Raw genomic sequence first — 288,358 nt, 5'->3', positions numbered from 1 at the left:
GAAGTCAGTTTACAAGGGACATCAGTAACACAATCCCTAGAGGTAGCCTCAAGGAACACCAAAAAAGGAAAATATGGGTAGAGAATGGACCTTGGGTAGGCAAATGGAGAACAACTAGCAGAGATACCAAAGAAGGTTCTTTTGAGAGAATAAAGAAAATAGACTATAGAGAAGAGAACAAAAAGTCAAAGATGATAGAAATCTTAAAAACAACTGTCAATTCTGTTTCCCTTCACTCTCATATTTTTTCTTCTTATAAAAGGCATATTCATTATTTTTCCCCTGGAGCCTTATTATTGCCCTCATCTTCTAATGTTGTCTTTAAGTGTGATTATTTTAACTATTACAGAAAATTTCAAGCATATATAAAATAGAAAGGCTATAATAAATCCCCAATTATACCACCCCATTTCAACAATTAAAAACTCATGGCCAATCTCTTCACCTCTATGATCCTATCCAGATTATTTTAAAGCAAATTCCAGATATCATACATACATATTTCAGTACGCATTGCTAAAGAGAAGACCCTTTAAAACATAAGTACAAGATCATTATCAAACCTAAAAAAATTAACCATTGTTAGCACCGGAACATCATCAAATACACAGGCAGGTTTCACAGGTCCCTAACTTCCATGTAGAATTTTGTTTTTATACTTTGTTTTTTGAATCGGAATTCCAATAAGGTCCATATATTGCAATTGGTTGACATGTTTCTTTTAATCTTTAGGTTCCCCCTCTACTTTTTCTTTTCTTTACTTTTCTTTTTTTATTGCTTACAGCTCAACTTCTTGCTAAAGAAACAAGGTTGTTTCTTTCCCACAGGGCTAGATTTTCTGATTGTATCCCTAGGGTGTCATTTAACACATTCCTCCAACCTTTACACTGGTACTTTCAATTTAACGTCTTGATCAGATTCAGGTTCAATTTTTTTTTTTTTGGCAAGACTATTTCACAGGTGGTGCTATACTTTTCCCTCAGGAGGCACGTGATACCTAGCTCTGTGTGTGTGTGTGTGTGTGTGTGTGTGTTCATGTGCGCGCACACACACATGTGTTAACAATTGATGATGACAATTTCCTAGGTTGATTAATTTACTAGGAATTGAAAAATGGTGATACTCTAATCTTTATCATTCTTCTTTATTAGCTGGAATATAGCTATAAAGAGAAATTTCTCATCACCGACTATTTGGTTACCTTACGGTGTAACTAATATAGGAAAGACAAAATAAGTGCTTGATTCCTTCCTCTTTAATTACCAGTTTTCAACATAATGAATTAGTTCTCTAGCATCCTCTAAAGACGACCAATGGTATTTCTTTCTTTTGTATCATTATGAACTCATGGATTTTAAGCATATTTGAAGTATTTCAATCCCTTGCAGTTAGTATCCTTATTAATGTTCAAATTTCTCCATCTTTGGCCAGTGGAAGTCTGTTAAAGTCCATTCCAAGTTCATTTAATACAACTCTAGTAGTCTTTGACAGCTTTCTTGTTGTCTGGTATTATCAGATATTATTATAAGATATTCCGGCCTTATCTTTTACTTTTCCTGCCCCAAACCTGGAATTAACCATTTCTTCAAGGTGTCCTGGTGCTCTTTCCTAGTCAGTAGAAAGAACCTGGAAACAATGACCAACTAGATAGCAATGAGCACCTGTAGTGCCTGGATTGTGGTCTGAAAATAGCACTGTTTTCAGTAGACCATTGTTTCTAGGTCTTTTAAATAGTGCTAGGAAATTATGGTGAATTGAAAAATGAGCATTAATTTCTCTCTTTCCTGTATGAAACATGTCTCCTCTCAATGTGAATTTGACACTCCTTCCATCAAGAGGTGGAATCTCTCCGGCCCTTGAATCTGCTCTTGGTCATGGGATTTGACTTGGCTAGTGGACAGCAGCAAAGGTGACAAAGTAGAGAGTTGAAAAGCACATGTGCAATGGGGCTTGCTCACCATGTTGCTGGGAACAAGCCTGGGTTAGCCTCCTAGTTGTCCCAGCTGAGGCCCCAGACGTGAGAATTATGCCATCCTACACAATCCATCCCCAGATAAGCCAGCCCAAACCAAAAGAACCACCCCGCTGACTCTCAGAATCATGAGAAATAAAAATTTTTGTTGTTTTAAGCCATTAGTTAAGCTTTGGGGTGGGATGTTAAGCAGCAAAAGCTGACTGATACATTAAAAATATGTATTTTAAAGATAATTATCATGTGTTCACATTAATACTTTGACATCCAAATCTACCGGGTTCTTATTTAAGACTTTTATTGAGCTTTCACTGAAACTTCTTTCTCCTACTCTAAAAATTCTTATTTTAAACAAAATAAACATGATAACTCATTGGTTTTATCTCAAGCTATATATGTAAAGGTCTCAGAATGATAGTACTAATACCACCTCTGTCACAGGTTGTGTTCTCTGGGAGCAGACACTGAGAGGGAGTTTGGGGTACAACATAAGAAAGAAAGGGGGAGCAAGAAGAATCGGGCAGAAGACAGATCAATATGATATAATGTGATCGGGTCCCTCAACACTTTGGCCACCCCAGCAGGGAATTCTAGAATGAAAACTGCCCATCATAGATGTCACATGTTGGATTAAACTGGCCAGACTTTATATTCCTGTCCTACTTTGTCACCAGATGTGGGTGCAACAAGAAGGGCATAACTTTACTTATAGTGGCTCTGCATTTGAGCTCAGCCATGCAGGAGCTGACAGTCTGAGTCTGTCCACTCCCAGCAACAAGAAGTCCTTCCCTGCAGAAGGATCTGAGCAGTACTTCTCCACGTCTACTGCAATCTCCGACAATATGATTACTGAGGACAGGTTCATTTTTATAGTTCTTTGTGTCCTTAGGGTATATTCTTCTAGGTACAAGAATCAAATTACTGAACAGATTGTCCCCAACTTGACGGTTTGACTTATAATTCTTCAACTTTACAGTGTTATAAAAGTAATACACATTCAGTAGAAACCATACTTCAAAATTTGAATTTTGATCTTTTCCTGGGTTAGCAATACTCTCTTGAGATGTTGGGCAGGGGCAACAATTTGCAGCTCACAATCAGCCACGCAATCACAAGGGTAAACAACAGATACTGTACTCTACAGTGTACTGTACTTGATGAATTACATGAGATATTCGACATTTAACTATAGAATAGGCTTTGTGTTAGATGATTTTTCCCACCTGTAGGCTAATGTAAGTGTTTTGAGCGTGTTTAAGGTAGGCTAGGCTAAGCTATGATGTTCAGTGTAATAGTTTAGGTGTATTAAATACATTTTCAACTTGACGGATTTGTCGGTAACTAACTCCATCAAGCATCTGTATTTTAAAGACATTCAGAATGATGCCTCTTTCTGTGGTTATGCCATCAACTGGATCTCTTTTTGAGTTCATTTGTTTGTATTTTAATTTTACATTTAATTTTATATTATCATTATTTAAAACATTTACATGGTTCTAAAATCAAATATATAAACAAAATGTATTTGAAAAAAAATCAAGCTTCTTTCTCTGTCTCTACCTTTCTCTCCTTGCCTATAGGTAACCCATTTTTTAAATTTAATGGGTTGTCCTTCCATTATATTGTTAATTTTAAATAACTTTACTAAGAAATTTTAGATAAAAATAAATCATTTTGCTTGGTATTAATAATAAGAATAATTTTGTTAAGCCTAGAACAGTTTACAGAAGTCTTCTTTGATCCATGACTGCATTGTAAAATGGTCTTCCAGAGGGAAATGCACCATTGATTCTCTTTATGGACTGATTCTCAAGTGAGATGTGATTTGTAAAAGATTTACTTCTCCACTCCTGAAAATGAGGAAGAGTTAGGCAATTTGTACTTTTGTGTCTCCAAGTTATCACATAGAGATATGCAGGCCAACATATTGGAGTGAGCCTTCTGAAAAATGAAGTGCCAGAAATAGGTTAACTAATGCTTCTTTCCAATTGTTATTTGACTCAGGTCTCTCGATTCTTTCTTGGTTCCACTCCAATAGCTAAATTAAATTAATAAGAATTTGTAATTCACTTCCACAAGTAGTACACACAATTTGGAAAATGGTTGCTAGGCATTGTTGGGGACAGGAGTAAAGGCAAGGGCCAATGTTTGACTCTAGAAGCTAGGAATCAAGTGGATTTTTTAAAAGCCATTTCAACAATCCAACCATTTTTGTTCATTGAAAACAGCCCCACTTTTCATAGAATTTATATTTTCTAGAAAGCTTCATTAATTGTAAGTCTTTAAACCAGGCTTAGGAAATAAATGCAAATGCTGCCACTTCTTTGTCTTCAGACTGATTGGGGGAAAACTGTCTTCTGACTTTAGGATCATACTCCTAGTTCTAGAAAGAGCTTCTTCAATGCAGGTTAAGCACAATAGGTAATGCACAGCCAGCCCCTCCAACACAGAATGTTCCTACCATGAACAGGGCCTAGAGGAAAACAAGCTAAACATACTGTCAGAAAGACTGATGTAAGATTTCCACATAGCAACTGCTGTTTTCTCTCTGAGGGTTTTAACTAGAACCTCCAGAGAACCTCCTCTAAAACAAAGCTGGTTAAAAAAGTTTCATCTATTAAAAAAAAATGAACTCACTAAATAATTTTTTATTCATATTTTATTTCTAAAATCTCATAATTAGGAAAGAAACTTAAGAAAAAGCAAAATGATTTTACTTTATTTCCCCCAATGTTGTTAACTCTTTAGAAAGTTAAGGTTGCAAAGATCTGTCATTGTGAAACTTAGGGTCTGTGAAAGAAGGTATAGGTAAAGGAGGTCATTGCAAATACACAATTAAAATTATAAAGTATTATAAAATTACATGATTTTGTAAGCATTTATCTTCAACCCGCTAGAAACATAAAAGAAATATAAATGATTTCACTAATACTATTACCATACTACAAAATATCTTTTGAGTTTAGAGAATACTTACCTTGCACTGGACCCCTTGTCCAGTGGCCTGTGCCAAACTGTGGCCTGTGGGCTAATTCCAGCCTGCTGTCTGGATTTAGGATCTTAAAAAAATAACATCCTCTTTACTATTTTAGTTTCTTCTTAGTCAGCTAATTCATTTTTCTTTTTTGGCAATTTAAAGAGCTTAATTTTCTGGCCAGCTAACTTTGATATGTGGAAGTATCTGTGCATGGGGTCTGAAGTGAGCTTCAGATCCTCCCTGTGAATGGCTTTTACATTTTGAAATGATGAGGGGGAAAAAAATGAAAGGAAGAATAATATTTCATGGCACATGAAAATTATATATGAGATCCAATGTCAGTGTCCATAAAGTTTAACTGGAACTTTACTGTGTCCATTCATTTACCTATTGTCTATTGCTTTCACACTACAAGAGCAGAGTTGAATTGTTGCAGCTGAGACCACATAGCTTATAAAACCTAAGATATTTATGATCCGGTCCTTTACAGAAAAAGTTTGCTAACCCCTGTGAAGGCAGAACAGGAGTGAAATTTACACTGATGGTTCACAACAGACAAGATCCTTTGCCTCATGGAACTCACCACCAAGATACCATCTCATTTAAGTCTCATAACAAGGAGAGAGGTACAATATTATTTATTATCTCAACGAGTCATCTGAGGCATATTGTTATCATGCCCACAGGCAACTGATGTACAGAGAGCTTAAGGATCTTGTCGACATCCTGTGTACCTACGTCTGTTCCTATTATTTCTCTTATGCGTAACTAATGCTATATATTACCTCCTAATATTTTTGAAGGCAGAGACTACAGTCTTGTCCATCTCAGTTCTTAATCCAAAATCTGAGACATATTGACCACTCACTAAATGTTCATTGGAAGGATGGATGGACCATGCTGAAGCTAGAATGAACTTTAGTTATTAGTTGGGTAATATTTCAGATAAAGTAACCATCATCTCAGACCTTGTCTGGACCATGACATATTCTAAATCAGGGGAGTCTGAATTAATAAGGAAACTGTTCAAGGATTTGTGACCGTATACTCAGCAACTTTTCCATCATATTTCCACTTGGCATTTATTGTTTATTATGAACTCAGCAATATACAGTCAAATACAGCCTGTGTGACTCCTCTCGCAGCCACGAGAAGGCCAACACTGCACCTGTGCTCACTGACAATCGGAACTCCAGATGCCTGGGCTAGCAGACTTCAACAAAGACCAAAAGAGCCAGAAAGTTTCTGGGAAAATGGAGAAATTTTCAAAAAATGAGAGAAATGTGAGATTAGTGAAAGGAGAGATAAGGCAGATCCTTAAAGGACTTGCAGCCAGGACAAGAGAGCCAGACGTGGTGGTGCGAGCCTGTAGTCCCAGCTACTCAGGAGGCTGAGGCAGGAGTATCGCTTGAGCCCAGGAGTTTGAGGTTGCAGTGAGTTATGATGATGTCGTGGCACTCTAGCCAGGGCAACAGAGTAAGACTCTGTCTCCAAAAAAAAAAAAAGTCCACACATTCCCTGAATCACAGATATTTACTATAAATGCAGTGATGTGACTGTCTCTTCTCATTTTCCCCAAGCACAGTGAGTGACTCATAGAAAGCACTTAGTAATTGCTTCTTGAATTGAAAATGTTGATTTTAAAGTAGACTACCTATAGAATGAGAATGGTATCCCAAAAGTGAAGTGCATTTGAAATCAAGCAGCTAATCCAAAAGCATTTGAAAAGACAAACTGAAAACAGTGATTGTTGGCTGGGAACTTTTCTAAGCAACAGAAGGAAATGTTCTCACAGTCTGGGGGATAAGGATGATTCATCTGAACCAAGTCCAGAGTTCCTTAGGTGATTAAGTATTTAACCTTTAACATAACTGAAAGACTTTATTTTCAGTAAATCTAAAACTATGTTGTAAAAACTATAAAGCTAATAATAATCATGTACAAACTATTAAAAATAATGTCAAAGTTAGCTTATACCTTAAGGAAAGCTGTCAAGCTTCAGTTTTCTTTTGATAATGGTATTTTTAAAAATTAGGTACTATAGAATTATTTCATACCTGGAAGTTAAGTTCTAATACAAAAGACCAACATTGAATTTAGTCAAAATTACTCTAGAAAATCCCTTAAGACACCAATAAAATATGTGTATATATTTGTAATCTGTTTTCTTTTTTGTCAAGTACATGTAGTTGAATTCATATAATTTAAATTCATGCAGTATGCTAGTCTTCCACTATAGACCACTGGGAAAATTAGAATGTTAAAAGTTTATTTTGGCCGAGTGTGGTGGCTCACAACTGTAAATCCTAGCACTCTAGGAGGCCATGGCGGGAAGATCACTTGAGCTCAGGAGTTTGAATCCAGCCTGAGCAAGAGCGAGACCCCATCTCTACAAAAAATAGAAAAATTAGCTGCATGTGGTGGCATGTGCCTATAGTCCCAGCTACTTGGGAGGCTGAAGGAGGAGGACTGTGTTACCCAGGAATTTGAGGTCGTGGTGAGCTAGGATGACACCACTGCACTCTAGCCTGGGTGACAGAGGGAGACCTTGTCTCAAAAAAATAAATGTATTTTATTAATATCTATTTATACTTTGTTCTGTTTTAGTAACAGCAGATTGCTGTTACTCATTTGGCAAGTAAATCTAACATACAAACAAAGAAGAAAAGCTCTTACTGTTTAGAAAAAAATTCATCCATTCCCCCAAATTAAGATCTCTTGCACTCGGGCAAGAATTAGGTAGACCTCAAAGGATCTTATCAATAATATTTACACAAATACATTTGCTAACATAGTAGGGGGGAAGAAATGAACTGTAAGAATGATTATTAAAAATCCGGAAATTGTTTTGTTGACCATGAAAGCCTTCCATAATTATCACCTTCCTTATAAAAAGACGAAATATGCATTTAGTGATTTGGTAGCCTCACCAAAGTTAAGAATAACAGTATATTCTGCCTTAAAGATTTCAATCTGTCATTACTGAACAGCTGCACCTATCAGACACAATCTAGGAGCTAGAGAGCTATCCAATTTTGAGTGGTCAGTAAAGTTGGTTTTAATCCACTTTATAGTATACATGGGAGTACAACTGGCATAGTATAGTCAAAGCAGGTTCTCCAGACCTTGTAGAACTTGAGACCTTTGAAATGGGGAATGGTCATTCTTTGGCTGCAACAATGTTAGTTATACCTTTTTTGTATGACTGTCTGAGTCTTTCTTTATTAATAAAATTTCCCTGATTACATTCAAGACTGCTGGTTTTGTCTTGGTTTTCTTTTTCCCATAGATCTTAAAATAGCTGTTGATTTTAGTAATACTTGAGGTCTCCAAACACTAAAAACATCTGTGCATTATTTTTAAAAATTTATTTCTGTCTTTTCATCCCCATAACTAAAAGTAGAAATTATTTAATGTTTGTTCTAGAGTAAATGATTTATTACAATTAACTTTTCCATTTCTCAGACAATTATGAGTCACTTTGAAACATACATATATACTTTTCAGTATTGAATGTTTTCAAATTTAATAATTTCTAATCCAATTATTGGAACCTATCACTAATTATTGTACTAATGTTATTTGTGCATGTATCTTATTTCTTCAGTGTTAGAATATAAGCAAACTAAGAGGTAGGGTTGTATATTGTGCCTTACAATAAATGAATGAATATTCTTTTCTTTCTTATAGAAAATACATTCTAGAATAATCTTGAACAATATTTGGAAACTACCTTTATAAAAATTGAGAGCATCCAGAGTAAAAATACAAAATTTATAATCCTTTTGAAACAAATATTTTGCATTACTTGGAAGTTTGAATATCATTTCATAGGAGAGATTTAAGTCAATGTCTTAATTTATTCAAGGCTTTTTATATCCAGTAGATGTCCATATTTATCACACTTATATATTCAGAAGAAAAATTCAGAAATGTCAATTTTAACATTATCTCCAGAGCAACGGTTTATCAAATATAGTGTTATAGTACGCTAAACTGCTATAGCAAAGAAATCCCAAGATAAGCAATGGCTCAACCGCAATAGAATGAGACTTTTCACTCATGTAATAGCTGTGGTCAGTGGGATGCTGTTGTTTGTTCTCCAGGACGTGACTCAGGAACCCAGGCTCTTCCAACTCGTGGCTCTAATTTAAGGTCTCATTGCCTGCAACCAGATAGCAGAAGCGGAAAAAGGGTATGCAGGGTATACACTTATCTCTGTAAAGTCACTTCCATTCGCAAGCCATCAGCTACATTCGGCCACTTAGTCACATCTAACCTTAAGGAAGGCTGGGAATGATAGTCTAAGTGTGCCATTAAGGAAAGGGAAATGCATTATCTATGAATAACTAATAGCTTCTGCCACATCTGGTATGACAACCACTCATAATTACAGCTACTTGGTAGGCTAATCTCTAGGTTTGATTACTGTTCAGATTAGAATTTAGGTGTGACTTTTTCTTAATAAGATTTTAGTATGGAAGTGTGAGCTTGCTTCCACTGCTGGTGAATTGGGAAGCAAAACCAGAGCAGGCGGGGTTGCCGCTCTTCAGTAACAGGGGTTGCTGCCACCTGCAGGATGAACGCCCAAGTGCAAATCTGGTTCCCGGGAGGCTCAGAACATCTGTGAATGCATTCTCTCTCACGTTTTCAAATTTGAACCCCAGGTGAAATGGCGTAGAGTTAAAACCTTTTCCTTCTTAAACTCTACCCAAGCAACCTGAAGCTGGTTCAGGATTAATCTGTTTCTTTCCCTCAGAAAATAAAAATCTCATAGAAACACAAAAAATGTGCCAAGTCAAGCTGGTAAAGAGGCCTTGCTGTGAGGCTTTGAAATCTTTGCATTAAGAGCCAGCTTTCCCACAATCTGATTGGTCAAGTTCATTTTCTTTTCTTTTTTTTTTTTTACATGCATAATAAAATAGTGAGAAATAACATCTATTGTAAGTCATTCATTTAAGAATTCCCTGAGTTAGAAACCAATGTCTGGACAGGGCTTCACCTCTATATGCAGATGGTACGTGCTGGTTTGGTATTCATCTGTTTGTTTAAGCATCTGCTGTATCTATAGTTAAACATCTTTAGTATCACCCCTGCTAGGATTCCCACTAAGGATCATTCTCTAAGACGTAGGAATAGGGACTTATGACTTCAGAGGAAGGCTTTCTTAAAATCAGATTTTGATAGGATATTTCTGCTTTGTAAATAAAGGATTTTCCCCACCGGAGTGAGGAGTCTGTTCCTCAGAGTTGGTGTGGCCATACCACTGATGGTAAAAGAAATATGTTTCCCTTGGGAACTACTTTTGGACAAGACAGGATGGTACACCTCCATAGAGAATTAACAAAGTTGTGAAGTCTCAGGTTCAAGGGAGCTCTTATTTTGATTTGTTTCTAGACACTATCAAATGCTTATACAAATCTAAAATAAGCAGTCTCAAAGATTTCCAGAAATAAAAGGAAAATAACAAGTAAAGCCAAAACTTTTAATGCTTTACATGAGCTCTTTAAGAAAACCTTTTCAGGATGGTGGAAATAAAATTGTGGACTTCATGAAGGACCCAAGCAATAAATTTTACTTTATAACTTGCACAAATATTTTAAAATAGATCAAAGAGATCAATTTTTAGAAAACTAAATCTTAGAATGGTTTTCTGCTTGGAAAAGATCCTTTTTCTACTCCAAGTGAAAATCAATTACTCAACTGAGTTATGAGACCTTTGCTTAGAGAGAAATATTACCTTTACCAAATTAAAATGTACCTTTTGTTTATTAAAGTATTCCTCAGTATACCTACTACTCAGTTATAAGATTAAGACCAAGGAAACACAAATTAGCATACCTGACATTAGGCCAACAATTAGTAGTTATAAAAAGTCTTTAAGAGCTTTTGTGTACTAAGATCTTTTACTAAGATTTAGAGGGTTTTAATACTAGACCGTAAAATTAATTTGAAGAATTCTATTTTAAGCATTAGTCAAGTTTACTTAATTCTTCTAATACTGATAAATCCTTAAACAAAGATTATTGTATAAATTGGGGTTAAAAGATGGCTAAATGTCTTCTTTCTGATTTTTACCACAGTGCAAAAATTAAATGCAAACATGACATTGTAGTTTAAGCAGTTTGAATTTGTTTTGGCAAAAAGGCCAATAACTGTAACTTCCTAAATTTGTTACCCAGTCATGTGCAGCTTAACGACAGGATACTTTCTGAGAAATGCATCATTAGGTGATTTTTATCATTGTCTGATCATCATAGAGTGTAATCACACAAACCTAGATGGTATAGGTATAGCCTCCTACACACTTAAGGTTTATAGTATAGCCTATTGCTCCTAGGCTACAAACCTGTACAGCATGTTACTGCACTGAATACGGTAGGCAATTGTAACACAGTGCTAAGTATTTGTGTATCTAAACATATCTAAACACAGAAAAGGTCCAGTAAAAACACAGTATTATAATCTTATGGGACCACCATTGTATATGTGGTCCATTGTTGATGAAACATCATTATGCAACATTTTTATTCCTTGCATGACTGTATTTACTCCTTACATCATTAAGGTGTGTAAAAGGAAACATGGATTCATTTAAACTGAATTTTAAAAACTATTATTGTTATAAAATTGGCTTTTGTAAATTTCAAGCACTACTGGAGAGTATGTGGACCATAGAGATTCTCCAGTTATAACCATCCTGATGATGTTTTAGGGTGTTTCATTTTTCTGATGAATTCTTTCATTTATTATTTTTAAATTGACAAATAAAAATTATATGTATTTATAGTATACAACGTAATGTTTTGATAATATATATATTGTGGAATGGCTAAATCAAGCTGATGAACATATGTATCACCTCATTATCATTTTTTTGTAGCAAGAACACAAAATCTACTCTTAGCAATTTTTAAACATAAAATATGCTGTTATTAACTGTGATCATGTTGCACAATGGATCTCTTGAACTTATTCCTTCTGTCTAACTGAAATTTTGTATGTTTTGACCAACATCTCCCCAGTCAATCCCCTTACCACCACCCCAGTTCTTGGTAACTAACATTTTACTCTCTGCTTCTATGAGTTCATCTTTTTTAGATTCCACATTGTGAGATCATGTGGTATTTGTCTTTCTGTGCCTGGCTTATTTCACTTAACACAATGTCTTCCAGGTTCATCCATGCCTCAAATGACAAGATTTCCATCTTGTTAAAAGCTTAATAGTATTCCATTGTATACATATACCACATTTTCTTTATCCATTCATCCACTGATGGACATTTAGGTTGATATTGTGACTAATGCTACAGTGAACATGGGAATATAGATATCTCTTCAACATAGTGATATTATTTCCTTTGGAAATATACCCAGTGGTAGGATTATTGGATCATATGGTAGTTATAGTTTTAATTTTTTTGAGACACTTCTATATTGTTTTCCATAATGGCTATACTGATGAATTCTTAATATTGACAGTGATTAAACAATTTAATATCAACTTAGATTATATGTTCTAACTGACTTTGAGAGCTTGGTAGAACAGTAAATGGAGATAATTAGTGAGGAATCATAGGTCACCAGGAAATTTTCTAAAGGAGTCAAAATTTTGAGGGACAGAGTAGATAAATATATTGTGTGGGTTTTGATGAACTTTTTATTTTTAGATAATTGTAGATTCACATGCAGTTGTAAAAAAAAAAAAAAGTGAGATCCACAGTACCCTTTACCCAATAGCTCCCAATGGAAACATCTTGCAATATTATAGTACAATATCACAACCGGGATATTGACATTAACACACTCAAGATACAGAGCAGGCTGGGTGTGGTGGCTCATACCTATAATCCCAGTGCTTTGGGAGGCTGAAGTGGGATGATCGCTTGAGGCCAGGTGTTCAAGATGAGCCTGGGCAACATAGTGAGATCCTGTCTCTACAAAAAATAAAAATAAAAAATTAGCTGGGCATGGTGGCATGCCTGTAGTTCCAGCTACCCAGGAGACTGAGATAGAAGGATCACTTGAGCCCAGGAATTCGAGGTTACAGTAGAGCTATGATCATGCTGCTGCACTCCAGCCTGGGTAACAGAGCAAGACACCATCTCTTAAAAAAACAAAATAAAACAAAACAACTGAACTGTTCAATCACTATGTCACCATGTTGCATTTTCATAATCACACTCAGCTCCCTCCCACCCTCACCGCATCTTTAACTCTGGGCAATTGCAAGTCAGTTCTCCTTTTATGTAATGTTGTCATTTCAAGAATGTTATACAAATGGAATCATACATTATACAACCTTTTGGTAGTGGCTTTTTCATTCGGCATAATTCTCTGGAGGTTCATCTAGGTTGTACCATGTATCAATAGTTCATTCTTTTTTATTGCTGACCAGTAGTGCATGGTATGAATGGATCAGAGTTTGTTTAACCATTCACATATTAAAAGACATCTGGATTGTTTCCAGTTTTTGGTTACTGTGAATAAAGCTGCCTCAAATATTCATGTACATGTTTTTGTGTGAACATAAGTTTTCATTTCTGTGAAATAAATGCCCAGGAGTGCAATTGTTAGATTATAGGCTACTTGCATGTTGCATTTTAGAAACTTCCAGTTTCCCAGAGTTTCCTGTACCATTTTATGTTGCCACTAGCAATATATGAGTCATCTGGTTTTTCCACACCCTCGCCAGTATTAGGTTTTGTTACTATTTTTTATTTTAGCCATTCTGATCGGTATGTAATGATATCTTGTTACAGTTTTAATGTTCATTTCCATAATGGCTAATCATATCGAGCATCTTTTCAAGTTCTTATTTTCCATCTGTACATCTTCTTTGGTGAAATGTCTGTTTACATCTTTTTCCCATATTTTATTTGGATTGCATGCTTTCTTATTGTTGAGTTGTGAGGGTGGTTTTATATATTCTAGATATTATTCCTTTGTCAGACATGTGGTTTGCAAAAGTTTTCTCCCAGTGTGTAGCTTGTTTTATCTTCCTTTCATCAAGGTCTTTTACAGAGCAAAAGTTTTAAACTTTGATGAAGTACGATTTATCAATTTTTCCTTTTTTGGATCACACTTTTAGTGTCAGTTCTGAAAACTCCTTGCCTAGCCCTATATCCCAAAGATTTTCTGCTATACTTATTTCTAAAATAAAATTATGATTTTATATTTTGTATTAATATTTAATTCTGTAATTCATTTACATTTATTTTTGTATAAGGTATGATACTGAGGTCAGGGTTCATTTTTTTTTTTTTTTGCTCATGAATTTTTGCCCAATTACACCAGCACTGTTTGTCAAAAAGCAAAAAGACTATCATTTGTTTGTTGAATTGCTTTTATGCTCTTGTCAAAAATCAGTTGAGTATATTTGTGTGGGTTTATTTATGGGTTCTTTGTTCTGTTGCACTGATCTCTGTGTCTACCTCTTCTCAATAACACACAGTCTTTTTTTTCTAGAAGAAAGCAATGACAAGGAAACACAGTCTTAATTATTGTATCTATATAATAAGTCTTGAAAACAGATAGACTTATTCCTCCCATTTTATTATTCTCGTTCAAGATTGTTTTATCTATTTTAGTTTCTTTACCTTTTCATATAAATTCTGGAATAATCTTGTCTATATCTACAAAAAATTTTTGCTGGAATTTTGATAGAAATTGTGTTAAACCTATATATCAACTTGGGTAAAACCGACACTATGTTTTTGTCACTACGACATTATGTTGCCTTTTCCAGTCCGTGAACACAATATGTCTTTCAATTATTTAGATCTTCTTTGATTCCTTTCTTTAGCATTGTGTAATTTTCAGCATACAAATACTGTACAGTTTTGTTACATTTATGCCTAAAAATTTCTCTCTTTTTGAGCAATTATAAATGGTATTGTATTTTTAATCTGAGGGTCTATATGTTTACTGCTAGCATATAGAAATATAATTTAATTTTATATGTTTATCTTGTATCTTGCAAGCTTGATGAATTTACTTTATTAGTTATTAGAGTATTTTTGGTAATTTCTTTGGAATTTTCTATGTAGACAACAAATCATCTGCAAATAAGGAAAGTTTTTTTGGGTTTTTGTCCAAACTGTATGTTTTTGTTTTTGTTTTTGAGATGGGGTCTTTCTCTGTTGCCCAGGCTAAAGTGCAGGGGCATGATCATAGCTCACTGCAGCCTCAAGCTCCCCTCAAACAATCCTCCCACGTCAGCCTCCCAAAGTGCTAGGATTACAGGCATGAGCCACTGTGTCCAGCCCTAAACCATATGCTTTTTATTTTCTTCTATTGACTAATTGTACTGGCTAGAAATTTTAGCACTATTTTGAATAAGAGTGATGAGAGCAGATATTTTTTGTCTTGTTCCTAATCCTAGGGGGAAGGCATTCCTTTTGATTTCTGCTGCATCTGGAGTAATATCCTTTGCCTCATTCCTAATATTATTTATCAATTTTATTGATATTTTCAAAGAACCAGCTTTTTGTTTCTTTTGTTTTCTCTTGTTTTTCTGTTTCAATTTTATTGATTTCTAGTCTCTATTATTTCCTTCCTTTGGCTTTGTTTGGGTTTATTTTACTCTTCTTCTAGATTATTGAAGTGGGAGCTTAGATTATTGGTGTGCAACTCCCTCATTTTAAATGTGTCCATTTAGTGCTATACATTTCCCTCTCAGCATCGTGTTAGCTATGCCCCACAACTTTTGATATGTCTTGCCTTTCCATTCCATTCAGTGCATCTTAAAATTTCTCTTGAGACTTCTTTGACTGATGAATTATTTAGAAATGTGTTGTTTAGTCTCCAAGTGTTTGGAGATTTTTTTGCTATCTTTCTGAGGTTTTTTTTTTTTTCTTTTTTTTTTTTTCTTGTTTTTATTTCATTCTAGCCAGAGAACATACTCATTGTGATAGCAATTTTATAAAAATTTGTTAATGTTTGTTTTATGGCCCCGGATATAGTCTATCTTGATATATGGCCCATGGGCACTTAAAAAGAATATGTATTCTGCTGCTGTTTTTTGATGGAGTATTCTATAAATGTTATTTAGATCCTGCAGGTTGATACAGATTTCTTTAGGTTTATCCTGTTTGTGGTTCACTCAGATTCTTGAATCTGTAGGTGCCTTGCCGCATTTTGGAAGGTTTTGGCCATTATTTCTTCAAATACTTTTTCAGTCCCACATTCTTTCTACACTCTTTCCAGATTCCCATGACACAAATGTTTAATCTTTTGTTGCGGTCCCTACAAGGCCCTGAGACTTTGTTCACTTTGTTTTCAGTCTATTTTCTCTCAGTTGTTCAGATTGGGTAATGTCTATTTTTCTGTCTTCCAGTTCACTCTTTTTTCTCTCCATGCTGCTGTTCAGCTCATCTAATGAGCTTTTTATTGTATTTTGCAGTCCTCAAACTTTCACTTAGTTCTCTATATCTTTTATGTCTTTGTTGAGACTTTGTAATTCTTTGCTGAAGCTTTCAAACTTTTCATTTGTTTCAAAGGTGTTCATAATTGTTCATTGAACCTTTTTGTTTGTTTGTTTTTGAGACAAAGTCTTGCTCTGTCGCACTGGGTAGAGTGCAGAGGCATCATCCTAGCTCACAGTAACCTCAAACTTCTGTACTCAAGTGATCCTCCTGCCTCAGCCTCCAGAGTAGCTGGCACTACAGACACATGCCATGACACCTGGCTTATTTTTCTATTTTTATCAAATAATAGAGATAGGGGTCTCATTCTTGCTCAGGCTGGTCTCAAACTCCTGACTTCAAGCGATCCTCCCTCCTCGGCCTCCCAGAGTGCTAAGATTACAGGTGTGAGCCACCGCACCAGGCCTTATTGAAGTATTTTTATATGACTGCTTTAAAATCTTTGTCAGATAATTCTAATATCTCTGCCATATCAATGTTGGCATCTATTGTCATTTTTCATTCAGTTTGAGATCTTTCTGATTCTTGGCATATGAGTGATTTTTGTGTAAAAACTGAATATTTCCCTATTATGTAATGAAGCTCTGGGTCTAATTTAGCCTTTCTATTTTAGTGGGCTCTCTCAGACACTGCTCCAGCAGGGGACAGGGGAGTGGCTGCCTCATCCCTGCCTGTTGGAGGTGGATGTGCACATTCTCAGTTGCTCCCATGCACACTTGAGGAGGGGCTACCTCATGACCACTGGGCATGCTGGGATTTCCCTCTTCTCACATGATCTCCACTGGTAGTCCCCCTTGTTAGGAAGAGGAAGGGTCCCTCATTACTGCCAGGTGAGGATAGAAGTCCAGACTTCTTATGTGGTCTCTTCAGGGATGAGGGTGGAGTTTGGTTATTGGAATGAAAGTTTCAACTCCCTATTCGGTCTTCTCAGATACCACCCCAGCAGGGATTTTAGGGTCCCTCATTACAGCTTCCCAAGTTTGGATGTATAGACTTTCCACTCAGATTTTGCTGGCATGGCTCTCTGTGGTGTTTGGCTGGAGTACAGTGGTTATCATCTGAAAGTTTTCTGTTTTGCTAAGTTACTCCTTTCCTAATCTTTTGGCTAGAAAAAGCAGACTTTCATTGGGGCTATTTTTGTCTGTGCCCATTGGTGTTTCCAGTTTCCTGACTTCTTTGGCTCCAAGACTGGGGTATAGGAGGCAAAAAGAAAACCCAAGGAACTCACCTCACCACTCTGTTTTTCCTTGGGTCCGGAGTTTTCTAGCTGGTCTGCCTTGTTCTCTCCACATTTCAGAGTCTTCTTGTGTTTCTTTTATATATAATATCCAGGGTATTTAGTTGTACTTAGCAGGAGGAATTGGGAAAAGTATGTCTCCTTCATTCTCTCAAAAGCAGAAGTTCTTAGTGTGTGTGTTTTAACTATATATTCTTGGCCAGATATAAATTTCTTTCTTCTTCATAACACTTAAATTATGGTGGTACAATCAATGCATTTTAATCCTTTTGTTATAATCTTCTTGGTAAGATTTATTTTGGTTTCTAAAAACTGGAGTTTTTAAATGACAATTACATTGTCATTTAAACATTACTTGATATGACTATGTGGATGTCATGTATATGTACATATCAAGATGTATAAAATTGATGAATAAAAGAAACTCAACTACAATAGAGAATCTAGGACTGGATGCAGAAGATTGTATCTCTGAGTTTGCAATCTGTCTCAATGTGAGGTAGCAGAAACTTTCTTTGTCTTCTGTGTAATCTTCTCACATAACACAGCTTACTGTTAGATCCACGTGTATGTTCTCACTTTTCGAAAGTCTATTAATATTTGTACTAATTCTAATTATATCCTCGGGTCCTTCATGCCCATAAACAATTGTAAAAAGCAAAAAAAAAAAAACAAAAAACAAAAAACAAACAAACAAAAAAAAAAAAACACAAAAACCCTGCAAAAAAAGCCCTCTAAAGAGTCCTCACTTTTGGATAAGATAAAATTCCTAAGGGAGCATTTTACCTTCACTGTGGCTGTTATAAAATGTTGCTACTCTGTTGTTAATAATCCAGCCATGGCTAGGACTATTTCTTGTTCTTAGATATCTTTACTGTCCTTCTCCAAAGTCAGAAAACTGACAGTATATCCTTTGGAGTCCCCAGAAGACTACTTGGTAACACCAAGGTGTACTCCTCACCTTGCTCATGTAACCCACAAGGGGATGCTAGAAATAATTAGGTGTGATTGGCATGCTTTCATCCCTATTTTTTTTTTTTTTTTTGTAATTGCTCAACAGTTTTGTCAAAGCTGCCCTGCTTGTCTGTGAAGTGAAAACAAATGGCTAGGTAGCCTGATTCACTGATAACCAATTTTTGTCAGAAACTGATTAAAATTCCTTTTCATTAGGAAATAAGTCCTTTCTTGGGAACTTTTATACAAAACAGGGATTGAGAAACCTTGTTAACCCTCTCTTCTGACAAAGATTGGTACAAAGTTCATCATTGGAATAACAAGAGTGTTTCAGCAATCTAGTGCCCAGATATTTGCTCAATACCACAGCACTTTACCTGAACTTAAGTCACAATCGTCAGATGAAGAGGGATCTCTGTCAAAGAAAGAGTAAAGTTGACCTCCTCTAAAAATGATGGGCCAAAATTGGTAACCATGACTATTTACATGACTTGGTGACCTGTGAATACAATAACAATGCATTTTGGATTGTCATATCAATGTGCAAAAATTACAAATATCTCTAATTTTTGTATCTTCTCTCACATACCATTTATCACTGTGTGAGGAATCCCTATGGCATCTTGCCTTTCATCTGGGATAACAGGAGTGATGGCTGGGCATAGGAAGGCAAACACATAGCTGAGTATTGATTTGGGTCTGGTGGAGTTCTAACTTTGCAAAATTGGTACTTCTGCATTTCATCCTATTGAGAAAAAACCATGTTCCTGGATTGTTTTTGTATATCAGCAGTGGCACCAGGCCTAGGCTGTGCTAAAAATATGACTCTTGAAAAGTAGATTTCCCTTTTGTTCCTGGGATGAAACTTGCAGCTTTAGGAAGAAAAATATTACAACTCATAAGGGCACTTACTCTATTTGTGGACCTATGTTTGCCCATATCTGCCATGTATTTGGTCCATTTCTTGCATTATAGATAGAGTGTGCTTAGTTCAATTTTGCATATTACTATTCCAGTTTATATCTTATACCTCAGTGTAAATAATTATTAATGGTACCCCTTTGTACTGTCAGAAGTATCCCAGTTTGGATTAGAAATTATATGTTCACCTTATACATACAGGTTATAGTACTTCCAACATGAGTCATCTCTTAACTCTCCATATTGAAAAAGTTCACAGTTTCCATGACATAAATGAAACACTACGATTTGGATAAATAGAATAGTAAATTTCCACCAGATGGTACAAGCTGGCAATGCCTTGGCTACATCTCTAAAGTTTGCTCACTGCTGACATGGTGGCCAGTAGGGTCATGGTCCTTTGAGAGTTCTTGGCTCTAGATTTCACCTTAGTCAACAAAGGAGGAGTGTGTGTTCTTATTGACAAGGAATGTGATACTGATATTCTTTTCACTTAGAACTTGTTTAGGATTTGTATATTTACATGTAAATAGAAACTGCCACATGTCGACAGTATGAGAGATGGGACCCAGTTACATGGACTGGTGGACTTTTAGGAAAATTGTACAAGGCATATTAGCAATATTGTGAACTATGGTAAGCATATAGATAGTGGTAATACTGATAAAATGTTGTATATGTTGTAGTCTTAAAGGAATGCATCTAAGATGACAATTTGAGTGAAAAGAAAAAAAAAAGGAATGCACCAAAATCTTTTTGTGTAAGTATTAAAAGTGCATATTTTGTATTTAAGAGAAAATAAATTTGAAGCTCAAGTAATTATACAGATTTAAATCTGGTAACAGCAAAATGGGAGACTAGAGAAGAAAAATGCTGTAACCTCCTAATTTCACTGTTAGTAGGTAATATCCTAGTCTGTCTTTTCTCCATATCTGCAAGTAAATTCAATCTCCACAGGCTGCTTTTTTCTTACTCAGACACCACCTTCAAGCAAAGAGTCCTTGTAATTAACTAAGAGTCCATCTGAAAAGAAAAAACAATGAAGGTGATGTATCATCTCCTCTGCAGCAATAGAGAGGATTTTGCTTTGCATCATAAATCAAATTCAAAGATTCTTATTTGATAAGATGTTAAGCTGAAAACTTTCCCAAGAATACCCATCTTATTTTCCTTGTGAGATAGATACTTGTGTGAATTTGCATTAATGTTATCTATGCACTTTGTCGCCTATTAATGTAAAGTTTTCCAGAAAACATTATTTGACCTGAATGCTTATGCAACACACAATAGAAATTATTGTTATGTCCTTTGAAAATAACCTCCAAAATAATCTGTACTTTTGATTACTTTTCTTACTTGATAAATTGTAGCACTAGGCATACTGTTGAGTTGAAGCTGCAATGTGGCAGCTTCTTTTAGGAATGTCTCTCTATTCCTAAAGCATAAAACTACTTATTAGATTTTTTTATCAATACAGAAAAGGCTCATTGCCAGCTTGACTCTGCTGGCACATAATTTGACAATCTGTTTTTCATTTAATTTAGATTTTAGCAAAATCCAGAAGACAAGAATCCTGGCAGGTGGGGTTATTTCCAACAAGGACATTTGTCAACTGAAAGGATGAGCAGTTCTTTTGACAGCCTTATTGTAAGTTGGAGTCCAGGACCCACTAAAGGAAAGGTTCTATCAAACCACCCCACTTTTGCCTAAATGGTGGTACCCCAGGAGTAAGGGTGAACCAAAGAAAAACAGTCCTTTCTCATGCAGAAGCCCAGCTTCCAGTTACCTGGGTGCCCCTAAAATTCTATCTCTGAAATTGGACTAAGGTAACCCATGATGACAGTGCTCATAGGCACCTGATAAAAACACACGAAAATCTTTTCTGGGGAAAGATACATCCTAGGACTCAAATCACATGAACAGTCTTTCAAATAAAATGTCCATCACACACTCATAGGTAGCCAGGCATGTGAGGACATGAGACAACATGAAGCCCAGTAGGAATCATAAGCGACAAAGCTTGATTTACAGGCGTTCCAGATGCTGGAACTAACAGATCTAGATATTAAGGTAACTATGATTACTATATCCAAGTAAGCAAAATTTAAGATAGAAAATTCAGCAGAAAACTGAAAACTGTGAGGAAATGATATAAAAGATTTTAAAAAGAGGCACCCAGAAACTTTAGAAGTGAAAAAGGTATGGTAACTGAAAATAAGAATTCAATGGAAGGGTTTAACATCAGATTTAATACAGCTGAAACGAGAATTACTATGAGATAGGACAGAAGAAAATATCTAGAATGAAGCATGGAGAACAAATAGATAAAAATTACAAAACAGAGGATAATAAACCGAGATGATATGGTGGAAAAAACTAACATGTATTTCACTGGAGTTTCAGAAAGAAGGGAAAGAAGGAGTGGGTCAGAAGAAGTATATGAATGGATTATAGCTGAAAATTTTCTGAACTGATTAAAAACATTGTCAAAGCCCAGCTCCCCTAGAAATCAGAGCATAAGGCAAAAGCTTATGCATATTATCATTTTACTGGGGAGGAAAGTGCAGGAGCGAGGTAAAGGTGGTGTGAGATGGAGAAGGAAGTAGTACAAGTATAAAGAATGTGTTGTACCAATGTGGCGACACACTTGTGGCAAGTTTATCTTAACTTACGAGGCATCATCAGAGAAGGTATATGAGCAACTGCTACTTCAACAATCTGGTTCCAAGGAGGAAGGGAGAGAAAATTACCCCACCAATTCCCCTCTTCCACTGAGCAGAGACCACTACATGAGGTGACACGTCTCACACTTCAAGGTTGTGTACATGTGAGTAGGGAGCATGTACCGTGGTATCTCATGCCTCAGCCACACTGGGAAAGCCTCGGGGAAGGAGACGAAAGTACATAGCAGGTGCATGAGATAAGACACAGGCAGATTGTGCTCAAGTGTGACAAGGAATGGGAGCAGCCACCATAGAGGACAGAGCAGGAGTTAACATGAATGTGTAGCAACAAGGCTAGAGCATAGGTCTGGGGTTATGCAAGAGATAAATGTGCAAACATCAGTCCAACCAATTCAAGAAGTCCTGCAAGCCTCAAACAGGACAGGAAAAGGAAAACCCACCTAGGCACATTGGAGTAAAACTGCTGAAAACAAAAGAAAAAGAGAAACTCTCTTGAGCCGGAGGGAAAAAAGCAGATCATCATAAAAGGAATAACAACTGAAATGATAGTTTACTTCTCAATAGAAGCAATGGAAGCCAGAAGACAGTGAAATGGCACCTTCAATTTACTGAAAGAAAATCACTGCCTTAGTTACTTGGCAAAAATCTACAAATAGTAAAAATACTCTTTAGGAATGAATAAAGTAGGAATAAAGACTTTTTTAAGAAAAAATAGGGTAAGAATTCATTGCCAGCAAGCCCATACTAAAAGTAGTAAAAGGTATTGTTTGGGCAAAAAGAAAATGAGTCCATGAAGAAGGTCAGAGATACAGAAAGGAATGAGGAACAATGAAAATAATAATTATGCTAATGTCTTAGTCTATTCATGTTGCTATAACAGAATACCTGAGACTGGGTAATTTATAAAGATCAGCAATTTATTTCCTCACAGTTCTGGAGGCTGAGAAGTCCAAGGTACCAGCATCTGGTCTGGCGAGGTCCTTCTTGCTATGTCCTCACGTGGCAGAAGGCAGAAGGAACTGGGTGCAGTAATGCACCCCTGTAGTCCCAGCTACTCAGGAGGCTGAGCAGCAGGATTGCTTGAGTCCTAGAGTTTGAGGCCAGCCTGGGAAACATAGTGAGACCTCATCTCTTAAAAAAAAAAAAAAGAAAAGAAAGAATGCAGAAGGACAAGAGAGAGTGAACCTACTCCAACAAGGAGTAGGGTTAATTCATTTACCTAAAGTCCTCCCCAAAGGCCAACACTGTTGAATTGGAGATTAAGGTTTCAACATGAATTCTGGGGGAGACATTCAGACCATAGCAGCTAGTAAATCTAAATGAATAGTTAACTATATAAAACAAAAATAAGGTCTTGTGCAGTTGAAAATGTCTACAAAATTAAATATTAATACAAGACAAGACCACAATGTATATAGTTTAGGAAGGGAGTATATGGAGTTACAGGGCTCTAAAAATCTCCTGTTGTACTAGAAAAGGGTAAAAGCACGAGTTAATATGAGACTTTGACAAGCCAAAAATTGCATGCTGTAATCTCTAAGGCAACCACCAAAAGAAGAGTAAAAGGTATATAACTTCCTAGCAAATAGAGATTAAAAGTATAATAGAATTAGAAAAAAAAAATCAACCTAAAGGAGACAAAAATGGAGAAGGGAAAAAAAGCATAGAATAGGCAGAACAAGTACAAATCAGATAATAAGTTGGTGGATTTAAAACCAAATCTATCAACAATCACAATAAATGTAAAGCAATTAAATGCTCTGATTAAAACAAAGAATGACAGGCTAGTTTAAAAAAATAACACCCTCCCCAAAAAAGTTTATTTTATTTATTTTCTTGAGACAGAGTCTCACTCTGTAGTCCTGGCTGGTGTACAGTGGCATCACTGTAGCTCACAGCAACCTCAAACTCCTGGGCTCAGGTGATCCTCCTGCCTCAGCCTCTGGAGTCGCTGGGACTACAGGCACGTCACTATGCTGGCTAATCTTTCTATTTTTAGTAGAGATGGATCTTGCTCTTGAACTCCTGAGCTCAAGGAATTCTCCTGCTTCAGCCTTCCAGAGCGCTAGGATTACAGGTGTGAGCCACCACGCCTATTCCCTCTCCCCCAAAGGTTTAGATTTCATCTTTTCCAAGTTATCTATAACCTGAAACTATAGCCACTCAGCTTCAGTTTGAATTTATAAACCTTAGGAATCTCACTATGTCCTAATCCAGATCATTCTTTTCTAATTCAGATCCTGCCTCCAAATGTCAAAGAATCCCATCATTATTGAGCCAAAAAAGAAATTCATCCCAGTTCTACTTTATGGAGACATAGATAATGTGTCTATCTCTAATTCCATACAACAGTCCATCAAATATATGAATATGGAGACCTTTTTTTCACTTACATATTGCAAGTTCTTTTTAATAATTTTTACATGATCTTCACCATATTTTTGTATTATTTTTGAAATAAGTCTCCTTTACAGTTGGTCCATTGATCCAGCTTGTTGAATTATTTTTGGATTCTGCTTCAGTTATCCATCATATTGGCACTTTCTTCAGCTTCATATCATTGGAAAATGATACAAAAAGCGTCCTTTCTGTATTTTCATCTTATTCACTGATAAAAAAATTGAATAAAACATATCTGATGACTATGCTTCAAAGCAGGCATTGGAGAACTTTTTCTAATTCAACCTTGATCCATTAATCAGCATTTGGATGGTATGTAGATTTAAACATTAATAAATCTGCCTTCGTAGCGAGCTCACATTTCTCCAACTTGTCCACAAAGTCAGCATGAGAGACTCCGTTAGATGTCTTGCTACTATTCAGATACCCTAGGTCTACTTATCAAACTAGACCTAAAAACCTTCAGTAGTGATGGCAAATTTCATTTCCATTTGTTTTTGGAGAAAGAGAAGCAACTATAGATAATATGCAAATCTGCAGACTTACGTTAGACAAAGTATGATAATGTGACCCCTTTACAGGCACTGAAACTGCTAGAAATTACTTTTCAAAAAAGATGCCACATTGAAATGCACTGGATCTTTGAACCCCTGGAGAAACTCAACTGGCCCCAAAGCATGAATAATGGGCAAAACTAGAAATACCCTTTAGAGAACCCAGGGGCCATAGTCAAGGTAGACTACACTCCGAAAAGTTACAAAGAGGTTCATCCAAGGTTCAAAGGGCATTGGTACCTGAGAATTAGATGCAGATGCTCCGGAGGCATTTGATTTATGGTAAACCAAAACTCTGAGGTCCTTCTTAGTGAATTGGAATCATGGCAATAGACCCTTTTTCTTGGGGACCTGCATGAGTTGGGATGCTTTCTGATGTAGGTAACAAAAATGCTGGCTCAAATTGGCTTAAACAATAAAGTTCATTATTTCACCAAATCAAACCCTAAGAGGCAGAGCACGCTTCAAGTTTGGTGGATTCAGTAGCACAGCTCTGTCGTCAAAACCCAGGAATTTTTTTTTTTTTTTATTATTCCACTTTGAGAGAGAAACAGAATTACTAAAATTGATTTAGAATATTTTCTGGGATTGAATGGATGTTGGTGAGTCAATCAGTATCCATTACAGGGATTTTGAATCTCGAATGTAGACTAGAACTAGTTCTAAGCCAAAGTTTCTTTCTTGACTTTTAAGGTAAAGCCAACAAAAGGGCAACAATATTGAAGTCAGGGATGTAAACTGGCTGACCTAAGAATACAACCAAAAGGATGGAACGAACTTCACTCCCAGCCATATAACTCTATACCCTCCTACAGATCCTCTCCAACATAGTGGTAACATAGTCCTTGAATTCTAAACAGAGGCCTGGGGTGCAGGAGGGGTGGGGGAACACATCTTTGCCTTTCTTTTCTTTTGGAAATTTGTGGCAGAAAGTCTACCAGAGGGAAAGGACACCCAGGTACATTTCTACCTGGAAATCAACCGAGACAAATTTTCACAAATGGCAAAACATAAACTGCATGATTCGACATTTCATTGGTTGTCCAATAACAGGTTTAGTGAAGAGAAGCTGGAACTAATGAAAAAACTAAGGGATGGGGCATGGTTTTCACTAGTTTATGCTACCCCTACCTTTGACCAGGAATACGTAAGAGCTAGCTATATAATATGAGCAATAGTATTTTTCCTTATTTATTTCTTAGTTATTGAGGTGTTTTTAAAAACAAAAAATATTTTTGACAACCCAGTCTATCATATATACTAAAATTTACAATGTATACTAAAAAGAGAAACAATTAATGAAAATGCAACATTGATTTTACCATGGAATTTCAATATTCTTAGACATGTACATTTGCTTAGTCATGTGGATTCTCTTTCAAATATAAGAGGGTTAAAAAGAAGAAGATTTTGGGCTGGGCGCAGTGGCTCATGCCTGTAATCCTAGCACTCTAGGAAGACGAGGCAGGAGGATCCCTTGAGGTCAGGAATTTGAGAACAGCCTGAGCAAGAGCAAGACCCCATCTCTACTAAAAATAGAAAAAATTAGCCAGGTGTGGTGGTGCAGGCCTATAATTAGCCAGGTGTGGTGGCCCTACTCGGGAGGCTGAGGCAGGAGGATCACCTTAGCCCAGAAGTTTGAGGTTGCAGTGAACTATGATCATGCCTCTACACTCTAGCCAGGGCAACAGAGCAAGACTGTGTCAGGAAAAAAAAAAAAAAAAGAGAGAGAGAGAGAGAGAGAGAGAATTCCATTTCTAGAGTAAGATGAGTGTGTAACTTTCGTTGACTTTAAGAATAAAAATTGCCTCTAGTTAAAGCAATTCTCATTCAAGCCACATGTTTTTGGTCTAGTCTCCTACCTTTGGATAGCATATAAAGTTCCAAGAAATAGAATGCTAGGTCTCCATGCAAATGTTGATACTTACTCCAAATTTACCTATCATCAATACAAGGAAGCTATCTCAGGAGCAGACAACATATATTCGAATAATGGAATCTTGGGGTTAGAAAAGATCAAGTGTCTGATGTCTGCATTGACTTCTATAAATAATTGTAAGTTAATATTTTGCAAATTAATATTTTACTGTAAATATTTCAATGAAACCTTGAGACTAGCTCAGCCTCCTCTGTGATAATTTAGCTGACTATCCCTTTGAGACTTCATAATTTATTAATTTGTTCAACAAATTTGATGTGTAGCAGATGCACTGCTCTAGGCATTGGGGATATAGTAATGACCAAGATGGGCATAGTTCTGGCCCTTGTGCAGATTACATTCTTAAGGGGAGGTAGAAATTAACCAAACAAATGAACGAGATAATTTCCAATAGTGGTAAGGCAATGGCACAGGATGATATGATAGACAGGGATGTAGGAGTACAATATGAACTGGTCAGAGCAGTCTTTGAGAAGGTAATATTTGAGCAGAGACTGAAATGATGCATGGAAGGTATCATTTGTGCTATGTGCACAAAAATCTTTATTTGCTCCAATAGAAATGTATGCCAAATAACTACAGCACTGGCACAATGACTTATTCCTTATAGCTTGTTGGCACACAAAAATTGCTTGAGAAACTGTCACATTTATAATAAAATATTTATGATTGCAGATGTTAATTTGTCATGCAAAATATGGACAAGTTTAGCACCTCCTTGAGGATGCAATAGTCTGATGTCTGTATTAGGGTTCGCAGAGGATTTAAGGAAGAAGTAGGAATTGTTAACTTCTATTTCCTGTTTGAGTAGTCAATTTTAATTACTGTGGCCTCATCAAATGCTCTTTGTGCAAATGTGAGTGTCTTTGACTGCTTTCTTATTTGATTTTAAGTTGGGATACAAGTTACTTAACAACAAGAAAGTGGACAGTAGTTGGTTTTTCCCAGGTCTCAGACACATTTCCATTTGTTAAACATTTCCATCTGCTCCTGCTGTAACTGTGAAATTGTCATGTAGTCAAAACAGAAGTACATGTGCTATTGTTCAAAATATTTTCTAAGCACGTGTTATTTACCAAATATATTTTCTGAATACTCATTATTTAACTCCTTCAGGCACAAGATTGTGAAGGGAAGCAAAATTTGTTTAAGAAAAAGAAAGAAGATGACACATGATCTGGTATATCTAGGACAGTTAATAAATGATGGGAAAAATGTAATGAGGATGATTAAGACACAAGAGCAGCTTCAAAAGAGAATGAGTTAACCATCAAAAGTTTTTAAAAGGCCTCTTGAGAAATCTGATAATGTCTCTACGTATTTTTGCAAAAATACTTGTGCTGTGAAAGTCACTTATGAAGGTTGGCATCCCCCTACTATCCTCCAAGCATCAATACTTGATTTATTCTTTATTCATTCTGTGATTTGATGCTTCATTGAAATTATAGCCTCAATCTTATTCAATATAAAGTAAAATTTTTATGTTTTTAGTTTTATGAATGTTTCAAGATATTAATAAATTACCAATTAAACCTTTTTTTCATTATTTCTATGAAAGTTTTGTTCCCATTCCGATGTGTCTCATTTGCAAACCTACAGAATAATATAACTCAACCAACCCAGATTCAGGCCTACTGCTCTGTATAACATGCTGGCATTCATTAACCCAGCCAGAAAGAAATTTCAGATGTCACGATAGCGTATTAGACGGATATTACGATTAAACCTTTTCTAACCCCTTGAAATAACTGTCTGGATGAATGGCTACTTTTCTATGCCCTAAAGCTTCAAATTCTAGGCTTGCCCCTTCAGTGACCCCATACTCCAAAAGAGCATGGAATGGAAGACCATTCAAACTGCTGGTTGCTCCAAAGGAACAACCTGTTGATCCCTAGATCTGTATCACATTCTTTTGGCAGTGTATATTGCACTCTGGTTTTTCTTTTTTTGTACACACTCATAGCTGGAGCTATTCTGTTTTATTATTTCTATGTTCACACACTCATAGCTGGAGCTATTCTGTTTTATTATTTCTATGTTCATTTAGTTTACTGACTTTCAATGCTGTTGCTTTTACATTGTCGGGTTTTTATTGTTTTATCTTATTTTTATTAGTAGTACATAATCAGTTTATTTTATTCTCCCTTTTACATATCTTTGATTTTAAAATTAAAATTATGCCTTTCTTTTATCATCTTACTTTTTTACATCTGTTCTGTAATTTTTTTCTTTTGTTATATATCTCTTTTTCTTGCCATTTTGGCTTTTTAGCATGCTGTGGGGACCCACTCATTATCCCAGAGTTGGTAGGAAGATTATTTTAAGCTGAGATATTTGAAATTCAATGGATACGGAAAGAAGCCTTTTCAGAGCTTCCCTTATCTAAGCAAAAGCAACTCCTGGGAAGTAAGACTGCCATAAATTCCCTCTTTGGGGATAGTTTACTGGCCATGAAGATGAAAGGCCACTTGCCCTTCTATAAACAAACATTATCACAAACTGTCTTATCTCCAAGAACTTAACTCCATTTGTCTTTCCTAAAGAAACCTATTTGTTTTTCCCATAGAAGTCTTTTTTCCCTCCTCCTTTTCCTTACTAAGTTTGGTATATAAGCTTATAACTTTAACCATTTAGTGAGGTCGTTAATTTTAATTAGCTCCCTTATGCTTACACATATGAATAAACCTGTTTTTTTTTTTTGTTTGTTTGTTTGTTTCTCTCTTTCCTGTTAATCTGTCTTTTGTCAGTTTAATTCACAGGCTCCCAGACACTTAGCCTAAGAGGGTGGAGGAAAAATTTTTCCTCCCCAACAAAGTTGTTCAGGTAGTTTTGTAGACTATTTTTGTGTGTGTCTTATTTCTTATCCAACTTCTACACAGTCAGCAGGAAGCCCAGACACAGGGGAGTAGTATGAGGCCCCTCTTTGCCCTAAGCAAGGGAGGACAAGACGTCTCTTGAGTTAGGCCTGCAGTGGCCATTTCCACCTCCACAGAACATTTTAAAAAATAGAGCTCTGATGTAGTTTCAGTGGTTCCGAACTGTTACTTTAATTAAATCTTTCTTGTTTTTTAAATATGGCCAAGGTTCTTCTCCTCTTTGAAATCTTCAAATTTAAATTCATTTTGTGGTTTAATTCTGAAGTTATTTGTGGGAGGGGATGGAATGTTATATTCATTTTCTTGGTAGCTTTTTATTTTTATATAATTTCCAAAGTTAGAAAAATTCCAGCAATATTACTGAAAACACCTTTTAACAATCTTTTAACAATCTTTTAACCAGATTCACCGATTGCTTCTATTTTAATCCACTTGTTCGTTCACAATCTCTCTCTCACATACACACACACACACACACACACACTTACTTTATTTTTCCTCTGAATCATTTGAGAAAAATGCAGACATCATGCTTCTTTATTCCTAAATATTTCAGTGTCTATTTCTTATGAACCAGGATATTCTTTTATGTAATCACAATCCAGTAATCAAAATCAGGAAAATTAACATTGATGCAATAATATTATTTAATCCAAAGTCCATATTTGACTTTTGATAATTGTTCTCACGAGATCCTTTATAGCTGTTTCTCCCCATCCAGGATCCAGTTTAGGATCACACGTTATATTTAGTTGTCATATCTCCTTTAATCTGGAACAGTTCCTCAGTCTTTTCTGGTGTTTCATGATTTTGACATTTGAATAGTACAGACCAGTTTTTTTGGTGGAATGTATCTTATTTGGGTTATGTCTGATGTTTTCTTGTGATTGAATTGAAGCTATGTGTTTTTGGCAGGAGTACCATGGAAATGATATTATATTCTTGGCACATCATATCAGGAAGCACATAATGTTGGTTTTTGCCATTATTGGTGAGGTTAATTTTGATTAATTGGTTAAGATCATCCTGTAGTTTTAATACAGAGGGCAAAGATCTTTGACTTTGGAGAAAGAGCTTCAAAAACTTTACTGCTTACTGTAAATTATTCTAAACTTGGCTGGGCACAGTGGCTTACACCTGTAATTTCAGCACTTTGGGAGGCCAAGTTGAGAGGATTGCTTTGAGACCAGCCTGGGCAACATAGTAAGACCCTCTTTCTACAAAAAAATATATACAAATAAAAATTGGCCAGGTGTGATGATGTGCACCTGTAGTCCTAGCTACTCAGGAGGCTGAGGCAGGAGGATTGCTTGAGCCCAGGAGTTGGAGGTTGCAATAAACTATCATCATATCACTGCACTCCAGCCTGGGTGGCAGAGTGAGACCCTGTCTCAAATAAATAAACTTTCTTTAACTGACATAAGTCACATCAAGATTAAAAAAGTGAAACAAAAATGAGTTGCATGGCTACCACCATGAATTTCTCTCTATATATTCCAGACATACAAAGGCATTTTTAAAATTCTTTTTAAATGCTTTCAAGACATCAGATAAACATTTACCTTCCAAGTCATTAAACAGAGGAATCTTGCATTTCTACAGGCCAAAATTCCATTTTCTGCCATGCCTCAATCTCTGGAAGAACTTACTGCACTGGCCATTTGTAACATTTCAGACATACCCATGCACAAACTTTTATGCAGATGTTGCACTTAGACTTCAGAATTACCACAAATTCTTGCCCTTTTGCCCACTTCATACCTCCTCACTCACTTGTAACCCTCTGACTCCATTTCATTTGGCATGTTCCTTGGCTCTCTCTTTTGTGCCATGAGATTAGTACTGCCAGGACCCAGGCCAAAGTGTCTCTTCATTTTAAGCTTGTTTCTTGAGTGGAGGGTGGGAGACAGGAGCTAGGGATTGAAACAACAATTATTTCTTCATTCAACAAATAAATTGCCCAAGGACACTTGGGTAAAGGGTGTCAGACTCAAAGCCACTGCCCTTGACACTGCCTACGCTGAGGCCATCCCTATTCCACACTTGGATCCCACCTCTTGGGTAAGGAACTGAGCTGTGGGCATGACCACAAGAATTTGGTCCAGCCTTGAGATACAGGCAAGAACAGAGTGCTTCATGGTTTTTACCCTACTCCCACCAGCTTCAAGAAGACCCCAGCTGGGTGGGACATTGTGCCATTTTGTACTAGCAGTGGAGTTGATTCTCTCCAGCTTCTAAACATACCTAACCTGAAAATCTGCTGCTTGAGGTTTTTCCCCTCAGGCACAACTTGAAAGGTAGCAGAACAGTTGGGCTGAGGACAGTGGGAGGGTGATAATTTGGTAGTTTCTTTTTCTCTCCTTTGCCAGTGTCTTCCAGCTGAGGTATCCTTTTGGAGGCCCCAGGAAGTGGCTGAGGAGGAAATAGACCTTTGCCTATACAACCACCAAATAGCATCAAATCTCTGAATAAGATTCTTCAAGCGAGGCATAGTAGTATGTCCAAACTGAAATTCTGGGACCTCATGGTGGCCCTTTCCTAATACAATTTTCACTGAACTGGTTACCTCCCATTAAGTCAGTTTGTGAGAGGGTTCCTCTCCATGCACAACCTTCCCAGCTTTCCCCTCTAGGAGCAGTGGCAAGAAGAGCTGGGCTCCAAGTGGACTCTTTACTCCAGGAGGGTTTGTACCATGGAGGGAGCTGCTTTTGTAGATTTCTCCTATATATAACACATAGATCTCTCATTAACCAAATAGGGCCTAACTGGGACCCCAAACTCCAAGAGGAATAAAACATTACACTTTCTTCACATATTTAAAAAAATACCCTTTACCCAATTCAACAGGTCTTTGATTCCTTCTGGATTTACTAAACGGAAAAAAAAAATGACAGTGATAGGCTTGGCCAGTCATGCAAATGTCACTTCTGAGATCTTGTGATTCTGTAACAACAATATGCTGCTTCTGGTCTTGATTCATCTTTCCAGTGAATAAAAATGGTTTGTCTTAGTATTTATACTCCTTCTGCTGATCAATGTCTGATCACTGAGTCTTTTAAACTCTATTTTGTAGGAGGAGACCTGGCATGTGTACAAATAACTGCATGAAAAGTCAGAATGCCTGGTTTAAATTTTCTACTCTCAGTTTGGGGCCTGTTACTTAATCTCTGTAAAATAGAGATAATTACATGTAATTTATAAACTTGTGAATCTTAAATAAATATATGTAAAGTATTTGGCCCTCAACAAACTTCAGTTTATTGAACCATTTTCACTCCTGAACTCATGCATACTTGTTTTGATGATGCCATTGCCAAAACTGTACCCACAAAAATTCTAAATTATGGTAATTATTTCCCTAGGAGTCATCTTTAAGTGATGGCTACATAAATCCATGAAGAAATTACCCAGCCAATCCCATTTATAACCTTCATATTGACTCCACATGCCCCTCAATCAACCACCCCATTTAATTTTCCACTTTATAGGAAAATCCCTCAAAGGGCTATCTCTACTCATTACTTCCTATTCTTCCTTGACATCTTTTGTCAGTTTGGGGACATTCTTGACCATGTTCTCGTTAAATGTTACTTCCTCCTCTTTGCTCTCTCCGCCATCTGGACCATAAGAAAGGGCTTCTGCTCTGACAATCTTTCTCTAAAGTGGGTTTTCCCAAGCTCTAGACTGAGATGGAGAAGGTGGTTGTTGCCAGACTCGTAGAGCTTATGAAAACAGATCGCTGGCTCCACTCCCAGAGTTTATGATTTAGTGTATCTGAGATGGGGCCCCCAAATTTGCATTTCTAAAAAGTTCCCAGGTGAGACCAATGACACTGGAACATATTCTGAGGACCACGGGAATAAAGAGTTCAGGACCCTGTTGCTCTCACAGTAAGCTAAATTCTCCAACTTTGCAGATGTAAAATGGCAGAGTCCGCAGATGAAACATCAAAGTAACACCCGTGTTATTGATAAAGCTAAGTTGGAGGATGATTCAGAATGCAAGCAGGAAAGAGAAGGGCTATTTGTTAAATCCCTCAGAAGCTCAACTGCTAACATTTCTTACTTACCATGTGCCATTTGATGTCCTAAGTGCTTTACATATTCTATCCACTTAGTCCTCACCAAAGCCCTAACATCATCTCACTTTTCAATAAAGAAATTAAGACATGAGAACATTAAGTAATTTGCCAGTTCACTCAGTTCTGGAGGCAGGATTCAAACCAAGGCAGTATGATTTCAGGGCTGTGCTTTTAACCTGTAAGTTATGCTACCTTGTGTCTGGAAATGTGAAGGTCATCTGAGTTTGGATCTATGGTCAATACAGCCACCTACCTTCCCATGCAATGATTCAGGCCCTGTGTTTACCCTTATCAATGTTGTGTAAGCTGCTCTCCCAAGGCCAACTCAGTCAGCCACAGAAGTAGCTACAAATAATTTTAATGCCACAGTCTAAACTCCTCTAAGGATATTATACTGTTGAGCAAACCAGTTGAGAACAAATATCAGAAAAGCAATTTATATTTTTAGATTTCTCTTATTGACAAGATGTTAACGTTCTCATTTCACAAATATTTATTGAATACTACTATTTGCCATGTAGTTGGGGAATTTTCGTGCACCTAATAAGCAGCACACTTCTCCCCCACCAGAGTTCTGAATCAGTTGAAAAATAGGCAGCATATAGGTTTGCTGGGACTGCTGTAAGTATGAGACACATACAAAAGCAGGGAAATGGGATAGTTAAGAGAAACAGACTCACAAATGGACAAGATATTGGAACTTGTAGACAGGGACTTTACAATAACAATAGTATATATACTGAAAGGCTGGACAGTTGGGCAGGAAAAGTGGATAACATGCAGGTAGGGAGTTTCATTCCAAATGAAAACTACAGAAAAGATGCAAATGGAAATGCTAAGACTGAAAAATACAATATTAGAAATTAAGATTTTATCAGTTAGGCTTAATAGAAGACTCGACAAAGTAGAAGAAATGATCAGTGAACTTAAATACAAAGTGAAATGTAAAGAGAAAAATGAGTGAAAAAAAACTGAACAAAGCCCCTGAGACCTGTGAGTTAAAATCAAATCATCTAATACACATGCAGCTGGAATTAAAGAAGGAGAGGAGAAGAAGAAAGGGGAAGAAGAAATACTTGAAGAGATAATGGCCAAGAATTTTCCAAAATTGATGGGGTTGGGGGAAGCAACTCACAGACTTAGAGTCTTAAACAGGGGGTAATGACAAGAATTTTGGCTGACTTCTCATCAGAAGGAATGGAGGTGAGAAGACAATGAACATCTTTAAAATGTCAAAAGAAAAAAGAAAAACAAACCTGAACCTAGAATTCTGAACCCAGTGAAAATATTCTTCAAACTTAAGATAAAATTGGGAGGCTGAGGCAGGAGGATCATTTGAGCCCAAGAGTTTGAGGCTGCAGTGAACTATGATGAAACCACTGCACTGCAGCCTGGGCAACAGAGTGAGACCCAGTCTCAAAAAATAAAATAAAATGAAAGATAAAATAGATATCTTTACAAACAGAAACTGAAAGAATTTGTCCCCAGACAGGGACTATAAGATATGCTAGGGGAAGTTCTTTAGGTTTGAAGGGCAATGATGGCAAATGGAAGCTCAAATTAGCAAGAAGGAATGAGGAGTATCAGAAAAAGTAAATAAGTATATAAATATTTTTAAAACCTTTTAATTAAATATTTAAGTATATCACATATCTTTTTAATTTCTAGAAAAGATTATCGATTTTTCAACAAAAATTATAATGTATCAATATATTATAGGGTTTTAAACTATACAATGTATTGTGGGGCTTATAATACATAACAATAGAGGATAAAGGCCAGAGGAGATAAACTGAATTATACAATTGTAAGGTTTTTACATTGTTTATGAAGTAGTCTAATATTATTTGAAGGCAAATATACGTTAAAGATTCATATTATAATCTTTAGAGCAACAATTATAGAAGTAACTCAAAGATACATGTATTATATACATATATCATGATAGTGGAGAAGTGGAGGTGATAAAATGGAATCCTAAAAACAAAAACAAAAACAAAAAACCTTGATTAACCCAAAAGAAGACAGGAAAAAAAGAAACAGAAGAACAAAGAACACATGGGAGAAACAGAAATGAATAGCAATGGTAGATTTAAACCCAGTCACGTTAATAATTACATTAAATGTGAAAGCTAAACACTCTAATTAAAAGATAAAGATGAGCAGACTGGATTTTCAAAAATGTACCAAAATTGTTATCAGGGTATATATTCATAAACACATGAATTCCATTCTTAGGTATTTATTCAAGAGAAAGGAAAATGTATATCCACAAACTACTGTACAATAATGTTTACAGCAGGCTCATTCATAATAGCCCACAACTGGAAACAACCCAAATGTCCACCAACAGGAGAAAGGATAAATAAATTGTGATATAGTCATAAAATGGAAAACTAGTCAGCAATAAGAAAGAATTGCACCACTGGTACATGCAGCAACACGGACAAATCTCAAAAACATTATGGTAAACAAAAGAAGCCAAACACAAAAGAATATTAATACATACTATGTGATTCGCTTTATATGAAGTTCTGGCAGAAGCAAATGTAATCTATTATAATAGGAATCTGAACCTACTACTGCTGGTGGTAGGTAGGAATTGGCTGGGAGGGGCACACAGGAACTCTCTGGGGTAGTGGGAATAGTTTGTATGTTGATACGGGTGTGGGTTGTGGGTTGTAAGGGTAATTGTGGTATCTGTTTGCCAAAATTCATCAAATTGTGAGCTTAGCACATTTGGGAATAACACCAATTGGGTGTCGGACAGATGTGGGGGGCGGGAGGAGGGGATGGGTGTATACCTACATAATGAGTGCGATGTGCACTGTCTGGGGAATGGACACGCTTGAAGCTCTGACTCGGGGGGGATGGTGGGGCAAGGGCAATATACATGACCTAAACTTTTGTACCCCTATAATAAGCTGAAATAAAAAAAAAATTGTGAGCTTAAGATTTGTGCATTTAACTCAATGTAAATTACTCCTCATGTAAGGCAATTAAAGGGAAAAATATAAATTATAATTATTCAATGTCAAATTTTAAAATAAAAATATTTAAATAAAGCAAAACCTCTTATCTTTAGTTATTTAACTTAAAAAATCTGTGCCTGGGGCTTTTATGTCAGAGGTAGGAAACTGGTATTGGTGTATTGGTTATTGGTACATTCTGATTTTTACTTCAGAAATTTAGTAATTTACATTTTCTAAAAAAACTACTTATGTAGGGAGGAAAATATTTGCTCCTTTTAAATCACAAGGCAGCTGCTTTTCTCTTTCTTTGTGTTCCTCAGAGCAAATCAGCTGTCCCTGATTTGATTATGCTTTCAGAACCAAGTAGGGAACTGTGGAGGTTGTCACACTGGATTCGTGTTGATTGTCAACAGGCTCAAGAGTTGTCCCACCACCACAGTCTCTGGTGGGTTCTGGACTGGTTAATTATATATAATTAAGTTTACCATCATATCAGTTTGCCTCAGATAGTCCTAATTTTCACCTATTGTCCTATGATAATTATTAATGGAACACCTTTCATTCTCAAACATGTCCTGGTTTGGATGATAAATTGTGGTCCTAAGTATAAGAGAAATCTTAAGTGACTTCTTGGTCTTACATAATAATAGGCAGAAAAAATAGATACTGTGGTTTACGGCTGAAAAGGCCCACTTCTTAGAGAGAATGGACATTATGTCACTAAATTCAGTACTGGAACTCCCAGGAGAAATGGATATTAAGAAGTTTTGAAATTACTTGGTGAGAAAGAAATGCACCTCAAATAAGACCAAGGAATTGGAACTACCCTTATTGCAGATTTTTAACTTTGCAAGAAAGCAAAAGAAAGGTCTACAACGTTTTTGTGAGAGAAGAATCTATTGGTAGATTATACCCTTGAGTTTTTCAAAGTTTCCATTATTGCAAACAATGTTGCAGTCAACATCTCAGTATACTTGATGGGAAAGGACAGGAAACATTCTCCTAGAGCCTCCAGCACCAGTGCAGCCCTGCGGACACACTGATTTTTAGCCCAATAAAACTTGACTTCTGGCCTCCAAACTATAAGAGAATATATTTCTATTGTTTTCAGCCACTAACTTTGTATTAATTTGTTTCAGCAGTAATGGGAAACCAATAAAGGGCAAATATAAAGATTCCAATAAAAGTTGGGGAGGGGAACGGAGGAGGTAGACAGAAAGTATTTGTGATCACTTCGTGACAACATCAGAAGAGGAAACTCTTGAGCTGAGACATTAGAAAATCTGTCCTGGCTTATCCCCTCCTCTCACAATTACAGGGAACCTCATTTCACTTAAAAATGAGCACCAGATCCATTAACAGATGGATAAACAAAATGTGGTGTATCTATACAAGGGAATATTATTAAAGGAACGAAGCACTGATACATGCTACAACATGGATGAACCGCAAAAACATTATGCTAAGAGAAATAAGCCAGATGCAAAAAAAATCACATCCTTTATGATTCCATTTATATGAAATGTCCATAGAAATAGAAAGCAGATTGGTGAGTGCCAGGAGCTAGTGGGAAGAGGTACTGGGGGGAGCGGGGATGGGGAATAACCGCTTAATGGAGACAGAGTTTCTTTTGGGGGTAATGAAAATGTTTTGGAACCAGATAGATGTGGTGGTTGAACAACATTGTGATCCCTTTAAAATGGTTACTTTCTCACTGGAGTTAAGTGATATCTCATTGTGGTTTTGATTTGCATTTCCCTGATGATTAGAGATGTTGAACATTTTTTCATATGTTTGTTAGCCATTTTTATATCTTCTTTTGAAAAATTTCTATTCATGTCCTTTGCCCACTTTTTGATAGGGTTGTTCGATTTTTTCTTACTGATTTTCCTGAGTTCTAAATAGATTCTTGTTATCAGTCCTTTATCTGATGTGTAGTATGTGAAATTTTTTTCCCATTCTGTAGGTTGTCTGTTTACTCTCATGACTGTTTCTTTGGCTGTGCAGAAGCTTTTTAATTTAATCAGGTCCCATTTATTTATTTTTGTTGTTGCTGTGATTGCCTTAGGGGTCTTCCTCATAAATTCTTTGCCTAGGCCAATGTCTGTAAGAGTCTTTCCTACATTTTCTTCTAGAATTCTAATAGTTTCACACCTAAGGTTTAAGTCTGTTATCCACCGTGTTTGGTGTTTGTGAGAGGTGAATGCTGTGGGTCCTGTTTCAGTCTTCTACATGTGGCTATCCAGTTTTCCCAGCACCATTTATTGAATAAGGATTCTTTTCCCCAGAGTATGTTTTTGTCTGCTTTGTCAAAGATTAGATGGCTACATGAGGATGGTTTTATATTTGGATTTTCTGTTCTGTTCCACTGGTCTGTGTCCCTGCACTTGTGCCAATACCAAGCAGTTTTAATAATCACAGCCTTGTAGTATAGTTTGAAGTCTGGCAAATTAATACCCCCCCATTTTGTTTTTGTTGCTTAAAATTGCTTTTGCTAAACGAGGTCTTCTCTGGTTCCATACAAAGCGTAAAATTATTTTTTCTATATCTGTGAAAAATGATGTGGGTAATTCAATAGGGATTACATTGAATCTGTAGATCACTTTGGGCAGTATAGACATTTTAACAATGTTGATTCTTCCGATCCACGAGTATGGTATGGTTTTCCACCTATTTACATGTTGGCGTGGATGCAGAGAGACAGGAACACTCATACACTGCTGGTGGGACTGTAAACTAGTGCAACCCCTGTGGAAAGCAATATGGAGATACCTCAAACAGATTCAAGTAGACCTACCATTCGATCCAGCAATCCCATTATTGGGCATCTACCCAGAAGAACAAAAGTCATTCTATAAAAAAGACACCTGCACCCGAATGTTTATAGCAGCACAATTCACAATTGCAAAGATGTGGAAACAACCCAAATGCCCATCAATTCATGAATGGATTAGCAAAATGTGGTATATGTATACCATGGAATATTACTCAGCTATAAGAAATAGCGGTGATATGGCATCTCTTTGGTTCTCCTGGAGAGAGCTGGAACCCATTCTATTAAGTGAAGTATCCCAAGAATGGAAAAATAAGCACCACATGTACTCACCAGCAAATTGGTTTCCCTGATCATCACCAAAGTGCACATTTGGGAATAACACCAATTGGGTATCAGACAGAGGTGGGGGCTGGGGGGAAGGGATGGGTGTATACCTACTTGATGAGTGCGATGTGTACTGTCTGGGGAATGGACATGCTTGAAGTTCTGACTGGGGGGATGCGGTGGGGGGAGGGGATGGGTGCATACCTACGTGATGAGTGCGATGTGCACTGTCTAGGGAATGGACATTCTTGAAGCTCAGACTCGGGGGCATGGGGGGACATGGGCAATATGTATAACCTGAACTTTTGTACCCACATAATAAGCTGAAATTAAAAAAAAAAAAACCTAAAAAAAACTAAAAAATAAAACTAAAAAAAAAAATGGTTACTTTCTTATTATGTGAATTTTACCTAACTCAAAACAAAAAGAATAAAGGCCATGCAACACACTTGGAAAATATTTCAATGATCTCTCCTGAGAAACCTAGGAGATAAGACAGAAAGAAGAGACATATTGACATAAAGCCCACAGCAAGTTCACAGCAAGTTTTAAGTGTACGTTATTTGTAGAACTAAAACAAAATGATGCCTATAAGGGAAATGGCAAAATATATAGCAGCAATGTGCTCTGAAAATATAGACAGCACAACTACAAAAAAGTGAGCACAGAATGCAGAACTTATATGAAAAGTGGAACCAAGTCACTGACTACCTTATTGGTATTACAGATTTTTTTAAGTCATATTGTAGAAGTTTGCTGTTTGGAGAAATACACAGTACCCCGCCAGTGTCTAGTTAGATCTGACATGGACTCTAGAAGTCAGGTGCCCTCTAAGTTTCTTTAGATATTGTTGTATGATCTTAAGAATTTCAGTTTAAACCACACTTAAATGATGTGTGGATACTGCAGATTGCCTGATTCAACAGACCTATCACTTTACTCTCTGAGTGCCTTCCATACAGAGGCTGGAAGCTAACTTTCTTTTACTTATTTATTCCCTACACTTGCTGGGCAACCCGAACAATGCGGCAATGAACATCCCTTTGGGACCTGTGTGCATGTTCCTCCAGTGTATTCAGTATGAGGTTGTTTGATCATACGGGACATAGTACACATATCGAAATAGTACTCTCAGGTCACTCTGCAGAATGGGTGTCACAGAATGATTCCCCCGGAAAAGTATGAGGGCTCCATTTTCCTACATTCTCACCAATATTTTGTGTTACCTGATACTCTAAGTTTTTCCAGTTTGATGAGCATAAAGTAGTATAACCAGTATCTTGAACCAAGGAAATTTGATTCAAAGAATCAGAAAAGCTTTCTTTCTTTCTACCTTCCTTCCATCCTTCCTTCTTCTCTTTCTTTCTATCTCTCTCTCATTCTTTCTTGACTTCCACTCCCTTTAAATTTATTCAGTGGGAAAGTACTTTTCTGCTCCTACTTGAAAATTTAGGCATTGCCATGACATTTCTCTTACTTTCAGGAAATAAAAATATCTTGGTCACATTGAGTAAAAACAGAATCTCAGCTCTGTAACTAAAAGTATGTTATTATAAAATTTTTGAAATTGAATTAAGTTTAAATCTCTCCCTTTCCCTCGGTGGGACCTTCTACAAGCAAGAATCAGGGAGGGGCCATGATCTTTCTGTTCTCTGTGCTTACCTTCCCCTCCATCGATCTTGCTCAGTGTGGCTTCCTCTAAGAAGGGAGAGGGAAAGGAGGTAAAAAGGAGCAGGCATGTTCTGACTGGTATTGTAAAATGGTGTTTCCTGAGTCCAGTAAATGTTTAAGGCTGTTAATGTCATGCGTATGTGTTGAGGGGGTGAGGGGTTGAGGGGTTATTCGGAGGATTCCACCGGGAACATTTGATGATACTTTCCATGATAGGTGCCCTAGAGTTTCCTCTGACTTGCTGCTGCCCCTCTGCTCCCAGTCTTCCAGCTGACCCTACTCCATAGAGAATTTTTCCATTAGGATCCCATGGCTCTCCCAAGTGGTCTTTCTTGGGTAAGATTTAAAAATCTCCAGATTAGCTCTTTCTCCTTAGTAGTCATTTTGCAAAGGTGGCATGGATACATGCACTCCATCAATGCCACAGGATACAGATGTAAAATAACACTTATTAAGAGACATATATAAGTGCCACAGGACACAAATATAAAATAACACTTATTGGGAGAAATATAACACTTATATAAGAAATATAAATATTATATAAATATTTCTTACATAATAAATATATAAGCAGAGCACAGATGACACCTGATGCTCTCATGACTCCTCCAGGAATGGTCCACCGAACACAGGTGGACTAAATGCAGCATGGCCACGTTCCAGGAGCGAGGAGCTGCACTCCCGTATACTCTATATTCATAGGAAAATAGGGACAGGGATCAACTTTGTGCCTACATAATGATGGAAAATCTCTGGCTGGGCCTTATTAGATAGAGGAAGTCTTCTGAGATCAGTTGTCAGGTATTAGCCTCTTTTTCCATTGAGTGAACTAAGACCTGGTGAGCCAGCTCCTTACTAAGTCACTGAAAGGGCAGAGGGAATGGGGCTTCAGGGCCATGTAAATTTGTCTGTCCTGAATAGTCTGCTCAGGCATCCTTTACCCTAACAAACTGGAAATTCAGGCCCATCTCAAAGCAACTTCTCCTGGCCTCTGAACATTGGAGTAGTTAGTGAATCTACCTCTACCTTTAAAATATTTAAGCTGTCAAATACCAGGCCACTGTGTCTCCCTGGCTATGTAGGATGAATATAAATTCTCTAAGTAGTCCTGCTGACACCCTGTCTTAGTTAAGGTGAAGGGGAAGGTATCTCCTCTCTCTCCATTCTGGGGATGGGAGTCACAGAACAAATCTCTCCAAAGAAACCTTCCAAACAAATTCTCTCTTGGCACTTTTATAGTCTCAATATGAAAGTTATTTTTGACCACCTACTTATAAATTTTTGAATACTGGATTCTTTGAAATAAAATCTATTGTTTTTTATTTGGTTGTTTGGGTTTTTGCTTCATAAAAACTGAGCATGTAAGAGTCATGAAGACTTTCACAGTTGGTTCTCAACCTTGGCTGAGTATTAGAATCACTGGAGAAGCCTATGTCTTGGCTGCACCCTTCAGGGTCTTTGGAAGTGGGATCCAAGCATTTGTATGTTGTAAAAGCTCTCTAGGTGATTTCAGTGTGCAGTCAAGGTTGCACACCACTGCTTTTGCAGAAACAAAGGTTTTGAAAGGGGAAAAAGAATTACTTTTAGTGATTAAACATAATTTCTACCAGTTTCTACTCTTAATCATGAATTTATTCAGTTTGTCTCATGCATGCCTTTTAAAAACAGGCAATCCAACTCCATTTCATGTTGTAGTTGGTACACAAGGGTAGGCTGCAGCTAGTAGTGTTTCTAGGTGTTGCCCAGAATATATACTTTGCTTTCTTTCTTTGTGTTTCTGCTTCCTTTTGTCTGCTAGGTTTTGTGGCTGAATTTTCAAGATGTACTTTCCACCTCTTGGTTTGGGGAGTTTTTATACCCCTCTCTGGCACAGTGCATTTGGTCCCCTCATCCATTCCCTATTGTGGGTATCAGTGAGTGTACCCACAGCCTCAGGGAGGTGACTCTTGGCCTTTTTCTTGGTTGACTTCTTAGAATCCCACCACTGGCTATGATCTCTCACTTCTCCTTTCCCATACAACCATCTCTAAGGGCCCAGACTTATGCATCTACTATGTGCCAGGCATTGTTAAAAATTCTTTATATTTCCATCTTTTCATATATGATCTTATTTAATATTTCTAATCATCCCCAAAAGTGATTCCTATGATTATCTTCCCCATGTTTTAATCAGAAACTGAGTTTCTTTCCAACCCATCACAACCTCAACATGAGGAAGAATACTATCAGCCATGGTTTTTGGTTATAAGTGATAGAAACTGACCCTTGCTGATTTAAGCAAAAAGCATATTCATTAAAAATATATTTGGTTTGCAGACAACAAAAGAAAACTATAGGCCAATATCTCTGATAAACATAGATGCAAAAATCCTAACAAAAATACTAGCAAACCAAATTCAACAATGAATATTAAAAAGATTATTCATCATGATCAAGTGGGATTCATCCCACACATGCAAGGATGGGTCAACATACACAAATCAATCAATGTGATACATCATATCAACAGAATGAAGGACAAAAATCAAATGATTATTTCAATTGATGCTGAAAAAGCATCTGATAAAATTCAACATCGCTTCATAAAATATCTCAAAAAACTCGGTATAGAAGGAACATACCTCAACACAATAAAAGCCATATATGATACATCCATAGCTAGTATCATATTGAACAGAGAAAAACTGAAAGCCTTTCCTTTAAGATTTGGAATAAGCTAAAGATGTCCACTTCCACTACTGTTATTCAACATATACTAGAAATCCTAGCTACAGTGATCAGAAGAGAAATAAAGCGCATCCAAATTGGAAAGGGAGATGTCAAATTATGCTTGTTTGCAGATGATATGATCTTAGAGAAACCTAAAGACTCCACAAAAAAGCGTGAGCACTGATAATGACTATATATATATATATGGCTTGGATGCAAATGTCTTGGTCTAAAATATTCTATTGATTTTATAGCTTATCTTTATCCTATTTATCTGAGTTTTCTCTCTTTAATAAATTTAAAGTAGACAAAAGACAGAAATTCTCTACATATATTTTTACTCCTATAAGACTATGAACCTGTTAAAAACAGATTGTGTTCCTTCTTTTCTAAGTAGCTAATAGTAGTGTCTTGAACAAATTGAGTGCTTATTAAATGCGTAACTGGATTCTGCCCTCTTAGCACAGTGCTCAGAGTGGTCTGAAGCAAGGTATTGCCTGGGAACTTGTGAGAAATGCAAAGTCATGGGTCTCACCCTGACCTGCAGAATCGGGATCTGGGGAGAAGGGCCAAGACTCTCTATGTTAACAAGCCCCCTGGGGGATTCTGTTTGAAAGCTCTGCTTTCCTGGCTCCCAGTCCAGTAGACTTGTGGAAAAACTCACTTAAAAACAAATATTCACAATTTAATCCACTTAAAACCCTAGTAATAATGTCTCCTTACAACAATACAAGAGGTGATAGTTCACCCCACAACTGTGATGTCTTTCCCATATTGTCCTGTCCTGTGCTGCTTTATCAATAATTTTTAGTAAATTTACAGATTTGTGAAGCTGTAACCAACCTAAGAAGATCCCCTGTGACCACTTACTCCCCATTCCCACCCCCAACTACCCCTAAATTCTTTTTTCCATACCATGCAGTTCACCCATTGAAGGTGTACAATTCAAGGGCTTATTATGCAGAGTTGTACAATCACCACCACAATCAATTTTAGAACATTTTCATTACCTTAAAAAGAAATCTTATACCCTTTAGCCATCATTCCCAATCCTCCATCGCCCCTAGCCCTAGGAAACCACTAATCTACTTTTTGTCTCTATAGATTTGCCTGTTCTGGATATTTTATATCAATGGAATCATATAATTATGTGGTCTTTTGTGACAGGCTTCTCTTCTGAACACAATGTTTTCAAGGTTCATTCATGTTATGGCATATAACAATACTTAATTTCTTTTTATTGCCAAATAATATTCTATTGTATGAATACACCACATTTTATTTATCCATTCATCAGTTGATAGACATTTGGGTTGTTTCCATTTTTTGGCTATTATGAATAATGCTGTTATGAAGTGTTAAATTAAGTTTAGACTAGAGCCAGGCATAGTGGCATATACCTGTAGTCCCAGCTACTTGGGAGGCTGAGGCAGGAGGATTGCTTGAGGCCAGGAGTTCAAGTCCAGCCTGGGCAACATAGTGAGACCCTATCTCTATGAAAAAATAATAAAAATTTTAAAAAGAATAAGAAAGTTTGGCCTAAAGGTTTCTGTGAACATAGTAAACTATAAACTATAAACAGATTATAACCTGCTCTTGTACCAATCAGCATTTCAGTCAATCACAGGCAGCCAACTGTTCAAACCTTGTTCAAATAAGGCAAATACCGAGCCGTAACCAATATAGCTGTTTCTGTACCTCAATTCTGTTTTCTGTATGTCACTTTCCTTTTTCTGTCCATAGATGTTATCCAATGATGTGGCATCCCCGGAATTGCTCTCAACATGTTCTGGTTCTGGGGGCTGCCCAATCTGCAAATCATTCTTTGCTCAATTAAACTCTGTTAAATTTACTTTGTCTAAACTTTGTCTTTGAAAAGAACATTTGTGGACACACTGTGTGACTGTAAGGTTTCATTTCTCTTAGGTATATACCTAGGAGTGGAATAGGAGCTGGGTCATAGGGTAACGTATATGTAGCCTGTGGAGGAACAGCTAGACTATTTTCAAAGCCGCTGTACCACTTTACATTCTTCTCAGCAATGTATGAGGGTTCCAATTTCTCCACATCCTCACCAACAGTTGTTATTATGGATCTCTTTTATGGTGTGAAGTGGTATTCATTGTGGTTTTTATTTGTGTTTTCCTGATGGCTGATAAAATCAAGTATCTTTTCATGTGCTTATTGGCCATTTGTAGATCTCATTTGGAGAATGGCCAGTTTTTTGCCCATTTTTATATTGGGCTACTTGTCTAATATTGAGTTGGGATTGTTCATTATATACACTACCTACAAATCCTCTATTAGATATATCACTTACAAAAATTCTCTTTAATTCTTTGGTTTGTCTTTTGACTTTCTTAAAAGTTTGTACCACTGTTGTGGTACTCTACTTCATTCTAGCTCATGTTGTAGTTAGTTGTTAACATGTAACACTCTCCTTTGAAATCAGAAGCTAATTGAGGGCCATGCCTTTATTTTTGTATACCCTCAGAAACCTAGATTGTTTTCTGCACATAGATAGCACATTTGAGAGTTGAGGCCTACATGCTGGGTCCTATTGCCTGAAGTATTTCAAATGTCACTAAAGCCAGATATTTTGCTTTCCAAACAGAGGCAACCCAGCTGCATTGTGACTGGATAAAATAAATGGGCAAACACAACTGACCTCATCAATTAACAATAGTTCCCTTTAACAAGAGAAAAATAGCATTGCTATGTGAGTCAACATTTTATAAATAAGTTGTATTCCAAAAATTCATTTCTATAGAAGTTATTTATAAGGCTGAACATATTTTCACCTAGTACCAACGTGATAACAATGGTTCAGTTCATGATTCTGGGATGCAAAGCCAATTGTATTTCTGAAGAAGCTTACTGCTAAGAGTATACTAAGTACATCATAGGCCAAAAGAGCCCTTCATGATCTGGACTGGCCTGAGAATGGAAGCATCAGCCATCATGTGATATCCCTAGGAAAGTGGGTTATAGCATTGGGCAGCTACATAAACATGTGTCTCCTCTCTGTGTAAGTCTGTTGTAGACCTGGTGACCTCTGATCAGCAAGACTGAAGTTAAGGAGGATTTAGGGGTAGAAGGAGCATTTCTCACAAATCCCAGTAGATACCAGTTATTCCTAGGGATGGGATAGGTGAATTTAAGTTTGAGGTCCTACCCAAATACCAATCTCAAGAAACAGTGAACACTTGAATATTATGCACTATCAAAATGATGGTAATGAATATTACGCAGTTCCATGGGGACATGTTTATAAGTGAGAAAATGTAGGATCTGTTATGTTAAACAGTATTCCCCCAACATACACACCCAACAAAGGAAAGCAAAATAAAACCACAACAAAATCCTGGCAGAAAAAAAAAAAAAAACCAGAATCAAGGAAACTAAAATGCTAACAATAATTGTGCTCGAGTGGAATTACTTTATCCTACTTTTCTTTCTTCTGAATTACCTCCAATTTGCTTAGATTTATTTTTATAATAAAACCCAGACTATTTGGGAGGCTAAGACAGGAGGATTGCTTGAGTCCAGGACTTCAAGATCAGCCTGGGCAACATGGTGAGACCCCGTCTCTACAAAAAATAAAAAAATTCACTGAGTGTGGTGGCACCTGCCTGTAATACTAGCTACTCAGGAAAATCACTTGAGGCAGGAGGATCACTTGAGTTAGGAGGTCGAGGCTGCAGTGAGCCATGATGGTGCCATTGTACTCCAGCCTGGGTGACAGAGTGAGATCCTGTCTCTACAAAACTCCCCCCAAACCAGAATAATTTATCTTCGTAAGTTTAATTTCTATGAGAGCAGGGATATTGTTTGTCTCACATACAGAGATATCACCACTGCATAGAAGAGTACTTGGTATTAAAAAAGGTGCTTAATATTTGTTGAGTTAGATAAGTAATCAATAAAAATCATCAGAACTGAAAAATAAGTAGAGTTTAGAATGCAATGATGGACTTGATAGGAAAACAAGTAATTTTTCTTTATATTTTTCTCATACAGGGTAGATAGAGAAAGACCAGCAACATGTGAAGATTCAAGGGATCATTTTTCGAGGTCTATGTTGTGGAGAAAATTACCGCAGTCAGCCATTAGCAGAATGAAGAGGATGTGCAGAACTGAAAGTTCTATACAAAAATCCTACTTAAATTTCCCGAAAGGATGAGCTGCAAATGCCTTGTAGATGACTTTCAAGTTGTCACTGCTTTCACTGTAATTTATGTGTGTGGAAGGGTGTGTCTTGTAACTTAGATTCTTGTAGAATCTAGAAGTTAAGCTGCTTCTTGGGATTCTTTAGTATAACTTCAGATATTCCAACACTCATGTGCTGCTATTATAATCTCTTTTAACTCTAAATTTCATATATTGGTATATCTGCAGCAATCCTACTTCTTGAACGGCTCTGAGGAAAAAAGGCTGGAGCAGCACTGGAAACATTACTGGTCATAGTTTGTAGCAGATGATCTCTTTTTTCCCTACACACTTGCCAGAATATTTTATCTGGATTATTTTCAAATTATTTTGAAGAAGATTGTAAGAAAGATGGTTAGAGTAGGTCTAATGGATTCTTTTTTAGCTACTCCTTCCAGTTTTTAATGAGTCCTATTCTTAGTCTTAACTTCACATTATACATTCCCACTTAATAATACCCATGACTGTAAATCTTGTTTGTGTTCAAGTATATTTTAAGAATAACTGGTACAGAAAGATGAAAATATACCATTATATAAATAACAAAATTCTCTTAATAATTTTTTACTTTTTTTTTTAACTTTGTTAGAGTTCTCCAAAGACTTCAGATGTACAAGGATTGTGCAGGTTCAAGTGGAATTTCATATTTCTTTTCTAAAAGATAAACATGATTGCTTATAGGTTTTAAAAAGGCATGTCTAAAGGATAAAGAGAGAAATTTATAAGATTATGTCTCATGCAAATATCTATACTTTTGGTTCAATTTATTTTAGAGTAAAAGTGGTTACACATTTTATTTCAGAGCTGACAATCACAAGAGACTTAATATAAATTTTCAAGCATCTGAAAGGATGCTTTTTAGGCAAACTGAAATGATTTTTTTCTTCCTTTTTGCTGAGTACTTGTAATGTACAGATGCTGAAGCATGAGTGCCTTAATAGTTTTACAAACTCAAGTCACTGGAATGGAGTTTTGAAGAGATGGCAGTATTAAATAAAGGTCCTTTTCCTCAAATATGTTTAAAAATGGGATCAGTAGCTAAGAATCTGGGTGTGACAAAAGTAAAGTACTAGAACTTCACTTTTAGTTCTGACATAGCCTGCAATGTGGTCAAGTGGTACCGAATAACTGAGATATCAGAACATCGAGAAAATCATTATATTATGTAATTTTACATAAGTTCACAAAACTCTCTGATTCTTGCAACTCTGTAAGTGATGTAAAGTCTGTTTTAAGAATGAGGACATTGGAATTTAGCATATTCAGGACACTTGCTCAAGATCCCTTAGCCAGGCTTCCTGTTAAATATGGAGGACTGGACAAAGGTATTAACCTCTGCAAAAGACACAAGGACAAAAAGAATAGGTGAAGAAAAACCAAACAATATCTTTGAAGATGTGAGGCAGATGGGGGAGAACATTGACTTAGCTATCCAAGGTTGGATCATGAGCCAATGGTGGGAAAGCCAAGAAACCACCTACTTTGTACCACAGAACTGCTCAGAAGACTCAGCAACTAATGGAACCAGCTACCTCCAGATGCAGAGTTCAGAGTGAGGTTAAAAAGCACTGGGATCTGATATCTCCCCAATTACAAATGGCTTGTGACTGTCCCTCCTCAATCCCTATAGAATATTGGAAAGGATAAAGGAGAGAATCTCTGGCAAGGAGGGACTATTGTGGGATAGGGAAGGGATATGAGAACAGATGGGAAAGTGGGTAACTGATGGAAAAGGGGATGAGGTGAAAATGTAATAATAAATGTTGAGATTCTCCCTCCCCACTTTCCAACCTTCTTCCTTCATTCCAAATGGCTAGCAGCTGGCAGATTTTTAGAGTAGATCTAAGTTGCACAACTCTGGAGGAGGCTTTCATACATAGTTTTGTGAATGATGTTCCCCAAAGTCATTCAGTGCCCGGTTTGCACAGCCATACACGAAGGTTCCAGATCAGAAGCACCTTCTCTGAGAAACTGAACCAGTCCAAGACTCAAGATCCAAAGGTAATGATGTCAGATTCATCAATGAACTTCTAATCAAGAATCACCAGATTGAAGAAGTCTCCAATATGAAAGAAATTAAATAATTAGGGGAAAAAATTAGAGGAAAAAAATATACAGGAAGATGAGAAAATTATCATTATATCAGAGAGATAAGATAATGCCTATGTGGAAGATAAAAAGTGTTCTATACAGTGAGAAACAAGACAATCCAATAGAAAATTTAGAAGACAAAGCTGAAAAACTCTCAGTAAATAAAGCAAAAACTAAAATTTAAAATAGAGACAATTTATTTTTCTTTCTTTCTTTCTTTTTTTTTTTTTATAAGACAGAGTCTTGCTTTGTCACCCTGGGTAGAGTGCAGTGGTGTCATCATAGCTCACTGCAATCTCAAACTCCTGAGCTCAAGCAATCCTCCTGTCTCAGCCCCCAGACCCTGGGGCTAAGTTTTCTATTTTTAGTAGAGACAGGGTCTCATTGCTCTTGCTCAGGCTGGTCTCCAACTCCTGAGCTCAAGCAATCGTCCTGCCTTGGCCTCCCAGCGTGCTCGGATTATAGATGTGAGCCACCGCACCCGGCCCAATTTTCTTAAAAATTAAAGTATCAGTTAGAGAAATCTGACATCTGAATAGTAAGATTCCTAGACATTGACGACAGAGGAAAAAAGATGGGATGACATAATCAAATACAATTTAAGGAAATTCCCTAGAATTGAACGATGTGTATTTTCACATTCAAAGGGTTCACTTAGGCAGGGCGCGATGGCTCATGCCTGTAATCCTAGCACTCTGGGGAGGCCGAGGCGGGTGGATCGTTTGAGCTCAGGAGTTCGAGATCAGCCTCAGCAACAGCGAGACCCCATCTCTACTAAAAATAGAAAGAAATTATCTGGCCAACTAAAATATATATATATATAGAAAAAATTAGCCTGGCATGGTGGCGCATGCCTGTAGTCTCAGCTACCGGGGAGGCTGAGGCAAGAGGATTGCTTAAGCCCAGGAGTTTGAGGTTGCTGTGAGCTAGGCTGATGCCACGGCACTCACTCTAGCCCGGGAAAAGAGAGTGAGACTCTGTCTCAAAAAACAAACAAAAACAAAGCTGCTACGAACTTGAATGTACAGGCATCTGTGTGAATATATGTTTTCATTCCTAGGTATATACCTAGGAGTGGACTAAACTGAATCATATAAGTATTTGATTATAAGAAAAGATAGTTGCTCAGGCACAGTGGCACATGCCTATAGTCCCAGCTACTGGGAAGGCTGAGGCAAGAGGATCCCTTAAGCCCGGGAATTTGCATGTAGCCTTGGCAACACAGCAAGACCCGGTCTTAAAAAAAAATTAAAACTAAATTTAAAAAAGATGGTTTTCTAAAGTCGTTGTACCATTATGCATTCTCACCATCTACATGTGAGAGGTCCAGTTACTGTGTCCTTGCCAACATTTGGTATTATTTTTTTAAATTTTGGCCATTCTAAAGGGTATGTAGTGATAAAGATGTGCTTCTTACCCGTGCCCGTCTATTTACGTAACCCCACTTTAAAAACTTATTCCATAATAAATTTTAAGAAAATCTAAAACATGTTAAGAATCTGAAAGAAAATGGCTGGCTTGATTCTGCAGATACCGTTTCTATTTTTCCCTCATGAAACCCCCAGGCGCTAAGAAACAAAAATCCATTGTCAGGAAGCACTGCCTGTACAGAGCTCTCCGAGCCGGGCTGTTCATTCACCTTCACAACCAGAAAGGTCTACGTGAACCTCCGTTGCTTCCTTCCGCCTTCGCGTCACCTTTCTAAGAATTTCCCAGACCCGGCGGGCTCTGAGGCCCGAGGCTCCGCCTCTTGCTGGGACCCGCCCCCCACTCGAGACTGGGACCGACGGGGAGGTGGGAAGTTAGTTTCCGGTCTCGCGATTGGCTGTAATCCCGCGAGAAGAGAAGGCGGCCTCCATCGGCCGGAGGTGGCGGCGAGGGAGGGGGTGTGGCCCGAGAGCGCGAAGTCCCCAGGAGTAAAGGAGAGGGGGCGGGGTCGCGCGCCCTGGGCGTACGCATGCGCGCACGCGGCTGGTCGGGCTGGGCTGAGAGGGGAGGGGGCGGCGGCGGCTGAGGCGTCGTCGTTATTTCCGTGGTTCGGACGGTGCGTGGCGGCGCGGGTGACCACGGGAGAAGTAGGTAGGGACCGCCCCTGCGGAGCCATTGAGACCCTCTCGCTCGCGTGTCCGAGAGTCGCAGCCCCCCGCGCGTGTGGCGGACCCTGGGGACGCCAGGTCACCCTGCGGCCCCGGCCCTCCTGCAGTGCCTCAGGTAGGAGCCTCGGGCTCCCCCGTGCCCACTGTTCGCCAAGGCCCGGGCCTTGCCCGCTGTTACCGGGGCGACGACCCAGCGCCGGGCGTGCCCGCCCTCCCTCGCGGAGAGAGCCCTGTCCTTGCTTCCGCGCCTTGTGGGGCCGGGGCTGGGCCGGGCTGACCCAGGCAGGGCAGAGGTAGAGCGGCTTCTCGCCTCAGGTGCGCCTCCGCCCTGGGTCCGGCTGGTGGACCCTGCGGTGCGCGCCCGCTCCCCGTCCTCCTCCCCTCCCCACCCTCTGCAAGGCTGTGCCTGGGTCCTGCCCCGGACCGGGAGAGGTTGGCCAAGCGAGCTCTGGCCAGGTGAAAGGCCACCTTGACTAGATTAGTTGCCACGTGGGTCCTGGGCCGCCAGAGAGGACTTGAATAGTGCCTTGGTCATTCGTGGCTGGTATTGAAAGTTGAAAGCTCTGGAGTTGGTTCTTCTTGGGCCAGTGGTGGGATGGTTTGTGATTTTTCTTAAATAGGGGGAAGGCAAACTCTTTATGAGCCTTGATAGGTGGTGCGCTATTAGTAAATAAGCAGCAGAAGTGTTAATTAACGTCAGATTTAATTGCATTAAGGTAATTTTTTGCAATACGGTCCTCAGACACAGAAGAATTCTGCTTAAAGAGTTTAGTAAGACTTTCATCCAATACTTAGACAAACACATATTTTTGCAAATACTCTTGCCCTGAAAGCTACATCGTTTGTCTTACATCAATGTTAATTTTACAGGCATAATGGTTATGAAAGCTTCTGTAGATGATGATGATTCAGGATGGGAGCTCAGTATGCCAGAAAAAATGGAAAAAAGCAATACAAGCTGGGTGGACATTACCCAAGATTTTGAAGAAGCTTGTCGAGGTGAGTTTGAATTTTTGGATTAGAAATTCAGAATCTCAGAAGGGTAAAATAAAATCATGATGGCGATTTCTAAACTTACCTCAATAAGTGAAAAGAAATCAACAGGTAAGTGTGGTTTATCAAGTTTGTTAACCACAATTACCTGTACCCTCTAATTTTAACTTTTGTTTAAAGCCAGTATTATTTTGATTTTTTTTCATATAGCATTAAATACACAAGTTGAGGCTTTCTTTTTTTTTTTTTTTTTTTTGGGGGGGGGTTGGAGATGGAGTCTCGCTCTGTCACCCAGGCTAGAGTGCGGTGGTCATGCAATCACAGCTCACTGCAACTTCGAACTCCTGGGCTCAAGCTATTCTCCCATAGGCATTTTTTCTAATTAAACTTTTCTAACTTTAACAGGTTAGAGGGCACATAGCAGTAATTTCTGACTGTGGAAACACTAAATATGTTGACCTAAAGACAGTAGTATTTTTGTATATTTGAGGTTTGAAAATGCTCAGATCACATCATTCCTTTTTAAGATACTCCAGGGGCTCTATGTTGCAGGTAAAATCCAAACTCCTTCTCCATGGCCTATAGAATCTGGTCTCTCCCTACCCCTCAGACTTCATTTTTATACTGCTGTCCTATAAGGCTGGTTATGTTCCAGTCACAAGATCATTTTGGTGTCCTCATTCTACGCTCCAAGGTGGTTCCTGGATTTTGTTTCCTTTGTGTTAAATTGCTTTGCCCTAGGCCTTCACACAGCTGGCTCCTTCTTGACCACTTAAATGTTATTTCCTCACTGAGGACCTCAAAACAACTACTCTAAGTGGATTCACCCACTCATTCTCTTCTCTCTAACTCCGCCTCAGTTGACACCCTGTTGTATTTTCTTCGTAGTGTTTATCTTTGTCAGAAACCATTGTTTTCAGTTATTTCTTGTGTATTGTCAGCCTTATACCCACTGAAACATAAGCTCTGTGTGGGCAGAGATCATGTCTGTAACCCTAGCACACAGAACAGTGCCTGGCACATATTATTAAGTTCAATGAATGAGAATAATTGATTGGAGAAATGAACATAATTGTTGTTTGAAGGGAAAGAGCTTTAGGGAAATACTGAAGATAAGAGAAAGGAACAAATATTAGCATCAAAGCTTGAACTTTAAAGAGAGGATGGGATCAAGAACATGGTAGAGAAATTATTGGTTTTTGGTTTTTTTTTCTTTTGTTTTTTGTTTTCTTTTTTATTTATTTTTAAGTAGAGAAATTAACTTGGGGAAAAGCATAGGGACACACTGAAACAAGAGGAACTGAGGTTAGGATGGTGAAGATACAGGTGTATTTTTAAGTGGCTAGGAAGAAATGGTGGAGGAATTCACACCTGATGGCTTTCATTTTCTCAAAAAGCTTAGGTCTTTTGGTGATAGTGAGGTGGGTTATGTTTGAATAGTGCTCTGAAGGAGAAGAGTAAAGACATAGAGCAGCTGCAGGTGGAAAGGAAGCCCGCCGAGTATAAGCAAAATAATAAATTGTGTGCCTGCCCTTTGTTTTGAAATACATGTCTAGTTAAAGTATGCCTTAGTGAGATAGTGGAAAGAACATTAGACTGGGGGTTGGGTGACTGCCGGTATGTGTCCATCTATGGGAGAGAGAACGAAGTGTAAGTTATAGTGTAATTTTTGTGCTCAGAGATCTTGGACTATTAAGTAGATCATATCTGTCCTCTTGTGCTGATTTTGAGTGATCTATATTGGAGGGCTATTTTTTTTTTTTTTTTTTTTTTGAGACAGAGTCTCACTCTGTTGCCCAGGCTAGAGTGAGTGCCGTGGCGTCAGCCTAGCTCACAGCAACCTCAAACTCCTGAGCTCAAGCAATCCTCCTGTCTCAGCCTCCCGAGCAGCTGGGACTACAGGCATGCACCACCATGCCCAGCTAATTTTTTCTATATATATTTTTTAGCTGTCCATATAATTTCTTTCTATTTTTAGTAGAGATGGGGTCTCGCTGTTGCTGAGGCTGATCTCGAACTCCTGAGCTCAAACGATCCGCCCACCTCGGCCTCCCAGAGTGCTAGGATTACAGGCGTGAGCCACCGCGCCCGGCCTGGAGGGCTATTTTTATGAAGCTAAGTGGGGAAGGTTTTATGAAGGATATATGGTTTGAGTTGAGCCTTAAAGGAGAGATTGCATTTCTATAAGTGAAGGTGATGGAATTATTCTAGACTGAAATGAACCATATAAGCTAGAGTTCAGTGAGAGTTTTATGTTTGGGGAACAGTGAATAATTCTGCTTGAACAATTTTCAATGCTGGGAATTATAAAGGGTTTTCAGTGCCACTGGTTTTGTTGGTTTGTTTTTTTTGTTGTGTTTTTAGTTTGAGCTTGTTTTGTGGGCGGTGGGAGGTCTTTAATGGTTTTGAGCATAACATGGAAATTGTATTTATCCTTGATATTCAGTATATCAAGAGTAGCTTGGAGGGAGTAGCTTCATAGTAAACTTTTGGAGTTAGACATAGGCTGGAGTCTCAACTCTGTCACTTACCACTTTAGTTTCCTTGGATAGTTTAATCTGAGTCTTAGTTTTCTCCTCTGTAAAATATTTTGAGCTTCACTTTTTAACATTTTGGGGATTAAATGAGGTAATGGATATAAAGTACTTGGTCTATAGTAGGTACTCGAAGCTGTTGTTACTCAAGGGATTTGTTTAATTCAGTGTTGAAAGTATATGAAGAAGGTTAATATGCCAGCATAATTTGTGATGGATTAGGATGAAGAGAGCCTGTAACCTTAGAGACATAAAGTTTTGCACTTAGCCCAGGTTGGGGTGTTATGGCCTTGGACTAGGATAGTGATAGAATGAAATAGAAGGGTTATATGAGGACAGAGAAAGTTCATGTGGCTCAACTGGTGAGTGAGCCACAATGCTGGAGTGGTGAAAGGAAGATGAGAGAGGATGTGTTTCTTAAACGTTTCCCTGATTGACAGCAGAAGAGAATGAGCACATACACTCCTCAACCTCCCCTTCCTAAATCTTGTGGGTGTAGTTCAAAGCAGCTCATTCATAAGCACAAGATATCCTTATAATTGCTTGTTTTATCTTAGAAATTCATGGAAAAATTTGCATTTTACACTATATTTTCATTTATGTTAAAGGTCTTTCCCTCCTAAATTGGCACTAGGCAGCTGTACAATTTTTTTTATCCTGTCTTAGTACCCTGGGACATGATGTTCACCCAGGTTGTGCATACCACAGTTTAAAGACCATCTTCAGAATTTAGCATCAGCTAAATATGACGTTAGAGGTCCTCTTGATTTTAGTCCCGCTGCTTGTTTTTATATATATATGTATATATATGTATATATCTCCTCTCCTTTTTTTGAGTTGTAAGGAGAATTGAACCCAAGAAAGGAGTTTAGAATACTGGCAGGCAGAGATGCTTTAGTTTGGCATCATTGTTATATCATCATAAATTAGGCTTGTTTCTTTGTGGAAGGAACCTTGAGTAGGAGATACAGTTTAATCCTGCTTCAGTTGTTGAGAAGGGGTGGCATATCATTTTATTGCCAACATCATCCCATCCTATTAACTCTTTCGTAACTAGCTCTTACTCTGTGTCAAGTGGCACGAATGTGAGGTATACTTCTTGGAACTAAAAAGTTGATATAGAATTAAATCTTCTATATATATATAGATTTAGGACTGAAGACTATTGGTAACTCTTGAGCTTGTGGTATTAATAATTTGTTTTCCCTTCTCAAAATAATCAGATTCATAGACTAATTATAGTTTAGACTGCTGTTCTAGTGACTTTCTAAAAACTACATTTAAAACAGATATGATTACATCCTTTAACTGTCACAATAGTCTCTCCTCTTTGGTGACAGTGTGATGACATTTGTCTAGGCTCTGATTTTTTTTTTTGCTGTCATAAAATAATATGCATACTGATGACAAAGTTGTTTTTCATGCACATCTTTATTTATTCTTTTAGTGCTCTTCAAAGTCCTAGATCAAATACAAACGTCTAACTTTCATCATTTCTTTTATTTCCTGTTAGGCAGGTGGCACACATTCTCTTCACCTTTCCTGTAACTGTTCTTGAGGCTCTTGTTTGTTTTCTTTTCCAAATTATTTTGAATATATGGTGCCATACTGTTAATTTTGCCTGATAGGCAATATGTAATTTTTTTAAGTAATACCTCTAGGCTTTCCTTTTCTAGGAAACTCTGCCTAATTTAAACGATCTCATTTTGCTACCTGTACAAAGCGAAGTCTCTGAAGAGAGAGGTAATTTTTAAATTTTTTATTTTTGAGATTGGGTCTCGTTCTGTTGCTGGGGATAGAGTGCAGTGGTATCATCATAGCTCACAGCAACCTCAAACTCCTGGGCTCAAGTGATCCTCCTGCCTCAGCTTCCTGAGTATCTGGGACTACAGGCGTGTGCCACCATGAGCAGCTAATTTTTTAATTTTTTGTAGAGACAAGGTCTTACTATCTTGTTCAGGCTGGTCTCAAACTCCTGACCTCAAGCAATCCTCCTGCCTTGGCCTTCCAAAGTGCTAGGACTGCAGGTGTGAGCCTTTATGCCCTGCCTATATCTATCTATCTATATAAAAAACATATTTTTAAAAGGCCTTTCTGCTTTTTCTCATTTTGGATCCTGTTTTGGGGGATGCTTTTTAGCAGTCGACTGAAACCCCTTTTTAAAAAAGTTATGTACTTGGTCCCTCCTTTCTTAAGAATTGTTCTCCCATTTATTTGTACTCTTCTCTATTCTTTCTTCCTCTTTGCCATTTTTGGTACTGGATGAAAGACCCTATAGGGAACCTCTGATGACCTAGAGCCAGTAAGAAACTCAGAAAAAGGATCCTCTCACCCACTCTTTGGAGTCTTTTGCTTTCCTTGTAGAATTTCAAGAGTTATGGGCGGGCCCCTTTCACATCTAAAACTCTGCTCTATTTTGCATTGTGTTACCTCATGATCTCTTTGGCTTTTGGAGGTATGAGAAATTACTCTGTACTGAGAAAAGAAAAGTCTCTGATCTTCATATTTTATTTGGTTTTCCATATTTAGATGCTTTCTGAATTACAAACCCACAACTTAGAAATTTCAGTTAAACGTAAGTGATCATATAACATACACTGCTCCTCCTCCTGCCTACTAGATTCCTTTCTCCCACACTGTGGATAACCAACATCATCTCCTAGGATGATGACACCAACGAGTATCTAGAGCCCAGAAGTAATCCAAGGTCTGCTGTCCTGACTTTGTTCTTTTTATGCTCTAGTCTAGAAGGATATGAGCCTGTCCTCTCATTCAATTTTCTTCTTCCTTTGATGGCTTAGTTCATTCTTCCTTAGTCTTTATTACCCATTTCACTCTTTAAGGCCCCCATTATCCATCCAGTTTCTTCAGGTCTTGCCTAGTTCTTCAGGAAAATTCCTTTTATTGCTTTCTCTTCCCTCTTCTAAAATCTGGGCTGCTGACCAGGCGCAGTGGCTCACGTCTGTAATCCTTGCACTCTGGGAGCCTGAGGTGGGAGGATCACTTGAGCTCAGGAGTTTGAGACCAGCCTGAGGAAGAGTGAGACCTCGTCTCTACAAAAAATAGAAAAATTAGCCAGTGTTGTGGTGCGCTCCTGTAGTCCCAGCTACTCGGGAGGCTGAGGCAGGAGGTTGGCTTGAGCCCAGGAATTTGAGGTTGCTGTGAGCTAGGCTGACCCCATGGCACTCTAGCCCAGGCAACAGAGTGAAACTCTGTCAAAAAAAAAAAAAAGGAAAGTAAATCTGGGCTGCTTAAGCTTCTTGTTGCTCTTCCTTTATGTTCTACCTTCTCTTACCCCAGAACATTTGTAGGTGCTCAGCATATATATTTGTTTTAAGAATGAATTATTAAGAGTCTAATCTCCTGCCTTGAGGTAGAAGATGTGGCTTGACTGCCCATGACTTAGTAGTTAAGTAGAGGAAGAGATCTGGAGTTTTCACATGTTTGCTTAGTGCATCCTCTTTCCACTGTTGTACCCTGGCCTTCAAATTACCTGATGTCCCTTGGGAACTTTTTGTTTTACAGTCTCCAAAGAAAGTCTTCAGGGTTACACAGGGTGCAGGAGGGGCATACATTTAGACAGGGCTCCGGGTAATCTGACTGCTCAGTCCTCTGTATTTTAGCCCCCCATTACACTCATTTTCAGAAGCAAGTGCTGAATCAGGCTAGGCTGGTTTTTGGTTTTCTTTACCGCTAGTTGTAGGCTTCAATTTTTATGTATCTACTAAGAAACTACTTGTCTTTTTCCAACTTTGCCCTATTTTATTGCTGTTATTTGTTTTTCTGCTCGTGTTTTCCCTCCTTTTTGGAGTTTATGCCTTTCTTTAAAAAAAAAAAAAAATCCCTCTTGTTTTAATGGAATTTCAGAAGAGTAAAGATAGTTGCATGTGTTTAGTTGATCACCTTTATCGAGGAGTAAACTTTAATTGTTCTGTTTAAATAGCACTATTACAGTGGATAGGATTTCAGTTATATTATAGATTAAACAGGGCCTTTATAGGGACCATAGTTGGGAACTTAACAGTCATTTATAATGTTATGTGTGGAAATCTTTTCAAAGATCTATAATACCAGTTTACAAATGATCTTCTCATTTATAAGATGGTAAAATGTATTTGCAGTGTCACCTATTTGCATGTTTTTCTCTGTCCTATTAGATTACATTTCTTAAGGAAAATGATTGTATTCTTTAAATGCTTGACACTGCTGTATACCCAAACTCTATGTTCAAAAGTTATGATTCATTGTTTATTTCCAAGGGAAAAGAAAGGATGTCCCCAGTAAGATTTCGTGAAATTCTGTAACCCACAAAATGAAGTTAAATTTTTACTTACACAGATCTATACATGCCTTATATGAGATCTCTTCATGCCTCATGTGAGAGTAAAGATGAAATTAAAAAGATAGTTTATTGTCAAGATTGCCAAAAAATTTTGAATCATTACAACTATGATTTGAGCCAAGTTTTCCTCATACCTAATTTTTCTCTTTGAGTGGTTTAAACCATGTACTATTGAGCCTACTTAAAGCTTGAACTTAAAAATAGAAGTAACTTTTTTTTAAGTCATTGTGTTACTCTTAGTTCAGTGGTTTGGTGTGCTCTGGGGTTACTGGGATCCCCAAGACCATTTCACAGGGGTTGCAGAGTTGAAGCTCTTTTTATGGTAATACTAATAAGGTACTGGCCCTTTTTGACTCTCACTCTCTTATTAGCATATAGTAGAGTTTTCCAGAGGCTACATGATATACAATGATGTCATTGCTCTGATGGCTAACAATAATATAAAACATTATCCTTCTCACTAAATTTTTTGAGGACTGTTTCCCAGTTGGGTAAGGCCCGGTTTATGTACTTCTATAGTGCTATACAAGATCATGCAGTGAGGGTGCTTGTACTCTGCTTTGTGAGTAAATCTTAAGAGTTTACTGTCCATAGTTTTGTGAGAGAGAGGTCTGATTACTAGAGTTCTAAGAAATTTTGAGTCATCTAGTCCAACCCGTCATTTTACAGATGAGGAAACCAAGGCCAAATATGACTGACTTGCTTCTAGATGTGTGGAGAGTTTAATTTGATGAAGCTATTTGGTACCCATAGCTACCTTAAATATGTAATAGATTATTATAGCAATTCTCAAACCTTTTGGTCTCTGGACCCCATTATACTCTTTAGAATTACTTTGTATGTGTGTATTTTGTATACATATAGGTGTTTAGTATATTAGAATTTAAAACTGAGAAGTTTAAAAACTATTTATTTAAAAACAATGGTAGTAAACCATTGCATGTTGGCATAAATAACATTTTGCATTGAAAAGTGAATGTATTTTCCAAAACAAAAAAATAATTTAGAAGAGTAGTTTTACATTTTTGCAAATCTCTTTAATTCTAGCATAACAGAGGGCAACTGAATTCTCAAATCTGCTCCTGTAATTCAGTCTGTTGCCACATGCTGTTTTGGTTGAAGTATATGAAGTAAATCTGGCTTCACCAAATACATAGTTGAAAAATGGAGGAGTATTTTCAGATAATTGTGGATATTCTTCTTTGATACTGCCCCCAAAACTTGACAGGTGGTAGTTTCTTAAAGGTTAGTTACAGTGTGGAACCTGAAACCTATCAGTGTGGACTTTTCATGCTCTGTTGCATTAAAACTCATTGCTCTGTCTTGAACTTTGAATGGATCTTTACTCCATGCCTGATTTTGTAACATGCATTGTTGCCATTTGGAAAATACTGGTTCAGTGAGTTATGCAGATCTTCCAAATGTAAACACGTTTCATTATACAATATTAAAAAGCACATTTGTTAATATTGCCACCAATACAGAAATGTCTTCTTAGTATTGGGAAACTGTCAGACTTATAGTAGCAGATACATGTTTTCCAAAATTTTAAGTTTTTGCTTGAAAGTTCAGATTTTATCATTGGTAACAAACACCGTCAGTTGTTTTTCTTGAAGTGACAAACTCATTTATTTTTGGGGGAAAAAGCCATTTCTCAAGTCTGAATAACTATAGTTTGTCCGTTTTTTCAAGTAAAAATAGTGTTCCATGATAATTGTGCAAGTGCATTTCCTTGAGATAGCCATCTTATTTTGGTGTGCAACAGAAGTGTTTATGTGTGCTTACCATTTTGTCAAATAGAATATTAAAAAGACATGTTCTCAAAGGTTGAAATTTAATAAGATTAATCAGGTCTGGTACTAGGGTGAAGTTGAGTGCAGCACTTGTGGTACAGAATTGAAGAAGGCAGGAACTGAAAGTGAATGCCTGCTTACATTTTGTTTTGTAGGTGCCTCACTTGCCACATGCTGTTTCTGGCCTGGAGATTAATAATTTTTACTGCTTCATCAAGGACATTTTTCTTTGTTTTTCCAATTTTTTTATTGTGTTAAAATACACCTAACATAAAATTTCCCATCTTAACCATTTTAAGTGTATAGTTCAGTGATGTTTAATCTATTTATAATGTGCAACCATCACCACCATCCATTTCCATAACTCTTTTCATCTTTGTGTGGTTTTTTTTTTTTTTTGAGACAGAGTCTTACTCTGTTGCCCTGGCTAGAGTGAGTGCCATGGCGTCAGCCTAGCTCACAGCAACCTCAAACTCCTGGGCTCAAGTGATCCTCCTGCCTCAGCCTCCCGAGTAGCTGGGACTACAGGCATGTGCCACCATGCCCGGCTAATTTTTTCTATATATATTTTTAGCTGTCCATATAATTTCTTTCTATTTTTAGTAGAGACAGGGTCTTGCTCTTGCTCAGGCTGGTCTCGAACTCCTGAGCTCAAACAATCCACCCGTCTCGGCCTCCCAGAGAGCTAGGATTACAGGCGTGAGCCACCTCGCCCGGCCTCATCTTTGAAACTGAAACTCTCTAAGTCCCTTAAAAGTAACTCCTATTTCCCTCTCCCCATTCCTTGGCAGCCACTATTCTGCAGTCTGTCTCTATGATTCTTGATTACCTTAAGTACCTTATTAAGTGCAATCATACAGTATTTGTCTTTTGCGACTGCTCTTTTCACTTAGCATAAATGTCTTCAGGGTTCATCCATGTTACAATGTATGTCAGAATTTCCTCCCTTTTTAAGACTGAATAGTATTCCATTTATGTGTATACCACGTTTTGCTTATCGTTTCCATGGATGGTCACTTCCATTGCTTCCATGTTTTAGCTGTTGTGGATAAGGCTGCCCAACATGGGTGTACACATATCTCTTTGAAACCCTGCTTTCAGTTCTTCTGGGTAGATGCTCAAAATTTGAATTGTCTGGATCATATGGTAATTCTATTTGTAATTTTTTGAGGAACTGCCATACTGTGTTCCACGGGGGCTGTACAGTCCCACCAACAGTGTACAGGGGTTCCAATTTCTCCACATCCGCATAACATTTATTTATTTTTTGCAGTAGCCATCCTAATGGGTGTAAGGTAGTACCAGTATGGTTTTAATTTACATTTCCTTAATGAGTAGTGATCTCAGGGACATTCTTAAGTGAGGTTGAAAAAAAGTTTGTCTTTTTAAACTGCAAGTGCTTGAAAGTGAAGAGTACACTTACTAGTTTAGCTCAGGACCACTGTCTTAATTTGTGCTAAATTTATAGTAATTTTACCCACTGTTACTTGTATTTTTCCCCTTCCCCTCCATTGTTTCTGCATCGTTGGTGCAAATTTCAACACAGTGAAAACGACAAGGAACATTTTAGTATTATTACAAAAGTAATTTTAACAACATCGCAAACTCCTGTATTCCCAGACCACTCTTTGAGAATCACTGGGTTATTAGTGTATGTTCTGTTAATGCCTTATTGTCATATTTTGATATATGATTCTCATTATCTATTTTGGTACCTGGAACTGTTAAAAATTAGTATTATTTAACTTACGATCAGCCTAGGGTTGGATAAAGTTCTGAAAATCGCTTCTTTACACTTTCCAGAGGATTTGACCATCAATATTTAGTCTGCTCAACATGTTATAGTAGTGGTTCCCAGCTGACCTGCACATTAAAATCATCCGGAGTACTTTAAAACCACCACATATGTCCCACTCCTAGATTTCATTATTTTGGGGTGCTGCTTGGACATCGGGATTTAGAAAGCTCCCGATATGATTCTAATTTGCAGCCAAGGTTGAGGACTGTTGCTTACAGGGAATGAGCACTGTTTTGGTTAGCTGTTTACTTAAGTGATTTAAATAAAATGGAATTTTAAAAAATGGTTTTGACACTGTTGCTGGTATCATGATCTAATCAACTTGCGAACTAGCCATGGGTTCTATAGAAAAGTTTACTTGGGGAAATATACTAGTGATTTTTTTTAAAAATGAGGTTGGTAATTCTGACTGAAATATTGTCTGTGATAGGTCACCTGTTAATTCTCAAAAGTTTCTTTTTTTTCCTAAACTACTTGATTTATTCTTAGTATTACTGTATAGAAAGCATTATATTAGTAATCAAATAGAAATAGAAATAACCATTTCTTAGAAAATGAATTTTAAAGTAATGCAAAAACATTTTTTCAGGTGCTGATGTCTTTTTTTCTTAAGAATTAAAAGTTAAGCATAAATGCAGTATTATTCAAAGGATTTTTCTCTTTGTTTCTTTTAGAATTAAAGTTGGGAGAACTGCTTCATGATAAGCTGTAAGTACTTATGTATTCCTTGAAATAGCGTAGTGTAATGTTTCAATCTGGTTTTTCCTCATGTGGAGTAGTATTCCTTGAATGAAGTCTGAGTAAAATTTACACTTCAAACCTGTAAAAGTAAAACCAATTATAAATATATTTTTTAGCTCTGGTGAGCTATTTTGGGGCAGCTGACCCTACTTGTGATAAGAAATGGCTATAGCTAGGGAAACTGTGGCTTATGATCCTTTCTTTGAAGGTGTATGTATACTGAATGTGGAATTTCTTGAAGAAAAGGTATCAGTTGTAGGTCATATGAGGTAGTTAGTTGATGACCAGAGATCAGGTGACTGAGTGCTTGGGTAAAAGTAAATGAAAATCTCTGTGCCTTACTCTGTTTAGTTTTGCTATAACAGAATACCTGAGACTGTGTAGTTTAGGAAGAAAAGAGGATTATTTGGCTCACGATTCTGGTGGCTGGAAGTTTCAAGATAGAGTGGCTGTCTCTGGTGAGAGCCTCAGGCTGCTTTAACTCACACTGAAAAGTGGAAAGGGAGCAGGGGGAGTAGCACGTGCAAAGAGATCACATGGAGAGGGAGAAGGCAAGAGAGAGAAACTCAGGAAGTCAGACTCTTCTCAGCAGCCTGCTCTGGGGAACTACAGTAGACCCTTGAACACCACAAGGGTTAGGGCCCTAACAGCCTCTCCTTTTGCGCAGTTAGAAATCCACATGTAACTTCTTATGTCTCAAAAAGTTAACTACTGGTAGCCTAATGTTGACCAGAAGACTTACTCATATGAACAGCCGATTAACCCAAATTTTGTATGTTACATGTATTATATACTGTATCCTTATGATAAATAAGCTAGAGAAAAAAATGTTAAGAAAATCATAAGAGGTAATATATTTACTGTTCATTAAGTGGAAATGGAACATTATAAAGGTCCTCATTTTCACATTGAATAGGCTCAGGAGGAGGAAGAAGAGTGGGTTGGTCTTGCTGTCTCATGGGTGGCAGAGGTGCAAGAAAATGCACATATGAATGGACCCATGTAGTTGAAACACGTTTTTCAAGGGTCAGCTGTATGTAATGCATTCCTGGGAGAGCAACGGCTGAAGCACTAATCTATTCATGAGGGCATTAATCTATTCATGAGGGCATTAATCTATTCATGAGGGATCTGCTCCCATGACCCAAACACCTCCCACTAGGCTCTACCTCCCAACACTAGACCCCACCTCCCAGGAATGCCACATTGGGGATCAAGTTTCAACATGAATTTTGGTGGAGACAGACTATATCCAAACCATAGCACCCTGGAAAAGCAAAATAAAGGGAAATGCCTGATTATATTCCCATAGGTAGCCCCAGTTTCTATACTACTACGACCAGGCTCAATTTTCAAGGTTAAGAATATGAAATTTTGAATTAGTGAGTGGACAAGATTGGATATTTTGGTTAGGGGGAAGGAGAAGGTAGAACCTGAAATTCAGTTCTTCTCAAATTTTAGTGTGCACCAGAATCATCTGGAGGGTTTTTTAAAACTTGGATTGTTGGGCCCCACCCTTATAGTTCTTTATTTAGTAGATCTAGTATGGAACCACAGAATTTGAATTTCTAACAAATTCCCAGGTGGGATTGATGCTGCTGATCCACTTTGAGAATCACTGTGGATCATCATTTTGATGATGCAGGCAGTTGTAGGAAGGACATAATGAAACCAAACCATAGACTAATGCAGGAAAGAACGTGGCTTCTGGCTGTGGAACAAGGCTTTAGAGAGGACAACTAGAGGGACCTAGCCCCTTCATTTCCCCAAGGTTTTAGGCTCTGAGCCCAGAGAACATGATTGCCAGCATCCTGTCTGACCATCAAGTTGTATCCTTCCAATCCATACTTCCTTTAGCCTGTTATTTTTTTCTCTCTAGCATATGCAGTCTTCTAACGTACTATATAATTTACTTACCTTTATTGTTTGTTTCCTCCCACTGGGATGTAAGCTCCGTGAGACGGGCAAATTTGTTTTGCTCACTGGTGTATCTCAAGTGCCTAGAACATAGTATGTGCTCAGTATTTGTTGAATGGATGAAATAGCTAACTTAATGCTATTATAGTTTCTGTAGCAGTTTTACTAATTAGGCAAATACCTAATGGTCTAGAATATTAGTTGTGCCATAAAAACTTTTTTTAGTGGTTTTTGTAAGTAATAAATGGGTACTTCGTTTTTAAAAAATTCAGACATCGGAGAAGAGGCAAAAACTTCCCCTAACACCATCTCCTGCATGATCCCTGTTTGCCCAGACATAATCACTGTTATGAGTTATCAGATTGTTGCATGTACTTCTAGATCTTTTAAAAATTATAATCACATACATGAATAAACATCATAAAAATGATTAATCATAAATAGGAATATACAGTATTCTGTAAATTCCATTCCTATTTATTGTAACTTGAAGATTTATTGTGTTAGTATATAATAGCTCTACCTTGTTCACTTTAACTGTTGTATTTTTTAAAAATATGTCATAATTTATTCTGTTGTGTCCCTATTGATGGACATTTAGATTGCAACATTTCTTGATTACATGGGAAAATTGGAGACATTGATAATTTATACAAGCCTCCTATACATGTGCAAACAATTTTACAGGATAGAAACCTAGACATCGAATGACTGGCTCAAAGAGTTTGAGTGTTTTAATTTTAATGGGTTCAGCCAAATTTTCTTTGAAAAAGTCTGTCAATTTATACTCCTACCAACAGTGTATGAGAGTAGATTAGATTTTTTTAAAAAAAATTCGCTATCTCATGGGCAAAAAAAGCCTTATCTTGTTTTACATTACCTGAGTATATCTTGATTTGAGCAGCTTTTCACTTTTTTGTTAATGGTTTGTATTTTCTCTTCTGTGAATTGTCCATTCATGTCCTTTGTCTGTTTTTCTTTGGAATTTTTGCCATATTTATTTGTATGAGTTAGTTATATATTCTGGATATTAACTGACTGTAGTTTACTATTGTATATAAATTTAAAATATTTCCACAGTTACCAGCTTTTTCCTTTATAGCTTTGTAAATTATACAAGAGTAGTTTGGTGTTTGTTTACTTGTTTTAGCTTTAGAGCTTAAATCTGCCTGGAGTTTATTTTTTCATATTGTGTAAATCAAAAATTTAATTGTTTCCAGGTGGTTAGTTGTTTATCTCGACAGTATTTATTGACTAATACACTGTTTTTCCACTGATTTGAAATTCTACTATTATCATACATAGTATGATAGTTCCGACGGAGTTCCGACGGAAATCTGGATGTGAACTGTTTATAGTCTTTTCCATTGATCTATTTAGAATGCTTTTAATTATTATAGCTTTATGGTATCATTTAATATTTGGTGAATCCCTGTTGTTTTTACTGACAAAATTCTGTTCCATTCTTTAGTATTATCTCTTTTGTCTTGGCAGTCTCTTTGAGGAATACTATTTGGGTTTTGATTAGGTGAGAGTTGTCTTTAATAATATCGTCCTATAATCACATCAGAATATCTTAAATTGAAGCATTAGGAAATTAGAGGGATTGCAGGGAAAGAGAGTCTGTCTTGTTAAAGCTCTTTTTGATGTCTCATTGCTGCTTTTTATGTGAGAGAAATGATTTAGTGTAATGAGGTAGGTGTCTTTATTTTCTTGGTAGCTTCATGCCTAGACAAACTTTCTTTTAGGCTTTCCTTTTCCTCTCCCATTTCTTGAGGCATGTCTCAGTTAATGATATATTTAGCATTACAACTCTCTGCTTTTATGATGAATTATCCACAAGTACCAGGCTATCAGGATTTCAAGATCATTTTTCGTTTTGTGATTGCCAAAACTTTGGGTTTTGTAGAATGTAATGTGGCACATTATTGTACTTTTAAGTAAGATACAAAGAAAATGAAAAAATGTAAAACTTACATTTGATAATTATTCCAAATGTGATTTTCTGAATGTTAGAGAAAATTATTTAAGGAAGGCAAAATGAAATCTATTATAAATCAGTTAATCTCTTTTTTCCAAAAGTTTCTAATGTGCAACCTTTTTGAAGGAAGCATGAAAAACATCTTTTACTTCTTCATTATAGTGCATGTAAAATAACTCGAGTAGCAAATACATGAAAGAATTTTTATGTTTAAGGATGATTAATTGAAATAGCGTTAGCAAGTTGGGAAGACTAAATACATAGAATACTGTAGTTATTGAAAGTACTATCATCATTTTTGTGCCATTGTGGAAAGTAGACTTACTGGTTCAGAAACAATTTTGGGGGTTAATTATTTTATTTGCAGATTTGGTCTTTTTGAAGCAATGTCTGCTATTGAAATGATGGATCCCAAGATGGATGCTGGCATGATTGGAAACCAAGTTAATCGAAAAGTTCTCAATTTTGAACAAGCTATCAAGGTAGTCACATTGTACTTTTTGTGTTTTATTTTTTGTTATTTTATATGTTAAAATGCCGTGCTTAATAATAAAGTCAAACAGTAGATTAAATTGTATTTCCTTAAAAGCATCTCAAGTATACAGACAAGAATTGGTTATAACCTTTAGTTACATATCTCTATCTGTTGAAATCCAGAAATTGTGTGAGGTCTTCATTAAAAACTTGCTTTAAGTTTGTGTATTTTTTAAATTAATTTTTGAAAGCATTTGATTGTATATTCAAATACCAGGATAATTGGTGTAGGGATTAAATTTTGTGTACTAATACAAGGGCTGTCTGGAAGAATTGTATTACATGGCTGGATATATTAAGTAAAAGGCCTGTAATAGTGAATTTAAAATGTACTCGATGAGTGTTGATTTAGAAATTCCTTTGTAGTTGCCATAGAGCTTAATGTTGCATATTTTTTGAAGAAGTATTTGCTAAGCAAATAGCTAGTGTAAACAAAATTTACAAGTAGTATAGTTAACCAACTTAAGGGAAGTGTTTTTTTTAAATGTTTGGTTTTTTTTCTTTATAAGTAGTTTGGGGTCATTAAAATGATTCATATTATTGCTACTTAAAACTGCTTTGAATCGTGCTTTTTAAAATACTTATTGGTTTGACTTTTCATTATAAAGATCTTTATTATTTCAATTTAGAGAGGCTTTGATTTTTCTTATTGAAGACCTGTTTAAGGTATATTTTTTTTATAGTTATAATTTGTCAGTTAAAAATAAAATTTTTAAAAAAGACATAATGGCTTTAAGGATACATAGTTTGGTATCTTAGTTTTATCAGGTGATGAGATCGCTTTTTCTTAGAATCACTATTTTTAAATATTAATATTTGAAAACAAAAATGCTACTGTGCATAGTAAACATAAATTTTTAAGGATTTCTGCTTATATGTCATATTCCCCCCCTTTTTAGGATGGCACGATTAAAATTAAAGACCTCACCTTGCCTGAACTGATAGGGATAATGGATACATGTTTTTGCTGTTTGGTAAGAATGAAAATAAGACTATTGGTTAATTTAAAAACTATTACTTTCCTAAATCTTGGGATTTAAAAGCATATACACCAATGTTGAGTATGAACACATAATGCTGAGCCTAGTAAGATTAAGCAGATAAGATTAGCAGGCCAGGTTATGCCACAGGAAATGGGATTTCATCTTCTCATCTACATAATCTTAGGTTCTCATTTTCTTCTTTTCAATGAAGATAATATTATAACCATTATTCATAATACCCTTTTTGTTCTCAAGTTACCTAGGAAATGAATCTGTAATTGGAAGTTTCCATAAATAAGCATGGAATTGAAACAAAGGGAACTTTGGAGAGATTTTTTTCTAATCTAGGATAAATTGAAGTAAACTCACCGTCTTTTGTGAAGAAAGTGTTTTAGTGATTTGTATTTGCTGGTTTTATGTCTTCCCTAGACACAGTGTTGTTTAATTGTGGAAAAATTCTCATTTATACTGCTTTTTCCCCCCCCTCTACTTTCTTACTCCTTTCATTTTAAATTAACATTAAATCATCATTCTTAGTTATATATAAAATTTATTCATTTGTTCATTCAGCATTTATTTATTGCTTGCCAGTATGTGTAGAGTAGTTTTATTAGGCGTTTTACTTGTATAATTTTCATTTAGGTCTTATCACCTCTATTAGTTAATCTGTATTATCTACCTAGGGTTACGTTGGTAGGAAGGGGCCTAGCCAGAATCCAAATCTTTGATCCTTCGTCCTCCAAAGTTGTCTCTTTCCCTGAAAGCTATCTTTACTACCTTTTAACCATTTACAGTCCTAGTTGGGTAGGGAAGGAAATTGGAGGATTGCTGGGGACAGACATGTAAAGAAACAATTCTGATAGCATATAAATGCATTAATAGTGGTTCTGTGATAATAGGAGTTAATTATGTCTGGTAGGATAAGAAAGGATATAGAAGGGAGGTGATACTGATATGAGGTACTGAAGAACGTGACAGGAAGGTTGACAATATTGCAGGCAAAGAAGGTATAGGCATGGCAATGTGAAAATATTCAGTTTGAGGAATCAGGAACAGTTGCTTATGGCTGACGTTTGGCAGGGACCCAAGTGGGAGGAGTGTGAGACTAGTGGAGAGTAGTGGAGAAGGAAGGGAGGGTAAACAGAGGGAGGGTTTTTGCCAAAATTGAGGAACTATTCTGTGAGACTCTTGGGATTGTATCTAAGAGTTTGGGCTTTAATAGGCAGTTGGTTTTTAGTGAGGAAGGTGTTTCTTCTGCATACTAGTTATACCAAAAACATACCTTAATTATATTTTTCATACCCATTTCTCATTTTTTAATACCGTAGCATGGGCCGTGCGTGGTGGCTCACGCCTGTAATCCTAGCACTCTGGGAGGCCGAGGCAGGTGGATCGCTCAAGGTCAGGAGTTCGAGACCAGCCTGAGCAAGAGCGAGACCCCGTCTCTACTAAAAATAGAAAGAAATTATATGGACAACTAAAATATATATATATATATAGAAAAAATTAGCTGGGTATGGTGGCGCATGCCTCTAGTCCCAGCTACTTGGGAGGCTGAGGCAGTAGGATTGCTTGAGCCCAGGAGTTTGAGGTTGCTGTGAGCTAGGCTGACGCCATGGCACTCACTCTAGCCAGGGCAACAAAGCGACACTCTGTCTCAAAAAAAAAAAAAAATACCGTAGCATGTATCTTGTTTAATTGCAGAAATCTTGGGCTTTAGTATAAATTACAACTGTATAAACTTGGGCAAATAAATAATTAAATAACTCGTACTATTTCTTTACATGTAAAAGGAAAAAAATACCACCCTTCTCAAACTTAGGAAAAAATAAGACAAGATGTAAAAAATACCTAGCATAAAACTTGGGACATAGTAGTTACTCCATTTTGGCTATTGGCTATTGGTATTCCCATCCTTTAGAACATGGTGCCAAGTGTATGGTAGCTACTCAGTAAAATAGCATTTAATGATTATGTTAGTGTTTTAGAAAGATCTCTCTGATTGGGGGTATTAAATTAGAGATAGGATGTAGGACAATTATTGTGTAGTTTCTTGCAATAGTCTGGGTGAAATTAAATGCTGTTGGCTGTGTGGTGGTGAGGATAAAAAAGAATTGAACAAGTGGCTAACAACCTGGATCTAAAATTGTGTATTTCCTAGTTTATGGACTTTTATTAACTATACTGTGGAATTGATTGCTTTTGGATGCCTGAAGGTTCTCTAACTTCATTAGTCTCCAAATATATTACAAACTGCTTAATATCTGAGAAAGCTTCCTGTAGATAATGTATCATTTATAGTATGTGATTCTTAAAAAACTTTAGTCAATGGAAGTGAATTCTAACTTGGCATTTCTGACCTTCCCTTTAATCATCTTTTAAATCTTGTGATTAAACTTATACTTATTTGGATCTGTGACTCTCAGATCAATTTAGACTTTGCAGACTCTGTGTATTACCTTAAATATGTACATTCTTTTATTTCTTAATAGATAACTTGGTTAGAAGGCCATTCCTTGGCACAGACAGTATTTACGTGCCTTTACATTCATAATCCTGATTTTATAGAAGATCCTGCCATGAAAGCTTTTGCTCTGGGAATCTTGAAAATCTGTGACATTGCAAGGGAAAAAGTAAATAAAGCTGCTGTTTTTGAAGAGGTAAGATTTTGTGATTATAAGTATTCCTGAAGTTCAGTGACCACCTTATTCACTCTGATGTATTTAAATGATTTTATGATACATATTTTTGTCCACATGTATAGTTAAAAACAGTTTTTATTTTTTTCTCTTCTTTATTTTCTTATTTTTATTTCTGCTGCTTAAAGTGTTTAAGCTTGCAAAAACAGTTTTTAAAAGTGATGCTGTTGCTGTTTACAAATATATTGGCTAAAGTAATCCAGTTTTGTCTGAGAAGGGATTTGATTTTAGTGTATATTCTTTCTGTTAGTACCAACACTTATTGAGTATCCATTATGTACAGAGTACTGTTTTGGGTATTGTGGTGTTTCACAGAGAAAATAGATGAGATAGCTCTTGCCCTCAAGTCTCTTACAGATTATAAGACAAAAAGGCTGTACTTTCAGTCTTTGAATAAGAGGGAGCTAAGGAAAAAAAAGAGATGAAGAATATTTAGGAATATAACATTTTTCTCCAGTTTCCATTATCCTAAGTGAAGTAACTCAGGAACAGAAAAATAAATGCTGCATATTCTTACTTATAAGTGGGGGCTAAGCTGTGGCTATGGAAGGACACAGAGTGGTGTGATGAACAATAGAGACTGAAAAAGGGGGAGGGTAGAAGAGGATGAGGGATGAAAAATTAACTGTTGGGTACAGTGTACACTGTTTGGGTGATAGACACACTAAAAGGCCAGACTTCATTGTTATTCATCTATATATAACACATGTTACATATTCATATGTTATACATGTAACAGAATTCAACTTGTACCCCTTAAATCTATTTAAAAAAAAACAATGAACAACAATAAAAACTAAAACAGTTCCTCCAGTTTAAGTATATCACCTGAGGAAGTGGTATGAGTTTTAGACATAGAAAGATTTTTTTTCCCCTCATCATAAAGAATAAAGTTTCAGATGCTGATAATTGTAAGGGAAGACATAATAGCATTTGAAATTATTGATACTAATATTTTTGTTAAATTCTTCCATATGTTGAAACTGGTAAGTTTTCTTTTAATGCTATTACTGATCCAAAATAAATATCTTAGGTTCCAATACTGATTCATTGGATAGTTTTGTAGATATTTTCTAAATTTATATTGTATATGTGAGAATAATTAAAAGTATAGTCAACATGGTTGTCCACATTTGAATGTATGCCTTCTGATTTGTTTATGGAATATCATCTACTTTTTAAATACTCATTGGGTATTTAGCTACCAAATAACCAATTGATATGGGTGTCATTATGAAAACTCTCTTCCACGGGATAGAATTTTATAAAAAGATTAGTTTGAGTTAATGAATAAGTAAAGAACTACAGATTATTTTAAATACTTATATTCTGAAAATACACCTAAAGGGACATCAAAATCAATGGAGCAGAGAAAGGATTCTTTTAACAAATAGTGCTGGAACAATTGATTAGCATACTTGAAAATTACTTTCTTATTTCACTTCAATATAAATTCCAGATAGAGGAAATATTTTATGTATAAGAAAGTTACTAAAAAGCAGAAGATAGTTTATGGAAAATAAAATGGCCTTTAGACATAAGAAAAGACATTTAACCTCACTTAAGAGAAATGCAAATTAAAACTATGAGACATTTTTTTACCTATTGTTGGCAAAGATTAGAAATTTTTTATAATACATCAGATTGATAAGGATGGGAAAACAAGTACTCACATGCTGTGTGTGTGTGTGTGTGTGTGTGTGAATGATACAAGCAGTCATTGTTTCCCTTAATCTTTTAAAAAAATTTTATTGGGAAATAATTTCAACTAAACAGAGCAATTACAGTAACAGCACAGAGAACACTGTATATTTCTTATGGAGATGCAGCTGCTGTTACCATATTGCCCTATTTGGTTTTTTACTTGCTCTGTCTGACGCGCATGCACACGTGTGGGGGGGGGGGTGTGTGTGTGCGCATGTATTTTTTTTCCCTTAACCATTGGGAAGTTGCACACATTATGACCTTCTTCCCCCTAATACCTCAGTGTGCCTCTGTTAAGTAAAAGGGTACTCTTCCTACACAACCACAATCACAATCGTTAACCTCAATAAATCTGTAATCGCTATTGACATTCCATTTCTTTCAGTTGGTCCAATCCTTCATAGCATCTTTCCCCTTACCTGTAGGATTCAGCCTAGAATCATGTCCTGCATTTAGTTGTATATCTCTGTATAGTATTCTTTAATCTACAACAAATCTTCAGCTTTTCTTTATCTTTAGTGACATTGATATTGTTGAGAACACAGCTTTCTCCTTTCCATTTTTTAATAATCTGTTCCTTATTTGGGAGTTTGCGTTTTCTTCATGATTAGATTTATATGATGCAATCCTGGCTGGAATATGACCTAAGTGATACTATGTGCTTCTCAGGGTGTCACATCTGGAGGCATGCACTGTCCATCTGCCCCTCAATGGTGACATTTTGATCACTCCATTACTGCATTATAGTAATCAGTTGTCTGATTACTGTATGGTTACTGTTTTCTTCCCTTGTATTTAAGCAATCTTGGGGTACACTTTAAGATCAGAAAAACATCCTGCACACTAAAGTCTCTCCCCGTAAATTTAATATCCATTGATGATGCTTGTCCAGACTACTCTTTACTGTGATGGTTGCAAAATGAGGATTTCTTATTCTAGTATTCCTTCCACATTTATCAGTCAGCACTTTAGCACTACTGAGCAAGACTCATACTTTTTTGACTAGAGTGTAAGCTCTCCTACAATTTTAAAAAAGAGCAAAATATGGTGATATTTATTGTAATATGCGGCCGGGCGTGATGGCTCACGCCTGTAATCCTAGCACTCTGGGAAGCCGAGGTGGGAGGATCACTTGTCAGGAGTTCAAGATCAGCCTGAGCAAGAGCAAGACCCCGACTCTACTAAAAATAGGAAAAAAAAGAAAAAAAATTAGTCAACTAAAAATAGAAACAAAAAAATTAGCCAGGCATGGTGGCTCACGCTTGTATTCCCAGCTACTCGGGAGGCTGAGGCAGGAGGATCACTTGAGCCCAGGAGTTTGAGGTTGCTGTGAGCTAGGCTGACGCCATGGCACTCACTCTAGCCAGGACAACAAAGTGAGACTCCGTGTCAAAAAAAAAAAAAAAATTATAATATGCACATGTCTTGACTTAGCAGTTTCACTTCTAGCACTTTATCCCACAAATATATTTGTGCTTTTACACGAAGACCTATGTACATGGACATTAGTTGTAGTAACTGTAAGTTAAAGTCTTGTAACTACCTCAGTATCGATCAGTAAGAGACTAGTTAAAAGATGGTACATTTGTATATGAAGTATTTTCTTGCCTTTTAAAACGAAGTAGATTTATGTGTGTGGGTAATGTTAGATCTCCAAAGTGAGAGAAGTCAGATGTGTGTAGCTTGCTACCATTTGTGTTTTCTTTTCTTCAAAAGGGAGGGAGATAGTTAAAACTTCATATGCAAGAGAATAAACAGGTACTGAGGGTTTGGGTATATACCTGTTTGTAGTGTTAGAATTTTTATTATGTGTCTGCATTACTTTGTTTTTAAATAGCTAAAATAAGTTTTTTAATAATAGAAGAAATTGTAGTTATTTCTATTTATATTATGGATGAAGGTCTTACAAATGGGAGAAATCCTAAAGGAAAGAACTAATAGAACAAAAGTGATAGAAAAAAACTGAGGAAAAATAAAGGCAACAAAGGTAGTTAATTTTTATGCATTATGATCACATTCAAATAAAGCATAACACTAAGGCCCAGATGAATAAACGGAAAGTTATCAGTTGGCCATAACATTTTTTAAATTTAGCTTCAGTATAATCAGGAAATACAAATTATAATAATAAGTAGCTTGATTTTCATCTGTAAAATTTCGAAAAATAAGAATATTCCATGTTGGCAATGATACAATAATTTGATACCTTAATTTTTACTAGTGGGAATACATTAGCATAGCTGTTTTAGAAAACAATTTAGTAGTATATGTATATATGCACTCAATACAGGAGCACCCAGATATATAAAGCAAATATTATCAGAGCTAAAGGGAAAAACAGACCCCAGTACGATACTCATTCGAGAGCTCAGCACTCCACTTCCAGCATTAGACAGATCACCCAGACAGAAAATTGACAAAAAAACACTGGACTTAATTTGCACTACAGACTAAATGGACCTAATAGGTATTTATAGAACCTTTCATCCAACAACTGCAGAATACATGTTCTCCTCAGCTCATGGATCATTCTAAAGGATAGACCAGGCCGGGCGCGGTGGCTCACGCCTGTAATCCTAGCTCTCTGGGAGGCCGAGGTGGGCGGATCGTTTGAGCTCAGGAGTTCGAGACCAGCCTGAGCAAGAGCGAGACCCCATCTCTACTAAAAATAGAAAGAATTATATGGACAGCTAAAAATATATATAGAAAAAATTAGCCGGGCATGGTGGTGCATGTCTGTAGTCCCAGCTACTCGGGAGGCTGAGACAGGAGGATCGCTTGAGCCCAGGAGTTTGAGGTTGCTGTGAGCTAGGCTGACGCCACGGCACTCACTCTAGCCCGGGCAACAGAGTGAGACTCTGTCTCAAAAAAAAAAAAAAAAAAAAAAAAAAAAAAAAAAGGATAGACCATATGTTAGACCACAAAACACGTCTTAAAAAATTCAAAAAAACTGATATCATACCAAGTATTTTCTCCTACCACAATGGACTAAAACTAGAAATCAATAACAAGAGGAACATTGGAAAATATACAAACACAAGGAAATTAAACAGTGTGCTCCTGAATGACTGAGTAGTCAATGAAAAGATTAAGAAGGAAATTGAAAAACTCGAAACAAATGAAAATGAAAACACAACATAGCAAAACCTGTGGGATATAGCAAAAGTAGTAATAAGAGGAAAGTTTATGGTAGTAAGTGCCTACATCAGAAAAGTAGAGAAGCTTCAAATAAATAATGCATCTCAAAGAACTAGAAAAATAAAAGCAAACCAAACCCAAAATTAGTAGAAAAGAAATAATAAAGATCAGAGCAGAAATAAATGAAATTGAAACAAACAAAAAAATACAAAAGATCAGTGAAACAAAAAGTTGGTTTTTTGAAAAGATAAAACTGACACACCTTTAGCCAGACTAAAGGTAGAAGACCTAAATAAGATAGAACTAAAATAAGAAGACCTGAAAAAGATAGAAGACCTAAATAAATAAAACCAGAGATGAAAAAGAAGACATTACCGCTGACACTGCAGAAATCCAAAGGATCATTAGAGGCTATTAGCAACTATGTGTCAATAAATTAGAAAACATAGAAGATATGGATAAATTCCTAGATACATGCAACCTACCAAGACTGAACCAGGAAGAAATCCAAAACCTGAGTAAACCAATAGCAAGTAATGAGATAGAAGCAGTAATGTTTAAAAAGTCTCCTGCTGAATTCTAACCATTCAAAGAAACTAATACCAATCCTACTTAAACATTTTAAAAAATTGGGCAAAACACTCAAACTCATTCTATGAGGCCTATATCTCCCTGATAGCAAAACCAAAGGTAAAACAAAAAAAGAAAACTATAGGCCAATCTCTCTGATGATCATAGATGTAGAAATTACCAGAAAATAGTAGGAAACCAAATTCAACAGTACATTAAAAAAATTATCCATCGTGATCAAGTGTGTTCACCCCGGGGATACATGGATGGTTCGACCTATGCTAATCAGTCAGTGTGATACATCATATCCACAGAATGAAGGATGAAAACCATATGATCATTTCAACTGATGCTGAAAAAGCATTTGATAGAATTCAACATCCCTTCATGATAAAAACTCTCAGAAAATGGATATAGAAGGAGCTTACCTCAACATGGTAAAAGCCATGGATGACATACCCACAGCTAGTATACTGAATAGGGAAAAACTGAAAGCCTTTCCTTTAAGATCCAGAACAAGACAAGGATGCCTTTTACCACTGTTACTCAGCATACTCCTGGAAATTCTAGCTAGAGCCATCAGACAAGAGAAATAAAGGGCATCCAAATTAGAAAGGAAGAAGTCAAATTATCCTTGTTTGTGGATGATATGATCTTACATCTAGAGAAACCTAAAGACTCCACAAAAAATCGTTAGAACTGATAAATTCAGTGAAGTTGCAGGACATAAAATCAACATACCAAAACAGTAGCGTTTCTGTATGCCAACAGTAAACAATCTGAAAAAGAAACCAAGAAAATAGTCCCATTTACAATAGCTACAAATAAAGTAAAATACCTAGGAATAAACTTAACCAAAGAAGTGAAAAATCTCTATAATAAAAACTACAAAACATTGATGAAAGAAATTGAAGAGGACACAGAAAAACAGAAAGATTCCACACTTGTGGACTGGAAGAATCAGTATTGTTAAAATATCCGTATTACCCAAAGTGATCTACAGATTGAATGCAATCCCCTTCAAACTACCAATGACATTCTTCAAAGAAATGTATAAAAAGTCTTAAACATGTTGATGGTATTTAAACTAATTTCACCTCTAGAACTCATCCTTAAAGAAATAATTAGAAATGTGGACACTGTATGTTAACCAGAGTTTTTAATAGTGAACAATTGACATTAACCAAAATGCTACCATTGGGGTTATGGTTGAAATCATGGATAATTTATTACACATATTGGATCTGTAGCCATTAGTGTGATGAAAGAGTGTTTAATTACATGGGAAAATGCATACTTTAAAAAGTTAAAAAAAGCACAGAGTGTACCCAACTATGTAAAAATAAAGTTAAAAAGAAATATAACCAATAGTTAACTTCTGGGTGGGAAAGATTCTATTTTTTCTGTTTTGCCAAACTTTTCAGATTTTCTAGAAAAGTTTGTCTTGTTTTTAAATTAGAAAAAAATATTGAATTGCCTAGTAAAAGTCCTTAAGAGACCTGGCAAGGAATAAATAAAAATGTTTTATAATGAACAAACCATTTATTTGTTTTAAATTGATGCTTCTGAAGTTTCTGGTTGCTGGTATCTTCTGTTATCTGTTTTGTCTCCTGATCTGGAGACATTTTCAGCCACCTGAAAACATTTCTTTCTTAATATTACCACAGTTCCCCTGTCAAACCAGTTTTCCTCTTGCATTCTGTGTCTTGCCAAATGGTATCTTGTTATCTTTGATTACTTCTTTCCTCTTAACCCCCTACATACAGATTATTTCATTTTGGCTTGCAAATATCTTGAATCTAGGCACTGTTTTTTCTTTTCTCCCATTTTTCCTGCTTTAGTTCATGTGTTTGTCAACTTTAGGTTTAGGCCTCTTCTCTCTGGGCCAGTCTTTTCCCTGTAGTCTATTCTCCATGTGACCACCAGTTACCTTCCTGAAAATAGGTATCCTGGTCATATTTAGTTTTGCTCTTTGAAAATTTTCACTGGGATGTGCACGTATGTACATTTTAATAAATACTTGTACGTTGTTTAAAAAGTCAAATTAGCCCATAAGACTTACAAGGAAAAATAGTTCTCTACTCTTCCTTACCATTCCATAATAATAATCAGTTCTCTTAGCTTTTTCTTTCTCTTTATTTCCATATTTCTGGATAATAAATTTATATTCTAACTTCTGAATTTAAGGATTTAATAGTTTTAGCTATGATATTTCAGGATTTAACATTCATACACTGCCCCTCCCCTTGCCCCAAATATTAGGTCATTAAATATGAAATGTCTGATTTCAAATTGAAAGTTTATTATTTCTCAGACAAGAAGAAGTACAATTAATCAAAGTATGTGCCTAAACTATTGACACAATTTCGTCATCTTTACGGTAGCTTGCCTTTGCCAGCAGCAAAGAAGCCTGGAGAGCGAGTGGCGATGAAATTGCAAAAGGTATTTTCCACAGATTGTTGAGAATTGAATATTTTTACTTGCACGAAGTGGTGCGAAGCCTGGAAGAAGTGGTAGTCAGTTGGTGCATAGTGTGGTGAATACGGTGGATGACAGAGAGTTTCCAATTCCAGCTTCTGTAGCTTGAGCAGCATTGTTTTTTATGATACGTAGTCTTGCAAGAAGATTGGCATGTCTCTGTTGACCAGTCTCAGCTGCTTAATTGCAAGCATCCTCATCATTTCATCCAATTGGTTGCAGTAGACATTTGCTGTAATCTGTTGACCAGGTTTTATGAAGCTGTAGGGTATAATACCAGTGCGTTACCACCAAACAGAAACCATTAGCTTTTTTTGATGAATATTTGTTTTGGACTGTGTTTTGGCACTTTATCTTTTATCCAACCATTGTACTGAACACCTGCAGTTGTCATAAAGAGTCCGTTTTTACATCACACGTAACAATACAGTGTAGAAATGGTTTGCCTTTATGTTGTGACAGCAAAGAAAGGCAAGCTTCGAGACAGTTTCTTTTCTGATACTCGTTTAATTCATGTGTTACCCATCTATCCAACTTCTTTACCTTGCTGCTTTGTTTCCAGTGGTCCAATACTGTTGGAATAGTAACTTCAAACCTTGCTGCTAATTCATGTGTAGGTTGAGATGGATTCGCTTCCACTACAGCTTTCAGGTCATTATCATCCACCTTGGTCTCAGGTCACCCACATGACTCATTTTCAAGATTAAAATCACCAGAATGGAACTTCTCAAAGTACTGTGTGTTCATTAGCCACAACCCTCCTGGACACTTTGTTGATATTTCAAGCTGTCTGTGATATAGTGGTTCCACAATGGAACTCATGTTCAAAAATAACATGAAATTTTTTTACTTATCCATGGTTTCACAAAAATTACTCTAAAAAAAAATTTGACAAATAATCACAAGCCAAAACATACGTTTGAAAGAATGAGGATGTACCTTCACACACACACACACACACACACACACACATACACACGTCAAAGTGAAATGTTGGAGATCTCAACTGTCAAACTTAGTACTTAAGGAAATCAGACATTTCATATATAATAATCTAATAGTAATTCAGTTTTCAGTTAAATCATTCAGTACTGACATTGTGATCGTCTACATATTATTGACAGATGAGCGAAAGTAGTGTATGTTTATATTTTCTTTCATATACAAAATTTTGTTTTTCTTTGAGGTGATAATTGTCTCTTCTTTCTGATTTGCTTAGCTTTCTGTGTACTTCCTAATTCTTCCCCTTCCATTATTGTGAAACACATCGGGTAATTTACCAGTTGTATATATTTTTTTGAAAACGCTACTCTTGAAGTCTTTGTTCTCTGTCGTCAGGCTACATTGATTGCTTGCTAGGCCCACTACACAAGCTGTCCTTCTGGCTTTCTCTTCATTCTTCTGGGGGTTCCATTTTCTCCTCTTTTTTGTTAGATCCCTTGTTACCTGAATTGCATACCTTTTACTGTTTTTAATTTATTACTTCATTTGGTAGAGCATCTCCAGTTCTTCTGGGAGGTACGGAGGGAAGTTTTTTTGACACCTTTTGTGTTAAAAAAAAAAAAAATGTCTCCCCTACCTTCACACGTAGTTGATATTTTGATTGTAGTAGAATTCTAGGTTGGAAAATAATTTCCCTCAGAATTTTGATGCATTCCTCTCCTGTCTCATAATTACAGTGTTTTTATCTAACCCTTTATATGTGACCCATTTTTTTCCTTTTGGAAGCTTTTATGATTTCTCTTTTTAATGACCATATCTTAAATTTGATCATTGTAACCCTTTAATGATCTCAGTTTGAAGCATCCTTTCTCAGACCACCACCTCTGTTTATAGGTTGCTTATGCTCTGGCTCCTACAGTTCTTCCATTCTCTCCTGAACTTCAACTCATTCATCATATCATCTTTTCTCTATTATTGCTACCCTCTTGTCCTCCTTCAAATATAAGTACCATTTTCCTTTATTTTAACCACCCCCTTGCATATACTTTCAACTCCCTTCCTCTTTTCCCTTATTGTACCTCAATCCTAGTTAAATTCAACCCTTTGCCTACTCTGCCCTTAAACCTACCCTTCTCACTGTGACTGGAGAAATAAACATTCACGCTGGTTTGTCCTACTTCCAATTTATGACCACTAACTTCAAGTGGGCATTGAGTGCTACTTGGCAGTCGTTACATTTCCCTAGTTTTTTTTACTCCCACTCTCTTAAGATTTCCAACACTTCCACTCTCCTCCCTTTAAGCACATGACCTACCTTCCTATTATACGGCCTAAATAGAAGCAATCTTCCCACCTATCAGCATACGTGTCCTGTGTTCTCTTGTGTTTCTGTTACATAGATGAATCTTCTGTACTCCTGTCTGAGGGTGATTCCTTCTGCTTGTGCATTGATCCCATGCCCTGTCTTATATTCAAAGACATTGCTGTAGCAATTCTCTCCTCTATCTTTGCGTAATGTATTTGCCCCCCTTACTAATCATTCACATCAGCATACAAACATACTTTATGTTTCGCTTGTTAACCATTTCTTGGCATAATATTGTCCATCATCTTCTGCCCATATCTCAGTCTTCTTTTCAGCCAGATCCTTAAAAGAGGTGTTCATACCCACTGTCTCTGTTTCTCTCCTCTTTTTCTCTATTGAATCTGTTTCAATTAAGCTTTGAACCCTTCTTTCACCATAACTGCAATGTCGTGATCATCAAAGATGTCAATGTTGCTAAGCCCCGTGGTTAAGGTTTGGTCTTAAACTTGAATTATCAGCAGATTCTGACATAGTTATCACTCCATCTTCAAAACAAATTCTTTGCTTGACTTTAAGATGTCTTTCTTCCCTGGTTTCCTACCTCACTGGTAGTTCTTGTCTGTCATCTTATTCTCTAACCCAGCACTATACAATAGAAATATAATGTAAGCCACATATATAGTTTAATTTAATATTCTAGTAGTCATGGGTGAAATCAGTTTTAATAGCATATCTTATTTAGCTCAATATATCTAAAATATTTGAATTTAAAATATTAGTCAGTATTTAATATTGTCTATAAAAGTTGATTTAAAGATATTAATGAGATATTTTGCATTCTTCTTTTGTAGTAGGTATTCTAAACCTGGTGTGTACTTTGCACTTAGTGCACATCTCAGTTTGAAGTAGCCACGTTTCAAGTGCTCAGTGGTGGTTATGTGGTGTAATAGCTGCCATATTGCACAAACCAGTTCTAAAAATTGATGTGGCTCAGGCTCAGTTTTACACCACTTCTCTATTTACACCTCTTCTTTATCTATACTCACTCTCTTGATGATTTCATGCAGTTTCCTATTCTTAAATTCTGTGTTTTCTAATAAAGCCCAAAGTTACATCATCAACCTAGACTTTGTTCCCTGAACCTCATACTCATATATGTCACCACCTATTCTGCTTCTCCACTTGGATGTCTATCTTAAACTTAACATTTCTAAAACTGAGCTACTGATTTTTCCCTTGCCTCCAACTTCTTCCTCCTGTAATCTTCTCAATCTCAGCAGATAAAACTCCTTCATTTTTCTAATTGGTACAGACCAAAAACATTAGAGTCATCCTTGACCCTTCTCTTCCTTTCATGCCCAACGTTTAAGCTCTCATGAAGTCCTATGAACCAAAGATTAGCAAACTACAGCCTACAGGCCAATACACCCTGCTACCTATGTTTTTTATGGCTCCTGAGCTAAAAATGGTTTTTGCATTTTTAAATGGCTACATTTAAATGATTATGTAAATACCTACAGTATCCTCCATTTTGCCACTTGGCCTGCAAAGCAAGAAATATATATTATCTGGCCTTTTAAGAAAAAATTTGCCTATCCCTGATCTATCTACTATCTTATTTATTCATTTACTGAGCATGTGCCAGGCATTTAGCAGGTGCTGGCAATAAAATGGCAGGCATATGACTTTGCTGTGCAGGATGAGGATGGGAGGGAGTCCTGAGAGCTTCTTGCTTATATGTCCAGCTGCTTATGGCCCCACACCTTAACCTTAAAATGTATCTGACATCTCTTAATTCCTGAGTGTTTTCTTTGCCCTTGCTTTTCATTGGTATCTGTTTAGTTTATTTCACTCTAAGTCAGTTATCTTGTATCTTCCAAAAATTGCATTATGTGTCTTGTTTATTGTCTTTGTCCTTAGGAGATTTAATTTTTCTTTTTTGAGACAGGGTCTTGCTCTGTCATCCAGGTTAGAGTGCAGTGGTATGTTCCATAGCTCATTACAGCCTTGAACTCCTGGGCTCAAATGATCCTCCCACCTCCGCCTCCCAAGTAGCTGGGACTACGGGCATGTGCCACTGTACTCAGCTAATTTTTCTATTTTTTTGTAGAGACAAGGTCTTGTGTTGCTCAGGCTGGTCTTAAACTCCTGGCTTCAAATGATCCTCCTGCATTGGCTTCCCAAAGTGCTACAATTATAGGCGTGAGCCACTGTGCCCAGCTGGGATTTAAATTTTAATTCTTTCGCTATCATTTTAGATAGCAATGATTTCGATAGATGATTTCACAGGATGTTATGGAAATATGACATTAATCCAGAAGTCCAACATTTCTACTGTCTACATGATAAAATTCAAAACCCTTAGGAGTAATTCTGTTCATGATCTGGTCCCAACTTGATTGCTTATCTTTCTTCTCTATTTCGTATTTTATAGTTTAGCTGTTCCTAAATATGTTACTCTTTTTCATTATCCAGTGCTTTCTCTGAGGTTGTTCCCTTTGGCTTTTATTCCTTTTCTCTTCCCTGTATCCTTTCAGGACAAAGTCCTGTTTATTTTTAAACCAGGATCCCATCCCTCTGACTTGTCCAGACAGACTTCAGTTTTCTTTTCTGCCAACCCTTAGCATGTTCTTCTGTTACAGCTGGAGCTACACATTTGGTTTCCATGGATCAGTCCTACTTGGCACCTTTTGTCCTTGTGTAATTGTTAATAGCATCCCATTTTACTCTTAATAGTGTGCCAAGTTAAATGATAATGGTATGGTCCACCCTCTTTCTTGCCATTTTCCTTGCACGTGGATGTGATGTCTGAAAGTACTGCTTCATTTTGTGAAAGAATTTAATAGCTCAGGATGGTGGAGCTGAAAGGAAGATTGCTTCTTATATTCTTTTCATTTGCACGATAAAAGTCGACATCAATTAAGTTACTGTAGTTGGAATTGTGTAGCTGAACATATTTTTAACTTACACAAAAATAAATGAAATGGTAGAGGTTCCTGGTTCTCTTGATAAAGAGTAAACATCGCTATCCATTTGGTGTGTTTCCAGATATTTTCTGTAATGTGTATACGTTACATTTTGTTTAACATGATGGAATTATGTAAAGTGTTTGCAACTTGCTTTTTTACTCTGAATAATAGAGAATAGGATTTTTGTACATGCCAGCACACGTAGGTAGATTTCTCTTGCTTTTTTTTGGCGGGGGGGTACATACCATGCTGTGAAAAGTACAGTTTTTGAATAATTATTTCTGGCAAGTATCATAAAAGGATGCTAAAACTACAGAACAAAAGCACAGTGAGACACAGGATATGTACCTAGTCTCCAAGTACCTTCCTACAAGATATTTATTAATTACAAAAGGAAAAATGATAACTTTATGGTAGAGAAACTTGGCAGACACCAACTTAGCCAAATGTCCAGAATTACCAGTAATGACACAAATTGATATCATGTGCATCCCTATAGAATACTCTAAGAAGGACAGAACATCACTCCTGTGGTATTCCTACCAAATATGGTATAACTTGAATTTAATCTTGAAGAAACATCAAGCAAGCCCATTTTGAGGGATATACTACAAAATTACTTTGCCTTGTACTGTTTCAAAATGTCAAGCATGAAAGATAAGGACAGAACTGTTCCAGATTAAAGGAGATTAAATATACATTAATTTCCTGATTTGATGATTGTACCATGGTTATGTGAAAGGAGGATTTTATGTTTAGGAAATCACACTGAAGTATTTAGAGGTAAGGGGGTATCATAGTCTATAGCTTAGTCTCAAAGTTTTCTGAAAAAAAGTAGAGAATTATAATGCAAATATAAAAATGTTATCATTTGGCTGATATGGGTGAAGAGAATATGGGACTTTACTATTTTTGTAACTTTGTAATCTGAAGCATTTTTCAAAATGAATGTTAAAGTACAGCCTCTGGGAAGTGACACCACCTAGATTTAAATTCTGGCTCTGTCACTTCCAAACTTTGTAGTTTTCTGGAATTTAACCTTTCTATGCCTTAGTTTTTTCTCTATAAAATATAGTTTATAATAGTACTCACCTCAGAGCATTATTGTGAGGATAACAAAGTTAATATTAATACAGGTAAAATGGTTAGAACGGTACCTGGCACAGAGTAAACATGTTAGCTATTAATATTCCATTGTATATACAGTAAATTACAAGCCACTTACTAATGGACATTTAAATTGCTTCACATCTTAATCTGAAATATCTGTGTGCATGTTTTACCCTTACTTGTACCCTTAATATGCTACCCAGGATCTGGTCTGTAGTGGGCACTCAGATTTTGGTTGAATGAATTGAATTATTTCAGGAGCCCCTGGAATCTTTATTCAAAGTATTTTATATGTGAAATGAATTTTTAAAGCAATAATAAATCTCAGCCAATATATCTTAATATGTAAGTTTTAGGGAAATTGAACAATTTTTACTGTATTAGAATATTACATTATTAGTACCATCAAGATTATTGTTCCAGTAGAATCACATTCTCTTTCTGCACTGGTGGTGTGGGGTATTCTGTTTCAGTTATGATTGTAAATATTTTACCAATCTAAATTTCCTTGCTGTGCTGCGTTGTTTTAAGTGCATTAGTTTCTAGAACCCTAAATATCCCTGAACTTTCTGCAGTTATATCTTGGCAGTTTTGCAAAGACACTGTAAAATACAATAAAGAATGTGGGCTTTAGCTGATAATATAAATGTTTCCTCTTTGGTTAATGGCAGTGCTTGTATTTTATGATTGTATTCCTGGTATCTAGCCCATACCAGCCACCATAGGATGCTCAGAAAATGGTTTAGAAATGAGGGGATAAATGGACATTTTTTTCCCACTAATCTACCCCAAAATCTTGATTTCATGCGTGGCTACCCTTTGATTGCTATCCTTACTTTCTGACTTATTTACTCTGATTCCCCTAATCCCACTATCCTTCAGGTCCACAGAGACCCCCAATTCATGGATGCTGTCACTTTATTACTTTCTGTTACTCTCTTTGTGTCTTCATTTTCATGGTCCAGTGCTGAAATCACTCAAACACACTTATCTTCCTTGCCTCACTCATCATTTGTGTTACTTATCTGGCAAAACCACAGCCATCTGCCTATTCCGTGCTTGTACCCAGGCAGCAGAAGATGCTAGAAAAAACTCATGTGTGTGTCTATTCTCAGTTTAATTTTATGACTGCAAATCTCAAATGAGCAGTCAAGACTGGAGGCAATCCCATCCTACACTTTTGTAGTGAATTTGTTTCTCTAGTCTCTGAAGTGACTTTTCCACTTATATTTCTCACACCTACAGTGCCAACCCTTCTCACCTTCAGCTTGCTCTCTACATTATTGAAATATTAGCTATAGTCAGAAGTCATTAATATTAGAAATACCTCATCTTCTCACTATCAAAAATGCTAACCTGTCTATTGATATCCATGTACTCTGCCTTCTGTCCTCTTAAAATGAAAGTATCCCTGTAAGAGTCTAAACTCAGCCCCTCCACTTGTGTTCTAGATTCCATCCTCTTGCCTACTGCAGTTAATAAACCTTTTTTTGTATTGCATTACTAGTCTCTCCTTCACTGCTAGATTGTTCTTTTTGGCATATAAACATGCTTTAATATCATTCATTTTAAAATACCACAGTTTCCTTGATCCCATGGCTTCTTGTATTTACAGTCCTATTTATCTTCTACCCTCCACAAAAAACTTCTTGAATTAGCTGTTTTTAATAGTATTTGCTAATTTTACTTTCTCTTTCACTTGTCTCTTTACCTACTCCAAACGGTCATTCTTCACCACCATTACAGAGAAACTGGTCTTTACCCATCTTAATAAATCTAGTGTTCTCTCCCCTCCCTCTTCAACCTATGAGCATCATTAGACCCAGGTGATCACTCTTTGAAATACTTTTTTCTCAATCTTCTTGATACCACAGTCTTGGATTTCTTTCTACTTCACTGGTTAGTTCAGGTCCTGTGCTTGCTTCCTTATTCCTGGACTCCCTCTCTTTTCTATACTGTCTCCCTAAGTTGATTTCCTCTAGTTCTGTGGCTTTTAATACCAACTATATGCTGAGGAAGTCCAAATTTACATTTCCAGTCCTGATTCCTTTTCTGACTTCCAGACTCAAGTGTCTTACTGAAATCTTCACTTAGATGACCAAAGAAATTGCAAACTTAATGTAACCAAAATTGTACTCCATTTCTGCTTTTAAACCTGCTCCTTCCAAGCCCTATCTCATTTCAGGAAATGTTATCAGTTGCTCAGACTGAAAACCTAAAAATGATGCCTGATTGTACCTCATACCCACATTCAGTTCATCTGCATATCATGTTGGCTTTACCTTTTAAATATATCCTGATTTCAGCAACTTCTTACTATTCCTACTGTTAAAATCCAAATCCAAATCACTGTCAGCTCCTGCTTGAACTGTTGGATATAGTTCAATAGCTGGTCTCTCTGGTTTCACTCTGACATCTGTCCTCAAGTCCACAGATCTTTAGGAGTAATCTTTTAATGGTAGCAGTCTGTTTACATAACTCCCCTGCTCTCAGTCCTCCAGTGACTTATATTAAATTTTTGTTACTGAGGCTTGTATGTGTTACACAGAACTTCTGATAGTCCCCAGCAAGATAGTTTTCCTTAGGCCCTTCTTGGTAAACTAACATTTCATAGGTAGGGTATATAAGTATTTTGCTTTGTTTTTTGTCTACACGATGTTGTCCAAGTTTTTTTTAAAAAATTGGAAGATTTCACATTAAGCAAGAAAAACCTAGATTTTTCTTCTGAAAAATTAGGAGATCTGACCACACTGGCCCTGTATTCATTGATGGCTGCAACAGAGCAAGTAGTGGTTGTCTCCCTTCATATTGAACATACGTTCTGATTTGCCAGTCTTTACCACTCACCAATGTATCTTGTAGCCAGTGAGATGTACTTAGGAAGGTAACCTGCTTTTTGCATTTATGATCCCTGCCCTGGAGTAGGTCAGTCATTCATTAAACAAACATTGAACAGTAAGTACTCTGTGCTGAGCACTATTCTAAGTCCTAGAGATAAAGCAGCGAATAAAATTAAGCCCTAATCTCATGGATTATACATTCCTTGGCACAAATAATATATATGTAAGCAAATACATGTATCATGTCAGGTGGAGATAAGTTCCACGAAGAAAAGTAAAGCAGGATAAAGAGATATAAAACAGTAGAGGGTGTGTCGTAGAATGCACAAGGAAAACTATGTGAGGACTTTACTTTAGAACAGAGGCTGGAATATAGTAAGAGATGGAGCCTTGTGAATATTTTGAAGAAAATGATTTTGGGGTGGGGGTCAGTAAGTACAAAGTTCCTGAGAAGAGAATGTGTTTGGTATGTTTGAACCATAGCATCAAAGTCTGTGTGATGCAGTGTAGTGAACATGGAGAAGAGTGGTAGGAAACGAAGTTGGAGAGGGAGACCAGGGTCACGTGATACGGGGCTGTAGAGGCCATGTTGGACTTTGGGATTATACTGTGAGGTAGGAAACTATCAAAGGGTTTTGAGTTGGGAAGTGACATGATCTGACTTATTTTAAAACAATCCATCTGCCTTCTGGTGGTGAATAAATTACAGCAGGGACAGGTGTGGTAGGTAGGGGACTTGTCTAGAGTTTGTTAAGGAGCGAGAGAGGGTGACGATTTAAACTAGAGATAGTTGTGAAAGGACAAAGAGTGGTTAAACTAGAATTTGAAGATAGAGCCTGTAGGGTTTTCTGATGGATTTGGTATGGGATTTGGGAAAACAAGAGGAGCTGATGCCCGCGTTTTCAGCCTGAGCACTGTAGATAGATGGTAGTGCCTTTCATGGTTGGGTAACACTAGAAAGTGGACATGAGGAGTTCCTTTTTGGAGATGTAAAATTTGCGAATCCTATTTTGATGTCCAAGTAGATATAAACTTCATCTAGAGGATGATAAGCTTATAACTCTGTAATATAACTTGAAATTTTTAAAAGACCCACCCAGTCATGTGAATCATATACTGACCACAACTGAGTTGAGACTACGGACATTGTGATTTTTTTTTTTCTGTTTGTGAGATACATTAATAGTACTTGACATGAATTTGATGCTCACTGTTTTTGTTGAGAATCCAGAAATTTTGCTATAGTTCCGGCTTCTTCTGTAGCTACCTATTATTCCATTATATTAGGTTTCTATTTACATTTTTATAGGAATTATAATGTGGCAGAAACGTTCCTTTAATGGGGCTTATAACTTCTTAATTGAATCAGCCAGATATTATTAATAAATTTATTTTCTTCAAAGTGAGTCCAGAAAGCCACTTAATTTGTTAATGACTCGGCAGTGAAATTATTTTTAAAAAATGATTTGGGGGGTAGGAGTATATGTGTGAATAATTCATTTTTTCCTTACAGCAGAACATGGTTTTGTTATCACTTTGAGTAATTCTATTTGAGAAGGCTTAACCTTTGTAGCCTAACAGTATGTAAGCAGGCATTGAGTAATTTTTGAAATAAGTCTTATCTAAATCTTACAACCCTAATGGTTTTGTTATCACTTTGAGTAATTCTATTTGAGAAGGCTTAACCTTTGTAGCCTAACAGTATGTAAGCAGACATTGAGTAATTTTTGAAATAAGTCTTATCTAAATCTTACAACCCTATCGTTAAATAGTAGTTATTATATACTACTCATCTGTGAATGTGAGAATACTTTGTAAGTAGAAATTACTACTTTGTGATATTTTCATAAGCATTAGCCTTATTTTCCAAATGAACATATTAAATGCAGGTATATTTAAATTGCCTAAGGAGAAGCAATTGAAATTAAGGACAGAGATGGCAGTAGAGTATGGTGTTTTAAGTGTAGGCCTATAAGGAAAGCTTGGATGTATGATAGCAATATTTAGACCAGCAGGTTGACATTTCGTTTCTGTTTTCTTATTAATTAGTGATTTTATAAGAAAAATACAAAAAAAAGTTTTGCTACTGTTCAAAGGCCTAATTATTCCATTTTTGTATAGGAAGATTTTCAGTCAATGACTTATGGATTTAAAATGGCTAACAGTGTGACAGATCTTCGAGTTACAGGTAAAATCATTTATAAAGATAATTCACAAGTTTTACATTTTGATTTATTTCCTTTTTAAACTTATTCTTTCTCTTTCTAGGCATGCTAAAAGATGTGGAGGATGACATGCAACGAAGAGTAAAGGTATATTGTTTTTCTCTTTTCTTTGGTGTAGGGTTTTGGTATTCTCTTAAATGTCAGATTAATTTTAGCTAATTACAGATAGCTTATGTAGAACCATCTATCTCCTTTATATGCTAAGCTTTTTCTGTAATGAATTTGAATGCTGCTAGAGGAATTTCTGATAAATTAATGTCATTTTCAAATACAATCATTCCCTTAGTATCCTCGGGGTATTGGTTCCACGACCCCCGAGGATACCAAAAATCTGATAATGCTCAAGGATCTTGTATAAAGTGGCTTCATATTTGCATATAACTTTCCCATATACTTTAAATCATCTCTAGATTATTTATAATGCCTACTACAAGGTAAATGCTGTGTAAATAGTTGTTATACTGTGTTTTTAAATTTGTATTATTTTTTACTGTATTGTTTTGTTTTTTTTTTCTGAATATTTTTGGTTGGCGATTGGTTGAATCCAACCCTCAAATACAGAAAGCTGAGTGTATTAAAAATTTAACTCTCCCAATTCTTTCAATTTTTTGCCAATGTTTAAGACTTTTAGTATGCTATTTGAAGAGTAGTATTTTTCTCCCATTAGAGTTTTAAGTTCCTCAAAGGTAAGGATTGTCTTCTTCACCTTTGTATCTTTAATAGCTGGTACAGTGTCTAAAACACAATAGGTGAGCATAGTAAATGGTAATATCCCAAATCTGGTAAAAATCTTCTTTCTAGATGACATCCTTCAGCTGTGTGACCTTGATGATTTGCTTTTCATAGAGATTAAAAAGGGAAAAAATTATTTTTATTTTTTTTACACTTGTGTAGGAGTATGGTTGTCAAAGAAACCTTGTTATTCTTTTTTTTTAATTTTTGCATTATTCAGTGAATTAAAATGCACAGTGCCTCACTTTTAGATGAGGAAAATACAACTCAGAGGAGTTAAGTAACCTGTGTCTGAGTCTTAAGGGCATGTACTTAGTAAGTGACAGCTCCAGGGCTAGAACCAGCATCTTCTATCAGATCGTCCTGTGGCACTGCCCTGGTATTTTGTTAAATAAAATTGTCAACTATATCACTTGTATTAACAAGATGCTTTGCATTTTAGTGTAAATCAGGTCAAGTAACTTTATTTGTATGATACGATTTTTGTAAAGATTACTATTTTTTTCTAACAGGGTTAGTTTTGAGAGCATCAGGAATTTCAATAAATAGATAGTTTTACAGGAAAGTATACTCTGTTATATGCTTTTATAGTACTTATTTCATTGTTTTGCGTATGCTGGTTCAATACCTGATTGCATGATCTTTATAATTTATATCAAAATGAACTTTTGTATATGGCATTAATAGGAGGAAAATAAATACAGGACACAGCTTTTTTTCTCTAAATATTTTTCCTAAAAATAAATTCTTGTATATACTTAATAAATTATTTAAGTGCATTACCTTGTATATTTATAATCTAATGCTTTTCCAGGTTTATGTTTATTGTAATTCACCTTTTTTAAAATTTTAGAGTACTCGAAGTCGACAAGGAGAAGAAAGAGATCCAGAAGTTGAACTAGAAGTAATTGAACTTATTTTCTGGTAGATAATATCAGAGAAGTCTACCTCTTAATGTTGTAGTTTTATGAACTGCGTTATAATTTATGGAAGCCCTTTTTAAGGTATTTCTTTAAAAATTAGACATTGCAAGGGATTTTATTTCCCTTGTATTTATTTTGATAGAATGATAATGCAGCTCTTTCAAATACATGATTTCAAAACTCTTCAATATTCCGTGAGGTAGGAAGAAAAAAATGATCTTTTTACAAAGAACTTCCACAGTGTCAAAAGTTGGTGAACCTCTGTTGAGATCCTAAATTTTCTGACTCTGCTTAAAGCACTTTTTAATCAGTCCTTTTTAAAATGCTAATTAAATCAGCTTTTGTGAAATGATAGTGTAACTTTTGACTTAAAATATCAGTCCTGTTGATATCGATAGAAACTTTATACTTCTATTTGAAAAGCATAGGCTTTGTTTTGTTGTTTTCTGCAGCTCGTTTTTCAGGAATTTAAAAGCCTTTAAGTGAAGATATGTGCCATGTAATAAGTTACTAACATTGAGATTTAGGAGTTAAAATAATATATTTTAAAATAAAATTCCTTTGGCAGTCTTTGCATCTTTTAACTTCTAGTCCTTTCTTGTTTTTTAGCACCAACAATGTTTAGCAGTATTCAGCAGAGTGAAATTTACTCGAGTGTTGCTGACAGTGCTTATAGCCTTTACTAAGAAAGAGGTAAGGGCATTTACTATAATTTGTCTATATCTGTTTTAGTGATTTTTGGATGGCATGCCTTATTGAAGCTGTTGTGAGACTTTTCCATTAAAGTACTACTAATCTCAAATACACAGCACTCAGCATTTGATGTATTTATACCAGACTAACCCTGATGATTTTCTCAAGCAGTCACATGAATTTTATGTTCTATTACTTACTAGTAAATAAAACAATAGAAGCTGAAATAGCTTGTGGGTTGTCATTTTTTGTGAATTGAAAAGAAGAAAGTAAAAATAAGAATTTTAGGTAGGCCTGTTCTTCCCTTCAGTAGAAAGTAAGAATAATGAGAATTATAATAAATGAGAATTTTAGTAGGCTTATTTTTCAAATAAACATTGGATTTATATAGAATCAAAAGCAAGCCCTAGATAGTGAACATTTTTTCTTTTGTGTATTTTTGTATTAAGTCAGTTACAGACTAATTTGTGAATAGTTAATAAATGGTGAATAGAGATCCAACCTTTACCATTGCTCTAACTCCAATAATTCAATTTTTTCTTGTTTTTTCCCCACCTTGATGAATGACATAGTAGAATTATTGAAATATTTCCCATTTTCCAGTTGACTGCATCTCTGGTTTTTATTATAAAAAATAAGATAAATAAACCAGAAATAGTTCTTTTTTCTTTTTGATGAATCCTACAAGATACAGATGTGAATAAAAAACAATTTCTATCCTAACAGGATCTGGGCATCCTGTATTAAGCGAATAGTTTGTGAAAACCAATGTCATTATAGCAAGCATTTAATTTCATTATTGTTTATAGGATTTTCCTATTTAATGTATATCTTTCAGTGAAAGAATATGTAAGAATGTTTTTGGTGATTTATTTGCTAGACCAGTGCTGTTGCAGAAGCTCAAAAATTGATGGTTCAAGCAGCAGATCTTCTTTCTGCCATTCATAATTCATTGCATCATGGCATCCAGGCCCAGAATGATACTACAAAAGGAGGTAATTGTTCATATTGCTCCCACCCTTTTTCTTCTTTCCCATCTAAAATACATAGTGTTTGGTTTGTTCTAAAATTTCACTTGTCAGTCTGCCTGGACCTTGCAATGTTTTACTCTAGAGACTTATATAGAATCTGTGCTCCCTTCTTTTAAAATTTATTCCATACTGAAGAACACTACTGTAGAACTTGGCCATCTTCTGTATCTTACTGTTTAGACTCTGAATATTTACTGTCTTATGTTCATGCTGTGATGTCAGCAGTAACTTCTTTTTTAATCACCTCTCCTCTTTATTCTTGTCTGAGAGACCATGACCCCGGTTGCAGTCTACCCTATCTCCATTAGGCAGGCCTAGGTATTCCCTCTCTGGCCTCATTGCACTCATACATGCCTCTGTTATAACGTTTTTTTTTAGTACATTGTATTGTAATTATTTACCCATTTGTCCTTCCATGAAATTTTGAATACTTTTAAGGCCAGGGACTGTCTTCTTTCTTTTGTATCTCTACAGTCTTGGCATGTTGTTAGTACTCACATTTTGTTTATAAAATATGTCTTAAAATAAAAGGAATAGTGTACTTTATTGTAAAATTTACAATTGGGTTAACATTTTAGATAGTGTGTAGCAGTTTTGATTACCCTTAGAACTAATTAAAATGAGATGATATTTATATTGTTTAGTGTTTCTCAGTTGTTGGTCTTGTGACCAGGAAGGCAAGTTTTTTTCTGATTCACACCCCTTTCCTTTTCCACCTCTCCCTTCCATTTAGGGACAGGAGTTATGTTTCCTTTCCCATGAATTTTTCTTTCCTTACTCAAGGAAAGAAGGAGCAGTCCAGAAGGTAATTTGGGTTAGGAAATCAGTATTCTAAATTTGTATGTTTCTAGTAATTATGCTTAATTTGTATAAATTTGTTAACATTTTCTCTTTTGCCCCAGGAGGGGGAATATGTTTATGAGATAAGTGACTAGGTGGCGTTATGTCACCATGGATCATAAAAAGAAGGTTCTGATGCATAGCAACCAATAGTGCATGTTTACAGAGAGGTGTAAAATATCCACAACTCTTAAATACTTTGAAATCTATTGCAAGAATACTTTCATGAAAACCACCGTATAATACATGGCTTCAAAGTAATTTATTTGTTGGATAATATCCAAATAAGATTTTTTTTTTTTTTTTGAGACAGAGTGTCGCTTTGTTGCCCTGGCTAGAGTGAGTGCCGTGGCGTCAGCCTAGCTCACAGCAACCTCAAACTCCTAGGTTCAAGCGATCCTACTGCCTCAGCCTCCCGAGTAGCTGGGACTACAGGCATGCGCCACCATGCCCGGCTAATTTTTTCTATATATATTTTAGTTGGCCAGATAATTTCTTTCTATTTTTAGTAGAGACGGGGTCTCGCTCTTGCTCAGGCTGGTCTCGAACTCCTGATCTTGAGGCGCGCCGGGCCCCAAATAAGATATTAATGACACAAAACAATCTTCCAGATTACTAGAATCTGATGTTTCTTTTTGCCATATCTGACTACTGTGAGCTGTTCTTTATATTTACAGTCAAGCAAACTCTGAGATGATAATTGCCAGAGGATCATTAGTAGCTACAGGTTGTGGCTTCCCTGTATTTCAAACCAGTGCTAAAAATTGTATATGTTCTCCACTGTTTCTCTGGGTTTATAGTATGCTTAAAGTAAGCTTCAGGAAAATAGTTTACATATAATTGGCTTGAATAAACTTTAAAAAAATGTTATCTTATGACTAAGATAGTGAAATTTTAAACTTAAAGAATATTCACTCTGTGCTTAGTTTTCTGTATAATACCTTGTAGCTGGCTTACTTTAACTTTGTAATTATGCTTTAATCATAAAGCCCTATAGTCCTATAATTAAAAAGTTAATATTTTCTAATGTCTATTCTAAGACGAATGATGCGAAAATAATAGTGTAGATTAGCTTTGGTCTCAGGTAACTCATTTTGCCTTCTAATTATTACAGCTCCAGCTAGTGACAAAATGACTACGTAAACCTTGAAATCACTGAGGATTCATTTTAGCTTCTCATTGGTATATATTCATTAGGAATTGGAAACAGTGGTGTTAAGGGAGAAAATAGGAAGACTTTAACTTGATCTAAGAATTGCTGGTGGGTTTACTCAATGAATGGTAATATTTTAATGAAGATGCAGAAGGCAGAAATGATTTGAGAGGTGGATAAAGAGGGCAGCTCAGATAATGAATAGGATTTTTTGATGTGATGCGGAGCAATTCACTAGTAAAGTAAATATTTAGCTCTGGAAAATGGATGGAAATAAATTTTAGAGTCATTTTCATATTAAATGCTTATTGAAATTGAAGGAGTGAATGTGATTACTCAGGGCTTACTGGGTTCAGAACTTTGGGTTAAATCTCTGTTGAAGGAACAAAGGAGGAAGAAGATCCAGTGAAACAGATATTGCTCTTTTTTTTTTTTTTTTGCTTATACTGTCTTGAATTTTATACTTTTTATGTCTGGAATTATAGCTCATCCTTTAAAATGATGTTTATATCTTCTCTTCCAATGCAATTTTCCTGGTTATTCTTGTCAAAATATGTATGTCCCATGTTCTCTCATAGTTTCCTGTGAATTAGGTCTACTTTACCCTTTAGATTTCTAGCTTTAACAATTGCTAATGGAAATTTAAAAATGTATTTAAATTTATGTTGCCTGGAATTGGTAGATACTTTTGGAATAAATTTTCAAATCTGACACACATACTTTCAAGAGGACTTGTTATGTTTTTAAAATAAATTAAAAGATAGCTGATGAAAGTTGGTGGATTGAACACATTTACCTTCTGAAAACTCCAATGGATAATAAAGAAGTGATTTTTTAAAAAATAATAGGCATAATTGGTAAAGAGGAAAAGGACAGGGAAAGGAGACAATAACTACAAAATTTTAGAAACTGGAGAACAGAAAGACATTGACTTAGTTGTCTCCAAATAACTGAATTCTTAGTCACTAATAGGGGAAGTCAAAGACAACTCAGTTTTTAAACTGTGGGCTTCATTATTAGTTTAAACTGTAGTTTAAATTGAAAGGCTTCATTATTAGTTTACCAAATGCCTTTGGAAAGGGGGATGAAAATTTAGCTGAAGACATGAGAACTGGTTGAAAATCAGTTTAAAAGCTGAGATTTCCTCTTCCTGTTTCATTGCATGACATTCCTGAACCTGAGAATATTCAAAGTTTATTCTCTGAGTGAGGAAAACAGAGGGATTCTGGACTGAGGGGATATGAGGCCCAGTTGAAGGATACACATAATGAGAGAATGGAATCAAAGTTTAAATACTTAACTGTTGTGACCTACTCTTTTCCCTGCTTCCCTCCCCTCCACTCAGCTTCCAAAACAATGTAGCCAGGCTTATGCACTCCACTTAAAAGTGTAGAAGATTCTTCTTAGGGAAATCTGACAAGCCCAAGAGGTTGAGAAAAACAATAGCAAAATCTAAATTTACTGACATCAGTAGTTCCCCAGATAAAATGGTTTGGCTGAGGCTTGGTCTATATTCACAGAGCTCTTAATGGGGTTTTTATGTGTTTCAGTTTCAAATCTGAGTGTATAGTCAAAGTTGGAAATCCCTAGCCTGAAAGAAAGAGACAAAAACAAACCTTAAAAGAAATGAGAAAAATGAATACATAAAACAAGAAAAGGACGCAATACAAAAGGGAATATGTTCTTTGAGATTGAAAGTATAAGAGCAGAAATGACATAAATAGAAAGTTTAGAATACAAAGTTTTGGAAATCTTAAAGGAGAGCTAAAAATGAGATAAAAAATAAGGAGAAAAAAGTTGAGAATATTATGAGTCCAGAAGTGTTGTACTACCTAGCAAGGATAAATAAATAAATAAGATAAATAAAGCATAAACTAATGACAGTTGTTCCAGAAATAGAGATCAGAAAATAGAAGCAAAAAGAGAAAATCATTTAAGAAAATGTCCTGGAATCAAGCCATACAAATACAGAGATTGCAAAGACCAACATTCTGTGGCCATACCACCCTGAACATGCTCAGTCATGCCTGAAAAGGCCAATGAAGAGCTGCCTAGCACAACCAGGATGAACATTGATCTGTATCAAGGCATGTAATTTTGAAATTTCCGAATAGTGGCAACAAAGATTGTAAGAGATTTGAAAGAGACAAAAGCAAGTTATAGGCACAGTGTCAAGACAGAATGTCATCACACTTCTCAGCACCAGCAGTGGAAAGTAGAAATCAGTGCAGCAAAAACAGTTGAAGGAGTCACGCTTCCTTATTCAAAACTTACACAAAGCTATTAGCAATCAAGACTGTGTGGTTCTTATTAAACATAGATTAGTGGAATAGAATAGCATTGAGAGCCCAGAAGTGAACTCTCATATTTATGCTCAACTGCTATTTGACAAGGGTGGCAAGACAATTCAGTGGGGAAAGAAAAGTCTTTTCAACAAATGGCGCTGGGACAACTGGATGTCCACATGCAAAAGAATAAAACTATATACTCCCCATCTCCCCATTGCACATCATATACAAAAATCAATTCAGAATGGATCAATGACCTAAATATAAGAGCTAGAACTATAAAACTCTTAAAACATAAGCATAAATCTTATACCTTAATAAAAAGAATGAAAAAGTGGGCAAGGGATCTGAACAGACATTTTTCCAAATAAGATATGCAAATGGTCAATAAGTACCTGAAAAGATGTGCAACATCAGTAGCCATCAGGAAAATGCAAAGCAAAATAAAAAGATACCACAGCCCACCCACTAGATGGCTTTAATCAAAAAGATAATAACAAGTGTTGCAAGGATGTGCAGAAATTGGAACCTTCATACACTGCCAGTTGGAATGTAAAATGATGCAACTGCTTTACAGAACAGTCTGATAATATCTCAAATGTTAAACATAGCGTTATCTAAGATTGGATAAGAGAAGTTACAATCCTAGGTGTATATCCAAGAGAAATGAAATCATATATCCATAAAAAAGTTATGCTCACAGCAGCATTATTCATAATAACCTAAAGGTAGAAACAGCCCAATGTTCATCAGTGAATGAATGGATAAAATAAAATGGTATATCCATTCATTTATTGCCAATACTATTTGGCAATAAAAAGAAATGAAGTACTAAAGGACCATTAAAAGATTATGTTACATGGAAGAAGCCAAGCACCAAAGACCAGATATGGTATGATTTCCATTTATATAAAATGTCCAGAATTGGCAAAACTATAGAGACAGAGAGTAAATTAGTGGTTGCCTAGGATTGGGAAAGGAATGGTAGTGGAGGAAGTAGGAGAATGATTGCTAATGGTTATAGAGTTTCTTCTTGGATTGATGAAAATGTTCTAAATTTGATCGTGGTGATGGTTTCACAACCCTGAATATATGAAAAAAAAACCAAAACGTTGAATTGTATACTTTAAATAGGTGAGTTATGTAGTATATTGATTATATCTCAATAGCATTGTGAGTAAAAGGAAATCACTGGAGATGTTTTCAGAATTTGAAGTGAAAGGGTTTTATTTCTTTCTCTTTCTTTCTTTCTTTTTTTTTTTTTTTTTTGAAACAGGGTCTCACTATTTTGTCCAGACTAGAGTGCAGTGGCATCATCATAGCTCATTGCAATTTCTGACTTCTGGGCTCAAGAGATCCTTTTGCCTCAACCTCCTGAATAGCTGGGACCATAGGCACATGCCACCATGCTCTGCTAATTTTTAAATTTTTTGTGGAGACGGGATTTCGCTATTGCCCAGGCTGGCCTCAAACAATCCTCCCATCCTGGCCTCCTAAAGTGCTAGGATTATAGGTGTGAGCCCAACCAGGAAAATGGTTTCTAATGTTGAATTCTATATACAAATTATCATTTAATTTTGAGGAAAGATAATTTTAGGCATTTAAAGTCTCAGAAAAATTATCTCCCAAAAGTGTTAGAAGATGTGCTCCATTAAAACATGGGAATAAATCAAGAAAGAGAAAAGCACGGGGTTTAGGGAATATGAGAATACGACACGAGAGAAGAATGAAGGAAATCCCCAGTATGGTGGTGAAAAGAGATCACAACATAACAGCTAAGCACCATATATGGACAAGTCTAGACTGGAGAAAGTCACAAGGCTCTAGAGGAATTGTCTCAAAGAAGATACAAGACTGGCTGTTGCCAATGAAATTGATACAATAGCTGTTGTTTGATGTATTGAGAAGAGGTTTAAAGAATTGGCGAATAGTTTAGGCTTATGAAACAAAGTAAACAAAAAGTGAGACAATTACTAACTTGAGAATGTTTTTGAAAGTAAAAGTTACCTCCAGGTTTGCAAAAGTTTTCCATGGCCCAGATGTGAATATCATTTACTTAGTCATAATGGTGCAAATGTTGAATATTGATCATAACCAAAACTAACCAAAGTTAACTATATTGGAAGTGAGGGGACATAAGTGTATGTACGCATGCAATTTGTATACACTTACAGAGCAACTTATCTTTTCATTTTTTCAGTCTTACACATTATCTTCGACTTCCTCCTAAGGAGAAGGATAATGTGTAAAACTGAAAAAAAATATGAGGTAGTGCTATAAGCTTTTTGTTTGGCAATACGTGGATAAATAACAAAAGAAATAGCTAAAAGGAAGTAGAAGAGATTGCCTCTGGGAAGAGAGAAATGGTGGGGTTGGGTGGAGAAGGTGGGCAGAGGATTGTTGGTTGGGCCCTTTCTCTTGACCAGTGCCAGTTTCAGGCGTTGCAGTTTTCAGTGCATCTTATTGATTTGCTGAGCATAGTTCTCAGACATGATGTTTTCGCTGACCTCCAGACAGTGACCATGACCTTCTTTTGGTGCTAGTTTGGCTTTGGGAAGTGCTTTGGAGCTGCCTCTTGGTCCAACCAATGAGCTGGTCATCACACATCACAATGGGGTCAGGAAATGCTTCGTTGTTGTTGCATACAAGAAGAGAAGACAATACTTCAAAATGACAATTTTTTAAATTTTGGTTCAGTTCATGAGTCACCCACTTAGCGAGCTTTTTTCACCTTTCCAATTTGCTTCAAATGCTAAATGACTGTAGAATGGTTGACGTTGAGTTCTTCAGCAACTTCTCGTGTAGTTGTAAGGGGATCAACTTCGATGATTGCTCTCAACTGGTCATTGTCAACTTCCAATGGCTGGCCACTGCGCTCCTCATCTTCAAGTCTTTCACCTCCTTTGCAAAACTTCTTGAACCACCACTGCATTGTACGTTCGTTAGCAGTTCCTGGGCCAGATGTGTTGTTGATGTTACAAGTTGTCTCCGCTGCTTTATGACCCATTTTAAACTCGAATAATAAAAGCGCTCAACTTTGCTTTTTGTCTAACATCATTTCCATAGTCTAAAATAAATATAAAATAAACAGCAAGTAATAAGTCATTAGCAAAACTACATAAAGCGGGAAATGCACATTAAAATGATGTATAACATAACCACATTTATTTAAAAATGTATTCCAACACCAAGAGGCAAATTTCAACAATGCTAAAACTGCAATTACTTTTGCACAGCCTAATATTTCAAGAAAATGAGCAAAAAAACTATGGAAAACAAAAACATAGACTAGGAACATTTTTCTGCAAAAATCAAAGAATTTATTAAAAAACAAAATGGCCTCTATAGAACAAGAGCAGAAAGCAAACATATTAGGACAAAAGGAAGAAATAATAACAGAAGATGGGGAGTAAAAGTGAGCAGGCAGGCCAGGCACAGGCACTCATGCCTGTAATCCTAGCACTCTGGGAGGCTGAGGTGAAAGGATCCATTGAGGTCAAGCGTTCGAGAGAAGCCTGAGCAAGAGCCAAACCCTGTCTCTTCTAAAATTAGAAAAGATTAGCTGGGTGTGGTGGTGGGCACCTGTAGTCCCAGCTACTGGGGAGGCTGAGGCAGGAAGATCTCTTGAGTCCAGGAGTTTGAGGTTGCTGTGAGCTGTGATGACGCCACTGCCTTCTACCCAGAGTGAGAGAATGGAGACTCTGTCTCAAAAAAAAAAAAAAAAAAGTGATCAGGCAGAGTTCAGGAAAACAATGGAGAAAAAAAATCCTGAAAATGAAGACCTCGGCAAAACTGTAAAGGTTATGGAGATCAGGATTGAAGAAATAAACCAAGCAAGATGAATGTGAACAAAGGAGATCTGAAGTGTTAGAAAATAATAGCCAAAGAAGATTCGATATACTCATAATTGATGTCCCTTAAGAAGTTAACTATTTAATGGAACAGGAAAAAAATGTTAAAAATTTTAGATATTTCTAGAAAGAAGAAAACTTAATCCATGGGTATAATTGAAAGTCTATAATATGTTTCATGGAAAATTGATAAAGAATTATTGATAGTAAGATATAGCCTAGTAAAGTACTTAAGATCTAAAGCAACAATTATCCTTGCTTCAGAGTTCTTCACATCAGCATTCAACACAGCTGGGTTCACTGCTTCCCAAGTGAGGTGAGAAGGGCATCTGCACAGGAGGGCAGCTGAGCTTGGGGTGCCTAAGCCTAGACAGGATTAATAGGGGAACCATATGGTAGCAACCTGGCACTCTGTGTCAAGAGCCTAAGTAGGGTGAGAAAGGAGTGTCTATGGGAAGGCAGCCTAGTGCTGGGTTTTGGAGCCTGAAGGTGCTAAAGCATGACGAAGAGGGAAGTATGGGGTGTGGGAGCCCAGACAGGGTAAGGAGGGCATACTCAATGTTGGAGGGGTCTGCCACAGAGTGCTGGAACCAAGGTAGATTCATATAGGCAGCTGTGTGCAGGGCCATCAGAGACCCAAGCCAGGTAAAGAGAGCATCTCTATATGGGGTGCCCTGATGCAGGGTTTCAGAGCCTAAGCATGTTGAAAAGGGTGTAGGGTTTCAGATCATAAGTGAAGAGGTGTCTGTCAAAGAGGATAGGACAGTATGGGATGCCAAAGCCTAAGCAGGAAGATGAGGGTGTTTGAGTGGAAAGGTTGGTCCCATGTGGGGAATTGCAGCCTAAGCAGATTGAGGAAAACCTTCTGTGCAGAAACATGTCTTGGCATGGGATACCAGAGCTTAGATAGGGTGAGGAGTGTCTCTTCAGGGATGACCTTCCGAACGGAGTGGAGGTCATGGTAGCCTTGGTATGTCAGTAATAGGAGATTGTAGTGGGCTGAATGATGGCCATTGAAATATCAAGGACCTAATTCTTAGGACCTGTAATTATTACTTTATTTGGGGAAAGGATCTTTACAGATGGGATTAGTTTGAGGTACTTATGCTGAGATAATCTTGGATTATATGGGTGGGCCCTGAATATCATCATAAATGTCCTTCTAAATTGGATGAAGATTTGACACATAGAAAAGGAGAAGGTGACATGAAGACAGAGGGAGAGATTGGCATGATGCAGCTGTAAGGAAGAACATGCCAACTGTCATGAGAAGCTGGAAGAGGCAAGGAACGATTCCTCCAGAGTCCCTGGATGGAGTGCTGCCGTGCTGACGTCTTGACTTCAGCCTGCTGAAACTGATGTTGGACTTTCGTGAGAGAATAAATGTTGTTTTAATCCACGCAATTTGTGGTAATTTGTTACAGCACCCCTAGAAACTAATACAAAGACTGATTACGTATAGGGAAATTGATCCCATATATAAATGAATTATGGAGTGCCAAGTTTCTCAGAATTGGGGAGCTGAGACACTGAGTTGGGGAACTGAAAGGGAGAAGACTAGATTGAACTGTGTGGTATTGGATTGAAATTAAAGGTATGGATGTAAGTACATAGCTTCTAATATATAGATTGATATAGACATGTAAATATGTATATGTATGCAAATATATGTATATCCATATAACTACATAACTTTCTAGGTCTGTCATCTAGAGAGCCTGGGAACAGTGATACTCCACTAGAAGTGAGCATGCTAGCATCCACCTCTTGTTTACTAAAGACCACTGTCGACTAAATGGAACTAGACCGTCTTGGAGAACTGGCTAATTCCAGAGCTGGACAGGATAGGAACAATGTGAGCCTAGAACATTTTATTCCAGAAGTGAGTGAACACTCAAAAAATGATAGGAACATATCAACTGGACATAGACAATAGCTTGGAGAGGTACTCACACAGGCCAAATTTGGGAAAACTTGAATATCAAAGTAAATAATTCTGACAGATCATAACTTGTTGACTAAAAGAGGAAGCCATCTCATACGATGTAAGTAAATGAATGAATGGACAGTTTAATGGTGATGAGCATATTTATGTGGGTGACCCCTGAATCCCATAAATATTTATTAATTACAAAGGTGAAAGGGGTAGAGTAGCTACAGTGAAGTGGCCTATTGGACATCCCCTTAATCAAGGGATTAAAGTTAACATCACTAACAGTGAGTCACATCTTCACTTTGCTGATAAGATGTGGTGACAATATAGCATCACTTCTGTGATATATTCATAGTTTGTATCTGATCATGAGGAAACAAACCCACATTAAAAGGCAGTATACAGAATTACTGGTCTGTTAGTTTTCAAAGATGTAAGTATCATGAAAGTCAAGGAAAGACTCAAGAACTGTTTCAGGTTAAAGGAGAGTAAGAATGATTTTGTGATTTTGACATGAATATGAAGAACAGTTTGTAAAACTTGAATGAAGTCTGAGGATTAGGTGATGGTAATTGATCATTTTTCCTAATTCTGATGGTTGTATTGTGATTATGTATGAGTTTGTTTTTTGTAGGAATGACATTGAACATAATAGAGGGTGTTTTGGTATTGACTGCACTTGCAACTCAACTGTAAGTTTGAGATTGTGTCCAAAGAAAAAAAAAGTTCACCTTAAAGCAAAAAATTAGATCAATAATATGTTGATGGTTTTGATATGTGAATAGAAAAATGATGATATATCCATACAATGAAATACTTACCAGCAATCAAAAGAAATGAAGCACTGATAGATGTAACATACTGGATAAATCATAGAAACGTGTTGAGCAAAAGAAGTCAGATATAAAAGAGTATGAACGTATGATTTCTTGTTTAAAAGTAGGAAAGACTAATCTATAGAGACAGGAAGTTCATGGTTGCTGGGCATGGGGGAATGATTGACTGGGAAAGAGCACAAGAAACCTTTTGGGGTGGTAGATATGTTTATGTTGATTGTGATACTTACATGATTGTGATACATGGTCGTATGTATTTTTCAAAACGTTGAACTGTATATTTAACATTTGCATTTTATCATATGACCATTATACCTCAATAAAATTAGAAAAGGGATACACTACACATGTACCCACAGAAGAAACTTTTGGTAGTGGTTAATTCTCAAGCAATAAACTGGGGACCATAAGTGGACAGGAGTATACCCTTTGTTATATACCCTTTTCTTGTGCTTGAAAGTTTTTAAAATTGTTTGTATGTATTACCTATTAAAACATGTACACTCAAAATGTTAAAATATGTAGATTTGCATCTGACAAGTAGAATATTGAGGCTGACAGTTGGGGTTTAATATTGTTTTATAACATTTTTTAACTGTGATAAAATATACATAAAGTAAAATTTATCACTTTTACCATTTAAAATGTTCAATTCACTAACATTAAATACATAGACATGTTGTGCAACTATCACCACCATCCATCTCTAGAACTTTTTCATCTTCCCTAACTGAAACTCTGTACCTGTTAAACAGTGACTCTCCATTTCCTCCTCCCCAATCCTCGGCAGCCACTATTCTACTTTGTCTCTATGAATTTCACTATTCTAGGTCCCTTATATAAGTGGAATCATATATTATTTGTCTGTTTGTGTCTTGCTTATTTCACTTAGCATAATGTTACAACTTTTTATAAAAGGAAATCAAAGAGCCAGGAAGTGCAGAAAAACATACCTGAACCTCAGCAGCTTCCTCTTTGTCTGCCAGAATTCCTTCTAACTTCTAAGCAGCCAAAATTCATTATTTTAATAAATCTAACTATAAATTGCCTTTGTAACTTATGAGAGATGTATTGAATAAATATTACATAATGTCTATCTCTTCTAACACATTTCCAGATCTTTATTTTGACATCTAATTTACTTTTAGAATAACTTACGTTGCTCGGGAAAACCAAAGCACATTGCTACTATAAATCTATTATCTTTTATCTCCTGGTGGGGGGAGGGAAGGGTGAAGAGAACTTGGTTAATGGGTACAAAAATACAGTTAGAAAGAGTAAGTTCTATTATTTGATAGTACACTAGGGAAACTATCCTTTATAATTTGTTGTGTATTTCAAAATAACTAGAAGAGAAGAATTAGAATGTTCCCAATGCAAAGAAAAGATAAATATTTGAGATGAAGGTATCCCAGTTATCCTGATTTTATCATTGCACATTGTATACATGTATCAGACTATCATATGTACCCCAAAAGTGTATACTACTATTATATATCAAAAGGAAAGCTTTTATCCAGTGACCTTGTGCTGTTGGTAGTACTTTTTTGCTATTAGTAATGAAGACCAGTGATCTAACAGGAATTTGAATAACTCATATACTTTAACACATTGACTGCTACACTAGAAAAAAAATTTTTTTCCCTGGGGCGACGGTATTTTATTAAAACAACACAATCCTTTCTAATTTGTTTCTTTTTATTGTTTTCTGTGCATGACTTATGTGCTTCGCAATCCACGATTTTACAATTGTCAATATTAATTGTTACAATAGGAACATCAACAAGATTTTCACGAACCAACTGCAGAGTTTTGCTTTACACAGCCCTGGGGTCAAAACTAGCTTGAGTTAAATACAGCTCACATGGCAGTCAATGTGTTAAACCAGTGTGTCATAATGTTTTTGGAAACAATAGTTACACTTTTACTATTTTATTTTTAAAAGAGTATTAGTGTGAGGGGAAGATAATCTTATTTGGCATTCTTGTACTAAGAGTGATTTTTAGCATTTTATATATAAAGTATTTTAACAGGAAAACCAAGATAATTTTTATATACCTACAGGCTTATAAAATCAGAAGGAAACCTAGAAATTATCTTGTCTGATCTGTATCCAGTTCAATTCAGGAAAAGTTTATTGAGTACGTGCTAGGTAGGAAGTGGTGTGAATGATACTGCTTTCTGAGCTTAGTTCGTAAGGGACATCAGAGTCCATTCAGGTAAAACAGTCTAAGATAAATAATGTGGAAGAGATATGAAGAATAATGGGAAAATATTAGATCAGTTTATTCTGGGAAGGGTTTGGGTCTGATAAAGTTTTTCACTTTTCATAGTTTCTGTTACCTTGAAACCAAATGCAAACTCCTACTTAGGTTTTAGCCCCTTTCCTGCTCAACTTTAGTCTATATCCTGAATAACAGCTTTGATCTTTTATTATATCTTGGTTCTTACCCTCTTTTCTAGTCAAGCAACTTATGATGTCTTATATAGTATGGTTACTAAGTCCCTGAGATTCAACAACAGCTGAGATTTAAAAATAGCTTATTAGTTGTGTCTGTGATGGCTGAGTGGTTAAGGCATTGGACTCGAAAAATAGCTATTAGGAACCACTTTGACCATTAACCATTAACATGGGCAATGTCCAGAAAAATGCAGGGAGAAATTTTAAATGTATGTTGAGAATGGAGAGGAGCATACAGATATCTTCTTAATTTATACATAGAAACTTTGTTTCCAGTCTATTTGTATGCATCTATTTTTACTTGCTCTGTTTGGAGACGTTAGGACTTGGAAAATTGCAGCTCCCTAAGGAAAAAAGAAAAGGAGTTATACTCTCTGTCCTCTAAACTTTTAATATGCTTGGAAAACTTTGTCCTGACTAATATTTTATACTTTGAATGACTAACTTCTCATCATTTAGGTCTTTCTTTAGACTTTACTTCTTCTAGGAAGTCTTTCTTCTAATTTTTCCAGGGCTTAGATGTTCTTGTTACATACTGGGCTTATCCATACTGAATTATAATTGTTTATTGTATTTGTCTAGACCAGTCTTTCTCAACTGGGGCTTCCCAGGGACATTTGACAATGTCTGGATATGTATTCAATTTTCACAATAAGGGTTTTAACATAAAGGATGCTACTGGCACCTAGTGAGAATAGGTCAGAGATAACTGGTAAACACTCTGCAATGTTCTGAACAGCTGAATTAGTTTTAGACATTAATGTTGTTTTATATTGCACTTTTTAATTTCTATAAAAATGAAGGTAGTACAGAACATATTCATTTCCCGTTAATATTTACTTCTTTCCCTGGTAATGAAGCTTTTCATGAATGGCTATTATCCATTTAATTTTCTACTTGTGGTATAAGGCCTAAAAATGTATATATTAAGAATAAAAGTATTCCTGGATAATAATTTTATATGCATGTTAGAATACTTTGAGGGAAAATAAGAGTAATGTACTATTTAAGCATCTGGGTTCTGTGCATTTATCATAAAAGGCCAAAATGTACCCATATTGGTATGGTAATAGCATTAGCACTACTACTTTTATGTTAGTTCTAAATGAAACCAAGTTCCTGCTTTCAAAAGAGCTCAGAGAGAGGGGCAAGTGACATAGCCCAACACAGGGGCAGTGTATGTACAAAATACTAGGGGAGGACTGAGGAGAGAGCATTCAAGCTGTGTCGAGTTTACCAGGCTAAGAATAAGGAGTAGGTTTTACAGGTAGAGAAAATAGTTCGTGTAAAAGTAAAGCATGGAGAATGTGACATTTGTGAATCATTGTGCTTGCTTACAGCTTATGGTGCTTAGGGAATAGGGAGTGTTAAAAGACGATTTTCAGAAAAAGGTAAAACTGTGACTCTCATACAGCTATAAAAATGTTAAGGATTTTGTTAAACTTAGTCAATGAGATGTTATAACTTGTTTAAATGAAAAATTTAGCAGTCTGTCAGTTACCGACAATTTGTAGATTTGTAAAATAGTTCCTGTAGAATCAATCTGACAATGCATAGTTTTCCACTGGAGCACAAAATTTTTTCTGTAGGAGTGGCAGAAAATTGTGAAGCACCTTCCACTGTCCTACCTATACTGTGTGTACTAGAGAGTCAACAAAATTTTTGAATTAGCAAAATGAAGTCAGGCTGTGTTTTAGATAAAACAGTCAAAGTGGCAATACACAGGATTAATTTAATGAGAGAGGAGTCAATACAGTTAGGCTATTGCTATGGTAGTAGGAATGAGAGGAAGGACAGATTCAGTGAACATTAGGAATTAGAATCCTTAAGACTTACTGATTGATTACATAAAGCAATGATGGGTGAGAGGAGAGAGTTCTAGCTTAAGCAGTTGTAAGGATAATGGGTCATTTTAATGAGAAGGGGAATTTAAGAGGAGAAGCAATGTGAGAGGGGAAAGATAAAGCTGGTTTTTGGACATGTGCCTTTTGAGGTGATATGGCATACCAAGGTAGAAACATTATTATGCAGTTTGAAATCATAGGTTTGGAACTAAGAATAAAGATTGTGAGCCAAAGATTTTAGTTTGGGAATCATTAATTGAATTGGAATTTGTATTAAAATAAGTAACTTCAACCTGCTACTTAGGCAGAACTTAATAAGGAGAAAAGGAAGAAGACCAAGAACCCTGTGGAACATCTTTATTTACATAATCCTAAAGAACAATTATGGTGTATATCTCAGTGATTTTATTATAATTTGATTGTCATTCTTTTCATTCTTAATAATGACACCTGTTTAATTTTATCTTTCATTGACATCTGAAACTATATTTTTTCTTAGGTTATAACCTATTTGTAGACCAGCAGAACTTTGAATCTGAAATTCTTAATCACGACTCATTTCAGGGGTACACTTTCTCATTTTAGATCTCCAATTGAGAAAGACTTGGTTTGGAGTTTTGCACTATTGTGAAAAGTGACATCACCATTGGACAGAGAATGGGAAAGAGGAATTCACCCTTAGGTCTCTTGTAACATTTTCTGTAAAACATCGTGGGTTTCTGTAATCACAACTCTGAACTAAATATGTTCCGGACTCATCACGGACTGAGGGCTGTGCTGCTCTGCTATTCTAGATTATTACATAGCTAAGTTTGAATTGATTGTGTTGTTCAGTAATTGAGGGGAAGAGAAGTTTACATTATTTGTGTTCCCATTTTACTTTTTTTTCATAATTTCATGGTTAATATAGCATTTCCTCTTTTTTGAGAGAATATGTTGACCCCATTTTATCCCATTCTTGTGATTTTGTGGGAGAAAACTGCCTCCATCTCCACTACCACCACCATGTAGGTAGAAAGTACAATTTTAGGTTACTAAATCTGCTTATTTCCTTTTTAAAAAATGTACATACAGATACATTAATTGTAAATTATGAAATCCATTTATAGGATCTTGTGATTAGAATTTGGAAAGGCTTTTAAAACTTGCATTTTTCTTTTTATATTAATAGCATTTGTGGTTTAAAATTAAGAGAAACTTTGAAAAATCTTAACTTTTTTTTTCTTTTTAGATCATCCAATTATGATGGGTTTTGAGCCCCTTGTTAACCAGAGACTACTTCCACCAACTTTCCCTCGATATGCGAAAATAATTAAAAGGGAAGAAATGGTCAATTATTTTGCCAGATTAATAGATAGAATAAAAACTGTCTGTGAGGTTGTGAATTTAACAAATTTACATTGTATACTGGTAAGTACAAATCTCTATTCTGGAATATTACTTTGGTTTGTTTCTTTTCTTTTTTTTTTTGAGACAGAGTCTTGCTCTGTTACCCTGGCTAAAGTGCCATGGCATCAGCCTAGCTCACAGCAACCTCAAACTCCTGGGCTCAAGCAATCCTTCTGCCTCAGCCTCCCGAGTAGCTGAGACTACAGGCATGCGTCACCATGTCCGGCTAACTTTATATGTATATATTTTTTAGTTGTCCAGATAATTTGTTTCTATTTTTAGTAGAGACGGGGTCTTGCTCTTGCTCAGGCTGGTCTCAAACTCCTGACCTCGAGCGATCTTCCTGCCTCAGCCTCCCAGAGTGCTAGGATTACAGGCGTGAGCCACCGCACCTGGCCTATTTCCTTTTTAATTGGTACAGAATAATTATACATATTTATGGAGTCACTTTAGTTTAATAACAGAGTAGCTGATCACTTTTTGGACACTGGCTATCCCAAGGGTGATCTTACTTAACAGATCACCTATTAATAATAATACTGCTTACCCATTTTCTTTGATAGCTAGAAGATTAAGTGGTATATACATACATCTATGCATTCTATTTAATCTTCAAGGATTTTATACTATTCATTTTAGAGATTAAAAAGTTAAATTTTAGAGAGGTTAGATGATTTACCCAAGTTTTAAGAATGGAGTTTGAACTCTGCATTCTGTTTTCAAAACCTTTTGTACAAATACACATACATATATGTAAGTATGTATATAAGGATTTTTACATATAAAAATGATATCATGGTGTTTGGTAACCTTTTTTTTTTTTCCTAATCTCTGTATGATGGACATCTTTCATGTCAACAAATATACATTTTGATGTTATTTTAATGGCTGTATGGTGTTCCATTATCAGCATATATTACACGTTTTTCCAGTTTATTCATATTAAATTATATTTAGGTCATTTTCAGTGTTTCACTGTTACAAACAATACTTAAGATGAACACATTTGTAGGTAAATCCTTATGCCATGTGTTTCCTTCCCCCTTAGGACAAATTCTGAAAAAGGAAGTTGCTGGGTAAAAGAGCATGCACATTTTGAAGCTACCATATTTTGGATCAATCCCTTTTATATATTAAAATATAGAGGAACAAGACTTATTTTGGGAATACTAATATATTCAGGGATTGAGGTTTTTAATTGGTAAGGTTATAGTGACATATATAAGGTTAGTAGGAGGGTAAATAATATGCAAAATATTACTGTTCTTAGTAAGTATGCTAATGTGTGTTGCCTAACTGCGTAGATAAGCATTTGTTGTTAGCGTGCACGCTCAGATATGTAACTGCTTCCTCTGGATCATTCCTCTGTGAAGTCTTCCTTTCTGGTTGCAGGTTGCCCCTGTACCTGTGTTCCCTGAGATCCCAGAATATCTAGTTTATATTCCTAGCATTTAGCAGCAGTCTCTGGGCTATAGTTGATGGTCAGTAAAGATTTGTGCTTTTGTTTATGCTCTTTCTTAAAATACCCTTTTCTTCCCTTCCATTAATTCTTTGTCATTAATGCCCAGCTTAAATCTTCATTCCTTAGTGAAACTTTCACTGATTATGCCTTTATTACTTTCTTTTGTGTTTGCTTTCTTTTTAGTAGTTTGCTCTTATTCCATCATAAGAATCATAGCATTTTAAAGGTAGGAAAGATTACGTAGACATAAATCTGTTATTTTACAATCCATCTTACAGCTAAACAAAGTAAGGTTCAAAGGACTTGTGACCATAATGGCATATTGGAAATTAAAATAGAGATTTTCTATTTTTCTTTTTTTTTTTTTTTTTTTTGGTGAAACATCAGAGTCGAACTACAGAGGTTTTCTTATTCTTTTCTGCCACATCTACTTTTCTGATGATAATTGTCACATGGATATAGATTTGTGTTCACCTGATTAATTGTAAAGTCTTTAAGTGTGAACAGCCTGTTTTATTCTTTCATATCCCATAGGGTTCTTAATATATATTGTTGTTTTACCAGTTCTATTCTTAGTAGACAAATGGACTTTTTTTTTTTTTTCTTAAATAAATAAAACAAGCAATGGGGCTGACCTGGGTCTTGATGGGCTCCTGATATGGAAGGCTAAGTTGTCTGCCATTATGCCAGTCACTTTCACCAAGCCCTCTAAGGAGACTATGGCCCATTCCAGATACCTCAGGAGACTTACATTGGTTCTAACCAGGGTAGGTAGCGGAGGCATTGTCAGTGATCCTTTGAACGTTTCTCAGCAAGCTGTAGGATATCAAAGAACTTGATCACATAGATGTCTGAGTAGGTTTTTTTTTCTGATTTTTTAGCTCCCTTACAGCTGACTTAGGATTGAGAAATGGGGGGTGGTTTTGATAGCCTTTGAAGGGGCAGAATCATAGACTTCTGATAGATGCTTTTTGCCTTTCACCCACATCAGTACTTTTGCCTTGTGCATAAGAAGACTGAGCAGTAGTTCCAGGAGGCCTTTTTACTCTGGTACCATGTTGTTTCTTTAATGTACATTAATAAAAGTGTTGAGAATATTAAAGGAAAAGGGCTTTCTTGTGTTGTTGTTTCATTCGTTTATCAAGTATCGCAGGCCAAAGCAAAGAGAGAACAAGAGAGAGTTGTCAAAATCTTGCCCACCTACTGCCAGTTAAGTATTTCCATCTTTTCTGACTCTACCTGTTAACCCTGTGTTTAGCTCTCTGTATAACACAGAGCATATCTGAAACTGTTAGTATTAATCAATCCTTTTGCATCAAAATTTTCTTGGAGCTGGTATCTTTAATCTGTTTTCCTTGACTGTATATTTAGTAGGTTCTCATTTTTAAATGAATTACAGAACAACTTTGTGACTGATCTCCTACCTGTTCATATAAATAACCATTTGGCTCTTTGACTATATATCCCATTCTTTTCTCTTTCTTCTACTCTACATTCTTACTCAGTTTTTACTGTTGGTTCCTGATTATTTCCTTGAATCTGATCTATATTCATAGCTGTTCCTGGTCCTGTAGTTCTGTGGTCCCCTCTGTAACCAGTCACTACTTTTTTTTTTTTAAGGTTTTTTTTTTATTATTTTATTATTTTTTTATTTCAGGATGTTATAAAGGTACAAACATTTTGGTTACATTTTATGTCTGTGCCTCACCCAAGTGAGGATTAGAGGCCCTCTGCAATGCTCACCGCATCCATTAGTTGTGAGTTTACCACCCCCCCCAACCCCCTAATCCTTGGAGAATATTGCTACCATGTGAGCACCATCAGTCAGTGCCAATTTGATGGCGAGTACATGTGGAGCCTATTCTTCCGATCTTGTGATGTGCAACATCTCCAATCATTAGAGAAATGCAAATCAAAACCACAATGAGATATCACCTAACCCCAGTGAGATTGGCCTCTATCAAAAAATCCCAAAACAACAAATGCTGGCGAGGATGTGGAGAGACAGGAACACTCTTACACTGCTGGTGGGACTGCAAATTAGTGCAACCTCTGTGGAAAAAAATTTGGAGATACCTCAAATAGCTAAAAATAGAAATACCATTTGATCCAGCAATAGCACTATTAGGCATCTACCCAAAAGAGCAAAAGACCTTCTGTAATAAAGACATCTGCACCCGAATGTTTATGGCAGCACAGTTCACCATTGCAAGGATGTGGAAACAACCCAAGTGCCCATCAGTTCATGAGTGGATTATTAAAATTTGGTATATGTATACAAATACTCAATAATAAGAAACGGCAGTGATCCTAGCACCTCTTATATTTTCCTGGATAGAGCTTGAGCCCAGTCACTGCTTCTTGATCCACTGCTCTCCTCACTCAGCCTACAGTAAAACTCTTAATCCTGTGTTAAGCTGGCTGGACATGGTGGCTCACACCTGTAATCCCAGCACTTTGGGAGGCCAAGGCAGGAGGATTGCTTGAAGCCAGGAATTTGAGACCTGCCTGGACAATATAGTGAGACTCCATCTCTACAAAAAATTTTAAAATTAGTCAAGTGTGGTAGCACACATCTGTAGTCCTATCTACTTGTAAGTCTGAGACAGGAGGATTGCTTGAGTCCAGGAGTTGGAAGTTACAGTGAACCATTATAGCTCCACTGCACTCAGCCTGGGTGACAGAGTGAGACCTGGCCTCTAATTAATAAATAAATAACATAATAATAATGAGTGACTGCTGTTTTGGACATACCCTTGATGGGGATTATCATGAATACAAGTTTTCACAGGTATCAAAATGCCTAAATTTTGGAATTTTATTTACAATATGTGGATCAGATTAATAATTTACAACTAGATTCGTATGTAAAAGGATGTAATTGATATTTCTCCAACATTTACAAGGGAAATATGAAATGACATGTAGGTGAGTAATTGGTAATGATATTTAGAAAAAGTATAAAAGGTTCCGTTTTTCCATCTTACCCCCTCTAGTTAAATGAAACTAATACCTAAGGTGTCTGTAACTGCAACAGGATATTAGAAAAAGGGAATTGGAATAAGAAAGTACAGCCTAAGAGTTGGAATTTGATTTGAGTCTTGAGAAATGAGGATTTTGATAATGAAAATTTAGGAGAAGGGACTTTTCTGGGAGTGTGAGCGGTTAATTATAGACTATCAGGTCAATAAGAAGGGCATTCTAAGTGGAGCAGTGGCTGCATGTTGAGTTATGAATTGAGAATTTGGATGAGTAGGTATGGGTAACAAAAATTGCAAAAACCCAAATGTTGTTTAGTTGTGATTAGATTGTGGAACCATTGTTCTTTAGCACAGAAGTGAAATGATGCAAATGAAAGTCTTACGTTAGTAGGCTAATAGAATAATATAGGTGAAAGGGGATGAGAAATGTGAGCCAGGAGCTTGGCTAGCAAGTATAGGATGATCATATAAACCCTAGAATAATAATTCTTACACATTTGTTTTATTATCATAGTGCATTAGAATTGAGCATAAATAGCAAGTAGTATTTTCTTTCTTGGATGGAATTGGGGTGCTGGATAGGTTCATCTTGAATACCAGCTTTGAGTTGTTCATGAATATTGTACTCAGGAGGATCCTTAGGCTGAAATTGAGGGCTCAGTGGGAAAATGTACTGCCTGTCTAGGGATGTTTTCCACAGTGATAGTCATCTGGGCAATACCTGTCTCTCTTACCAGAAGAGCAGTCTATAAGTTCCATATCTTTTATTCTCTTACTATCAGCCTATGGCAATACCATAGGGGTTCCCAAAACCAGATACCTATCTTTAAGAAAAATTAAACAGTTTCTGTAGAAATGACCTTTTAACTATTTGTTAAAATTTTAACTGTGGTAATATATCATTTCCAGAAGTTCTAGTAAAAATTACACTCTATATGCAGACGTTTTTAGTTTTTATTTAATCTGTTAATGACATGGCTTTTTCTTTCTATATCTATTAGGATTTTTTCTGTGAATTTAGTGAACAATCACCATGTGTTCTTTCAAGATCTCTGTTACAAGTAAGTTCCGCTTAGTATCAAAATACTTTAAACATTAGATTGTATGTGTACTGACACTGTTTTTATTGGTTGATGGAACAAAAGGTAGATGCTTTTAAAGGATATTCCATATTCCACAGTTAGTGGAATATTTTTTAATTTTGAAGTATTGACTTTGAGTGTTAGACATTCATCAAGATCATATCCTGGGCCAAAAAACAAATGTTAATAATTTTAAAACAGTTGAAATCATACAAAGCATCTTTCTGACCATTTTAGAATTAAACTAGTAATTAGTAAAAGAAAGATATCTGGGAAAATCTCTAAATATTTGGAAATTAAATAGCACTCTTCTAAGTACCTATGGGTCAAAGATGAAGTCTTCAGGGAAATTAAAAAATACTTTGAACTGAATGAAAAGGAATATATATCAAAATCTGTGAGATACAACTAAAACAATGCTTAGAGGAAATTTGTAACATTAAATGTTTATATTGAAGAAAGTTCTGAAATTAGTAATTTAAGCTACCACTTGAAGAAACTAGAAAAAGCAGAGCAAATCAAAGCATGAAGAAGGAAGGAAATAATGAAGATAAGAGCAGAAACTAGTAAAATACTAAGCAGAAAAACAGTAGAGAAAATCAGTGCAACCAAAAGCTTGTTCTTTGAAAATGTCCGTAAGGTTGATGAACCTCTAGTGAGACAGAATAAGAAAAAGAAGATAGAAATGACTAATGTCAAGAATGAAAGAGGTGATATCACTACAGATCCCTGTATATATTAAAAGAATAATATGGGAATATTATGGATAACTCTATGTCCATAAATTGAGAAACTTAGATAAAATGTACTAATTCCTTAAAAGACACAAATTACCAAACTCACTTAAGAAGAAATAGATAATTTGAATAATCCCATATCCATTAAATTGAACTTAGAGTTAAAAACCTCCTAACAAAAAAAAAAACTCCAGGCCAGTTCTATGTAATCTCTTCCAGAAAATATAAGAGGCAAGAACACTCATTATATGAGGCCAATATTAACGCAATACCAAAACCAAACTGACACATAAACACAAAACTATAGACCAATATCCCTTATGAACACAGACATAAAAATCTTCCATAAAGTATTAGCAAATTGAATTCAGCGATATATAAAAAGAAGTAATACACCATGACCAAGTGGGATTTATCCCAGGAATGCAAGGCATGTTCAACATTTAAAAATCAGTCAGTGTAATTCACTTTACAATCTAAAGTCTCAATTGATTCAGGAAAAGCATTTGACAAAATTCAGCTTCCACTCCTGATTAAAACTCTCAGCAAAACTGGGAATAGAAGAGAACTTCCTTAACCTAATAAAGGGCATATACAAAAAACCCACAGCTAACATCACACTTAATGCTGAAAGACTAAATATTTTCCTCCTAAGATTGGGAAGAAAGCAAGGATATCTGCTTACAATTCTCCATTCTTACTCAACATTGGAAATCTTTAGCACAATAATGCAGGAAAAAGAAATAAAAGGCATACAGATTAGAAAGGAAGATATAATATTGTCTGTTTACAGATGCCATGATTTTATGTAGAATCCCAAGGAATATACAAAGAAATTCCTAGAGCTGATGGGTAAGTTTAATGAGATCACAGAATATGAAATCAATATACAAAAAGCAGTTGTATTTCTATATACTTGCAATGAACAGTGGGAAATCAAAATTTTAAAAGCAAAACTATTTACAACATCAAAAAATGGAATACTTAGATATAAATCTAACAACTTGTGTGTAGGACCTGCATGCTGAAAAACTGCAAAGTACTGATGAAAGAAATCAAAGTAAGACCTAAATAAATGGAGAGATATACCTTGTTCATGGATTGGAAGAATTGATTTTTTTTAAAATGTTCTCTGCAAATCAATCTACAGATTCACAGCAGTCTTAGTCAAAATCACAGCAAGAATTTTCATAGCTTGTCAACAATCTGATTCTAAAATTTATATGGAAAGGCAAAGGAACTAGTACAGCTAAAATGATTTGGGTGGGAAAAAAAGGGAATAAAGTTGGAGAACTCACACTACCTTTTGTGTGATACTGGCAAAATGATGGCTACATGAATCAGTGGGAACCGAGGGGAAAGTCCAGAAAAGTTCTTTTTTAAAAAAATTGGTATAATTATTGACTGTATTCAAGTAATTGATCAATAATATAGTCAATTAATTTTTTACAAAGGTACAAAGGCAAATTAGTGAAGAAATGATAAGTCTTTCAACAAATGGTACTGGAATAATTGGACAGGCATATGAAAAAAACTGATGCAGAATGCATCATGAACCTAAATATAAAATCTGAAATTATAAAACTTTTGGAAGAAAGGATAGGAGAAAATCTTTGTAATCTTAGGGAATGAAGAGAGTTCTCAGGTCTGACATCAAAAGCACAGTTTATTAAAAAAAATGATAAATTGATACATTTAAAACTTTTATTCTGGGAAAGACACTGTGAAGAAAATGAAGAGATGCTACAAAGTTGGAGAAAATATTTGCAAATCATATGTCTGACAAAGAACTTATATCTAGACCACATAAAGAGCTCTATAAACTTTATAATAAGAAAATATACAACCCAATTTTTAAAATGGGCAAAAAAATTGAAATTCAATATGAAAGGGTATTCAACATAGTTAATATTAGGGAAATGCAAATTAAACTACAATGAACTACTACCTTTCAGAATATCTTTTTTAAGAAATCTGACAGTACCAAGTGCTGGTGGGGATGTACTGGTGATGGAACTGTGAAATGGTTGAGACGCTCTGGCGGATTCTTATAAAATTAAACATACAAATCACACTCCTAGTTGATTGCCTAAGAGAAGTGAAATCTGATATTCTAGACACTTCTGTGCAAGCGTTTAGAGCTGTTTTGCTAATGATCATCAAAACCTGAGACAACCCAAATGTCTTGAACTGGTGAAAGGATAAACATACTGTGTGGTACATGTGCACAGTGGCTCAGAAACAAAGTATAGATACAACTAACAATGCAGAAGAACTCAACTGCATTATGCTGGGTGAAAAGCTAGACTCAGAGGCTGTATGATTTCATTTTGATGATGATATTTTAGAAATGGCAAAATACAGTTCAATAATAGATCCAATAGATATGTTGTCAGGGATTTGGGTGAGGGAGAAGGCTTGATTACAAAGGGATCACATGAGAGAATGTTTTTGGGGTGATGCTGTTGTCCTGTATCTTGATGGTGGTGCTGGTTAAACAACTTTCATTTGTCAGAAACATAGAACTGTTTAAAAAAAAAAATGTGAATTTTACTGTATGTAAATTAAAAATATTTAAAATCTGAGCATTAGGAAATCAGTAAGGTATGATATATTAAATATTAAAATTACTAGAGTTGTTAAGGGGAAGAAATTAAAATGCAAATTACTGAGTTTAGACTGTTATTTAATTTTTTTAAAGGCATCCTGAAGTTGCTAGGTGCAGACTCTTATTTTAAATATATTTTTTACATTTCCACAAAGTTTGTATGTATTACAAAAGATTCATTAGAGACAAATATTATCAAATAACTTAATATTTATAGCCATTTTAATATTTTATAATCTATGAAGCTCTTATATATTAGCTCCTTTGATATAATCAGATTAGTCAGTTCATCTTGATTAGTTCAGTTCCATATTACTACTCTTAACTTTGGAGATTTTTATTTCTACACATTTTTTATTCTTCCATATCAGAATATACCTTAAATAAGGATTAATAGGTAGCACCCATTCTGGAATCAGTGATTTTTAAAAATTTCCACCAACTTTCTGTATTTTAATCACTTGTGTTGCCTGTAGTATTTATAAGAAGTACACTCATGTCATAGTAGTGACAACTCTGTGTGACAGTGTTACTAATATATTACATTTGTTTTAAGACCACTTTCCTGGTGGATAACAAAAAGGTCTTTGGAACTCATCTCATGCAAGACATGGTGAAAGATGCGCTTCGATCTTTTGTAAGTCCTCCGGTGCTCTCTCCCAAGTAAGTATTGTAACACATCTTATAGTGTGTGTTTCTTTAAATGCCCACCTTCTCTGTAGTCCTTCTTTATAGCCAAAGTATAAAAATTGTTTAAGATCAAGTCTCGATATAAAAAATAACTTGATCATGTTAAATTGATCTCTGCCACATATTATTTAGATTAGAAATTAAGGTTGGCATTAGATCCAGTATGAGACAGAAAACAGAACGGTTGTTAGCAGAAATTCAGTAACTTGTCTTGGACCCTACTTTGTGCAAAGCACTATGTTAGGCACTTTGGCTTCTGAAGTTTAGATAAAAATAAAAAATGCAGATAATTGATCCTTAAACTATGCTCTGGTAGAGGCACTGCCCTGAAAACATGCTGCCCTAAGTAGCCGAAAAGTATTGCTTGTAGAAAGAATCATCATTTGAGTTGGCATTTTGAGAAATAAGTTAGGCTTTTCCAGTGGGGAGGGAAGAAAGGAGTCATTATTTCTTAGCAAAAAACCCAGCACACGTGCAGACATGAGAACATGAAATGCATTTTAAGAACAGTTAGTAGTCCAGTGTTCTTACCAACAATTTGTTGAAAATAAATCTTGCCACAGCTCATGTAAAACTCTGGTTGCTTCCTGTCTTAGGTTGGAAGCAGACCCTGAGACCAAGATTCATATAAACATATTTAGAAAGTGTTCCCAGGAAAAACCAGTGAGGTTTTGGGCAAGCAGGACATGAAAAGGAAGAAAGCCACGCTAAGGTGCACTCCACAGAAAGTAACTTTGGTTCAGTCCTGTAGGAGAGCTCTGGAGAACAGTGTAGGTTACACTTCAGAGTAGTTCTTATCAGGAACAGGGAGCTTGAGAAATTACGCATATGCCTGTCCCATAAGGACTATCCCTGGGAGGATGTAAATAACCAGGCTTTCTCAGTGTTGGTTCCATTCCCCATTCGATTCACAGTAAAAGCCAAAGTCCTTGTGATTGAGCCTTCGAGGCTCACTGTGTTCTGGTCTAGACACCTATCCTGTCACCTTTCTGACCTCATCTCTTACTGCTCTTGCCCTCACCTCCTTTGCTTTAGTCACACAGGTCTCCTTGCTATTCATGGAATATGCTGTGTAAAGACCTCACCTTAGGGTCTTTACACACGGTGTGGAGGATAGTGGGCATTTTCCTCACACACCCCCAGGGCTGACTACGTCACCATCTTCAAGTCTTTTCAGGGTCACCTCAATGAGAGGTACCCTGGCCACCCTGTTTAAAAATTGCAACCCCTACTCCCACCAGCACTCCATTTCTCTCTCCCAAAACAATTATCTTCTTACATAGGATATAATTTTCTTTATTGTGTTTATTTTCAATCTTCCACTCTCCTCATCCCCTCAATTAGAATATAAACTCCACAAGGTCAGGGCAGGTAATTTTGGCCGTTTTATAACAACAGCTGTATGTTTTGAGTGATGTATCACAGATGCTAGTAAGCACATAATAAATATTTGTTGAATGAATAAACAAACAAATGAGAGTTTGATGGCAAGATAGTTGAGGATGAGACTGGGGAGAGTCTTGAATGCTTTGGTAAGGTTTTGTCTTTATTTTGTGGTCAGTGAGGAGCTACGTAAGTGTTTTAGGAGAGAATTGGCATAATTGGGTGTGTATTTTTTAATAGGAAGCAAACCGGTAATGAGAAGGATTGATAATGGAAGCAAAGCGTTTAATTAGGCTGATTGAGTTGTACAGGTTAGAGGTGATGAAGGATTAAACTCTGGGAATATAAAGGAGAGGACAGATTTGAGAATGATTTCAGAGATAAAATTAATAGAAAATGATATATGATTCACTAGGGGAAGAAAAGAAAAAAGGTAACTAAGTTGCCTTTTTTTTAAAGGCTGATTATATAAATAATATATGATCACAATTGAAATTTCAACCAGTGCAGAAAAGTATGTGAAAAATAGTAAAAAAAAAAAAAAAAAAAAAATTACCTGAGATCTTACCTCTGAGATAGCTACATTTTGATGACCGTGTTAGATATCTTTGTGTATAAAGATACACATGTATATATAAGTATATAAATGGGATCACATACATCAGGCTATTCTTTTTGTTGCTGTTCGTGTGTGTGTGTGTGTGTGTGTGTGTGTGTGTGTGAGACTGGGATCTCACTGTGTTGCCAGGCTGGTCTTGAATTCCTGGGCTCAAGTGATCCTCATATCTCAGTATTCCTGTAGCTAGGACTGTAGGCATATGCCACTGCACCCAGCTCATCAGGCTGTTTTTATCATGAACTCTTAAATTACTTGTTAATTGCCTTTTAAATTTTTTTAATTTAAAGAATGCATTTTAATTTTAAAGTTCTTTATCTTTTTTCCACTCAAAGACCCATGGTGGGCCGGGCGTGATGGCTCACACCTGTAATCCTAGCACTCTGGGAGGCCAAGGCGGGAGGATCACTTGAGGTCAGGAGTTTGAGACCAGCCTCAGCAAGAGCAAGAGAAGTAACTTAGCCGGGAATGGTGGTGCATACCTGTAGTCCCACTTACTGGGGAGGCTGTGGCAGGAGGATCTCTTGAGCCCAGGAGTTTGAGGTTGCTGTAAGCTAGGCTGACGCCACGGCACTAACCCAGGCAATAGAGTGAGCCTCTGTCTCAAAAAAAAAACAAAAGAAAAAAGAAAAAAATAGTAGGTAAAAAAAAAAAAAAAAGACACATGATGGTTTTCTGTCCCAAATTACTTATGGTAGATCTAACTATGGTTCCCAAATATTTCATAATAAAATATAACTTACCCAAAATGCTTTGCATTGGAAGTGTTTTGGATTTTGGAATATTTGTATATACATAATGAGATATCTCTGGGATGAGACCTATGTCTAACCATGAAATTCATTTATGTTTTGTAGGCATTTTTATACACAAAGCCTGAAGTAATTTTATACAATATTTATAACAATTTTGTGCATGAAACAGTTTCAATACACTGAACTACCAGAAAGCAAAGGTGTCACTATCTCATGTTGGCACTCAAAAAGTTGTGGATTTCTATTCATGTCCTTTGCCCACTTTTTGATAGGGTTGTTCGATTTTTTCTTACTGATTTTCCTGAGTTCTAAATAGATTCTTGTTATCAGTCCTTTATCTGATGTGTAGTATGCGAAAATTTTTTTCCCATTCTGTAGGTTGTCTGTTTATTCTTGTGACTGTTTCTTTGGCTGTGCAGAAGCTTTTTAATTTAATCAGGTCCCATTCATTTATTTTTGTTGTTGCTGTGATTGCCTTAGGGGTCTTCTTCATAAATTCTTTGCCTAGGCCAATGTCTGTAAGAGTCTTTCCTACATTTTCTTCTAGAATTCTAATAGTTTCACACCTAAGGTTTAAGTCTGTTATCCACCGTGATTTGGTTTTTGTGAGAGGTGAAAGCTTTGGGTCCTGTTTTAGTCTTCTACATGTGGCTATCCAATTTTCCCAGCACCATTTATTGAATAAGGATCCTTTTCCCCAGAGTATGTTTTTGTCTGCTTTGTCAAAGATTAGATGGCTATATGAGGATGGTTTTATATTTGGATTTTCTGTTCTGTTCCACTGGTCTGTGTCCCTGCACTTGTGCCAATACCAGGCAGTTTTAATAATCACAGCCTTGTAGTATGAAGTCTGGCAAATTAATACCTCCCATTTTGTTTTTGTTGCTTAAAATTGCTTTTGCTAAACGGGGTCTTCTCTGGTTCCATACAAAGCGTAAAATTATTTTTTCTATATCTGTGAAAAATGATGTTGGTAATTTAATAGGGATTGCATTGAATCTGTTGATCACTTTGGATAGTATAGACATTTTAACAATGTTGATTCTTCCAATCCACGAGCATGGTATGGTTTTCCACCTATTTACATGCTCTGCAGTTTCCTTCCTCAGTGTTTCGTAGTTCTCCCTATAGAGGTCCTTTACCTCCTTAGTTAAATATAGTCTTAGGTATTTTATTTTCTTTGTTGCTATTTTGAAGAGTATTGATATAAGAATGGCTAACAAACATATGAAAAAATGCTCAACATCTCTAATCATCAGGGAAATCCAAATCAAAACCACAATGAGATATCACTTAACTCCAGTGAGAATGAACTTTATCAAAAAGTCCCAAAACAATACATGTTGGCGTGGATGCGGAGAGACAGGAACACTCATACACTGCTGGTGGGACTGCAAACTAGTGCAATCTCTGTGGAAAGCATGGAGATACCTTAAACAGATTGAAGTAGACCTACCATTCGATCAGCAATCCCATTATTGGGCATCTACCCAAAAGAACAAAAGTCATTCTATAAAAAACACCTGTACCCGAATGTTTATAGCAGCACAATTCTCAATTGCAAAGATGTGGAAACAACCCAAATGCCCATCAATTCATGAGTGGATTAGTAAAATGTGGTATATGTACACCATGGAGTATTACTCAGCTATAAGAAATAGTGGTGATATAGAATCCCTTTTGTTCTCCTGGAGAGAGTTGGAACCCATTCTATTAAGTGAAGTATCCCAAGAATGGAAAAATAAGCACCACATGTACTCACCAGCAAATTGGTTTCCCTGCTGAGGTGGGGGTGGGGGGAGGGGATGGGTGTATACCTATATGATGAGTGCGATGCGCACTGTCTGGGGAATGGACACGCTTGAAGCTCTGACTCGGGGGGGATGGGCGGGACATGGGCAATATATATAACCTGAACTTTTATACCCCCATAATAAGCTGAAATTTAAAAAAAAAAGTAGATTTTATAAAGAGCATTTCAAATTTTGGATTTTCAGATTAGTGATGCTCATCCTATAGGAATGTATTCTAAGGAGTGGGGTTACTGGTAAAGGGTTCTGTGTAGTTTTAATGTTTATAGATATTGCCAATTCTAAACAGATTGTAACAGTTTATATTTCTACCAGCCGTATACAAGAGTACATTTTCCATATACATCCTGACCAGCAGTAGGTGTTAATTAGTCCTTTTAATTTTTTCCTGTGTGTTGTGAGAAGAGTGATAATTCATTGTTATTTTAATTTGAGCACTTTGTTACAATATTTATTGGACACTTAGAATTATTTTTCTGTGAATTGCTTATTTAAATTCTTTGTACGTTGACTTTTAGTAAGTGGTGTACTTTTTTCTGCAAAATTTGTTAAGAGAGCTTCTTGTATATTACAAGAGGTTAATCCTCTGTATTAACCTGTGATAGGCATTGCAGATAAGGGTCTTTCTTTTCCACATCAAAATTTTTGCTTTCTATTTGATAGCTTTTATCTACCTTTTTTTTTTTTTTTCCGAAGTAAATCATTCTTCCCTACCCACGGGTTGTACCTTTAGTCACTTAAATCTTCTTTCAAAGGTTTTTAGGGCTTTATTAGAATTTAATCCTTCTGAAATCATTTCCAGAAAATGGTTTGAAGGTAGAGATTCAACTTTATTTTATGCTAGATAGTTAGCCCTTTGGGTGAAATATAAACCATCATTTTCCTGTGGGTTACAATGCCATCTTTTACTTAAAAAATCCCATATGCATTAGGATTTCAGTTTCAATGATAATTTTTTTCTTTTGTGACTTTCTCTTAAGTTTTAATATCTGTTAAGACATGTCCTCTTACACTATTCTTTTTAAAGACTTTCTTGGCTCTTCCCTGGTATTTTTCCACATTAATGTTAAGATAATTTTGTTCAAAATTTTGAAAGGCTGGAATTCTAATTGGAAAAAATATTAATGTTAAGAGTTCTCATTTTTATGCTCTTAAATTCTCTAATCAAAGGACATGATATTATTTTATGTCCTTCAGTTGTTTTCTTCATATGGTTCCTATGCATTTCTTGGTAAATGTATTCCTTGGTAGTTTTGGGGATTTTTACTCTTTGTTTTGTTTTTTTGTTGTTGTTATTGCTGTTGTTTCTGTTACGATGCTTGGAATCTCTTTCCCCAAAAGATAATTTTATCTTTTATTTTCTAGTAATTACATAAAATTTTTATTTTGGCTCATTGCTTTGCTAGAATCTCTGAAACAAAGTTGAATAGCAACATTCAGTGATCACAGCAAGCTTGATCACTATGTTAATGTGTTAATGGAAATGATCTTTCCATTTTTATCTTGGAATAATGTTTGTTTTTGTTTTTTGATAAATAGTCCATAATAATTGTTAGATCCATACCTGTTTTCTTTAGAGTTTTAATTGTTACTTTTATGTCTTTCTTTAAAATAGTTATTTCTTTTAAGAATGAGACATTGAAGGTTAATCATTTTCCTCATAATTTAGCTTTATCTGTGTTCAGGTTTCAATAGGAAGTGATCTTTTTGTTGCTTGCTAAGAATATTGTAACTTTTATTTTGATTTTCTCTTTTTTCATCTCAGGGTCATTTTTTAAAGTATTTTAATTTCCAAATAAAGACTTTTTAGATAACTTCTTATTATTTGTTGCTAATTTTACTTCAATATTGGGTTTTTAAAAATTTTATTTATTGTGTGACTGAGTACATGGCTGATTTTCATATGTCTATTACGCATATAAGAAAAAAGTACAGCACGCATGGTGGTGCCTGCCTATAGTCACAGCTATTCGGGAGGCTGAGTCTGGAGGATTCCTTTAGCACAGGAGTTTGAGACCAACCTGAGCAAAACCCCGTCTCAAAAGAAAGGAAAAAGAAAACAATGCAAATTTTTACCTCTAGGAAGCAAAGTTCAATGTTCATCTGTTTAATTGAGTTTGTTAATTGGGTTATTCAGTTTCTCTCTTATTAGATCTGCCAGATTCCAAACAGTTTATAATTAGCTATGCATATGTGTATATATGTTCACACACAATAATTGTGAATAAGACAAATCTACAAAAATTTACTGAATTCTCCTTGTATCGCTAATCATTTTTGTTTTATACATTTAGCTGCTGCTTTAGTGCATACAGTTGTAAACTGTTATACTGACCTTGTCAATTGTGCCTTTTATCATTATATGATATCTCCCTTTGCCATGTTTAATACTTTCAACCTTAAGTACCACTTATTTCACGTTAATATTAGCAGTCCTACTTTCTCTCTTTTTAAAAAATGTCTGACATCCCATTGATCATTCCTTCATTTTTAAACCCATTTGCATCACTCTGTTTTAATGTGCTTCTTTTACATGGTGTTTAGCTGGGTTTTATTTTAATTCTTGTTAGTCCAAATCTATTAAAAGCAGAATCCAGCTTATTTACATTTAGTGTAACAGTTGAATTACATTATCTCATTTTATTTCTTCCTCCTTAATTTGTTTACTGTTTTATTTTCTTTTAAAAAAATTTTCCCCCCTTATTTTTCCTAGTTTGATCCAATTTTTATTTATTTTCCTTTTTTCTCCTTTTTAATTTGGAAGATTTCATATATCTGGCTATGCTGCTGTTATGGTCTGAATGTGTACCCTCAAAATTAATATGATTAAGCCATAATCCTCAATGTGATGGTATTTGGAGGTAAGGACTTTGGGAGGTAATTAGGTTTAGGATCAGGTCATAGGGTGAAGCCCTCATGTTGGAATAGTGTCTTTATAAGAAATGGAAGAGACCAGAGGGCTCTCTCTCTGCTATGTGAAGACAGAGAAGGCTGCCATCTGCAAGCCAGAAAGAGAGCCCTCCCCCAAAATCCTACCATGCTTGGCTCCCTCATTTTGGAGGTGGTATTGGTGCACATATATATATATATATGAGTGAACTGAAGCTGTGATCATGCAGAATCAAGGAGGGGAGCTTCCTGACAGTCAGTTGCAACTGAAAGTTCCCAGAGTAGGGCTGAGCTTTGAGTATCAAGAATTAAATTGTTAGAGATACATCTAAAGCAGCAGTTCTCAAAATTTTGTCTTAGGACCCCTTTTCATTCTTAAAAATAAGGAGCCAAATAGTTTTTGTTTATATGAGTCATACCTATTGATAACTACTGTAATAAATACTAAAACATTACATATGCTCCTTGACTTACAATGGGGGTTACATCCTGATAAACTCATTGTAAGCTGAAAATACCATAAATCAAAAATGCATTTAACACACCTACCTTCATACACAGCATAACTCAGCCTAGCTTGCCTTAAATGTGGCTCAGAACACTTATGTTAGCCTGCACCATTGGACAAAATTATCTAACACAAAGCCTATTTTCTAATCAAGTGTTGAATGTGTCATGTAATTTATTGAATACTGTACTGAAGGTGAAAAACAGAATGGTCAGATGAATACTCAAAAGTAGTTTCTACTGAATGTGTATTGTTTTCACACCCATCATAAAGTAAAAAAATTAAACCATCATAAGGTGGGGGCTGTTTGTACTTTAAAAATATTTATTAATTCACTTACAGTAAATTCTTTACGTGTTAATAAAAATAACATTTTTATGGAAAATGACTATATACTTATAAGAAAAATTAGTGAGACAAGTGGTATTGTTTTATGTTTTTTCAAATCTCTTTCATATCTTACTAGAAAATAGCTGAATGATCTTACCTGCTTCTGTTTTCAATCTTCTATGGTATCATATGCCACCACAGCCTTTGGAAATGTCCGCTGCACACTTGTGAGAGAATGAGTGCTAAAGGCAAATAAGGTCTTAGTGTTATTTTGACCTTGTGTTGCCCGCTAAAGGTGTCTCAGGGATATTCTCACCATCACAGGGGAACAGGCCATACATTGATAACTGCTGACTATACTTTCAAATTCTCCTCCCCAACCCATCTTTTCCTCTCAGTCTGGTCCTAGAGGTAACCACCACACTGCAGTTTATGTGTATCACTCCTATGGATGCTGGTACATGTCACCAAATAAGTATGTCCGTGCAATGCACCAGCTTATGTGTTTTTAAGCTGTACATTTTTTTCATACTGTATTCATCCTTCTGCAACATTTTTTCATTCAGTATTAGGATTTTTATATCTACCAAAGTTAATTCATACAAACCTATTCATTAAAATCCACCATTTGAATATACTGCAGTTTATTTTGCCATTTCTGTATAATTGGACATTTAAATTATTGCTAATTTATTCCTATTAAAATTGGTGCTATAGTGATCATCTTTGAATATGTCTCCTTGTGCAGGTAGGATATATACTGAGAAGTAGAATTCTAGATTGTAGGACATGTGCATCTTCACCTTTACTGGTTTTGCCAAATTGCTTCCCAAAATAATTGAACCAGTTTGTACAAAACTGTATAACAATTCCCATTTCCCCATAATCTAGCCTTTGGCATTATGAGACTTTTTAATTTTGATAATACGATGTATGTGAATTAATATGTAAATCTTAATTTGCATTTTGGCTTTTTTATTTGAGTCCTCTTCAGCACTTAGATAACACATTGTCAGTTATTATTATCCATTTAGACTTAACTGTAGTTGATCCTCATTATTTGCAGATTCTGTATTTCCAAATTTGCCTAGTCGCTAAAATTTGTTGTAACCCCCAAATCAATACTTGTTCGGCTTTCACTCTTTCTACAGACATTTGCAGAATGAACACATGCAGAATAACAAATGCTGAGGTCCAACGAGGCAGCTCTGCCTTCTTCTCTCAGCCCTCATACTATAAACAACTCTGTTTCGTGCCACATTTTTCACTTTTTATTTATTTATTTATTTATTTATTTATTTTGAGACAGAGTCTCACTGTGTTGCCAGGGCTAGAGTGCCGTGGCGTCAGCCTAGCTCACAGCAACCTCAAATTCCTGGGCTCAAGCGATCCTCCTGCCTCAGCCTCCCGAGTAGCTGGGACTACAGGCATGCGCCACCATGCCCGGCTAATTTTTTCTGTATATATTTTTAGTTGTCCGGAGACAGGGTCTCACTCTTGCTCAGGCTGGTCTCGAACTCCTGAGCTCAAAGGATCCACCCGCCTCAGCCTCCCAGAGTAGTAGGATTACAGGCTTGAGCCAGTGCGCCCGGCCCACATTTTTCACATTTTTGTGCTGAGTTCACTGTTTAAAAAAAAATGGTCCTTGCTAGGTGTGGTGGTGTGTGCTTGTAATCCTAGCTACTTGGGAGGCTGAGGTGGGAGGATTGCTTGATCTTAGGAGTTCAGGACCAACCCGAACAACTTACCCAGACCCTGTCTATTAAAATAAAAAAATTTCTAAAGCGCCCTTAAGTATAGTGACAAGCTGTCTAGTCTTCCTTAGCTGTAATGTGCCTTATGGAGAAAATACATGTATTAAATGAACTTCACTCAGGCATGAGTTGCAGTGCTGTTGGACTATGATTTTGATGTTGAGTCAACAGTTGCACATTAAATAAGGTGTCTTTAAACGGAAATTCACATAAGACAAGGTTGTGTATTGACCAGTTCATGAAAATGTTGTGACCAGAGGCTTATGGGAACCTAACTGTTTATTTCCCCTGGGAGCAATGATTCAGTAGTTGCTAATTCAGTGTCCTCAGCAAATTTATGGAATATAACTACCGCAAATGATGAGAATTGACTATATATGTGGCAAAGTTCATTTTTGTTATTCCACTGTTTTTAAAATACTAATGTTGCAGATAAGAAATCTGATGCTGGTCTGCCCTTTCTAAGTGATTTGAAACTTTCTTCTAAAGCATTGTAGAGTTTCTCTTTATTTTTGGAGTTCAGAAGTTTTGCCAGAATATTCATGTGTGATTTTCAACTAGTCCTATCTGGAACTCAGTCAATAAAGCTCAGGTCTTCTCATCAGATCATTATCCCTATCATTACTTATTTAACTATTGCCTTACCCTCATCTGTTTTTTGTTTGTTTTTGTTTTTTTTTTCCTAGTAGGTCTTCTAGATCTCCCCTGCATGTTCCTCATGACATTCATTTCCTTGTTATTTTTGCTGTGTTGTGAGAAAGTTCTTCCTCTTGATGGTTACAGCTACTAGTGAACATGTTTCTTTCAACTGAATTTTTAAATTTGAAAATAATCATTTTTAGATTCAGAATTTTTGGAGTGTTTTGTTTTATTTTTGAGACAAGGTCTTACTTTGTTGTCTGGGCTAGAGTGCAGTGGCAGCATCATAGCTCATTACAGCCTCAAACTCATTACAGCCTCACACTCATTACAGCCTCAAACTCCTGGGCTCAAGTCAATTTCCTACCTCAGCATCCCAAGTAGCTGGGACTACAGGTGTCTGCTACCTCGCCTGGCTAATTTTTCTATTTTTTTTGTAGAGACAAAGGCTTGCTATGTTGTTCAGGCTGGTCTTGAACTCCTGGCCTCAAGTGATCCTCCTGCCTCGGCCTCCCAAAGTGCTAGGATTACAGGTGTGAACCACTGTGACCAGCCCAGAAAGTATTTTTTTATTTGTATAAATTTCTGAGTTACAGGTGTAATTTTGTTACATGAATGGATTGTTTAGTAGTGAAGTCAGGACTTTCAGGGTATTTATCAACCTCAGTCATGTACATTGTACCAATTAAGTTAATTTCTCATCATCTACCCCCTCCTCCTTCCCCAATCTTCTGAGCCTCCATTGTCTATCATTCCACACCCAGTGTCCAAGTGTACACATTATTTTTTTTAAGTGCTTTATTTTAGTGTCTCCTTAAGTAATTTTCTTACTTTGGGGTTAAAGATGCAGTGTACCTTCCAGGACTACTTCTTCACCACCCGCCTGTTTCATTCAGGTGTTCTTTTTCTTTCTCCTAGCTGCTGGGTGCATTGTCATTTTCTGTTGTAAGACCATGGTTGTGTTTTTCTTTGAGGTGCTTGTCAGATTGTTCAGCTGTGGCAAACACTTATGAATAGCAAGTTGTCAGCTCCCATCAAGGCACCAGAAGAAAGTCTCTCTGCTTTGTCTCATTGCCTTTGGTGCAAAGGCTACTGATCTCCCACAAAAAATCTTCCCATCACTTTAGTCCCTATAGCTCCCCCTGGGCTAGGAAGGTAGCAGGTCCTCCCAGAATGCTCAGGAATGAAATGTTGCTATTAACAGGTAAGGAATGCCACACGGAAACCACTTTGTAAGGAGAGAAGATGAGGTGTCAGAGGGATAGACAGGTGATGATTTATAGCCAAGGGTTGGAAATGGGGATATCTCTTGAAAAAATTAGGATTCTATATAGTTTTTTGTTTGTAATTACTATTATGAACACAATACATGTGGAAATCAGTTTTAGGGAAATATATGACATCGGAGTAGGATCATGAAAAAGCGGGGCTTTAGACTTTTCCTTTTCTCCCTGCTAATTTCATCTTATTGGATCCAACTCTAATTGTTCAAGTATAGAACTAAAGGAATTGGAAATATATCACATACTTATTTTGTGAACAACATAGTAATTATAAATAGTTCTTAGTAATTGGTTCTGATTCTTCTGTTTTACCTTCTCTGTCTGTTGGTGGCATCTCTACCATAATCACTGCTTCTTTTGTCTGGGCCATATATTTTTATTTTGATGATGCGAATATTATCTTACAGGTGCTGCCTATATAATAATCACCAGGCTAAGGACTGTATCGACTCCTTTGTTACTCATTGTGTTCGGGTAAGAGTTACAATTGGATTTTGTGATGGGTATGTTAAAAATTGTGGGATGTAATTCCTTCAGTGTCATTAATTTATGCTTTTTAAATCTAATATTTCTTTTAGTGAGGAAATAAAAAATTTCTGTCTTCTCTTAGCACTTGAGGCATTATAGTCTATAGTCTTCCTGTTAGATTGTTAGCTACAGAGGCAGCCTTGATGACCTCCCACTGTAGCCTGTGGGGACCACAGATACGGGATGCGGTGACCCCCAACTGGGGAAACAGCAGTTGTTTCCTCAAATTTTTTTGTAAATGGACATTAAAACTGCTTTGTTTTTGACCTTAAAAACAAGGAATATTTGTAACATCCCTATACACTTATCTTTGTACTACATTAATGAATACGATTATGATAAAATTATTAATTTAAATGAGATCACAAACTTTTTTCAGGTCTTGAGTAATTAGAAAAAATGCAAACCTTGTAGTGGATTGCATGAATTATAATTCAATCTTATTTAATTATATAAACTTTTCTCTTAGAAAACTCACACAGGCAGCTCTTTTGGGCCTAATTCCAGTTACTAAATATATATAGGAAGGCAGCATGGTATGGTGAAAGGAGAGTCAATAAAAGACCAGATTTCATTTTTATCACTAACATTTTATCATCATCAGGCATATCACGTTCCATAAATTTTCCACTTTTTAAAGAGTGAAATGCTAATACTTTCTGTAACTGTAATAGGGTAGTTATTGACCAAATGAGATAATACCTGTCAGTGTATACAAATATAAAATACTATTACACTTCAAGAAAACTAATTCATACTTAGAGCATGTTATTGTCTGATTAGTGAAATGTTATAGTGTTTTATATGAGAATATTGTATATAGAGAGTAGGAGTAGAAGAACCTTAGGGTTTACAGGTATTATCCATTACTTCAGCTGTATAATTATTAGGCATTCTGCTATATTTAAAGCCATACATAAATGTCAGCCTTGAACATTGGCTTTTGGCTTAAATAAGCAGAAAAGAAACTGTCTTCTTAAAATTGCAGGAAGATATCTAGAGATTGAAGGAAGATATTTTTTCCATATGAAAACAGGCTTTACAAATGGCCACTTTTTTCTAGTTACTGATAAATTCTGATGTTGAGTTCCTTAAAAACACCTTTGTAAAAAATGTATATATATATAGGTATGATTCTTATATATACAACATTTTTTCCCTTAAACCAGATTTTGAGAACTTGGAATGTTAAGTTTCTTTAGTCTCAGGAAATTTCATATTTACAGTTGACAAATTGTATGTGTCTTACAGCCATTCTGTAGTCTTATTCAGATCCATGGGCATAACAGAGCTCGGCAGAGAGATAAGCTTGGTCATATTCTTGAGGAATTTGCCACCTTGCAGGATGAGGTAAGAACCAAGTTCTTCTCCCTTCTAAAATTAAACAATTCACACACTTTGTCCAGATGTTAAAAAACAATTCTTCGAAATAGTATTTTGACTATTTAATCTTCCCATATGATGAGCTTACTTTTCACTTAAAATCTAACAGTTTTATATACAAAAGAGAATTTACAAAAAGAAACAGAACAATAATCCAAACTGATAAATATCTTAGATTATTTCTTTGATAATCAGGATAAATTGTGAAATATAGCACAATCGTTTTATAGAAAGCTTCACATAATAAATATATATTGATTCTAAAGTTAATTTGTGAGCAGTAGCAATATTAATTGATACTATAAAGGCTTGAAGTCAGTTATTTATGTTGTTTTGTTTTTTGAGACAGGGTCTTGCTCTGGCAGTGCCCGGGGCTAGAGGGCAGTGACATCATCATAGCTCACAATGCTAGTATTACACGTGTGAGCCACCATGCCAGGCCTGTTATTTGTGTTTTTGTTCTTTAAAATGGATGTCAGCTGGGTATGGAGGCTTACACCTGTAATCTCACCAATTTAGGAGGCCATGGCAGGAGGATCACTTGAGGCCAAGAGTTCAAAACCAGCCTTGGTGACATAGTGTGACCCCATGTCCACAAAAAAACTTTTAAAAATTAGCCAGGCATGGTGGTGCCTGCTTATAGTCCCAGTTACTTGGGAGGCTGAGGCAGGGAAGGGTTGCTCGAACCCAGGAATTTGTTTACAGTGAGCTATCATTGTGCCACTGCAGTCTAGCCTGGGCAACAGAACAAGACCCTGTCTAAAAAAAAAAAAAAAAAATTTTTTTTTAAATAAATAAGGTGGTTGTCTTTATAGTTTAAGATTTGTTTAGGTAAATGTTAACCTTTGTGAGATGAGAACTTTGAATATAAGCCTAACCAAAAATGCATTTGAAAATAAGAGTTCTTTGGGTGATGAGATTTAAATATTCTGCTCATATGCTATTTTTAGCCAATTTTTTAAGTTCTCTTCTTACTTAAAAAAAACAAAACAATATTATGACATTTTATTTTGGTAGGCAGAGAAGGTTGATGCAGCACTTCACACTATGCTGTTGAAACAAGAACCCCAAAGGCAACATTTGGCCTGTTTAGGTACCTGGGTCCTTTACCATAACCTTCGAATTATGATACAGTATCTTCTAAGTGGCTTTGAATTGGAACTCTATAGCATGCACGAGTACTACTACATATATTGGTAAGAGAACAATTTGCATTAAAATTGGTGGTGGATAGAGTGGATAAGAGTTGAGATAAAGTGGGTAGAGTCATGAGAGAATCTATAAAACAGTATATTTTCAGGGTACTTTTTCATTTGATGTGTTTTACCTTTGGTTGTAGGACAGTTGGAAAAATATTGAAAATTAAAGCTAGATCATCTTAAAGTGTTTTCATATACAAATATATTCTAGCTATTTGAATATTTATATAAAAATCACTGATAAAAAGTGGCTCCAAAGTAAATGGATTAATTGAATATCTTTTATTTGCTCCTGTGGAGAAAAACATTTTGCCGTGACTTCAGTGGCACTAGGTACTACTTGATGGAGTTAAAGTTCATGTGGGAACCAGATCTTTCTTCTCCTGAGAAGAAATCATGGCCAAGATGATCATTGGGAGCATGACTATTTGAAACTGCTCCTGAGGATTTGCCTCAGAGCTTTGGAGTTGATAAAAGAGTTGATAAAAGATGATCTTTAGCAGAAAGGTTCTTCCCTTTCACTTGAGGATGAGATGAAGAAACCTAGTAATAGGATGTTTGAGACTATTTTAGGCAGGGAAAAGTTGCCATAGAAAAAAAATAAACTAAGAAAATTGAGTGTTAATTCAGTTATCTTTAATCTTTTTAGTCTGGCAAAGTATGGTGGTATTTTAACCTAATAATGGCCTATGTTACCCATCAAAAACACCTAAGTTTAGTATATTAGACTTTAATATAGTTCACCTTTTTAACTCTTATTTAAATTAACTTAGTAATTAAGGTATTATATCTTCTCTGACGTCACTGTTATGAGGAATGTGAGCAGCGAGGGCTCTTAACCAGATAACTCTTGGCTATGAAAACTGAATTTAAGCATCAACTATAGTAATATAAGAATAATTTTCTTTGCTGTATTTGCCAACATTTATATAGATAATATCAAATAACCCTTACCAACAGGTGTTTATATAGATACTTGGGATACATTTTATTATAAACTGATGGTAGACATTTCTCTTCATTTTATAGGGGAACATGCTCAAGTTCTTTCTTTTGTTGTTTGATGTAACTAATTGGAACCTTTTGCTCTTGATTTCTCAGCTCAAAATATAATTTTTATATACTTTCTACACAAAGAATTGGTAGCTTAACAAATGAGAATGATACTCGGGTCAATTCTCCATTACAAACTTATCTACATACATAAGCAGATTCATTTCTTATTAACAAATTTTAGTCTATAAATACCCCTATGGTCTTCATATTAGTTTTGAACTGTTTTTGGTTTCAAAATTATAGGTTGGACTCCCTACATTTTCCCAAGATAACCTTTTTGCTTTTGTTGTTCATGAATATTATCCCTAAAGCATGTGGACCCTTTTAAAATCAACAATGGAAAGTGATTCTTAAATTTTAACATGCACCATAATGACTTGGAAAGCACATTAATACATAAATTTCTGGGCTCAGTTCCTAGAATTCCTGACCTATTATGTCTAGGATGGGGCCCAATAATTTGCATTTCTAACTAGTTCCCTGGTGATACTGCTGCTGGCCCAGAGATGATAATTTGAGAATCATGGGTATAGAATATCAGCACTGTTACTCTCCTTAGATATAATTGTATTAATTTTGATAAAGCACTTAATAAAAACTCATTGAAGTACCTGACATTTCAGAGGAGAGGCCTGCATCCTGTCAGCTATCCCCGTCATTGATCTGCCCTTAGGGTGGAGAATCAGAAGGTAGAAGCCACCATTGGTTCCCTATAGAAATTCTTCATTGAGTTAAGATATAGCTTAGGTTATAGACCCTTAAAATTTTGTGGTAGGGAAACAAAATCCAGTTGTGTCCTATAAAAAGATACTGTGATAAATGCTTATCTTAAATTCAGTGCCAGGAATTATTTTCTCTCCATACTAAATATATGCTTTCTTATTTGTTATGGATTATATTGCAAAGTATATATATTCATATCCTAGATTTGAACTAATTTTCTGGCATAGCAGAATGTATTTTTAAACTTCTGAAAAATTAGTATCTGGTAGAATATCATTCTGTCACACATTTCATTTATTGGTTAAATTTAAATTATAAGTCTGAATGGTCTTAATTTTTTAGAATTGTTTTATATAATGCTAATAACTTTTTAACTTTTTCTGAATTTATTTGCTTTCTTTTGTCATTAACAGGCAAAGAAAATATTTACTTAATAGGTTAAGAAGAAATGTGTCCCGATACAGGAAAAACAATTTAATGAACTTTCATTTGATTTACATATATGTATAATTATCAAGAAATCTTTTGAAAAGTTATAAAATATAGAAAGGAAAAGTTAATCCTTGTAATACTTATTTTTTGTAAGATCTAATCTATTTAACTAGATGATCTGTTTTTAAAAAACTTAAAGCATTATAAAAATACGTTATTAATATGTGCTTTGATAAAGTTATCTCATTTAGACATCTACCCTTACTTAACTAACATTATTTATCCTTTAAGGTATCTCTCTGAATTCCTTTATGCATGGTTGATGTCAACATTGAGTCGTGCTGATGGCTCTCAAATGGCAGAGGAAAGGATAATGGAAGAGCAGCAGAAGGGCCGCAGCAGTAAAAAAACAAAGAAAAAAAAGAAAGGTGCTGTGGATAATTTTTAAAATTAAGAAATAAAGAACATTAGAGTACACTTTAATTTCTGCAAATAAATAGATGGAAAGCTACTCTTGAGTTAGGGATTATATCTTAGTTCTCATCTGTCATTTCTTCAGAAATTATAAGGTAGAGACTGAACCCCAGTATTAGTGATACAAGCCTTTTTGTTCCTTTCCATGCTTTTATTTCTTTGCTATTCAATTTATTAGAGGCTCCTAGATCAAGAAGTAGCCACGTGAATTGTGCGAGCAAGATAGGTTGGGGAAAAAGACAGCAAGAGACCACTGAGCTTTTGATAGAGGCTGACAATTCAGGAGGAAGTAGCTCTGGAGCTGTGCCGTTGGAGTGGGCACAGAAAGATGATCACACAACACCATGGGGCATCATCCAAGAACCATAAGGAAAGAGAAATGTTTCAAAGGGACTGACTGCCCTATTGATCATTTAGGGAAGGCTGTAGATACTGCTACAATCATAAAATACTACTTTATGTTTACTTAGGATTTGAGCAGTTGGGGTGGGTCATTAAATATCTATATTCATGGGTTTCTGCTATAAAAGGTTAAGTTTCTATATGGTGAATCCAGAAAAGTTAAAAATTACTTCATACTAGAATTTTTAGTATTAGCCATTTTGAGACACAATTTAGCTTCAGTTGTACTTCTGTTTATTATTTGTAGATTTAGACTGTAAAATAAAATTTAGCCTGTAGGAACAAACAAGTTTTAATTTGGTAAACAAGCTAAAAGATTTTTTGAAATTAGATTTTCTCTTGCAATGATACAAGAGGGAGGGGGAAAGAGTATGGAAGATTTTCTTTCTAATTACAGTTCGCCCATTGAGCCGAGAGATCACAATGAGCCAGGCATATCAGAACATGTGTGCTGGAATGTTTAAAGTAAGTGGTTGAAAATGAAATGGTTCCTACTTTTTAATTATATTATTAAATAGTTTATTTAAAATTAACTCTTTTCTGTGATTCTTTCAGATTCTAATTTCATATTTATTTCCCATCTGCTTGAAGATTACCATTTTTCAAGTCTAGTTGTTTTCATTAATTTGTTCAAAAAACATTTGAACCACGTTGCTGTGTGTCAGATGCTTTGTACTGAGTACATTGTAGGATACCAATTCTAATCAGATATGGTCCTTGTTTCACGTGCCTAGTTAATTAACAAGCCAGTTGATGTGTGTATGACACAGGTAATAAAGAAGACAATATTTCTGATTGATGGTCAGGAAAGGTTTTATGGAGAAGATAGGGTTTGGGTTTTTTAGGAGTATATTAGGAAGGGGATGGGCTCAAATGAACGGTTTAAGCAAAAGCAGGCATTTTCAGGAGGTAGTAGGTACTGACTCTTAAGTTGTACTTAATAATTCAAGAAATCATTTGAGGTGGCTTACATTAAAATGTATAAAGCAGAACGTGAGACTTCTATTTTGAAAAACAGGGCCTAGGCTTTGAAATTTATGTGCTCCTCATCTCTTCAGAAGCTTCTATATGAAAGTTTCAAAGCTATTGTGAAAGCATGCAACATGTAATAATAATGTGCATGTGTTATAATTTCACTGGGAAAAATTATAATATATTGAACACTGGAGCTTGAAGATTTTTGTGTAAAACATGGCACATAAAATAAAAATGATACTAAGAAGCCAATTTTTCTCTTCCTATTTCTGATTTCTGAGCTGTGAATTTTTTTAACTATATGTAAATAACTGCTCCTTGTTTTCTGTTCTGTGTTAATGGAGGTATTTACTTTTTCATATTGATTTCCTACTTTTTCTCATTCCCTTTTTCCTTTAGACCATGGTAGCATTTGACATGGATGGCAAAGTACGCAAACCCAAGTTCGAGCTTGATAGTGAACAAGTCCGGTATGAGCACAGGTTTGCTCCTTTCAACAGTGTGATGACACCACCGCCAGTGCACTACCTACAGTTCAAGGTGAACCTGCTCAGTGAAATCATGAAATTTCCAGTCTTAGACTTTCCTGGAGATGTGCTGTTTGTACACAGCCATCTTATTAAAATAGTCAAATCAAACTTATTGGGATAGTGGGACAAGTGATTAAAATAGCAGTTTTAAATAATATGAAAATTATTTGGCTTTGTTGGATGGACTTATCACATTAACAGTTATTAATATTTAAGTTATGAACATAATAGGTGGTATATGAGGTTTGAGAATTGAATATTATATAGGAAAAAGGGACATGTGTTGAGTGTTTCAATGTCTGTGTATGAATAGTCAATGTAGACTTCATTAAGGACTAAAAAAGTATATCAGTTTTTTTCATATTAAACATGTTTTGAATATTTTCCCCTTTTTGTAGGAAATGTCTGACCTCAATAAATATAGCCCTCCTCCTCAGTCTCCGGAACTGTATGTGGCAGCTAGTAAGCACTTTCAGCAGGCAAAAATGATACTGGAAAATATCCCAAATCCAGACCATGAGGTGAGACTAGAGTCACAGTAATTCTAGGGGGACAGCTTGGCAGGAAATACTTCTCTTACTCTACTGTATGAAAGTTAACTATAATATAAAAGCAAACTTTATATTATTAATAAATGGAGCTTGTCTTGTTTCTACCAAAGATTTCAAATAGCTTTGCCAACCTAGCCTTGTCAGACTTAAAATTATTTTAAGAAATAGGTGATGTAAATCTCTTCTTTGTATAAATTTAGAAAATCAGTGCAAAGAGAAATTAATACTCAGAATTATAAAGTAAAGGGATAGAAATAAGATCCACAGTGATCCATAGCTCAAATTATTAGCATTTAAAATTTTCTATTTTAATCTATAGTTTACTGCATTAAAATACACCTATATATGTCTTCAATATAAAAAATAATCTGGTCAGTTATCGTAGGAACAACCTTATTCCGCTTCACCATTTGAAGTAAAGGCTACTGCTTTTGAAGACTTTGAGATATCAAAATAAACTTTGAAAATAAAAAAAACATTAAGTTTCAGGCTTTTGGTATTTTGATAATTTCATGTATCCTGATTTTTATTGAAATACATTTATTCTGTAAATATGAGTTACCTGTAACATGTATATATCATTTTGGGAAGTATATTTTGGTACAACTTACATGGAGGGGTAGTTTAGCAGTATCTGTCAAAAATTACAAATGCTTATGCTTAGACCCAGCAATTCTGCTTCTTGGGATTTATCTTAATAGATGCACACATGTGCACATACAGGAAATGTGAAGGAAGTGATGAATATATAAGTATTCATTGCGGTAGGATTTCTGATAGCAAAAAAATGGAAGAAGCTGTTGTGTTCAACAGGGAACCTGATAAATAAATTATGATGCATCATACAATGGAATACTAGATGGACAAAAATCTTTATGTACTGTAATGGAATGTCCTTCAGGATGTTTAAAAAGCAAGGTGCAAAACAGTGTACATAGTATGGTGCCATTTCAGTCAAAAGGGGGGTCAAGGAAGGCTATAGTATGTGTGTAAGTATCATCTTGTATGAATACAAAATATGTACAGAAAGATACATCAGCATTGATTCTTGTGTTTGCTTCTTGGGAGAGAAGCACAGTGCCTGGAAGAGGGATAGGAGAGAGATGCTTTATAAAATCATATATGCTATTTAATAAAAGGGGATAATGTAAAAATTTGCGGATGGCATATTTCATTTAGTGGAAACGCGATTCATTTATTCAACAGTTTTATTGATTGCCTACTGTATCCCCAGCAGAAAATAAACAGACTGAAATCCCAGACCTTGTAGGGGTAAAGGAGTGGCACTGGGTTACAGACAGTAAGTAAATTATGTAGTATAATAGAAGGTCCTACTGTGAAGAAAAATCAAGCTGAGAATGGTGGTAGAAAATACTACAGAAGGTAGGGAGGTAGAGGGGATTAAACATTTCTAAATAACGTGGACTTTAGAAAATCCTAGAGGGTGAAGAAGCAAGTGTCATGGATAGCCAAGGATGAAGCCTTCTAGATAGAGGGATCTGCATGTAAAGGTGCTGAGGCAGAAGTGCATCTGGAGTAATTGAAGAACAGCCAGGGACTGATGTGGCTGGAGTGGGATGAACAAGGGGGCTGAGCTGTTGGAGGGTTTTGAGTAGAGGAGTGACCAGATCTGATTCATGTTTTAAAGGGTCACTCTGGCACTGTCAGAAATGGACTATAGTGGGGCCAAGGGTGGAATCAGGAAAGCCAATCAGAGAGTAGGCCATAGCAGCAATCCAGGTAGATTAGGGAGTGATTACATTCTTTCTAGATTTTTAAGGTCAAGCCATCTGGATTGACTGATGGATTAGATACGGGATGTGAAAGAGGTGTCAAGAATGACTTCAGAGTTTTTTGCCTCAGTAACCAGATGGATCGATTCATGTGGGCAAGAAACAGCCGGGCAGGGCAGGGGCTCGTTGCCTATTTTTGAGTTGTCTATTAGATGTCCAAAGGAAGCTGTCACCTAGGCAGGTGGTTGTCTGATCTAGAGTTGAAGAGCACGTCCTGACCTTGAGGTAATGTGTGTTTCCTGAGAGAGGTCAGTAAGAAGGCGGCAGTGGGAACCTCTTTCAAATTGGATTACTCTCTGAGTACACTGTTTTATTCCGTTGTTGTTCAAGTGTTCAAATGAAGCCTTTTAGACAAATAGTTAAATCAGAAATAACAGATAACACTTGAAGGACACTTACTACTTGCCAGGCATGGTTCTAAGCTCTTATGTATTAATTCATTTAATCCTCAACATATCTTTGTGGGACAGGTAAAATAATCATCTCCATTTTTACAGATGAAGAAACTGAGGAACAGAGAGGTTAGAGAACTGGTCAGGTTTCACAGCTAGTAAGTGGCAAAGCTGGAAATTGAAAACATACAGCCTAATTTGAGTCCATGCTTCATAGACTATACTGTGCTACTTTTGTAGGCTAATGTTGTTTTGTTTTCATGAAAGCAAGATAGGGTGGCCCTTTCAAAGTTTTCAGAGTTAGCTGAAATGTATTAAAAGAAGTATAATGTTTGTTTACAATTTTAAATTGCATTTAACAAAATATCAATATTTCCATTATGCAAAGTTCCTATTAGTATCTACGATATTAATATGAGGAAATTTTTGCCTTAGAGCTAGGACTATTAAAAAAAAAGAAATTTTGACTATGAATTTGATGTTTTGATAGTTTTATGTTGTTCATGTTTTAGGTCAGTAGAATATTAAAGGTTGCCAAACCCAACTTTGTGGTTATGAAGTTATTGGCAGGAGGACACAAAAAGGAATCTAAGGTAAGTACGTTATAGGGAAAATAAATGATCTTAAAAATATTGTAAAATTTTACATTCTTTTCAATAAGATGCATAAATGTTGTTATAGAAAACGTTGAACTGTTGAACAAAAATCATTCTTAAAAGTTCAGCAAAAAACAAATTTAAATAGAATTTGCCATTTTGCCTTGAGACTTATATTTTGTTGACTTAAAATTTCTGAAATCTGCCCTTATGTCTCCCTCTTCCCTGCTGTGTAAATTACTGAATAACTTGGGGTAAACAAGAAAATGTGTAAAAACAAATTTATGGGAGAAGTATGATATATATTAAAAGTCATTTGCCTTTGGGAAAGTAAATGAATAATTAATGACATATTTAATGGCTCAGAAGGTGGAAGAGTCTGTATGTTTTCCTTGATAATGTTGTTATATCATTGTATTAGATCAACATTTCAGAGCAAGTTCTGCATTGTGTACGAAGCCAGCTATTGAGGCATTTTGGTGGTATTTGCCCATTATATCTTGCTCTTTTGTTCACTCCTGTGTTTTTGTCATTGTCTGTCTTCCTTCTCTCCTCCCCTGCTTTACGGATGACTCTCATTTCATCACTTATCATTTCATCAGTGAGCCTAGAAATAAAAATTTTGTCAACCCCCTGATCTAATTGAACTCCTTTCCTGTAATTTAAGTCCATTTTTCTTTAACTGTTTTCTTAAGATAAAAAACAGCTGCTCAGTATGTTTTCTGATGACTTTCACAAACCCAGAAACAGGTTAATCATTTTTTTCCTCCAGATTACTTCACTTTTTTGTCATTAAGCCAATTTTTAAAATCTCTTTTGTGCTGCCTTATTTCTAAAAACACAGGAAACTCTGAAATAAAGTCTTTATTTTGCTTACTGTCTGAATAATATTTGTAGATACACTGACTTTCTCCTTTTGTTTACAGGTTCCTCCCGAGTTTGATTTTTCTGCTCACAAATATTTTCCTGTTGTGAAACTTGTTTGAGAGAGACTGAGAAGGTGACTATAAAGGGGCAGAGTCTCTTTGCAGACCCCACTCAGAGGGTATGTGCACCAGTGTCCAAATAACGGGAAATGAAATGGATTTCTTGGATAACACCCCATTATAAGGAATACTTTTAGTTTGACAGCCTTATATGATGTGAATGAAAACTGCTGTTTTAAAGTGGTTTATCATGTTCCATGGATGAAATTGATCTTGAATGCATTGATGAACGTTATATGGTTTTATTACAGATTTAATCATAAATCACTTTTTATGAATGATTGAGTGAAAATAGTGTTTGTAAAGGTTAATAAATTTCTTGACAAAAATGCACTGCCGGAGATGAAAAACAGTAGCACTTTGTTGATACATGTTAAGAACTGAAGGTGTTGCTCATTAACATTTGAGCAATTCAAAAACAAATTATCGAAATGAAGTTTCAAATCAAGGGATTTACTAAACACTTGCATGAGATTTTGGCAAAATACATTTAAAAGGGATTTTGATGGAACCCCTAAAATACATAGGGAGACTAGATTACATGGGATTGTGATTTTGTGTGTCATGACATCATGAATTATACATAAGAATACAGACGTTTAAAAAACATCCTTTAACTGTGACTTTGGGCACTTTTAAAAGATTACACATTACGTTTATTGGTGGCGTTATTCAAAAGGTAGTAATGTATATAGATTAAATTTTAGATCTAGGTTTATATGTGGCATGCTTCTTTTTGTTTACTTTGTATTCAGTTTACTCCGTGAAACAATTTCAAATGGGCATCTGTTCGTATCCTCTGGCTTTGAAAAACTGAATTAAATCTACCCATACCTGCAAGTGCCCAGTGCCTGGGGCCCCACCCTTCCTTTGTTGCTGCTCCTCTTCCTGTCTTCCTGTCTCTGCTCTGGTGTTTGCCAAGGCATCTCTGGGCCTTCCCTTTGTCCTCTGTAGCAGGCAGTACTATTGGCAAAATGAGCTACACTGTGACTTCAATTAGCTTTTGTGAATGGCCTAAGACTAATGACAGTTTTTATTTGTCTATGGCAAAAAGTGTTCTGAACTGCAAATATCTTAACTCTGATTTGACACCCCTCTTTAAAAAACATGGTATTGGACCTTTTTTCTGGAAATATGGAAATACTTTAAAGCAGCTAACCTGACTGAACTTGCCTGCCATGGTAAAGAAGATTGTAGGGTAATGAAGTGTACTCTGGCTCTCTTTTCCAAGAGTGGTAACACATGTGTTATCCAGGAACTGCCATTAGGCATCCTGAAATACTGTGTCTGCTGTTAATTTCTGAACACTTTAAACAAACAAAAGGCAAAGAAATGGTAGGAAATAGGCAAAAGAAGAAATAAAGAATCAAAAGAAAAAGCAAAGAAGATAATAAAAGAGCATCAACATTTGACAAACAACCAGGAGAGCCCAAGGCACGTTTTAGAAAGGTGGGAAATTATTCTTCCTTCCCAGTGGCCAAGATAGGAAGTATAAAAACTGTGTCCCCTTGAAAGCAAAAAAAGAATATGAATTGATGCAACAAGAGCCCTGCTAAATGATGGGATCGCTTTCAATTAAGAGGGTACTCTGGCATTTTTTAATGCTATGTCTGACTGGGACAGCTAGTACAGATGAAGATTCTATAATTAAAGAACACCTACGTTGTTTTTTTGGAATGGGTCTTCCTAAGAGCAAAGAATGTTCCAATAGTGAATCCATTGTCAACTAAAAAAAAGATTTATTCATTAATATTGACAGAATTGTATATTTTCCTTTAGCTTTAGTTTTTTGCGTTTTTTTTTTTTTAAATAGTTTTCCAATCAGAAAAAGAGAGCTGCCTTTTGAGAATTTTAAAATCTGCCGTTCAAGGTACTAAAAAAACAATGGGGGAAATAAGACAGTTTCTCCCCTCACAGAGCTTATAATCTTACGAAGAATGCCGGAAAGCAAACAGGTATTTGAAATGCACTGAGGAAATGCGGTATGCTAGGGTATGAGATCCACCTCACATAAAACCTCATGGAAAAAAAAATCTCATCTGAGCCTCAAAGGTGCAGGAGCCATTAGTTGGTGTAGGGTGTCCTAGACAGGATTTGCACAGATCTGGAAGTGAGAAGGTGGCAGTGTGGCTAAAGTATAGAGCAGGAAAAGGGATTGGAGGGACAAGATAAAGACAGGACAGATCAAAGAATTTGGACTTAGATATTGGTGGATAGCACTGAAGGCATTTTTGCAGGGAAATGATGAGCTCAAATCAGATCAGCTTGCCTGAGAATGGTTCAAAGGGAGGCAGGGAAGAGGGAAAATATAATGGTGGTCTTTACAAAGGTGGTGGCATTTGCTTATATATGCAATGTAGAAGACCAGGTTTGGGGATAAAGATTGCTTTAGATGTTGAGATGTCTTTGGGACATCCTGGTGAAGATGGGAAGTAGTATGGTCTGGAGCTGAAAGGGACAGTCGGGGGTGAAGAGTGAGCACTAAGTGGCTGTAAAGGTGTAAATTAAAACTTTGGGGATTGCAGTTGCTCAGGGAGCTGGTAGAGTAAGGGCTGGAGATAGGTCCCAAGGAACAGACTTGGGATGTCCAGTTGTAAGAGTGGGCTGGGGAATGGGGGGCTGCTGAGGTGACAGTATAGGCTGCAGGGAAAAACACCTCAAAATCATGCCATGCCACCATTTGGCAAGTGTCTGTGTCTGTTTCACTGTTTCATTTGCACTAGACAGACTTTTCTGGCTAAGACAATGTATTAACTATTGGTCAAAGCGCACCCCATGTGGAAAAGTTTAGGAGCAACAAGGAGTTGCTCCCTTGTTCTTTTCTGGCTATGCTTCTGGGCACTGGAAACACAAAACACAGATCCTCCAAAAGAGACATATCAGGAAAATAAGCAGAATGGAGTGCCACATGCAGCTAAAAGGCCAGTAATAGAAGGACCAAAATGGGCCCATTGGATTTGGCAAGTATAGGTTGCCGGTGACAATAGGGAGACATCTTTCTTGAAGAGGTGGGGCAAAGGCTGGAAAGTCAACTGGGCTTGAAGAATTTACTTCCCCACATTGATACTTGCCCCACTCTATTGGAGGTGCTGCTGTGATCTTACAAGATCATAAAATGCAAGCGTGATCATTGTACAACTTACTTAAAATCCACTGTTCTCCTGTTAATGACCTGATCTTTACCCAGGAATGCCCAGTTTGGCCACCTCTGCCTCTCCCACGTCATTTCTGCCCTCTTCCTTTGGCCCCTCAGGCTGCAGCCACATTGCCTCCCTCAGACTCCCAAGTCTTGACCTCCTGGCGAGTTTCTCCTTATCCTTCAAGTTTCAACTGAAATGACATATCCCCAGGGGAAGAGTCCTCCCTCTCCTGGTTTACGCCATGCCACCTTAATCAGCACAGTTTTAATTTAAATACAGTCAAGCATGCCTTAACAATGGGGATACTGAGAAAGGCTAAGAAATGTGTCCCTGGGCAATTTCCTCACTGTGTGAACATTACAGTGTGTCCTTACATAAACCAAGATGGTAAATGCCTTTATACACATACGCTGTATGGTATAGCCTATTGTTACTAGGCTACAAACCTGTACAGCATGTGACTACTGAATACTGTAGGTAGCTGTAACACAATGGTAAGTATTTGTGTATCAAAACATAGAAATGTACAGTAAAAATGTGGTATAAAAGATAAAAAAAAAAAAGGTATACCTGTATAGGGCACTTACTATGAATGGCACTTAAGCTACATAAAATTAAAAAATGTTTGTTCAATACATTAACCTTAGCTAGTTTTTTATAAACTTTTTAATTTTTTTTTAACAGCATTTAGCTTAAAAAGATATTGGAAAGCTCTACAAAATATTTGCTTTATATCCTTATTCTGGGTTTTTTTTTTTTTTTGTAATTTTAAAATATATAGGATTGTTCACACTGGCATCATCACAAACATGTAATGTGTTTTTTTCCAGCTCCATCATAATCTTATGGGACCCCCGTCTTATATGTGGTCCATTGTTGAGTGAAAGGTTGTTTGTTATGTGGCACATGACTGCAGTTCATTATCTTCCCAACTGTAGTATAAACATGAGAAAAGGGATTTCACTTTCTGAGTACCTGACAGCATGGAGTCAACTCAGGAATACCTACTCATTTAATTAACACAGTGTGGATTTTTTACGATGTAAAAAGACATTCTAATAGCTAAGAGTCATCCTAGGGGAAAACTGAATAGATGAGGTTAAACAAGGTCCCTAACAGGAGAGACTACATGGTGAGAACACAGCATGGCTGAGGGCACAGAGGAACTTTGAGGTGGTAAGTTGGAATGTGGTAGAAATTGATTTGTCTGATATTTGCAATATTAATCTAAACAAGTTGGTATGTCAGATTTTTCCACATCTAAGAAGACTAGGGAACTAGAACTGCTTGCTTTTGATATAAGGGACCATAAAATAAAACTGAACATTTTCGTTATCCTACATCTATCAAAGGTGTTAAAAAATTTTTGCTTTTGAAGAGATGAAATGACTTTTCTGAAATATTAAACCACATCACCCATGCACTCATTTACACTATAAAGTTTTTTCTGTAGTCCTGTGGTCCCCAACCCCTGGGCTTCCCACTGGTCTGTGGCCTGTTAGAAACCCAGCCACACAACAGGAGGTGAGCAGTGGGTGAGCCAGGGAAGCTTTATCTGTATTTATAGTTGGCTCCCCATCGTTCGCATCACCGCCTGAGCTCTGCGCCTCCTGTCAGAGCAGCAGCATCATTAGATTCTGCATTATGGTGAGTTGTATAATTATCTCATTATATATTACAATGTAATAATAGAAATAAAGTGCACAATAAATGTACTTGAATCATCCCAAAACAACCATCCATTGCCCCCACCCCACTCTCCCGGCCGTGTCAAAACATTGTCTTCCATGAAACTGCTCCCTGGTGCCAAAATGGTTGGGGACCACTACTGTAGTCTACCACTGATACTGCCTTCCATCTAAGAAAACATCAGATTTTGGAGAATTGTAAAGTTATCTAACAGCTCTCTGAATTTCTAAACTACTACAACAATAAAGATGCAATACCTGCAACTTCTTTTTAAAATTCAAACATTAAGCCCAAGCTTAAAGGAAAGTGTGGTGCTCTATTTTGGTGACAGACATGTCACTTGTTGACTTCTAGAATAACTTTTGAATGATTTCTTCTCAAAAAACCAGAGCAAGGATACTGATAAACCAAGATTGTTCTTTAAAATGATACAGATGTTACTTGTTGACAGTGCAGCAGCTTTAGTTCTGGATAAAGGCAGACACGATACATTAACCAGGAGGTTCCATTACTGTCATTTCCCTATAGCGCTGAAAGAGACAAATTAGTGAAAAGGCAAGGTTGTATCAAGAACTCTTACTCTGGCTTATCTCTTAAGGCTAAGTGGGTTTCTACCTTTTTTTTTTTTTTTTTTTTGAGACAGAGTCTCACTCTGTCACCCCAGCTAGCATGCAGTGGCATCATCATAGCTTACAGCAACCTCAAACTCCTGGGCTGAATAGATCCTCCTGCCTCAGCCTCCTGAGAAGCTGAGACTATAGGCGCAGCCAGGATGCCTGGCTAACTTGTATTTTTAGTAGAGATGATGGGGTCTCACTCTTGCTCAGGCTGGTCTCAAACTCTTAAGCTCAAGCACTCTTCCTGCCTTGGCCTCCCAGGGTGTTAGGATTACAGGCATGAGCCACCTCGCCTGGCTAGTAATGGACTATTTCTCAAATTCCATCACATAAAAATAAATTACGTGTGGTGATTAGAGTAGTCGTGACATCTAATCCAGGGTTGCTTAAGGAATCTCCAGATGCAGTCTTATTTGCAGGAAAAAAGATCAAATGAATAATCCCATCAGTCATGTCCACAATCATTTCAGAGGATGGAGGAAAGTATAAAATAAATGAGTTTACACTAAGAATTTATTTTAATTTTAAATGGAATAGCTACCAATTTAATTTTGGATAAAACCAAAAGACCAAGGGCTAGGGGTTTAATACCTACTTGATGATGTTACACAGGTTTTTGTTTTGTTGAAACAGTTCTCATCCCTCTCTCTCCATTGTTGCCTTGGATCGTGCCTTGATCCCAAAGGAAGCCAGCTGTGTGAGCATGGCTGCCTGGAGAAAGAGCTCAGAGTGCACACATACCTGCTAAGCACATGGCCTTTGGGGCCCTGTATGCGAGGAGGAAAGCACTGTATTTTTTTGTTTATAATGACATCCCATCTCATTCCACAAAAGGGTTAAGGCAAACCACCATCCTTAATCCACAATTTGAAAGCTGATTCTTTAATAGGGGATGAAGGGAAAACAGCCAAGAACAACAAAAGCTGTGAAAACAGTTTTAAAAGTTGAACTAACCGTATTTTATTTCCCAGCAACTCTATATACACTAATTAAACATGAGATGAATAGAGTATTAATTCAGAAAGCAAGAGAAAATTCGTATCAACCCCAAGACTGGGACACAAAGGGAGGTTGGAAAAGTTAAATCTTTTAGTGACGGGGTAAAACGATATCATACATGAAGAATATTCAAGTTCGAGGTGGCAACATGAACACAAACAAAGCGCACCTTCAGTGATGGCAGGGGCACAGTGAGGCGCTACAGCTCACCAGGTAGAAGCTCCGTAACTTCTCTTGACCCCACTTTCCTCTCTGAAAATGCGAGAGTTACACACAATGATCTCTGAGGCTCTTGGATCCCAGATCCTGTGGATTCTCCCACTTATCCTTTGGAGAGCCTCACTGGAAATAAGTCATTAATGTGATTTTGCCAGTCATTCACTAGTGGTAACTACTTTTTACTATAAATATTGGGAACCAATTCAGCTCAAACCTAATGTCATTGTTGTTATTGGGAACTATGATTAAATAGTCATTTTCAAAATTAATATTAACCTTTGATTTTTAAATCAGTTTTGTGAGTCTCTTACCGTAAGCAAAATGTGTAAACTATGACAGAAATAACTATTGCATTTCTCTTTCTTTTCCAAACAGTCCCAATTTGTAACATTATATATCCTTCAACATCAATTAACTTGTTTTTCTTTTTCTGTAGTAATAAAGTAGGTACAGATCTGTCCACACAAACCTGTCCTCACTGTGCTCTGCTATAGGTATGCCCTTGTCAAGCTCTGTTTGGGCCCTTTTTCTCAAAAGTACAATCCATTAATAAACTGCAAATGTTCAAGTTACAAGACACTTAACAGTGTTTTGTACATTAAAAATGGCAGAGATTATTACATAAGTAGTCTTTTTAAAAATTCTCACACAAAACAGCTTTGTATTTAGACTTGTTTAAAACTGTTGCTAGTGATGTTTGTGTTAACAGTCAGTGCTCTAGGCCATTGATTGTCAAGAGTAGGAAGTGACTGCACAAGAGCATAAGCCACTCACTCACTGTGTGTACCAGTGAGAACAGAAATCGGCCCAGCATGTTCTGTTCGGAGAAGAGGACTCCAGAGGGGGGAAAAAGGAGTTCTCTGTGTAAAGTCAGTCTCCTTCACATCAGAAGACAGATTCTTCCTACAGGTTGCTTTTTATTATTATTATTATTACTAACAGTTATAGTCCAGAATAAAGGAGTACCACTGCTGCCACACTTGAAGGAGAACTTGTGTTCTATTTTTGGTGTTGATCTTCTCATGAAATACCTATTAGCCAAAAATTTTGACAAACTTTATTAGATAGTTCAAAAGTACCCCCAAAACTGTCTAAAGGTCCAATTTCTCCTACATAAAGTACGTACTCATTTCCATAATAATCATCTTTAGATGTACATTTTACTTAGTTCATTTCACAGCTTTGAGTATCCAGTCCCTCGTGAATATTTTGTAGTGATGTCTTCAGTCCTGAAGTAAAATATGTGAATTCCAGCTCAATTCAGACTGTACGATTCCGCTTTTCACGCTGATCAAATAAATTTATGGCGTCTCTTTTCTGATCTTCAGCAATAAAAACTAAAAAAGGAAAAACTCACACATAACATTCTAATATTTTAACATCTTGAGAAAGCAGCCCAGGCAGGTCCCATTTTGCATAAGTTTCTAGAAAGTGTGTCATAAAGAGGACTGTATCTCCCATATCAACACTATAATTTGGAATTGCATTCCTAATCAAGGGCAAGATGGCAAAAGAGACCATATGTATGGCCGACAGTGTTCCATGTAACAAAGTTAAAATACTTACAGATTCCATAATTGTTTAAAACAGTAAAATAATGCCCCATGTCTATAAAATGGACAAAATAAAATGTACTTTCATTAAGTTTTAGTATAATCACAGCCCTCTTGTGTGGCATGACTCCCTCACTACTGCACCTTCCCAGCAGCACACACAGCCTCCTAAAGAGCCATCTGTGGCTTCAGACAGCTCCTGCTACTCCAAAGCTCCCCCTTGACAGAGCTGAAATATGTGGCTTCCACCATCTGGTCTTACTCTATCCTTTGACACACAAAGGACATTTAAGGACTATTAATTAAATGACTGCCATACTAAATTAATAGTGTCTTTTAAAGTCTCTGAGTCCGAGCTAATGTCTTTTTCTTCTAATTTCCCTAGAGCAACCAGAGTCTTAAACTATTTCAAAGAAAAAAATCTTAATGTTGAAGCTGATGTTGACATTTCTTGAACTTAACACTATTTCTTAGAAGAGCTGACAGGACATTTATTTTCTTTGCCTTGCCTACCTCACTTTGTTTAAAACCTTGCACAAGGTCAAGTCCTTAGGACACCTGAGTATAGGGGATGCAAGATCACAAGGCTTCACTGCAAAGCCATGCATTCTGTAAGACAATAGGCCCATTTAAAAGGTTGTTAAAACAGATGTGACCAGACCATGAAACATGCTCTTGAAGAACTGAAGTATACAAATGAGTGGAGTCAATGACACCAAGAACAGAAAGATGGAGAAACTCTATATTTACTTATCATTCTTACTGCTAATGTGTTACCCTTTTGCCTTTTTAAATAAATTACCTCAAAGTCCTTGTAAATAACTTAAAAATCAAGTTAGGACTTCCATTTCTAGAAACTCCAAACAACTGTGCCAATAGAAACAACTGACATCCTGGATAAATACAAAAGACAATGTTTAAGAATGCACTGCTGGATCAGACAAACACAAATTAAGGGACTTTCTACAAAACAACTGGGCTACTGTACTTCAAAAAAGATGAATGAGAATGAATGATACAGACAAATAGCTCCAGATTAAGGGACACTAAGAGGTATGACAATAAATGCAGTGTGTATGATCCTGGATTAGATCTTGGATGAGAAAAAAGATTAGTTGGACATTCATTAAATTTGAATAAAGTCTATGGGTTACATAATAGCATTATATCAACATTAATTTCCTTATTTTGGTAGTTGTACTGTGGTTATATACGATGTTAACGTTTGGGGAAACCTTGATAAAGAGTATACAGAAATTCTTGTGACTCTATTTTAAAATCTAAATCATTTCAAAATGAAAACTTAAAATTAAAAATACTAAAGCATTAAGAATAATGCATTCCCCATATGGTAAAAAAAGAAAGCATCTGCAAGGTCAAAAATGAAGGGAAAGCAAGCATCAAGGCCAGCATTGGCCCTGGCACTGAGGCCTGAAGATACTAGGCTTTTCCCTTCACAGCTTCAAAAGTTGCAGGCGTACAAAAACCAAAGATTTGGGCTGTACTCAAGGTGGGGTGTCAAGTAGGAGACCCCCCCCCCCCCACATAAAGCCAAAAACCCAAAGGCTCATATCCCTGGTTGAAAGATAATGGGAAATAAAGCTGACCTGAAAATGGGACAGCAAAGAAAGCCCTGTGTGTGTGGAATGGGGGTGTTTCTTCACCACATGAGGACTAACCACAAGATGTCTGAAGGTTTATAATTTGGATTTACATTTCCTACGTGATCCAGAAAACTTAAAGAGAATTTACTTTAAGGAGGCTGTGAGTTTGTAGCACCCTCATTTCAACTGGTAGAGGAAAACCACCTTCTCTAGTGAAATATAACTGTAACTCAACCCTTAAAGACTTACCACAGAAAACGTCCCAAGAAAACTAGTAGCTCACAGTTAAAAAGCACAAAACACACAAGGAAACAAGTTATCATGAATGAGCACCTGGAGAAAAAAATAACTAAAAAACTTACCAGTTAAGGAGCAGATAAGGTATAGCTGAAGAAAACTTTGTGAACTGGAAGGTATTTCTGAGGAAATATTCTGAATGCAGCCCAGATAGGCAGAAATGGAAAATATGAAAAAAGAAGATAAGAGACATGAATAGAATGAGATCTAACACTTTGAATCTGAGTCTGAGAAGGAATCAAAAAGGGAAGAAGCATTATGCAAAGAGATGTCTGAGATTTTCCAGCGGGAATATCCTTACCAGCTGTTATGTTACACTTAGAATAGTATGGTACAGTGTGAATCCACAGAGCAACTAATGGAAGAGAAACAGAAAGTCCAAAAATAGACCCCAAAACATATGGAAATTTAGTATTTGGTAAAGGTGGCATTGCAAATGGTGATTTGAAATGGTGTTGGGCCAATTAGATAGTCCTTTCGAAAAAGATCAAACTGGACCCATACCTCATGCCATACCAACATTCAAATGAATTGGATAATTCTGGAAAGATGGTAATAACAGTGGAATAGTTTTTAAATCTCTCAGAATTCCTATATAAAGGAATTGAATTTAAAAACTCAAAAATCATGGACATTTACAACAAAATTAGATGACAAGGAATCCTGCAGACCCTAAAATTCAAGCAGTTAAAGGCAAACTGTGGACAACCACCCATGTGTTGGCAGCATCTGAAAGAAAAAAAAAAAAAGCAATGGAGCATGTTGATGGATCTGAGAATAGGAGAAGCCCAAACAGCCAATAGGTATATGCCAGCAAGTTCGTGGGCCACTGGGAGAACTGCCCCTGGGAGTGGAGGGGTCCTGCTGCTCTCATAGAAGGTGACCACAAGGCAGCCGTAGCACAGGTTAAAGGGGCTGGCAGAGGCTAAGCCCATGGACTCCTGAAACTGACAGGCCAGGGCTCCTTTCTGGGGTTCCTTCCTGGGCAGAGAAAAAGTACTAAATGTGGAGGGAAGATTGCAGGACATGAACAAGAGAAACAAAGGAAATCGAAGTCTCAGATAAAAGTAGGGGAGGTCCCACTGGCCAAACAAGATGAAACAATTTGAACTTCACAAAGCATAATAAATGCAGTTGAGTGAAACCAATCAAGTATGTTTATATCACTGTAAGTTATGATATTAATATAAAAAAGAGGTCACCTTCAGGGGATGGTGGGGATATATAATTCGTTATTCAGAAAACGTAAATAAAGAGAAAGAATCAAACATTTATCCTGCCTATCCTATATGAACAATACCACTGAAATGCGTATAAGAATATTCCAAGTAACAAATGAAACAGAACCAAATTAACAGACATAGGTACTGAGCATCAAGTACTGAGCAACATCACAGAAAGAAAGACGTCACACATCAGTTGCCTCCTGATGAAAGGACACATCACTACCTATCATCTGACCGAGGGCTTGAGCTGAACCTGAGTCTGATCCCGCTGCCAATCTGCAGAAAATGGGATAGAAGAACATGTGAAACTGGCCCATGAATATACAATCAGAAATATTCAGACATTGGGAAACCACAGGTTACATGGCTTAGGTTTTTAACAAATTATGAAGGAATGGAGGAGAAACCTGTAGATTAAGAAAGGCTTAAAGACATACCAAATTTAAGAAAATGAGCAAGACTATATACTATGGTGTCCGAGGATGCCCACTTGAGTGATAAACCCATAAATTCAAGAAAATGCATACTGTAAAGGTGAGGAGAGCTGACACTATTAGAGAAGATGCTGTGACTGAGACAGGGGACATGGAGGTTTCTCTGGAGGGGCCAGCCAAGTTCTGTTTCTTGACTGGGTAGGCAGTTACAAGGTGTTCACCTTCGAAATCTCATTTGTTTCATGTGTTTCTGAATCTGTGTTTTACTTTGTAATAGCGACAAGAAAAACTGGAAAGCATTCTGGATGAAAACATACCAAACGAAAGCAAGGGTGAATTCTTTCCAACACTGAATAGGCAAGCCTTTCTAACTATGACTCAATATGCAGAAGAAAAGATTAAAATGTTTGAAACTTTTGCATGGCAAACGCCAAAGGCAAAACCAAGAGAAACTGAGAGAAAGTATTTGCAACTTCACACCACAGATAAAGGGCAATCTCCCTAACATACAAAGAGCTCTTACAAATTAAGAAGGAAAACACCAAGAATCCAATAGAAAAGTGAATTTTAAAAAAGGACACCATGAACCCATAGTGACACTAAAACAAACAAGTGTGTTGGGGTTGAGAAAAGAGTTCCTTAAAGAATGTCAGGTAATAAATATGCAGAGACAACAGAATTTAAAACGTCACCATTTAGGTGAATGGTAAAGCCACCCCATTTCAAAGCATCCTCTTCTAGATGACACTAATTACAAAGAGAAAATGGACCTTTACCATGGAGAGACCTGGTAGGTGCCACCTTAGCCAAGGCATCAATACCATCAGTGAGAAAAGCTGCCATTTTGTGACTCCTGGTGGGAAGCAAAAGGAACAAAACTGTTGCTACAAAAATGTTCAACCTGAATCCATCATAAGGAAATAGACATATCTAAGATTTGATATCTTTGATCAGACACTGGCCTGGACTCTTTAAAAATTCAAAATAATAAAGTACAGCTATAAAAGCTGCTTGGAAGCTCTGTGCATATATTAGGGCTTTATTCATTTGTGATATAGACTGATCAAGTGGTGACCTAGCCATTTTGTTGGGCAGTGGCACTGAAAACAAATCCTCCAACGGATACCTGAGGGCTTGAGCCCCACTGAATGTGCAGACTTTCTGAAAGGTCTTCATCACCTTGGGGTTTGCAACCCTCACCTTGCTGCCCTGCTCTTACTTTCAAAGGCTCCTGAAGAAAAGACGATCTCCTTGAAATGATCAATTACTTAAAATATTATTGCTGGGATTCACAGGACAAAGTGAAGGACCAGAAAGAGAAAATGAAAGAGACCCACTCCTCTCCCCCTCTCCCGCTACCGTTATTACCATTTAGGTTTTTGTCATTCCCCGCAAGGGCTGCCTGCTTGTCTGTTTCAGATTCCGCCTCATTTTCATCCATGTTGTAGTCATCATCTCCTCCCAGTTTTTGCTGGTTTCTCCCTGTAAAATTAGCCCATAAAACATAAGCTACATCATTTCTCTCTTGATGCCACAGGAACACCAGAGCCCAGGTGCTGGGGTTTCGCCTGCTCATCCCAGCCAGACCTTTTCGCTACCTCTCTGGAAATGATACGGCCTCATGTGCTTGCTTCTACTACAAAAGGCTATATTCCAGGATGGAAATGGAGAAACTAACTAGCTAACTAAACCAAAATCCCAGTTTTTTTAAAGAGATAAGCATCTCAAGGTTAAAGGTACCGCTGTTCTAGGCAACACGAGATTTCTAATGACAGCATCTCCTTTGAACAGCTCATCGCTCTGAGAGAAGAAATGGAGTTGTTATTGTGTGCCCAAGGGTAAAACTGTCCATCATACTTACAGAATTACAGTGTTGATTACTACATTCATCCCTAGAGAGAACAGCAACCAGAAAAGATCAGGACATAATGCATAGAGACCTCGTCAAAGGGTTTAACCTCAACATTCTATATTTGTATACAGATGGGTAAACAAAATCATTTTTTGTTTTTTGAAAAACATGCCAGAAAACCTGCTCTAGTTCTATTCTGTTTGAGGTGGAAACAAAGCACAGGCCTGCGTGCCCAATAGATTTATTCTTCAAATGAGATCACTACAACTGCATCTAGAACCAGGTACATCATGTAGGGCCTGCAGTATCAAAGGTCCACCTTTAACTGTTACACTGTGTGACCAGCTGCTGAGTGGTCTGACACTTGAGCCCACCGGCTGAGCTGCCCAAGTGTGCTCTCCCTCTCTCACACCATGAGCATCTTGCTGGGCAGGCTTGGAGAAGAGAGACCCAAGCAGGAATGCTGTGGGAGAGGCTGACAAAATGCAATTCTTTAACTGGAACTTGGGAGGACACATTCTTCAGAAAGAGAAACTAAAGTGAAAATTAGACTGGAATCAGGGTAACTTCTGCAAATAAGCATATTTTCCAACCTCTGTTACTTGGTCTGCCCCAGATCACAGGTGTCATGTCTTCAGAAGAGCTCCTGGCTCAGGTGGGATGGAAATTTTCTGCATCTTTAAGGGACTGAAAATATATCTCAGAATATTCTGTTGATCTCAGAATATTCTCACACTTTATTTCTTTAAAAAGAAAAAAGTAAACCAAACCAGAAAGGTGGGATTCACATGTCACTTTTCCTCAATGCTCAGATATGTATTAACCTCCATCTACCTACCCAACCATTCCTTCCTTCCTGCCTTCAGTTGTTCATTCCCCAGGCACTGACTAGCTATGTCTGCTGCACCAAACACTGCATGAGGAAGTGCAGATACAAAGACCAGGCATGTGGACTGTCCGCTAGGAGGTGATGCTCACTCCAGGTCATCCACCTGCAAGGTCCCCTTCACTTCCCATTAATATTGTTTCTCAAGCACTAGAGTGTGTGCTGCTCTTCCTTCCTGACTCCCACTTGATAATGGATAACAAACATAGAGACAAAAAGGAACTGCCAAATCATGAACTGCTGTTTGGTAAAATTCAAGGGGATCTGTCTGGTGTTAGGAAGGAGACTGAGAGGGCTGAGTGTGCAGTAGAAAGGTGTGTGCGGGCAACCACGGGGCCTCTAACTCACCTTCCTCAGCAGCATCCTGCTCTTCCTCCTGCCCATCCGCGATGACAAGCTGGTCCCGCTCAGGGTCTTCTTCAGTCTCCTGATTTTCCTGGCTCAGCAACAGGGCAGCTGGGACTTGTGGGGTTCGGCTCAGTTCTCTGGCTCCCCCCAACCCTCTTCTACCCACAGGTCTGTCCTCCACAGCCTGCTTCGGGCCTGGCTCCTGCGGCAGCCCCAGGCCATCCCTCTGAGGCTCCTTCTCGCTGACAAACTGGATCTCATTGGTTTCCTCTGTGCACAGAACAGAGTTACCTATGACCTCACCAGCATTTAATTAAAACAAACAACAACAAAACAAAAAAACCTCATGCCACTCAATTCCCAGAGCTTTTCCAAGGAGTGGGGATGGGGTGGGCTGCACACAGGGAGCAGGTGGGTAACTTATTCTGTAACCTCAGCAGCAGACTGCAGGCCTCTATGCCTGCAGCTCACCTTCAGAACCACAAGGAACAGAAAAGCACTTTAGAAAAAAAAAAAAAAAACTGGACTAAATTATCTCAACAACTAAAAGTGGAGGAGGGTGTACTGCTGAGTTATCTGATCGCTGTGTCCATCTAAGACAAGCCCTTGGCAGCCAGGGCATGCCAGTCAACCCAGGAGTCACTTACAGACACTACAGCCCCCTTGGTTCCCATGACAGCTGCCTAGGGCTCAGGCACCTCCCCTCAACTCCCATAATCCACCTGATGTCCTGAATAAAGGTGCATCCTGGACCTTTCTCTCGCAGCTGCCAAAGAACAAGGCACTTAGTTTATAAGGAAAAGACATCAGTAAGACCGAGGCGAAGCCCTGCAGCCCCAATTCCAGGTGCCCAGAGAGACGCTGCCCTGCCTCCGGGCAGCCCCACTGCCGAGCTCACCCACTGTCAAGCCACATGCTCCGCCCCTGGAGTCTCTGTATGGACTGGAGCACATGAGCTGCTGCTACTTTTCCAAATTGAACAGGGCTGTGGAGGGCGTAAAAATGGAACTTTCAACTTACCTTTCTCACCTCGACTCTTCAAATCTAAAGCCACCTCGGAACTGGGGGTTGGCCTCTGGGATTCACCATCACTGGGTGTTTTTCTTTTCCCTTGTGGCACCTCTGCCAGTGGCAGGCCTGCTTCCTGCAGCCTGGGCTGAGGCTTGCTGAGGGTTTGGAGCTGAAACAAGAGCACAGGGTGGCAGGGCTCCGTGACCAAAAGCCTTACAAGAACCCCACACAATGCAAAGCACCACCACATCCTTCCCACAAATACGAACAACAATAAAAAACCCTGAGAAATTCCACGATCTGCTCTGGTCACGCCCTATTGCAAGGCCTAAGTCAGAACACGTGAAATTGAGTCAAGGCCTCCCAGAAAGCACTTTCAATGTGAGATTAATAGCTATGCAGAAGATCAACAGGGGAAATGAAGACATGCACAATAAACCAACCAGACTGAACAAACATCTATAGAACACTCTACCCAACAAGAGCCAAAATGCACATTCTTCTCAGGTACACATGGAATATTCTCCAGGACAGACATATGTCAGGCCACAAAGCAAGCCTCAATAAATTTAAATAACTAAAATCACACAAAGTATGTTATCCAATAACAATGGAATGAATTATAAACCATGAATCTTGAGAAAGTCACAAACATATGAAAATTAAATATCATACTCCTAAATAACCAATGAGTCAAACGATAAATCACAGGGCAAATTAGAAAATGCTTTGAGACAAATGAAAACAAAAACACAACATACTAAAACTTATGGGAGGCAGCTAAAGTAGTGCTTAGAAGGAAACTTACTCCTCTAAATGCCTATATTAAGAAAGAGGACTTCCTTCCAGTTTTTAGTGCCTCACGTAAGGAGCTTAGAAGTCACCACTCAGTCCTGACAAAAACAGGTAAAAAGCTGAACAAACTAAAAAATCATCAACACTTCTTTGATCCGGAAGAGAGGTGAAGACACAGCGTAAATCACTGCCCCTAACACTAGAGACAGCCAGCCACATACAGGGAGTCATGGCCTGCCAGGACAGAGACTCGAGCAGAAACCACTGGGGAAATCAGTGTTGAGGGAGGAGAACCTGAACTGTAATTGATGAACTGCTGGAGGCTTAGTGTGGTCAAGCCTAAGAAAACACTTTTGTGAGTTTTCCTCCAGGAGCTTGAGAGGTTTCTCAGAGAGACCGCTGGAGAAAAATCCCCTCATGTTTTCGGCAGTGGCAAAGGAAAAGGAACCATTTTGAAATAGGCCAGAGCAATCTTCTCCTTAATAAAGCCTGCCCTCTGGAGAAACTCAGAGCCTAACTTGCTAGGGTATGATCAGAGCCTAACTGACCTGAGGGAAGGGAAACACTCAACCCCAGTGAGCTCCTGTCTTCCATGTGGGAGAAGGGAAATGCCCAACCCCCAGCCCATTCTCTAGCCATCCTGTCCCACCTAAGGGGTGGGGGAGGTGGATACCAAGAAGCACATGTGAAGTTCACAGCCAAGGGGCACAAGCTCCTTAAAAGACTAATCATAGAACTATAGAACACTTCCCTTCCCCCCAACAACATACCACCACATTACTAATGGCTTATTTACAGCAGTTCCTTTTACCTAGCTATCAAGAAAAAATTACAAGCCCTACTACAAAGCATAAACACAATTTGGAGACAACAGAACAAGCATAAAAACTAGAAATGCAGACATACTGGAATTATCAGATGAGATCTATAGCAACTATGGTAATATACTATGGGCTCTGATGGATAAAGTAGATAGTATGCAAGAATGGATGGGCATTTCAAAAAAAGAATAAGTGGGCAATATGAGCAGAGAGATGAAAATCCTAAGAAAGAACCAAAAAAAAAAAAAATACTAGAGATAAAAAAAGCACTGTAACAGAAATGAAGAATGCCTTTAATGGGCTCATTAGCAGAGTAGACACAATGAGGAAAGAATCTCTGAGGCTGAGTATATCTAAATTGAAACCTCTAAAATGGAAAGACAAAAAGAACAAAGATTGAAAAAAACTGAACAACCAACAGTTGTGGGACAGCTCTGGTATGAGAATACCAGCAAGAAAAGAAAGTAACAGAAGTTACTTTGAAATATTTGAAACAATGACAACTGAGGACTTCCCCAAATTAATGCCAAATACCAAATCGTAGATCAAGGAAGCTCAGAGAACACCAAGCAGGATAAATACTAAGAAACCTACACATAGGCATACCATTTCCAAACTACAGAAAATCAAACATAAAGAAAAAAATCCTGGCTGGCTGTGGTGGCTCACGCCTGTAATCCTGGCACTTGGGAGCGGAGGCGGGTGGATTGTTTGAGCTCAGGAGTTCGAAACCAGCCGGAGCAAGAGCGAGACTCTGTCTCTACTAAAAAAAAATAGAAATTAGCTGGACAACTAAAAATATATAGAAAAAATTAGGCGGGCATGGTGGTACATGCCTGTAGTCTCAGCTACTGGGGAGGCTGAAGCAGAAGGATTGCTTGAGCCCAGAAGTATGAGGTTGCTGTGAGCTAGGCTGACACCATGGCACTCTAGCCAGGGTGACAGAGCAGGACTCTGCCTCCAAAAAAAAAAGAAAGAAAGAAAGAAAAAGAAAAAGAAAAAAAATCCTGATAAAAAGCAAATAAAATTTACAAAAAAATAATCTTGAAAGAAGCCAGAGGAAAAACACACATTACCTATAGAGCAACAAGATAAGAATTACATCTGACTTCTAAGAAACCATGCAAGGAAGAAGAGAGTAGAGTGAAATATTTAAAGTGTTGAGAGAAAATACCACCAACCTAGAATTCTGTGCACTGCAAAATTATCTTCAAGAGTCAAGGAGAAATACTTTCTCAGACAAATTGGTGATTTGTTGCCAGTAGACCTGTCTGGCAAGAAATGTTAAAAGAAATTCTTTAGAGAGAAGGAAAATAACATAGGTCAGAAACTCAGATGTACATAAAGAAAGGAAGAGCATCAAAACAGGAATAAGGTAAAATAAAAACTTTTATTTTCCTTATTCTTAATTGATCTAACAGATAACAGTTCGTTCAAAATACTATTAGCATCAATATATTCTATTATGTATGCTTATTTATATAACGTATGTATATCTGTCTGTCTAACTAGGTCTACATATAACTGAAATGAATGACAGCAATAATACAAGGGATAGGAAGGTAGGAATAAGGATTATTTTGTTACTGCAAAGTCCTCGCATGACCCATGAAGCGGTATAGTGTTATCTGAAACTGGCATGAATTAACTGTAAAAGTATATTGCAAACTCTATGGCAAACACTAAAAAAAATTTAAAAAATGAAACTAACTGATATGCCAAAGAAGGAAAGAAAACAGAATTATATAAAATGTTCAATTAAAACCACAAAAGGCAGAAAGAGTGAAGACAAAAAGAGGAACAAAGAACAGGACAATGAAATAGAAAACAATAAAAAATATGGCAGCTATTGTTCCAACCATATCAGTAATCACTTTCAACAATAATCACATTGTCGATGGCCTAAATGCACCTATTAAAAAAGACTGTCAGACTGGATCAAAACACAAGATCTAATTATATGTTGTCTACAAGAAACCTACTTTACATATAAAGACACTATAGATTAAAAGTAAATGGTTGGAAAAAACAGTTTTAAATAAAGATAAAAGTAAATGGTTAGAGAAAATATATCATGCTAACACTTATGAAAAGGAGTGAGCAAATTAATTTCAAACAGAGCAGACTTTAAAGCAAGGGAAGTTACTAGGAATAAAGAGGGGCATTACAAAATGATAAACAGGTCAATTCTCCAAGAAGACATCCTTAACATGTACGTACCTAGCAACAGAGCATCAAACTACATGAGGCAAAAACTGAGAGAACTGCAAGGAGAAATAGATGAATCCACTATTATAGCTGGAAAGTTCAAAACAGTCAAATATGGATAGCTCTAGCAAGCAGAAAATCAGTAAGGACATTGTTTAACCAACAGCATCATCAATCAACTGGACATAATGGACATCTATAGACGACTACATCCAATAACAACTGATTACACTTTCTCAAGGTTACATTGCACATTCACTGGAATGAACCATGTTATGGACTATAAAACACACCTTAACAAATTTAAAAGAATAGAATTTATACAATGTCTGCTCTCAGATCACAATGGAAGTAAACTAGAAATCAATAACAGAAAAAGTAACAGGAAAATCCCCAAATATGTGGAGATTAAACAACTTATTTCTAAATAACACATGGGTCAAAGTAGAAATCTCATGAGAAATTAAAAAAATATTCTGGCCTAAATGAAAATGAAAAGACAACTTATCAAAATTTGTAGGATGCAGGGAAAGCAGTGCTTAAATTTATAGCATTGAATGCATGTATTAAAAAAGAAACAAAGTTCTAAAGTCAATAATCTAAGTTTCCACTTTAGGAAGCTAGGAAAAAATCTAGCAATTTAAATCCAAAGTAAGTAGGAAAAAAGAAGTAAGAATTAGAGCAGAAATCAATGAAATTGAAAAAAAGGAAATAAAGAAAAAAAATCAAAGAAATTAAAAGCTTATTCTTTGAAAAGATAAAGCTGATAAGCCTCTAGCCAGTCTAATTAAAAAACAAAACAAAACAAAAAAAACGGCCAGGCACAGTGGCTCACCCCTGTAAACTTAACACTCTGGGACGCCGAGGCAGGAGGACTACCTGAGCTCAGAAGTTTGAGACCAGCCTAAGCAAGAGTGAGACCCTGTCTCTACTAAAAATAGAAAAATTAGTTGGGCATTGTGGCACACACCTATAGTCCCAGCTACTCAGGAGGCTGAGGCAGGAGGATCGTTTGAGCCCAGGAGTTGGAGATTGCATTGAGCTATTTATGATACCACTGCACTCTACCCAGGGTGACAGAGTGAGACTCTCTGTCTCAATTAAAAAAAAAGGACAGAAATTACTAATATCAAAAATGAAGAAGAAAATATTACTACAGATCCTATGGAGAGTAAAAAGATAATAAATGAATAGTATGAACAACTCTAGGCGTGTAAATTTAATAACCTAGATGAAATAGACCAATTCTATCAAAGACACAATCTGCCAGAACTCACACAAGAAAATTAGACAATCTGAATAGGCCTATATCTATTAAAGAAATTGAATAATTAATAACCTTCCAAAACAAAAAGGATCAGGCCCAGATGGGTTCACTGGTGATTTTTACCAAACATTTCAAATGGAAGAAATTATTCCAATTCTCAATAATCTCTTTCAGAGAATAGATGCAGAAGCAATATAACTCATTATATGAGACCAACATTACCCTAATACCAAAACCAGACAAAGACATTATGACAAAAGAGAGCTACAGACCAGTATCTCTCATCAACCTGGATGCAAAATTCCTCGACAAAATATTAGCAAATTGCAAGTGAAATCCATAGTGTATAAAAAGAATTATATACCATGACCAACTAGGATCTATCACGGTATGTAAGGTCTGTTAGACATTTAAAAATCAATTAACATAATCCATCACATCAACAGACTAAAAAAAAAAAAAAATCACATGATAATATCAATAGATGTGGAAAAAGTATTTATAAAACCCAAAACCCACTATGATAAAAACTCACAGTAAAGTCGGAATAAAGAGGAACTTCTTCAACTTGATAAAGAATATAAGAAACCTACAGCTAACATCATACTCATCATACTTGGTTGGTAAGAAACTTGAAGCTTTTCTACTAAGTTTAGGACCAAGGCAAGCATACCCTCTCACCACTCCTTCTCAACATTATTCCAGAAATCCTAGCCAATGCAATAACATAAAAAAAAGGGTGAGGGGAAAGTATACAGATTGAGGGGAAAAAAAGCTATCTTTATTTGCAGATGATATGATCACCTATGTAGAAAATTGGAAAGAATTAAAAAAAAAAACAACTGGAATTAATACATTATGGAAAAGTTGCAGGATACAAAGTTAACATACAAAAGTCAATCCCTTTCCTATGTATCAGCAATGAACAAGTAGAATTTGAAATTAAAAAGACAATACCACTTGCATTAGCACCCCAAAAATGAAATATTTAAGTATAAATCTGACAAAATTTGTACAAGATCTATATGAGGAAAACTATAAAACTGTGACAAAAGAAATCAAAGAACTAAATAATTGGAGAGATATTCAATGTTCATGGATAGGAAGACTCAATACTGTCAAGATGTCAGTTCTTCCCCAAAACTCAGAAATAAACTAAACAAAATAAATTCAAGACTTCTTTAAACTACAAAACATTGTCAAAAAAGATTTTTAAAAGGCCTAAATAAATGGAAAGTCATCCCACATTTGTGGCTCATAAGACTTATTAATGCTGTTAAGATGGTAATATTTCCCAAACTGATCTACACATTCAACTTAATCCCTGTCAGAATTCTACCTTCCTCCATTGAAGAAACTGATAAGCCAATCCTAAAAGTCATATGGAAAGTCAAGGGATACAGAATAACCAAAGCAATCTTGCAAAAGAACAACAAAATTGAAAACTCACACTTCCTGATTTCAAAGCTACAGTAATCAAGATTATGTGATACTGCCATAAGAACAAATAGCCAGCTCAATGGAATAGAACTGAAAGTCCAGAAGCAAACCCTCATACTTATAGTACACTGATTTTTAACAAAGTGCCAAGACAATTCAATGGGGAAAAGAATAGTCTTTTTCAACAAATAGTGCTGAGACAACTTGACATCCACACACAAAAGAATGAAGTTGGAGCTCTACCTCACACCACATACAAAAAATTAAATTAACTCAAAATGGGTCTTAGGCCTAAATGTAAGAGACAAGAACTATAAAACTCTTAGAAGAAAATTTAAGAGTAAATCTTCATGATCTGGGTTTAGGCAAAGTATTCCTAGATATGGCACCAAGAACAAATGACAAAAGAAAAAAAACAGATAAAATTGACTTTGTCAAAATTAAGAATCTTTGTGCTTCAACCAAACACCATCAAGAAAGTACAAAAAAACCCCCCAAGAACTGGAAAAAAGTATTTGGAATATCATATCTTTAGATAGTAGAATATACAAAGAACTCTTACAACTCAGTCATGAAAGTAACTCTTACAACTCAATAATAAAAATAACTTGATTTAAAAATTAGTGAAGTATCTGAGTAGACATTTCTCCAGTGAAGATATGCAAATGGTCAATGAAGAATGTGAAAAGATTCTCAACATCTTATTCAGGAAATACAAATCCAAACCACAGTGAGATATCACTCCACACTCACTAGGAAGGATACAATGAAAGAGGGATAGTATCAAGAGTGGACAGGATGTGAAGAAGTAGGAATGTAAAATGGTATGGCCATTTTGGAAGATAGTCTGGCAGTTTCTCAATAGATTAAATACAAATTATCATATGACCCAGCATTTCCACTCCTAGGTAGTACTAAGAGAAACAAAAACATATGCCCACACAAAAACTTGTATGCAGACATTCAAAGCAGCATTATTTACAATAGCCAAAATGTGGAAATAACCCAAATGCCCATCAACTGACAATGAATAAACAAAATGTGGTCTACCCATACAATGGAATATTATTCAGCCATTAAAAAGGAATAAAATACTGATGGATAAACCCTGAGCATTATACTAAGTTAAAGAAGCCAGACAATAAAAGCCACATATTGTATAATTACATCAACAGGAAATGTCCAGATAAGGCAAATCTAGGGACAGAAAGTAGATTAGAGGTTATCTAGGGCTATGAGGATTGGAGGTAAATGCCAAGTCGGCTAAAGGGTACAAGGTTTCTTTTAGGGCAATAAAAACGTTCTAAGCTTTTGTGGTGATGGTTGCACAACTTTGTGATATACCCAAACCCACTGAATTGTAAACTTTATATGGGTGACTCCTAGGTGAAATACATCTTAATAAGACTATACATAAAAACAAACAAAGATCTCCCAGAAGGCCTGGAGCAGCAGTTCATGGCTGTGCTGTGAACAGAAGGCAGGTTCACAGTAACAATGTGGAATCTGACAGACTAGACCCTTGATGGGCTCTACCACTGACCAGGTGGTGAGACACCGGCCACAGAACTCAACCATCTCCGTGAGCCTCAGTGTCCTCAAAAGAGGCAAAATGGCAGCAAAGCTCTCCCAGGTTGGCTATGAGCTTTTTTCTTTTTTCCCCCACATTAATAAGCTGGTCTAGACCATGAGCTTTAAATGAAATAATTTCTGTAAAGGCCTGAGCTTGGGAACGGGGACTGGAGGCCAGCACGAAAGGTGAGAACCAGGTTTGCTCTGTTCTATCTAATCCGCAAGGGACAGCAGAGAGTAGAGCAAATCAGACAGCAGATAAAAGGAAGAAAATGCCTGAAGAGAAGGTAAGAATACCTCCTAGAAATCACTGGCAGAAGATCCCCAAAATTACCTGCTGACTTGGGTCTTTTTTTTCACTGAGGTCTCTGGAAGCTACAGGTTCATTTCCCTTTTTGGTGACCTCTTCTATCCGCTCCTCACATTGCTCCTTCACTTCCTTCATCTGACTGATGCACTGGCTCCTTTGGTGAAAGAAAGCAAAAGAAAGGACAAATATCTATGGATGTGTCCCTGCTGGACTGTGAAATCCACTTCAGTAAGAGACATAGGCCATTTTTTTCCTGTTATCAGGCACTTTATCTGAAGAGAGCACTTAAGACAGGGAAACATGTGTTTCCAACCATTAAATGACCAAAAAACTATAGTTAACTGAAACTCACTAAAAATTTGTCACATTGTTCTAAAACAGGTGAACTTTATTGATTAGGAAAAAAAGTTTTTCAGCCCAGCATGGTAGCATGCATCTGTAGTCCCAGCTACTCAGGAGGCTGAGGCAGGAGGATTGCTTGAGCCCAGGAATCTAAGACCAGCCTGGGCAACATAGCGAGACTCTAGTCTCTTGAAAACACATAAACAACACCAACAAAATTTTTTAACATATAATCTGTAGAATAACAAAATAATAAAATAACCAAAATATATATTGGTCTTTGTCCCTGGCTACTGGCACAGAGCTCCTAAAACCCTTGGAATTTCCTGATAGAAGTGTCTTGATATTCATAACAAGGCCCTCTAGACCAGAGTTTATGTTAAGGAGGTGATTCACGGGTGCAGGGGCAGGGAGGGGTGTTAGGTAGTTTCAGGACGGGGACTGACTACCAGAAGAACCAACCACATGACAAGAGGGTTTGAACTTTCAGCTCCACCCCCTCTGGGGAGATTGAGTTCAATCACATAGCCAATGATTTAACCAACCGTGCCTATATAATGAGACCTGGATAAAAACTCTGGACCACGGGGCTCAGTGAGCTTCCTGGCTGGTGAACATAATGATACACTGGAAAGGTGGAACCCTGACTCCACGGGACAGAAGCTCCTGCCACCCACCCCCCAACCCCACTTACCTTATGAGTCTCTACCATTTGGCTGTTCTGTCATAGTAAGTATAGTTCACCTGAACTCTGTGAGTCATTCTGGCAAAGGATCACACCTGAGGGGGTGGCGGGTAGCTCTAAATTTGTAGCCAGCAGGGCAGAAGTGATGGTGGCTGGAGGACACTCAGGACTTGCGGCTGGCATCTGAGCTGAGGGCAGTCTTCGGGGTTAGAGCTTCTCAACCTGTGGGGTTCTGTGCTAATTCTGAGTAGTGTCAAAACTGAACTGAATTGTAGGATACCCAGTTGTCAAAGAATTGCTGTTGGAACTTACTTTAAGGCATCACTTCTGCTCTCTGTCTAGAATTTATTTTAAGAGTATTTCAACAAGTATCAGAGCTCTAAAGTAACTAAAAGAACTACCCACTTATTTTGCAAATAAGGAGCTAAGTCTGCCATGGACAAGGGTCATAGAGAAAGAAACTGCTGAGGCTAAAACCAGAAGCCAGACTCAAGGTTTCCTGCCTGTGCAGGGCTCTCTACCACACAGCCGGCCTTTCTGAGTTGCAGGCATTTGGGACCCAAGTGTAAGTACACTAAATCTCTAACTCCTGGAATATACCCTTCAGTTCAAAGCACCACTGGGCCACAATGTACCACACACAAAAAGGCCATCAGGCACTTTAGAAATAATGAAATGCATCATTCCTGACCCTAGACAGCTGAGAGATAAAGTGAAAAATTCACTTAAATAAAATTTTCACAAACATAGAAGCCACAGGTGGTGGATTAGTACAAAGGAGCTTAAACACAGCCAAAAAAGAGAGACATCTGAATACTGAAGAACTAAACGAGCAGGTCATATGCTACCCCTGAACCTTTAAACCTACAAAAGGGAAGTGCTGGTTTCACCTGCTCCCAGCCCTGCCAAAATCCAGTACAAAGAGCCTCTATCTCTGAGCCTTGCAGATGAAGGTTCGGCTTTCCACATTCCAGCTCAACAGCAATAAGCAGAACAATCTCAGTACGGAGCTCAATTCTGAGACATGGGTCACATGGACTGTGACAGGTCTTATTCCCTGAAGGCCTCAGGCTGGCTTTTTCTTACATGTATATGGTAAATGTTTCAGCATTAACAGGAGCTAAACTGGAGAGACATTTAGGACTTGGCCACTAGTAATTATTCTGACTGGAGTACCATTAACAGAATGTGCTCAACACAGGAGTCTATCAGGGTGCTGATCCCACCATCCAGGACACTGACTGTTAGAGTATTACAAGTACACTCCGATATCAGCATTTGCAAACTGTTTCCTCATAGCATGGCAATGAGATGGCTAGAAGATCATCTCATGTGCTGACTCTAAGTGCTTTGGGGAGAGAATGCAAGACTACGTCTGAATCTAGTGCAGTGACTGCTTAGTGATGTCTGCCACAGGTATAGAAGTAAGAAACAGGATGTGTGCTGATTCTGAGGAAAGAACACCAAAACTTGTGCATGACAAAAACTTGCCTTTCCATCTCAATCCTGCCTTCTATAAAAGGATTAGACTAGACAAAGTGTTTTAATGAAGGGCGTAAGGGTATGTTTCAAGGGACCCCTGAAGTCCCACAAATTGAATGCATAACTTTACGCATATATCCATTTAAAAATTTGCTAACAAAGTGTCCATAGCTTTTACCAGTTTCTCAAAAAGGGTTTATAATGCAAAGAAAGTTAAGAGCAACTAGCTCTTTCTCGCTTCCAACAGTCCATGAACATCACCACCAGGAAGCATCTGTAACTAGTACAGGGTTTTGGGCACAACTAGTGAAATAGAAGAGTCAGCCAGAAAGAGCTTTCGAAATAGGTCTGATCTGTCATGAGAAAAAGGAGTGCACCCTGCGTGCATGGCCAGCCAGGTTAGAGCTGTTCACTCACTGCCCTAGATCTGGGCGCTCCTACATGGAGAGCACAGCTTCCTTCCCTGTCACTGGGCCCTGGCTGATTTCCAGCTAGGTCAAAATCTTCTGGGTCAATATTAATCAAGTGAGGCTATTAATGGCTTTTTGTATTTCAAGCAATGGAAGAGACATACTCTTATTAAGGGGTCTTTTAAGGATCAATAATTAAATAAGGCTGGGGTACTTCATTTTTGTCTAAATGCAATTCCTTGATTATCAGCCTAACTCAGAGTTTCTCAACCTTGGTACTATGGATGTCTCGGGCCAGATAAAACTTTGCTGTGAAAGCTGTCCTGGGTATTATAGGATGTTTAGCAGCATCCCTGGCCTCTACCCATTAGATGCCAGTGGCACCCTCCCACCGAGTTGTGAGGAACAAAAATGTCTCCAAACCTTGCCAAAGGTCTCCTGGTGGCAAGATTGACCCCCTTGAGAACAACTGACCTTGCAGATGACTAAAATCCTTTTAGAAAGCCATTTGGCAATTTACACCTAGTGACAAGCTAATAAAGCTACAGTTGAGTCTCTTAGAAGGAAATAATCCAAAATAATTTTTAAAAGATAAAACATTTTGGAGATATATAGATTTTTATATGTAATGAAATTAATAAAAAAATTTTTAATTAAAAAATTAAAAATAAAAAGGGCTATAGTTCATCTGTTGTCATTATTTAGGAGACAAATTATGACAGTGAATATTTTTTTCCTTAAAATCGCTTTTATCATTGCATGTCTACTTTATGTTATTCTGAAAAATAAAATTTTTGTGATTAAAAATATATAAATGCAAGTGAAAAAATAATTTTAAAAATTTTACGGTGACTGCAATTATGTTAAAAATTCATATACGGCCAGGACGGCGGCTCACACCTATAATCCCAGCACTTTGGGAAGCCAAGGCAGGAGGATTGCTTGAGACCAGGAGTTTGAGACCAGCCTGGGCAACATAGCAAGACGCCATCTCTACAAAAAAATTTAAAAATTAGCCAGGTGTAGCGGTGCACACCTATAGTCCCAACTACTTGGGAGGCTGAGGCAGGACGATCATTTGAGCCTAGGAGTTCGAAGCTGCAATGAGCTATGATGATACCACTGCACTGGGCAACAGAGACAGACCCTGTCTATTAAAAAAAAAATTTCCTATAAACTTGGGCATGGACCGGAGAGAAGTCAGACAACGGGAAAAACAGTCATATGAAAGTTGGGTCATGGGTGGGGGTGCTTCTCTCTGATCCCAAACTTCCTGTGTTTTAATTATGTTGCTTTTATGAGAAAAAAGGGGGGAAATCAACAGACTACAACGTTATTCTCTACCTTGTAAATTGTTTTTTACTATCATCCCATGGGTTTAGCTCACTTTTTAAAAGTTTATTGCTTTGCTTTAATTATAAAAGCACTGCATTCTCACTGCAGAAATTTGGAAAAACACTGAAAAGTCTCAAGAAAACAAAATGTCCACAATGCCATCACCCAGCAATAAATTGTATTCATATTTTGCCAAAATGTCTTTTAGTCTACGGGTTTGATTTAGCTAACATCTGAGCACTCTGGGAACACATTTTTAAAGGCTTTAGGCTGTTGATTTAACCAAGTACACCTGTGCTTTATAGAGTTTTAGGTTACGTTATGTTTTAAAGTATCCTGAGTAATTCATTTCCTGCTGAGAACTGCCCTCTTTGTGGCCACGGGTGTGTGCGTGTGTGTGTGTGTGCGTGTGTACCTTGCTTATTTATTTTGTATTATGAGCCTGCTGGCTAACACTTACTCATGGCTTTCTGAGGCATTGCTGACACAAAATAGAATGCAGAATTTCCAAAGAACATGAATCTTAGACTGTTCCCTTCTCACAGAGCCCTGCGTGGACCAGAAAGTGTATGCTCTATCACAGGAAGAGCTGGTGGAGGTTATTTCTCTGTCTGCTGCCCTTGCCTTACACTCATGAGCCTCCCGAGAGGTGTGCACTTGGCTCTCAGACACACTTACAGGTCGTAGGAGAACTTCCTCTCCAGGTTGGTCTGGTTCTTCTGAAACTGGAGGACATCCTGCTGCAGCTTCCCGTAATTCCTCTGCAGAGTCTTCAACTGGTCTAAGCCAACAGGAGGACAAGTAAATGTTACAAAGGCAGACGCACACATCGGAACACAAAGGGCAGGGACACAAAGGGACCAAGGAGGGGACAGAGAAAAGGCCAAGCACACAGCCCTTCCTTAGTAATCACTATACCCCAGCCTTGGAAGACCAGCAATCCTAAAGGAATCTGCATCTCGGTTTTTTTCCAAATATCTCTTTTAAATCTCCTTTTTGGCCTTCAACCCTTTAACTGCATTAGGAGCTTCTATTTGCCTGTTTCTCCCTTAGGTATCATAAGCCCTGAGCTGTCCCAAACAGTCACACACACCACTGTGTCCCTCAGCCCCAGCAGGCTCACCCTTCTGTCTGTAAAACACCGATTCCGACGTGTTGGCCGATAAGCAGCCACTCCTGCTGGACCCCTGCCCTGGGCCAGGCTACCTGCCAGCGTGTTCCTCCTGCCATTTATTCACAGCCACGCTGTTCTCCAAGGCCCTGTGCTGGCTTAATCACCCAACCCTCTTATCAGGGATACAGCAGCCTTGTTTGGGGAAACGTATCAGCCCATCCACACCGCGCTGACAACTCCACTCGCAGAAGCTCTGCTGGAAGGAGCAGCAGCTGCCAAAGGGCCAAGCTGTGGCAGGAGGAGGAGCGGCTACAGAGGTGACACCAGGGCTGGCAGACAGCAGCAGCTAGGGCTGGGGCACGGCTGGTGGCAGACGGGCCGGGACAGAGGTCAGCATGCCCTGAGGTCTGTCCTCTCACAATGCTAGACCTACGAGACTCCATGTGGGGGGCGGGGGAGGGGTGGGGATAAAATTAAATAACACTGAAGGATTTTATTGACTATTGATAGACACAACATGGGCCAATCTCAAAAGCATCTGTATGACACGCTCTAGAAGACAAAGCTGTAGCACCCAACAGCTCCACGGGTGCCTAAGGCCCAAGCGGGGAGGAGGACTCACTACAGAGGGCTGCGAAGTGGGGTACCCTGGGGTGATGGGTGTGTGTGTGTGCCGACCTCAGCAGTCTGTGAGGCTGAGTACTAGTCAGACTTATTCGGGTGTACACTACGAAGGGTCACACTATAGCATATAAATTAGACTTCGATAAATCTAACTTTAAAAGACTCCACAATCCAACTAAGTAGGAGACAATGGAATATCACTCAGCAAAAAAACGAACTACTGATATCCATGACAACACGAATAAATGTCAAAATAATTATGCTAGGTTGGGCGTGGTGGCTCATGGCCGTAATCCGAACACTTTGGGAGGCTGAGGTGGGAGGATCACTTGAGGCCAGGAGTTCAAGACCAGCCTGGGCAACACAACAAGACCCCATCTCTACATAAAATGTTTTTTAAAATTAGCTGTGTGTGGTGTTGTACACCTGTAGTCCCAGCTACTCAGGAGCCTGAGAAAGGAGGATCGCTTGAGCCCAGGAGTTTGAGGTTGCAGTGAGCTATGATGACGCCACTGCACTCTAGCCAGGGAGACAGAGTGAGACCCTGTCTCTAAAAAAATTTTTTTTTTTACTTATGCTGAGTAGGCCAGGAGTGGTGGCTCATACCCGCAATCCTAGAACTCTGGGAGGCCAAGGCAGGAGGATTGCTTGAGCTCAGGAGTTTAAGACTAGTCTAAGCAAGAGCGACACTAAAAATAGAAAAATTAGCCAGATGCGGTGGCATGTGCCTGTAGTCCCAACTACTTGAGAGGCTGAGGCAGGAGGATCACTTGAGCCCTGCAGTTGGAGGTTGCAGTGAGCTATGATAATGCCACTGCACTCCAGCCGGGGCTACAGAATGAGACTCTGTTTAAAAGAAAAAGGAAAAAAACTATGCTGAGTGAAAGCAGCCCAACAAAAAAAGGTATATACAATCTGATTGCATATACAATTATTAAAAATGCAACCTAATCTGTAAGGACAGAAAGCAGATCAGAGGCTGTCTGGAGGTGAGGTGGGAGGAATACCAAGGGGCACTGGCAAGCTTTAAGGGATGACGAGATGTTCACTACACAGTGTGACTTTGGTGGTGGTGGCTATGTGACATGCATGCATATGTAAAAGTTCACCAAGCTGTACACTCTGTGTGCAGTTCACTGTGTGTCAAATACACATGATTAAAGCTGTGGGAAACATGGAGTATAGGAAAGGCTGCAGGCCACATCCCTGCCAGGGGACTGACTGGTCTCAGCAGCAGATACAAGCACTGACGCGCCCCCTGTAGTCAGGTAACCTCTTTTTCCCCAAAATAAATTCCCCAAAACAAATTTGACAAAGCAACCTCTTTTCACCTAAGACCTGTTAATATTCTTAGAACCTGATTTGGAACTAGAATTCTAAATTAGTGCTGTCTAACAGAACCATAATGCAAGCCACATAGAGAATTCTTAATTTCTTAGTAACCACATTTTTAAAACGTAAATAATATTTAACTCAACAGATACAGAATATTATGTCAACATGTAATGACTGTAAAATTTTTTTGTAAGCAAAATCCTATTTATTTTTTTTATTTCAGACTATTACGGGGGTACAAACATTTTGGTTACATATAACGGCTTTGCCTCACCTAAGCCAGGGCTACAAGTGCGCCCTTCCCCCACACAGTGCCCACTGCATCCACTAGCTGTGAGTTTGCCCACCCCCACACTCCCCTCCCACCTGACTGGCACCCAGTGAGCATTACTTCCATGTGAGCACCTTAGTGTTGATCAGTTAGCACCAATTTGATGGCGAGTACATGTGGTGCTTGTTTTTCCATTCTTGTGATACCTCACTTCAAAGATATCTTTTTTTTTTTTTTTGAGACAGAGTCTCACTCTGTTGCCCAGGCTAGAGTGAGTGCCGTGGCGTCAGCCTAGCTCACAGCAACCTCAAACTCCTGGGCTCAAGCAATCCTCCTGTCTCAGCCTCCCGAGTAGCTGGGACTACAGGCATGCACCACCATGCCCGGCTAATTTTTTCTATATATATTTTTAGCTGTCCATATAATTTCTTTCTATTTTTAGTAGAGATGGGGTCTCGCTCTTGCTCAGGCTGGTCTCGAACTCCTGAGCTCAAACAATCCGCCCACCTCGTCCTCCCAGAGAGCTAGGATTACAGGCGTGAGCCACCGCGCCCGGCCCTCAAAGATATCTTAAATTCTTTTTTCATACTGAGTCTTTGAAATGTGGGGTGTATTTGACAATTATAGCACATTTCAATTCAGTTGTTAAATTTTCATTAGAAATTCTTGATTGGAATTTAGATTTCATAAAATTTACAATTAAGAAGTAGACTGATATATACACAATTGTCCCAAACATACTTTAGTTTCCAAATAACTGAACTGAGTATCAGTTTTAAAGTACTGAAAATTTAACAAAAATTAAAAATTTAGTTCTTCTGTCCCACTGGCCACATCAACTGCTCATCAGCCACCATGGCTCCTGTCCCATTTTAGAGAGGTGGAAACTCGGGCTCTGGGGGCTTACGGGAACCTCCTACCAGGACCAGTGCTCCTTTCACCACGTTCTCAGGCCACACTGGGCCCTGATGACCTGACCCTCAGTCACATGGAAGGGGAGCCCCCACATAGAGGACACGGTCCCATCTCCTGCCCCACAAATCCCAGCTGGCGAACAGAGTCAGAGTAGCAAAAAAATAGAATTAAATGGGGCTGGACAGTTTTCCTAAGTTTCATGGGAAAATCTAAATTCAGGGTGACCCAATTAAAACAGGCCATAGATATACCATATATATACACACATATATGGTGTGTCTATAAAACAAATCACATATATATGATAATCCAGACTCCCCTTCATAAATGGGAGTCTGGATTCTTTTGTATGTAAGAGTTTGCAATGCATTATTCAGCACTATTGTTAAAAGGGAAAGCCTTTTAAGGAGGTCGAGTTAAGCAAAAAGGATAGACTAAAGATTGCTCAATTACTCATAACACTACCCACCCCGAAATTATAGTAGAACAGCAGGTGGCCCCAGAGAAGGATGAGAGGAAAAGTGGATTGTTCTAGAAGGCCAGTGCCTGGTGTTGAGGCGGGACATGCACTTACCTTGTAGGACTCTGATGAGCCTCTCACCTGCAGTGATATTATTCACCAGAGCCGCCTGCGAAGAAGATAAACACGAAATAAACACGGGCAACCTAACAACGTGGCCTTACAAGGTAGATGTGATGAAATAAGGGAAAGGCACCGCCCCCTCCCCCAACCCATAGCGGCTGCCAGGGAAGGAGCCGGGCAGTCAGCTGTCTGGCTGGACTATCCGATGTCCGCAGCAGAAAAGGGACACACCTGCTTAGAGATTTGCTTTCCAACCACCAGCCTGTACCCTGAGGAAGGAGTCAACGGATCCCTGGCTCTGTTCCATGCCAAGGACACCGCGGCTCCTCCACCAAAGGCCCCACCAGGCCTGGCTTCTTCGCCCTCCCCGGGCACCTGCGGGGCCGGATCAGCAGCCCCACAGCACACGTCCTCAATCAGAAGCTGAACTCCAAATGCCAGACTGGCTAAAAGAACAAAGGAAAAGGAATGCACCAAGAAGCCTCTGCTAATGAGGCCACTTGATGATCTGAACTTCTGGCTGTGCTTCTGTCCACAGTCTATGAGCTTAGGGACGAGGTTTCACACACAGTCAGTTACACCAACTTGGGAGAGTCACCAGCAGAGGAGGGCAGAAGCCAGCCAGGACTTGATAATAAAAAGAAATGGAAAGTAAGAAGAGCGAGCGGCCGCTGCACACCACGGAATCACTCCGCGCCGGGGCTCCGCTACGCACTTCGCGTCTACTTGCTCATTTACTCCTCCTAGCAAGGCTATGAGGCGGTAGTCTATCACCCCGTCTTAGGGGACAGGACAGCGAGGCACAGAACGCTTAAGGTGCTCAAGGTCACTGGTCTATTAATAGGAAAAGCCAAACTCTAGCTCCAACGGGCAGGCTCCAGAGAGCAGGTTCTTCATGGCTACTTGGCAAATTGCCACACCCATTTAGGGGATGCCACCCAATGCTAAGAACAAGCAAAAACCTAAAAAGGAGGGGAACAGAATATAAGACACTGGAGTACATCGCACAGGTTTAGTGAACACAAACACACAGCACATGTGGGCTGGGCCACACTGTGAAATTTCTTACTGTCACCATCAAGGAAGTTTGCAAATACTCCACTCCTCAATGTGCTGCCACGACATGGAGATACATTTCTGGTTAGCAGTAGATAATGACAACCACACCATCTCCTCCTCCGCTGCCCCCTGCTCCCGCTGGGACCTTTCTGCGCAACCTTCACTCTTTCTTAGGCCTGAGCAGAGAGGGGACTTAGCGGAAGCAACAGCTTACGGGGTAAGGTATTACGCACATAGGGATGCATGCCCAGAAACGACAACTAACCACACAAACCTGGTGTTTATTTTGGGAGATCTGAGGATACAGAACATCTCCTGGGGCAACAGATAAGAGGTCACAGTGATAATATGTGTAAAATTCATCTCTCGGGAGACATTATCCAGAGGAGTGTTTATAAATATTCTACAAGGGCAGGGGTGGAGGTAGCAAACAGGAAGTAAAAGGGGGGCCTGCACAGTGGAATCAGATTACACAGCTCCCAGCTCCTGCTACTCTTGAAAAAGCTTACAAACATCCAGTTGAAAAGACAAAGGATTACTATATGACCATGTAATCCCACTTTTGGGTATAAACCCAAAAGAATTCAAAGCAGGATCCCCAAGAGACATCTGCACCCCCAGGTTCCCTGCGGCATTATTCACGATAGCCAAGAAGGAAAAGCAACACAGGTGACCATAGATGGAGAAACAGATAAGCAAAATCTGGTATATACATACATTGGAATATTATGCAGCCTTCCAAAAGGAAATTCTGACACACTACAACATGGATGAACCTCAAAGACATTATGCTAAGTGAAAAAATAAGCTAGTCACCAAAAAAAAAAAAAAAAAAAACAACAAATACTGTATGACTCCACTCATAGGAAGTACCTAAAGTAATCAAAATCATAGAAACAGAAAATAGAAGATGGTTGCCCAGGGCTGCAGGAGGGGGAGAGGGAATTTGGTATTTACTGGGTAGAGAGTCTCAGTGTTGCAAGATGAAAAAGTTTTAGAGCTCTGTTGCTTAACAATGTGAATATACTTCACATCACTGAACTATACACTTAAATTTCTACTGCACCTAGATATTGAAACCACCTTCCTTCTCAACATTAGTGCTAAAACAGAAAAAAAAAAAAAAGGAACATTTAAATAATTATATGCCGATTATCCTCAAAGCTGATTTCTCCTAGGTGAATCATTCTATAAAAATCACGGCAATTTGACTTGTTTCTTTTACACCCATTCCCCTTAGCTCCTCCCCAAAAAATCCATATTAGAGTTTGCAGCTATCTGAGGGTCCAGAAATACTTGTCTCCATGTGACTTTATTCTTCCAAGGAAAATATATTTTCCTTAATCTTCCCCCACCTCCTTATTTATGCATGGAAAAATACAGCCTCCACTTAAAATGAAAAAGGATCATAAAATACCATTAAGATCTTTTATATACAGCTTTACATTTATAGAAAATTTCTTGTTGAATCATTTTCAGGAAAACTATGAAAATGCTTCCCAGCTTCTTTTTGGGTTCGATATATTATAAGGAAGAAAAAACCCTGCATTCAAATGAATTATACATTCTACTCTAAACAACCAACAGATGGGAAAAACCAGGTTGTTTTCCTCATTTTGGTGCAGCGACTTTGGGGGGAGCTGCACTTCCTGATGCTTGTGAACTGTCCTCAGGGAACACTCATAGACGAGAAAGCAGTAAGTGCCACCAGAATTTAACTGCAAACTAAACTCAAGGGTGTCAGTGTGAATCACCCATGCACAAATTCATTATAACGACTCTGTTACGGGAAGTATATCTGATCAAACTATTTCTGCATTAGTCCTTGGTAAGTACAGTGGTGAAGGAAGGAATTAGAAAAAAAATTTTAATTATAATAAAATAAATAAGAATAAAAATAAAAATTAATGAAAAAAATGAAACTATTTCAGCCTTAGAGTCCTAGAAAAATAAGCTCAACATTTCATAATAAATGTTCAAAGCAACAAATCTACAATAAATTAACACATTTTGAAACCTCAATAAGATATAATGACTAATTCTTAAAATACTAATTTTCGAAAAGCTGGCTTGGAAGCAGAATGCTGATCACATCATAAGGAGTTGAAGGCAGCTTTTACTGCTGTGTTTGTTTGGCTCATTAAAATAATCAACCTGCTTTGAGGGTGTGGGTCCACCTTAACTTTCAGACTTAAAGAGGACACTCACCCAATCTAACTCTTGTCAGGCCACCGCAAGTCAGGTGCCTTGATAACTTCTTTGTACTGAAATTCCTGTTAATGCCTCAGGGAGATGAACCTTAAAATGCAAAAGTTGATCTTAGTGACCTCAGAATGGCATAAGAACGAAGGGAAGAGTGTGAAGTATTCATTGGTGTCTTCTTTTTATCCCTTCCCAATTTCAAAATTGTGCTATCCAATAGAAATATGTCAGTCACATATGGACATTTAAAATTTTCTCATAGCCACATTCAATTAAGTAAAAAGAAACAGGTGGGCAAGGGATTTGAACAGACATTTCTCCAATGAAGACATATAAACAGTCAATAAGTACACGAAAGACGCTCGACATCATTAGTCGCTAGAGAAATGCAAATCAAAATGACAAGATACCGCTTCACAGCCATCAGTATGGCTATAATCTAAGAAAAGGAAAGTAACAAGTGTTGACAAGGACGTAGAAAAACTAGAGAGAAATTGGAACCCTCACACACAGCTCATGAGCATGTAAAATGGTGCAGCCCCTGTGAAAAAGTCTGTCAGTCCTTCAGAGTTACCATGGGACCCAGTGACCCCACTGCTAGGTATAAAACCAAGAGAAACAAAAACACATCTCCACACAAAAACCTGTCCACAAATGTTCACAGAAGAATTAGTCATAACAGCCAAAAAGTGGAAACAACTCAAATGTCCATCAACAGATGAACAAACAAAATATGGTTATCCACACACACAGCCACAGTAAGGAATGAAGTACTGACACATGCTGCAACGTGGACGAGCCCTGAAGGCACTACAGGACGATGTGAAAGAAGCCAGACACAAAAGTCCACATGGTCATGGCTCCCCTGATATGCTCTGTCCAGAATAGGCAAGTCTATGGAGACAGGAAGCACATTAGTGGCTGCCAGGGGCTGGAGGGAGGGGGAGATGGGAAGTAACTGCTTAATAAGTACATGTGTCTTTCTGGGGTGATGACAATGTTCTGGAATTAGGTAGTGGTGACGGTTGTGTAACACTGTGAACACATCCAAAACCACTGAGTTGTGTGACACACTATCAACGGTTAAAATAGTGAATTTCATGTAATGTGACTTTTATCCCACTTTAAAAAAGAAACAGATGAAATTAACATTAATATTTTATTTACCCTAATATATCCACATTATCATTTCAAGATGTAATCCAGGCCGGGCGCGGTGGCTCACGCCTGTAATCCTAGCACTCTGGGAGGCCGAGGCGGGTGGATCGCTGGAGGTCAGGAGTTCGAGACCAGCCTGAGCAAGAGCGAGACCCCGTCTCTACTAAAAATAGAAAGAAATTATATGGACAACTAAAATATATATATACAAAAAATTAGCCGGGCATGGTGGCGCATGCCTGTAGTCCCAGCTACTCGGGAGGCTGAGGCAGGAGGATCGCTTGAGCCCAGGAGTTTGAGGTTGCTGTGAGCTAGGCTGAAGCCACGGCACTCACTCTAGCCCGGGCAACAGAGTGAGACTCTGTCTCAAAAAAAAAAAGAAAAAAAAAAAAAAAAAAAAAAAGAAAGATGTAATCCACATAAAAACTATTAGTGAGATATTTTATTTTTCCCCCACACTAAATCTTTGCACTCTAGCATATATTGCACTTATTCAGCACATCTCAACTGGGACATCTGAAGTGCTCAATAGCCACTTGGAGCTAGGGACTCACAGCTCCTGAGGAATGAGAAGGCAGGGGAGGGAGACTGAGTTATTTATTCATGGCATCCTGTTAAGATTACGCGCTCACACCGATTCACACACAACAACAGAACAAGCCCTGGCTCCTAAATGCTTCGTGCCCACAGCCCCCCTGGGCCAAAGACCGGATTGCGGGATGCATGTTCCCATAGAAACAGCAGCACAAAGTGGTGAGGAAACTAGGCCTGTTTGCAAAACCCTGGAGCTAACATAATTAACTCTGGTGATTAAGACTATACACACAAAAAGGCAAACACTGACCGAATATTTGATTTTAAGGAATTACTGGATTTTCTGGTATGATAATAGAATCATACCGGAGAAGAGGAGCCCACCTTTCAGAGACACACACTGAAATACCTAGGATGAAAACAGCAGGAGGGGCAATCACTGAAGCCTCATGTCAGACACATTCTGTCTGCTTTTCCACGCTCAAAGTTTTCCACAATTAGTCTACACAAAGACCATGTCATGCTGACAACAAAGCCGGAAAGTGGCAATTTTTTCAAACCTTAACTTCAGGGCTGGTTTTACAAGAAAAGAAAGGTAAATTAGAAGATGCTGAGATGAACTTTTATGTTCTGAAGGAATTCTGGGTAGGTTCAAGAACTTTCAGAAGTACAGATCTTTACTGTGTGCTATTTCTTACTTGTAATTTCACTCGTAAAATTAAGCAGTTTTCTTATTGCAGTATAGCTCCATCAACAATTATCAGCTTTGACAAAGGCCTTTTGAGGCTCATTAATGGGGAAAAAGGAGAGGAAAAAGAGAAAGGTCACAGAAGGAGGGCAACAGAGAGAAGATGGGGTGTGGAAGAGATTTTCCTGAAGAAAATGGTAAAGACTTGAGATGTGTGGATTCTGCTTTGGGGTCTGGGGCTAATTTGCTCCTGGACTTGAGACAAAACACTTGACTTCTCTGGTCCTCTGTTTCCACAACTGGGACCCAGGGGTTGGCCTGCTGAGTTTCAACAGGGGCACACCAGGGGCGTCTCAGGTGGGACTGCTCTGCTCTCCTACTATCCCCCCTGGCAGCATATTTAGCATTCCTGCCCCCTCACCCTTTCTGAGTGCCAGGAGCACACTCCCCCTCCCCATTGTGTCTCCAAGACAAAAAACACAAGCCCCACCTCACACTTTTCCAAATGGCCCCAGGGTGCCAGCATGGAGGCTAGAGCACATCTGTTCTTCTCTACCATCGATCCTCTGCTGCCCCGTCTACACAGAAGGAAGACAGGAGCCCGGAGTCCACGTCGTTGCCCTCCAGGCTCACCCCGTGGTGGGAGCACTCAGCGCCTCTCCACAGAAGGCCCAAGTGACGGATGGAGAGACACGGGCGGTGTAGATGACAACCGAAAATCCTGCACAGCTTTGGCGGCAGCAAGTGAAGCTACTGTCCCCACCCACAGAGGTGGCGTTCAGGGAGGGAAAACTTGGGCCTGTGTTTTAAATTCAAAGAATCTACTCCTGGGGGTTAAACAAAACCCTGTGGGGAATATCTCCACGACTCTCCAACGCAAAAGAACTTACAACTTGGATTATTGAAAGGTCTAGCAAACGGTAGGGGCACGGGGGCGGTGGGGGGGGAGTGTGTGTGTGTGTGTGTGTGTGTCAATGTGAGTGTGAGTGTGAGCGCGAGAGAACAAATCAACGTAAGAAATGCACTGGAAACACTATGCCGAGTGGAAGAGCCAGACACAGAAGGATAAATATTACATGATTCCGCTTACACGAGGTCCCTAGAGTAGTGACATTCATAGACGGAAAGCAGCACGGTGGCTGCCGGGGCTGGGGAGGAAGAATGGGGAGTTACTGTTTGATGGGTGCAGTTTCATTTTAGGGAGATGAAAAAGTGCTGGATATTGATGATGGTGGCACAACAATGTGAATGTATTTAATGCCACTGAACTGTGCACTTAAAAACGGTTAAAATGGTAGTTTTTATGTCATATGTATTTTACAACAAAAAAAGGATGAAGAAAAGGAACGGGGTGTGGGTGAGTTAGTGAACGCGTGGGTGAGTGTGAGAGCAGGAACAGCAGACTGCGCGAGAGCGTTTCGCAGACAGAGTCAGGCCTCAGAGCCTGGTCAGTAAGGAGCTGAGGGGACTGCGGGGCAGAAACGCAGGCGACCCGCAGCTGCGGGAGGGTGCGCACAAGTCACGGAGTTTTCCTGGAAGGTCGTGGGAGAGATTAAGCATAACTGTACGAAGCTTAAAAAACCCCAGATCATCATCTATCTAGGAAAACACCTAGTGTACACAGCTCTACGCACCCGAAACAGCTCCTGCCAAGACATCCCAGTGTTGTGTCATTACAGAGAGAACAACGTGGCCCCACCCCGCCCAACTCACAGCCGCTGGCGTGAGAAAACACCACACACAACTCACTGGGAGGGCCCGGGATGGCCCCAGGACCCACCCTGGGATCACGCAGGCGCCCAGCACTGCACAGCAAGGTCCCCAAGGCGTGCTGCCCATCACAGGGACAGGCACCGCCAAAGGGGGAGGGAGCCTTGGACCAAGACTGGTTCACATCCACCCCTAGCGCCCCAGCACCGCAGGTGCTTAGGGGAGGGAGGACAGAGGGAAGGGAGGATGGAGGGAAGGGAGGAGGGGAAGCAAACTGAGGAAACTGCCCTTGATTCTGAGAACCCACCACAGCTGCCTCCCAGGGTCCTGCCCACCTATGTGCCTCTAACCCACACAGGACTTGGGTCACAGACAACTCCCAAGAGGACCCAACCACAACTGGCAATGGGAGTCCCGGCATGCACACTGATGCTTCCCGACTCTAAGGCAGGATGAGGGCCCGTCTTCTCAGTCCCCGACCCTGGATCTTTCTGGAGGTCACCTCGCTGTGGCTGCCAGGGGGCTTGGGTAGGCCTGAGGCAGCTCACACGGCCCCACCCCTCAGCCCTGGCTGCTTAGGCGATGGCTGCGGGAAGAGACACCCACGCAGAGGAGCACACCACACACCGACACTGGGGCTTGGCCAGGGGAGGGGAACACTCAGAAATCTTCAGCTCTGCTTTCAGAGGAAGAAAAACACTCCATGACAGCACACACAGCACCAGCGATCCAGAACATTCCCTAACTGTTCTGTAGGCAGCCAGGAAATGCCCTGACGGGCTGGAAGCCTGGGCTGCAGATTTCTGGCTGCACCATGAGGACAGTGAGGACAGTGAGGACAGCGGAGGGACCCGGGCTGCAGAGCTTCTGCTCCCAAATGGGAAGCCCAGCAACTCCTCCGCTCTGCCTGCAGGAGGGGCAGCACTTTTGCACATTCTTTCTGCAAAGTAAGGGGTATACACATTTGGAGACTAAAGAAAAACTAAAACTGAACTAAGCCTACAGGTTACAGGGCCACAGCCAACGCACCTAACAGATCTGGATCACTGGCTGTTCCTAAACATGCGTGACTGCGGATCCCCCCTTCTCACCACTAAAGGAGAAATAAGTGAGACGACAGCTAGCTCGTGTCATCTTTATGTGTTCCCCGCCAAACGCTCGTCTTGTGGTGCCAGGTTAAGAAGTAAAGAAGGTGAACAGAGTCAGGTCCAACTCACTCAAGCAATTTTCTGGGTGAAAAGAGAGTAAGACAAAGGCCAACCACAAGGGCAAAACCCCAGGTGCCCATTGCCCACTATAACGACGAGATGCAGAAATGCCCTTTCTAGTGAGCATGAAGCCAAGTCCGAGAGCGAGGACGCGTGTGGGGTTTGTCTCCGTCCCGTGGGCAACAAGACAGCAAGGCACAGAAGAGACACGCCTCGCCTGGTCAGCCGCGAACCACCACGAGCACGTCATACCGCTAGAGGCCGCTTTCCACGTGGAACCCGGCCACGGCGCATTTTAACACCCACTCAGGTGGTGAATCCAGGGAGGGAGCTGCCCTAAGGGGCACACCCGGCCCCTCCCTCGAGGTGGGCGAGGAGGACCCAGAGGGCAGCGGATGAAGAACCGGCACTGGGCGTCCTCACAGCAGTCTGCAGTAAAGGACATCCACCCAGATGGCACCTGCTTTGCTGTTTCTCCTGCAAACATTTTGTTAATGTGGGAGGTAAATTATGAAATACTTGAAGTTAATTATGAAGCTATCTTTGAAGGTCAAATCCACTCAGCAAACTGGAGAATTTACAATCCAGTAAGACTCAAAGTCTTCTGAGACAAACACTTTTTTTTTTTTTTTTTTTTTTTCAGGAAAAAGGATTTTCAATAGACTTTATCAATCTGCTTTCATTCTGCCTCAATTCAGACTCTCCCTCCCCTCTCCCAGCCCTCCTGTCACGAAGGCCTGGCCACCCCTCCTCCCGGCTGACTCAAAAATCTGCTCACTTCGCAGAATTTGTCCTTCTTCTGCCTAGATGCAGTACGAGATCGCTTTTTGCTCCAAATATTTCAAGAGCCACCTGACAGCACCACCTCCTGCCCCACCGCCTGCCTTTAAACATCTGGCCGTCTGATTCTGTGGCCACCTCAGCTTACCCTAGGATGGCTCCTGTGTCTTCAGCTCAAGTCCAAACTCCCCAGTGGCTTGGAAGCCACGTAGGGAAGGGCCCCAGCACTCCTCTCACTCTACACCTGAAGCCACACTCTGCCTGGCACAGCCACAGTGGCTCCCCGCCCACCTGTCCTTTCCAGGTTAGACACCATCGGGACAGCTCCTCCCAGGGCACTTGGATGCCCTCACCCACCTGCCTGGTGGGGGACACAGCAGATCGGCTCTTCTGTGTTGGCTCCACACACCTTTTAATGTGCCTTCCTGGAGAGTGAAGTCTTGAAAGCTAAAATCCATCTTCCATACTCATTTCCCGTGGGATTTTGATTCCAATCAGATGCACCTACTGGAGACTTGAATGGTGAACAGCCTCTCCCCTTCCCTCAAGCCTGCAGGCACCTACTGCACTGTATTAAATCCTTCCAGCTTAAAATAGCTGGGTGGTTTCTCACTGACCCCAAGACGCCCACCTACTTGTCTTTCTCCAGCACTTAATGGGAAAGGCATGGACCACGCACACGGCCTCCCCACCACTGGGCACAAGCCAGCGCCTGGCAAAACAAATACTAAGCAGATGGACAGAACTGGCCACAGAAAATGAATGGGAATAAAAACAGAAAACCTGCTCTAGAGCCCTGGATTCCTCAATCACAGAGATAAAAGGGTGATAAAAATCAAAGACACTACTTTTATCTGCACAAGTCCACTCTGGTTCCCCAAGGAAACCAACCCTCCAGGAGAAAATCATCACGTTCTCAGGTGACAAGAAAAGCTGGCCAACAGAAAATACACTAACTAGGACCCTCGGAGAACTGTGTTTGGCCATATGAGGATGCAGTCCAGTGGAGCGGGTGGGAAGACCCCAAAGCCCAGGGCTGTCCCCATGACGCCCACCCTCAGGTCCTGGGGGCCTTTCCACGACCTCTCAGTCTCTTCCTCTCTGTCTCTAGAAACAACAATGGAGCCAGCGGTGGTGGCGCACACTGTTGTCCCAGCTACCCAGGAGACTGAGGGGGAAGGACCATCCGAGCCCAAGAGTTGGAGGCTACAGTGAGCTACGAGCTATGATTGTGCCACTGCACTCCATCCCGAGTGACAGAGACTCTGTCTCTAAAAACTAGCTAACTAAATAAATAAAACTTTAAAAAGCAATTTCAGAAATGGAAACAACAATGACTGTCTCCTGAGGAAATTAAACGAGAAATGTAATGTGTTCATGTGTGCAAAGGCACTTTGAAATTCTAAAGGAGGACCAAGGACCTTCTTAATGTTAGTCATTTCCTTTTCAAGAGGCAGAATCTTTCAGGAAAAGTCACTCATATTGACAAATGCTACTGCACTTGAGGGAAGCAGCCCCGTCCCAGGCCCAATGACACACAAGAACCTGAGAGCCAAACACCTCGAGCTCTCCTGGCTCCACAAGCCAGCTGTTCCCAACAGGAAAGCACTCAAAAGGTACGATATTTTCACCCCACATACCTCAGGCAGCGCCTCCCAGAGCCTCCTTGCACCCCACATTCCTGAGCAAGAGGAGGAACCTGGCAGCTTGCTGAAACCACCTGACCCAAGCGTGGGGTGCACAGGTGAGCGTGACAAATGGGCCTGTTGAGGCAGGTCCTCCCTGCACCTCCCCCGCCACCTGTGTCTTTAAGCTTTTCTTCTTCTGGACACAATCCAGTGAGCGTTGTCACCAACTACTCTTCCTTTCCTTCAGGCAGCAAGGTTGTGCCCCCTTCAGGAATGATACAGGAACTGTATTTCCATGACAAAGGAACTGTTGCTAAAACGTTTTCTTTGTACTGCTGCCATGCTGGGTTACCCATTTGAACAAATAAGTGAAAGGTATAACCGTCAAAGTGGATACACAGCTGCAAGAAACCAGCCTAGCAAGGTCGTCAGGAACGCAGACACCAAAAGGGAAGCTATCTCTCATCTAACTTCTGGCAAGCAAAGATGAACACAATAGCAGGAGGACGTGCACTAGTCCCTTCAGAAGATGCCACCAGGCAATTCGGGGTCTCCCAGACCCTTCCCCAGGCGTTGCAGAGGGCAGGTACTCAGCACCCCCAAGCCAGCATGGCCACGGCTGCTCCCGAGCAGGAGCGAGTAAAGAGACTACCCTGGGTATTCTGGAGTTTTCAGACCCAGATTAGCAATCAGCCTTCTGACAACAACATAAACGAATGACCTAGACACCCTGTGCCCTACCTAGGGGTTAACACAGACCTTTACAAGTGCATCTTCCTTGGCTTTTGCCAAAAACTAAAACCCTAAGATCTGTTTCCACTTAGACCCCTTAGAACCTTGTTTTATACGTACACACATAGGCCCTGTACAAAGAAAACAGTATTTCACTAGTGGTTGTGTGAGGATTATTAAGACTCCACACAAAGGTGATGGTCTAAAATCATGACCGCAAGTTCTTTGATGCTACTTCCAAAGGCAGAGTCTAATTTCCCCTGAAATTTGAGCCACCTTAGTGGTCTTCTAATGAATGCAATGGAAGTGACCCTGTGACTTCTGAGGCGAGGTCAATAAAAGGTGCTGTGGGCTGAACAGTGTGCTCCCAAAATTATGTCCACCTGGAGCCTGTGGGTGAACCTGTGGATGACCTCACGTAGAAACAGGGTCCAGCTCGCTTCCGCAGCACATATACTAAAATTGGAACGATACAGAGAAGATTAGCATGGCTCCTGTGCAAGGATGACACGCAAATTTGTGAATTGTTCCATATTAATAAAAAAAAGAAACAGGGTCCAGGCAGATGTAATTAAGTTATAACGAGGTCATTAGCTGGCCCCTAGTCCATTGTGACTGGTGGTCTCCTAAGAGGAGATGAAGACACAGGACACGGTGGCAAGGCCACGTGAAGACGCAGGACGACACTGCAGTCACAGCCAAGAGAGCCAGGGTGCTGCAAATGCCAGGAGCTAGAAACGGCAAGGAGGACCCTCCCGCAGAGCCTTTGAGGAAGCATGACCCTGCCGATACCTTGATTTTGGACTTCTAGCCTCTGGAACTGCAGAAGAGTAAATTTTTGTTGTTTTAAGCCACCAAGTTTGTGGTATGTTGTTTGGCAGCCCCAGGAAAGGAAAACAAAAGAGACACAGCTTCCTCCTGGGTGGTCCCTCTCCCCTGCTCGGTGAGGACACTAACTCGTGGGACCAGCCTATGTTGTAAGGAAGCCAAAAGCCACGTGGAAAAGCCTCACGTTCCCGGCCCCAGCTCAGGTCTCAGGTGACAGCTTCACGGACAGCTAGACACTGGAGTGAGGGAGGCTTCAGAGGATTCTAGCCTCAGCCTCAAGGCACCGCAGGGTGGGTGTGGAGCAGAGACAACTTGTTCCCACTGAGCTGAGCCCTCCCAAACTGCAGGTGCCAGAGCAAAATAAATGTTGTTTGTCATGGTTTTAAAGTACTGTGGTTCAGGGCAAGCTGATACCTAGTAACATAACCAGAACACCCCATATATGTCTAAGTCTATTCACAAGAACCCAAATGTAGATCTTCACATTCAAAACACAGTCAGCTGTGCCCATTAGCTACCAAGGCAATCTACACAGCCTCCCTTCCACAAACATGTAGGAAGAATCCTCTTGTCTGCAATTATACCCCTGACTTTCCACCTATGAAGTAATCGCCTCAACTGAAGTAATAATGCACAATAAACTAGAAATTTCTGGGTTTTTTAAAGAATGATATGCAAACACTAGAAGCATTTAAATGAATTTATCATTTAAAGAACTCTGCTTATATTCTATCATTTTCATGGCACATCTACATTTATAAAAGCTTCAATATAATCAATAATTTATAAAAGCCTAGATGTAATCTGTACTATAAAATAAAGATTGGAGGGTTCCCAGTGGTTAATCTGAGTGATTGGAATTACAGATGATTTTAATTTTCTTTTTTGTATTTTCAAAATTGTCTAAAATGATATTACTGTTTTGTTAATTAAGGAAAAGACAACTTTTTTTGAAAACTAATATACACAGTCATTTCAAAACAAAGCTCAATATCCCTTGTTGCATACAGAACGGGAAGTGTAGTGCTTCCACTTCGTTATATAAATTCACATGAATTTGCACAATTGCCTTTATGCAGTCAAACTGTCCTCACCACACCTACTGTTGCAACAGACAGGGAGGCAAAAAAAAAAAAGAAATGAAATGACAGCTCAACCCCCAAGATTCTGCTGATGTCGCATTTGAAGTATCTACCATCAAATTATCATAGTCTGTGGGATTTGGTTAACTTATCAAGACAGAGAATCTGATTCTGTCAACACTCTGGCCACTGGAGAGTTCCCCCTGGGCCAGCTTCCTCGCCTCCTCCAGTGGGCTCTGGGCGTGGGCTTGTTGCAGTGGAACTTAAGTGGCCAGCTAGCCTTCCATGTGGGCAGCAGCAAAGGTTGTAGGGACGTTCTCGGGGACCGGGGTTAGACAAGGCTGGCCATGACATCGGCCAACGTACACCTTTATTGCCCAGCACACTTTCCCACAGTTGGCGGGATGCGTCACACCCTCCACATTCCCACTCTAACCCTCTGCTTCATGCTGTCCTACATGCCTAAAGCCATCCTTCCACAAGCTTCTCTAAATCCCATTTTAACCTCCAAGGCTCAAAAACAATCCTTTCAGGAAAAAACTACAATACTTTAGTCAACAGTGATCTCTTCTTTCATGTAACTCTTGTTGCTGTTAAAAATTAATTATTCTCTAGGTATCTGGAACAAGATGAGGAAGATGGAAACCAAGCTGCTGAGGGCCCGGGCACACGCTGGACACCCAGGGAGTGCAGGTGCACCGACCGACACTCCCACTCACTCGTCTACCAAGAACTTGAACTTCTACCAAATGCCAGACTCAAACCCACAAGAGATGCCAAATGATCGGGCACATAACTTAACCTAGATTGGAACAAATCAGAAAAGAAGAGTGAAATGCTACACGCTACAACAGAGGGCCAACTGATGTGCAGGCCAGGAAGCTGTGCAAAGTCAAAGACAACAGCAGGACCACTTTGGGGAGCAATGTGACAACAGCTAATAAAAATGAAAATATGTACAACTTATGATCTAGCAATTTAACTTCTAGACATAGCCCTGTATCTTTCAAACTCTTTTAACCATGACCCACAATGACAAATTTTATCTTGTGATGCAGTATGTTTACACGTATACATATTTTTATAGAAACTGAAACAATAGTTTCATGAAACAATAGTTGACATGTATACTCTAATATCTTTAATTTTTTTCACTGTGGGTCATAACCCACAAAATCATTATGCACAGCTCACTAACAGGTCCCAAACTGTAGTTGGAAAACACTGCAAGCTTAGAGACACTCCCAGGTGCCTAGGGAGCAGAGCATGTTCACTGTCACCTTCTCTCAACAATAAAAAACTAGAAACAATGTAAGGGCCCATCAGTAGAGGTGGGTAAATAAACTGTGGTATATTTATACAAAGAAAGAGGGTCCAGTAGTTAGAATGAATGAACTAGATCTCTAAAATAATTAACAAAGACCTCAAAAACAATGCTGACTATAAGAAGCAAGTTATAGAATGATAGAGTAACCAAAAATATATATTAAAAACTCAGAGAGAAAATAATATTGTTTTTAGACATGTGTAGTAAGAGTTCACAAATATAAAGTATAAGGATAATCATTCAAGTTCACAATGGTGGTTATATAGGCAGGAGGGAAAGGGACTGGGAAGGGGAACGTACAGGACCTCAACTTCATGATGTTTTTTGTGTTAATATTTGGGTGAGGGGCACACAGATGTGAGCTTATTCTTCTGACCTTTCTGTATGTGCAGCTATTTCATAAGAAAACTGTTCTATGTCTCATTACAGTACAATCACACAGCTGTCAAGAAGCTCACGTGGTATCTCACACTTGCCCATTCCTGGTGACTTTTTTTCTTTTTTAGAGACAGGGTCTCGCTCGGTCATGCAGGCTACAGAGCAGTGGTGCCATCGTAGCTCACTGTAGGCTCAAACTCCTGGGCTCAAGCGATCCTTCTGCCTCAGCCTCCAGAGTAGCTGGGAGATGCACACCATTATGCTCAGCTACTTTTTAAAAATTTTTTTATTTGTAGAGATGGGGTCCAGATATGTTGTCCAGGCTATTCTCAAATTCCTGGCCTTAAGGTAATGCTCCTGCCTCAGCCTCCCAAAGTGCTGGGCTTTCAGGTGTGAGCCACTGTACCTGGCTCTGGGTGACTTTTGAAGGGTGTCTAAGCAAGCTGGTCTCAGTGCTAAGGACGTGAAGACCCACCTATGTTCAAATTCTGAGTGAATCCTCTATCCTGGGGAAAAAGTGGTGAGCAGAAAGTTTCCAATCTGGCATAGCTTCTAAACGTGTTCAAGGATTCCAGTAAATGTGGGTAAAGATGAAAGAGTATCTTAGAAAAACAAGTATTAACTCCATTACTTTGTAACAGCTCTAGCAAATTATGTTTAAATGAATTATAGTCATGCGTTGTTTAATGATAAGGATATGTTCTGAGAAATGTGTCATTAGGCAATTTTATCATTGTATGAACATCATAGCGTGTACTCACACAAATCTGGATGGGTTAGCCTACCACAAGCCTAGGCTACAAACCTGCACAACATCTGACTGTACTGAATACTGCAGGCAACTGTAACACAAGGGTAAGTATTTGTGTATCTAAATATAGCCAAACATAGAAAAGGTAGAGTAAAAATACAGTATTATAATCTCATGGGATCACCATCATGTATACACAGTCCATCACTGACGGAAATATTGTTAAGCAGCACATGACTACATATCTCTCAATTATAATGCCTTTTAACTTTTAAATCATTTCATTAAGGGTAAAAAAAAAAAAGTGAAAAAATTAAAACCCTGAAAATGCATTTTTATTTTTAAAAGTGTAATACTGCAAAACACTTGATCTCATTCACCAATTTCTGGATTAGCTAGCTGCATCACAGTGATTTGGGAATGTAGGAAAAAATCATGCATTGTGTGTGTCTTTGTGTGATCTTTAAGAAATTACATATTCCCTGAGCTCCAACACCCAGAGATTCTGAGCCAATGTATTTTTTTTTAATCTTTTTTTTTGTATAATCTCACAGATGATTGCAGTGTACAGCCAGGCTACGATTGATTGCTCTGAAACAACTTTCCTAACAAATAAATTCAAAACCCCAAGACAGACCTTAAACAACAGCCAATCTGATAAGCTGAATTGATAATTCTGCATCAGAACAGCAGCAAGCTACGGAGACTTTCAGGGCAAGCACAACCACCTAACCAGACAGTGATCTAGTCTTCCCACTCCCAATCCTCCCCCCCACTGCTTCTGACCCTCACAGAAGAGGGGAGAAAGGCACCAAAGAACCTCGTGAGACCCAACTTCTGCCCTCCACAGAACAGGACTCTATTTCAGAGGCCCAGATGAGGCTTATTACCCGTGTTCTCCGATCGCCTAAACCTGTGCTGCGCGGTAAGGCCATATTTGGCTATTTAAATTTAAATTAGAAAAAACATTTAAATTAGTTAAAACTCAATAAAACTCAGTTTCTCAACCCCACTGGCCACATTTCGGGTATTCCACAGGCTCACATGGCTACTATACTACACAGCACAAATACAGACTATCTCCATCATCACAGAAGATTCTATTAGACAGGGCTGACCCAAAGCAGTAATTTCATTACAAAAAGGTGTCTGTTCACATCTTCCCTGATAGGTTTGGTTTTTCAAGCTTTTGTCCAAGCCCCCACTGGAGAGACAGGATGCCTGCCCAGCAGGAACACGGGCGGGGGGGGGGGGGGGGGGGGGGTGGAAACAGGCAGGGAAGTCTCTCTAGGTTATGTGAGATCTGCAAACTACCCCCACCCACAGGTCCCCACACCCCGCCTCCTAGGCTGAGAATCACTGTAATTCTTTAAAATTCTAAAAAGGAGCCTCCTTCCAATTCCAACCACAAGTGCTAATCTTCTAAGATTAGAAAAGACAATGTAGAGACAAGTAAGTATGCAGGTGAAGAACAAGCCTGACCACACTGAAAGAATCAGGTATGTCTCAGCTGAAAATATGAAGTGTGGCCGAAAGGGAGTTAGTTGGAACACAGTAGTCTTTGGAAGCAAAGAGACATTAAAAACGATGTTTTGAAAGTTTATATTGTGAAGAGTTTTTAATGGCAAAACGGTATGAGGAACTCCCAGGTATCAATCACCCAGCTTTAACAGTGATCAACTCCGGCCAGTCCAATTTCCTGTATGGCCCCACCCATCCTTCAAGCTGTGTCTCCACGGAGGGAAGAGGAAGAAAAGCAGGGTGGAGGCCACCTGCAGGCTGTCTAGGGTCTACGTTTTCTCCTAGGTGACAGTGACTACTCTGAGCCCTGGTTCCCTCATCTAGTAAGTGAGCCCCAACCTCACAGGACTGCGAGAGGAACACACGAAACAATCCCTGCAGAACACTCAGCCTGACGTCTGGCTAAGCAGAGGCTCGATTAATGTGGGCTCTTCCCGCTACTGTGGTGACTGCCATTGTTCTTGGTCCTGTCTTCCTAGATGTCTTTCTAATCCGTTTTTACAGATACCACAGTTTGGTTTCATGGTTTCAATTTGGGAGGGAAAAACAAAGTCTGCAATGGTCTGAATGTTTGTGTCCACCCACCCCAAATTCTTGTGTTGAAACCAAGTCAACCACGGGCCCTAGGGCCCGAGGGTGGAGCTCTCATGCATGGGATCAGTGCCATAAAAGAGGCCCCAGAGAGCTGCCTCGCCCCTTCCACCAGGGGACAGCAGTGAGAAGATGCCTGCCCTATGTGAACCAGGAAGCAGGCCCTCGCCAGACACCAAATCTGCAGTTACCTTGATCTTGGACTTCCCAGTCTCTCGAACTGTGATAAATAAATATCTGTTGTTTATAAGCCGCCCAGTCTGTGGTCTTTTATTATAGCAGCCAGAATGGACTAAGACAGAGATCATATAAAAAAAGATAACATTATCACTACTGCTGCTGTGGTTCACTAATGCCTCTACTACTGTTGCTACTGTTACTGCTGCGGCTACTATTAGTACAATTAGCTGTAATGATACTCGCTATCACTTTTTGAACTTTTATTCTATGTCAAGCACTGTAACAAACTCTTTACACACTGTCTGACTGAATCCTCACAGGCACCCTGTGAAGGGATTCTCGTCACTATTTCCATTTGACAGTTGAGAAAACAGGTTCAGAGAATTTAAGTGACTTGCCTAAAATCACACAGCTAAGGAAATTCTGAGCCCAGATCTGCCTGACGGGAAGGCCTACGCCTTCCGCTATACCAAGCTAAACCTAAAATGCTCCCGGGGCTAAGTTTTGATGAGGGGACCCATCCTTGCTCACAGTAATGAAAAAAAATTTATATCACAGATTCTAAAAGTTAAAAACTCTCAACTGTCTTTTCAAACAACTAGTTGATGCTCCTTCAACTATTTTTACCTTGTTAACTATGACTCCTAGCTTTTTAAATATATACCGTAAGTTTGTTTATTGTGACTAATAGAGCTTCCTGCCCTATGGATCCTCAAACATATGCCCCCTTCTTAAAAAGAAAGCTGTGAAAGTGAAGTTTAAGAATCAGGGTGAAACAGTCACCTGGTTTCTGCCTGGCACATATTCTCTCTCATTTCTTTCTATAGGCAGATTTTTTAAAGAAACAGCTAGTTGACCATATTTTTTAAAATTCCAAGTTTGTGGTCTTGTCTCCACAACAGATTACATCCAAATAAACTAGAATTTCTATACCTAGGACTTGCTGTGGTAATGATGTTTCACCGACTGAGTTACCATGAGTTCTCTAGAAGGAATGAATCTATGCAGCACGTTCTCTGAGGATTCTGCCCTTCCTGTATTCCATGCAATACAGGGAGCCCACTGCCTGCAGCCTGTTTGGGAGGCTCTGGAGACCCGTGAGCGTGTGCCCTGGACAAGGAGGAGCACCCTACGGCCAGACCGTCCTGCCCATACACGCACAAAAATGCCCAGGAGCTCAGAGGAGTATGAGCACAGAGATCAGCTGTTCCTAGAGTCTGGGACTTCGTGGACCAGTATCATTTCAGCAGTACTGAGCAGACTGACAGAGTTAAGGAAACGCCAGACTCCACAACCAAAACCACAGAACAGCAGCAACAACCGAACACCACAGACACATGCACTCACAAATACTCATACTGTCTTTATCACTACCATTTCAAAAAGAAAGAAATTTTAAACACAAAAGTATTGAAAGACCAGAGGCTCAGAGTAAAACACAATTCTTTCTAAGAAAAAGAGAGCTAAACTCTCAGGTAATGAGACATATACAGGGGGTGGGAGGCAGACAGACACACAAAACATCCTCCATGTTTTTCCTCACTTCCTGCAGACGGGAAATATGTGCTCTGGCTCATTCCAGACCACAGGCGGTCACTGAGGCAGCACTAAAGTATCTCTGGAGATCCTACTTACCCTGCCCTCCTCAGGAGCACGTCTCAGGCCCAGCCCCGTCGGGAATCTGGCTGGCCTCCCCTGGGTCCTCACTTCCCAGGCCCCAAACATTCCCTAGTTCCCACCAGACATCTTCCTAACCACTGCCTGGGCACCAGCAACATTCTCTGCACAGCCTGCAAATCCCACATGGAATTTCTGCAAGCCTTGAGAATAAACTCTACATCTTCCAAAAAACATTTTAAGGGTCCTGTCTGGATACACACTGTGAGAAATGTGCAGGTCCTACTATATTCATGTAAAGGGAATTTCAGGAGCACAAATACTGTCTCCCACATATAAGAAAAGGGAAGAAAAATAAAGACACATTTTTATTAGAATAATATTAAAATTGGAACAATTCCCAGAGAATATGAGTTTGCTAATATGGGAAAGTACTCTGCAAATGAAAATAGTACTTCTTGCATTTTAAATCAGTTATGCAATAAAAGTCTGAGGCCCTTCCTAGAAATAATTCATTTTCTGAGATAACTCAAGATAATGGAAGTTGGAATACAACCTTCTTCCAATAAACCAGCCATTCCACAGAAAGAGGTGTGTGTGTTATAAAAGCCAAACCCTTCTAGGTAATAAGTGGCCATGAGTTTGATACCCTTTAAAATGGAAGATATTAGTTAACTCTCTCAGTTACACAATTTAATATCGAAGAAAGTACAGTCATTCATTCCTAAGAAAAACAGAAAAAGCAAGACATATAAAGCTTAGATATTTTAATTAGCAGGAAGCCCCTTTTTAATCTATGCAGAATCTAGTTTTTTTAAACTTAAAAGCCAACATTCTTGAGTTCCCTACTTTGTTAGCATTTATTTAGAGGTCTGCATCTCTCCTCTCCTCCATGAGATATTTAAAAGCACAAATGTTATTCATCTTTGAGATACAATCACCTCACACAGGCCTGGCACAGAGTAGGTATTTAACACCTGTTTGTAGAAAGTGGTGAAAAGGCCAACAGGAGGATGAATCCGACACCGCCTTAGTTCTACATTTCTCCCATCTATCGCCCTTGCAAAGGGTTTCCTGACAGCCCAGCCAGAGACTTAGGGCTGGATGGTGGTAAGTACCCAGGCTCGATCAACAGGTTCATTCCACATAATTACTAAATCGACACCCAGCCGCTTAGCTTCCCACTGAGAATGCCACAGACAGACAACGCAGACACTGTCCTTAGAAGAGAACTATAAGGAAAACAAAGCAGTCCTGCCTTTTCGTCCTGGTACAGCTTGTTGACGCTCTCCAGCTGAAAGTTGTGGCTGGACTGGATTTTGTCGAGCTGCTCCCGCTGCTTTTCCAGCTCTCCCTGGAACTCATTCTTCTTCAGCTCCACGGCGCCTCTCTCCGCGGCCGCCCTGCGGACCCTGCCTTCCAGCTCCACGATCCGCGTCTATGAGGAGACCACAGCGTCAGGGCCAATGCCAAACCACCCCCAGAGACTGGACCACCTGAGCTCCCCCCACCAAGACCACAACCGGGCCCGAGGCCAGCACCCAGCCTCACACCCGTGACATGTGCCCAAGGTTCCAGGTTTTAAGTCAACTGTACAGAAGCTAAATCAGGTTCTTCTGGAGAAATGGTGCTGTAAGTGAAGGAAGGCACTTGGAGCTCACCACCACACCCCTCGCGGCGTTCCTGCGAGGTTTAAATGAGGTGAGTACATAAGAACGCCTCACGCTTTACCTGGTGTGAGGTGGTGCTCCAATATTTAGTTCCTGCTCCCTGCTAATGAAGCCCTTAACAACTCCCTATCAGATAAAATTTCTGAAAACAGACTCAGTTCTCCACCTCCGGACATCCAGACCTCATCTGCCCAGAGAACAGGGCTCTGGTGCGAGCTCAGGCACCGAGACTACAACCCGGAGTGGGTAAACCCGAGAGCAGGACGAAGAATAGATGGGATGGAGCTCCATAGCCGAGAACCCAGGTGGGTCAGATGAATCCCTGCTGCACCTGTACTTATTAGCCTCTCTGTGCCTCAGTTTGCCCCCCTGTGAAATGGAGAAAGTAAAGTCTCAACCTTGTAGGATTTGTGCACAAATCCGTTAAAGAGTGCTGTTAAAGAGAAATCACACTGACACTTATTAAAATGGTAAGAGAGACTTTACTCAAGACTATTGCAATAGGGGTCATGACTATCGAGTCACGGAAAAGCTCGGGGTCAGGGGCTACTTCAATTAATCCTGACCAGTCAGAGGGGTCCTCTCCTACCCAAAGCAGACCTGGTGTGGAGTCTGGCCCAGGGCTGGATGGGGTGGACGACGAACAGCACACCCCTGGTCCCCATCACCCTGCAACTTTAAATACTTTACGGCATCCACACAAACAAAATAAACAAACAAAACACCTGGAGATCCACGCTTCGGGAGCTCGCAATCCAATAGTTGAAGCCCAGGACGATGATGCAGGCCACCAGGGCAGCCAGCAGGAGGGGCGGAGACTTCATGCTGCGACGCCCGTTTCCCAATCCCATCATCTCAAAAGCCAGGCTGAGAACCTGCCAAACAAAAACAAATACGCCTCAATACTAGTGTCACCATCCCTGAAGCAGGCCACATCACCATCACAACCACCAGGGAAGGTGTCCTGCCAGGAAGCATAGACTCTTGAAGCTGTGGAAGAAGAGCGAGTGGGCGGCAGGCAGTGCGCAGTTGTGTGTGCCCTGACGGTGCCGCCAGCTCCCAGGACAGGCTCCTCGGAGGGCGGGCACCTGCCCCGAAACCTGCCACAGACTAGCTCAAGACCTCGGATAAAGAAGGATTTCTCTCACACTTCCATTCCTCATCTATAAATGGGCATTATAGTACTCACCTTCACGACACAGTTTGGGAATTAAATTAATCATCTCTATAAACAGCAATGTCTGAGAATTAATCAATCATTTTTGCAAATGGCTATAGCAAATATTGTTTCCACATCAAATGAGAAAGAAAACATTTCTCATTCCCCAGAGAGAGGACTTTTTGATTTGATTCCTAACAAGGGAAGTTTTGTTAACCCTTTGACAAAGTTACCAGCAACGCCCAATTAAAGCATTTCTCCAGCAATGCAGGAAACCCATTCTGGAGGTGAACACTGAACTTCCCCCCATGTAAGTCACCGGTGGTAAGCCCTGGTGGCAGAATTGTCTCTTTCTTCACAAGGCCCTGGTGGCAGCAGTGTCTCTTCAGGCAAGGCCCCGGTGGCCTAAGTGTCTTTTTCTTCACAACATAGGCTGGAATAGCAGGTGTGGGATCTGTCACTGGAGAGAACATGTTCCGTTTTAGAATTCAAGGTGGAAATGAGACATTCACGTCCTTGGAACATTCGTGTCCCTCAGTTTGGAGAACTGCATCTGTGCAACTGCAGCTTGGTGTGCCTCACAGCAGCGTTAGAAAAAATGGCGCCTCAGCGTGACAGCCGAGTGTGTAAAAATACGGCTTAGAAAAAAGGCATTATAAATTTTGTTCCTGGACTTCAACTCCAAACCAGGTCTGGCCGGATGCTGGCACTGGCCACCAAGAACAAGGAAAGCTGACTTTTCCGAACGGCTTTTACTGAGCCAGATAAAACGAACCTTATCAGAGCTGTACTGCAACAATTGGTCTCTGAGAACAGAGAGCCTTTTATGCCAGGTGTGGCCGGCAAAGGGTGGGGGGAGAAGAGGGGAGGGGAGACCACCAGGGACTCACCTGCAGGACAAAATTCTCACAAGTGAGAACACGTGAGAGCTGATTCTCACCCTGTGGTCGTCAAAAGTGTGTCATCAAAAGGGGTCTTCTGTCTTAATAGCTAGCTACTGGTGTGGGGGCCTGAATGGGACAAATAGGCCACCCAGTCGAATCATCTAAAACACAGCACCACGAGACCACCACTGGCGGCGCTGATGACCAAGTCTGACCTCCACTCACACCTTACTCACCTGCAGCTTCTGGCCTCTCAGGATGAAAAGAGGAAAAAATGTTTTTAATTCAATTATCAGCTGATATCAACAAGCACTGTATAAAGGAGAACACTGCTCAGAAAAACCAAACTAGAAGATTCTACAGATCTGCTGAAAATGTGCCTCTACTGCCCCACCATATCAAATTTTAATCACAAACATCTTTTTTCACATTTAAACTTTTTTTTTTAATATAAAAGTTCAAATACTGTGGCAGGGGAGACTACACACAGTAAAGTATAAAATTGTATCTCCCTCATCCCATGCCGAAGGAAAGGGGCAGCATTTTCTAACGTCTGTGTCCTCCTATTCCCACAGCCCTCAACTTCATAGGGCATCAGCATCACCTGTGACACTTTCTTAAAATACCAATATCTGGGCCCCACCTCTGCAGTTCTAATCAGTGGGTTTAGGACAAGGCCCAGGTATTGGTATTTTTTTAACCTCCCAGGTGACTCAAATGTGCAGCCACTATTCTTGATGCTTCTTGATGCACACACAAGAATAAATATATTTATTCTTAATCCAAACAAGAACACACCATTCACACTGTTCTGCAAATCTTATGTGTCTCTTTATAACACATCTTGCCACGTCCTTCTCCTAGTAGCACATCATGGTTTGTTCCATTCTTTTTAAAAAGCTGAATAGGGCACCATTCTGTACTAGGATTTACTTAACCAATCTCCTACAGAGGGACTGATTCAGGGTTTTCCAGGCTTATTTCCAACAATGCTACCATGAACATCCTTATACAGTTTCCCTCAGTATCCACAGGGGAATTGGTTTCAGGGCTGCCACCCCCGCCAAATCCACAGATGCTCTAGTCCCTATATAAAATGGAGTCGTATTTACATATAACTTAAGCACATCCTCCCACATACTTAAAGTCGTCTCTAGATTACTTGTGATACAATGTAAATGCTATATAAATAGTTGTTACATTGTATTGTTTAGTGAATAATGACATGTCACATGTTCAGCACAGATGAAAGCAACCATCCTCGGCCCAACTACATTTTCCAACCCCAGCTGTTTGAATCCGAAGATGTGGAACCCACACATGTGGAGGGCTGACTGTCTAACCACCTCTGTGTTTACAAACTCTGACCTATGTGTACAGTCCCTTATCCACAATTCTGAAACCCCAAATGCTCCAAAAAGCTTTTTAGAAACTCTTCCAGCAACAAAATCTAACCTGAACTCAGATTGAGGTCTCATGAGAACTCACCTGAAGCTACTTATAGTCTTTATCTTTCTCCCTTCCTGTGAATATTCATACATTTTGCTGCAGAAAGGTTAGTGTTTGATTATGGGGTACTGTCCCAGATCCTCCTGGGGGTGCCACATAATATATATTAAATGCACCATAGTATCTTTTGCATTCTGAAAAAAAAAAATTCTGAATTCCAAAGGAAGAAGGAAGGGTGATGCAATGGGGAGCTCACTGCATGTGAGGCCCGGTGCAATACGGGGGCTCCCATGGGCTCAGAGGGGGCAGTATCACCCCCATTTTGCAGGAGATGAAATAAATCACAGACAGCTATGGATAAATAAATTTCTGTAAGTGGAACTGCTGGATCAAAAAATGTATGCTTTAACATTGACAGAGCTAATCTCTCCCAAAATATTTGGCAAATTATTACACAAAGGGGAAACAGTACCTTTATATGAAGAATCCTGGCAGACACTACCTCAGCCACGTGATCAAGGTTGGTACCACCAGTAATGAGGCACATCGACATGATGTACCCCGGTACGATGCACTGGGAAGGCAGGTCACCTCTACGGTCTGCCTAGTGACACGCAACATCAATCTTACCACAAGAAAATTCAGAGGAGCTCAAATTGAGGGACATTCTATGAAACACTTGACCAGCACAGTTAGTAAGATAGTGCCAATGTTATTCTCTTAATTTTGATAAATTTTATGGTTAAAGAGAAGCTGGGTGAAGGGGATACAGGAACTATCTGCACTATTTCTGCAATTCTTCCATGAGTTTAACTTATGTAAAAAAAATGCTTTGATAGATCTTACCATATTGGCTTCCAAAGCAGTTCCAATAATTTTCCCTTCCACCAGCAATAGGAGAATGCCTGTTTTCTCACATAACCCATTAAACTTTTTAATGCCTGGTAAGCTCATTAGTGATATTTAAAAATATATCAATTGTGAGTATAAATAAGTACCTTTTCATTTATTGGCCATGTGCATGTTCACTTCGGTGAAATGCCTTTCCATATTCTTTTCCCATTTTTAAACTGGGGTCTTCATCTTATTAATTTTTAAGGACTCTTTGTATGTTAAAGATAAACTAATCTGTGGACTTTCATGTGGATAATTTGTTTTCAATTTTTCATTTATTCTTTGATTTTATAGAATTTTTGTCCAAAGTTTTTTGTTGCTGATGTTGTTTTAAATAACCTAATCTTTTCAATTATTTTATTGCTTCTGAATTTTGTTTACACTTAGAAAGGTATTTCCTACTCTAAGTTTATCCATTTGGAATTCTTTTTTGGTGTAAAGAATAAGGAACTACAAAGAATATGGCTTTTTGTTCCTGTAATGACCAGCCAGTTCTTCCAGCAGCCTTCACTGAATTATCTATTTTTACCTAGTGTTTTGAACAGCTATCTTTGTCATATGTTAAATTCCCTAACAATATACTTTTAGATGGGACCTTGTAAGTCTTTTTGTTATTATTCCAGCAGATATAAGTCATTGGATGAGTGTATTATAAGTTTGGAAGCAGAAAATAAACTCAATTCTCACTTCAAGGAAAGAGTACAAATGAGCATTTAATATTCTCCTTCCTTTAGCAAATCAATAAAAAATTTATTGAGCAACTACCATGAGTCAGGTGCTGTGCTGGCATGAGGCTGCTTGGGGTAGAGTTAAGAGGACAAACTGGAAGCCCACAGTCACGTGTGAGCCTGGCTCCACCTGCCAGGAGCAACAGGACCTGCCTGTGTTTCCCTGTCCTCCTCCCAAGGTTATCAGGAGGATGAGTTAAGTGAGAAGTGCTTAGAACCACATCTGGCCTACACCAACTGCTCAAAGAATGTTGATATTATTACTATGGAGGGAAAGACGAATGACAGATCATTTCTAGATTCAATTTTTTTCCCATTTTATGAGGAAAAGGTGATGCCTGTTTACTTTCCACAACCTTTCTCCTTCACGGTGACCAGCCCTCTGCTCTCCTCCCACTGACTCGGCTGCCAATGAACCAACGGTGACTGCCATCAGTCTGACTCACAGATGTTGCAGCAGCAGTAGATGGCCCAGACCAGGACCATATTATGAAAAAGGGAGGTTTGAGGAAGCCAAATATAAGTCCAGTCCTAGAAGCCCGTCACTGAGACCCAGAGCTTTTCTGACCAGGAGGGTGAGCAGCTGTCCAGAGAGCAGCGTCAGGACAGCCCTAGGGCTGCCCAGGCAGGGCGGGGATCCGCAGAGGGGAGGGCACACACTGAGCCTTCTGGGACTGCAGAAACCCTGACTGCTGAATGACAAGGAACAGATATCGGTGAGAAACGACCAAGATTGATAAAGACTGAGGGCAGGAACTCAGAGCCAGAGTTCACAGTGGTCAAATATTAATGCTTCAGACATCCTCCTTTTCCCCACCTTAGAATTTATGTGGACTGGGGGTGAGACAGAGTGAGAGATATACTGCATCAAACAGATATTAATTTACTATCTATGTTAATTTATGCTTCAGAATGTGTCTGTCTCATATTTGATAATGAGCATCTGACATACTGAAAAATGATTTGCTTCAATCAGCTAAACTCTGTGAAACCGCTGGCTTTTCTGGAGTAAAGGTACGCGGTGTATTTTTAGATTTGATAAATCGGAAATCATGAAAAAACTGTAGATTCTTACCTACTGGCTTGGTTAATTAAAAAAAAATTCAACCTACTGGTTAAAATTCTTGTTTGTTTATAAAACAAAAATTTTTCTAAGAGAAATGAGATTACTTAAGAAAATAAAGAAATAGCATATGAAAACGGATAACCTGCCAAATACATGAGCCCCTTGAACCTCCTAGTTAAATATTGTATTTTGAAATTTCCTTCTTTCCATATAGGGTTTTTAATCATATAGATAAATATATACAAGCAGTCAGATCAGATTAGCATGTTTGACCAATGTCACCAGTGCAGAAACAATTGCGTTTCCGCATACAGTGGTGCCACACCTCTGCTCCTTCTCAGAGGAAGGGCCCCACCTGAAACAGTGCTGCGAGCTGCTCAGCAGGAAGTTCAGAAGTCACCTCAGTGAGCAAACAGACCTCAGCACACCCTAGCACCCACCAGAGTCTGTGAAGGATTTTCTTGCTCACCAAGTTTTTCGATGGTTTAAAAATATTTCACCCTGTCCCAAGAATGGCTGTAAGCCAGTGGTCAGCAAACTCCAGTCTGGTTTTTTTAAGTGTTACTTACTGTACACAGCCATGCCCATTCATTCAGTACTGCTTTCCGGCTACGTGACAGAATGGACTATTTGAGACAGAGACCTAAGCCTACGGTTATTGGGAAGATTAAACATTTACTATCTGGCCATTTAGAAAGTTTGTCAACTCCCCCTCTAAGCCATTAGGGCTAAATGACCAACACTGTATTCTGCTTAAGTTGCGTTAAAAACTTACGAGGAAGTACACAGAATCCGCTCTTCTCACTTCCCCAACCCCCAGTTATAAACACCATGTCTTCCCCAATGCTGGAAGCTGACAGATTCTAAAGATTAAAACTTTAAAAATGAATGTACATATTTAGTGTGAGATGGCATAAACACCAAAAAGTGAGTGGATGAGTGAAAATGAAAGAACCAAATTCCATCTTGTTTAATCTAGTACTTGGAATTCTCTGAAGAAAGCCCCCCGCCCGCCACTAAGACTACATCGTGGTAGGAGCTCCCAAATTTTTCCTTGAGTTCAGGAGTTGCAAATTGCAGTCCAACAACCAAATCCTGCCAGCCCCCTGTTTCTGTATACCACCCACAAGCTAAGACTAGTTTTTATATTTTTTAATGGTCAAAACGTTAAAAGAATAATATTCATCAAAGAGCGTTACAAAATGGCTGAGATAAATTCTCCACGTATTCCTGGCTGACTGGAAGATAATGCATGCATGAGGGAAACCCAGGAGAGCCCAGCTAAGGTGAAAACCATAGAGAACTAAGAACTGGCCGCAACTCTCCATGTGGTCCCCAACCCCACACAGACCTACTGGTAGAGGGATGGGGATCTGGTCAGATGACTCCCAGTCCAGTGCTCTTTCCACTGCCCCTTATGTCTGAGACACTGGAGAATCCCAAGGCCACGAAGTGATATTAGATGTCTGTTTAGCTACATGTTATTTTGAGTGCTTCCACAGTGGTACTATTGAGGCAGTGTGCCTTAGGAGAATATGGGTTTTGGGTCAGGCAGAATTCACTTTTTTGTTTTTTGTTTTTTTGAGACAGAGTCTTACTCTGTCACCCTGGGTACAGTGCAGTGGTGTCATCACAGCTCACAGCAACCTCAAACTCCTGGGCTCAAACATCCTCCTGGCTCAGCCTCCTGAGTAGCTGGGACTACAGGCATGTGCCACCACGCCTGGCTAATTTTTGTATTTTTCATAGAGACAGGGTCTCGCTCTTGCTCAGGCTAGTCTCCAACTCCTGACCTCAAGTGATCCTCCCGCCTCAGCCTCCCAGAGTGCTAGAGAATATGGCTGTAATCCCAGCTCTCTCTCCTACTTTTTGTGTGAATTTGGGTGAGTTATGCAACTTCTCTGTATCCTATTCAATCCTTGTAAAAGTCCAGTGAAGTAGATATTACTATCCCCATGTTCTAGGGTGCAGTGATATAAGATTTTAAAATCTATGAAACTTTTTTTCTGGTGAAGATTAAAAATTATAATGGCTATAAAGCACATAGTAAGTGCTCAATAAACAGTTTTTATGTTTGGAAAAAAAGAATATTTCATGACATGAAAACTACATGGAATTAAAACTTCAGTGTCCATAGAGTTTTATCAGAACACAACTACACCCATTCATTTACATACTGTCTCTGGCTACGGGGCTACAACAACAGTTAAGTAGTTGTGACAGAGCATATAGCGTGCAAATACTATCTGGCCCTTTACAAACGGGTGCCAATTCCTGCTATAGTTCAGTGGTTCTCAAACCTGGATTAGCAGTGTCAGCATCACCTTGGAATTTGGTAGAAATGCAAATTTTCTGGCTCATCCCAAACCTACCAAATCAGAGACTTGTTTATTACACCTATAAATGCAAGCACAGGTGAGCACAAGACCATGGCTGGCAAAACCGTGAATTGAGTCAATTCTGCATGAGGCACATCAAGAAGCAAAAACTATGATGGTATAATCTGACCTGACAAGAAATAGGCCCAAAATACTCAAAATTAAGAGAAAGAGTATGTTGAATAGGGTTTCACTACCGGTGTCATTAACAATGACTCCAGCCCTAAGAGTATGCGGGGCCTTGAGATACAGTATAACTATAACAGCATATGTATATAATTTATAAATAAGCAACAAACACGCACACAGGGGAGTGCTAATTTTTTTTTTTTTTTTACTAATGAGAATGATCAAAAAAGTTGGGCAACTATAGTAAGTTACAATATAAACCACTGGAATCATATTATATATTATTTACATACATATTTTTTTCTGACAGGCACTAATTAATCTCCAAAATCTTATCAAGAAGTTCTATTAATACAACCCTCCAGGGTTTCAAAGGAAAATAAAGATCAAAATGTTGTAAAAATCTGAGAAGGCATGGACCTCTTTTTCTGAATGTATGTGAACTTTCTGTGTGAAGCAAAGGAAAGACTCTCTGGAGATTTAGGAAACAATTCTTACACTTCAAGAGAAGTCTCTCTTTTAATATAATTTCATCAGTAACTTGAAAAGTCTAGAAAAGAAAACAACCATGATTTTTAAGAACATCTTTTGGGAGCAAGTGAAATATCACACACCCTTTACTAAGGTGAGAGCAAAAACATAGTAAGCACAGTAGGATCATACCTTCTACTTTTTCACGTGTTTAGAAATTTTATTTTATTTTAAGAAATGGATTTTGCTGTTGCCCAGGCTGGAGTGCAATGGCACAATCATAGCTCACTGTAACCTCCAGTTCCTGGGCTCAAGAGATCCTTCTGCCTCAGCCTCCAGAGTAGTGGACTACAGGTGTGCACCACCACCCAGCTGATTTTGTTGGTTTTTTCTTTTCTTTTTTTTGTAGAGACAGGGTGTCTCTATGTTGCCCAGGCTGGTCTTGAACTTCTGGCCTCAAGTGATACTTCCACCATGGTCTCCCAAAGTGCTGGGATTACAGGTGTGCGCCACCATGCCCAGCTCAGGAAAGTTTTTAAAGATTTCTTTTTTCTTTACAAAAAAGAAGGGCTTAGGTCAAAAAAAAATTTTTCCAATCACAGATGTTATTTCACACATTAGGTCATTAAGAAAGAAAGAAATCTTTTCATAACATAACTTTAAAAAAAAAGAAAAACAGATAATAACAACAATGCAACACAATTAAAGCCAAAGGCACAGAAGAGAACACCTTCCTCCTTCCTCACCACCCCAGGTCCTTTGAGAAGCAGGGCTGGTATTCAGGGACCACACTGCGTACAAGCTCCCTTTCACTAACAGTGTCCATCAGCAGACACCTGTCTCCTGCTCAGCACACCTGCTTAAAGTGATGCTCCACCCTTCCAACTGGTCCACATGGAGGCATTTTCCCCAGGTTCTGTCCTTTCTGCTTCTGTTGCAGAAAGCCAGTTCGCACCTTCACAGGCCAAGGTCTGGTCAGCAGTTCCCTCCCTGCTGGGGGAAGGTGGCCTCGTAAACACAGGGCTACGGTAGATTGCCCTGGGCCTGACATGGCCAACTGTCCTAACTGTTGTTTCTGCTGCACTCCTCAAATAAAATTAAAAAAAAAAAAAAAAGTAAATGCTAAATCTTTTCATCTCCCATCAATAACTGAACCTATAACCAGTAATTAGAAAGCAGACGGCATCCTTAGCTCCTAAAATCCATGTCACCACAATTTGTACCTCCCCAGAATGCTTTTCCTCTCATTTCTTTCATTTTTGTGCAAATCCAATGAAAAAAATGTGAAAATGTGATAACCGCTCATTGGGAGAGAAAACCTCTTAAAATCTAACCTCCTTTTTTTAAACATCCTCTCTAAGAATTCAATTTGTGTCCACTGACACCTTAAGAATTGAGTGCCTGGCCTAAGAGCAGTAAGTCCTAGCAAGTTACTGGTTTCTATTTACAAAGAAAGTAAAATTATTCTTACCAATAGCATGGACTTAGCTTAATCTTTTATAACGCACGTAGAAGGAGCCAGAATGCCTTCGGAGAGCCACAAAAACCTACAAGAGATTGTACTGCTCCCCAGGCCCCATGCTCCCCTAAATTCAGAAATACCAAAACTGCCAAATTTGAGACAATCTCATGGCCATGAACCAAAGTCACTCTAGCGCTGCGAAATACTTCAGGACATTGTACATCTTAATAACCCGCCCTTAGAAATGTTGCTCAACATTTGTACAATGTAGGGCTTACGGACCCCAAATCAGACAAAGGAAAGCTCAAAGCCGTGAAAGCCACACAAGTTTAGTTTTCCAAGACTGGGAATGGGACATCTGAAAAGGACTACCATCATCATGGCATTTCAAATATAAAGATTCTTAAATTCCGCCAAAAAGAACATTTATCAAAATGGGTATTTTTCCCATTTTGCTGTCATTTTTAAAAACAAATAATTACAAATATTAAATAGGGTGTGAAATAGTGAATGAACCCAGGCCACTATTTTTTATAGCAGGGCAAAAGTTGTGTAGATCCTGCACACCGGCAAAGGTGGAAAACACAGGTATACGAGAGAACCGGGAGCATCCCTCAGCGCCGGCTCAGCCGCGCGGCCGGAGGACGCGGCGCCAAGCTCGGGTCACCTGCCTGGACGCGGCCGCGGCAACGTGGGCACCCGCGGCGGCCGAGCGAGCCTGGGGCCCGGCGGAGGAAGAGGCGGCGGCGGAGGCTCGAGGCTCGAGGCTCGAGGCTCGGCCAGCCCCCCGCCCCTCGTGCAGATCACGCCGCAGAACTGAAACTAGTGCGACTTCGGGGGTGCACCCTTTAGACTTTAGATGCCGACGCGCGTGACAAAGCTCACAACAAAAAGAAAGGCCCCGCATCGCCTCCGCGGGCGCAGGGAGCCCTCGTTCGGCCCCTCGCCGCAGGGCCAGGGGGCCGCGCCCGGCCTTGGGGACCGAGCCGAGGGGTCCGGCGGCCGCGGTTTGCCCGGGAGCGGGAAGGCGGGGAGCCAGCCCTGAGCGCAGCCGGCAAAGGCTGCAGCCCGGGCGCTAGCTGCGAGGAGTGTGCGGGGACCGACCCGATGTCGCAGGGCCAGGAGTCCGGGGCTGGAGGAGAGAGGAGAGAGAACAGGGACCGCGGCTCCGGCGGCTGGGGACGAGCGCCGCACACTCACCTCCTTCCGCGGCTCCGGCGGCCGCTCGGCGCTCCGGGCCCCGCTCCGAGGCCGCCCGGCCGCTCTCCCGCCTGCCGCGCGCCGCGCACCCCGCGCCGCCGCGTCTCCGGCCCCGCAGCGGCGAGTCCCCGCCCCCGGGCAGCGCCGGCGGCGCGACGGGAGGAGGCGGCGCCGCGAGCGCGGAGAGGTGAGGCCGGGGCCGCCGGGGCCGCGCGCGGGCTCCCGGCCCCTCGGTGCGCGCGCCCGGCCCGCCGCCGCCCCCTCCCCCGGGCGCTGCTTCCCGAGGCGAGAGCCGGCTCCCAACTTGCGGCGCGGAGGTGGGAAGCGGCGGCGGGGAAAGGTTACCTGGAGAGACACCCTCTCCCGCCCGGAGGGAATGTTCCCGAACGTAGAGCCGACCACACCCAGCGCCACAGTCCTTGCCACACTCACGTCACCTTCAGTGGTCTGGGTCAAACTGCCCAGAGTAGGGAGGCCAACGAAAAACAGGTTTTTAGGGGGTCAAGGCTCACAAAATGTCTTTTGTGCACCAGGCATTCCCCGTTGGCCATCAGTGACCATCAGATTACCTGCAGGGTATACAGTGGAGCTTCCTAGGCGCCTGCAAGTGTGATCTTCTAGGACTCTGTAAGGATGGAGCTTGGGAATCTGGATTTTAAACAGCGCTTCAGGCGACTCTCAGGGGCACTGATGCTTGAGAAGCACTGTGAGAGCATACCTCCCTGAGAGGATGCCACAAAACTAATGACCCGCACGGTAACCACGCTAGAAAATTCGAAAGCAGTGGTTCTTAACTCTGGTAGCACTGGCCAGGCACTAGAGTCGCTTTGGGGAGCTTTTAGACCATTCGTGTGCCAGGGTCCCACTTCCAGAGTTTTCAAGCTGAACATTGGTTTTGTTTGTTTGTTTGTTTGTTTTAAAGCCTCCCAGATAATCCTGAATACAGTGTATAGCGAGCACGGAGAAAGCTTCTAGAATCCTCTCTTTTAAAGCCTTCTTAGCTTTGGAAAGGAAACCCCTTCCTCTGCACCATTCCCAAATCCCAACAACAAAACACAGGCAAGTTAATACATGAACTCCTAAAGGAATGCTCACAGCTAAAATGGTTTTTAATTAAAACAAAGATTCATCTTGAAAAAGGTGACCAAGACACCTTGCCGCCATTTGAGCATACATCTCCTTAACTGCAGGAAAAGTAATTTTAGGAGCCAAAACCTCTTAGTTGAATTAGAAGCTGACAATACATGACCCCTTTAGAATAAACTTCTGTTATATTCCAAAATGATATTTTTGTTACCTGTGACTGTTAAGCTGTTGCAGGGTCAGACCAAGCATTCAGAAGCTGAGGCTGTGTTTGGTATCAGCCCTGGCTGTGCAGATGACTTCATTTGCATCACTTCACTCTGACCTTCTAGTGACCTTAAATGACCACAATCAGGATTTCTGGACAGGTACAATAAATTCCTTTTATTGCCCCCCCCCCTTTTTTTTTTAGTATTTTTGCATTCTTAGACTGGTGGACCATAACTTCCATCTCATTTGCCACTAAGAAGGTCTCTATTAGTCTCTCATTTATCAGCAACTAATTAATAACTAAGTCAGTGATTCTTTTTTTTTTTTTTCCAGACACAGTCTCACTCTGTTGCCTGGGTAGAGTGCAGTGGTGTCACCATGGCTTACTGCAACCTCAAACTCCTGGGCTCAAGCAATCCTCCTGCCTCAGACTCTCAAGTAGCTGGGACTACAGGCCCTCGACACCATGGCTGACCAATTTTTTCTGTTTTTAGTAGAGACGGGTCTCTCTTTTGCTCAGGCTGGTCTCAAACTTCTGACCTCACGCAATTCTCCCACCTCGGCCTCCCAGAGCGGGAGGATTACAGGTGTGAGCCACTGCACCTGGCCTAAGTCAGTGATTCTTAAACAATGCATGGAACAGGTCCATATGTCTAGGTGCTGAGGCAGCTGGCTGAATTAGCTACATCTTTACTGAAGGAGAATTAGTCCTTTTCAAGTTTCATTACATTCTTTATGATAAAATTTAGAATTTTTCTGATGCAGTTATATATATGTACGTATATGTAGATACATCATTTATATTCCTTAAAGCTCCCTTCTATTTCCTCAAGTCTTTTCACCCAAAATATTTAACCTAATCAGTTAGTGGCCCTGAACATTCATCTGGACAGGTTTTGATTAAACAATGGAAGGGGCTGCAGTGGTTGGTTGCAGTAGGCGTCCACGTTTTGCCTGTTCAGCATCCTTTCCCTCATGTCTTAGTCTCATTCATGTTGATATAACAGAATATCACAGACTGGGTAATTTATAGAGAAAAGAAATTTATTTCTCACAGTTCTGGAAGCTGAGTCATCTAATATCGAGGTGCTGGTATCTGGTGAGGGAGGGCCTTCTTGGTGCATTGTCCCATGGCAGAAGGCGGAAGGGCAAGAGAGCACATGCACACTCAAGAACCTTGAGCCCTTTTGTAATTGGCATTAATCCATTTATGAAAGTGAGGCCTTCATTATATCAGCGCTTCCCAACGCCTCCCAACGTGGTTGCACTGGGGATTAAGTTTGCAACGCATGTTTTAGGGGGCACACATTCAAACCATAGCCTTTCATTTACTAGTGGCAACTGATTTTCATACAGCGGCCTCCTCCCTACTGTCCAAGGGATATAGCCAAATACTATTCCAGGCAGTGTCTTCTCCAGGTCAAAGGGTGAACTTTGTGTTAGTTTTCTATTTGTTGCCATAACACATGATCATAAACCTAATATCTTGAAAGAACACAAATTTATTACCGTACGGTTCTATAGGTCAGAAGTCTTACAGGCTAACCTCAAGGTGTCAGCAGGACTGTGCTGCTTTCTGGAGGCCCTAGGGAAGATCTGTTTCCTTACCTTTTCCAGCTTCTGGAGGCTACCACCTTCCTTGGCTTGCCAGAAGTGTAACATCTTTCTAATCCTGCTTCCATAGTCACTTCTCTCTGATCCAGCTGGGAAAAGTTCTCCACTTTTAAGGACCCTTGTGATTACATTGGTCCCACCCAAATAGTCCAGGATAACCTCCCACCTCAAGATCCTTAACTTAATCGTATCTGCAAAGTCACATTTGCCACGTGTAAGATAACAGTCATAGGTTCTGGGAATTAGGATGTGGACCTCTTTGGGAGGCCATTATTCTGTCTGCCACAGACCTAGAACTTCAGATTGTTTATTACACTCTGTTCCTGGAATGAACATAGATACGTTCCTAGGACTGAAAAGTACGGGTGTGCACTCATTTCAATGATGGCACCCATCATTCTTGGTATACAGAGCTGTAAGGTTGGCTCCTGTGCATCACAAAGCTTTCCTCCCCTGTTTATGCTTCAATTCTGAGACTTTCCCCAGAGTCTAGAACTTGCTAGAACTAAATGTAAAACATAGTAGAGCAGCATTTGTGCAATATTAATCAGGGGTCTTGGTTGCAAACAACAGAAACAAACTCTTACTAATCTTAAAGAAAATGGGAATTAGACAGTTGTCAGGGTCTCACAGAATCAGTGGTGAGAATTGGTAAAATCGACTTGATTGATTTCCAGTCAATTTAGGAAACATAGATGTTGCAGAAAACTAGGCAGCAGCAATCACTGCAAAAGAAATGAAGCAGGAAGAATGAGTGAAATATGTATGTGTGATAATCTGCTGTGGCTTTAAGGAATAGGACCTCCGACTGACCTCATATGACCTTGGAACACTTGCTCATGATGAAAAATGTGAGGAGGAAGTTTCCAACTGGAGGGGTCTGATTTGTGTGCCCATCCCCCAGGCTAGCAGAGACAACTCTGGTTTCTGTAGTGGGAAGTGGCCAACAATTCTCATCAGGACTCCACACCATGGGACATTCCTCAAAAAGAAGATTGGAATGCCTGTGAAAAGAGGAAATAGGATGCTGGCAGGCAGAAAAAAAGAGCAAATTTCCTCCATAAATATCCTAAGAGAAATTCAAAGAGCCATGGAAGTTCAAAAGAGGGAGATAAGTTGTATCGTTTAGGAAAATAAGTAAAGAGTATATAGAAGGTATGTGGAGAGCAGGGCTGTCCTATTACAATAAAATTCAAGCCACATATGTAATTGAAAATTTTGTAGTAGCCACAGTCAAAAGTAAAAAGAAACAAGTGAAAATAATTTTTAATAGTGTATTTTATTTAACCCACTATATGTCAAATCTTATCACCTTAACATGTAATTAAAATATTAAAATGGTAATGAGTCATCTTACATGTAATAAAGTACTTAGCAAAAATATTTTATGCTGCTCCAGTTCTAATTTAAATTAAAATTAAAGTAATGGTAGTTTCCAGGGGCTAGGGAGAGAGGACAATGGAAAAATGTTTAATGGGTATAGAATTTCCATTTTGTAAGATGAAAAAGTGCTGGAAATCTTTTGCACAACAATGTGAATATACTTTGTACTCTTGAACTCTTCACTTTTATAAGGTTAAGGTGGTAGATTTTATGATATGTATTTTTTACAATTAAAAGAAACTTAAGTAAAATTTAAAAATTGATTCCTCACTGGCACCGGCCACATTTTGAGTGCTCAGCCCCCACCATATTGAATAGCTCAGGTCTAGAAGGATGGTGTATCAGTCTGGGTCCAATCAGGAAAGAGAGAAAACACACAGTGATTGGAACTGGAAAAATTTAATATAAAGGATTATTAACTGGGGATTGGAGTGATGAGGCTTTGTCTAAAGAGAGGTACGTGGGAATAGTGATACAGAGAGCAGCCGTCAACCCCTGTGGCCAAGATATAACACCCACAGAAGAGCACCCCGTCTTCCCACCCACCCCAGAAATGAGATCCAGACCTTGTTGGAGAAGTCACTGTGGTGCCCTTAGAACTTGCTGGAAATCTGCCCTGTGGAACTTTCCAGAAATCTGCCTGCTAAGGTGTCAGGAGAGGCTAAGCTGCTGGCCACTGGGTACCCAGCACTGGGAGGCCGTGTGTGCTACAGGAGTTAGGGCCAGGTCTAGGAGGGTGGGTATTTGTACGAAGGCGGGAATGTGAAGGAGAAGCCCTCCACGTGACAATAGGCACACCTAGGGGAGGAAAAGCTTGAAGCAAAACCGCAAGGGACAGTGTGGATCCGGGCGTCCTCGTAAATGGAGGATAAGAAGGAAATGCAGCACTTTTACCTCAGACTCACGAAACCATTCTCCACGACATTACAGTCTTTCCAAATTACCAATCTAGCCACTACTCTCTACAAGAACTTTTAGTGGTTTCTCCTTGCCTGTATAGAATCTTGGCATTCTAGGCTGTCTGTCCAGATTTCCTCAAAGCACACCGGGCCGCTATCCTGCGCTTTCCCAGAGCACAGCTTTGCTCTGCTTTTCTTCCTGGGAGGTCCTTTTCCCTGCGCTTTTTTACAAGGCAACAGCTCCCGTCAGAGTAACCTCTCATAGCACCCAGCAGTTTCTGCCCCACACGTCAAGTCTGAAGCGTTCCTAAAAGAAGGGACTCTTCTTAAGTTAGCTTTGTATTCTCCTCAACTCCTGCACGGTAAGTGCTGGACAAATATTTCAGTCTAGACTAGAAGCTTCTGTAGGTAGCCCAGTGCCCAGCACATTGTAGGCACTTTCCAAATGTTCACACAGTTGGCCCTTGAACAACACAGGTTTGAACTGCATGGGTCCACTTATGCATGGATCTGCTTCTGCCTCTACCACCCCTGAGACAGTAAGACCAACCTCTACTCTTCCTCCTCCTCAGCCTTTGTCATGAAGATGACAAAGATGAAGGCCATTATGATTATTCACTTCCACTTAATGAATAGTAAATATATTCTCTCTTGTTATGATTTTCTTAATAATATTTTTTCCTCCAGCTTACATTATTGTAAGACTATATTATACATGGGCTGGGCACAGAGGCTCATGCCTGTAATCCCAGCACTTTGGGAGGCCAAGGTGGGAGGATTGCTTGAGCACAGGAGTTCAAGACCAGCCTGGGCAACATAGTAAAACAGTCCGTCTCTGGAAAAAAAAAAAAAAATTTTTTTTTTTTTTTTAAGTAGCTGGGCATGATGGTTTGTGCCTGTAGTCCTAGCTGCTCGGGAGACTGAGGCAGGAGGATTGCTTGAGCCCAGAAGTTTAAGGCTACAGTGAGTTATGATTGTGCCACTCCACTCCAGCCTAGGCAACCTTGTCTCATAATAAAAGCAAGAATATAGCATGTAACACATATACAGAATAAGTGTTAATCAAATGTTCATGTTATTGGTAAGGCTTCTATTCAACAGGAGACTGTTAGCAGTTAAGTTTGGGGGCAGTGAGAAGTTACACACGGATTTTTGACTGTGTAGGTAGTTGGCACCCCTAAACCTTGCATTGTCCAAGGGTAAACTGTACATGAACAGACTAAAAAGTTCTTGCTGTAAATATCTTGCTGTGGCTACTTTCCAGCATCCATTTTTCCCTTTTTCAAGTATCAGCATCACCACTTTTTGGAGAACTATTCCTCACTGACTTTTCAATTCTAAATATCTGTAATGAGCTAAGTGGTAGCTTCCCCCAAAGATATATCCACGTCCTAATCCCCAAAATCTGTCAATATGTCCCTATAGGGCAAAAGATGGGATTAAGTTGAGGATTTTGAGAAGAGGAGCTTATTGTGAATTATCTGGGAGGCCTTAAATGCAACCATAAACATCCTTGGAAGAAAAAGGAAGTGGGAGTTTTGAGACAGAAAAAAGGAGGAAGCAATGTAACTACAGAGGCAGAGATTGGTGTGATGGAGCCACAAGCCAAGGAACATCTGGAGCCCCCCAAAGCTGGAATGGATCCTGCCCTACAGCCTTGGAGGGAGCATGGCCCTACCTCCAGGACTATAGGAGAATAAAATTTGTATTGTTTTAAGCCATCCAGGTTTGGTGATTTGTTATGGCTGCCACAGGGAACTGATACAATGTCTGAGGCTATGACAATTGGTTCAGAGATGGGCACATGACCCAGTTAATCCAATGAGACTCCGTTACAGTACAGTCTTGGAACTACTGGTAAAGAGAAGTTCTTTTTTCCACTAGGGCAGCCTATACTGGGAGAACACAAGCCTAGGGCGGCTTAGGGCCACCATGTGGAGAAATTGGCTTTATATGCTGAGAAAGAGAGAGATAAATACCTAGTGTTCATGTCTTTTGGTCTGCTGGATTCAGCCATATCTGAAGCCAGATCTAACCATGGACTGTTGAGTTCTGTCAGCCAATTAATTTCCCATTTTACTTAAGCAAAATTGAGCTGGGTTTTGTCACAAACAGCCAAAAGAATCCTGACTATGAGTCCTTTTGTTATCTGTGTAGCTTTGCCAGTTAAATATGAACTTCAGATAAACTACAAATCAATTTTTTCTTTTTAGTTATAAGTATATCCCAAATATTGCATGGGACAGATAATTTTAAAAAATTGTTGTTTATCTGAAATTCAAGTTAACACTATGCTGGATAGGGTGTTTGTTTGTTTTGCTGAGTCTGGCAATCCTATGTTAGAAGAAGGGTTTATTTCCAACTTGTTCTGTTCAAGAAATACAAAATAAAAATTAAAAAATGAAGATTTTTTGTTGACCATCTGAAACTTTTGAAAAATTCAGGTTGTTATAGTCAAAGGAAAGTAGGAATTCCCGCACTTTAATTCTAGAGTAGATGCCTCTTATAGTTTTAGGAATTCAAATAACTATCCTCAGTCTTCTGTATTGATTGGGGCTGTAAAACAGTACGATTATACCCTCATGGTGTCCTGAACCTTAATGTGATTTGAAGTTGAGAAGCACATGCTAGTTTTCAAAAGCCTCCTAACACTGAGTAAAGAGATGCCTTAGTGTATCATGAGACTTTCAACATCTTTTAAAACTGATGCTCTTGCACAGCTGCCTTTACCATTTTGTCTTCTTGGTGGGAGGCACACATTAGGGCATGGTCCAAGTGCAAGGGACTGTGGAGGAGCCAGCTCCAGTTGCAGAGAGGGGCCACATGCAATGCCTGTCAGTTTCCTTGAGCAGGTGAGAAGAAAAAGGGCCATGCTGGAGGGTATCCTGAAATATGGGGACCAGCTTGAAGACGTGAGGTCTGGTATATGTAAGGAAATATCCCAGTCGAGTATGTATGAGAAAAGTGTATATGTGTTTGCACCAAGGCGAAGTTGTTGTAGGAAAGATGATTTAATGCTTGCGTGTCTTTAGTTCTCAAAATATATTCCCTCTGCCCCTTCAGACAACTTCTGAAGTAGGTTAGTTCTTTAACCTCGAGACATAACTAGAATGAGAGATTTGTGGTTGTTTTAACCTTGCAGCACTATTAGGAATACTTATAAGCTTGCAGTCTTAAGAGGTTTTCTGGCTCAATGACTTCTACTGTAGCTTATCTTTCAATGATGTTTGAGGAAGGAAGATATTTCTTAAAAATATACCTTGAAATATCAATGTCAATTGTATTTCAGTGGTTTCTGTCCTTTGTTTTGATGTGTATTCTTTTTTCACACAAATGTGTGCTCATGCACCATGGAGCCAGTGGCCAGGAGCCACCACTTGCACCCAGTTCTGCTGTCCTGGCTTGATCTGTGTACCTAGTGACGTCCCATCCTACCAAGTCCGGCAAGCTCTCCGCACCCAGCAAGATTTGCTTATAGCCTGAGTTAAGAACCACTGCATCCACCAAGGGTGACATGGTGAGGTCACACCGATGTGGGTTTTGGGATGGGTCATGACCAGTATTAGTCATTAGAAGGAAAGAACTTATAAGGTAGGTGGGGAAGAGAGAGTGAGGCTCACTTTCTTGGTCTTAGCAGTGGTTCTCAACTGAGGGTGGTATCATGTACCTAGGGAGTGTTTGGAAATGTGGGGAGACTGTTGTTTTTTAACAGTGATTTTTAGGAGTGGGGTGAGGGAGAGGTCTGTTACTGAGCTTCAGTTAAGTGTCCTGTACAACAAAAGATGCCTCTGCCTCCTAATAACAACAGTACCCATACTGAGAAACACTGGACTCAACAGAGACTCTAATGATGAAGTGAGTAAGTAGGAAAAGTATTCACCATGAACTGGGGCAGATCCTTTTCCCTTTAGAGTTCTGTTCTATGGGACATGAGGTCAAGAGAGTGAGCTTTGGTCTGTACATCATTTTAAGATTAGGTTCAGCTGTCTTGTCACCATAAGAAGCCCAAAATGACAGTGACTTTTGCCCACAAAGTTTTATACTCTCACAGAGTAAGTCTTTAAGTATGTAGTCTTGGGCTGAAAGGACAGGTCTGCAAAGTCTGCAGAGGCTCAGGTTCCACTGATCCCGGGTGGCCCTTGTCCCCATGGTCCAGGATGGCCATTAGAAATGAAGCTGCCACTTCCACATTCCCCCCAGCAGAAAGGAGACAGAGGAAGAAGAAAGAGCTCTTTCCCTCTCTTTAAGGACACCTCTCCAAAGTTACACACGACATTTCTGATTACATTCCTTCTCCAGAGCTTAGTCACGTGTCACATCTAGCTGCCAGGCATCTGGGAAATAGAGGCTCATATTGTGGGAAGCCATGTCCCCAGCTAAAAACTGGGTTCTTTTCCTAAATAAGAAAGGAAGAGATTGTTAGTGACAGCTAGCTGTCTCTGCCATTCCTAGTAAGGCAGGTTACCTATATTAATAACAAGTGAAGCCACAATATTTTAGAAAAGCTGGTGTTTCAATGGTCCAGCCTTAACTAAGTAGGGTAAGGGGAAAGCTTTGACTTGTTTTGGCCCCAAAATTCTTGGATGCTCCTCCCACTGAGACTGGGGTCTGTGTCCCTTCCCCATGAGTCTGGGTGGAGGCTCGTGACCGCTCTTACAGACAGATGACAGCAGAACTGAGGCTGAGGTTAAGATATAAAAGGTGACACCACTTCCTCCTGACTGTCTCTTGGGATGTTCCCTGTTGCTGTGAGGGAGCCCAGGCCACATGGAGAGGCCACCTGTAGGTGTCTGGCTGCCAGCCCACACTGTGGTCTCCGCAGACAGCTGGCATCAGCCGTCAGAGAGGTGAGTGAAGAAGCCTGAAGTGATTCCCTTCCAACTCTGGAGCAACCCTAACCCCCAGCCATTGAGGCTTCCATCTGACTGCAGGTGCAAGAGAGACCATGAGCAAGAAGTGCCCAGCTGAACCTAGTCAACACCCAGAACTGCAGCAATAGTAATACAATGATTGTTGTCTTAAGCTGCTGGATTCTGCCATGGTTTGTTGTGCAGCAAAAGATAACAGAGCAGCCAGCAGGGGGCTGATCCGTCAGTGTTGACTGGTTTTCCAGCACCTCCCTGAGGCCAGTGCAGGCATCCTGTCAGAAGGAGAGACCTCAAGACTCAGCCCATCAGGGCCAAGCGGGGAGGGACGGAGCTTGTGGGGAAGGAGGGTGTTGCGTGGAGAGAGAGGCGGCTGCCTTTCTTTGCCAGGGCATCTCCTTCCTCCATCAACTGTGTTTATCACGTAGCACTTCTAAAAGAAACCATGTGATGAGAACAAGAAAGTGGGGAAGCAGAGAGCCAAGGGAAAGGAGAAAAAATGCGCTATGTGTGCCAAGGGTTTATGACTGGAAATAGAGACAGGCAAGCATTCAAAAATCTAAATTATATGTACTCCTGTCTTCCATTTTCATCCTAGGCAAAATTGTAGAGGAGGCAACTTTTGTCTTTATTCTTGGTTCTTCTCCTTCCAGTTTTCCCTATGCCTCCCACCCCCAGCATTCCAGAGACTCGGTTTCTGCTTTTGGAGGCCCAGACACCACCACACTGGTTTGCTAGGTTGTGATCATGTAACACTGATCCTGGAGTCCTGAGGATGCAAAGCCTGTTCAAACACCCACACCCAGTTCACAGCGGTGCAGGGTGGGCAGTGACTTGCGGGATGTCATCTTCCTCTTGAGTTCTCATGGGGAAATGGTGTGGAGTTGGGGAGAGGGCCTTACACTAGCCAGTTAATACTTATTTCAGACTATTTTGGAAAGATGCTCAGTTTTTCTGATTTCTTCCTTTTTTTCTGCTCTTTCTAAGAGAGTCTGGTGGGAACTAAAGTAATATTGCATCAGAGGGAAGAATTAAGCATTGGATTCACCAGGCTGCTGAAAGAATCCATTCCTTTATCATATGCTGTTGCCTTTGTCAATGAAAAAGAAGCCAAACTCTAGAGCTTTATTCTGAGCCAAATTTGAGGACCATGATCCAAAGCCATGCCCAAGAAGCTTTGAGCAAGTGGACTCGCTGTGGTTGGGTTACCGTTTGGTTTTATATATTTCAGGGAGACAGGGGTTACAGGTAAAGTCATAAATCAATACATGGAAGGCATACATTGGCTTGGCCCAAAAAGGTGGGACATCTCAAAGCGAGGGCTTGCAAGTCATAGGTGGGTTTAGGGATTCTTAAGTTGACAATAGGCTGAAAGAGTTAGGCTTTGTCTAAAAGACCAGAAGCAGCAGAAAGGAGTTAAGATAAGCATCTTCCATCTTTCATATGATGTTATACAGAATCAGGTTGGGAAGCAAACCACATTATATTGGGTTAACACAACCTGTTTAGTGAGATTTTATCATTTGTAGGTGTGACTCACCAGGCCCCCTTAGAAAGGAATTTGGGCAAAAGAAAAAAGATCCGAGTTTAGTGCTCACCTCCTTCTAATAAAGTGTCTTTGAATTCAGTCTTGATGAGAGTTTTATCCCCCCATGTCACAGAATCCTAATGGTGTCACCCTAGGTATCGTCTCATCCAATACCTTCTTTTAAAATGTTTTTTATTGTATAATATGATTTTTTATTTCCAGTATTCCTTTCTGCCCCCTGCCTATCTTCCCAACCCTACTATGTGGATCATCTGAACCAGAGGTTCTCAAGCTTTTGGTCTCAGGACCAGAAATTTTTAAGTAAGCAAACTTAACAATTACCAATGACCCCAAAGAGTTTTTGATCATCTGAATCTCACTATCAATATTTTAGAAATCAAAACAGAAAATTTAAAAATATTGATTAAGTCATTTAAAAACAGTAAGTCCATTACATTTTAATAAATAATACAATTAAACCCACTGTTTGTGCAGGTATCATCTAGTCCTCTTTGCATTACTCTTTGGGAACTGGGGCTCAGAGAACCAGCACAAATGCTGATCTTCTGACTATTGCTGTTGTAGTGAGTAATAAACTGTCCTTTATGTCTGACCTAGGAATCTCCATGAAACTGTTTCTAGCTAATTTGTTATCCTAACAAGCAGGGTAAAACCTCAAACCCTTCCCAGTTCTTGACATAACATAACCTCTAACTGAAATTTAGCATTTCTTTTTAATTTTAATGTAAGCATTGGACCTCATAGTATTCACAGTACCATGACTTGTAACCAACAGAAAGCACAGATATTTTCGTAGCACATTTTATTTGTGGCATATGTCTCATATGCACATCAGCAATTTTGTAAGAACCGGTTTCCCTCAGCCCCAGGAACAGATAGGCAGAGTCACCAAGGCTGCAACAGACAAAGGAGTTTATTTTCTAGCCCAGGCTAGGGTCCAAGGCTCAGAGCACCAGCGCAGTGGTCTCTCCACAAGCCGGACCTCGCCCTGGGGTGGAAACAAAGCCTTTATACTTATCAATAGGTTACATGTATCGGGCACACCCCCCCCCACCCCCCTTTTAGTTCATTTGTTCTTTCAAAAGTGGCTGATAGTATTGGCTCCTGATTGGCTGCTTTCCAAATCGGGGCTTTGGCTCCTGATTGGCCAGTTTCCAAGCTGGGGCTTTGGCTCCTGATTGGCCAGTTTCCAAGCCAGGGCTCTGGCTCCTGATTGGCCGGTTTGCAAGCCGGGGCTCTGGCTCCTGATTGGCCAGTTTCCAAGCCAGGGCTTTCAGTTGTTACCAGCGGCATTCCGAGGAGGGGGTGGGCCTGCGTTGGGGAAACCGAAACTTAGGCCTTTCCTAGGAGGTCCAGTCTGTCATGGAGTTACTCCTGTTTTCCTTCCTGCTCTTTCCTTCCTGCTCTACAATTTCAAATCAAGGTACCTCATCTTATTAATTTATTAATAAAGAAGCACATATATAACTATATCACACATTTGTTTTTGAATATATGGACAATTTGTGTTTCATTATGATTGGTTTCCTTTTTATTTTTATGCATTTAAAAATATTATTTTGAGAAAGGATCCATAGACCGCACAAAGTAACTTTCAAAAAGTCTGTGTTCATTGCATAAGGGTATTAATAACACAGGGAAAAAAACAGAAAACAGTTTCAGTTATTGGTCTTTGAATTTGAAAAGCATCATCGCCAGGGGAAGGAATGGAAGGTTGCATGCTATTAAAAAAGATTTGGAAAAAATGCCTTGAAAGTCTAAAGGCTCCTGCAGCTCAATCTAGAAAGGATTCCCCTGGGGAGGGGACTGGACACAGGGGTGTAGAGGTGAAGCCTGGGTGGACGTACAGAATCTAGAGGGTGAATTTCACCTCCAGAGGCCATGGGCATCCTCTTGACCTCCAGGACGCCTTGCGGGGGCCTCTCAGGGGCCTGCACCCATCTGTTCCCCATATGAGTGGGCGCTCTGCTTGCCTAAGCCACAGTACCGCTGCACCTGTGGTTTTCCTTCTTGGTGTCTGGTGAAGGCCACCGTCCTCCGCAGCCAGAAGTCCCTATGCACTGCCCAGGAGGATCGCGCCAATGTCTGCCACCAAATTTCATTCAGTCCCAAACAACTCACCGCTACCTCTTTCCATAGCCCAGGATGTGAATCCCCTGAGATGCAGGTGGGTCTAAGCCCTTAGAGGGGTGGTACGTGACCGATAGAAGGTCCCCCCAACCTATACATTGAGTCACCCCTGTATTGGGTAGAATTGGACAGACCCATCTCCAGATTTTGCTCTGCGTTGAGTTAGAGAAAAACTCTTTCCTGTCACACACAGGAGAGGAAAGAGTCTGCAAACGTGCAGTAATTTGCTCAAGGGATAATATTCCCTATTTTTAATGCCTGTGAGCTCAGGAAATTCAGAGTTGCTCCTTTAGCGGGCACGCAGCGGCTGCGACCTGAGATCCGGTGCTGGGCGGGCGCGGTGCTTTCCCCCGCCCTTCGCTGGTGCTGATTTCAGCAGCGCGCTCCTATTGCTATGGTAATGAGCCGTGGAAGCTTTTGAAGCTGGCCAGGAAGAACGTCCTTCATAAAAGAAAGGATAAATCAGGGCTGCAGTTTGAAATTTGGAAAGGAGTCAGAGAAGAGAGACATGAGTGTTTGAAGAACATGGAAAAAATCCAACAGTGGAGCCAGTTTTACTCAAGGGGGGAGTAGGTAGGGTGTGGCTTCTCCTATACCCTGGGTTGTCTCCTTGAAAAAGCCAAGCCGGTTCAGATGCCTGATATAGCAACATTAGCATTTATATCTCCCTGAGTATTTACATGGTCCTCTCCCTAATAAATACATGTATTTTTTAAGCAAACCCTCCAGAGATAGAAAACATATCAAGGCTCTAAGCCTTCTGATGATTTAAAACAATAATAAAAATGTAAAAGAGATTTTTTTTTCTCCACCAAAATAGAGCACTGTTCACTTACATAGGATAGAGCGGCGGAAGGGGACCACAGGAGGCAGGGGTGGCCGAGAAGGAGGAGGAGAAAAGAATGAGGGGAGACAGAGGGGGCTGCTGAAGATGGATCTGCTGCCAGGCAGAGAGTCCCAGGACTGGCTCTGCCCCTTCTCAGTTTTCTCAGATGAGAAAAATATTAATAAAAACACAAGGCCTTTAGCAATTTAAACTTCCCTTAGGAAAGGTCCTGGAATGAACATTTCCAAGGCCCCAGATTAATATGACTTATTTCTCCCACAGGTTAGGAACAAACGGTTTTCTTACTCACACTTGAAGACATCAACACAGCCCAAATTAGATATTTCTCCTGAAGACTCCCATCCACCAAGATCTCAGATTATGATATCGGACCCTAACTAAATGAGGTGCCTGGGATTCTTAGAGGCTATCACTGCATAGAGGTGTAAGGAAGGCTGGGGACAGCCAAGCCTGGTACCAGATCTCGCGTCTCCCAGATTCCTCTCTCTCAGCTTCCTCGGCTTCTGCTAGGACGGTCTGGCTACACCTTTCTCATTCCTGTCATTACCCATGACGAGAAACATCTGAAAGTATAGGAGTAGTCAGAAATAGATTAATATATCTCTAGAAATCATTTAGGTTTAACGCCTATGCCACTGGTTCTTTGCATATCACGAGAGTTTGATTTGAGCCAGTCTTATCAATTTCACAACTTCTATTATTGTTATTATTTAGAGATGATTAATTATTTAAATGCTGCTTTCGACCTTATTAATGAAATCTTGCTATTCTCTATCTGGATCAGCTATCATGATTACTAATGAAGCCAGAAACTAATAGACAGGAAAGAAACAGAGGAAAAAGGAAGGAAAAATAAGGTAAAAATCAAGGTTCACATCACCACAATCCCTTTCTTAGTCATAAATGACAAGATGAGAAAAAAGTTAGTAAAAGACCTTTATCACATCAACATCAGTAGCAGCTTTTCTTTCTTCCCTCTCCAGCCTGTGTGGTTTGCTCTCACAACCTTATGGAAGGGTTGGATGAATGAGGAAGGCATAGGCCGTGTCTACCTACATCAGGGGCATTAGCATTTAATAAGGTGCTAAAGTCTTAAACTGAAGGAATGAAGGTCCACCTTGGAATTTGGAGCATCCTGGGGGAAGTGTGGAGGTAAGAGCCTAGCCGTAAGTGAAGACCCCACAGATGAGGTGGTTCCAGCCAGACTAAGGCTGGCCCAAAGCCCTCCTGTGTAGACCCCTGTATAGAGCGAGCACCCTTGACATTAGTAACTCCATCTTAGAAAAAGTCTCCACCTTATATTTCAAAAGGCAACATGCCAATGGGACCAGACATTCACCTAATCAATAGAGACTATACCCAGCCAGACACATCCTTTACTCTAAGCCCTCACCAGAGGACTCAAGGACTACAGAAGAGCAGAACTTCACCAGTTCCACATAGCCATCTCACTAGACACCATCCTGCTGTCACTTGTGGTCAGTACCTGGCATCTGCCAAACCAAGGACTCTTCCTTGCAAAATGCTGGCAACCATCTGGATCAGCCCCAGGGCATTGTTCTGGTTCACATTCTTGCTCTCCTTGGGCTGGTTTGTTAATCCTTTTTCCTATCCCCTTTTTGCTTGATGTTCAGTGTTAGTCTTTTTGATGTGAAAATTCAGGTCTGTAACATTTATGTATTAAGTATACTAGTATGTATGATTTGCCATATTGACTGACTTGCAGATTGAGCCTGTGTGTCCGCAGCTCTGACTACCAAGTGAATGGGCAGTACTAAGGAGAACTGCCTCCTTGAGAACTCCACATAGCTCATGGCTTTTATGATTGAATAAGCATCAGTGAAAGTCTGACCTTGTGGAAAGACACAAACGTGTGTGGACCTGGGTACGTCTGACCTTGCACTGCCCGAGACAACACTTTTGAGCTAGCTTACTGAGATTTTCTTTAAATTCAGGTATGGCAAGGTCAACAGATCAGGAGATGACTACCATTGAAAAGGTAGTTTGTTACTCCTGGTTCCCAAGAGGAGGGACGCACCAGCGTCCCTCAGGAGGCCAAGGGAGTGAGGGGAAAGGGTGGGCAGGACCCCTCACTGAGGTCTCTTGGTGGCCAGAAAACAGGGGTACAGATCAAGGAAAATTTCCCCTTCACCCTCTGTAGGTTTGCTGAAAAATCAACTCACAAAAGGTAGATTAATTGGAGGAACGGCACACAAATTTATTTAACATGTACACGGGAGCCTTCAAAATGACCCAAAGATACAGGAGACACAGGGGATATTGTCATTTTTTTATGCTTAGGTTGAACAAAGAAAGTATGGATAGCCATGTAGAATATGATTGGATAAAAAGAGTATGATCCAATGCTGTAATAATAAATTAAGTGGGGAAACCCAGCAAGGCCAGTCTGTCTGGGTTCTTCTTGGCCTCTCTGAGCCACATTCGTTCCTTCTGGGTGTGGGGCAGGGCCCTCTCTGGAATGGGGGTCTTATGACCTATGGTCAAATAAGGTAGGTCAGGTAATTTCTTCATGGCCAATTTTTACACAGAAAGGTGGAGCAAAAATTAGGGAGTAATATGTTTAGGTTTTATGGCTGGCTTTGGGGAAAAGGAGTTCTGGTTTCCATGGCTTGCCTAGTGGTGAGAATGGGACTGAGAGACAGGAGGGGAGGAGAAGGTCAGAGAAAAACTTCTGCTTCTGTGGGCTTAATTTTGAGATACTGTCTTCTGAGCCAACAAATGCAAGGCTGGGTCACCACTCGGTAGCATGGTATTCTTTTCATATATGCCAAAAGGTGGTGTTTTCATGAGGTAGGAAAGAAACTTTTTGGTAGATTCATCTCTTACCTTGTTTATAAAATTTGCAGACAATGAAATGCACAATCATTTGCTGGGTTTTGACAAATGCATTTGCCTTGTAACCACAGCACCCTATCAAGATATAGAATATTACCGTCACCCCAGAAAATTGACTCATTCACCCTTCCAGTCAATTCCTGCACATTCCAGAAAGGCAACCACAGTTCTGATTTTTTTCACTTGTGTTGGTTTTTTTTAAAGATTGATTTGCACTGAAGTTTTCCAGGAGTCTTTAAGTCACTTGTATCACTATCAGACCCCTTCAGGATACCGTGGATGCTTGGGAATGAGGAAGGACAGGGAAGGACATTTGCATTATTTATTTAATTTTTTATTTTTTAATCTATAGTGGTTGATTATTCTGAGTACTTAAACTAATTTTACGTAGAACAAGAGTCACCCCCAAGCAAATAATTGAAAACAGCAGCCAATTAAGTCAGCCACAGTTAATTAACAGCAGTTTTCAAAGGACCACCGTACAGTTCAGACTCTAGACAAACAGAGAAGCAGGCTGTCTCTCCTCTCCCAGGACTGCCAGACAGGTCCTGTACTTGCTTCTCGGCTTACACCCTTCCTAAGGACCAGCCTCTCACTCCCTAGAGCCCTGGGGTGGTCATGATAGCTCCTACCAGGTGGGAGGGGCGGGTATGAGAGCCCCATTTCTCAGAAGGGGACCTGAAGCCCAGATTTCGTGAGTGGTGGACTGTTGCTCACACAGTGAGTGAGTGGTATAGCAGCCTCTCATCTCCCCACGGCTGCCCTTTCGGACTAAGGTTTAAATGCCTGATACTAGCTTGCGCGAGACATTCTCATCAAGTAGCTCCCAACACGGACCAGTGCCAGACAAGCTGCGTGCCATTCACCTCTTGGAGTAGAGACCTGTCAAGTTGTACTTGCATTCAGCGATTTGAGATAGGGATGTCAGAATTTGGAAGAAAGCTCCTCTGGGAAGAGATCAAAAACCTACAGCTCAGTGGCAGAGGCACTTTCTTTTTAATAGGCATTCTGCTTTTTAATCCTTCATCTCTTTACCTGAAGGATTAAGGTCTTGACAGCGGAATTTCAGGGCAATTCTTAAGTGGAGAGCAGCTTTTAGACATCTTGGCTTTGGATTCACGTTACACAATAAGGTTGTCTACACTGCAGAGCCTTAGGGAAGGCTCTAGAGAGCTGTTGCCCAGAGTGCCTGTTTAAAATGCCAGTGTTGGAACCAACCTTCAGTAATACTGATGCTATGGGTAGAGTGATGCCCATAAATCTGAATTTTAAATGAATATCCTAAGTCATTGCTCTATGCTTTGAGAAATGCTGCCTTGAGTAGGAAAGAAATGAAACCTGACACAATGTCGACAATGCAGAACCTTAAAGAATCGTCCAGCCCACACACATGCCACATCAAATCAAAAGGTACGTATTAGTTTCCTATGGCTGCCATAACAAATTACGGCAAACTGGGAGGCTTAAAAAAACAGAAATGCTTTCTCTTTTCACAGGGTAGAAGTATAAAATCACGGTGTGGGCAGGGCCATGTTCCCTTTGGAGGTTTTCGAGGGGGATCCTTCCTTGCCTCTGCCAGCAAGGTGGCTGCTGGCAACCCTTGTCATTGCTTGGCCTGTAGCTGCATCACTCCAATCCCTGCCTCCATCTCTGCATGGCCTTCGTCACTGGGTGGGACCCTGTGTGCCGTCTCTTCTTCTCATAAGGACACAAGTGGTTGGATTCAGGGCCTACTCTAATCCAGTATAACCTCATCTTAATTTATATCTTAATTATATCTGCAAAGACCCTATTTCCAAATAAAATTACATTCGCAAGTACTGGGGGTTAGGACTTCAACATACCTTTTTGGAGGACACAGTTCAACCCATCACAGGGTGCTATCCCTTGCTACTCAAAGTGTGACCCTCACACCCGCAGTGTCAGTCTCCCTGGGGAGCTTGTTAGAAACTCAGAATCTTGGGATCTTCCCCAAGACTTACTGAATCAGAACCTGCATTTCAACAAGGCCCCTAGGCGATCGGTCTGCACACTCAGGTTTGAGAAGTTCTGTGTTATAGGTCTAAATAGTTCTGAGTAAAAAAGGCCACATGCTCTTTTCACACCTAACCCGGGGAAGGAAGGGTTTGCTTTCCCTGGAATTGCCGGCTAGATTCCAATTTTCCTATTGGAGTTTTTCTTTAAGTCCCATAGCAATACATTCTTTTGAAAATTTGCGCAGGTGGGTAGTTTTACAGATGACAGAGACTAATCACTATCCCCTATTATCTGTTCTCTTCTTTTCGGTAATGGTAACCTTGTGTTTCAGTGGGGCATGCAAAACCCTCCAAAGGTCTCCATTTTCCCAGCTTCCCTTGCAGCAAAGTGCGCCCGTGTGACTAAGCCCTGGTGGGTGGGATGTAAGGGGAAGTGCTGTGTGCAACTTCTGGGACATGCCCTTGACAGGCGGGGGTGGTGCTTCGTCCTCTTTCCTTCATCTTCCTGGATCCTGTTTCCTTCACCTTGTTCATGTGGTGCTGAGTTGTCTTGGACCCTGATAAGATTATAATTAATTATAAAAGAAAGAAGGAGGCTGAAGTTTTTTTTCCCTTAAGTATTTTACAATAAATTACACCCCCCAATTGACCCCCAAATACTTCAGTATACATATGAAAAATAATTGTTTTCATAGCTGTTATCGTGACATATGACGAGATTAATAATAACTTCGCCAATACCATCTATACTCATGCCTTATTCACATTTCTCCAGCTGGGGACTTGTCTTGAGCTATGTCTGCACGGCAAGCTCACTGTGTTTAGCTGAGCTCATGGGCTTACTTGAGGTGACTGATGACGGACTGTTCTCCTGCAATCACATGTGTCACCGGCCAGAGCACTGGCACTGTCCCGAAGAGGCACATCACCCAGGATGGCCAAATGTTAAATCCCCGCCTCCTGGTATGGAAATGTGCCAAAGCACCAAATTAAGCTTTTTGGCTCTCACAAGACTTTGCTTTTACTGAGCAGCCCCGCCCCAGACCAATTAAATTAGAATTGGGGCAGGAAGGTAGACCTTGGCATCTTTTTTTTTAAGCTTCCGAGCTGACTGTGATATGCACATAAGGTTGAGAATCACTAAAGGCTGACGCAAAGTTGAGATTGTTCATCTTCCTTAAAAGTCTTGTTGAGCTTCTGCTTCCAGCCAAGATGAGGAAACAGGGACTGAATTTACTCCCCTGACTGAAAGAACCAAAACAGCAGGCACATTCTTCTCAAGTACACACAGAACATTTATCAAGATAAAGCACATACAAGGCTGGGCGCAGTGGCTCACTCCTGTAATCCTAGCACTTTGGGAGGCTGAGGCCGGAGGATCACTTGAGGTCGGGAGTTCGAGACCAGCCTGAGCAAGAGTGAGACCCTATCTCTATTAAAAAATAGAAAGAAATTAACTGGATAACTAAAAATATATAGAAAAAGTTAGCGGGGCATGATGGCACATGCCTGTAGTCCCAGCTACTTGGGAGGCTGAGGCAGGAGGATCACTTGAGCCCAGGAGTTTGAGGTTGCTGTGAGCTAGGCTGACGCCACAGCACTCTAGCCCAGGCAACAGAGTGAGACTCTGTCTCAAAAAAAAAAAAAAAAAAGATAAAGCACATTCTGGGCCAAAAAACCAATCTGGATATATTTAAAGGGATTAAAGTCATACAAAGCATGTAATCCTACTATGAAGGAATTACAATAGAAATCAACAACAGAAGGAGTTCTCCAAGTAAATAACACACTTCTAAATAACCCACATATCAAAGAGGAAATCCAATGGGAAATTAGAAAGTGTTTTGAAATGAATGAAAGTGAAAACATAACATATCAGAATTTGTGGGCCAGGTGTAGTAGCTCACGCCTGCAATCCCAGTGCTTTGGGAGGCCAAAATGAAGGGATTCGCTTGAGCCCAGGGGTTTGACACCAGCCTGGGCAACATAGTGAGACCTTGTTTCTAAAAAAAAAATTTTTTTAAATTAGCTGGGCATAGTGGCATGTGCCCGTATTCTTAGTTATTCAGTAGGCTGAGGTGGGAGGATCACTTGAACCCAAGAGTTTGAGGTTACAGTGGGCTATGATTATGCCACTGCACTCCAGCCTGGGCAACAGGGCAAGACCCTGTCTCTAATAGTAATAGTAATAATAATAATTTGTGGGAGATTGCAAAAGAGGACATTTATAGCATTAAATCTCTTTATTAGAAAAGAAGAAAGGTCTCAAATTTGTTTCCACCTTAAGAAGCTAGAAAAAGAGAGCAAATTAAACCAAAAAGAATCAGGAGAAAGGAAATATTAAATATATAAATGAAATATATATGTGAAATATATTAAATATATAAGTGAAAATCAATGATATAGAAAACAAAAGCAATAGAGAAAAAATCAATAAACCCAAGAGTTGGTTCTTTAAGATCAATAAAATTGATAAACCTCTAGTCGGACTGATAGAAAAAAAAGAGAAGATACAAATTACCAATATTAGGAATGAGAGAGGCAGCATCTGTAGATGTTAAAATTATAATAAGAAAATATGAACAACTTAACATCAATACATTCAACAACTTAAACAAAATGAACAAATTCCTTGGCAGACACAAACCACCCTAGCTCACTGAAGAAAAAAACACATAGCCAGGATAGTTCTATATTTACTAACGAAATTGAATTTGTAACCATCTCATAAAAAAAAACTTCAAGCCTAGAGGGCTTCACTGGTGAATTTTAAAAAGCACTTAAAGAAGAAATAATAACAATTCTAGGCAAACCCTTCCCCCAAAAAATTGAAGCTGAAGAAGTAGTTCCCAAATCATTCTATAAGACCAGCATTACCCTGATATTAAAACCAGACAAAAGCATACCAAGAAAAATAAAAACAGAAACAAAGCTACAGACCAATATCCTTCGTGAACATAGATGCAAAAATTCTAACAAAATTTTAGCAAATTTAATTCAACAATATATTAAGGGTATAATGCAACATGACCTAGTGGGGCCTATCCCAGGAATGCAGGGTTGGATTAATATTTGAAGTCAATTATTGTTATTAATTGATTAACTACATCAACTAACAACAACAACCTTTCCCAAAACAAAACAAAACAAAACATATGATTATCTCCATGGGAGGAGAAAAACTCCTAGGTGGTGACAAAATCGAACATTCATTCCTGATAAAAACTCTCAGCAAACTAATAGAAGGGAACTTCCTCAGCCTGATAAAGGGCATCTGCAGGAACCCTATGTTTAATATCATACTTGCTATTGAAAGACAGAATTCTTTCCACCTAGGAGGAGGAAGAACCTAGGGATGTTTGTTCCCACCACTCTTATTTAGCATTGTGTTGGGGATTCTATCCAGGGCAATCAGGTAAAATAAAATAAAATAAAATAAAGACATCTAGACTGGAAAAGAACAAGTAAAACTGTGTCTATTTGCATACATAAGCATTTATTAGATCATTTCATCAGAAAATCTGATTGGATTTTCCACTGGAAATTCCACTAGGAAATCAGATGGAATCTTCTAAGAACCTACTAGAACTAAGAATCTGTCAGTTTCTTTAAAAGTTACACACATACCTCCTGTATTTTCCAGCCATGTCACTCTAGATATTTAACCAAAAGAAAAGAAACTATTCATCCATACAAAGACACATATACAAATGTTCACAGCAGCTTTATTTGTAATAGCGCAAATAGGTAACTACTCAAATACCTATCGATGAGCAAATGGATAAAAAAGTTGTGATATATCCATGTAATAGAATACTACTCAGCAATGAAAGGAAATGAACTACTGATAACACTCAACAACATGGATGAATCTCAAAATAATTGTGAGCGAGAGAAGCCAGACAAAAAAGAGTAAACATTACATGATTCCATTTATACAAAATTCTGGAAAATGCCAACTAACTTACATTGACAGAAAGCACATCAGTGGTAGTTTAGGCTTGGAAAGTGGGAGGGTCATGAGAGACAGATTACCAAGGGCCCTAGGGAATTTTGGGGGTGATGGATATGTTTATTCTTTGGGATAGTGTACATATATCAAATTATATACTTTAAATAGGTACAGCTTATGGTCTGTCACTTATACCTAATAAAGCTGCCTTTTTAAAAAAAAGAAAGGAAGGAAAGGAAAAACCCTTCCTGTTTACTGAGATCTCAGATGCAGATAGGAACCAGAAATTCAGCCCCTTTCTTTTTGTTTTCTTGCCCTCTCGCCTCTCCCCGGCCCCACTCCGAGAATGGAAAGGAGGAGGGAAAGACCTCGGCCCCTTTCTTAATACAGAGCTCTGTGGCTTTGGGACCAGATGTGACCAAGGAACATTAGTCACAGGGTTGAACAACCTTTTTCAGACATGACTTTTCCTAATGTGCTCAGAAAGGATGACTAGCCATCTTGAAAACTCAGAGTTCCAGGACCCTAGGCTTGGTTTAAATTGATCTGAAAGACAATTTGATTTCTCCCTTTTTTTCTTTACCAAATCAGAAGGTGTTCAATATTTCCTGATCAGTTAGCATAAACTGTGCTTTAAGAAGTGGCATAAGTGCTTTTTTAATTTCAGTTTTTGGGTAGGTAATACATGCATGTGATTCAAACATTAAATAAATGTACAGTGAAAAGTGTCCCCTCCAGGCCTCCATCACCCAGCTCCCAGCCTGAAAGAAGATAAGCACCATCATGAGTTTCTTGTATATGCTTCTAGAGATTCTTCTGCAAATGTACTTTCTGGTCTATACCATTGATCTTTTTGTCTGTCATTATACCAGTACCATGGTGCTTTGAATAGCGTACCTTTATAATAATTCTTTTTTCTTTCAATTCAAATGAACATGTATTGAGCCCGTATGAAATGGAGAGCAGCTATGAAATTTCCCTCCCCAATTCACTCCAGCCAGCCAGGATCAATGCCTGTTGCCTCTCAGCTAGGTAGATCCTATGTTTCTCCCATTTTCTACAATTATGCAATCTTCCATAGTGTAGTGGTATGTTGCTCCATAGATTAATATTGCTATATAGAGACAGAAATGATCTCAGGAGCTTTGCAGGGCTTTGCCCTGAAGGAATATGTGAACTGTTAGTTCACATATCAAAAGCTGCCTCGCCTCAGGAGAGCATCTCACAGGTCAGTGGCAGCTGCTTTCCAAGGTGACTTGTGTCTCACACCTGTGGCTTTCACCTGTTTTGTACGACAAAGCAGGTTTGCATGGAGCCACGGGATGAGAGATGATCAAAGAGTGCCTGCCCCACAGATAGACACCCGCGGCTAAAAGCAATTAGCCTAAGGGACAGTTCCTGCTTCACTCCTGACTACCTGTCTCAATCCACAAAAACTAGATAAAGAGATATAGAGCCACTATATTTCTGTTTAATCTTTCTGCTAAATGATAGCTTTATCTTAGAATTTAGAAGTTTGTCTTAGAAAGATTTTATAACCATTTGCTCATGTAGATAGAGTTAATTAAGGGATCTCTAGAAGCTTTTTGGGAGACTTTTAACCTAAAACAAACTACCTGTTATTATGTAAATCTGTTGCCCCTGGGAACTGACCACGGTATCTATAAATATTGATGTGAAACTTTACTCGAGGCCTCACAGCCCACGGGAATGCTGGGGGGTCTCCCGATCCCCCACCTTTCCTAAAATCTATACTTTATAAAATGGTACTTTTGTCTCTGTGTATTCTTTTATTTCTATATCCTATTATTTTCTATTTTCTATTATTTCCTTATCCTTTGCCATGACCCCTGCCTAAGGGACCCAATTTTTTGCTGGGAGTGTAGCTAACTCCCCGCAGTGGTAGGCTTGTGCGAAAGCTCAATCTTCTTAGAAAGTGGCAGATAGCATGGTGATAGACACAGCTAGCAGAGAAGTTCCTTCATTTTAAGCATGCACTGAGATGTGCTCATTGCTTCCCTTGGAGGAGTTGGGCTGATCTGGTGTTCCAGTCATGGGCTCTTCAGAATAAACAGCAGCGATGTCTACAAAATCTGCACTCATGAAGCTCTCTGTCTGAAGTGTATTGTAATCAGCTGTGGTCTCGGTGACTTATTCCACAAAGGTGGAGGTGGCTGACTCTGTATCAGCAGAGAATTCGAAAGCATGTTCTCCAGGTACACGTGCATGTGTGGTTGAGTCTAGCTCCGTAGTTGATTCCAGTAGGTCAGTGGTTGATTCTGGAGGTAGTGAGGGAAAGTCACAGCCAGGGCACACAAAGCAGAGAAAGCTCACGGCCTTTCTGAGCATGGTGCTGGCAAGAGGGCAGGGGGCTGGGAAGTTGAGCAGGCAGGTTGGCAGGCCCCGCAGTGTCTGTAATAATTCTTGAAATCAAGTAGTGTTAGTCCTCCAACTTTATTCTTTTCCAAATTTATTTCGGCTCTTCTAGGTCCTCTGTATTTCCATGAGAATTTTAGAATCGGCCTGCCAATTTCTGCAAAAAAGCATGCTGAGGTGTTTTTTTTTTTTTTTTTTTTTTTGAGACAGAGTCTCACTCTGTTGCCCAGGATAGAGTGAGTGCCGTGGCGTCAGCCTAGCTCACAGCAACCTCAAACTCCTGGGCTCAAGCGATCCTCCTGTCTCAGCCTCCCGAGTAGCTGGGACTACAGGCATGCACCACCATGCCCGGCTAATTTTTTCTCTATATATATTTTAGCTGTCCATATAATTTCTTTCTATTTTTAGTAGAGATGGGGTCTCGCTCTTGCTCAGGCTGGTCTCGAACTCCTGAGCTCAAACGATCCACCCACCTCGGCCTCCCAGAGTGCTAGGATTACAGGCATGAGCCACCGCGCCCGGCCCATGCTGAGGTTTTGATTGAGATTGCATTGAATACCCCCCCCCACACACACACACGCACACATATACAACGTTGCTTCCCTTTTACCCCCAAATGTAGAATGCTATGTATTTATGTCTTAAAAATTGTGTTAAGTTAAACTCAAAAGCTATCAAAAGATAATACATTTACATTGTAACAAATTCAAAATATAGTTGAAAAGTCCCACCCCGAACCCCCACCCTATTCCCAGACACCCGATTTCTGTCCCTAAATGAAATTTCTGTTACCAGTTTCCTGGGGATGCTTCTGGGCTTATTCTCAGCATATTCATAATTTCCCCTGCAAATGGGAACACATCATACACGCTGCCCTGCTCTTTACTTTGTCAGTCTCCAGTGTGTTCCCGGGCTTGTCCTGTGTCAGCACGTAAGGCTCTGTCTCATTCTCTTTAGTGGCTGCACAGTCCTGACCTCAGTGCTTTAAAGCCATGCATATAAATGATTTGTCCTCCATTTGTTCAGATCTGAAGTTGGTCCTCCCACAGGATTATCCGTGGCAGCCCGTGTATCAGCTAGGTGCCACTTTTCTGTTCTACCATCTTATTGTTGATTTATGGGTCCAAGACACTATGAGTTAATTGAGGGCAGAGACTCACATATCCATAGCTGTATCCTCCACTGCAAAGTAGTGTTCTGCTCTGCAAATAGCAAATACAGAGACAGAGCACAACACAAAATTTGCATCCAGCCGACTGCAACTTAATAGAATAAGGAAGAAGGACTCAGCAAGAATAAACATCCTTTTGTTTAGTGAGAAGGTGGCACCTTGGGCATGAACTCTGCATGGGTAAAAGACGGTTCCAGGATCTATTCTAACATCCGTCTGTATGCGGGTTCATTTACACAGTGTTTGTCTTCTGGGATTTTCTCCACAACACCCTTCAGAAAGGGTTTTGAAGGTTGTGGAAAATTAGTGTGTGTAGCCATCAACAGGGCACAAAGCCAGTCGTGGTTATTCATGGCTGTTTTAACAATCAAGCCATGTCTGGGCTGGGAGGGAGGAGGCAAAAACAGTCTTGTGTCAAGCATTTTCTATAGCAGAGCTCGATCAGTGCCCACAAAGGACTGGGTCACTCCTGCCTGTGAGCCCGTCTTCAGCAGTGTGCCCCTCTGTAAGGAGCCGTCTTGCCCAGACCCAGGCAGAGCGGCAAAACAGCTGTTCATTCCTGAAGAACACTGGCTGTCTCCAGGACAACCACCGTTAATATGACTCAGGCAGAATATGGGCGTGGCCCTTCGGTCTCCTAGACTAACTGCCACCCTGCCTGTGGCCTTTAACTGGGTCCCTTGAGTGCCAACAGGGCTGTGAAACAGATGTGACTCAGGGGTCAGCTCCCCACTGGAAGTATGACCCTGAAGCTAACTAACTTGTGAGTGAGGCTGGGTGGCTTTCTGCGACTCTTCAGAAATGACTTTGAAATAAATCGATGCTGTGTTTGTCTGTAAGATCTAGCCTGAAGGAAAGTGCTTTGTTCAGTTTGTGACTTCTTTCCTTGGTGGTGAGCTTTATATGTTGTCTAGTTTTTATTTTGCTTGTTTTGTTACAGGTTGTAGCTGCCACAAAAGAAAGGACCATTTGGTCACTATTTGGGGTCTTGTTTTATTTGATACCACTAGGCACATGTCAGATTTAGAGAGAAGAGCCCTAAAAGTTATAAATGACAGGCAGTTTTTGCTCTGCAAACAAAAGTGACATATTTATACACATTGATACCTACACATATAGACTGATAATCAGCATATGCATAAGATTTGGCAACATGCCTTTCAGTAATCATCACATTATTTACAACAATTATCAATTCGTAAATATAAATGCATATTGCAACAATTGATTAACAATGTCCTATAAGCAACAAATGCACCATGAACACAAATTATTAGAGTTCATGAACAGTACTTGCATCTGCTGAATTTTTTGTGGCCTTCAGCAGGTCAGCCAGACATTCCAAGAGAGCAGCTCAGCAGAAGACTTTGGTCTAGATAAAGACTCAAGTCACTGAAGAACTTAAGTTCAGGCTGCTAAACAGAATGACAGGAGACCATTGTTCTGGACTGAGCTCCTACACTGGGTCCTGACAGACCAGCCCAATCCAAAATGGAGTCACTCATGCTAAAAGCCACATATTCAAACTGCAGCTCGGAGGAAGCAGATAGATCCCAACACAGACCAGTTTTTCCTGAGAAAGGAGATTCCAGTCTACCTGAGGTAGTGTATTAAGGAAGTCCCTCTGCTTAAATCTTTACAAATACTAACCTGAAGTAACCTGATGTTAACGCATCAGCTCTTTCCTATTGTTCTGTTTCCTTGTTCCCACCTTGTAAAACCCAGTTCTGCTGTTGTCCATTGGGAGCCCTTATTCTATTTTGCAGAATAGAGGCTGCCTTGATTCATGAATCTCAAATAAAAGCTGATTATGTCTATAATTAAATTTGTTGGAATTTTGTCTTTTGACAAAGCCAAATGGATCTGCCTTTTATTGGTTGTAACAATCCTTAAGACTCTTTTTTTCTTGGTCATGCTAGACATTTGGCTTCTGCAGTCCCAGGAACCTGAGAGAACCTCTCTCTGGGAAGGAGACCATACCTTGTTGATGCTAAGGACAAAGGTGGCGGTGATGACGGCAGCGGTGCAAGTATGCAATGGCCAGAGCTCGAAGGAGTTCATGGCAAGAGGTGACAAGCTGCAATGGCTGTATGGACCCTGTATGCACTCACTCAGCATTGTGGACTGAATTGTGTCCTCTCCCACATTCATATGTTGAAACCCTAACCTCTACTGTGACTGTGTTTGGAGATAGGGCCTCTCAGGAAGTAATTCAGGTTAAATGAAGTCGTAAGAGTGGGGCTTTCATGATGGGATGAGTGCCCTTACAAGTAGACACGCCAGCACTGGAGCACACCATCAATCTTTCTCTCTCTCTCTCTCTGCCATGGAGGACACAGAGAGAAGGCAGCCACCTATAAGCCAAGAAGAAAGCCCTTACCTGGAACTAGAATGGCTGCTGCCTTGCTCTTGGTCTTCTAGCCTCCAGAACTGTGCAAAATAAGTTTCTGTTGTTTAAGCCACCTAAATCTATGGTATTCTTTTATGACAACCCAAGCAGATTCATACACCCAGGATCATTTAGTTATTTATTGATTACTTTATTGATTCATTCAAGAAAATCAACAACTTTCTACTGAGTGCTTTAGTACCAGGCACTGTTCTTGGAGCTTGGGATGTATCTGTGACAAAAGACAAAGAGATTCTTGCCATCGTGAGCTTACCTGTAGTGACAGACAGTAAACAGCAAGCATCAGAAGTAAATAAACCCACGATAATGACACTATACCTTTGCAATGTACTGTAATAGAACATAAGTGTCTTTTACATCCACTAATGCATCCGAGCTGACAAACCCTGTGAGGTGTACTAGGCTATTAGGACGAGGAAAAGAGGCCCAGGCCCTGGGTCGCATGGCTAGTAATAATTATGGCAGTAGCTAATGTGTATTTAGGTGCTTACTATGTGTAGTTGTCCTAGGTGCATTATACACGTGTTAACTCATTTAATCCTAGCAACAATCCTAGAAGTTGTTTTCTATAATAAAGGCACAGAGAGGTTAATTAATTTGCTCAAGGTCAGTGCTGAGCTAAGATTTGAACTAGTGAGTGTAGAACCCTCCTCCTCTGTAGTCATCACTCGGTTGGTTGTTGCCTTCCTCACAGACAGCGAGCTCCACGCGGGCGGGCCGACATCCAGCCAGTTCACTGCTTTCTCGGGCACGTGGCAAGGGATCATCCACAAAGTCTGAAAACATGGGCCACCATGCACAATGTTGTTAAGGACATCTTCGGTTTGTAAAACATAAAAAACAATCTCTGTTTCCAGACTTTATGACACCCTGTAGGTACTCAGTGAATGTATGTTGAATGAATGAATGAATGAATGAAGTCTGGGTCCTTTGGTCCTAACTTTCCATCACACCGCCCAAGTTCTCTAGATAATTAACATCCATTCCCTGCCATAGGTCTCTTTCTAGGAACACAGATTTGGCAGGAGTGAGAGGGGATGGTATAACTAGCTTTGTGTCATCCAAAGCAAAGGGAGAGTCATCCTTTCCTTTAATATTTAAATAAATAGTAACAGTTCAGGCCTCATTCTTCAGAAAGCCCAGTCCCCTTGCCAGGGATTACTTCTAAGGATCCCGGGTGAGTATGTGGGTTTTTATAAATCCGTCACTGCAGCCTGCCACACTAGCTGTGGGCTCGTGCTCTGACTTTCTCCTGCCTCTGGCCATCTCTGGATCACTTCCACGTCTTCATGGCTGTAGCAGAGAGTTTTAGTACAGGTGTGTGCCTGCGTTAGCTTCCTATGCTGCAACAAATTACTACAACTTCAGTGGATTAAAACAACACAGATTTATCTTACAGCCTGTAGGTCAGAAGTCTGATGTGGGTTTCACTGGGCTAAAATCAAGGCATCAGCAAGGCTCCATGCTGGGGACGCTACAGAAGAGTTCATTTCTTTGCCTTTTCCAGCCTCTAGCGGCCACCTGTAATCCTCCGCTCATGGTCCCCTTCCACCTGCAAAGCCGGCAGTGTCACAGTTCTTTGTCCCTTCTTTCTGTCATCATGTCTCCCTCTGACTGCACCAGGAAAGGTTCTCTGCTTTTAAGGATTCCTGTGATGACATTGGGTCCACCCAGATAATCCCGGACAAACGCCCCATCTCAAGGGCCTTAATTGAATCACACCTACAAAGTCCCTTTTGCCATGTAAGGTAACACATTCACAGGTCCCGAGATTAGCACGTGGACATGTTGGGGAAGGAGGCATCGTTATGTCTATCATAGGCCAACATCACTCTTCCCTCCTTCTGTACTAATAGAACTTCTGATTTTAAATTGAACACATGGGTACCCAAAATAAAAATTACATTTCCCAGCCTCCCTTGCAGCTTGGTGTGGTCGTGGGAGTACGTCTGTTCCATTAGCAGTAAGTTGAAGTGTCACGTGGGGCTTGCGGAGGTATCCTTCGAGTACAGGGGAGTGACCTTCTTCACCTCCTCCCTCCTTCCTGCTGCTGGAACGTGAACATGGTGGCTGTCACCCCGGTAGTCATTTGGGACCACGGGAGGTGCCACATGCTGAATATGGTAGAGTAACAGAATAAAAGGACCCCAAGTTCCTGATGATCATGGAGCCCCCATACACTCCTGGATTGCTTGTCTCTGGACTTGGTCTACATGAGAGGGAAAACAATTCCTATCTTGTTTACACTTTCTCACGTTCGGTTTTCTATCACTTGCGAGTGAACCTAATCCTTACTGATACTGCGGCTGTGTCACTGACACTATGGGTTTGCTTCATTCCCAAGTAGGTGTACAGGCCTTTATTTCTCTTTTTCCCCCCAAGGCACAGAGAATACAACATTGTTAACTGTAACCAACTCTGCTAACAAACTAAAAATACAAAAAAGAAAAGCTTAACACCCAATGTCAGATATTCCAGCTCTGGAAGCCCATTGGCCATGTCTCTTCAGAGGGCTAATCCCTTGTCAGCCCTCCCTGCTGCTGCAGTGACTCCTCCTGAGGCTTCCCCTCCCCTCCTTCTGCTACCGCCTGGCCCAGCCTCCAGATCGCGTCACATCCCGACAACCTCTGCAGAGCCATCCATACCTGTCCACAGCAAGGTGGCCTTTCGAAACACCGTCAGTTATGTTCTATGCTTAGTGTCTCATCTAGGCCTGAAGCATCTGCTTTTGAGTAGGAACTTCTCTTATTTTCATCTAGATGACAAAAAGGACTCACAATGTGTTCCTTTCCTGAACTGATGGAAATTTCCCCCTCAAAATAAATTCCAGATCCCATCAATCAGTGTTTGCAAATATTGGTATGCTACACTTTCCAGCTGTCAGATACGCAGATGTCCATTGCAAGGGTGCACTGCTGTAGTTATTGGGGGCTTTTGGGAAACTCCAGCAAGGGAAGATAAGGAGAAAACCGAACAAACGTGGAATGAGACCAAAAGATAAAGTGAACAGTTTTGTATTTGGATGGAGAAGAAAACAGCAAACGCTGAGACCCATCAAAATAAGAAAGAGAGATGCATGAGCAAGAACTGACTTAGCCCACTGTGGAAGGAGCATGGGGTCAAAGAAACTAGAATTTCATAGACTAAGGCAAACTGCAGTGTGAACAAGAGGCTTCCCTGCCGGAAGGATGGCTCAAGCATTGTGGGGAGAAGAGGCAACAGTGAGCAGCAGTGAGAAAGGCGTGTCACTGCAGCTCTTGCTTAGGCCTCCATGGTGTCTTTTGAAGCATTGTCATTGCAGAGCAGAAGATGGTCTGCTGTGGTCACATGGTCCTGAGCCTGCCCTTAGACCCAGGGACCTAAGCTCGCTTGCTAGCATTTTGACTGAGGAAGAAATGGCAAGTAGAGGTCCCAGGGACACTTGTCTCAAAGGTGCGTAACATCCGTGCCATCATAAACTACAACCAATGCCTCATAACTTTAACCACTAGCTTTATTAAATCTCACAGACACATCATTTCCAGGCACGCGTGACAGGTTTTCTTTGAGGTGTATGAACATTGTCATCTGTCTTGTTGGGTTTAGGTCTGGTCTCTTTGAAGGCAAGATGAACTCCCAATGCCTGTGCACATATACAGGCTGAATTCAGTTGTTTTTCATGCTTTCATAAGCTCCAGAAAGGGTTGCTTTGGTTAAAGACAAAGTATTAAGAACAGTGGGCACTAAAGGACACCAATGTGAAACTACCTACAGCCTCACAGCTTAATTAAGAACAGAGGCCGTGTCCATTAACAATACTTGATTTTCCCAGGAAATTTTGCCCGGGAAGATGACATTGCAAATAACTTTATGGTTTATTTCACGAACTTTCTAAAAACTCATTTATCTGAACTGTGGACTCAACTAGCACTTAGCAGGGTTAATAGCTCCCTTTTCAGAAAAACAGATTGATCAGCCAGGCTTATCAAGTGACTGTTTATTCCCTAAGGCTCAGTTCAAAGCAGCAATCTCTTCTCTGTGCCTATTAAATTATGAGCCTTGCCCAGGCTCAGTCCCACACCTGCACTGAAGGACCTGCTTCCGACCAGTCCTCCAAAACCTTAACCTTGAGCTCCTCCTTCTGAGACACTAGGGTGGCAGTCACTGTGGTTTTGCTTATTGTGGTAAGAAAGACACTCAGCTTCGCTTGTTCAGCTTTCAACAATGTCTATATCAAAACTTAATCTTGGATTGATGAGTGATACTAACAGCTACTAAGAGTTGGTGTTTTAGGTACTATGCAAAGCGCTTGATGTATATATACTCGTTAAAGATTTTGTAATTACTGAGCAGGGAGGTAACACTAACACTCATTGAGGGGCTTACTATGGGATTGGAATTGTTCTAAATGTTCACTGAAGTTAACTAGCCAAAAAGGTTTCAGATTTCCTGAACGTATTTGATTTTTCTACTCTCCATCCCCACTAACACCCACAAACAGACACAGTCATTCACCCTCTCCTTCCCTCCTCAAAAAGGCCCTCCCTACTTGGTCAGGTGAGAATGTCTTTTACATCATATCCTATCTGTATCCTCTCAATGGCTAAAGTAAACATCTGTGATCTGAGTCAACCAGGTCTCGGTGGGGATGGTGAGTGAGAGGGGTTGGGTGGAGTTGAGGTGGAGAGTAGTTTTGCCTTAGCAAGAATGTCACGTGGTTGGAATCAAACATTCTATTAATATGACCTTTTCAGACTGGCTGCTTTCATTTAGCAATAGACATTTAAAATTCCTTGATGTCTTTTCATGGCTTCATAGATCATTTCTTTCTTTTTATCTCTTTCTCTCCCTCTCTCTTTTTAAGAGACAGGCTCTCACTCTGTTGCCCAGGCTAGAGTGCAGTGGTGGAATCATAGCTCACGGCAGCCTTGAACTCCTGGGCTCTAGCAACCCTCCCACCTCAGCCTCCTGAGTAGCTGGAGTTACAGCTGTGCCACCAAGCCTGGCTAATTATTATTATTTTTTTTTTTTTGCAGAGATGAGGTCTCACTTATATTGCCCAGGATGGTCTTGAATTCCTGGCCTCAAGTGATCCTCCTGCCTCAGCCTCCCAAAGTGCTGGGATTATAGGAACAAGCCACTCAGCCCAGCCTCTTTTTTTATCTTTGAATACTGATCCATTGTATAATACATCACAGTTTATCCATGCACCTATTAAAGGATGTATCCCTTTTATAAATCACAAGTTCAGTTTTATCAACTGTAAGTGGTGAATGATAAACTTTCAGATATGCTCCTATATTGAATATCTAGAATGAGGGTGAAGGGAAACAGCAATGAAGGGGTTAAAGGTTGGGAGCAGCCTACTATCCTTGAAATTTATCATATGTCCTGGCTTTTAAAAAAAGAAGAAACTTCTTACTCCATTATTCTTGGGTGTAAGGAATCATAAAAATGATTGAATACTTGAAGATGCTAAATACACATTTTCTGTTTGAAGATGTACTGAGTCCATTTTAATATTTATGATTTAAGTAATACAGAGTTATAGAGAAACTAGAAAATGCAGATTGGTAAAAAGAAGAAAATTTAAATGACCAGAACTCTATTTATTACCCAGAGATAATCACTGTTCATATGTTTGTGCATATCTGTTCAGATTTTTCTATGCATGTGTGCATATGTATGTACCATGTAAAAGCTCATTTAAATGTATGTACAGTTGATTCTCATTCACTGTAGTTATGTTCCATGAAGTCAGCACTAACACCGAGTTAGTGAATACTCAACCATTGCTCCTAAGGGAAACACGGTTAGGTTCCCACGAGCCTCTGGTCATAAGATTTTTATCAATTGTTCAGTACATACCCAGGATTTATGTATGTTTCTGTTTAAAGACACCTCATTTAATATCTATTGTTGATTCATTAACACTGAACTCATGACTGAGAGCACTATAATTTATGCCCAGATTATCCGACACACAGATTTTCTCTACAAGGCACATCATAGACTTCTCGTACTCCTGTTAAGGCATCGCATTTCCAATGTGTGCGTTCATGTAGGTGCCTCATAAAAGGTCAAATCAAAGCTTCGGGTAGGAGAATGAATCCATGGGAATTTTGTCTCCATTTAGCTGTGCCATCCCAAATGTTAGAGTGCCAACATTTGGTTTTAAAGGGGATCTAAATCTAGCTGGGGTATCAAGGCCCTGAGGAACAGATCACCTTCAGCGGCCTCCTTGGTAGCTCTGTCAGCGTCCTGCCTCTCGCTAACTGAAGAACTCTGGTTAAAGCAATCAGTTCAGCCACTACCATGATCACTGCATATTCAGCCCTTTGTTGTCCGTAAAGCTGCTCTGGCATCGGCTGAGCTGACAAACCCATCCTGCTAGAATAGATACCCTCCAGAACCTCTAAACAGTCATGCTGAAAAGGCCCATTCTCTTTGTCTGATAATAGGGTGGCAGGATTGAGAATAGACACAGTCTTTAATAACAACTCATAAATAGCTGCTACTGCTTAGAGGCAAGGAGGCCATCCTCTCGTAGTATTGTTCAGTGGCTTTGATGCTACTGGCCATGGGATGTCTCCCAGCATCTGGCATAAGACTCTGCTTTAGTTTTTCAAAGGCATTTTGACAGTCTGTGGTCCAGATCAGGGGCTCCACATCTGTCCCTTTAAGAGTCCCATCCAAGGGCTTTACTATTAGTCCAAAGTTTGGGATCCAGATGCAACAGAACCCTGCCATTCCTAGGAAGCTATGCAGTTGCCGTGGGTTCCCTTGATAATTTGGAATCCCAAATAAGTGACCTGCTGTTTGCAAATCTGTCCAGTTGCAGGTTCCCCAAGTCTCCCACTAAGCCCCCATCAAACAGCACAGGAGAGCCCTTTGGAAACCTCTAAGACAACACAGTCTAGTAGTACCATGAGGCCACTCTGGGATCCTGCCATTCAAATGCAACTGAGTATCAGTAATAGTCATTTGTATAATATCGATTAGTGGCATATAGATCCTGCACAACTCTGTACTGCATCAAATTTGGGGAGAAAGAGACGGGAGTACCCTGGAACTAAAACAGCCTCCAGCAGCTGCTGGGGCTGTCCCTTATGTGCTCACCTTAAGAAGAAGTTGCTCTTATCAGTGAAGACCCATGGCTGGACCCAGGGTTGCCTTCACCTCTTCCAGGAGTCGAGGGGTGACGTTCCACTGGGGTCCTGATGGCCCACCCAGGGATGCCAAATTGTGTTACCAAAAGCTTGGCATTTGTCCCCGAGGCTGCATCAGAAGGAGGACAAGTGGTTTGAGGAGAAGGAAAGGGAGGTTTATTAATTTGCCAGCAAATGAGGAAAACTGGTACTCTAAGATAGGAGTCTGCCATTTTCCTCACTTCCCAAGCCTTGGGACCTGAGGGTCAGTGCAGTTTGAAGAACTGACAAGAGATTGATAACTTTTACCAAATAAGGTTATTATGTGGTGGTAGTGTTGAAAAAATAATTAAAAATAAAATCTCCAGCCAGCAGACAAATCCTCTCCAGAAATTATAGAAAATAATGAAATAATTTTATTACTGATTAAGCATTAAACCAGACCATGATGTGTGCATCAAAGTCCACTAAAGAGATTGCAAAGACAGAAAGAAATCCCACTTTTTTATACAGCCAGGCAGATCAATCCATGACTTACATATTAATTGTCTTTATCAAAGGGAAAAAGAAAATTTCTAATATCTTTACAACAAGCAGAAATCTACAACTTAGACATAGGCACCAAGGCTAAACTCACTCAGAGACAAGGAAACAGGATGTCATTCTTTTTGATATTTACATTTCAAAAACTGGCTCCAAAAACCCCAGGAAAAAACCTTCCTGGTTTGCAAAACTTGGCATGAGGCTTATTAAGCTTTTAAAGAGATTTACATACATTTCAAAGAGACAAAGAAAGAATTTACAATTACATGTTTTCTAAGGGAACTGCTCTTAGAAAAATGTGTATGTGTGTATGCTCTCTTTCTTTTTTGGCACCAGAGAAAATTTAAATTTTTTTAGATTTCTATTTACCCTGACAGTGGAGACTTCTAATTGTCAGCATGATCTGTTTTTAGCTTCTTCCATAGCAGTAGAATTTAAGCTGGTTGCCCAATTGCCAAGAGAGAGAACACATTTCCCAGCCTCTCATGCAACTGAATGTGGTTCTGTTACTAAGTCAGGCTGATGGACCATGAGCAGGAATAAGCATGCAACTTCTTTTTTTTTTTTTTTTTGTAGATATTGTTAGGGTACAGTTAGGGGAGGAGGACACCTCAGCAAAGAGGTGGGTGAAAGGTGGAGTTTACCCCAGCCTGAAATGGTCGATTAAGCAAGATTAAAGAAATGACTCCATGGGCTTAAACAATAATAAAAGGAGTGATTAAACACAACAACAGAAAGTTGTGACTTTCCCCTGCATAAAATATATGCACTGGTAGGAGAAGGGTGACTGAGTGTAACCTTATGACATGGATACACTGTGGTTTCACCCCCGTCTCCAATAGGTTTTCAGAGAGAATTATGGAAAACCATGACACAGGGAGCGGTTTCCAACTAGAAGCCACAGTTTGCCCATCCATAATAAAAAGAACAAATCTTGTATTCCATGGTGTCATCTCCACTCCCAGGGACCAACTTGTCTCTTCTTCAGGATGTACTTTTACTTTGCAAATAAAGGCTGCTTATGTGACTTGTGGGTTTGTGGCTTGCTAATTGCTCTGTCTACTGTTCCTCTGGCCATGAATCTTCAGGTTGGAGGTTAAGAACCAGTCATTGCCCTAACAATATGGGGTCTCACTGTGTTGCCCAGGCTGGTCTTGGGCTCCTAACCTCAAGCAATCCTCCTGCCTTGGTCTCCCAAAGTGCTGGGATTACAAGCATGAGCCACTGTGCTTGGCCAGTATGTAACTTTTAAGTCAACTCCAACCCAAAGGACAAACTGACTCCCAGGAGTTCTCTTTTTTCTCTGTCCCACATAGACACATATGTGGACATGCATGTGGATACAACTGTGTCCATGACCCAGATTTGACCATGCAGACAAGGACATCTCACCTGAGGGGATGAGATAACAAGATGGAAGGAATCTGGATTCCTGAATGACTCTATGGGGAAGAGCTGTCCCACCAACCTCGTCTACTATTTGTGGGACAATTATGTGAGAGAGAATAAGCTCTTTCCTCCAGACATTGAATTTGGGGAAATTCTTGGCTCCAAAAGCAGTTGTCCTTTACTCTGAACAATACAAGATACTAATATCAATGTACATATTCATATCATATATTAATGTATAATAAGATATCAACATCCTGTATTGTTATATATACCTCACTATATTGCACATGTGTGGGACCCTTCCTTCCAGTGACATCACTAGTTCATAAAAGAAAAGTATTTTAATACTAAAAAAGTAGGAAAGGGAATATCTCAGAAACAAAAAGTATCAATTTAGCTTGCTAAAAACCAAAATTGCAACAAATTTAGTTTAAGATCTAACTTAATTGACTTTTATTAGCAATTCATGAATTGTGCAGCATCCCGTTTGCAAGTAGAAGGAGCTCTGTTGGGCAAGGCAGAAGAGTTGTTTTTTGGTAAGGTAGCTTGAGCAGAAACAAGGAAACAGAGCAATATAAAAAAAGATTATTAAAATCAAGTTACTTTCCTAATAAGGGTTAAAGCAGAGGAGATTTCTGTATCATACCAGCTCGAGTTAATTGGGCCTTTTCTGATTGGTTGTGTGAATCTTCTGTTTTTAGATCAAACAAGTCTGTTTGGGGATTTTCATGCTTCCGTAAAGTTTCAGTTTGATTATGTGGCACTTAGCATGAGTGACTCCATTTTGGTTTGGTCTGCTGGGGCCCAGTGCAGGAGCTCAGTCCAAAACAGTGGCCTCTTATTTAACAAACTGAATAAAAACTCAACACACGCCCATATTTTTCTCATTGTATAGCTGACTGGTAAACGATCTACCATGAATCAGGTTCAGAATCTGCATTGTTCTTTGGGAATCAGTGCTCTTCACTATGGAGGACATTTTTACTTTCATCATACATGTGGGGCACACAATAAGTAGCAAAGAATAGATTGTCTGAAAGGGCTACAATAAAAGCCTTTTGTGGAGTGGCATGGGAAAATATTCTTTAAAGTTATTCATTAATTCATTTATTCATTCATTCATTCACTGGGCAATCATGAATGGAATAACTGCTCTGAGTCAGGAAGCATGCTCCTAAAGGAAAGCAGAATACTTTACCCCCAAATACATTTCTTTGACATATTTGAGATGGCTGCCTCAAGTCCAGCAGACAGAAGTAATGCTGCAAAACTGTCTTTTGTGGGGAGAAATTTACATCTGTAGAGAATCTCCATTAATGCAGCCAGGTCTTTCCTTATTGATCTTGGAAAGATTAACTGAGAGTCTAACACCTTTAAGGGTCTGAAAAGAAACATTTACCATTTATTCCCTTTGAGGGCTGCTAACTGTAAAGTGTCATTTACATAATTTGCTGGCCAAGCCTCTTCCTTCCTCCCTCCCACAACCCACGTTGCCGCTAAACCTGTTTTGCCACAATCCAAACTTCTGCACTTCATTGGGAAGTATCTTCCCAAGGCGCTTGTGCATAAGTGTTAAATACATTTGTATGCCCTTTTCTCCCATTAATCAATCTGCCCCGTGTCAGTAATTTTTTAGCAAACCTTCAGGAGGCCAAGGGCCTTGATATCTACACTCCTTATTGGGATCACAGAGAAGAGAAAGGGATAATTTTTACCTTCAAGGAGTTCACATTCTTGTTATTTATGATACATTATGATAAGTACCCAAAGAGATACTTGCATAGGCTTTAATATGAGATTTCAGAAGTATCTGATTCAGCTTGGGGAACAAGGGGGTCTAAGAGCTGAGACTTGGATTCTGAAGGCAGTGGCCAAGGTGGGGCAGAGGGACATGGAAAGAGGCACAGGCAGCGTGAAGGAGCCAACGCAGGTCTTACATGTGGGAATAGTGATCTCTACTGGGACCTCGTAAATATCCCTTACGGCAACACATGTTCAAATTAGTAAGATTTTTGAACAATTACTTTATCACATAAAAGAAAAATAAAAAGGAATAGGAGCTATGGGTTTTTTTCCCTGTTGCCATGCATTCAGATTTTTATTAAATTGCATATGTTTGAATAAAATAAGCCCAAAAGAACCTAGGCATTATCTCCTATAATCAAGGCATAATGTGCAAAATCCTTTGTCCTTAGCAGAAAACCAATTTTCTCCCAAGCACACAAGACATGTTGAACTAAATGAGCTCAACAAAAGGGTGTCATGGAAATTGGGAATTTTTTTCATGATTTGTTTTACTGATGGTGAAGGTTAGTTCGGAAAGCCAAACATTTAAAATTAGTTTTTAAAGAATCTTGTCCTGAATGTCACAAAGTTCATCTTCAAATAAAGGTTTCTTCCTGAAGAAATAACATGCAACAAAATTACATATTCACACTCAAGGGAGTCTTGCTGGATAGCAAGAAATCAGATGAATAAATATTAATCTAAATAATTTATGGTTAGGATCTAATGCCAAAGGAGAAAGACATCAGGATTTCAAGGAAAAACTTTTCAGGATTCTGGAGTATCAATTTATTTTTTAGCCAGTAAATGTGGAAAAGCCTTCAAGTGAACATTTGTCTTTTTGAAAGTGTTAGAGGGCTTGTACCATGGGATAAGAAAGAATTCTTGACTCAAAGATTAAGATAGATTTTGAAGTAAGGAGTTTATTTTACTTTCCAAGGGAGGAAAGGGCACGGTATGAAAGGAAGAAGGAATGCCGGCCCTGAGGATGAGTGGCTTGGGATTTTACTGGAGTTATAAAGAGCAGAGCAGTTGTAGTTGCAAAATGATAATGAAAGGTGGTTATTTTCCAGAGCACTTGTTGTTGTGAATTGATAACAGAAGGCAGTTATTTTCCAGGGCAGTTGTTTTCTGATGGGCTGTTTTTATCTGACTTTTCAGAATGTAATATAGCAGATACTGATGAAGCTATGTGCCCTTTCCTTATTTGTTTAGTACTTTGCCAGTTCTGCAAAATAAGCTCTTAAAAAAAAAAAAAAAAAAAACAAGTTAAGCTACAGGTAGTCAAGCAAGAAGCAAGCAATGGGGGCCAGCACACCATTGTGCACAGTGATGTTTTTATGTTAGATGATTTACTAACAATGCCATCCTTTCAGAAAGTTGTTAATCTTCAGGAAAGATTTGATAATATCCTTTCAAACTTGGCCATGTTTCTCCTGCATGAATATGTTGATCATAAATGTGAACCCTAAAGACAAATCCGCTCCACATATGGGATAATGAGTACCCTTGGCTGCTTCTTTACTAGGCCAAAACCTGAGCCCAGTGGTGTTACCACACAACCAGGTTTGCTGCCCACTGCACAGGATGAAGCCAATACATGGAGACAGCAGGGGTTGCACCAGAGAAAGAATTTAATATCACAAGGTACTGAGTGAAGAGATGGGAGGAATTTTTCAAATCCATCTCACCAAGAATTTTGGGGCCAAGGTTTTAAAAAGTAGTTTGGCAGACAAAGGGCTGGAGAACTGGATCTGATTGGCTGGGGGTGAACTCATAGGATTAGGAAGCAGAAATTGTCTTCTTGCACTGAGACGGCTCCTGAAAGAGGGTCACAGGACCTGTTGAGACAGCTCCTAGGTATGGCCACTGATCTGGTTGGCGTCAGTTGGTCCCCCCAAAAGCAGAGTCTGAAAGATATCCCAAAGACCATCTTAGGTTTTACAATAGAGGTGGTATCTATAGAAACCATTGGGGAAGTCATCAATCTTATGTCAGTCAAGGATGCATGACTCCTAAATAGTAAGCAATTACAGGAACGCTAGCTGTGAAACAGTTGCTGGTTAACTTTAGCTATGTCTATACCTCTGTAGAAACCAGACTTTTACTACAGTTCTTGGACTGGAGCTAGAGAACCAGAGCCACGGCTCAGCTCCATTCACGTGGGCCACCAGCGCTATCTTCTCTCTTTCATCCAGGGTCTGTAGCATTCTCCAGCTGATTTTTGAAAAATATAAGTTTTATTAGGTTTAATTAACATAACACAAAATTCACCCTTTTAAAGGATAGAATTTGTTGGGGTTCAGTGTATTCACAGAGTGATGCCACCATTACCACTAACTAATTTCAGAACATTTTATCACTCCAGAAAGAAACTTGATTTCCTCTCTTCCCCTCAGCCCCAGAAACCATGAATCTACTTTATGAATGTCTCTATGGATTTGCCTGGGCTGGATACACCCAATAAGTGGAATCATACACTAAATAGCTTTCTATGACTGGCTTCTTTTACTTAGCATAATGTTTTCAAGATTTATTCATATTGTGACATGTCTCAGTATTTCATTCCTTTTTAATGGCTAATATTCCACTATGTGAATATAACATATTTTGTTTATCTTTTCATCAGCTGATGGGCATTTGGCTTATTTCCACTTTTTGGTTATTATGAATAATGCTGCTGTGAACATTTGTGTAGAAGTGTTTATGTGGACATATATTTTCATTTTTCTTGGATATATACCTAGGAATGGAATTGCTGGGCCACATGGTAACTCTATGTTTACCTTTTTTGAGGAACTGCCAGACTGTTTTCCACAGTAGCTGTGCTATGTTACATTCCCACCAGCAGAGTATTAAGGTTCTAATTTCTGCTTATCTTTGTCAACACTTACACTCATTATTGTCTGTCTTTTTTATCTTAGCCATCTCATTGTGGTTTTGATTTGCATTTCTCTAGTGACTAGTGATTTTGAGCATCTTTTCATGTGCTTATTAGCCATTTGTATATGTTCTTTGAAGAAATATCTATGCAGATGCTTTGTCCATTTTTAACTGTTATTTGACTTTTTTATTGAGTTGTTAAATTTCTTTATATATTCTAGAGACAAGTTCTTTATCAGATATGTGATTTGCAAATATTTCCTGTCATCCTCTAGGTTGTCTTTTTATTGTCTTGACGATATCTTTTGATGCAAAAAAAGTTTTTAGATTTGATGAAGTACAATTTATCTATATTTTTGTTTGTCACTTGTCCTTTTGGTGTCCTTTATAAGAAAACAATTGTCTAATACAAGGTCATGAAGATTTACCTCCTTGTTTTCTTCTAAGTATCTTATTGTTTTAGCTCTTACATGTAGGTCTATGATCCATTTTGAGTTAATTTTGTATAGGGTGTGAGGTAGGGGTCCAACTTCATTCTTTTGCATATGGATATTCAGTTGTCTCAGCACCAATTGTTGAAAAAACTAGTTTTCTCCAATGAATTGCCTTGGCATTCTTATAGAAAATCCATTGACCATAAACATGAAGGTAGATATTTGGACTCTCAATTCTATTCCATTGATCTAGTTGTCTATTCTTAAGCCAGTGCTAACCTACCTTGATTACTCCTACTTTTGAAATTGGGAAATGTGATTCTTCCAACTTTGTTTTTTTCTAAGATGGTTGTGGCTATTCTGGATCCCTTGAAATTCCATAAAAATTTTAGAATCAGCTTGTCCATTTCTGAAAGAAGACAGCTGAGATTTTTGATAAGGATTGCATTGAATTTCTAGACCAATTTAGGGAGTATTACCATATTAATAATATTAAATCTTCCAATACATGAACATGGAATGTCTTTCCATTTATTTAGGTATTTTTTGATTACTTTCAACAATATTTTGTAGTTTTCAGTATACAGGTCTTATACTTGTTTTGTTAAATGTATTCCCAAGTATTTTATTTTTTTAATGCTATTATAAATGGAATTTCATTTTCAGATTGTTCATTATTAATGTATAAGAATACAGTTGATTTTTGTATATTGCTCTTGTATCCTGCAACTTTGCTTAACTGTGTTATTAGTTCTACTGTTTTTGTGTGTGGATTCCTTAGTTTTTTCTATGTACAAGATCATGTCATCTGTGACTACAGATAGTTTTATTTATTTATTTTTCAAACTGGAAAAAAATTATTCCAGATTATTTCTTTTCCTTGCCTAATTGTCCTGGCTAGAACCTCCAATATAATGCTGAATAGAGTTGGTAACTGCAGACATCCTTGTCTTATTCCTGATCTCAGGGGAGAAATCTTTCAGTCATTCACCATTAAGGATGATGCTAGTCATGGGCTTCTGCCTTTTAATTTTTTAAAGATGAGATCTGTCTGTCTGTGCCTTCATAATTTCCGTCCATATTTGTGTACAATGGGCACATCTTGGCACTGGATCTGCCTGACATTTTAGTTAGAGGGTTAACTATCTTATAATTCCCTGTTTCTCTCCAATTCTAGAAACAAAAATCTGACTGGCTCAGCCAGGTCTAGGGGCTGGCTTCTCTTTGGTCAGGTGTCTGTGATGGTCCAATCAGCTGTAGCTAGGATAGAAGGCTGGGGCATGCAGTATGCATGTGGCTTTTGAGGCCCACACCTAGGGTGAACAACTCGTCCTGGCTTGCTCAGAACTTTCCCAGTTTTAGTACTGTAAGTCCCATATCTCCCCAAATTCCTCAGTCCTGGGCAAGCCAAAATAGTTGGTCACCCTATGCCTCCTCCTCAGAAATACCTGTGTGTACATAGGGTTATAGTGGGTCATTTATTGGGGGAGGGTGGTGATGGGTTAGAAGATAATAATGGACACATTCAACACAATGTTTTTGATGCCAATAGTAAATCAGATTGCTAAGCAGAGGTAAGTATATTAAGAATTATTATCTTGGAGTTCCAGAAGCATTATCAATCCTTTATTGTGTGCTATGTGTCCAGACCCATGATATAAGATGATTTTTAGACAAGGCCCTTGGGAAGACCCAAGCAAAGAAAAAAAAAAAAAAAGAAAAGAAAAGAAAAACCAACAAAAACAAAAAGAGAGAGAGAAAGAAAGAAAGAAAGGGAATGCTCTGTACAAAAGATCTAAATGTAGGGGGTGAAATCTGGTGGCTGATAGGCCAACCTCAGTTGTCTTGTTCATCCAGAAAGGTGGTTTTATAAAATTTGGTTTGAATCCTTCTCAGGCTGCCCCAGGCTCCATTCTCCCAGCTTCCCTGCACATGCCCCTATACACACAAATATTACCTGCTTGATCCTGGAAGGTATTTGAGTATGCAACCCCAGATCTAAAGAGTACCATTCATGCTATTCTTTATTCTGGCAGTGAGAGAAAGAAAAGGTTAAGTTCAGGAGTTAAGGAATATCACCAGCTGCAAGAAAATGACTCATTCTTTGGAAAAATGGGCATAATTTAAGTGCATAACATGATTGATAGTATAACTAATACTATCACCAATACTTAAAAAAAAGGAGAATTCTTAGGATAAATAAGAGCAAACATGGAAACATGAAAAAAGTAATTAGAAACTTTACAAATCTGTGAGGATTTGGGTGTCCCCAGAAGTCAACCCCAAGAGGAACACCCAAGTACAAGCAGTTCAATGGGAGGTGGTCCCAGGTAACCCTGCTGGGGAGTGGGAACGTGACTCCAGGAAGGAAGCCAATAAACACCATGTCAACCCGGTCCCCCTGGAAAAGTGTGGAAGAGAATATATGACAGGAACCTCAGGGTAGTCCCACTCGAGGGGCGAGAGAGCAGGCTGGGGTGATTTTTACTGATTTCTGTCAGCCATTGGTTGAGGGCTGCTTCCTGTAGGCATAAAGTCCCCAACACTTCCAGCTTGCCCTAAAAAAAGCCCTTCAGCCAAGAGAGCAGGCTGCAGGCAGGTGGTGTTCAGGCTGCACTCCCTGCTTGGTGGCTGCTGAGGGCACGGTGGGGCCAGCAGCCTCCCCTGCACATGCCTCTCTGCTGTCACCACAGTACCCAGATCTTAGGGGGATGCCAAATGTCTGTCCCAGAAGGTGGACAGTTGTGGATATTAAATTTTATCAGTCAGCGTTCTTGCCTGTGAGCCCCAGTGTGCCCTCTAGCCAAAGGGAACAGAAAGGGGACTATTATAGACTAGTAGGTGGCTCACAGGATCTCTGGGAGGTCCCATTGCAAGGCCAGGCACCCACCTCATTGAGCTGTCACTGAGCACTGTGCCCCTGGCCACTGTCCCCAGTGGAAATAACTGAAGATCACCCACTGAGAACAAGAAGAAGCTGATTACTCAGAGTGTGTTATGGCAAAGGAGTCAGCCACCATCACTTGCATTTGCCAGAGGCTCAAAGGCAGGTGGAGAGTAGGGGCCCTGTGTGGTGATAAGAGGGAAGCTTTGGGGATGTCCTGATCAGAGGCTGTTGGCATGGTGGGCTAATCAGAGACGGGCATCCCATGGGACTAATTAGAGGAGCATATCGGGCTTTCTTGGGTTGGTCCTGAGTTGGAAGCGGAGGCAAAAATTTGGGAACCTGGCAATTGTTGACCAAGTCCTGACTGTTTGGGGCTGATGCTGCAGTTTGTGGTTTGGTTGCCTGGGCTGGTGGCTGTAGAGGTTGTGGGTCAGAGTTTTCTGTTTTCATGTACAGTCTGATCATTGTCGTCAGCCTCTGTTGTCACCCCCAGGTCACTTTTTCTGGATGGACTGCTCTTGGCTGCAGGAGCTAGGATCACAGGCCTGAGCTACAAGGAAGCACCTGGCTCTTCCTGGGGGTTGGCTTCCGTGGGGGACATTCATCCAAGGGACAAGGTGGGTCAAAGATGCTGGGCAGCCACACAACATGACCAATGTTCATCACATAAGTTCAATTGGTGACCACAAAACTGTTTTTGGTAAAGAGAGAAATGATTCTTATGTCAACTTTCCTCCAGGGGGTGAAACTAAAATCTCTTCCTCCAGAGAAGATATAGAGAGTGTAAAGGAACACAAGAAAATCCTCGTGATCTTTCCACCAAAAAAACCATAAAAAAACAAACAAACAAAATCAAACACAAAAAAACTCACATTGTTACTGAGAGAGGGAACCAGCAGGCCCTGTTCCATGAGGAGTCATAAGGCTCAAACCAAGATCTCTGATAAAACAGGAGGCAGTGGAGAAGCTGAACAAAACCAGCTAGAACTGAGGTGGCCAGTGAAAAATGACCTCAGGTTACCCTCACTGCTCATTATATGCTAGTCATGATGTATTAGCATACTAAAAGGAACTCCCACCAGGGTCATGACATTTACAATTGCCATGGCAACTCCCAGAAGTTACCCTACATGGTTCAGAAAGGGGAGGAACCCTTGGTTCCAGGGACTCACCACCTCTTTCCTAGAAATCTTATGAATAATCCTCCCTCTGCATAACATAGAATTAACAAAAGGTATAAAATAAGACCCTGGAAACTCACAAAGGACTACTCTCCGTTGCTCTGAGAGATAGTTGCTGTGCTGTCTAGGGGGTGGCCTCTCTATTGTTTCTTTTCTTACCTCAATAAACTTGCTTTTGCCTTACTCTGTTGGCTCTCTCTTGAATTCTTTCCTGCATGAAGCCAAGAACCCGCTTGGCCTTCAGGCTGGACTCCAGTTTTGGAGTCACTTTCCCATATCATTACCATTTGGACATTTTGACCATTTCCTTGGAATTTTTTTGGTCTTTTTTTTACATGATTGTGATCATACTGTATACACAATTTCATATTCTGTTTTTTCGTTTAACTCTTTATCATAAGCATTTCACCATTTCACTAAAACTCTTGTAAATATCATTTTATGACTTCATAATAGTCCATTGTGTGGTTGTATAATATATACATAATTTATGTAGCTATTCTCATAATTTTGGCTATTCAGACTGTTTCTCATTTTTCTTGCTATTATGAGTATAAACCCTTGTCTTTGTTTCTAAATGGGGTAGCTTTTTAGAGGGAAATTACTAAATCATAGGGTTTGAACATCTTTCTTGACTGTTAGTCCACAGGAGTATTTGTAAAGACAGAAGTGTGACAAGACTTTTCAGACCCTTGCCTTATCTCCTATTTCTGGTCATCAGGAGAGAGGACAGCATAACTGAAGACCATATAATGAAATAAACATCCAGCAAGAAGAAGCTTTCTGAAAAACTGTCTGGAGGTATCTCTGGGTTTGGATTATACTGTGAAATAGTTTATTGTCTGCTGAGGCACCCTGCAAGTGTTTATGGGAGACTTTTTGCTAGCTTGTGGTTTGCAAAGAGAACAGAGAAACTCATCCTAATTGTGAATAAGTGATAACATTTTACAGTAAATATAATGACAGGAAAGCTGGTTTTTTTTTTGTTGTTTGTTTGTTTGTTTGTTTGTTTGTTTTGAGACAGAGTCGCACTCTGTTGCCCGGGCTAGAGTGCCGTGGCGTCAGCCTAGCTCACAGCAACCTCAAACTCCTGGGCTCAAGTGATCCTCCTGCCTCTGCCTCCCGAGTAGCTGGGACTACAGGCATGCACCACCATGCCCGACTAATTTTTTCTATACATATTTTTAGCTGTCCATATAATTTCTTTCTATTTTTAGTAGAGACAGGGTCTCGCTCTTGCTCAGGCTGGTCTCGAACTCCTGACTTCGAGCAATCCTCCCGCCTCAGCCTCCCAGAGTGCTAGAATTACAGGCGTGAGCCACTATGCCCAGCCAGGAAAGCTGTTTTTTAATTGGGATATGTTTTAGTCCCTCTGTGCTGCCATAAAAGAATACTACAGATGGGGTAATTTACAATGAACAGAAATTATTTCTCATGGTCCTGGAGGCTGGGAAGTCCAAGATCAAAGGGGCAGCATCTGGTGAGGACCTTTGTGCTGCATCATTCCATGGAATTAATAGAAGGCAGAACGGCAAACAGAGGGCAAGAGAGGGACAAGCTCTTCCTTTTATGAGAAACCCAGTCCTGAGATAACCCACTCCCATAATAATGGCATTAATTCTTTCCATTCATGAGGGCAAAGCACTCATGACTTAGACACTTCTTAAAGGTCCCAGCTCCCAATACCACCACCTTGAGGGCCAAGTTTCCAACACATGAGCCTTGAGGGACATATTCAAACCATAGCAGGGAGAAAAATCAATCAGTTACTATCTTTAAAAAATGCATATCCTAGATATCACTGCCTAGGGCTATCCTTTACAAACATTAGTGATGTATCAGAATCACCCAGAGGGCTTGTTAAAACACAGATCTAACAAGGAACAACTCTTCTGGCTCCACTCCAAGGATTCCGATTTGCATTTCTAGCAAGTTGTGAGGTGATGCTGATGCTGCTGGCCCTGAGAACTATACTTTGGGGCTTTGTTAAATTTGGTATAAAGAACCATAAAGAAAGGAATCATAGGTGCCTTCAAATAATACAATTTGAGAAAAGGGGATTTCTAGTCTCACTTCATGTTCAGTTGTGAGCAAAGGTTATCTGTGAAGCACAAGGACTTTTGTCAGAGAGGCAGGGCTCTCCTCTCCTTTGAGAGGATAAGACTTTATTTAAAGCCATGGGCTAAGTAGAAACAAGCCCGTGTGCTGGAGCTCTGGGCCCCACCAGGCTCTGTGCATGAGAAAGCTCTTTTTTACTTATTTTTTATTTTGGCAATAAACACAACATAGAATTTACCATCTTAACTATTTCTAAATGTACAGTTCAGTATTATTAAGTATATTTACACTGTTGCGTGCAACCAATCTCCAGAACTTTTTTTTATCACAAAAACATGAAACTCTATGCCCATTAAACAACTCTCTATCCCCCTTACCCCCAGCCCCTGGCATCCACCATTCTACTTTCTGTCTCTGTGAATTTGACTACTCTGCATACCTCATATAAGTGCAATCATACAGCATTTGCCTTTTTGTGACTGGCTGAGTTCACTTAGCAAAATGTCCTCAAGATTCATGCATAGTGTAGCATGTGTCAGCATTTCCTTGCTTTTTAAGGCTGAATAACATTCCATTGTATGTGTACCCCACATTTTGCGTATCCAGTCATCCGTGGAGGAGCACCTGGGTTGCTTGCACCTCTTAGCTGTTGTGAATAGCGCTGTTGCAAATGTGGATGTGCGATCAGAGAAAGTTCTTTTTAAGGGCTTAGAAGGAGAGTGTGCTGCACCTGCCAGCATCCGGGCTTTCCCAGCCCTCACGCACACCTGAGCCTCCAGCCAGGTGGCAGATGCCACTCATGTCTGCACCATGCCCCATGGGTCCACTTCCATTCCTGCTGTGCTGGACAGTGCCTTGGGAGATCAGCCTCACAGTGTCACAACTCAATCACACACCTTCTGCCCTGGCCTTTGTCCCATGGTGCTGTCAGAGCTGGCTTGGCCTGGAAGTGTGGGAGAATTAATGTCTCTAAGGCAACCCTTGACCAGTGGAGTCTAGCTGATGGATAACACCCTGGCCACCCATCTTTCCCATGGACAATTCTGGAAGGCTTTCAGCTTCTCAGATGTCCTAAGAGGATTGAGGGACCCTGATAGGACACTCTGATGTTGGCGCTCCCTCCTTCCCCATCTTGCTTGCCCTACTTCCCTCTCCTGCTTGCTGGGATCACCGCCAAATAAAACACTGGCACCCAAGTCCTTGCCTCAGGCTTTGTTTTCAGAGGGACCTGAACAAACACAAAGGGTGGCCTTTGCTGCTGAGCACATGGTTTGTAGCTTTCCTCTCTGCACCTGGTCCATTGGTGCCAAACATCAGGAAACTGAAAAGACCACAGGATTCTATGAGAGAAGAAGCAGAAAGACTTCAGAGAGGTGTCATCTGACCTGCTCCCCTGAGTTAATTGGGGGGACTTCATCCTCGTAGTGCTCTTTCTAATCAGCAACATCAGCACCACCAGAAACACGTTAGAAAAGCAAATTCTCAGACCTGCTGGATGGGAAACTCTTTGGGGGCACCAGCAATCTGTGTTGTAACAAGCTCTCCAGGTGACAGCTGATGCATGCTGAGGTTTGAGACTTAAGGGAGGAAAAACTTTTCCTTTACTCTCCCAGCTTCTCTGCCTGGGGCCCTGCAAGTTAAACTGACAAAAGACAGATTCACAAGAGAGAAACAGGTGGTTAATGCACGCAGTGCACCTCACACAGGAGAGACCTCAGTGGTGAGCAGCTCAAAGGAGTGGTTAGGACTTGGCTTCTACAACACCTTAGCAAAGAAAATAAATTTTAGAGAAGTGGCAACACAAAGGAAAAAGGGTTTAGGTTTCCAAGGGCAGCTGATTGTGGCAAGGTACATTATAGCGGGGACACTAATGGAGTGAGGTTTGTTTGTGCAGGCCCCTCTTAACACCAGCTTTTCATCTTTTCCACAGTCGTAAAACTGGCTCAGGAGAAGGTATTCATGCCAGTCCTCATTTCTCAGAGGTTTCTGCATTTAGTCAAATAAGGAAAACTCTGGAAAGTCGTCTTTCTGCATCTGTTTTTTTCTCATTTGCATTTAACTCAAAACAATCCTTATGCCAATGTGGTATATTTGGGATTGGCATATTCTAGTCTCCTACAAAAATTAATGGCTTATATGTACAGCTGGATTGAATAAAAATAACAATTCCTTACTTTGACCTACAGTTTCTGCATGGGGGTGGGAGCTGCGGTCCTCCCTCCTCTGGCCAAGGCAACTTGCTCACTACCCCTCCTAAGATGCTCACAGCTGGGAAAGAAAGACTGTAAACCCCTCTTATATAGAGAACCCCCTCCACACACAAAGATGAGTTTCTCCTTCAAGAACAGAAGACAGACTCTAAGCAGCAAAGCACTTGTTATCTAGATATGAGGCTAAAGACAAAGCCTCAGTGAACTTAAATTTTTTCAAAACTTTTAGTCATTGTTTAGTAGAACCTGCCTGCAACCAATGAACTTGTGAGTTTTACTTTTATATCACACACTTTATGTCCTCTCATATGATTTAGTTACTTTTTTTTTTACTTTCACCCAAAAGCACCATCCTTTTAGATGATTTAGTTATTTCACGTGCTTGTGAACTATCACTTAGAAAATTTACAAAATGATAGTGTGAAAATTAATGATAGTTGCCAAGTTATATCAGTTGTTGTAATTAATTCAGCAGTGAGCTTTGAAAATTTTTCCTTAAAGGACATGGGATTCTATAAGGGAGAAAAAAAAACCTTTTCAGTGTCTGGGAACTGAGAATTAAAGTGATAAAGTACATATTAACAAGACAAAAGGTTTATTTCATATGTACATGGGGAGCCTCACAGTAAATAAAAAATCCCCAAAAGCAGTTAGGCCTGGGAGTTTATATACCATTTTAACAAAAGGCAATAAGCTGTGGAGAAGTGACAAGACAGAAAAATGTGTTTGAGCTTCTAGGTGTGGTAAATTGTGGCAAGGTAAATTTATGGGGAAAACTAAGAAAAGACAAGGGGTATTTATTATTGTAAGGTTTTCTAGGCAGACTTAAGTCATAGCCATTTCCAATAATGAGAGTTATCTTTTCCTAATATAGCAGAGAGGAGGGGGAACACCTTCACAAAGGGAAATTTAGTTCTTCTTTTGGGCAGAAAGGGGGAAGGAAGAGAGTTTCTTGTGCATCTGATGTTTCTCAATTGCCTTTAGCTCAAAATAATTCTTATGCCAAAGTGGCATGTTTTGGGGTGGTATACTCTGATCCCCTTCAATTCAAAACATCCATTTGTGATTTGGGTGTTGGAAACTTTCACTGATCTCTTTGTGCTGCAGAATAGTGTGTTAACAAGTGATTTATTTTCAAAAACTCTGACACCAGTCTAATAATGAGAAAACATTAGACAACCCACACTGGAGTATGTTTGTGTGTTTTACAGGATACCTGGCCAGAACTCCTTAAGATGATCAAGGTCATGAAAAATAAGGAAAGACTGAGAAACTGACAGGCCAGAGGAGACTAAGGAGACATTATGACTAAATGCAATGGGGTGCCCTGGATGGGATCCTGGAACAGAAGAAAGACATTAATGGAAAACCTGGTGAAACGTGAATGAAATTAGTTTCTTAGTTTTGACAAATATACCGTGGTAACTTAAGATGATAATGTTAAGGGAGATGAAACTGGGTGAGATGTATACAAGAACACTTCATGCTATCTTTGCAATTCTTCCATAAATCTAAAGTTACTCCAAAAATACATTCATTTTAAAACACTTTGGTAAGTTATACTTAATGAATAGAGTAGAACTATATTTCTAAATGTCAGTCATTTATATACAGTCATGAATTTGTTTTTTGCTATGATTCATACCATCCATTTTCTCTAAATTGAATATTTGAAAATAATGTAGGCATATGCCTTTGGTATAGGGTTATTTACTATAACCTCAATATAATAGTGTGGTAAGTTTAATGTGTTATTTAAATATTTTTCTGATATACATATTTTTAAAAAGTAAATTCTGGGCAGATTTTTTCCCCTGAAACCCAAACATGCTGTCATGCCTCCTGTTTGGTTTGGCTTTTCTGATGCTGCCACAGGACCTTGCCAGGTGCTGTGTCCACCTTTCTCTGCCTGGGAAACTACCACTTATCCTTCGTCCCTCGGCTTAAACATAACCTCCTCAGGGAAGAGCCTCCTGATCTCTGGCCAGCCTCTAGTGGTACTGTACAGCTCTCCTTTCCAACATTTGTTGCAGTTGTATATTGCCTGTTCACAGTGACTCTCTTGCCTTTTTCCTAGCTCCCCTTCTGCCCCAAATAATCAAAGCAGCAACAGCCCCCAGAGTTGCCCTTCCTGGAGTCTTCTGAAGTCTGGGTGCACTGGCTGAGGTGGCTGCTAGGGGGCGCTGTGTTGTGGGTGTGGGACCAGGGAGAGAGCGGGAAGGGCAGAGAGACCTTAGGGATGAGACAGGTTGAGTGCTCAAGAGAGGAGGGCAGAAAAGGACTGGATTTTCAGGTTCTAGGAGAAGAGAAGAGGTAAAGATGGAGTTGTGGAGAGAAGAGAATGAGAATATCTTGGATCGAGCTGGAGCTTGGGAAGGATCATAATTTGGACAGGGAGAAAGGAGTGGTGGTGTCAAGGCATTCTCCGGCTCATTTCAGCCAAGTATGTAGAAATGAAAAGCCTGGTAAAGTTGTTTGGCAAGGGCAAGTTACATGCTTAATAAGGACACAATATGTATTGACAATCGAAGTCCAGCTCTCTTATTATAACAGTCCACAGTGCTTGGGTCGTGAAAAAAGTGGAATTATGAAGTCATCGAGGTATTCTAATATCTGACACTGATTAGGACTGACATCAATTCAAGGTAGGTTGGGAGGTGCTCAAATAAAGACTTAAATGTCTAGAAATGAAAGGCAAGCCCCTTTCTAATAACATAGCCTATTCCTAAAAGGTAGGGATATTTATTAGGATTCAGAAACATAAGACTGGGAACAAAAGAATGGTACAATTTAATACAAAATTTAAGGAGCTTTTTTGCATTCATTCTGGTTCAGTAAACATTTGAGAAGCTATAGCCAAATATTGTGCTTTCACCGAGAAGTAAGCAGTGCTTGGCTGGTGGAGCAGACGAACATGCACGTAATCCTCGTGGCCGCCTTGCCAAAACCACTTCAACCCACGCCACACACTGCATCCAGGCTGGCTTCTAAAAACTGCTCAAATCACCACACGCTCTACTTCAGATCCCTCCGCGGCTGCCTATTGCGTTCAGAACGAGATCCAAACACCTCAGTCTGCTATTGCAGTCACGTGCGCTGTACAGCAAGCCGCCTTAAAACCGAGTGGCCTAAAACGACCAGCACCATTAATTAGCACACCATTCTGCAGTTCCGGCAAGGCTCAGTGGGGACAGCTTGTCTCTGCCCCACATGGTGTTAGCTGGGGCAGGCTGACCCAGGCTGCATGTCTAAGATGGCTTCACTCACTTGCCAGTCATCAGCTGGCATGGTCAGAACAGCTCCAGGTCTGGCCAGGCCTTCCTGTCATCTCTCTAGGGTCTCTCATCCTCTGGGCCCCTCTCTCTTTTTCCACGTGGCCTCTCTCTACTGCAGGGAAGGTGAATTTCTTTATGTGGTGGCTCAGAGCACCAAGAGGAGAAAGCAGATGCTTCTAGGCCTCTTGTGGCCTAGACCTGGAACTGCACAGTGTCACTTCCACTATTCTATTGGTTAAAGTCACATGGCCGGGCTAGTTCCAAGAGCACGGAAACAGACTCTGCCTTCTGATGAAGGAGAAGACTGTGCTCCCTCCAGGAGCGGAGGACTTGCTGGCGGCCATCTTTGCATACGTCTACCACACCTGGCCCAAAGCCCCTGCGCCCCTGTCTGTCCTCACTTCTCACTGTGCTTTCCCCAGCAACTGCATGGGTCTTCGGTTCCTGAGAAGTGCCAGTCTCATCCCTGCCTTGAGGCCTTTGCAGTGGCTGCTCTCCTGCCCCAAAGGTTCTTCCCTTGAGTCTTTGCCCAGCTGCATTCTTCTTGTCATTCAGAGCTCAGTTTAAATGTTACTTCCTCAGGGCACTCATCCCTGATCACCCAATGCATAGCGTGCCCAGTTCTTATCTCCTCTTGCTGTTTACTTCTTTACTTATCACCTCTCACCATCGACACATTTGCAGATATGTGCGTGTGTGCATGTCTATAATCTTACTGTCTGGTCCACACACTAGAATGTAAAAAGATATTGTCTAAATCCCAGCATGTTGTACAGTGCCCATAACGTAGGAGTTGCTCAATAGACTTCTTTTTAGCAACTGAATAATCTAATAGGTACTCAATTCAATAAAGCTGCATTTTTTTTTTTAAGTTATGCTTCTGATTTGCACTTTCTCATTTGTCTTCTTGTGCAAAATCCTTACTCATGTACAACCACTTGTGCCAGACTGTGGAGAATCATATTCCGTATTCTCATTGTTCATTATTTACATATAACCTATAAATTTCTTGCAATTCTGAGCAAAATCCCAATGGAACATTTCAGGAAGCTTCAAAAACTGATTCAAAAATTTATATGAAAGATATAAGAACAGGAACACTGATACAGAAATAACTAAAATAAATTGGAAAAATAATAATAGTAAACTAAGATATATGTATAAGAATATATACCAATATCATTGGAAACACCTTGAGTGGCATTGAGGCTGGTTAAACAAATTGTGAAATATCCTTACAAGGAAATAGCATATAACCATTAAGAAGAAAGACATAGCTCTCTATTTGCCAATATGGAAAGGTCTCCAGATGCTAAACGGATGATATGTGAACCATTAATTTGTGGCCAACTCACATATCAACTCATAGATGATATGTGAACCATTAATTTGTGGCCAACTCATAGTTTGAGTCATCAAATTATATGTTAGGCTCTCCTTCCCCACCACGCCACTAAGAGAGAAGATGCAGAGTTAGAAAAGGCTTGAGTCAGTGCCTCTGTTCCCTTTGGAGGTACCCTTGGACAGACCACGTCCTTATAGCAAGAACAGCTGGAAGGCGCCAGATGATTTCAAACATGTGTGATGGCTGAACATGATTAGGCTTGCATTTTGCGAAGATTAATCTGACTGGCGTGTGGAGGATGGATTAGAGGAGATTGGAGAAGGGTTAGAAATGATGCAAGGAGGCCAATTGCAGTAATCCAGCAGAGATAACAAAGCTTGCAATATGGAGGTGGTGATAAAGATGGGGAGAAATGGAAAGATTTGAAAACATTTGTGGGGTAAAATTGACAGGACTTGGTGACAGATATGGGGATAAGTGAGAAGGAGAGTCAAGGGTGACTTCCAGGCACTGGCAGACATGTTTCCTGCCTTCAAAGAATTTATAATAATTAAGCCAATAGAGTTACGGCTAAACTTAGTTTGCTTAGCGGCTTTTGTTGGTGGATGAGTGATGATGTCCCGTCTTCACCAGGCTGGCCCATTGCACCCTCTGTGCTCTTGTCTGTATCTTCAATTCTGCATCAGCACCTAGCTCAGTGCTCAGCACACGGTAGTCAGTCCAGGTTTGTGGAAGGAGGTGGAGTGCAGGTGACCACAGTGGAGTGCGGCTGACTGTGGCATGTACTCTTTTTTTTATCTTTTTTATTTTAGTATATTACGGGGTGCAAATGTTTAGGTTACGTATATTGCCCTTGCCCCACCCGAGTCAGAGCTTCAAGCGTGTCCATCCCCCAGATGCTGCACACCACACCCATTAGGTTTGTATTTACCCATCCCCTTCTCCCCCCTCCCACCTGCCAGACACCCAGTGATTGTTACTACTATATGTGCACTTAAGTGTTGATCAGTTAAAACCAATTTGATGGTGAGTACATGTTTTTCCATTCTTGTGATGCTTCACTTAGTAGAATGGGTTCCAGCTCTATCCAGGATAATACAAGAGGTGCTATATCACCATTGTTTTTTGTGGCTGAATAGAACTCCATGGTATACATATACCACATTATATTAATCCACTCATGTATTGATGGGCACTTGGGTTGTTTCCACATCTTTGCAATTGTGAATTGTGCTGCTGGCATGTACACTTTAAAGCCTTGTAGCTCATTTGTACAGTGGAGGGAGTTCAATATTGGAGGGGACAAATGAATTACCTTTTTTTGAAAGCAGATGAATAAAAGCATAAACAGTTAGCAGAATGTGAGATGTGGGGTAAGAACTGATGAAAGTTAGAAAAAGATTTTTTTTAAAGTCTAAAGAGCATAGCAAACATGAATGTAAGAACTAACATAGCTACTGTTTCTGTCTCATACTTGCTGTGCTTCTGCTAAGAACGCCCTCCTTCTTGGGGCTTCTAATACTTGCAAAACCCCCATTTGTTTTTTGAGATGGGGCTTATATATCTCCACCCCTGTGAGGCCTCTTTTGATTCACCCAAACCAAGAGGACTTCAATGATAGCATTTACACAGCCCCCAACTTCAATGCTTGCATTGACGCTGGACTGCACCTGTTCATGTTCAGCTGTCCTCCACACAGGGCAGGGGACCGGCTTTATTCATTTTGCATCCCAGCACCCATTGGAATGCCTCTCTCAAGGTAGGCATTTCAGTCTAAAATCCTTTTGGGGTCAAAATGGTTATAAAGATGAAAGAAAAAAGAAAGGAAGGAAGGTAGAAAAGAAGGAAGCAAGGAAGGAAGGATAGAAGAAAAGAAGGAAAGAGCAAGAATGTTCAAGTTATTCTGTAGTAAGTGATTAAAAATATTAACAAGTAAGAGTTTACTGAGGTACACAGATCACACCTTGTTCAACTTGAATTAGAAGCAGCACGATTTAGAAAAAAAGGTACTGAGCTGTGGATGCAGAAGTCTTGGTTTTGATGCCTGAAATTTCCTCATTGTTCACCTCGCTGGGTTTCGGGTTTCTTAGCTGTCAGCAGAGAAGGGACTGGACCACGTCTGCATGGTCCTGTCCCATTCTGAGGAGTCACGACAGCAAGCTGCAGCAGATGGCCCTGACTGGGACGCTCTTGTTCTGTTCATACCCCACACCCTGGAGAGCCCACCCCAGGCCCGATGCTCGGCTGGACTGGGAGTTAAAATGATGACTACGAGAGCATTTTGTCCTTTAAGGCTCACAGCCTAGTGGTGAAGACAGACAGGGAAGAGAGGAGGCCTCTTTTTGGATATATGCGGGGGACAAGTCCAGTCCTCACCTCACATGGTCTCTGTCAGCATCACCTCTCTTCCTTGGGCCTCCAACCCCCACTCTCCTGTCTGGCTTCTGCCCTAGCTCCTGTGCCTTCAACGTGAAATATTTGCTGTGTGAGTAAAATGAATGAGTGAATGGTCGTGATGGAGATATGGCGAGATATTCTGGAAGCAGGGAGGAGAGGTCCCTGACCCAGTCTGGGCCCCGGGGTGAGGGAGAGGGGAGACGGGAGCAGGCTTTCTGAAGGGATTCTAATAAGTAGGATTGGCCAGGCTCAGTGCTTGCATGCTGAAACTGCCCGGCAGGAAGTGGAGACAGCACAGGCCAAGGTGCAGACAGTGGGTGGGAGGCCTCCAAGGTCCAAGGTGGCTAGGGGGTGACATGGGAGGCAGGGGAGGCCTTGAGCTCTACCCTGAAGAACCGACACTTTCTCCCGTAGGGGTAGGTTTAGCACCGAGCGAGGAAGTCAGGTTTGCCTTTTAGATAGTCCACTCCCTGCTCACTCTCTGTAGAATAGATCTGAAGAGGACGAGGCTGGAGGCGGGAAGGCAGCACCCAGAGGGACGTAAGAATGGCAGAGGGAGGGCACACTAGGGCAGAGGCATTGTTAATGGAGACGTGACAAATGAGAAATATTGAGAAGGTAAAACTGACTGGATTTTGTATTACATGGATGTGGGGGGGTTGGGACAGCAGGAGTCTAGGGGCGTGTGATGGTTACTTTTATGTATCAACTAGCCTGGGCTGAGGTGCCAAGACATTTGGCCAAACATTATTCTGGGTGTGTCTTCAAGGGTGTTTCTGGATGAGTTTAACATTTGAATTGGGAAACTGAGAAAAGCAGGCACTCCCGAGTGTGGGTGGGCCTTGTCCACGCAATTGAAGGCCTCAATAGGTCAAAAAGGCTGAGTAGGAGAAAACTGCTCCTGCCTGACTGCTGAGTGGGGACCTCAGTCATTTCCTGCCCTCAGGCTGGAACTACCATCGGCCCCCCTGGGTCTCCAGCGTGTCGGCTGCAGAATGCGAGACTTCTCAGTCTCCATAATCATGTGAGCCCATTCTTTACAATCTCTCTGTCTCTCCACACACACACACACACACACACACACACACACAGACACACGCACACACGACTGGTTCTGCTTCGCAGGAGAACCCCAATACAGGTCACAAGTAGGTGTCTGACTCCGATGATAGGTGAATGACAGGACCACTAACTGAGCCAGGGAGTGTCCCTTCCAGAGACACCTTCACCTTTCATGACTCCCCAGGTGGTCACCTCAGCTTATTAGTGTGCAGCAGTGATAATCCAGCTGCCAGTCACTGGCAATGTTGTCATCAATTTCTGTAGTCTTTACTTTTCTGTTAATTTCTAATTGGCATGAAGGTTTAATTGCATAACTATGTGTATACCTGGTGGGCACGTGGTCTTTAGTATTTAGGATGTCACAGCCCAGAAGGCACTTTGAGCAAGCCTACTGGGCTTGTTATAGGGGACAGGTGTTCACTACTGAGGCATTGTTCATTTCGATGGCATTCTGTGGTGTTTTAGCATGAATGCATGTTAGTTTTTTTTTTCCACTGAAATGAATTGTTAATTATATTTTTACTTAAGAGACTGAGTGCTATCTTAGGGGTGAATGGCTCGGGCCTGTGAGCAGAGACTACTTATGAGAGGAGGTTCCCTACGGAAGGAGTGATTAGAATCTCCTTCAAGGTTATGAACCCAAGTAGCCCAGGGAGGCCCAAAGGAGGTGAGGATTGAGAGGTTGGCATAGACTCCCCTTCCTGGGTGTGGAAGGTGGTGCCCCTCCTGCCGCCTGGTGTGGGCACAGCCTCACTGGCCCCCCGTTCTCTCTAGTTGGTTCTTCCTGTCTCTCACGGGCTCAGCCATCCCTCAGCCTGACGTCTGAACACTGACACAGAGATCTGGTCCAGGAAGGAGGTGAGGGACACTTTCTGAAACTGGTTTTGGAGAGCTCAAGATTCTAGATTCAGTTTCAATGTCCTTGGGCTAGTATCCTATGACAATGTTAATACATTTACACATTTGTACATTTTCTTTTACATCCACACGTAACATCAAATTAAAATTTGCTGGAGAGATTTTTCCTTGTGGCGACCTAAAATCTGTGGCCTTGTCACTACTTCCTGTTGATTCTGGTTCTACCTTCTGCAAAAAAGATGGAGTAAATGAAAAGCTTCTTACACCTAAGAAATTATTGACAGGAGATCCCAAGTCTCCTCTCAGATTTTCTCCTCTCTTTGAATAGTATGTAAATGTTACTGAAATGCGTGGGTCCTGGACATTAGCCCCTTACTCAGGAGCCGGCTTCTCAGCATGCGGGGTTGGATAACTCTGTTGTGGGATTGTCCTGTGCGTATTTAGCAACATCTCTGGCCTCTGCCCACTGGACACCAGTGATACTCCCCGCCAAGTTGTGACAACCAAAAATGTGTCCAGACATTGTCTTATGTCCTGGGGGATGGAGGTGGGGGCAAGAAATTGTTCCTGGTTGAGAACCGCTTACTCTAAATGAACTTCTAATTCCATGGTCCTTTAAATGTGGTTTCTTCAACTGAACACAAAACTTTATTTGTGACCTGATTGTGTGAAGCTGAAATTATATTTTAATAAAGCAGCTTGCACTAGCTTTTTGCTTGTTTCAACAACCATGTCGGGCCACACCTCCCGCTGAGCGTATAGTCCCCAGAACCCGCCCTGGTCTCAGTCCTGGGAACTATTGTCAGCCAGGCTTTCCCCAAATTGAGTGCAGTTAATTTTTGAACTTAAATTTAGAATTTTAAAATTATACCTGTTAAATTACACTGTGTATCTTGGGAAGCATATGAGGAATTTTGAGGAATATTAATTTTTTCATCCAATGCATTAACCTTCCAGCTCTGGGTCATCTCTAGGTTTAATAAGCACTTGTTATAACACTTCATCCGGGGTGTGTGTGAGAGTGAGTGTGTTTTATTATTTATTTATTTATTTTTTTTTTTTGAGACAGAGTCTCGCTTTATTGCCCGGGCTAGAGTGAGTGCCGTGGCATCAGCCTAGCTCACAGCAACCTCACATTCCTGGGCTCAAGCGATCCTCCTGCCTCAGCCTCCCGAGTAGCTGGGACTACAGGCATGTGCCACCATGTCCGGCTAATTTTTTCTACATAGTTTTAGTTGTCCAGCTAATTTCTTTCTATTTTTAGTAGAGATGGGGTCTTGCTCTTGCTCAGGCTGGTCTCGAACTCCTGGGCTCAAACGATCCTCCCGCCTCGGCCTCCCAGAGTGCTAGGATTACAGGCATGAGCCACCGCGCCCAGCCTGTGTGTGTGTTTTAATGGGAGATCGTTGCAGTAAACAAGTCCAGATATAGAAGACTGACCCATGACTCTCCTTAGGCTCCTTCCAGGTTGACACTGGGCACACTAAGGATTCAGAAGGTGGATTTGACCAATCATGAAGAACCTCACGGGGACCACCACCCACCTCCCGTATTGCTATCTGTGTCTTTCAAATTTAAAAAAGGAATGACATTAATTTGGCAGAATTTGTTCACTAGGAACTCAAACTCAACTTTTCTATAAATGTAAAACTATTCTAAAATAAAAAGTATAGTTTCCTCATGGTGCAGTGTAGAACAAAGAGAGATACCACTGGGGTGGGGCCTGTGGAAGGCCTGCTCAGTCTTAGAAATGAAGGCAGGAGTGGTGGTCGCACAGTGGGCCTTGGTAAGGAAAGGCCAGGAATCTTTCTGGGGAATCCCAGGTGTTCCACTGTGAGCAGGTCTATGCAAAGCTACCTCTAAAGGCTGAGGGGGCTGAGAGGCTGAAAAAAGAGGCTGACATTCCAGTTTCTCAGAAAGAAACATTCAATAGGGACTTACAAACAGAAGCCATATCTCTGGAAGCTGAGAGACAGTGGATCCCTGAACCTGCCCTCCAGAAAATATCCTTTCTATAGCAAGCTTTTAGCGTAAAGACATGTGCAGCTGGTCATGCCTCAGACTTTCATGTGAAACTTGTGACCACTGGGGAGGTTAGATAAACATCTTGATGAAAGGTTACCTATGCTACAGGCATTGTTTCTTTATGTGGGGTTGTCTATGCCACGGGAACACCTTGGTTTGCAGGAGTCAAACTTTTGGTTATCATGGTGGTTTTGCTTCAAGATGGTGTCACTCTTGCCATGCAACAGGATGTTTTCCTACACTAAGTCCGAATTCAGGGTGAAATTAACTTTGGAAAGCAAAAGGCAAAATCAGGAATCAGAATATATACACTTAATTGTGGAGTAACTAGACAAATGCCTTCCAGTTGTTTTTATTAAGATGCTTTTGGATGAATTACTTCGTCATCAACATTGATATGTCTAACAGCTCATAAACTATTTTATTTTGTTATTTGAAAAGTAAGAATGAAATAGTGACTACTTCATACAGTTTTATGAAAATTCAATGAGTTAATGTGTTTACAATTGCTTAATGCAGTGCCTGGCTCATAATAACAGTGCAATAAATGTTGGCTATTATCTTTATCTATTAATCTGTTCTAAAATTTCTCTGGGAATTGGTCTGAAACCACAAACTTATATGCAAAAACATCCTAAAAGGTGTCATAATCCTTGGCGACTCCTTGGATTTTTATGTGATGAATGCTTGGTTATTTATGGAAGTGATTTTATTTAAATCAACTTTTAATTTTAGAATAGTTTTACATTTATAGAAAAGTTGCAAATATATGGGGTTCCCATATGCCCCTCATCTACTTTTCTCTGTTGTTAATATCTTATGTTGCCATGGTGCATTTAGCAAAACTCAGGAACCAGCCAGGCGTGGTGGTACACACCTGTAGTCCCAGCTACTCGGGAGGCTGAGGCAGGAGGATCGCTTGAGCCCAGGAATTTCAGATTGCTGTGAACTAGGCTGATGCCATAGCACTCTAGCTCCAGCAAGCAACAGAGCAAGACTCTGTCTCAAAAAAAAAAAAAAAAAAAATCTTTCTCTGAAAGCATCACTGATTAATCGATTGTCCCTTGATGCCAGGATGGACCTGTCCCAGTTCCTGGTTGTGTCCCATGTTAGGGGAGTGATTGGCAACTAAGAGTCAGTGTCAAAGCCCTCATAGCCACATTTGAGTGACAGCAGAGGTTTGAAGGAAGTGGCTCTCAGGCTAAGTCTACCTGGAGCCCATTATTAAGTTCAATTTTGTGTGTTCCATGTCTTTTGCTATCATCTCAAAGTGCTGGGCCAGCATTGTCTGTTGGGAGTTATACTTCTGTAAAGGTTTTAATAAGTAACAGATTAAAAAGGGAAAAAGTAAAATTAATAGTAATGTGACAATCTCAATTTGCAAATGGTTCATTTGAGCCAGGAACCTAGGCTTATAGGCAACCAACTGAACAAATCAAATGACCACAGGGAATTAGGTGAGACCTTTTGTAACCATTATAGCTCAGTGCAACCTCCAATTCCTGGACTCAAATGATCCTCCCACCTCTGCCTCCTGAGTAGCTGGGACTACAGGTGCACACCACCATGCCTGGCTAATTTTTTTCTAGTTTTAGTAGAAATGGGGTCTCACTGTTGCTCAGGCTGGTTTCGAACTCCTAACCTCAAGCGATCCTCCTGCCTCAGCCTCCCAGAGTGCAAGTATTACAGGTGTGAGCCACTGCACCTGACCTTGTTCTTTGTTGAAGATGCTATATAAGCTGTAATTCAAAGCTACCTCTTTGGCAGGCTGTGACGAGCCTCATGTGATAGGAGTCAGACAATATCCTTTTCCAAGCCTCTGACCAAAAAGCCAAAACTTCTCCCAAATTCCCCCTCCTTGTTACAATCCCTATAATCAAAGGGGTCAGAATATTTTTTGATCTTTTTTCTCTGAGTCTATATTTTCTACCACTGTACTTTCTTGCTTTCTTTCCTAATCCAAGATTTAAAACACCTTACCATAAATTTGGCACTGTTCTTAGAAAAAGCTAATTACCTAAGTTTTACATTTTAATGGAGCTGGGAAGGTGGTAGTGTTACTGAAAGCTTGGCACTTGTCCCTGAGGCCACATCAGAAGAACAAGGACAAGTGGTCTGAGGAGAAGGAAAGAGAGGTTTATTACTTTGCTGGCAAATGAGGAGGATGGAGACTCCTGTCTAAAATACCATCATCCTAATCCTAAGCAGAAATACAGAGCTTTTAAAGGGAGAGTTTTCAGTTGTAGGCTATTGTTGTTCAAGTACAGTTGATGATTCTGATCATCCCATCTCGGCTGAAGACAATCCCATGACCTCCACCCAGGACCTCTGCCGGCCCAAATTTGGGCCTCTGCCCCTCAGTTCAGTTGAGCCATGTCCTGTAGCACAAAGAACAAAGGACACTCCCCTGCCTCTTCTGACCAGTGGCCTGAGGCAGGGAAGCATGTTTTAGTTCCCAAAAGGAGTGAGAGAGGTTTTGGAGGTTTTAAAGAGACAGAAAACATTTTTGACATTTTTTCTGTTCCATATTCCCAATTGTCGATTTTATTCTTCCATGTCTATGGGAGGATGGGTGAAGCAGTCATCGTGCTGCTTCTTGCTGAATTGGGGCAATGTTTTGGATGGAAGGTTTATAATTATGTATGCCATTGCAAAGCTTTGGTAGTATATTTACAACAGGTTACCAGGCCAAAACAACAAAAAAATCATTTAGGATTGACAAGGTGAAATGGACTGTTGCCTTGTACACAGGTCTGATATAGGCCTGGGTTAGAAAGAAACATGGGGTGCTTGGGTACAGAGCTATGAGTCACACCCTGTAGGTGATCTGAGAGACTGACTCCTAGAAATTTAAAAATCATATAAAGCACAGAACAAAGTTTACGATGATAAACCCAGGAACAAGACAGATCAAGACAGAAGAGGCAGTAGCCTGGGGAAATCCTCACTAAGGAGTTGTGTCTCCAACCTATAGACAGAACAAATAACCAAAGAAAGATTAGTGACAGAAAACATTTTCATTTTTCTCTTTTCCTTGAACAGATATTTTAAATTGTCTAAAGTCTGGCGCCTTCAGTGGGGACTTGGCTTCTCTTTTCTATGGGACACCTCTTTACTTTGGCATGATGGGCCCACCCAGGGATGACAAGTCTGTTACTGAAAGCTTGGCACTTGTCCCTGAGGCCGCATTAAGAAGAACAAGGACAAGTGGTCTGAGGAAAAGGAAAGAGAGGTTTATTAATTTGCTGGAAAATGAGAAGGATGGAGAATCCTGTCTAAAATGCCATTGTCCTAATCATAAGCAGAAATACAGAGCTGAAGACAATCTTGTGACCTCTGCCCAGGACCTCTGCCTGCTTGAACCTGGGCCTCTGCCTGGCAGTTCAGCTGAGCCATCTCCTATAGCACAAAGAGCAAAAGACACTCTCCTGCCCCTCCTGACCACTGGCCTGAGACGGGGATGCAGGTTTTAGTTTCCAAAGGAGTTGGGGAGGTTTTGGAGGTTTTAAAGAGACAGAAAACATTTTTGCTGTTTTTTTTTTCGGTTTTTTGTTTGTTTGTTTTTCAGGCCATTCCCTCTGTTACAGTAGTGGGAGAACAAGAAACAGTAGAGATATCCTAAGGCAATACATTGGAGGCAATTTAGAGAATAAAAAGCAAGTTATCACACAAATATATGTCTATTAACAGTTATTCAACCTTTAAAAGGAACACTGCTTAGAATTAAAGAGACTAGATTCAGGTTTCCATCTGAGTTGTTAGAATTCCTTATAATTAATGTCAGGTCTTGGAATGGTTATAACTGAATGGTTATTATTATTCTATCAATTGCCTTTAGGACTAAGAGCTGATCAGCTATCTCTCCAGTCCAAGCTACTTGGAAGCTGAGGCTGGAGTACCACTTGAGCTCAAGAGTTCAAGGTTACAGTGAGCTGTTGTAATAGAGGTAAAGTCCTGAAAAAGAGCAAAATGTTTGACAAGGTGTCTCTCTCTTTAACACCCCCACCCACTCTTTTGGGAAGTAAAACTTGCACCCTTGACTGAGGCCAAGAATCAGAAGGGCAGAGGAATGCTCTTAGTTCTTGGTTTCTAGTATCTTAAACCCCAGGAGTTGGCTCAATGGAACAGAAGTGAGGAGATGATCTTCACCAGAGATGCTACAGTGGAACAGCAGTAGCCCAAAGTTGAAAACCCCCTTTGAAAAGCTCTGTATTTGTGCTAAAAGGGTGTGGGGGGGCGGGGTGGGAAATGGTACTTTAAGATGAGAGTTTGCCATTCTCATTTGCTGGCAAATTAATAAACTTCTCTTTCCTTTTCCTCAAGCCACTTGTCCTCGTTCTTCTGATGTGGCCTCAGGGACAAGTGCTGAGCTTTTGGTAACACTGTGATCTCTCCTGGGTGACAGAGTAAGACCTTAGCTCAAAAAAAAAAAAAAAAAAAAAAAAGGAAAAAAGAAAAAAGAAAAAGAAAAAAAGAAGAAGAAGAATGTTTAAATAAAAATTTTAATTGAGGTCAGAGCACAGATATATGTGAGAAAAATGACTTCCTATAAGATTACTCATTGCTGCATTATTTGCAATATCAAAAGACAACCAACAACCTAACTGTGTTTCAATAGAGAACTAGTTAAAGAAAGTTTAGAGATCCATACAGTGGAAGAATTTGGGATACTCTTTACATATTAATACAAAAGGATGTCTAAGATGTACCCTTAAATAGAAGACATGAGGTATAGACTATAGAACAGTGTATCTAGTATGCTACCAAAAGATATATGTGTATGTCTCTGTGTGTATATACATATATATGTATGATTTATTTGGAATACAAAACAAAAACCTGCTAATATGATTACGGTTACCTCCAGGAAGGGCCTCTACATGGCTGGGGAAAAAGGGAGTAAGAGAGAATTATCTTTCACTGTATAATATTTGTATCTTTTAGATTATGTGCCATGTGAGGCTACTGCTTATTCAAAATTATTTTTAAAAAATCTAGATCAATTCTACACTCAGGGGAAAAAAAACTGAAGCCAGAGGACAATAATAAAATAAATTATTTATCTCTAGGAAAGATGTAGACATCAGAAAGAACTAGATGGAAATACAACTTGGACAGCCAACTTTTAAATGGGTGGGATACAGACATGATTTCAATCCCAGTGAGGCTTCCAGGTACCTATAGTCTAATTATGAGAAAGAAGGCCTTGGGGCCGTGGCAGAATACTGTGGAAAACAAACTGAAACAATTTCACATGTGGAATTACACAGTGGGAGCTGGATGGATTTTTAAAGACACAATAGATCAGAAATGACAATACAGATCAGAGATCACAAACTGGTGGGCCATAGGCCAGATGCCTGTGTGCATTATGTTTGGCCCAAATACTGCTTATTATTATTATGATTATTAATTATTTTTAGAGATGGAGTATGCTATATTGCCCTGAAACTGAATATTGTTTTTAAATTTTATTTAAATTAGTTTCCAACATGTTACAATCAGGAGATCTCACACTTAAGAAAAACTAGGTTGGGTACCATCACTCACACCTGTAGTCTCAATGCTTTGGGAAGCCGAGGTGGAAAGATTACTTGAGGCTAGGAGTTCAAGACTAGCCTGGGAAGTATAGCGAGACTCCATCTCTACAAAGAAACATTAAAAATTAGCCTGGCATGGTGGCAGGTGCCTGTAGTTCCAGCTACTTGGGAGGCTGAGGTGGGAAAGTTGCTTTAGCCCAGGAGTTGGAGGCTACAGTGACTTATGATCATGCCGATGCACACCAGCCTGGTTGACAGAATGAAACCCTATCTCTAAAACAACAAAAAATTAAACAAAACAAAATAGCTATCTGGCTTCTTTGGAACCTCCTATAGACGAGGCCTGCATTCTTGCATGGCACCACCACGGTGGCTCCTTTTACACAGAGGCAGGCTCTCCCCAGTTGGCCACAGCTCCCCCCAGCAAGCATTTCCCATTTCCATCCCCTGCTGAGCCCACATAAGCATCTTAGGTAAAGAAACTAAGGCTCAGAGGCCAACTTCAAGAGCTCACATGTCCTGTTCCCACTCCCTAGTTCTTAATCTTTTCTTCAATAAGCAAAGCTGGGAAATCAAGGGACAGATAGTGCTCCATAGTCCTCTTGGTTTGAGCCACTACTCAGGATTCCTGACTCTAAATCCCACATCACTACCCCAACCCAGTGGTTGGTTCCAGTACCCACAACTGGGAAACCTTAGTTTTTTCCCTCCCTCAAGGATCATATAAAGCTCACCCAGAATTATAGGGACTGTACTCATCCCAGGACCTCGGAATCTTTTCACCTCTTTTCTGCCGTGGTCTGGTCCAATTGCCAGGCCTACCAACATCCCCATCTTTGATAAAATCTGCCACAGAGCCAGAAGCTGCCATTGCCATGGCCTTATCCCAAGAAGGGGCAGCTTCTGATAAGACCCGAGTGCCTGCCACGTTGCTGTGACTGCCGCTGCTGCTCACTGCTGACCCTCCTTTCCTTGCTAATCCCTGCAATCCACGCCTCGCCAGCTGCTGCTCCCCAACCCTACATCTCAGTGACAATGAGCAACCTTCCCCTGTTATGGTCATCCTGTTCCTGCCCTTCCCCACTGCTGCTCAGGAACCTCTGTGGTCTCCACTCCTGAAGCCGATGTTGTAATATGAAATCCTAGATATATGTTAGACCCAATTTTTTGTTCCGCCTGAAGCATGACCTCATTCTCTGGAGTGAGAGCTCCCCCTGTCAAGGAATTTAGATCATATCTTTCAGGACCTGTGAAGACTATTAGTTTTCAGGTTGTAAGAGAATCCAACTCAAACTAGCTTATGATTTAAAAATATTACTAGTGAAGGAGTTAAGAACATGCCACCCCAAAATATGTCACTGTGGCATATTGAGTATTTTGATTTAAAAGCCCTTGAAAAACATCAGGTACAAGAAGACCACTCTGATCTTCTTTCTCTTTCTTAAAAGCAGATGAAATTCCCGTGTGAAAGATGTCCTCCCTATACCAGAAGGAAAGTATCATTTTTACCATCAAGGTTAGAAAGTTGAGGCTGAGGGAAATATGTACAGAAACCCCTTATTATCTAACCCTTATCTTCCTAGTCACTTCTCTATCCAATTAACTACCATATCCCAAGCCCCTTGTCACATTTTCACAATTACTACTCTTCATCCAATTCAGCAATTAAGTATTAAATTCTAACTGCATCCTTGGGTCTTCCTTTCCTGATGAAGAATCCTATGCCACATAAAACTTTTGTATTAAATAAATTTGTATGCTTTTGTCCTGTTGCTCTGTCTTCTGTAAATTTAATTTTCAGGCCCAGTTGAAAACCCCTACGAGGGTAGAGGTAAAATGTTGCCTCCCTTACATAATGTCCAGTATAGGGGAGGAGATGGCCTCAGTCCCAATAGCTCCAAGTCACTTGGCTTTTTTTTTTTCTCCATTCTCTGCCTTTGCTTACTCAAACTCTCGCCTCTGCCCCTCCTAACTTTTCCACCGGCAGGCACAGTCTGTGCCTAGGACACATCCTTAGGTCCTCAGAACTGATAAAGAGCTTCTTAGCCAACAGATAAAATCCCACAGGAAGATTCTGATTAGTTCTAATTGAGTCACTTGCTCATCCTTGAATCAATCACTGTGGCCAGAATGGGAAGGATTCTATTATTGCCAACCCCCAGAGAACCAAAATGAGTAGGGAAGGTCAGATCTAAGAAACAATGCTAGGCAGACAAAAAAAAAAAAAAAAAAAATTTCTCCTACAATAGTGCACTGATGAAAACCAGGGCTCCTGTAACAAGACAAATAACTTTATTTAAAAATGGGTAAGGAACGTGAATAGTCATTTCTGTAAAGAAATATGAAGATGATCAATAAACATAAAAACATGCTCAATAACATCAGGGAAATGCAAATCAAACCCACAATGAGATACCATTTGACATCCACTAAGATTTGTTTTTAATCTTCTGAATAGCATAGCTTTATTGCACAGCATTCCTGCAATTAGAGCTGTTAAACTTTTTAATGTAAACATATAAAATATTTCTTTATTTTACAACCTTTTGTGCATGTCTTCATTTCTTTTTAATATACAAGATCCTTACAACATTCAGATTGTTATAATAAAAAATTCACATAATAACAGGTGTTGGCAAGGATGTGGAGAAATCAGCACTCCAAAGGATAGGAGTGTAAAATGGAGCAGCCACTTTGAAGAACAGTCTGGCAGTTCCTCAAATGGTTCAACACAGAGTTACCATAAATATAGTCACTAACCGTGGGTGACTGGTTGCAGTAGTGCAAATATAGCTCATCGCAGCCTTGAACTCCTGGGCTCAAGCCTTGGCCTCCAGAAGTGCTAGGATTACAGGTGGGCCACCAAGCCCCACCCAGATTTCTTTTTTGGAGTGGGAAAACAAGTTCTCAAATACACTGTGGTGATGGTTGCCCAACTCTGTGAATATACTACAAACCACTGAATGAACACTTCAAATGAGTGAATTATATGGCATGTGACTATGTCCTACTACGTAAGTAGACAGGCTTCTTCTGTTTGTCCTGCCACGTCCTTTGGGGTCTCTGAGAGATGGAGGGCGCTCCATTTGAATGAAGCTAGGCCAGTTGAGATCAGATCCAATCCTGTTTCTATTTCCTAGCAGTTAACTCCTTCAACACCAATGTGGGGATGATAATCCCTACTTGGAAAAGTTGTTGTGATTTGTAAAAAGACACATTAGGGTTAATAATGTACAGTGTGTAATACAGAGTAGAGTTTCTGAAACACTACGCATACAGCATACAGCAATGCATATGTGTATACATGCATGCAAACTTCGGGCTTTTGGGGAGGTTCTGAAAGGACCGGATATGGAGGGCTGGTCGTGACCCTGGTGTCGGCCCTGGGCCCCCTTGTCTCTCAGGCTCTAGGGCAGGGCGGTAGCAGAGCATCCTGCTAACCCTGGAGCCAAAGAAAAGTCCTGGAGCCTCGGGTCCAGAGCAACAGGGCGGTGTGGTAAGGGCGAGGCTAGGCCGCCCTACCGGCGGGGCGGGGGGTGTTGCTAGGTAACTGCAAGGGGCCGGGGACTCAGCGGCTCCGGGAACCCAGCCCGACCTGCCGCAGCGCGCTAGAGCCGCCCCAGCTCCCTACAGGGCCGGACAGGGAGGACAACACGGCCCCGGGCGCGGCTCTGCGGGGCTGTGATGTAGTGTGTGCAGCCCCGCCCGCGCCGCCCACCGCTCGCAGGCCGGGCCCCGCTGGCGACTGCAAGTCCCATCAGGCTCCGCGACGCCTTCATCGCCTGGCAGTTGCCGGGAAGGGAGGGAGTGGAACGAAACCGGCTGAAGGCGGCTGGGACCGTTCAACCTGCGGCGGGGTTGTCAGCAGGCAGGACCGGATCGCCAGCACTGGTGGCTGCAACTTTGCAGAGCACCAGCTTCCCGAACTAAACACGCCCGCTTTCCATGCGGGCTCCTTTGGGGAGCTGTGGCCTGGCCGGCTGCGCGGGGCCGGGGACTTGTCGCTGAGGGAGCCCCCGGCCCCCGCGCTGCCCGGGCGTGGAGAGGTCGCGGACTGGGACCCGGAGGATGCCGCGGTGGCCAGGATCTGGGCTGCAGCCTGGAGGCGGTGGCTGATGAGGGCGGTGTGCGGGTGAGTGCGGGACCGAGGGGCTCTTGCAGTTTGTGGACAACCGGGTGCGGCCTAGCTCCCGCTGTCCTCTGGGATTCGTCCCTGGGAAGACGTGTGGTTTAGACCTGGGGTAGGAGGATCGCCCTTTCAAAGCTTTCAGCGGGCTGGAGCCTTCCTGGAACACCGGGAGAAGTCCCAGGACCCCGATGCACAATTTCTGCGAGTCGGAGTAGAGGAAGAAGACAGCTTCATCAAAGGATAGTTTTTCTATTCTCCAATTTCAAAAGTACTTGTTAACGATGGGCACACAAGTACACAGAGGAAAGTAAAAGTCATTGAAAATCGAGCAGTGGGCAGGGGGAAGGAAGGTTAGGGCAAAACTCACCTTACTGGTGCAATGAACACTATTCGGGTGACAGAAACTCAAGCCTATCAAGCCATGTCTAAAAAAAAATCTGTACCCACAAGATATTTTGAATTTAAAAAATTAAAAAAAAAGTGCTTGTTAATAAAGAAAAGCAATGAGGGTAACAGCGACGTGTGCTTGCCACTGACAGGCACTTTGATAATGGAGGACCCTGAGTCATGGTTGAGGCTCCAGGAGATTTAATCATTGGAATGTTAAAACACTGATTAACTATGGTTTCTTGTGGGGATCTCCTGGGTATGCTATTACTGAGATTTCCCCCACAAGTGCCTTATTTGGATTGAAAATATACAAATAACTTTATGATCTCTTTCTCTAATGATACTGGTTGCCTTCATGGGCTATTTATGCTTTTCATAAAATAATCAGCATGGAAATCATTGCCTTGAGTTCTGGCCTCTTCTCTGAGTTGCTTTTTGGATTTTGACTGCTTAATACAGCGATGTATTTAGAACACAACCCTGACTCGCTTTGGACAAGATGCATGGCCAACCTTAAAGTATTGCTTTCCCTTTTTGTTTTAGCCTTGATAAAATGAAATGCTTTGAGGAAGGCGAGGATCCAGAAGTCATCTGGAGGATCCTGACCTGGTGACTTTGGGGTATGGAGGACTTTGCATTTGTTATGTACTATTTAAACATTTTTTTCCTACTTTATGTTTTGAAAAGTTGAAAATATAGTATCATTATCCACATACCCACTCCTTAAATTCAACCACTGTTAATTTGGCCATATTTGCTTTAGCCATATGTGCATGGGTTGCCTGCTGTGTGTCTTTTCTTTTGCTTATACCATTCAACAAGTTGCAGACATCATGATAACTTACCCCCAGATATATCAGCAGGTAGCTCCTACATATCTACAAAATATCATTCTCCTACATAATTAGTGTGGTATTAGTAAACCTAAGAAAATTAACAATAAATAGTTAATCTCTAATATTCCAGTCCATATTCAAATTTGTGTTTATTTTTTAACATGTATTTACAAAGGTAGAGTTAATCTACTTAAATTTGGGGTGCAAGCTAAATACTCTGGTAGTGTTCTTGAACTATCTGTGGTAAAGGATCAGTTTTTAAAATTTTTACTCTTTGACAGATTCATACTTTTGTAAAATACTATATAAGAATCATTAAAAAAGAAATTAAAACAGACAATGTGAGTTCAATTTTTTTATTATTAAATTCAACAGACATAAAATTACTATCAACTTATGAACATTTCTAAACACTTAATTTCCATTTTCTATACTGATTGGATAGCATAAAGCTCACAGATCAATTCCTGCTTGCCTACTACACTTTGAGAAGCACTGCTCCACGATAATACAATAGAACAATTGTGCACATTATAGTGAAATTCACTATATTTCACACCACTTCATCTGTGTTCTGCCATTCTTGATCCTACCCTTTTATCCCCTTCAAATATTTGGTTAGTTATTTCAACTCTACCTTGGTTTCCTTTTGAGGTAACTGCCAAATCTGTGCCCCCGGATCCTCATTGCTAACATTTACATTAGCAACACTTGCAGCACTATGAAAGGCTTCATGTGGGCTTTGCTAGGATGACATTAAACTGGATAATCTTGTAAACTACCACCCCCGTCCTCCCAAGTGTCACAAAAATGAACAAGAGGAAATAAAATCCAAAGAGAACTTACTGCAGAAAATCAGCAAACAACTGTTTATACAAATCTCCCTGGGAGACTACCTACCTCTCCCCAGAAAACAACCAGGAAACAGAAGGAAACCTGTAAGTCTACACTCCACACAGAATTGAGTGTACTCAAACAAGCATTTGAAGGTTTAAAAACACTTTGGATTAGAAATTTTAAAACTAAGAATGGAAATGATGAAAAAGAGAGAAATGAAAAAAATTAATGAAATGCAGGGAAGAAATGGAAGAAAAGACAAATTATAAGTCAACAAAGATGAGATAGTCAAGGGAGAATAGGTTCAAATAAAAATTTAATAAAGGGAAATGAAGAAAGGTATGAAAACAACCAAGAGAATTGAAAATGACATAAAAAGGTAAATGAGTCAGAGAAAGTATTGGGAATGGAAGACAGGCAAAGAAGACATAATGTTCATATTATCAGAGTTCCTGAAGAAGAAAAAGCAATGGAACAGAATTACTATTTAAAAATATAATCTAGGAAAAAATTCCAGAAATGGAAAAAAACCTAAATCTACTAACTGAAAGGACTTACTGGGTACCTGGAAAAATTAACCCATAATTATCAACTCTGAGATATGTCTTAGTAAAACTGGTAGATTTAAGAGATAAAATCATCAAGTCTTCCAGTCAAAAAGAACACATAACTTAAAAAGGCAAAGGCAAACTTACAAAAAGCATCAGACATTGCAAAACTGACATACAAAGCAAGGCAACAATGGAGGTGTATCTTTTTTAAAACTCAAGGAAAGTGTGAACTATGGATTTTATAGCCAATTGAGATATCCTTCAAATAGCAAAGCTGTAGAAAAAAAGTTTTCAACATACAAGAACTTGGGTAATATCTGTATCCACCAGCCATTTCTGAGGAATATATTAGAGGGTGAGCTTCATCCAAACAATTGATGATGGGAAAGTTTCAGCAAAAGGATTAAGAAGGTGAGGACCAGTGTAGAAGACTAATGTCTAACTGTTGCATAT

The 288,358-nt window shown here is 39.4% G+C and overlaps 2 protein-coding genes and 1 non-coding gene across 4 annotated transcripts; 2 read left to right on the top strand and 1 right to left on the bottom strand.

Annotated features, from left to right (window-relative positions):
* The first annotated feature begins 52,755 nt into the window (after positions 1-52,755).
* On the top strand, positions 52,756-146,322 carry NAA35 (N-alpha-acetyltransferase 35, NatC auxiliary subunit). 2 transcript variants are annotated; one of them, XM_069474066.1, is made up of 23 exons: positions 52,756-52,855; positions 53,743-53,871; positions 65,007-65,040; positions 69,339-69,453; positions 70,405-70,479; positions 72,981-73,148; positions 92,366-92,432; positions 92,513-92,556; positions 94,055-94,105; positions 94,734-94,817; positions 95,698-95,812; positions 112,286-112,464; positions 117,888-117,947; positions 121,870-121,976; positions 134,379-134,445; positions 135,751-135,849; positions 136,900-137,078; positions 139,584-139,720; positions 140,566-140,633; positions 141,543-141,683; positions 142,072-142,194; positions 144,922-145,002; positions 145,932-146,322. In XM_069474066.1, exons 2-23 carry the CDS (start codon positions 53,748-53,750, stop codon positions 145,989-145,991), a joined length of 2,178 nt encoding a protein of 725 aa, XP_069330167.1. In that variant the 5' UTR covers positions 52,756-52,855; positions 53,743-53,747; the 3' UTR covers positions 145,992-146,322. The 2 variants fall into 2 exon arrangements, with proteins under 2 accessions (XP_069330167.1, XP_069330168.1); XM_069474067.1 differs by lacking the exon at positions 52,756-52,855 and adding an exon at positions 52,867-52,987.
* A 6,089-nt stretch (positions 146,323-152,411) lies between these two features.
* On the bottom strand, positions 152,412-212,928 carry GOLM1 (golgi membrane protein 1). Its single transcript, XM_069474065.1, has 10 exons — positions 212,840-212,928; positions 201,745-201,894; positions 200,608-200,787; positions 179,367-179,421; positions 175,212-175,314; positions 170,304-170,433; positions 161,876-162,035; positions 160,856-161,125; positions 159,138-159,251; positions 152,412-153,992 (listed from the first exon to the last, which is right to left on the bottom strand). Exons 2-10 carry the CDS (start codon positions 201,871-201,873, stop codon positions 153,916-153,918), a joined length of 1,218 nt encoding a protein of 405 aa, XP_069330166.1. The 5' UTR covers positions 201,874-201,894; positions 212,840-212,928; the 3' UTR covers positions 152,412-153,915.
* On the top strand, positions 191,511-191,613 carry LOC138388789 (U6 spliceosomal RNA). Its single transcript, XR_011234278.1, has one exon. It is a non-coding gene; the product is annotated as a U6 spliceosomal RNA (small nuclear RNA).
* Positions 212,929-288,358: the final 75,430 nt, after the last annotated feature.

Source organism: Eulemur rufifrons, chromosome 7 (genome assembly GCF_041146395.1).
Source record: "Eulemur rufifrons isolate Redbay chromosome 7, OSU_ERuf_1, whole genome shotgun sequence".
Taxonomy (NCBI): Eukaryota; Metazoa; Chordata; class Mammalia; order Primates; family Lemuridae; genus Eulemur; species Eulemur rufifrons.
The sequence above is the reverse complement of the archived record's forward strand: the minus strand, read 5'-3'. Positions and strand labels throughout refer to the sequence as shown.

What these genes read in the sequence shown, in the direction of transcription:
- GOLM1 (XM_069474065.1), bottom strand. Translation starts at nt 201,873, where the DNA reads ATGATGGGATTGGGAAACGGGCGTCGCAGCATGAAGTCTCCGCCCCTC. An exon ending in AGCTGTACCAGGACGAAAAG is followed by an intron (nt 179,422 to 200,607) that starts GCAGGACTGCTT and finishes TCTTCTTCGCAG; the next exon opens with GCGGCTCTGGTGAATAATAT. An exon ending in GCTCATCAGAGTCCTACAAG is followed by an intron (nt 175,315 to 179,366) that starts GTAAGTGCATGT and finishes CTGTTGGCTTAG; the next exon opens with ACCAGTTGAAGACTCTGCAG.
- NAA35 (XM_069474066.1), top strand. Translation starts at nt 53,748, where the DNA reads ATGGTTATGAAAGCTTCTGTAGATGATGATGATTCAGGATGGGAGCTC. An exon ending in CAAATTTACATTGTATACTG is followed by an intron (nt 112,465 to 117,887) that starts GTAAGTACAAAT and finishes TATATCTATTAG; the next exon opens with GATTTTTTCTGTGAATTTAG. An exon ending in TTGCCACCTTGCAGGATGAG is followed by an intron (nt 135,850 to 136,899) that starts GTAAGAACCAAG and finishes TTATTTTGGTAG; the next exon opens with GCAGAGAAGGTTGATGCAGC.